Source organism: Carassius carassius, chromosome 24 (genome assembly GCF_963082965.1).
Source record: "Carassius carassius chromosome 24, fCarCar2.1, whole genome shotgun sequence".
NCBI lineage: Eukaryota > Metazoa > Chordata > Actinopteri > Cypriniformes > Cyprinidae > Carassius > Carassius carassius.
In genome coordinates, this window is record NC_081778.1 from 6,353,627 (window position 1) to 6,641,984 (window position 288,358).

Sequence of the window (288,358 nt, forward strand, 5' to 3'; positions counted from 1 at the left end):
CTTTCCACTGCATTTCATTGCTGTCATTAAAAGACCTGCTGAGATCATTTCAGTAATCGTCTTGTTAACTCAGGTGAGAATGTTGACGAGCACAAGGCTGGAGATCATTATGTCAGGCTGATTGGGTTAGAATGGCAGACTTGACATGTTAAAAGGAGGGTGATGCTTGAAATCATTGTTCTTCCATTGTTAACCATGGTGACCTGCAAAGAAACGCGTGCAGCCATCATTGCGTTGCATAAAAATGGCTTCACAGGCCAAGGATATTGTGGCTACTAAGATTGCACCTAAATCAACAATTTATAGGATCATCAAGAACTTCAAGGAAAGAGGTTCAATTCTTGTAAAGAAGGCTTCAGGGCGTCCAAGAAAGTCCAGCAAGCGCCAGGATCGTCTCCTAACGAGGATTCAGCTGCGGGATCGGAGTGCCACCAGTGCAGAGCTTGCTCAGGAATGGCAGCAGGCAGGTGTGAGCGCATCTGCACGCACAGTGAGGCCAAGACTTTTGGAAGATGGCCTGGTGTCAAGAAGGGCAGCAAAGAAGCCACAGAAAGTATACTTCTGCAGAAAGTATAGTGAATGGACTGCTGAGGACTGGGGCAAAGTCATATTCTACGATGAAGCCCCTTTCCGATTGTTTGGGGCATCTGGAAAAAGGCTTGTCCGAAGAAGAAAAGGTGAGTGCTACCATCAGTCCTGTGTCATGCCAACAGTAAAGCATCCTGACACCATTCATGTGTGGGGTTGCTTCTCATCCAAGGGAGTGGGCTCACTCACAGTTCTGCCCAAAAACACAGCCATGAATAAAGAATGGTACCAAAACACCCTCCAACAGCAACTTCTTCCAACAATCCAACAACAGTTTGGTGAAGAACAATGCATTTTCCAGCACGATGGAGAACTAAGTGGCTCGGGGACCAGAATGTTGAAATTTTGGGTCCATGGCCTGGAAACTCCCCAGATCTTAATCCCATTGAGAAATTTGTGGTCAATGCTCAAGAGGCGGGTGGACAAACAAAAACCCACTAATTCTGACAAACTCCAAGAAGTGATTATGAAAGAATGGGTTGCTATCAGTCAGGATTTGGCCCAGAAGTTGATTGAGAGCATGCCCAGTCGAATTGCAGAGGTCCTGAAAAAGATGGGCCAACATTGCAAATACTGACTCTTTGCATAAATGTCATGTAATTGTTGATAAAAGCCTTTGAAACGTATGAAGTGCTTGTAATTATATTTCAGTACATAACAGAAACAACTGAAACAAAGATTTAAAAGCAGTTTAGCAGCAAACTTTTTGAAAACTAATATTTATGTAATTCTCAAAACTTTTGGCCACGACTGTACTGTAATAAATTATCTCTTCAATGAATGAAAATTACAGATTGCATTAGAATATGTGTAGGCCTATAGTGTAATGAGAGGAGAAAGGCTTAATGTGCATAAGCAACCTATTCTAACCAAGATCTAACAACAGCTCATTTTAAGCTTCTTGACAGGTCAAGGTGTTGATTTAATATCTGCTGGTATTTATTGGAATTTATGATATCGTGTATCCTAAGTTTTAGAACATTAGCAGCACAAGCATTAAAGATCCTCCAGAGTGCTTAGTGGGGTTTAGGCACTTGTCTACATATTTCTGCTTATTCCATACTCACCGCTATTGTTTTGTTATATATATACATATATATATTATATGTATTATATTTATATATACACATATATATACTGATTGGTCTCATCTAGCCATGAAACCCAGTCCCACTGAACCCAGTTATAGTAACATGTGGCAAACTATAGGTACACTAGTTTGCTTGATTACACCAAAGGCTATTTATGGTCATTTTAACAAATTAAATGAGGTCTGATCATATCATAGTTTTGAAAACTTATTAATCCCAAGACCCAACTAGTACCAGCAAACAGAAGAAAGTCATCAAGGTTTGGAATGACATGAAGGTTGAGTAAATGATGACTTTTGATTCGTTTGATTCAGTAAGATGATTGTTCTTGATAATTTTTAGGTAAATATTCTGGATATAAACTTTTCTTTATTCCACATTTCTGCATAACTAGTCACCCTACACCCTTCCACAATAATTTAAAGAATTTTTATTTTTGTAATTTTACTTAAAGTAGAAGTGAAATTTTCATTGAAAGAAATAATCCACAGCCCATTTTGTTCATATTTAACAAGGGTGCCAATATAATTGGAAAAAGGTCAAAACTAGTGGTAATCAGTTATAGCATCTATAGCCAAAAACTATACAAACATACATTTGAACAAAATCTTTGTTGAAAAAAAAAAAAAGTTCACGAGTCAACTACTGCATTGATTAATGAAGCTCATTCTCTCAGATGTATTTTCAGAGTTGTGGAGAATGTTTTATTTTAGGGCTGTGCCCGTGTGTTTTTAGTCAGATTTTATGTAGCTCAAACAATAGCACTTGATCTCCAGATTTCGACTGAACTACAGGACACTCAACACTATTAACATTCAGGATAGTGTTTTTTTTTTTTTTTTTTTTTTACAGACCCTACAAGTCCATTTTTATGTACTCTTAAGTAGCTGAATTCCCAGCACAATCTGTATAATGCTTATTTAATTTTTTGGGGGGGGAGGGCTACTCTACCATAGATGCATGTCAAATCTATGTACCCAGTCCTGAATCAACACAAGACATCTCTGAACCTGAGTTGTGTGCACCAACATCACACTGCACTTCCTGATGAGAAAACCTTTACAAATGTTTTCCTGTGAAAGTAAATAAGCTTTATACTGGTTATATATAATATCTTAATGGGTCAAGTGAAATGTACAGTTAGAATAACGCATACATCAGTGTATGAACTCTTGGCTGGACAAATAAAGTACACTTCTCTTTAATGCTATAATAAGTCACTTCTGAGTACCTGACTTACAAAATAAACAACAAATACATAAATAATTTCCCTTTCAATAAAGAAATTGTGTATTAAATACTGGCTGACCCAATAAATGGATAATACTATAGTTTATGTATGCTGTATACCCCACACTTAACTCAGAATGTCCGGTTCTGGTTCTTTTTGTTTGGTAACACTGAGTTCATTCCAGACTTCAGTAAGGCACTTAGGATTTGGTATTCACCACTTATGAGAAATCCACATAGAGCAAGCATCCTGAGAGATCCTGAGTCCCCACAGAGAAGCTTATTTAGAAGATACTGGCGAGTCTTACAGCTGAGGGAAGCAAGGTTCAGGGTTCACAGTGCTCTTTTTGCCTCTGTGTTTGGATCTCTTGCAGCCCTCTGCGTTTATAGTCCTGAGGTTCATCGCACGGGGCAGGATGTCGATTTAATGCAGTGGCCTTCAAACTGGACCAGGCTGGCCGGACAGTGGCAGCCAGCGACACAGGGCCTTTGACAGGGACCAATTTCATTCCAGTTATTGCAGGTTTTAGTGCAGCCAGGTCCACATGTGTCATAAACTGCACCATGTTTGCAGTGTGTGCCTAAAAAAAGATAAATGAACACTAGTCAAATATAAAGATACAACAATAAAAACACTATGTAATGAATGAGGGTATTTTGAGTTCCTGTCTTGTCAGGCCTGACTTACTCATGCAGGTGAGCTCCGGTCTCCAGTGCACTCGAATGCCCTCTCTCTCACACGCTCGACTGTAGGCTATAAACGACTCGCAGTAACAGTTTTTATGCACTGGACACTCACACATGTCTGTTACACATGACCTGAAGAGAGGAAGACATGGGGACAGACAGAGATCGAATTAGTGTCAGTGTTGTATGTTGAAGTGTACATCAACTTACTGATACCAGTTTAATGTTTCTCTGCTCTACAAACACTTCCATATTCAGTATTAAAATGCCAAAGTCCTGAACCTATCTAGAGTAGTACAATATAATGGCAAATGCACATTATTAAAACATTTTGATAATTTCATAAGTCTGGGGAACTCACTTATAGAAAGAGGTAAAGTCTACAGCAGAATGGCACTTCTGAAACTCCCAGGACTTGAGTTTTTGGCACGTTCTGTGTGCACGCAGCTTTACTTTGACTGTGCCGGGACAGAGGAAGGACGTGGGCCTGCGTTTCGGTGCCTTACACAACTCATTGTCCTCCACACGCCAAGACTCAGCGAATTCATCCACGTCAAACTTAAACTGGCCGTCTCCTCCTAGAGAGTCGTCCCGCCTTTGACCGTTGTAGTTCCCACACAGCCCACAGAGCTGCCCCTTCAGATGGGGTGCTGCGACCACCTCCACCAGACTGTCCCCGTCCCATGTGATCTCCAGGCCTGATGACACAGCCAAGATGAAGAATATGGAAGAGGAAAACATGCTGCATTTGCCTGTGTGTCAGTTTGATCTTCTCAAACAATCTAAATCTATTTTAAACCGCAATTTAAAACAACCATTTAGCAATCAAAGTAATTAAAATACTACGTGGACTATTTTTTCTTTTAAAAACTCACTTGTTACAGTGAAGGCAAAAGAGTTTTTTAAGAAAGCATGAAAAGAAATTGTGACCATTAACATACGATTTTTGAAGCCACTTTTGAATAATTTTGTGCCCTTGCTGACTAAAAGTATTAGTATTATTATTGTAATTTTTTTTTTGTTTAATCTTACCCAAAACTTTTGAAAGGTAATATATCACAGTTTACAAAAAGTAAAAAAACAAAAACGTTTTTTTTTACATTTATAATAATACGAGATGTTTCATGAGCACCAAATCAGCAAGTCAGAATGGTTTTTGAAAGATCACGTGACATTGAAGTCACCGGAGTAATAAAATAAAATAATAATATTCAAAACTGTTTTTATGCATTTTTTATCAAAATTAATGCACACAATTCCAAACTATTTCCCTGTATTGTATCAACTAAGTAACTAACTATATGTCAGACTCAAAAGAAGATTTCTATTTCATGGAGAAACTGTAAATTGGTGTAAATCTTTCTTTATCCTTTCAGGGCTTGTAGTATATCTTTTCATGCATACTTTCACTGAGAAAAAGACTTACATTCAATAGTCTGATGCTGGTGTCACATAATCAATCCTGGACCAGCATGGAAATTCATTACTTCTGTCTCATATTTCAGATTTATTTGACGAGACACAAAAATCGAAATATGGCATCTTTGCATCTGGTTCAGATCCAAGCAGAACAATAGCTTGTCAAATCCTCAGAAATTCACTCGTCAGTAACAGTACCAGAAACAAAACAATACTTCAATGGCACTTTCGAATATATATATATATATATATATATATATATATATATATATATATATATATATATATAGTGAGCAAGGTCATAAACTCACTGAGATGGAAGTCACTCAGTCACAGTCGAATCCCTCTGATTCTCCAAAAATCGATGCAAATAAACCTATGACAGAAAATCCCACAGCAGGATACTGGCCTTACCTGCGATGGTGGTGAGTTTGAGCAGGTATCCATCCAGGTCAATGTGGACCCCTGTGCTATGGAAGGGAAGTGCGATGCGTGTGCCGTTTTGACGGACGGTCAGGTGTTGGTGAAGGCTGATGCTCAGGCCTGATGTGTGCAGCTCCACTGATTTGGTCCACGAGAAGGAGCGTGTGCGACGGGCATCGTTCTTCACCAGCACCGTGAAACTGGCCGCTGGGGAGCAGTCCTTAGTGAGCACGTATTTACACGTGCCCTGGAAGTTAAAGGTGCGACCGTCAAAAGTGTTATAGTGAGGGTCTCCAAAAACGGTACACACACCTGGCTCTGGAATTACAAAAAGAGCAATAGAGAGGATGTTTGTAGTGAAACAATGACTTTGTATGTCAAATGAAAAGTGCATATTTGTATGCAAACTGATGGCACACATGGAACTTATAATGTATACTTGAAAGTTACATTGCTGAGTGTGTGGAGATCTGACCGTAGTAGTAATTGACGTAACAGCAAAGCTTCTGAAAATAATTTTATTCTGTTGAAATTCACAGCAGGAACATCATGTGAGGAAGTCAACTTACTATCAGTGCAAACAGGACAGCATCCAGTTCGATTCAATATCTTGTTCTGGAAAACATAGTATAGAGACAGACTTACATAGGGAGACGAAGAAAACCAAACAGGTTTGTTGTAATATCCACAGGCAGTGCTGAGTGTAACTAGATACAAAATATTTAGGACTTGTGTCCACCGAAGAGTTTTTGACCAGATTAAATTTTACCCAGGCACTTAAATGCCCAGCTGGGGAGCTTGAGAGTGCTTTCTCTTCAGGTAAACATTTTCTCCAGTTAAATGTTCTCTTCAGTATCTATATAATACAATATGTCTAAAACGTACAGACGACTTCAGATAAAAACTGTGGTTCAGTGTCTTTATGATCTTTGGAAAACAATACTTACCAAGGGACAGCTGGTAATAGGAACACAAATCTTGGGCTGACATTCAATATTCCCCTTAACACAGGTGCACAGAGAACAGTTAGCAGACGACCATCTGTCACCATCCTAAACCAGGAAGAGACAAAGATATATGCACTCATTCTTCTCCTCTGATACACACGCATGCATTTTTTGACTAGTTGTCCACATGAGGTTATTTGTCCCTGTTCTTGGACGCCTCACCCTATAGATTTTGCTCTTCACCCTGCAGTACTTCACATCTTCTATCTTCAGATGAGACTGGCACTCTTCACAGCCATGACTGCTGCCAGGCGCTGAGCATCTCTTCCTGCACAGCACCGTAGAGTCAACACAAGTGCAGGTGGTGCAGTTGTCATTGCTGATGGATGTACCGTTCTCATAGACCTCACTGTGGAACAGACAGCTGCCAGGCGACAAGTCAAACACCCTCCTTTGACCTAGAGAAGACAAACAAGACCCTGCCATTTCACATTTCTCATGAAATCAGTCTTTTCTGAAGATCCATAATTCCTGGATCAATAACAGTTCAATGAAATATTAAAAGTGATCATGTCAACATATAATGTAATCTTTTTTTGTAATACAGCTTTCATATTTATTCAATCCCTATTTATTCAAGCCATGCATATGCTAAAGTTGAGCAGCAGACAAGGCCAAGTCAAAAGCTCTAACAAAAGCTACAGAGAAGAAACAGTTTTATTACTTTAGAACATCTATGGCTATAAGAGGACACTCCTAGAGTGTTCAACTCCTAATATGTTGAAACTTTTAAGGCATATGAAGACAAAACATCATCATCAAGAGGAATAAAATGTTTGATTAGAGCAACTGAGAAAACCCCTAAATTTACTGCCAAAGACCAGATGAGCTGATGAAAAGAGGAAACACTTCAATGCAGAGTATAAGAAGAACACTAAACCAGCGTGGCCTTCATGTTGGGACGCCACTCTTGATCAAGAACAACAGAAAAGGCTGACTTGAATATGCGAAAATAATTTTAATCAAGCTTTTTCAAGGAATGGGCTATGATTTCAGTAGAGAAGTGTTAGAAGCTTGAAAGCACATAGAGGAGGTTATAAAGAACTAAAGATTCTCTACAAAATGTTAAATTTGGGGGTTGAATAATTTTGAACTTTAATAAGCCAATTCAATTTTTTCACTTTTTCCTCAGAATCATGGTGAACGACTACATTTCTGATTTGAACTTTTATATAGTAATTGGATTGTTTGCTACATGTGCAATGTGGGGAAAATAGCTAATAATACAGGCAGTGTGTATGGTATTTGTCATTGTGAAAGTCTCATGTACGTATGTACTTAAATTCTAGGTTTCTTTAAGTGTGTTGATTTTTTTTTAAAGAAGATAACTTACCACGACATGTAGGACAGCACTGGCCCGGTGGAGTCTGGGTCAGATGAGATGGGCAGGACAGAACAGGACACACCAGTTTATGACACATGCTTTGCCCTCCCTGAAACACACACAAAAACATGTATCTTTGTGTTAAAGGCACAATAATTAACATGATAATAAATAGCTGGCTGACTTTTCTATTTATTGACATGACATGGTAAGATATAGATGGTCTTATGAAATATGATTTATTATATTGTGTGTCCACTTTTCACATATTAATCACATATTTATAATGAAACCACCATATTATTTTGTAATTGTAAAATATCATAAACTTTGCTGAGGTGATTGCCAAACAATCCACTTTATGATTTATTTTCCCACAAAATGTTTCTTCATCAATGTTCAGTCAAAGAATACATAGCATATTCTTTCAGCAATCATAGTACTTTTTTTATTAAGATGTTTCTTTAGCCCCATTGTAACCTATTCATTTTAGAATAATTATAATTATTTTGAATGTTCAAAAAAACGAAATATTTGCCATCTGAGATGGGTTGCTATTGTTTGGTCATAGTAAAGTGCCCCAGAGCTCTTTCTTGTGACTTGTAACACCAGCTGGCTAAGTGTTCAGCAGATAAACTCACTGCGCAGATGCATTTAATACAGGGATTCCCTTCTGGATGAAATTCTTCATCTTCTTTGTATAAATTCCCCTCGAAAATACACCCTGTGAACATCCAAAATATGAACAAGCACTAGGTTGAGAATCTGGCTGATTGGCAGAGATATTCACACACACACATTCTGTTTACATTCTGATTCAATAGGCTTGTTTTTAAATGGTTGAAGTTTTCCTTTCTCTTATATTTTTTAGGGGAAAAAGCACTGTATAAGAAAATGAGAGACACATAATAACACTGACTGACCTGGGCAAGTCGGGCAGCATTTCTTTGGATGGATTTTGGGATTCTTACAGTGAATGACACACCTCATTTCTGCTTCAGTGATGACACCTTCCTGTCCAAAGAGGAGAAACATATGAACTTCACCATCCCCTTCAAAGGTTACTTTCAGATTTATATTGGCTTTCTCATTTAATCCAGTAGTTTATTAAAGCAGTCAGCTTGCCTCACTCGGTTTATTCTACTACTACACAGTGTTGGGAAGGTTACTTTGGAAATGTAATAGGTTACAGATTACAAGTTACCCTGTTTAAAATGTAATAGTAGTGTAACTTTTTCACTTTTTGATTACTTTTCTAAATTTGTGAAAATTAAATAATAATAAATAAAATCATATACATTAACTCAAATACAGTTATCTAATAAGTATGTGACGTATTCTGTGTAATAAACTCTTGAAATATTGGTGTTTTTTTAAACTGCTGTCTCTTTATATGATGATAGTTTTCCCAAAATAAGTAAAATGCACATGAAGTGACACAGAGCAGTTCTAGAAACTATGTTTATGTGCTCGTGTACTCCTATATTGAGGCGGCAGAGGTTGAAAACACTGCGAGCTTCAGTAGGCCTATGTGTAGAAAATGAAACCATGTCTTTGCCATTAATTTACAGGAGGGGCGGACTGGGAAAAAAATTCAGACTGGAAAATTCAAATTCATACAAACAAATTAATGGACAAAACTATTTTTTGTATGAACCTGACATAAAAAAAGGTTTAAATCTTTAATTTAGGGACATGCTAAATAATTTAAAGTTCTCTCCTGAGCTGCACCTTCACTTCTCTTTATTTTGCCCTGTTATCCATCTCTCTCGTGACTTTAATACTCAAGATTGAACAAAACTATACTTTACAATACAATACCCTACAATACTACAATATCTTTATAGAAAAATCCTAATACTGTACACGAGTCATGTTTTTCCCTTACAAAAATTCCCATGCTTTTATTAGCCTATATAAAAGTACAATAACCTTGTTTTGTTTTTTGTTTTGCAAATGGATTTTTATTTATTTTTAAATAAATAAATTTGTAAAATAATTTTTGGTTACCACAGTGAAACAATAGTAACCATTTTCTCTGGATTATTAGTAAAATAACAAAACTTTAATTTTCGTAAGGGTTGTGTTGTTGTCTGTCATAGCTTCCACAAAAAATCTGATTACTTTTCAGCTAAATTACTACTGTAACATTACAACAAATAATAATGATGTCCTTTATATAGTATTTTGAGTGATGACTGATGAGCAACGTGCTGCTGCTTGATTAAATAAATCTCTCCCGGTGTCCAGTCCGCGCCTGATTTCCACAGACACGCAGAATGTGCAAGTCATATATTGCATTTTTGGGGCTTTATATTCACAGACACTAGTCCATGTCATGTTTTGATTCAAGTGTACTGACCTACTTTTGATTTAGTCATCCAAAATGTGGCATATTCCGTCCGCGTTAGGCATTTCGTTTTTATGACTGGATTCTACGAACCAGACTGTGTTTCCGCATCCCGGAAATTATTAGGGCGGTATGTCTCAGAATAGTCAGTGCAATTTGGGAAGGAAATCAGTTAAATCTGTATGTGGATGTGTGTAAATATTCAAATGTAATCCCCTTTGTAATCGTTAAAAATTTCATAAGTAACTGTAATTTAATTACTAATTTTTTCTTAGTAACTGTAACTAATTACAGTTACATTAATTTTGTAATTAAATTACGTAACGCCGTTACATGTAACTAGTTACTCCCCAACACTGCTACTACACTACATGTCTCACAGCTGGTAACTTTAACAGAGTAAATACATTCAGCCATTCCCAAGACGTGTTTCCATTCCCAGTGTTAAATTTTTTAATGAGACTGAGCCACCTGACAGCTGTATGTGACACAGGGCTTCACAGGGCTGGTCCAGTGATGGGAACTGTTGTAGGACGTCCCTTTTAGCTGACAACCTGCAGCGAGAGAGAAGAAATGCTCAGATCAAATGATTTCAAGCTTTGTACGCTCAAATAAAATGGTGTAGGATTTACTTTTCTAACAATTTTCGCTCAGAAATTGGAGTCACCATTGTTAACTGGCTTTTATAATAAAAATACCTCTGAACATCATCTGCACATTATTGATTGATTATACTTTTTTTATATTGATTACAGATCCATACAAGAATATCAGATGTTCTAAAGAAAGCCATTTGCCCAGCAGCCCTGCAGTCAAATAAACCTGAGAAAGAGGGAAAATCAAGACCTCGGCTGTAAAGAGTCATGCGTCTCTCAACCATAAGGTGGCAGTGATGCTAATCATAGCAAAACTATACATTGTGACTGAAGAACTAAAGACGTCTGTGAGCCCAGATATAATAAATGAGAATCAGATAACATATTTCTGAATTATTTCTCATGGATCAGTTCTTCAAGAGGTTTGAACTGACCTTTGCATCTTTCACAGCAGGCTCCTGTCTGTTTGACCACTAGTGCACAGTCCTCTGCCAGCGGCGAACACTTCTCCTGCTTACAGTCTGCTTTCTGATTCTGTCGGTACAGAGAAATAAAGGACAATCCCTTATCATTCAGTACTGTGTGTAATAATTTAACTTGTTGACAGTGTGACATCTATGTGACATTGTATGGGATGTGATCTGCTTTCTTGATAGATCATCTTAATTCAGTCATGTTTAGTTCATGACATCCCCATCAACAGCAGACAAATGCATGTACATAAAGAGAAACATCATCTTCCAGAGATATTGTATTGCTGTATTGATCTCTATTCATCAACTCACATGCTACAAAACCAATACGAGACATTCATCAACCCATTATATCAGCTGTCACACACTAACCTTGTGAAAAAGACACATTGTTTGACTCTTGATGATTAACACAATGTTCTCATATCATTCTCTTTGTAATGGGCAGCAGACACATAACATAACATAGACCCATGCTGATTTTAGGGATCAGGACAGGGATAGATGTGGATTACAGTAATTCCAATTTATCACTAATGTGCATATGCAACATTTACAATTCTCACTACAAAGTCAGCAACCAAAGAGTGAATGAGGTACTATACATTTCCCTTTGAACAGTATGTTAATTATGAAGTTGTACTAAGTACATTATTATTGTTGTTGTTATATCAAAGACTGTATTCTTATTTTATTACAGAACTTCTCTAAATGTTAATCTTAAAATCTCCAAATATATCTTATTTAATACTTACTGAATATCTTTATCTCTTCTATAGTTGTTCTAATCTGATTGACCCTTAATGTGCTAAAAGTTCGTGAAAGCTACAAAATCTTGTTTGCCCTTCCGACTCAGCTCTGCTCTGCTCTCTTACAACAGAAATTGGGTGTTAAGATTATTCATGTGAATTCTGCAAAGTGCGCTATGAATATTCGACGGTGATCTCACCAGACAGACGCAGGAGATGCAGGGGTTGTCAGTGATGTTGGGGATGTGTAACACTTCTCCCTCGTTTTCACAGCTAGCCTCCGTACCTGAATGAAAAACGAACATAAAATAAACAAACGTCTACACGAGACATTTACTTTAAACATTTTATTCAACCATAAAGAGAGGAATCAAAGCCTGCAATAACCAAAATCACTTCAAGATGAGTGAAATAAGGGTGTACAAACTTTTGTTTTGAGTTTACAACATCTACCGGAATGTAGGCCATACTTAATTTTACAGTGTTGCTCTGTATTTAAGAGATTACCGAGTAATACTAATTAAACTAACGAACCACACACTTACTGGCATTTATTTTATGGAGATACTTCTGCTACATAGCCTCATGACTAATATGCGACACGGACACTGTAAAAATTATTATGCATATAAAACACTTATATTTACCGGGAATACACTGCTAGAAATCTTTCCACTAACCTTTTATTAATGATTTTCGAATCTAAACACGACTAAAGTAAGGTAAAAACTGCATTAAAGCTTGTTTTGCCGTTTTAAATCGTGAAATGATAAAAATATTGAAACCTATTTACACAACCAGATTTCGAAAATAAATTGTAATGAAACAAAGTTGATGTCTAATGTTTGATGTTTTATGCATGACTGTTTTTTTTTATTTTTTTATTCCTTAATGACCATTTATGATTCTTACCGATGATTAAAGGTGCAGTTAAATGTGGTGTTTGGAGAATTAAAAACCAGAATAACAGGTTGTAGGTTACTGGAGGAGACAGACACAGCATCCTAAATTCGCTCCAGACGCATGAGGGGAGAGAGAAAAAATGAATAAATCGAGTATCCAAAGCCTGTATAAATGGTTTTCGTTAAGATCCAGAGAGAGGGGGACGTGGGTGTCATGGGGGACTCGATCCCGAAACCTTCGGCGAACGCGCGCGGTGGACAATCCCCCCAAAAAAAAACCGTCAGCGAGGCAACTTTCCGAAGATCCAGGTGTGAAGGTCACAAACTCCACAAAGAGTTTAAAAACGAGATAAGATCCAGAGGTCTTCTGGAGACACGCGCGTGGAGAGATGACACTGCCATGATCCAAACAGAGATATCCAGTCAGAGCGCGCTCCTTCGATGTCCGGTTCCTCTCTGACAGACGCACGGAGGCGCACTGCTGGGCATTTCTGGCCACGCCGGTTCTCCTTCAGCTCCACAGCTGCAGTTAAACATTCCCGCGGTGCAGGTCCGTCCTCGGATGTCTGGTTCTCTCTGTTTAAACGCACGTGTGGGTTTATAATCCCGCAGTCAGATGTGTTGTGTGCTGAGGTGTATGAGATCCGCCCCTGTCTGAACCTCAACATATCAGCATTCATGAATAGAGTGGCCAAACTCGTGAAACTTTCTCCTCAAACAAGAATTTCAGACTATTGTGAAGGCACTGAAGATGGATAGGAACATGCCTTTTTCGTGTAATTCTGTTTTAGAATAACAATGACCTTCATTCATGGAACATTATTCAAAGTAGGTGCTAAGTGTCTTCAGAAAGTGAAGTGTCTCCGTGGATTGTTCCATCTGCATTTCAAAGATCAAATTAATACAAATAGATATGAAGCTCAAACAGGTCTAGTCTACCTACATTTAAAGAATGATATGTCCTGAGGCTAATTGCTTCTAAGGTAGAGGTTCTTCTGAATACCAATACAAAGCTATCAGAGAATCATTTTATTTCTTTAATATTAGTCACTAGATAGCGCCAAAGAGCACTTTTATTGGAGATCTTGGTGACAACCCCTTTCGCCAAGCCCAGACAGTTACAGTGGGTTTGGCAAATCTTCTTTTTTTTTTAGATCGAATTGTAAATACTTTTAATTGGTTTTATTATCAACAGTGAGTGATAAACCACACAGTCACTTGGAAGGACAGAGATGATGCTAGCCTATGGTGTGTGAGAAGCTGATATTATTTTTTAAGTTTGTAAAGATATAATGCGAGTGATGAGGAGACATCTGATCTGCAGTGTGTTGTTATTAAATAGGATCATCCACCTGTTATGTCTTGTTGTACCTTTGCCACTTGTTGATCTTATTGTGAACGATTCAATGTCATTACTCAATCATCTGGTGAAACAAAGTCTCTGGTGGAGTATGTCGGATTTCTCAATTCATTTAGTTGACTTAAAATGTTAGTTCACCCCAAAATGAAAATCATGTTGTTCCAAACCCATAAGACCTTCGTTCATCTTTGGAACACAGTTTAAGATATTTTTGATGAAATCAGAGAGCTATCTGACCCAGACAGCAACACAACTGAAATGTTCACAGGTCCAGACACTTAGTAAATATATCTGTAAACAGTCCATGTGACATCAGTGGCTCAACTTCAGTTTTGCGATGCTATGACAAAAATGACACTTTACTCAACCATTCTTCTCCCCAGAGTTACGTCTTCCACCATTTTAGAGAGTATTACAATGTATACGCATGCTTTCCCCTAAGTTTAAACAACGCATATTACACAAATTACATTCATGCATGTGCTTTCCCCAAAAGTAATAATGCTGATTACATACAATACGTTCTTGGATACTCTTCAAAATGGCGGAAGTAAGCATATTGTTATTTTTGTTTTCTTTGCGAAAAAAAAAAATATTCTCATAGCATCGCAAAACTGAAGTTGTGCAACTGATGTCACATGGACTATTTTACAGATGCATTTACTAAGTTTCTGGACCTGGGAACATTTCAGTTGCGCTGTTGTCTATGGAGGGTCAGAAAGCTCTCAGATTTCATCAAAAATATCTTAATTTGTGTTCTGAAGATGAACGAAGGTCTTATGGGTTTGGAACGACATGAGTAATTAGAGTAATTAATTAATAACAATTTTCATTTTGGGGTGAACTAACCCTTTAAACCCTGCCCCACTCCATCTAATCAATGAACAATTAATAAAATCAAGTCCCCACCCAACATCTTTATTTATTTATTTGTTTGTTTGTTTATTTATTTTTTGATAATCAGTTTCAGAAAAGATTTACCTTTATTCCAATAAATTGTGACTAACTCTTCAAAGCTATTTGCAGTGAAGGAACTTGACACAGGTTGCAATAGTCAGTTGTTTTGTTGCAATTATCTTTAGATTGTATCTATTGCAATTACAAAACCACCATTTTCAGTATTCAGAGTCAAAATTAAATGAAAACATAATTAAGATGTAAAGGCCTGTTCACACAAAGACAAATATTCGGTGCAATAAATATTTGAATTTAAATTAGCAGCTGTTTATGCATCAGTTCAGAACGACTGGAACATTCATATACCAATAACACTAGATATTACTGAGATGTGTTCCAATCTTTTTTCCATTTCACTGCAAATGAGACTGGTCAACCAATTAGATTTGTGCTTTTAGTCATGTGCCCAGAGATGCTGCTGTTACATAAAACCAGGGTATTTCTCTTTTTTTTCTAAGCGCCACCTACTGTCAGAGGGTAAACCAGCATTTTCATTCAGTTTGTCTGCTGTTTATTACTCATTGGTATTAAGACACAAATCAAATATGAAAATTGAGCTGAATTTTCATGTTGAGTTTAAGTGGGGTGGTGTTGGTGCAGTGGATAAGATGCCTTTGGTGTGAGAGACCCGGGTTCAAATCCACTGTGAGACACCAATGTGTTCCTGAGCAAGACACTTAACCCCTAGTTGCTCCAGAGGCGTGCGACCTCTGACATATATAAGCAATTGTAAGTCGCTTTGGATAAAAGTGTCAGTTAAATGAATAAATGTAAATGTAAGTTTAGTTGTGGGGCTTTGTAATTTTAGCAAGCTAGGTACAGCTGTGGAAAAAATATCAGAAATTGCATACTCTTTGAGTTGGTACTTTTTATTTTAATACATAATTAAGTGAAAGTGATGTGATGTGTGGCCAAATATGGTAACCCATACTCAGAATGTGTGCTTTGCATTTAACCCATCCAAGTGCACACACACACACACCTGGAGCAGTGGGCAGCCGTTTTTGCTGTGGCACCCAGGGGTTTGGTGCCTTGCTCAAAGGTACCTCAGACATGGGTACTGAGTGTGGAAGAGATTAGAACACTGTACATTCACTCCTCCCCCCTACATTTCCTGCTGGTACAGAAACTTGAACCCATTACCTTTGGGTTACAATTCCATATCTACTGTTTCTTTTTAAGTTGAACATAGCTAAACTGAAATCGGTTCAAAGTTCCCCTGGTTGGAAATCAGTGCTCTACTCTGTAGTATGATTTACACTGACTATGTATAGATGTGGGATATATGACTCATTTCTTCCCACTAATAGCCACACAGATCAGCACTGTAATGAGTTGATGACTTTGTACGGAAGGGAGACATTATTATCTAGACAAATGGCCCTATCAAGTTGCCAAAATGAGGCAACATAATACAGAAACAATGCATGCAAAACCACAAAAAACTCCATTAAACATCTAATCTTGGTCCACCCACACCCACAAAAGGAGCATTTGTACATTTTAATATTTGTAAGCTATATTACTGAGTGACAGTTTTATTGCCTCAATTGACAGTGTAATCGATTTACAGAAGAGATTAATCTCTCAAATGCTTCAGGTTTAAAGGGAAATGTTTAAAGATCACATTAAAATCTGTATAACAAACTGTAGCATGAATGTAAAATTGATTTAACAACTGGAACAAAGAACATAATAATGATAGTAAAGATACAAATAATAAAAATCTTGATATAAAATGTAAGATTATGTGATATTCTTGATTATGAATGTTTCTGATGACTCCTACGATGTAAAGGTAGATTATCCCGACATTCATTTTACACATTGTTTTATGCAAACAATTTTCTAGAAACAAGAAACTTTAGGCAAAATGACCTATAAGCAGGCCTACTACTTCTTCTAAGACAACATATATATGAAAACTATAAAAATAGTATGTACATGATTATCCACTGCTATGGCCTTGAATTCGCTATATAGCTATGAATGAGACTGTGTGTGTGTGTGTGTGTGTGTGTGTTTATAAGAAACTGCATGTAGAAAGGGAGACAAATGATGACCCACAACAGTGTTGTGCAAAATTCAGAATTTAAGAATCGTCTCTTTTTGAATTCAAGAGCTGATTTGATAACATTCATTTGAGTCTTTCATCCTGAGAAATAAAATGGCTAATTAAAAACTGCACGTCCATATAAATGTAATTCTATTTAAGTCCGAATTGCAATTCTGTACATAATTCAAATTCAGAAATTGGATTGGAATTTTAAAAGCTGTGAATGTCACACAGACAGTGAGACAGACAGCAGAGATAAGATGGAGAGGTGATTTTTCGTGGTTCCCGTGATCAGACGTCACGCAAGGCTGCGTGGGTGGCTTTCGGAGCAATAGGAGAAAACAGACTCCCATACTCCATGCTGCAGTGGCAGACAGCTGAGTTTAAATATAAACCCCTCCAACATGTCCACTTGCCCTCAAAGACAGTGAAAACATGCACTTTTAGATTTGTTTCTGCCACTATGCTCTCAACTCTAGAATTACAGCAAAAGCATCAGGATGAGGTATTAACCTTTGCTCAGACAACCCTACTAATAAACAGCCAAAGAATTTTATCAGTGCAGCAGCTGTCAATGTATTCAGCCGTCTCCTGCCTCTGACTTCTTCTCTTTGACCTTCAAGGAGGACTTCCTGGACACCTTCGTCTTCTCCTTCCCAGACTCCTTTGATGACTCTTTCTCTCTGGTGGACTCCTTTGAAGGTTCCTTTGACTCTTTTGTAGACTCTCTTTTAGACTCTTTTGACGACACCTTAGGCTCCTTTTCTTTACTAGAGTCTTTCTCCTTCTTCTCTCTGGACGATTCTTTAGATGAATCTGTTACAAACATAATATATAAATATAAAAGAATATAACAAAGCAGATCCTATGATATATGCTTTTTTTTCAATATAGACAGCAATTTTAGGCATTATAGGAACGATCCTCATGAGAGGCCTGTTCTAAAAGAGATCCCTTATCTTGGCCAAAATTCAAAGCAGAATTGAATGGACTTTTCATAGATTAGACAAACAATAGTGCATTGCAACTCATCTAGTAAAAATCCATCCAATATTTAATATTTCTGTGTAAAACAATTTTTTTTATGTACTGTATATAACAATGCCACATTGTTAGCTTATCAACATGGTAATGCCAAAAAGGATATCACATTGGACTGGCAGTAATTCCAAATAATAATAGCACATAGAAATAGCAGAACTATTAGTCCCTTGTGAAAAAGAAGTACGTTAGCATACTTTTCAAAAATTTACTTCTTATGGGACTAATATACTTTATATTCTTAATATACTAAAGTGCAAACTGAATGGAATGTGTTTTCAGATGCTGAACTGCATATTACTTAAATAAAAACATATTATAGTTTTAATTTATATTAAATTAAAATTAGTTGGACTTAAAAGTAGATTTTGACCCATTTAAATACAAGTACATATTTATATGCCATTTCTTAATTCTGCTGCTGAATGAACTGCATTAAAACTAAAAATAATTTAATTTAATATCTATTAAAACTGTTATACATTTAAACTTTTTAAATATACACATTTGTAAAAATGAATTTGCAATTTAGTAATTCTAAAAAAAGTCTAACTAAAACACCCTAATTGCATTTAATATAAAATTAAACTATAATAAATACTCATTTATAGACAACATGCAATCAAGTCTGAAAACACATTACATTTAGTCCACACTTTAGCATACTTTTAAAGTATTTTATTTCTGTAATAAATACAAAAGTACAGTAAAGTATACTTCTTTTTCACAAAGGTCTACTATGATTTTTATTCACTAGATATTTAAAAAACTTCCCATAGTCACATTAAAGTTTGTCTGTGGGTAGATTATGTTGTAATATGGTTCAGTTATGTCATCAAAAGTTATTGGAAACATATGCCGGTTCTGAGAGGATCACAAATGTACATTTATTCATTTTAGCAGACCTTTTTATCCAAACGCACACAAGTAATGTACAGAATGTGACAGAATATTAGTGGAAAAGGGTATTTCCAGATTCTCTCTCTCTGTGTGTGTGTGTGTGTGTGTGTGTGTGTTTGGGGCGTGGGGAGCAGATCTTTTTGTTGTGTACCAGGTGCCATTGTCACTCAGTGTCAGTCACAGCAGGCAGTCAACTCAGCACACACACACACACACACACACACACACAGATACCCTGTCTACTAAATGAGTGATATATGTGCGTCTTTAAACAGTCACAGCCGTTTGCATCCTCTGGGGGCTGGTCTCAATCCTCCACCTGTGTGCGAGACGCCTGTGAGCCGCAGTCACGCTGGGGCTGCTGGGTAGGCAGACAGCTCCTGTAGGGCTGTATCCGCAGGGAGCAGCTTAATAAGGCTTTTTCTGAGGTGCTTCGCAGCAGCCGCAGGCTTAATGACACTGACACGACTGCAGACGTCCCTTCTCAGACAGACAATCTCACAAGACTCTTCATCTCTCAGATGAGTCTGTGATTGTGTGCATGTGGTTTTGTAGTGTGAATCTACAGACAAAGACTCAACAGTACGTGAATGTGAACTGCACCCCTATACACACGACCGTTATCTGATGTGTAACCACAGACAGCCCACATCACCCGAGGAATCGCCTGCAGGACACATTTTACTATATAGATCAATGCCTTGGGGTTTTCAAGCTTTTTTTTTACGACAAGGGCCCCAAAATATCACTATTTCTTCTTAAAATATGAAGGCAGTGCTATATATTTATGTATAATTAAAACATTTCAATTAAAGCACAACTATTGTGAGAACAGAAACCAGTTCTTTCAAATATACAACCCTTTTTTTTCTTTCTGATTTTCCATAGACTCCTTAACATCCACCAGCCAGAGGAGTTTCTGTTACTACGGGAATGGCAATAGCAGCAAAAGAGCTCAACAGTGACTGTCACTGCCATGAATAACTGGAAATCTCTAAACTCTCAAACTTTTAATAAACTGCTTCTGTTAAGTTTTATTGTACTAGTAACATGTGCAACCAGTGCCAGTCCTGTCCTATTTGCCAACAACATAAATAGTTAGAGAAAGATGGAGAAGGATTTTTAAGTAATGTAGACATGTTTTGTTTTATTGTAATGGGAGTTACACACACACACACACACACACACACTCCATATGATATTATGGTGTGTGCTTCTACACAAGATTAGCATTTGAATTGGTAATAATGTCAAGAAATGTGTTCTATATAACCACTTACATTGTATCAGCCAAAAATTTGAGCACACAGACTCTTTATCACCATATTTTAAGCCTCTGTAACTTTGAATTAACACAAATGGATATATGGGAATTATGAAATGACCAAAAACAAATGAAAATATGTTATATTTGAGTTTCTTTAAAGTAGCCCACTTCTGCCTAGATTATGGGTCATGCTCGCTCTGGACATTCTCTCAGCCAACCTCATGCGGTGCATCCTAGCATGCTTTTTAAACAGTAATAAAGGAGTTCCCATGGACGCTGGACACTTGCTGGCCCATTTTCTTTTACTATTTGCTTAAACCTATCTACAAAACTATTACAAATCATAGTTGAAAAATCATATTGGAACAATGAATATTTGTAAACAAAACTATTTAAAAAATGTAAGAATGTACACTACTATATACACTCTCAGAAGAAAAGTACCTTTAGGGGTACAACAGCTTGTCACTGGGGCAGTACCCTCAAAGGTACACCTCTCTACCTTCTTTATCGCTAAAGGGTTCATAATTATACCAAAAGAGTACATATTGCTATCTGAAGGGTACACACTAATACTAATATGCAGGTACTAATATGCATATAAATATTCACAGTAAATGCATTATTATATTATATTATTATACTACATTATATTAATTTAAATATTCTAAGGTACTAATATGCAGCCTTTAAGGGTAAAGAAGGTACAAAGATGTCACTGAGGCTATTGACCAGTGACAAACTGTCTTATCCTTAAAGGTAAAATTTTTGCACATATTTTTCTACCAGTGTGTGAGCAGTCATGAGGAGTCTTTATCTCGCAAATGTAAGTATAAAGTGGGTGTGAAATGTTTAAGATCTCACAGAAAGATAGAATGGATGGCTGGAGATGTGAGAATACCACTGTTTGAGTTATGTTTGCAGGATATTTAAACCGGTGTATGAATGTGTGTGTGTTTGAATTGTGTATGAGGCTATGTGAGGTCCTGTTTATTTACAGTTTACTTCACAAACACATGACCACGATCACAATTGTAATAGTTTAAGTTTAATAAGATAATTATTAAATGCAGATGTACTAGAACAATAGCAAACCAATAGCAGAGAGATAAAAACAAGCAAACTAAAACCAAAAAAAGGAAAAGCTTACAACAGCATTTAATTGTGTCAGTTTGAGGGGATGAGTCAATTCTAAAGGATCAAGTAAAGCTTTGAATTCGGAATTCAGCCAGAGTCGCAATACAGAATTCTAAAACGGAATTCTTTACTGGGACTGGTAACCAGTGAAAACGGAGGCTAGAATGGACAAAATGCTACCCAAAGAGTTCAATCAGTAGCCACGAACTTCTTTGGAGAGGGAGGTTCATTTTACCATAACATTTGTTTTTAAATGTTTAGGACAATTAAAGAACATAGCAAGGCATACAGGGTGTGCATTTAAGGACAAGAACCCTAAAAGAACTTCATCATAACTTGCATCAGCACTGACCCGTACATTGATCTCTATGATTTAGTGCATTGATCTCTATGATCCAGTACATTGATCTCTATGATCCAGTACATTGATCTCTATGATCCAGTACATTGATCTCTATGATCCAGTACATTGATCTCTATGATTTAGTGCATTGATCTCTATGATCCTGTGCATTGATCTCTATGATCCAGTACATTGATCTCTATGACTTAGTGCATTAATATCTATGATCCAGTGCATTGATATCTATGATCCAGTGCATTGATCTCTATGATAAAGTGCATTAATCTCTATGATCCAGTGCACTGATCTCTATGATCCAGTGCATTGATCTCTATGATCCAGGGCATTGATCTATATGATCCAGTGCATTAATATCTATGATCCAGTGCATTGATATCTATGATCCAGTGCATTGATCTCTATGATCCAGTGCATTGATCTCTATGATGAAGTGCATTGATCTCTATGATCCAGTGCTATGATCTCTATGATCCAGGGCATTGATCTATATGATCCAGTGCAATCCAGTGCACTGATCTCTATGATCCATGATCCAGTGCATTGATCTCTATGATCCAGTGGATTGATCTCTATGATCGAGTGCATTGATCTCTATGATCCAGTGCACTGATCGCTAGGATCCAGTGCACTGATCTCTATGATCCAGTGCATTGATCTCTATGATCCAGTGCATTGATCTCTAGGATCCAGTGCACTGATCTCTATGATCCAGTGCATTGATCTTTATGATCCAGTGCACCGATCTCTATGATCCAGTGCATTGATCTCTATGATCCAGGGCATTGATTTCTATGATCCAGTGCATTGATCTCTATGATCCAGTAACTATCTACCTCCGTGCTGCACATCGGTTGAACGTTGTAACAAAGAGTTCCTGAGTTCAAATAATAACATTGACTTCTTTGCCGCTGACCTCTTGAAGTATCAGCCAATCCTTGAGGCTCTATTCACTTTGATGTGCACTTCTCACTTGTTACCTGGCTATGCTGTTCAGTGACGCTATATGCAATGTTCATGTTTGACGCCCTGACTTGAATCAGAGAAATCCCCAAAATACCAGTGAAGATAAAGTGCCCAATTATAATGATTGCAGTCTTGCTCTAATTCATATGGATAATGTTATTAGCATTAACTGTCATCTGGCAATCAAAAACATGAAAAGGAATTATAATCAAGTGTGTGTGTTTTTTATTTTTTTTATTCATTCTTTAAGAAGGCCAGTACAGTACACAAACTACATGGCGGCTGAAACTGACTTTGAGTATCTCATACACTTAAAAAGCTACAATTTTTTTTTTTTAATTTGAACATAACCTATTATCAAGCAGAGTTGAGTTTACAGACCTGTTGCTATGACAACTTTGAGTTTCAAAGAAGAGAACAACCCAGGATCAAGTCAAATCATCAACAGTTAAATCCACAAATCCACATCCAAAGAAAAGGGCCCTGGTGTCCTTAAAATGAATGAATGAAAATGAACAACGTTTGTGGAGAACAGAAAGGAAATCACAGAAACATTGTTTATTATTAACATCTGTAGTTAATCTTTGGAAGTTAATTATGAATTCCAATACAAAAGAACAAGTCTTACTGTCAGCATAAGATTTCTCCTCATGTTTATGAAAAGAAAAAAGTTATAAAAATGACTTGAGGCGACAAAAGAAATATATTGTATACAGTAATGTGTGATTAATTCCAAAATTTCCTTCAGTCAAAACTCTTGAGATTTGAGCTAGACATTGGAACAATGAAGGGTCCATGTCGACAATCAGTCATTTCTAAACTAAATGTTTGTTATCTTCTCTAAACATCACACAAAACAACATTTATATGAATGTGGCAATGACAATACTGATGCAATATAAGACAGATTTTCCACATTGTATTAATCAATCAGGATGACTGGTTATTGATTGTCTCCATGGTGCAGATTTCCAAAGATCTCCATGACTGATGTGTTTTTGTACATTTAAACAAGAGTTGTAACCAGAGGTAAAATGGCAAACCATAGTAAATCTTATTAGAACACTATGTTTTGCTTGAACAGCCAAAGACAACATAAAATCCTTCTTAGCAGTGCATATATGCATCTGCACTTTTTGTAGCTCCTCATTTTTTTAATTCAAGTGATGAATGGCAGCTTTTCCATAACGTCGTAATGTTTTGCAATAAGGTTACCTTAACATTAATGCAATAGCTAACTTACTTAACTATAAGGGCCCTATAATACACCCGACGCAATGCGACGCAAGGCGCAGCGCAAGTGTGTTTGCTAGTTTCAGTCCGGCGCCATTCGCATTTTCCCGTCCAGCGCCACATCGTTTAATTAGCTTATGCATTTGCACCCATTTGTGCTCCCATGGGAATGTTATTTAAATAGCGTGTTAGTATAGGCGGGTCCGCAACACGCGTACACGCTGCTTATTAAAACACAGGGACGCACAGCAGCACACAAACATGCCAAATATTAAAAATCAAAGGATTGCAATGCATAAGATTTTTTGTAGGCTAATTAAATATATATATAATTTTGGTCAAAGTTTTGATCATGATGAGAATTTAGAGGCCCTAGAAATTAGTTAAGTCTTAGGGCCCTATTTTAACGATCTAAACGCAAAGTGTAAAGTGCACGGCGCAGGTGCACTCAGGGCGTGTCCAAATCCACTTTTGCTATTTTGACAACGGAAAAACAGTTGTCGCACCCGGGCAGATGGTCTAAATGGATTGTCCCTATTCTCTTAATGAGTAATAGGTGTTTTTGGGCATAACGTGCAATAAACCAATCAGAGACTCATCTTCCATTCCCTTTAAGAGCCAGTTGCACTCGTGCCATGACGGATTTGCTATTTACACAGCGGAATATGGCAAGCACAAAGACAGAATGCGTCTCCGAGATGAAATAGAGCTGCTCGTGTGCGAGCAAATAGATAGCGTAATTCTGATACATGCAATGACTATCCATTATGACGCAGGCATTTATATACATATATATATTTATACATATAAATAGAAGGGAGTCACTTGCGCTTCAACCTGGTTGGTGCTCACGGGAACAGGACACAATGTTCAAGAGAGGAAACCCAAGGTCTAGCTAGGACCAAGGAAACAGAACCGGAGCACACAACGTTTTGAATAATTTATGAATAAAAAACGACTAACATTTCGACGTCTCGACTAACGCTTCAGAGTCTCTGAAGAAGACGCATGAGCGTCGAAACGTTAGTCGTTTTTTATTAATATATTTATACATATATATATATGTCATTTTTTATTAATAAATTATTAAAAACGTTGTGTGTCACACCTGCTGTGCGTGCTGTGCTATTCAGTAGATTAAGTGTGCAACATGGAGCTTGAAGAAGCAAAGAAAAAAATTAAAACAGGAGAATTAACTTTGAGCAAGTTTGGAGGAAAATGGGGAGTGACAACATATGTGTTGCTAGATCATTTAGGCTACGGGGGAGCTGTGCAGTTGTAATGATCTGGCGCCACCCCTGGTTATAACGGCCCACATATTAAAAATGGTCGGGTTTAAATCGGGATTGGGCTCATAATTACAGTGAACGTGTCGGGCTGGGCCGGGCTTGATTTGTTGGGCCCGATCTAAGCTCTAGAGCTCGTGCAAATTGTAGCCTCTTTTTCCTATTTGTAGAGGAGATGAGTGGTACCCGGTGAGGTCTTCTGCTGTTGTAGCCCATCCGCCTCAAGGTTGTGTGTGTTGTGGCTTCACAAATGCTTTGCTGCATACCTCAGTTGTAATGAGTGGTTATTTCAGTCAAAGTTGTTCTTCTATCAGCTTGAATTAGTCGGCCCATTCTCCTCTGACCTCTAGCATCAACAAGGCATTTTCGCCCACAGGACTGCCGCATACTGGATGTTTTTCCCTTTTCACACCATTCTTTGTAAACCCTAGAAATGGTTGTGCGTGAAAATCCCAGTAACTGAGCAGACTGTGAAATACTCAGACCGGCCCGTCTGGCACCAACAACCATGCCACGCTCAAAATTGCTTAAATCACCTTTCTTTCCCATTCTGACATTCAGTTTGGAGTTCAGGAGATTGTCTTGACCAGGACCACACCCATAAATGCATTGAAGCAACTGCCATGTGATTGGTTGATTAGATAATTGCATTAGTGAGAAATTGAACAGGTGTTCCTAATAATCTTTTAGGTGAGTGTATATATATATAAATAAATAAAGTCAACCTAAGAATACATTTTATATTGTTAGTAATATTTTGTGTGAACAATGACTGGACTTAAGCAACTTAGGTTTAATGTGATTACATATATATATTTTTTTTTATAAATCATGAATATTAAAAATTCACTTCAAATATGATACTCACAAGCTTTTTTTATATTTATAAAATGTTTATTTGTACATCTCTCAATTGCATTATATGTTTTGTCGCTTGCAAGTAAAGCAAAGAGCTTTGATCACAACATCAAATATCAAGTGACTGATCTCTCTCTCTATACATATATATTTACCCCTTGCTATTGCAGTCAGTCATATGTCAGTCTTTACATTGTTAATGAATGGTACCAAATACATTACAATGTAACCTTATTATGAAGTGTTATGTGATAATCTAATGATGTAAAACTATTATATAGAACTTTAACAGTTGTTATCAACCGTGTAACATCTTCAGACAGAAAGAGGCAGAAAGAGAGACAACTCTTGGCCTCAGAGGGTGTGTTATGGGTGGGATTTCCGTGGTCAGTTGGGATATTTTCTCTCCACTTGTCCACGCCCTAGCACAAAACATCCCTCTTACACACACTGGTATGTCTACTGTCTGGAACTGCTTGCAAAGTCTGCACTCTGCCCACGTACAGCCGAACCACATCTGACAGACGCAATTAGAGTGGTCGGCCTCTGTCTCTCCATAACGTGCTCTACACAAACTTACAGACTAGCCTTCCTCCTACATCTGAACACTTGCACAAATAAATAAGATCCAAAAAATCAGAGCACAGTAAATATGTTTTATATATACAGCACACACACACACACACGGAGACACTGTAGATAGTACTTCTGTGCTTCCATTTACCAAATTTGATGTGCTTTGTGTATGTGCACTGATCAATGTGGATCACATCATATGGATTTCATTTAAGATCACTTTATGAACTTTTTCATGCATCAGAATTTTGATGAATGGACTTTCAATGGAGGTAAAGAAGTCTCTCAGCTTTTATTATATAACTCTCCATTTGTGTCCTAAAGATGAAAAAAGTACGACTCTGGAATGACAAGAGGGTTTATAATTGATGACAGATCTCATTAATCTAAACAGTTTGACAGTGTTGTTGTGGTCCAGAGCTTTAGTTTAATAGGGTTTATATATATACAGGTGCTGGTCATATAATTAGAATATCATCAAAAAGTTTATTTATTTCACTAATTCCATTCAAAAAGTGAAACTTGTATATTATAATCATTCATTACACACAGACTGATATATTTAAAATGTTTATTTCTATTCATTTTGATGATTATAGCAGACAACTAATGAAAAACCCAAATTCAGTATCTCAGAAAATTTGAATATTACTTAAGACCAATACAAAGAAAGGATTTTTAGAAATCTTGGCCACTTGAAAAGTATGAACATAAAAAGTATGAGCATGTACAGCACCCATTACCTAGTTGGGGCTCCTTTTGCCTGAATAACTGCAGCAATGCGGCGTGGCATGGAGTCGATCGGTCTGTGGCACTGTTCAGGTGTTATGAGAGCCCAGGTTGCTCTGATAGTGGCCTTCAGCTCTTCTGCATTCTTGGGTCTGGCATATCGCATCTTCCTCTTCACAATAGCCAATAGATTTTCTATGGATTTAAGGTCAGGCGAGTTTGCTGGCCAATTAAGAACAGGGATACCATGGTCCTTAAACCAGGTACTGGTAGCTTTGGCACTGTGTGCAGGTGCCAAGTCCTGTTGGAAAATGAAATCTACATCTAGATAAAGTTGGTCAGCAGCAGGAAGCATGAAGTGCTCTAAAACTTCCTGTTATATGGGTGCATTGACCTTGAACCTCATAAAACACAGTGGACCAACACCAGCAGATGACATGGCGCCGCAAACCATCACTGACTGTGGAAACTTTACACTGGACCTCAAGCAACGTGGATTGTGTGCCACTCCTCTCTTCATCCAGACTCTGGGACCCTGATTTCCAAAGGAAATGCAAAATTTACTTTCATCAGAGAACATAACTTTGGATCACTCAGCAGGAGTCCAGTCCTTTTTGTCTTTAGCCCAGGCGAGACGCTTCTGACACTGTCTGTTGTTCAAGAGTGGCTTGATACAAGGAATGCAACAGCTGAAACCCATGTCTTGGATACGTCTGTCCATAGTGGTTCTTAAAGCACTGACTCCAGTCCACTCTTTGTGAATCTCCCCCACAGTTTTGAATGGGTTTTGTTTCACAATCCTCTCCAGGGTGCGGTTACCCTGTTGCTTGTGCACTTTTTTCTACCACATCTTTTCCTTCCCTTCGCCTCTCTATTAATGCTCTGTGGACAGCCAGCCTCTTTTGCAATGACCTTTTCAGAATCAGAATGAGCTTTATTGCCAGGTATGTTTACATGTACGAGGAATTTGTTTTCGTGATAGAAGCTCCGCAGTACAACAGAATGACAGCGACAGAACATAAAACACATAATAAAAGAATAAAAAAATAAAAAAAATACCAATAAGTAGGTAAGGAATGACAATATACAAATTGAAAATTGTAGGCAGGTATAATACAAAAAGCAGTTATGTATGTACAGGTATATTATATGCAAAATTTAAGTGTACACTAAGTATGTGTGTTAGATAAATAAGTGTATGTGTATATAAATATAAAGTGTAGTGTGTCTTGCCCTCCTTGTGCAAGGTGTCAATGGTTGTCTTTTGGACAACTGTCAAGTCAGCAGTCTTCCATATGAGTGTGTAGCCTACAGAACTAGACTGAGAGACCATGTAAAGGCCTTTGCAGGTGTTTTGAGTTAATTAGCTAATTAGAGTGTGGCACCAGTCTCTTTATTATTGAACCTTTTCACAATATTCTAATTTTCTGAGATAATGAATTTGGGATTTTCTTTAGTTATCAGTTATAATCATCAAAATTAAAAGAAATAAACATTTGAAACACAGTCTGTGTGTAATGAATGAATATAATATACAGGTTTCACCTTTTGAATGGAATTAGTGAAATCAACTTTTTGATGATATTCTAATTATATGACCAGCACCTGTATGAGTGAAACATAAGAACTTAAGCTCCAGTTGCGAGAAAAGCTTTATATTAATATGAGTGGATCACAGTTGAGTATTACAGGGCCCCATGATTTCCACGATGCGGAAATCTTACTTTACCAAAAAAAAAAAAAAGAAGATAAGAAAAATTATTAAAATTATATATATATTAAAGGTGTTAAAGTCAAACTTATAACATTTTAAAAGATGAACTGGATTGTTAAAGTTTTATGCACTGATTTGATTCACATCTTTGAAATTTTATTAGACTAATTAAAACTGAACCCCCCAAAATTCAAATGGATAGACGGAAAAAATAAAACTGAATTTGGGAGTTTCACAGGGCCTTATATTAGGTATATCCAAAATTTGTCAGTTTATGAATGCCAGTGCAATGGAGGGGAGAGATCAGGAATGCCTCAGAAATCCAAAGAAATAATCGTACAGTACTCAGCCGTGCTTTGCTTTCAGCAAACAACACAAGCTCTCCATCAACAGCCAACCCTCCAAAAAAACAACAACAAAAAACACTTTTCTTCGAAAAACTATTTTATATTCCACAAGTGTTTTCTGCTGAGACTGAAGTCTGGGCACTATTTTAACACACTGCTTTGGTCTATCCTCTGGCTGTGTGAACCTCAGGGTCTGTGGTGCATTTGTTGAGCATGCTGTCAAAAATCTACAGTACACGTGTCTTCTCTTTTCAGAGATACCAAAGATGCATGAAAAACCACATCACCCACTAACGATGCAATTTTGCACATTCTTCATGTGAAATGTAGGGCTTTTGGTACCACGCACTGAAACTAATTAAAAACCTAAAGACAGTTAAAAACTATTACAATTATATTCTGTAAAAGTAGATGATGTGTTCCTGTGGTGGTCCAGTGCTAACACATCCACAGTGTGATGTCACAATGAACTTTGTCATCAAATTTTGTGCTGGATTCAGTTAAATTTTTTTAATTTTAGTGCTGACCCTGCATTCCAAAACTAATTTTAAACAGTAATTTGCAAGACCATGTATAAAACAAGCAGTGTTTATGACCTCGTTGTAGAATCAACTTGTAAAAGTTTAAGCATAAAACAAAAAAACATATATATTTTAAATAATATTGGTAACCAAACAGTTGACAGTTGCCACTGAGTTCCAAAATGGCCATATTATGGAAGTCAATAGCTACTGTCAACTGTTTGGATACCAATGTTATTTAAAATATCTTCTTTTGTGCTCAGCAGAACTCAACAATACAAAACAAAACAAAACAAAACAATACAACAACACAAGTTTGGGACAACTAGAGGGTGAATAAATTATGACATTTATGACATGGCGGTGTTACAAGCCTATCAGGGTGACCTGCTTAAGGATTTGGATAACGGCAAAGGTGTGTCGTCTGAGGTGGTCAACAGCAACAGGAACGAGGCATTAAATTAACTGTACCAGCATATCGGTGAGCAGCAGACAGCACACCCTGATGCTTTTTCATCTTAGCTTATTAGGGATTTTAACCACGTAGACTTAAAGAGTGTTTTCCCGAAAATACATCAACATACTGACTTTCCAACATGGGGTAACAACACTCTGGACTTTGTTTACACCACACAGAGAGGAGCTTACAAAGCCCTATTCCTCCCTCACCTTGGTGCCTCAGACCACATCACTGTCATTTTAATGCCTGCATACAGATCAATCGTTAAAGTCGTCAAACCAGTTCACAAACAAGTACAAGTGTGGCAGGAAGGGTCGTCAGAGGCTCTTCAAGACTGTTTTGACACCACTGACTGGAATATGTTTAACCAGGCTGCTACATACAATAACATCACAGACCTCGAAAAGTACTCAGACTGTCACTGCCTACATCAACCAAGTGTATTGATGATGTAACAGTCACAAAGACCATCACTGTCTGGGCCAAACAGAAGCTGTGGATGACAGGGGAGGTCTACAGACTCCTGAAGGATTGGAACACAGCTTTCAGAGCTGGAGATGAGGCGGGTCTGAGGACAGCTAGGGCCAACCTATCACACGGCATCAGAGAGGCTAAAAGACAGTACTCCAGGAAGATAGCCCAACAATTCAGTGACAGCAGAGACACATGAAGCCTGTGGCAGGGGATACAGACCATTACAGACTAAAGGCCCCCACCGCGGACCTGTGAATCTCCCTGCTGAATGAGCTGAACACCTTCTTCGCTCGCTTTGAGGAACAAAACAGCACCACTGCGCAGAAGACTCCACCTCCTGGCGAACAGGTGATGACGCTGTCCCCAGACAGCATGAGGAGATCCCTCAGCAGGATCAACGGACGCAAAGCTCCAGGTCCTGACAGCATTCCTGGGCATGTACTGAGAGACTGTGCAGTGAAACTCACTGATGTCTTCACAGACATTTTCATCATCTCACTAAGTCAGGCTGTTGTCCCCACATGTTTCAAAGTCACCACCATCATTCCAGTCCTGAAGAAGCCTTCTCCATCCTGCTTCAATGACTACCGTCCAATTGCACTTACTTATAATCTCATGAAGTGCTTTGAATGGCTAGCCATGTACAATATCAAGCCCCTCTCCCCCTTCCTGAAGCCCTTCCAGTTTTCATATTGGCCCAACCGCTTGAGCAATGACACCATCAGAATGCTGTTCATGGACTTCAGTTCAGCATTCAACACAATCATCCCTCAACAGCTCATTCACAAACTGGTCCAGCTGGGGCTCAACACTTCGCTGTGCAACTGGCTGTTGGACTTTCTGACTGGAAAACCTCAGGCAGTACGGGTCGGAAGTAACACATCCAGCACCATCACACTGAATACTGGGCCCCCCCCCCCAAGGATGTGTGCTGATCCCCCTCCTCTTCACTCTGCTGACACACGACTGCACAATGTCACACAACTCCAACCTCTTCATTAAGTTTGTGGATGACACAACTGTAGTGGCTCTCATTAGCATGAGATGAGACAAACTATAGGAGTGAGGTGAGCCACCTGGCTGGGTGGTGCAGTGACAACAATCTCTCTCTGAATGTGGAGAAGACCGAGGAGATTGTTGTTGACTTCAGAAGAGTGCACACTCAACTTATCCCTCTGACCATCGACGGTGCGACTGTGGAGAGAGTGAGCTGCAGCAAGTTCCTGGGTGTGCACATCACAGAGGACCTCTCCTGAACTGACAAAATCACAGCACTGGCCAAGAAAGCACAGCAGCGTCTCTACTTCCTCTGCAAACTGAGAATAGCCACAGACCCGGCCCCCATCATGTGCACCTTCTACAGAGGCACAATCGAGAGCATCTTTACTAGCTGCATCAATGTGTGGTATGGCGTCTGCAACACGTCCTACCGCAAGTCACTTCAATGCATAGAGAGAGCAGTTGAGAAGATCGTTGGTGTCTCTTGTCTCTCTCCTCTCCCTCCAGGACATTTATTGAACCTGCCTCACCCATAAAGTCCTCTGCATTGCAGGTGATCCCACCCACCTGACACACAGATTCTTCAGTCTGCTGCCATCAGGGAGGGGAATGAGGAGTCTTCTGGCCAGGACCAGCAGACTGAAGGACAGCATCATCCATTAGTCTGTCAGGAAGCTGAACTCCCTGCCGACCTTGCCTCCCCTACCCTCTTTTGCCCCAGTCACCCCACATCCCCAGGTCCTTACACTCCCCCCTCCTACTAACAAACTGTGACCTGCACCAGTCGCTTTGTGCATCATTGGTCTGCTCACTACCTCATTCAACTACCTCTTTAGTCAGTTTAAATAAATAACCGCTGTCTGAGCTTTTTTCCACTTTAAATCAGTCTGAAGAAGCTCTTTTGCACAACAATCCTTTTATCTGCACTGTTTGTTTGCTTCATTGGTATGCTCTCTATCTACCATGTGCCTTGTGCTGCTTTATTTAACTGTATTTCTTTTAACACGCCCTTATTTGTATAGTTGTATTTTATATTTAATCTGTATATATTTGTATTTTTTATTTTCAGCTGTTAGTGTTATCTGTATGTACCAAGGGTCTGAGAGTAACACAATTTCAATTCTCTGTATTTATGTGCTGTACATGTGGAAGAATTGACAGTAAAGCAGACATGACTTGACTTGATTAAATTGCCATCAACTAATCTGTTCGTCCAGTGAACATTTAGTGTAATTTCATATAAACTCTAAGAAAGGATATTTCCGTGGCCACAGAAAACAACCTTCTTACAGTAGCCTAATAATGCATTAGAGCATGTAGCAAGGATCAAATCATAATGGGACAATTAACATGCAAGGCAGAATCAGAAACACATGTAATTTGTGCACAAGAATTTTATTAACTAAATACTAACACAAACTAGTCTAACAAACAAACAAACATACATACACTCACACAACATATATACAAAAGGAGAGCAAAGTGGATGAATGAATCCATTAGAGAAACCAGAGAACGCAACTATGGAAAGAGTCAGTTAATCCCCTGAGTAAAACCATCAGTGCCGTTTGTAACGGGGCCCACAGCTTATACTAAACCTCTGTTTTGTTTAAATTAACGAAAAATAAAGCCTCAACAAGTGTTGACATTTCCCAACATCACAGCAGTAATGACTTTATGAACTAATTTACTTCTAAAATCGATACTATTAGAGATAAAATTTTAACCATTCAGAGACATATACTGACATCAAGATGAAGTCTTTCATAGGAAGTCCATGGTTATTAGATCAAGACAAAGCAAGGTCTCATTCTGCATGTGCTATAATAGCGTTCTGTAGACATATGTGGATATTACTGACTGGCCAGCAGTTCTGTCTCCTATTGAAAGTGTGGCCCGTCATGAAAAGAAGAATCATACAATAATGACTACGAACTGATGAGCAGCTGAAGTCTTGTATCAAGCAAGATTGGACAAAAATTAAAAAAACAAACTTTAACAATTAGTATCCCCAAAAGGACAGTTGATGTGACAAAGTGTTAAACATGACTCTGTCTCAACTTTTTGGAGTGTGTTCAGCCATCAAAATCAAAATTTGTTTATATTTACAAAATACAATTATGTTGGTCGGTGAAAACACTGGATTTATTTTTGTATTTAAGTCAAGTCAAGGCAAGTCACTTTTATTGTCACATCACCACAGCACATGTGCCTTGGTGAGTGAAATTCTTGGCAGCTTGCTCCAAAAATTGCAGAACAGTTAACATATAACCAACAGACTTCAACAGGTGAAAGTGTGCAATATGCACATACATATGGTCAGTACACACAGTGTACTATTAGACAAACTTACAGTTAACACTACACATTATGCACAATAGGTACATACATACAGTTAGCACTACAGATTAAACACTATGCATGAAATGTAAACTATACACTACACTGTACAATGTACTATATGTACTATATAATGTACACTATACACAGAATGTTCACGTTCTGCATTCTGTAAACATATACACGCATAAAAATATTCTAAGGTGCAACAGAGTGTACGTGAACTAGATACAGAAATGTCATGGATGGTATCCGGTGGTAACGGGTAGGTTATTGTATTAAATGCAGTGTGTATGTATAGTCCAGTGTTGAGCTGTAAACGTTAAAGTGCAGTGTGTGGCATACCATATTGTGGGAGTATGCAGTAGGGTGCTGTAGGGTGCTGTAGGGTGTATTAGTTCTGATTGTTCATTAGTCTGATAGCCTGAGGGAAAAAGCTATCCCTCAGTCGGCTACTGCGGGATCGGATGCTGTGGAGATGTCTTCCTGAGGGCAGCAGAGAGAGCAGTTCCTGGGATGGGTGGCTTGAGTCACTTATGATCCTCTGGGCTTTCCTTATGCACCGCCTGGTGTAGATGTCCTGGAGGGAGGGAAGCTCACCTCCAACAATGTGGCTGGCTGTTCGCACGACCCTTTTCAGAGCTTTACGGTTGCCAGCAGTGTTGTTTCCGAACCAAGCAGTGATGCAGCCCGTCAGGATGCTCTCTATAGTGCATGTGTAGAATGTTCTGAGGATGCTGGGGCTCATTCCAAACTTCCTCAGCCGTCTCAGGAAGAAGAGGCGCTGGTGTGCCTTCTTCAGCACTGCATCAGTGTGTATGGACCAGGTGAGATCTTCGCTGATGTTAACGCCAAGGAACTTGAAGCTGCTTACCCGCTCCACAGGTGTCCTGTCGATGGTGATGGGTGTATGTTCTCTGCTCTGTCTCCTGAAATCCACCACCAGCTCCTTGGTCTTTTCGATGTTGAGTGAGAGGTGGTTCTCCTGACACCATTTAGTCAGGGTGCTCACCTCTTCTCTTTAGGCCGTCTCATCGTTGTCGGTTATCAGGCATATCACCGCTGTGTCATCAGCGAATTTGATGATGATGTTGGAGCTGTCTGTGGCTGTACAGTCATGTGTTTACAGGGAGTACAGGAGTGGGCTGAGGACACAGCCCTGAGGAGCACCAGTGTTGAGGGTCAGCGGGGATGAAGTATTGTTACCCATTCTGACCACCTGACTTCTGCCTGTCAGGAAGTCCAGGCTCCAGCTGCACAGAGATCGGTTTAGTCCCAGAGTCTGGAGCTTCGCAACAAGTGTGGCACGCACTATGGTGTTAAATGCTGAGCTGTAGTCCACAAACAGCATTCTCACATAAGTGTTCTTATTTTCCAGGTGGGAGAGAGCAGTGTGTAGGGTTAAAGCAATAGCATCGTCTGTGGAACGGTTGCTGCGATATGCAAATTGTAGCGGGTTATATCCGTAACAGAGACGGAGAGTGCATTCACATCTTCTGCAGCAGCCACGGGAGTGCTATCTGTGTGGGCGGGGTTGTGAGCCTCGAAACGAGCATAAAAGTTATTTAGCTCATCCGGTAGAGAGGCGGAGATGTTCACAGAAGCTGGTTTGTTCCCTTTAAAGTCTGTGATGTTGTTGATGCCCTGCCACATGCTTCTTGCATCGTTGGTGTTGAATTGTTCTTCAACTTTGTTTTTGTATTGTCTTTTTGCGTTTTTGATGGAATTTCTGAGATCGTAACTGGGTTATTTGTGATCATCAGCGTTCCCGGATTTAAAAGTGGATGTCCGCGTTGACAAGGCTGTTCGAACATTGCTGTTAATCCACGGTTTTTGGTTGGGGTAGATGCGGATTGTTTTTGTCGGCACTACATCTTCTAGACACTTCCTGATGAAACACGTTACAGTTTCTGAATACTCCTTTATGTTGTCATCAGATGCTGCCTGGAACATGTCCCTCTACACGTGATCAAAACAGTCCTGTAGTATAGCGTCTGATTGGTCCAACCAGCATTGAATTTTCCTGAGGGCGGGTGCTTCCCGTTTCAGTTTCTGCCTATAGGCAGGCAGCAGCAGAATGGAAGAGTGATCCGATTTGCCGAAAGGTGGGCGGGGGAGGGATTTGTAGGCGTCCCGGAAAGGAGAGTAGCAGTGGTCCAGTACACGATCACCACGCGTGTTGATGGTGATGTGTTGGAAATATTTTGGCGCTATTGTTCTGAAGTTGGCTTTGTAGTCCCACGTAACAATAAACGCTCCATCTGGGTACGCGGTTTCCTGCTCACTTATATTCCCATACAGTTCTTTGAGTGCCTGGTCTGTGTTAGCTTAAGGGGGAATGTAAACAGCTGTCATAATGATCGCTGTAAATTCCCTCGGTAGCCAGAATGGTCGATACAGAAGCATTTGAAATTCAAGAACAGGGGAGCAGAAGGATTTGATAGAGTGTATGTTCCTTTCATCACACCACGAGTTGTTGATAAAAAAACAAACGCCCCCACCTCTGCTTTTCCCTGTGAGCTCTTTCGTTCTGTCCGAGCGGTGCACGGAGAACGCCGTAAGCTCGATGGCTGAGTCTGGAACCTCTGCAGACATCCAGGTTTCTGTGAGGCAAATAATTATTTCCAAGATGGCTCCGAGCATGGCAGCAGTGTTGTGAGCTCTGAGTAAAATTTGCAGTTTTTCGTTTGTTTTACTTGTTTTTTTGTTGTCCTACGTGTTGGATGTTGTTTGTATAACTGTCTACGACAGACACACGCTTCTAAGCATAGGTTCCTATATCGCGAAACGCAAACCGGACTTTGAGTTCTTGAACGCTGGCGCCTTGTTTACAGACACTGCATCAGAGCCCTTTGTCTGGGCTGCACGGGCGCGACCGAGGAAACGCCGCCGGAAAAGAGGGAAGAGAGCCGGCGTCCTTGTCAGACTCAGACGTCGTCCCCTCCGACCTCCTCTTCCAACCATTTTGCTGGCTAACGTTCAGTCACTGGACAACAAACTCTGTGAACTACGGGCACATATCTCATACCAACGAGAAATAATGGACTGCTGCATTATTTGTATTTTATATTGTAAAATATTTGTACTTTGGTCAATTAAATAAGGTTTAAAGAGAATTAATAATTACATATTCTTGTTGCATTTTGCAAAATGTCCCAACTTATTAGGGGCCAAGCACTTATTAGAGGCCAAGCATCAAAGGTGTTTAGGCACCTATTGTATCCGTGAGCATGATTTTTTTCTTCAGCTGCAAGTCTATGGCAGCTCATCGAACTGCTTCCAGGAAAGTTGTGAAATTTGGCACACTGATAGAGGACAGTGAGAAAAGTTACCATAGCAAATTTGAAGTCTCAAACTCTTTAGCGCCACCACTTGTCTAAACTTTAGAAAATGTTATGCTAATATTTTTGATCCGTAAACCACAAAACAAAAATTTTTCCTCTGATTTCTTGGAGTCGAAAGGACACCAAAATTCAGTTTAGTTCGGTTTAGTTTTTCCGCTATTTTCAGTTGTTTGTAAAAACTACTTATTCAAACTTGTCCTAGGCCATTGAACCGATTGTCACAAAATTTTAACCAGATCATCTACAGACCACGCTGGCAAAAATGTATGGAATTCAAGTTAATTAATCATACTGTTTCCGCACGTAAACGAATTCTACTAACAGCATGCAAAAGTGGACGTGAGTGGACCATTATTATCTCCATAATGGTTTGGCCTATTGAGACCAAACTTGGTGTGTGTTATAACAAGCATGACCTGAGACTACCTGCAGTGTTTCGGCACTGTGCCCCCTAGTGGTCAGGAGATATGAAAAATGCACACTTTGGCTGAATGCTTTGGCCAAAAATCACAAAACTGGTCTTGTTAGATTCGTTGCATCATGCCAAATCGAATCATATCCAGTTTTCCAATGTCAGCTAATTTGGGTGTCGGCCATTTTGAATTATGTTCTAAAATGCTGTATTTTACAAATGCATTAGCGTATCTTTAGGAAACTAATTACACAAATCTTCCACTCCATACCCTCATAGTACTCAAAACGTTTGGGCGCAGCGCCACCTTGTGGTCAAAAGTTATGATGAAATTAAGAAAAATGCTAATAACTTTTGCTTACATTAACCTATTGTAATCTGACTGATGTTGATAGATTCCTTGCATCATGACGAGAACATCGATGCCAATTTTACCAATATTGTCTGAACTTCCTGTCCACCATTTTGATTAATGTTGACAACCTCCTTTTTCAAACTCCTCCTAGATTGTTGGTCCGATTTTCACCAAATTTGGCTTGGATCATCTTCAGACCAAGCTGGCAAAAAGTTATGGATTTTGTGTTGATACACAAAACAGTTTTCGTTTAGCACATGAACGAATTTGCTGGAAAGATGCCAAACTGCATCTGAGGCCTGTATCTCTGCAAAGGTTTGACATATTTACACCAAACTTTGTATGTGCCATTGTCACATCACACTGACCACGGCACATCAATTTGGTAACAGCGCCACCTATTGGCAAAGAGTATTAAACCATTCATTAACCTTTAATTATGAAATTTCCAAAAATGCTAATAACTTTTGATTGCATTAGGCTGGTGTAATGAAATTTTCTAGGAAATCTGAACTCTAACTCCTCCTCAACTGTTGGTCAAATATTACTGTTTACTGTTCAACAGGTAATAACTTGGACTGCATTCGATTACAGTACACGATACCATTGTGACATTAGTTTGTGTGGCTTATAACAGAGTGGAGTCAAGTTGAATGCAGCTTCCAAAAGACAAACAATAGCCGATTAAGATTTTATTAATTTGAATACAATCACACCGGTGCGAGTACGTTCAGCGAGTCATATCATAAGCTGCTAAATTCAGATCTGTGATCGCTTGCTGGCGCTGAGCCAGAGATAGATGCGTTTTTACAGCGCTGCGCATTATAACCAATCACACAAGATTATGCTGAGCTTTTGAATGCAATGGCCAATCAGAGGCGTTCAGATGAGTCATCGCTAAAATGCCGGTGCTTCCTTCACTCGCTCCTGACTGAATACCTCTTTCTGGCTAATTCTCTCGTCAGAAACAACAAAGTGCAGATGTGTGTACGAATCTATAATTAAGATATTGATTTCACAGTGTTAACAGTTTCAGTGATTTTAATTGGAGTTTCTGAGAGTGATTGAACTCTAGACTGTCAGTGAAAATGATCTTTGATAATGTAAATGTTACTTGCTCTCTTTCTGAACAATGAAAGATTAGTAGCAATTTTTATGTCACATTAACTTTCAATGTTAAATTCACATTTAATATAAAGTCAGTCGTATTAAAAATATGTTATGGCATGACACCTATATCTGTTACTTAAGTAAACAGACAGGGTTTTATAATAAATTACATAATTAGGCTACTTTGACCATCGCATATTATCATTATTAACATTCTATGAAATGTGAGAATCGAGATATTTCATTATATAGTTCATGTGACTGGGAATGTTTCTAATAAAAAATAAAACAATAAATAAATAATGCTTAATAATAATTTGCCAATATGCTGTTGTGGCTGCTGTGTGTCCCATGATGACCCCCATATGCCTAGACACAATTAATTATGATATTTCCACAATATTTACGCTTGCAGAAATATACTTCTGCGTGCGGACAGAAGAAGATCCGTCAATGTGCATTTGGTTCGTTATGTTCAGTTGTTCGGTAACTTAGCGGTCATGTATGGAGTTTTCTTTATTCTCTGTGTCAGAGGTTATTTATACATATATAATACATACTTTAAAATATAATTTATTTTGTGATGCAAATCTGAATTTTCATCAGCTGTTACTCCAGTTTTCAGAGTTGATCCTTCAAAATATAATTCTAATATATTGATTTATTACCAGGGCTGGAAACAGTTTTGCTGCTTAAAATTTTTTTGGAACCTGTGACATTTTGTTTAGGATTATTTGATGTATAGAAAGATAAAAAGAACACCATTGATAGTAAATCAACATATTGGAATGATTTCTGAAGGATTATGTGGCATTGAAGACTGGAGTAAAGGCTGATGAAATATATATATTTATACACACACACATACATTACATAATTTTTTTCTATATATCTAAATAAAAATAGGCTCAGTATATATGACCCAAAGTAATTAGTAACTAACTACTTTAGTAGATTTTTTATCCGATACTCTTTTACTCTTACTCTAGTAACTATTCAGGGGTGCGTTTCCCAAAACCATAGTTGCTAAATTAGTTAGCAACTTTGTTGGTTGCAATGCAATTTCCCATTGCCAACCAACTAAGTTGCTAACAGGTTAGCAACTATGGTTTTGGGAAACGCACCCCAGACTAGTACTTTTACTTTTACTTGAGTAAATATTTCTAGAAGTACTTTTACTTGAGTACAGTTTTTGGGTACTCTACCCACCTCTGTTTTTCAGCCATTTCAATTACAATCATCCTAAAATTCCTTTTATTACTCATTGCATTTGGTCTGATGCTGCATGCCATGCTTAACTCTTAATTTTGCCTCTGGAGTTCTTGGCCCCATAATTGCTGGCCCCAAATACAGCTATATTTATCATTATTATTATAATTACATTTTATTTATTAGTTTTAGTTTATTTAGCTTTATTTATTTTAATAATTCAAGTTTTATTCTATTTAAAGTTTAATTTGTTTTACAGATTTTTTTTTTTTTACTAAACTTATTTATAAAATAGCCACACCCATGTTCAACAAATAATTGCATTTACAGCAATAATAACTGTTACAAACATTTCTAATAAATAATAAATTCTACCAGCCTGTTTCCAGCTTTATGTATTCTCTTCAATAATCATTCTTCTCTCTTTCTCTCAGGAACTCAGTCCAGCTGTCATAATAAAGGTGTTTATGAGTTGCAACTGAATGTTTTTGGTTGGTTGCCGCTAATCCTGCGTGCACTGCTAATACTCTATTCACACACATTACCATTGCTTTACTCACTGTTACTTGCTTTAATGGCGGATGTATGTCTAGTTTTGAGTGCAGGTGAGGACACCAAATGCAGCTCGAGCTGGAGGCTGTGCAGAAGCAGATTTGCAAACTGGAGGTGAGGCAGGCCCAGCTGAGAGAGCGGAGAGCCGCTGGAAACCTCACGGGCTGACGCTCATAAGTCCAGTGTAAGTATACAGCGTGCTGCTAACAGTCCCACCACCTCTACTCCGTGTTATTCTCTGCACAGGCCCGGTGCACCCAGGACACGATATTCCCAGATGTTATTCACTCCGGCGCCGGGACACCATGGAGCCTGGGTGTATCCACAGCGTAGGAGGCCAGCCAGGCCCTGGGCGACAACTTCTCCCCCTCCGGTCAATGAGTCCAATGAGATTGCGTTTGCACATTAGTTAGCCTATTACCGGAAAAACTGGCAGTTCTTAAAAGCCGAAGAATTCCAAAGGAACACCATTATTTTGACAGGAAAATATCCTTAACATGTAGCGTCAATTCTCAAAGCAACAGAGAGTCGTGCGCCTTCACACTAGAGATTACGGTACATCAAATACAGGTGCGCTAAGCATCCATTGAGAACTGAAAAATAGCACAGATCACTTGATGGAGAGTGAAACTCTGAAGTGCTCAGTCAGAGAATGTTCGTCGAGTGAAAATATATCTGTGCTAAACTTATACTTAAATCTGAGAATTTATTAACCCTTGGCTAACATTACACATCATTTAGTCACCAGAGTGAAGATTAAGTCACATTTGCGAGTGATTTACTCGTAATGTAGAGGCCGGCTAGATTAACAAATAACCAGACGCCACCCGATTTAAATATTCCCTCACAGTTTAATAGTAATGACTTCATGAATTTTTTCACTGATAAAATAGATAACATCAGAAATACAATAACAAATGTAGATTCTACAGTTTCTAATACTTCCAAATTAGAAAATCCATACATTCCCAAAATCATACACGCTGGCGGTTATTAAGCCTCTTATTAAGAAACCACAACTAGAGACTAGTGAACTGGCAAACTATAGGCCCATTTGAAATCTTCCATTTATGTCTAAAACTTTAGAAAAAGTTGTGTCTGCTCAATTGTGCTCCTTCCTGCAAAAATAATATCTGTATGAAGAATTTCATGTCAGGTTTCAGGCCCCACCATAGCACAGAAACTGCACTTGCTTCTTGCGTCAGGTCAAGGCTGCATCTCATTGCTAGTTTTACTTGATCTTAGTTCTGCGTTCGACACCATAGATCATGACATACTCATAGATCGATTACAAAACTATACAGGTATTCAAGGACAGGCTTTAAAATAGTTTAGATCCTACCTGTCCGATCGCTACAACTTTGTTTATTTAAATGGGGAGTCATCTCATTTATCATCAGTAAAATATTCCACAAGAATCTGTCCTAGGTCCTCTACTATTTTCAATATACATGTTGCCCCTTGGTAATATTATCAGAAAATATGGGATTAGTTTCCACTGTTATGCTGATGATACTCCACTATATATTTCAACGAGACCAGATGAAACTTCAAAATTATCTAAGCTAGTGTGTTAAAAATGTAAAAGATTGAATGACCAATAATTTTGACAGATATATTACTTATTGGACCAAAAAACAGTACACAGAATCTCGTAGATTACAATTTGCAACTAAACGGATGCACTGCTACTTCCTCTACAGTCAAAAATCTGGGTGTTATATTAGACAGCAACTTGTCTTTTGAAAACTATATTTCCCATATTACAAAAACAGCATTCTTCCATCTTAGAAACATTGCCAAGCTACGAAACATGTTACCTGTTTCTGATGCAGAAAAGCTAGTACATGCATTCATGACCTCTAGACTATTGTAACGCACTTCTAGGTGGTTGTCCTGCATCTTCAATAAACCAGCTACAGGTAGTCCAAAATGCAGCAGCTAGAGTCCTTACCAGGTCAAGAAAATATGATCATATTACCCCAATTCTACAGGCTCTGCACTGGCTACCTATTAAGTTCCATATCAGTTACAAAATATTATTACTTACCTATAAGGCCCTAAATGGTTTAGCTCCTTCGTACCTAACTAGCCTTCTACCACGCTACAATACATCACTCTCCCTAAGGTCACAAAACGCTGGACTTTTGGTAGTACCTAGGATAGCAAAGTCCACTAGAGGCAGACTAGGAGGTAGAGCTTTTTCGCATTTGGCTCCCAAAAACTCTAGAATAGCCTTCCTAAAAATGTTCGGGGTTCAGAGACAAATTTTTCCAGATTCTGAAATAGCTAAGAAAAAAGATGTAGAAATTATGGGTGATATTTTGGGTCAGGTAGTGTTTTTATCTTTTAGTAGGTGGGTTTAAAAAGAAATATAGGCTATATATTACAGAAAGCTTGAAATGTATACTTTTAAACGAAAATATTCAAACCAAAATAAATAGGCTACTCTCTGATTATGTAATCCATATGAAATGTGCATTTCTCTCTGGCGTTCATGGCGAGGCCGCTTCGTAAACTTCATCTTTGCAGCGACACAGAAAACACCAGTTTATTACTAAACAATTAAATGTCTCCTTGCTAATTTAGACACATTCATAATCATTACTTTAACCAGTTCTTTGTGGCAAGCTTTATGTGTGCGGTCATAACGCTTATTATCCTGAAGGCTATAGCCCATTTAAGTAATTAAATTAATATAAAGGGGCGACGCATTTACTACATTTAAAAAAATGCGGGTCAGGAAGTGGGTTGGGTACAATATTTTATTTTTATTTTTTGCGGTCCGAGTTTCGGGCGGGTTAGTTGAAAACATCGGTCGGGTGCGGGTTGTTTATACACTGACCCGTGCATCACTGACGTGCGTCATCATTACAACCCTTTACAGCATTGGTTCTTGCTTTTGTTTACACAAAGCTTGTTCGGGAACTGAACCTGGCAATGTTACTGGGTCCTCAACCTGGGATTGATCCAGGAATCAATCCCAGGACGTGAGTTCACATAGAAGGCACTCCGGCAATTTTCTGGCAATTTTCCGGGTCCAACGTGCAGTGTGAAAGGGACTATAGAAAACCAATGAAAAGGTGACTATATGAGGCTAATATGATTAGATTGTCTTGATAGAGTATGAAATCTATCTGCAACAATAGCTTTTGTAGGGAAACTGATGCTGGAAAACTAAAAAAAAAAAAAAAAAAAGTGCTCGATTATAAAATCGATAAGTGAAGGTAACTTGACATACAGCCAAGTATGGTGACCCATACTCAGAAATGCTCTGCATTTAACCCATCCAAAGTGCACACACAGCAGTCAACACACACACACCGTGAACACACACCTGGAGCAGTGGGCAGCCATTTATGCTGCGGCACCCAGAGAGCAGTTGGGGGATCAGTGCCTTGCTCAAGGGCACCTCAGTCGTGGTATTGGCGGCCCGAGACTCCAGGCCCACAACCTTAGGGTTAGGAGTCAAACTCTCTAACCACTAGGCCATGGCTTCCCCATAAGGGGACTCACATGCTCAACCTGGGAGCAACAGGCTCATAGGTAACCCTGCCATAGTGAGGGGCGCGCTACCAAACTCAACCAGACAGGGCAGTCTAAAAAGGTAGCAGAAAGGATGCCTCTCAACCTGATACAACTGTACACATGGCTCTGTTACACTATTAATCTCATACATCAGTATAAAGGAAGAGTGAGGGTCCCATACAGCTAGGCTTGAAAGGAACCTGCTAAAGAGGCTTGTGAAAGCGGCATGCTCTTGCACCACTCTTATGACCAAGGGGAGCAATGCCAACTCAAACATGAAAACAGGACAGGGCGCAAAGCCATTCATGCACATGATTAGGGGTCCTCAGAATGAGTACTCAATAATAGGCCTTCAGAATGGAGGAAGTACCATCACACTCATACCTCAAGGAAAACAGTATACTCAGGCCACTCACAAAGGGAGGAGAGATTCACTTGTTCAATCATAAGGGCAGTATAATAAGTAGATCCATAGTGGGCCTGACAACCTATTATGAATGCAAACTGGGATTTTTCCTAGTAAGCAGAATGTTCAAATACACCTACTCGTAGGTGAGAAGCATCAGCTCAACATAGAGATGCAAGAGGATCAAGGAGGCTATGGAGGCCTACAACCTGGACTACTGAGAACGTAATTGGGGAGGTCTACTAGACCACAAACCCAAAGAGGTCACCAGAGCAAAGGCATAGAGGTACCAGATAAGGCCCTCATCTCTTGACTTTCAAAAGAGGAGGCCCATGGGAGCTACCAAGTACCCATTATTGAAAGTCAGTGGTACAGAATGGGGGTCCCAGATGCACTGCAAAAGGTAGGTTGGGGGGGGGGGAGGCTATCGGAAAACATAATGTAACTGCACTGCATTGAGGAAGCCTCGAAGGAAGCCATACAACCCATGAGGACCCCAAGGTGGGGAGGGGTCCCAACACATGGGGGCTACAACCCTGACTCTCAGACAGAGGAGGCCCATAGAGAGCCATACAGCCCTGAAATGAAAGTAAAGGCACACAGCATGGGTTCTCGGGTGCAGTTATAATGTCAGGTCCCTTCCATGCTCTGCCTATAAAATCCGCAAATGGTCCGAATAACTGCGTTGGCAACAGCAAGATTCGAACCAAGGGCAATAGGCAGATAATTATCACAGTGACTGCAACATGCAGCATGTATTCAGCTCCCGAGGGAGGTAAACACGCTTTGTTTAAGTGCTAGATTCCTTCAGAAACCGCTATTGCAGATGCATCACTATTAGCTTGTTCAACTCCTACAAGAGAATGAAAGCACTAATGCAAACACTGTCTACGTTCTTTGGGTAAATGGTGAAGCACTCACCTCCCCTTTCAGTAGTCCCGCGAATGCATCAAGATGAGCACAATATCCCTCCTTGTGTCTGGTCTCTGTTTCCCTGAGTCTCCACTAGGCACTACAATTCCCACAAAGCCTTGTCCCTTCATCACAGTAATTGCACTCCTGTTAATTGCACTTAGGTGTCTTCACTTGATAGTCATTACCTTGCCTATATTAACGGGTCTTTTTCAGTTTTTCTTCATGGAGTCCTTTCTTTCCGTCACCCAGTTTCCTCGCCTTCCGAGTTCCTGTTCCCGTTCCTGTTCCTTCCCTGTTTGTTTATTTGTTGGATGGATTTATGGTTTTGACCCCGGCTTGTTGATTTCTGATTTGGATTACCCATTAAAACCCACACTGCTATTGGATCTCTTGTCTCCTGTGTTTCCCTGGGTCTCCGATCGTAACAACTGCTCACTGGGAGTAGTAAGGCACCATTCTTTAAAATAGCTGCTTTAGAAGTTAAACTTTGATAAATTTAATTGACTAATTAAACTTTGGTCTTCACATCCAGTTATTCAGTGAGCATTTACTCATTTGTTTGCAAAGTTCCGCTGTTTCTATTACCTCTATGTACACACACGCACACACACACACACATATATATATGTAAAAGTGGGAGCATTAGCAGCATTAGAGTCTCATTTATGTCTGACAAAGACAAAGTAGTCGCTCTGTGGGGATCCAGTGAGGAAGGATAAATTAGAGACACTGATGGTGAGTCTATTATAATGTTGTGCACTCCAAATACAGCCAATACACAATTGTTTCTGTAATAGTAATATCACAGTGTTTCCCACAGGACTTTGAGAGACTAAGGTGGGTAACCATCTATGAGGGTCCAGGGGCATGTTCTTCTATTCTGTAAATTTTAAAGTTAAATGCATCAACAAGGTGCCCTCTGGGAGCAAAATTAACAGCTCCATCCCCTTATTAGTGACCAAATTGAACAAAATAAAAATGAATTGGATCATCGAAGGTCAGTAGCAAAGACATTGGTTAATAAAATGGGATTAAATGCATAAATTGTCACAGTGTCTGGGTTGTGTTCCCTGGGTTTCCACTAGGTGTCCTCCTTTCTCACGGTGTCTGTCACCTTACCACTTCCTGTTCCCTTATTTGGTCACCTTCCTCCTGTTGAGTAATTGATTGTTCCCCACCTGTCTCCTGTTTCCCCATTATCCTTTTGTGTATTTATACCCGGTCTGTCTGAGTCTTTGTCACGGAGTCCTTGTTGTATGCGTGATACTTCCCTGAGTCTGCTCTTATTGTATGTTCTTGTTATGTATTTTGGATATTCTGGTTTTGACCCTGCCTGGACTGTTTGCCCCTTTTGGATTGCCCCTCAATAAACATCGTACCTGCATTTGGATCTCTCCCGTGTTTCTTGTATCACCGTACGTGACAGAAGGACTCCGTCAAAACCTTGAGATCCAGCGGTATGTCAACTAACGCTTCTTCCCCAGCAACCGAGCGGGAGAGAGATAGTCGGGAACGGGGGAGGTCGCCGAGGAGGAGGTGGGCGAGAGGAGATTCAGCACAAGATGGCCGCCAACCCAGCGCCGCTGCAGTGCATGACCACCAACCCCGCACCACGAGGCAAGATGGAAGCCAGCCTCACCCCACAGTGCAAGATGGCTGCCAGCTCAGCACCAACGCCCGGGATGGCCGCTGACACCCTTCTTCGAGATGCTATCAAGGATCCTAGAGGTTCCCAAGACGGTTCACGTCATGGCTGCTGAGCCAGCGCCACAGCACAAAATGGCCGCCAGCCCAGCGCCACACCACAAGATGGCCGCCAGCTCAGAGCCACAGCACAAGATGGCCGACTCAACGCCTGAGTCTCCAGACAAGGTGTCACCGACTCGCCATCATAGAGGGCGGAGAAGGAGGAGACAGGCGTCTACTGTTCCTCAATGTCCGAGGCCGTTCCAGTGGCGGTGCCCGAAGCCGAGGCGTCTCACGTGTCCACAGGCAGTCCAAAGTCAATTCAGGTGCCCATTGACTTTCCAGAGTTGAGTCAGTTCCCGGTTGACCCTCCAGAGTCGAGTCAGGTGTTCATGGACCCTCCTGAGTCAGGGTTAGTCACCGTCGACCATCTAGAGTCAGGGCTAGCTCCTGTTGATCATCCAGAGTCAAGTCATGTTCCAGTTGTTCCTCTTGAATCAAGTCATGTTCCTGTTGACCCTCCAGAGTCGAGTCAAGTTCCTGTTGACCTTCCAGAGTCGAGTCAGGTGACTGTTGAATTTTTAGAGTGGAGTGAGGTTCCGGTTGACCTTCCAGAGGCTAGTCAGGTGCTTGTGGACCCTCCAGATTCAGGGTTAGTCACCGTTGACCCTCCAGAGTCAGGACTAGTCACCGATGACCCTCCAGAGTCAGGACTAGTCACAGATGACCCTCCAGAGTCAGCGCCAGTCACCGATGACCCTCCAGAGTCAGGGCCAGTCACCGATGACCCTCCAGAGTCAGGGCCAGTCACCGCTGACCTTCCAGAGTCAGGGCCAGTCACCGATGACCGTCCAGACTCAGGGCCAGTCACCGCTGACCTTCCAGAGTCAGGGCTTGGTACCATGGACTTTCCAGAGACAAGGCTAGTCATCGTGGACCTTTCAGAGTCAGGTCAAGTCACTGATGATCTTCCTGAGTCAGGGCTAGTCACTGATGACCTTCCAGAGCCAGGGCTAGGTACCATGGACTGTCCCGAGACAAGGCTGGTCACCGTTGAACTTTCTGAGTCAGGTCAAGTCACTGGGTGGCCTTCTGCCCCGCCCTGTTGGACTCCGGCATCGACCACAGGGGCGTGGTGGTCATCTGCTCCACCCTGGGGGACTCCGACGTCGACCACGAGGACGTGGTGGTCATCTGCTCCGCCCTGGGGGACTCTGGCGTCGACCACGAGGACGTGGTGGTCTTCTGCTCCGCCCTGGGGGGCTTCCGCTCTGACCACACGGACGTGGTGGTCTTCTGCTCCGCCCTGGGGGGCTCTCGCTTTAACTGCACGGTTGTGGTGGTCTTCCGCTCCGCCCTGGAGGACTCTGGCGTTGACTACATGGTTGTGGTGGTCTTCCGCTCCTCCCTGGAGGACTCTGGCATTTTCTACACGGTTGTGGTGGTCTTCCGCTCCGCCCTGGGGGGCTTCATGTTGTTGTTTTTGTTTTATGTGTTCACTTCTGTCCCTGTTCCCCTCTGTAAGTCTGGCCCTCCATCCCTCCCCCTGATCCTCCACCTGTCCGCCTCCCTCCTGGTCTCTGTTTGGTGTCTGTCTTGGAGCGTCTGGGAGCCGCTCCGTAGAGGGGGGGTACTGTCACAGTGTCTGGGTTGTGTTCCCTGGGTTTCCACTAGGTGTCCTCCTTTCTCACGGTGTCTGTCACCTTACCACTTCCTGTTCCCTTATTTGGTCACCTTCCTCCTTTTGAGTAATTGATTGTTCCCCACTTGTCTCCTGTTTCCCCATTATCCTTTTGTGTATTTATACCCGGTCTGTCTGAGTCTTTGTCACAGAGTCCTTGTTGAATGCGTGATACTTCCCTGAGTCTGCTCTTATTGTATGTTCTTGTTATGTTTTTTGGATATTCTGGTTTTGACCCTGCCTGGACTGTTTTCCCCTTTTGGATTGCCCCTCAATAAACATCGTACCTGCATTTGGATCTCTCCCGTGTTTCTCCCGTGTATCACCGTACGTGACATAAATTATATTTGTGTTATTTAACATATTTAATTATTGTAGGTTGGTGTTATATTCTTAAGTTGCATTTGACTGTTTTATTCATGTTAAAGAATACTGAATCTGTTTTTGTGCAGGTGAGATGAGTAAATACATGTTCATATTTAGTCTAGAACTACATCATAAGACATGTTCACTCACAACTCTCTGCACTTACTAATTTCTCTTAACATGGCAACATGATTGCTGTCAGTCAATACATGGTAAACAAATTAACTGGAGTAACTTATTTGAAAAAGTAACTCTGACATTTTCTTCTAAAATAAAAAGTAATGTGTTACTTTACTAGTTACTTAAAAGAGTAATCTGATTACGTAACTCGTTACTTGAAATGCATTACTCCCAACAGTGGTAATCATCTGTCTACAAGAATGTTGGAAATTAAGCGAATTTTAAAATATTGCATGTTTAACACACAGCCCATGCAGAAACTGAATTTTCTACATTTACTGTAAACTGAGCCACTTTGAAACACTGAAAGCACCAGATCATGAGCTGTATTGGTATAAATCAAAATAATACCACTGTTATTTCGGAACAAAACACAAAATTAGATACATTAAAATATTATTATAAGTTCTCTTTCAAGATTTTACCACACGGTCTCTTTTACAAAACAATTTCACATTCAATTTTCACATTCAGAGTGTACAGACCAGGCCAGGAACGCAAAGAGCTTCTTACATAAACAATTTCAGTCACTTACCCATTTACCCATGTGTCCAACTTCTTCAATCTATTCCTGCTCTCTCTGGTACCTCCACTTCCTCGCATCCATCAGTTCAGACAAACGTTCACACCCCTTCACACCCACCCATCACCTCTTTAATGCTTGCCTGACCTGCCTTCATCTGACATATCTGCAGATCCTGTTGCATTCACTCTGAATACATCAACACTTGATAGCCTCTTCCCAGTAGTTTCCGTCTGCCATCCGGTTTCTGTTTCGACAGGAACAGGAAGCAAAGAGGGGAAACCAGAGGACAACCATATCCCTTAATGTATAGAGTCAGGTAATTAACTATAGACAAACAGAACTACAATCCTCTTACCTGAAAATAATAATATTTTAAAATTTTTCATAAGCATTCACAACTTCAACATACATATTTTACATACCCAATTAAATCATAACATTTTCTGGGACTGACTAATTTTTTTTAGAACCCATCCGATTAATGAAAATTTTGAGTATCTGCCAATACCGATCCAATCTGATACCATCGCAGTTTTCTTTTAATTCAATGGAGAATTTCTATACTTCTCTTTGTTGACCTGATCATCACTCTTTTGTGCGTTAAACACAATTTACTAGACAACTTCATTTGAATAAAAAATAACAAGTGAAAAAATGTATAATCACAATCTATGACAAAAATACTATTATAAACTAGGTTAGTGGATAGTTCAGCATCAAAAGGTACTCTAGAAAAATCAAGGGTGCACAATAATTGAATAAAATTTAGTGAAATATTTTATTTACAAATAAAAATGAACTTGTTTAAAATCTGGTAAAATGTTACACATTGCTCTTTATATTGTTGTAAAATACATTCATGAAAAACAAGTATATACATTTATATAGAAATCTAAAATACATTTCTTTTAAATGTATAGCACAGTAATAAAGGCAGCAAAATGTGATAGACAGGACAGAATAAGAATGGCTATTAATAATCTTTGTGCAGAAAAGTATTATAATACTAAAGGCACCAATATAGAGTGGCACAGAGCGCTTATGCGCATCCCAAGCTTGAAACAGCACGGAGTCACAGTACGCAGGCTGCGCAGCCCTCAGAGTCCACATAGAAAAGTACAACACACATGCTGCTCTGCTCGTGTTCATCTTCAGTTCTTCTCTTCAGTGTACTGTTTGAGTAAACAAAATACTCCGGGGTATTGGTTTATTTCGACTCAGAGGGAATGTCAGCCACGTTAAAAAAGTGAATAACTTAATTTGTGGATTAATGCTTACTGGAGACAAACGATTCAGTCCGATTGGGTGAAGAGATATTGTCAATGTCAATGTCACCTTTATTTATATAGCGCTTTAAACAAAATACATTGCGTCAAAGCAACTGAACAACATTCATTAGGAAAACAGTGTCAATAATGCAAAAATGATAGTTAAAGGCAGTTCATCATTGAATTCAGTTATGTCAACTCTGTTCAGTTAAATAGTGTCTGTGCATTTATTTGCAATCAAGTCAATGATATCGCTGTATATTGATACGTAGAGTATTAAATGTGTGCGTTAGTTTATGGAGCCTTGGATTTAATGACTTAAATATTAATCTGTACCTCACATTGAACTATGTAAAAGCTTCAGAACACTTGAAATATATTTTCTCCACTCTGTCATCCCATCACTGCATGTTGCGTTCGGTTACAGTCAAAATGATGAAACTCTCTGCAAGAGCGCAGAGTAACTGAGGTTTAAAACTGTTGAAAAAAAGGCTCTTCCTTTTGTAGTAATTGATGTCTAGTTTGCAAACGAATCGTTCGATTTAACCGGTTCTTCTTATGTGAAAACTAGTACAAGTATATAAATAAATAAAAAGAGACTTATGCCTTGTTTACACCACTGGAACTTTACCCAGGAACTCGGGACTTTGGGCTGGTACTCTGTGTGTTTCCACCACAGGAACCAGGAACTAAATAAAGTTCCGGGTAAAAAAATGCCCCTCAGAAAGTCCCTGATGGCGAGGTAGTACTTTTTCAAAGTTCCTGCACACTGGGGCTCCGTGTTGTTTCAAGCTCGTCATTCTGCACACGGGATGCGCATATAAGCGCTCTGTGCCACTCTATATTGGCGCCTTCAATGTTATAATACTTTTCTGCGCAAAGATTAATAATAGCCTTTCTTATTTTGTCCTATCTATCACATTTTGCTGCCTTTATTAGTGTGCTATACATTTAAAAATAAACTTTTTTAAAAGAAAATCTTTTTTTAGATTTCTATATAAATGTATATACTTATTTTCCATTAATGTATTTTACAACAATACAAAGAGCAATGTGTAACATTTTACCAGATTTTAGACATCACTTTTATTTGTAAATAAAATATTTCACTAGATTTTATTAAGTTATTGTGCAACCTTGATTTTTCTAAAGTATCTTTTGCTACTGAACTATCCACTAACCTAGTTTATAATAGTATTTTTGTCATAGATTGTGATTATACATTTTTTCACATGTTATTTTTCATTCAACTGAAGTTGTCTATATGTAGTAGATTGTATTTAACACACAAAAGAGTGACTAACAGGTCAACACAGAGAGGTATGGAAATTCTACATTTAATAAAAACAAAATATGCTGGTATCGGATTGGATCGCTATCGGTAAATACTCAGACTCTTCGGTATTGGATTGGATCGGTTCTGAAAAAATGGTATCGTTGCATCCCTAGTAAAGGCAATGATGCAGTGTACTGCAGGTGATGCGATTGAAGTTGGGGGAATGCCAAACAGGACAGTTAATGCATTAGGGGCAATAGTGGTATTAAGGGTCTGTAAGAATGTTCTAAAAATGTCAAACCAATAGTTTGTTAACATCAGGCAAGACCAGAAAATATGAAGATGATCTGCTGGAGATTGTCTGCATCTATTGCAGGCATCACTTCTGTTAGGAAATATTTTAGCCAGTTTAGCAATAGTGAAGTGAGCTCTGTGAAGCACTTTACATTGTATTAGGGCATGTCTAGCACAGATAGATGAAGAATGAATTAATTCAGGAATGTTCTTCCACTGGTTGTCCGATATTTCAATACCCAAATCCTGCTCCAAGGTTTGATTAAGAGAGTCAGCTGGAGATGGTGTAAGGGAAATTATCTTATTATAAATGGTAGATATCAGTAATCTTTGACCGGGGTCGAAAGTGAGAATTAAATCAAGTTCTGTTTTATGGGGGCAATTAGAGAAATGGGGAAATAATTTTTGAATACAGTGCCTGATTTGAAGAAAACAAAAAAGATGGCTATTAGGAAGGTTTAGGTTGAACTGATAAAGAAGGGAAAGAGAAGAAGATTCATTTTTCATACAAATCGTTCAACTCCAAAAGACTCTAAGTTGCCCAAATATCGAAAACCCGGTCTGAAAGGAATGAAGGAAATAAATGATGATTGTAAATTGGCATTTTAATTGAGGCTTCGTGTAAACCGAATTGTTTCCTGAATTAGTGTTAATTTCGTCACCTATTTTTAATTTAGTCTTAGTCTTGTGCCAAATGTCCTTGTTAGTTTTAGTCATATTCATTCACATATCTTTTTTTGTTAGTCAAGTTTTAGTTGACTAAAAGTCTCGTCATTTTAGTCTAGTTTTAGTCAAAAAACTTTTAGTCTTTTTTTAAAATAACACATTATTACTGAGATTATTAATGATAAAACATTTCAGTAAAAAAAAAGTGTTTCACATATCACAAACATTGGTTACATGTCATAATTACCTGACAAAATACACTTGTTGAATGATTTTTGTTGAATGCAAATGTTAAACGTGTCTGGTTTTCAATTTCAGATATAGGAGACACATTCACAAATTATTAACCTGATCACATTTTTTTTTACTTTATTGATACTGCTTTAAATCGTAATTCAAAGACTGGTCATCGGGACATAAGCTGTAGTGTACAATAAAAGAGCCTGTGCGGCGACAGGAAATATAATTTAACACAAAAAGCCTACCTAGACGGAGGACTTGCGCTCAGGATTATTATTTTTTTTTTATTTAATTTTTTTTAGCGGCGTGTGGACGAATTCTTTCTATGCACACACTATTTTATTTCTTAATAACAGACTGCTGCTAACTATAACACACAAATATCGAGCCTCTTCCTTCGACCTAGCATGTCGTCTTCGCTCGTCACTTGTGTTCGCTTTGGGTGTTGTGTGTTCAGCAGTTTCGTGTAGCAGCCACAGGCTGGCAGCAACAGGAGTATGAGACCTTGAGACGATTGTAGATGAAAATGAAGAGAGATTTTACCTTATTTTTATTTTAAAACAAAACATTTTCGTCTCGTCTTTTTACGTCAACAATAATGCATGTTAATTTAGTCTTAGTCAGCATTTTTGGACAGTAATGCAGTCTTGTCATTGTCTCGTCTTAGTCATGAAAAACAGGTCGTTGACGAACATATTTCGTCTTGTCTCTTCTGACGAAATTAACACTATCCTGAATTGATGCCAGATCTTAATAAAATGTATTAAAAATTACAAAATTAAGGAATGGGAGTAAGATATTTTAATGTGCCCAGGGTGGGCTGGAATCACAGCATCTATGGCTAACCCAGTAAAGTAACTTATTGATACTACATGCCCAAAAGTAGCATCGTAAGTTTGGAAGTGCTAAACCACTTTCAGGTTTGGGAAGCTGGAGAACGGATTTTCTGATACGTGCTGGCTTGTTACTCCAAAGGAACCCATTTAATTGCTGGTCTAAATGAGTAAAAAATGATTGATTATTTCAAACTGGGACATGCTGAAATAGATACAAGAATTTTGGTAGGATGACCATCTTAATAAGGTTAGTGCGACCTATCAGAGACAGGGAAAGGGAGCTCCACCTAACAAAATCAGATTGACATTTGTCCATAAGTCGTATAAAATTCTTAAAAAACTAATCTTTAAATTAACTGGTAATAAATATGACCAGGTATTTGAACCCATCCAAGGCTAACTTAAAGGGGAATGAAGAGAGATGAAGAGATTTAGCCATTTGATTAATGAAAAATAACTCACTTTTTTTTTTTTCAAAAGCAAGGATATGGATGCCATATACAGAGTCGCCGGTAATTGACCTTTTTGAAAATAATCGTTATACATCCTCACCAAAACTGGGACTAGTAAATTAGAATATTACTTATAACACTGTTAACCCACCAGGGCCTGGGGATTTCACATTCTGCATTAATCTAATGGCTTCTTGGACCTCCTGGGGGGAAATGGGGCTACCAAATTCCTAAGCTGTGTATTTATCAATTGGAGGATAATTTAATGAGTCTAAGGGATTGGGGATCTTTGCTGAACCTCAAGAGTATTCAAAGGTATAAAGGTCAATATAGAAGTCTAAAAAAGCTTTGTTGTTTTCAGCTCGGTCTGCAGTAAGATTGCCACTAGAGGAAATAATAATTGAAATTAGTCTAGAGGCACTGGCTGCACGAGCCTGTTCGGTTAAGAGTGCCCCCACCTTATCACTATTTTCAAAGAAACACTGCTTAGTTTGTCGCAGTTGTCTCTGTACGCCTCATTGATCAATTATATTCTGATTGTAATACAGATCGCTTTTTTTAAAGGGTTTGGGAGGGAGAGATGGCATATATTTCAAGTTTGAGGAGTTTTTTCTGCTTTAAGAGCTACCCATATAAATCCACTATTAACCTCAGGGGTATCATTGAATTCAATGTAATTACTAATTTAAATGGCAATAAAGTTCTACGGATTAAGGTAACCCAATAATTGGATCCTGATATGTGCACACCAAAGATTTTGTCCAATTGGCAGTGAAAGAGAAATAAGTTGTGGGGTTTTATGGAAGATATAGAATAAAAAAAGGTTATGGGAGCATGACTTAATGCCTGTCTATGCCATCTTACCAATATGAAAGTCGGTCATTAGTTCCTTCTTTATAGAGTTTCAACTCTTTGACACATTCAGGCAAATCCTTGAGATTAAGCTCTTCTAGACCTTGAACACACACTCACTAATTTTATAAATGCACAATTAACACACCACACTTTTCTTATTCTAGGTGTGCTTGCAGTACAGGAAGATTTTGGTATATGTACAGAGAAATCTGGTCTTATGTCTGAAATACACAGTGCAACAGATTATATACTTATTAAATTGCAGCTTTTGTGATTTTGGTAAATCAACCTGATCTCATTGGTAAATGTAACTATTTTATGTGTCAGTTTCGTAAGAATTTGTATGTTGTGAATGTTGAACATGTACACATAAGATCTTACAAATTCATATTTATTATCAACCAATTTGCCAAAACATAAATAGTTACGAAATGCCATGAGATTGTGCAAAAATACACTGTTAGATATCTTTCATGTTATTATGAGAAGAGTAAAAAAAAAATGTTCCGGTTCATTACAAAAATGTTGTGGCCTCCCAAAGTGTAGGCATTTAATGGGAAACACTAAGATCACACGTTTTATTTTATTTTTTATATATATATTTTTTGCACTGTGTTGTAAGTAAATAAATATATCGTAAGTATGTTCGTTTGTATGAGTTCTGAGTGTGAAGAACAGACTTCGATATATCTGCCACAAATCTCACATCACACAGCTAAATGTTCCTCTCTCCGGCTTGGTTATGGCTTTGTAAAACACTAGGAAATATATTTGATTTCAGGAAACATTCTCTGGTTATTTCTAGAGTCGGGTTGAGGGGTGGTGTGGGGGTGGAAGAGTTGCTTCCTTAGCTGGATTGGGTTTCATGGGGAGCGTTGTTTGGTGTACAGAGCTCATTGTGGTCAGCTGTGTGGGCCACACCCAATGAGGGATAGTGAGGTGATTGTGTGCATCAGCACAGGGGGAAACAGCCAAACCATTCATCATAGACTGTTTACTTAGCCTTTTCAGAAGCCCTCCAAAAACCACACGTTGCAAATATGAGTTAATCCTGCTGAGAACAGACAGGAACACACACACACACACACACACACACACACACACACTCGCTCTCATCTTAGCATCTGTGGGGGAGACATTGTGTTTATACATAACATGCGAGAGGTCAGTGGTGACAAAGCTTTACACACTGTGTGTGTGAGAAGGTCAGTATCTCTCACACTCTATTTTAACTTTGACATATACAATAAATACACTCTCAAGAGCACCGCTCCATTTCATGAAGAATACAACTAGGATGGAAAGATTCTTGATTAAACAAAGGAAGTTGGAGTGAGGTGTGCTTGGAGATTTACCTAGAAATAGAAGTAAGTTTTTTACATTAAAATAAAAAAAAACATCAATAATAATAACAGTAATAAATGACCTGCAAGGGAAAGTTGTACAAAACAAACTGGGAAAGATAAAAAAACAGAAGGATTGTTGGGATTACACAGGAATGTTCGACTTCCTCTATCCCAGAAAGGGGGAAAAAAGAAAAAGAAATATGAGTATGCGAAAGTTTGCCTCAACTGGCATGTGCTGATTTGAGCAAGGCCTATTTGAGGTTATGTGTGGGGCATAAACCTCGATCAGATTGCAGTGCTCATTGGAGTAAAGTAAATATTTAACATGCATTTATTCACTAACATGGAAACAAAGGATGCTCTATGTCTGGGATTGAATGCTTGAGCGCTTCAGTGGCTGGCGGGCCTGCGGATTGTTAAGACATGTGTGTGTGTGTGTGTGTGTGTGTGTGTGTGTGCATTTAAGGACATTTTTATAACTTCAGTGCGGAAACTTTGAAGGAATGAGAACACTGAATTTTCTTTGTTGATGAATTTAGTGAACTATAAGTGGGCCCACATGGAATCTGCAGTCATTTACACAGTTTCACATATTTCCTGCCCATTGCATACTGTACTTATATGTGTGTGTGTGTGGTTAATTTGATAATTATTTCAACTGCCAATACAATCGTAGTATTCTCAGCTCTTTTTTAAAACAATTTTACAATGGTTTTCCTCCCCAGCAGTCCACAAAATTCCGTCTAGTACTAATTATGAAGTAAGAATTTGAATGTGTGCATCAGTGGATGTTTAAATGCAGTGTGTATGCTACATCTCTCCAGAAGTTATGACCAATAAAAATTAGTTGTGGGTATCTCTTAACTCTTTCAAACAAGTAGTCATCAGTATTGTTGTTGCAGTCTCCATTATTTGATGTTTTTGCCATTTTTTTCTTTTTCGACTACAAAATAAAGCATGGTTAGAAAAATTGGGCTGCACACATTCAGTACCACGAATACTATACAGATAAAACAATTTATGTCACATGCAAATCCTATACATTGGGCTTGATAAGACAGGCAGCTTTGCCAGAACACCACTTTCAAGCAGCTCCACTGTTTACCACTGTAACTAGGTAACAACTCAGGACAAACATTTTATTCATATTTCTGACTTGTTGGATTGTTGTTGGATTCACCACCAAATCTGTAAATACACTAAGAAAAGCACTTGCCTTTTAAACAACATTCGCTAAAAATGCAAATTTATATGTTGTGGTTGGTCTGAACACATCAAACCCACACAGAAATGTGCACCTTGTTGTAACAAGAGACATGACAAATGAAAACAATGTGTTCTTAAAATATTCTCAAAATATCTAACATGTTTGATAACCTTAGATAACCTTGTTCAGCTTCCCAAAAAACCCAGCATTATGTGAACAGTGGATGCATTTTTTTTCCGGGACAGCAACGGAGTTTCGCAAATGTGTTTGCTTGTTCTCATCATTTTGGTGTTGAATGTTTCATAAACAAGACCAAGTTCAACACTGGATTTGCACATCGTTTGATACTGAAAGATGGAGCTGATCCCGGTCATGAGTCAGAACCTCAGGTGGTAAATAAAACTGCATCAGATTTCTGTGTTTTGTTGGCAATTGCCACACAAGTGCTCATGGCTCTTAAGCTCCGTCCATGCCTCCAGGAGCTCGGCTGTTTTTGGAGAGAATTGTAAAGCTGTATCTTTCTTTTATAAATCTGATAAAACTAAAGACTCTTCCAAGATACAGTATATACAGCACAATATATTTAAAACACAGGTGCAAAATAGGTTGACGTTTATTTAATTTGTATTTTTTTAATAATGGTGCAAATAAAAGTAAACTGACTACTGCAAACCTTAGCAAACCACCTTGCACGATTCATTTATATTATCTCCTCCCATAAATATTGCACCTGACAGGGAACCTCCTACAAATGCATAAGCAGTATGTCAGCCACAAAATTAACTGTTAATGCTTTTTCATAGTTCTTCACTGTCTTTAGTCAATTCTGACAGAAGAGGGTTTGTGCTTGGTGCAGGTTACACTGGTTATGTCAAAAGAGGGTTTGTGCTGGTACAATCTGTTGCAAATCTGTTGCCATCATACACTATATGATTTTCTGTCAACACAAATCTGCAGACAGGCAAGCAGACCTTCAGGAACTAGCGTCAACTCAACCAGACTGTATATCGGGTCAAAAATCTGGGCAAAAGACGTACAGTATAGTGTATTTCGTCCTTTAGGAAAATAATTTTTTTGCATGCAAAGTAAATGCCAATAGTAGTTAACAATTTAGAACAGGTCATGTTCATACCGACAGCAACCATACCGGAGTTCACAGGATCCTTCAAGCAATTGGCTTGTGTGCCCATGAGGTAAGAAGAATGCTGTCAAACCAACCAAATGAACTGCAACTAACTAACTGACAAACAGACTTAGGTTCACACCAAAAGTTTCTCTGGATAAAACTACCATATAATCTAAATGTAAAGTACGAGCAAAAATTTGATGAACGGGAATGGTAATAAATAACTATCTATAACTTTCTACAACCATTATAGACCAACTTAGGTGAAATTTTTGAAGATTTGAAAACATTGTCATTTATCAGAGAGAAACATTCCTGTTTAGTGTCTGTATTAAATTTTGTCATTAATCACTTACACAGAATCACTAACGTCAGAAGAGAATACGCTGCCTGCGTTCAGCTCATATTCTCCAAAATGGTGCTACGCTGATTCGTATACAAAAAGGATTATCTTCGCTTCATAATGTTAGGGTTGAACCACTGATGGCAGATGGACTATTCTGACGATGTCTTTCATACTTTTCTGGACCTTGACAGAGTAACTTACTTGGCAGTCTATGGGACAGTCACAAGCCTCCCAGTTTTCATCCAAACTATCTTAAATTGTCTTCTGAAGACGAACTAAGCTTTTACGGGTTAGGAACAACATGGGGGTAAGTGATTAATGACAAAATTTTTAATTGGGGTGGAGTATCCCTTTAAGGCACAGATCAAACAAATGTACACACTGGAGTGAATGAAGACAGGATGGTGACAGACATATTTCAGAGAGAAGAGTGCATTGTCCAGGGCACAGCCAACACTAATTACAGTATAAATGAGAGGATGAAGGGAAGAAAACATGTGGATTTAAAGCGGGTTAATGCTTTGGGTCCTGTAAAAAGGCTGGACCATTTGAGTAAACAAAACTATGACTGATCCAGAACAATGATTGTATTCATACAGCATTATCTCCACAACACAAAAAACATATGTACATATACAAACTCACTTCAGTAAAGCCAAGTACAGTGGAAAACACATCTCCACTGCCAAGCCATAGATGAATGACACATTAACTGCAGTGAGGTACAGAGAATGCAGGAGAAAATGGGAGACAGGTTAAACATGAGTGAATATGAGGCTTGATCAGGGATTTGGTTTCCGCAGTCATATGCAGCGGCTCTTATTAAAAAGGAAACAGTAGACTTTGTTCTTTGTGAGGGATATGAGAAGTCCGAAAAGGGCTGTTTATATTCAGAAAGATATCCAGATAGAGCACACAGCTGTTGTTAAGTAGGAAGCATTGCTTAGGTAAGTAAAAAAAAAAAAAGTTTCAGATATCCTTTAAAAACAAAGACTTTGAAATAAGTTCTGTTCTAAAACATTGTGAGCTACCTCACTGTCCACTGTCAATATAGGCTTCTGCCATAACTGCAAACTCCGAACTGGCAAAAAAATTACTTGCAGTGCATTCAGGCTATACATTCTTTCGACCAGTATGTTTGTTCCCTGGGAATTTAACCCACAACCTTTTGAGCTGCTAACGCGATGCTCTACCACTGAGCCACAGGAACACTTCTTCAGCACATCTTCTGAAAATGTATTGGAATCAGCTGTTGAATTCATTTTGAAATTAGAATAGAGCTACATGTTGTTTAGGTAGCACCCTTGATCGGAAACCAATGTCTAAGGCAACATCCTTAACTTTAAACAACTTTACAAGTTTTATAATTTTGCCCCCCAAAAAAAAGCTTTATTAAATAATAAACCTCATATTTCAGCCTAATACATGATTATGTATGTTCTATATAATTGGTCTGAAAAAAAAAAAGACAGACATGCTGAATGAAAATGCTAATTCACTCTATGGCAGTAGGTTGCCGCTTATTGAAAAACATTGGTTAACCCTGTAAATACAGTGGTTGCCCCTTAAACAATGCAGCGCTGTGCTAACTTTACTTTACTAAGCACAATACAGAGGTGAAAAGAATACGTCACAAACTGGAAACTTATAAGTGACTGCTCATGTTATGGAAGATTCAGATCAAAAGTTGGTTTCAGCAGTCATGTTGTACTTGAATAATCCTAATAATTTTAAGTGCAACAGCGTAAAACAAAGAAATACTTGGTTAAGTTTTTTTCTTTATTATTAGATTCAACAATATACAGTGGGAATTATAAAGAATTATTTTCTATACCCACTGTACTTTTCAGTATTAAGGCATCTTAGTTGCACTACATATGCAGCTGCCGTTTCAAAAAGTAGGTAACAGAATTTTGTTTCCGTCTAAGATGATTCTTAAGCATTACATGTGTCCTTCAAAGACAGTCCCTGAATACTACAACAAAATGTTCCTTCAAGTTTAAAATCCTGCCTGGGTAGGCAGCTCACTAATGTCAGGAGCAGAGCTAGACAGTGACTGAGGGACAGTGATCAGAGATCACACAATTTTCTATTTTCTCTTCTTCATCTTCTTCTTACTATTATTATTATTACTACTACAACTTTTTTGAAATGCTGTAACAAACTAGAAGGCTGTTTTTTTTGTTTTTTTTTTAACAGTGAAGCTGTTTATATTGGAACTGAACTAAATCATAGTAGTGGCCACCTATAGAGCCTCACAGCAGTCTGGATCTGTGTTTGTGAAAATTGACTTCCTGTCACACAAACAGATGGAGATGAGCTACATTAACACTGGGAAGACAAACAACTTAGCTAAGTGTAGCATAGAAAAAGAAAACTCGACACAGGGAGAAAGAGGACCCTATCATACACCCGGCGCACAGTGCCAGTGTTTGCTAGTTTACGTCGTTTAATTAGCAAATGCATTTGCGCTCATTTGTGCACCCATGGGCATGCTGATCTAAAAAAGAGGTGTGTTCAGGCACGTGCGTGTGTTGCATGCTATTTTATGGAGCTGAAAATAAATTGCGCCATAGACCAACTCTAGATGTTTTTCTTTGTTATTTAAAGAGTGTGTTAGTAGGCTAATTCAATGTAGGCATTTATATATATATATATATATATATATATATATATATATATATATGCCTACATGTCATAATCGATAGTCATTGCGCTTGCCAAATTCCACCATGTAAATAGCAAATCCGTCATGGCACGAGCGCAACTGGCTCTTAAAGGGAATGGAAGATGAGACTCTGATTGGTTTATTGCACGTTACGCCCAAAAAACACCCATCACTTATTAAGAGAATAGGGACAACTCATTTAGACCATGCGCCCGGGCGCACAAACCATTTTTCCATCGTTAAAATAGCAAAAGTGGATTTGGACATGCCCTGAGTGCATCTGCACCGTGCGCTTTACACTTTGTGTTAAGATCAAATAGGGCCCAAAGAGTGTGAGATTATCTTTCTTTGAATTCAACATTAACGTTGACTCTACAATTGTGTAGCTGAATTCTTGAGCTCTACTTCTTGAGTTATTGATTATGTTGTGCCTTTATATTCATAGTACATTGACATACATATATAAATTGGCATGTACAGTTATATGCCTTATTTGCCTAAATGTAGTAAATTAATTACAATCATTCATCCAATTTGTCGATCTCAATTCAATTCAAATTCAGTATGGATGCACCAAATTTTCAGTTGCTGAAAATGTTAACAGGAACCTAGTTATATTATTATTATAAGTTATGATATTTAATGATGCTTAATTGTGAACTGAGAAGTAGGTTTTTATAACATTTTTGGGTTGGAATGATAAACTTAACAATAACTATGTTGGTGTTGACATCAATGGACAACAGATAACATTTTGTTTATTATAAGCATGCACTACAGTTATGTTTGCCGCTTTAAATGCATGTAGTTGTCAAAAGTTTCATCGTTTATCATCATTTTGAAAGTGATTCCAACAATACTGTTCCAATTTTATCATCATCATTATCAATATATAGTTTGGACATTGCTATTTTTTATAGAATTAGAACAATTAAGGGTGAATGGCTATGGTGAATGGAATTGGCTTTGAGTGTGTTTGACAGAGTTCTATTTTAAAGCCTTAGTTTTTGTAAATCTGAGGTGAGTGCTGAAAACCACAACCTCTGTCCACATTGTGCAAGTAATGATGTGTATATCCACCCAGACATGAGCTCTTTTTTTCACATGCAACAATGAGCCTGCAGTGACCGAGACTACAGGATTTTCAGCTTTAATGTGCTCTGAGGGAGGGCTGCCACAGGTATGAGATCTCACAGGAGATCTTGATGTTTTACTTTGAGCCCATGTTACTAGTAGCAACCAGGAGCAGGATATGAATAAATCACTGTCTTCCTGTAGGTATACATGGGGAAATAATTTATTCTAAACATTGTTGTAGTGTCCTGAGAGCCAATGGAGCAGCTAATAGCACACTAATGAAACATTCCAGCACTGAATCCTGGGAAAATCCACTGGAAGAGCCTCTCATTATCCTTACCAGCACTGAACATGAGAGAAGACACCTCCACGTCCTGGCACTTCTTACCATCTTTGTAACAGTGTCAATTATTCAAGTGGTCATGTCATAATTTTTTCAAAAGGAATCCTTAGATTCAAAGATGGCATGTTAAGTCTGACATCAATGTGACTGTGTATCTTGCGAACACTGATATCAGTTCTAAGCTTTTACCTGCCGCAGCACAGTTACTTAAAAGTTAGTTATCTTGAAGACTTTTACGAATGTGTGTTTAATTAGGACAAGAGCTAAACTTTAAAGGATAGTGGGACTCCAGGAGAAGAACTGGACACCCCTGGTCTTTACACAGCAGGTTTTGCTATGTGTTATATATTGTGTAATGTGTGAATGTGGTTCAAATTGAATTTACTTACAGTAGTCCTTTTCAGATTATTAATTTCTATGGTTTTGTACAATTTATAACTGATTTATAACTGGTGCACTGACCGGTGTACTGAAATTCAGTACTCAACAGTGTCGGTTCAAATTCATTTCAATGTATGAAAAAGAGCAGTGTGAACATTCTGCTAAACATCTCATGATGACAGGATTTTAATTTTGGGTGAACTTAAGTTTTAAGTTTAAATTTTTTATTTAATATAATAAAGCTTAAATTTAAGACACTTAAACCACCATTATTTGGAATATGTCCTGTAATTTTTATATGGATGAGCGTAGCTATATTTGAGCTACTCTATTACATTCCTAAAAATTAAAGCACTAAAAGAAACTTAAAGACATTGAGTTAAATATATGATCTGGGCTGTGTTTCCCGATAACGGTGTCTCTACCATCTCGACGAAGACTCTAAAGGTACATCTCAACTAGGGGTCTACCTTTCCTAGGTGTGTTCCCCAAACTATACTTTAGGATGTTGCTTAAGGTAAACCTTCTTATGTGCGTATTTAACAAATTAGACTTTAAAAATACAGTACTATATATAAATGTTTACCTATACATAAACTAAAAAATACTAACTATTCGAATGCTTCACATAAACATTATACACAAATAACCTACTGACAGATTTGCCTATGAATATATTATATATAAATGTTTACCTTACATAGACTAAAAAAAAAATACAGACTATGCGAATGCTTCATATTATACTGTACATGTGCAAAGAGAAACATCATAAGTCAAGCAGCTGTCTGGGGAATAGTGCAAGATGATTTGTAGTGCATGAACATGTAAACACACATATTACTGAGTCTTTTTTGGTATTATGTACATACAGCAGTGTGTGTGAAAAGTGTTTAGTGCACATAGAGTAGAATGAGTTACTACAGATGGTTTGTACAGGCCCACTCAGTTGTGTGTAGCACACTTTGAAATGCAAAAAAAAAAAAAACACGAATTGAACACTGGCTGTTTTACAACTTTAGAATTTTAATATTTATTTGGTTCTGCACTTTTTCTTGCCACAGAATTACAATCGTATCGACTGAAAAGTGAGGAAGCTTTTTGCACAGTGGTGGCCACTAGCAGAGTGAACTGTGAACAGTGATAAGGTTTAGCTAAGAGTGGTCCAGACTAACCTTATGAACGAATGACTTACAGAAGGTATACTTCACTAAGAATGTTTTGGGAAACACGTATTAACATAAAGGTGCAATTTAAGGTATAACTTACGAATGACGTAGCGTTAAGAAGGCTTCGGGAAAAGCAGTTTAAAGTTAACTATATGGAAAAGTGATTTTTTTTTGTTAACAAAATAATAATATAAAAAGGTTTTTGAAATATGGGCAACTTTTAATTAAATGTAATCTATTTCCTCTAGTCTAAGCAATTAAATATTAATAAAGGCAAGAAAGAAAAAGTTGGGATTGTATACTCTCAGCTGTGAAATTTAACCGGCTGAGATTAAATCACTCTCTTCCAAACTGTCAGAAGTGAGAAAACCACAAAGGAAATACAGTAGCAACAATGTGAGATATGAAAAAAGTGCACAAAAAAAAAAAAAAAAAAACTGACAGCTAATATATTAAATACAGTTGTTCTAAATAAAAGACAAGCCACTTTATGAAAATGTGTCACCAGCTTTATGACTGCACTCTGTGGCTGCACAAAGAGGGTTTGTTTGTGTTTGAGGTCAAGGGCATGTGGCTGTTTGTGTTTGACATGGCAGACTGGACTTAGAGCCTTGTTGATTTAAGATGAACCGATTGGCTAAATTAAAATGCTCTCTAATCCTTGGAAGGTACAATCGGAGCAGGATTAGAGCTGGAGCAACTGTTGGAGGCGGATGCAGTGAGGTCATTCTTTCAGCACGATGCCCTTCTGCTGATCAGAGAGCAATTTTACAGTTTGAAGTTAATAGGTGAGGTTAATTACAACAGCTGAGGCTAAAAATAGAGGCTGGAAGCTCAACCTGGATCAGTGTTCCTGTCACGGCTTCAGCAAGTATCACCATGAGACCTGACCTCAGACAACCTTAAACAGTTCAAAATACACAACACACCATCTGATCTTGAAGGGCTTTATCAAAATAATGCAGTTTAACATGGCATATTTATAAAAGATTGCAACAGTAGAAAAATACCTTTTCTGATTGATGTTTGTCCTTGTAAAATTCATCCAACATGCATGTGGTGACATTTCTGCAAAATGACATTGCTTCTTGCAGGTTTTCACAACAATGTGAAACTGTATCTAAAACAGATGAATGTGAATCTGGCTATGATTTATTATGCTAGTTGTATGTAGCCGTTAGTTTAGAAAGGAAATTTCTAGTTAGAGCCACTAAATAGTAATGCTTAAAAATAAAATAAAAATAAAAGTGAATATTTTTAAACCTAACCAGTAGAGTTAACAAAATAAAACTTAAGTTAAAAACACATTTGCTGAGGCAACCATGCCATTTCTCTACAAGTCTTCGATCTATTTATCGTGACTCATGTTTCACAATACCGGAGTACTTCACATCGTGAGTGCAATACTGTACCGGGTGAGCTACTGAGCATGCTTACTATAGCAGAAAACTCAATAACTCAATAACTTAACTCAATGTTATAATCGTTCTAAATCGTGCTTTTAATCCCATGGAGGTTTCACACTTGTAAATCAGAAAAAGGGTCACTTAACTCAATTCATTCTTGGACAAAAAGTCAATTTTGGAAATAAATATATATACTATGTGGATTCACACTGCTAAAGCCTTCATGTAAATACTGTATGTCATGTGTGCTGCATTCATCCATTGAATGACATTGAATGACAACTAAAATATGCAAACAATGTAATGTATAAAAATAAATTTATAAAAAAGTAAAGATTTTTTTTATAATCTCCAGAGTTTGTAAACTTGTAGCTGTAACAAGGCAAGAAGTTTCACAATGCCAAAATTATAGAATTTATCTGTTTACTGATCTAAACAAGGAACATGCTTAATCAGTAAAATCTAAGTAATTAAGATCTAACCAAGCAGTAAGAATGATCAATTCAGTCCTTTTTTTTAATGGTGTCAAGTGCTTCTGATTTTATCAAGTGGGACAACCATACTGTTGACAACAAATAGCATTGCTATATTGATTTTGAAAAAAAAACCAGAAACAAAGAGCCGTCAAATGCTGTCAGACAAGGAGGAGGAGGAGCTGCAGTTTACAAAATTGTCAGCATGAATCCGCGTGGGGTACAACCATATACACATGGAGTAAACAAACATCTTACAGTTCTATGAGATGTGTCAAATGTCATTCTTAATCACATCTCAGAGGCTACTGAAACTCCTGCAGTGAGGGTGAGCGGGGTTAATCAGATGTGCTGACTCACACGCCGGTTCTGCAGTGGTCAGCAGGACAAAGAAGCAAGTGGATTTAACAGACAAAGCAGCCATAGAGCCGAAAAGACTAATGGGCGAACACAGGTTTAATCCAGAGCCTCATTCTTAATTGAAAGACGTAATGTGTACTTGGTTTGATGTTTAAATACTTTGATGGCACGGTAATATGCAGATGCAACTATAAAAACTTCCTGAAGAGTTAAACAACATGGATCTACGACGTTCTCAAAACACTGCTCTGTTTAAGTGAATTCGGACCCCACCAGTGGGACTATCTAAACAAGTGCATATTCAACTGTGGAACAGAGTCAAAAGAAGAAGAAAAAATCTGTCATCTTTTAAGTCTTTCTCTTTTCATTTTCTTTTACTCAAAAGACGGAACACAAATGAACATATTTTTAAGTCTAGAATCATGTTTGAGCTTCCAAATGCCATGCACTGATGTTGATTTTCATGAATGACCGCTGATCAGTGTTAATGTCTGAATAAAAGCCTAAATGAAGCTCTGTTCATCATTCTTTGATAAAACAGCTTGATTTATATGGATTCAGGAGTTTTTGAAGCCTGAAAAAGGTTTATTACCTAGACATGGGTGGACAAAAAATTATGAGAGAATATTAAAACTTAATTTTAATAAAAAAAAAATAATACAAACAGTAAAATTGCAACTTTTGCTCTGAAGATAAATGAAAGTATTATGGACTAAAATATTTGTCATTTTTGAGTGAACTTATTCTTAATAAATAATAAAAACATACATTTTATTAAAACTGTTAAACTGTATATATCGTCTTACAAATGTAATCTATTTGTAAGACAATATTTATATATTTATATGCCTGTTTGACCAGATTTTCACATCTGCAGTGCATGATGTGACTAATGTTCATAGCTGCTTGCTTGTGTGGCCATGGCAACATTAGAAAACAAACACTGCCGCTCAGTCAAGGTATTTCCAACTTCATGCTATTAAATGGTATAATATTTTTGGAAGAATGGGTTTCCCTGGATAAATATATTTAAAGTGTAAAAATATAATTAAGTCTTTTGATAATTTGTTGAATTAGTCTATTGCCTACAACGTATATATTTAGGAGCAGGAGTATATTTTTAGGAGGTTATGAATCACTTGTAGGAGTCAGGCAGTGGACAGTGTTTTCGAGGAGATTCTCATTTCAGAGCTTGCGGGAGATGTGGAATGTGTGAGTGTTTGCGGGCGGTTTCTTACTGAGTTCTCTGTCCACATGATGGCTGCCTGCCCGCCACTGAAACCACACGGACTGTCCTGCCAACAAACTCCAAACAGATCAGCTTGTGTAATCTCCTTACACTTTCCCTGCTGTGCTGTTGCCATGAAGCAGATCTAATTAATTAATGCAATTAAACACATCTCAACAGCTTTGCCATTAACACTTTTTTGCTTTGCATTTTCTTGTCTCTTTTAATGAGTGCTACCTGGAAATATATCTAATTTCCATTCCTCGATATTTAGGATGGAATAAATCCCAGTTTTTACTGCGTAATTGGATGGAACACTAACTACAGGTGTAAGTGTAAGCGGGTATTTTTCAGTGCACACTGAAAAATATATTTGTTTTAAGATCCTTCTTTTCTGGAAAACTACTGACTATCTGATTAAACTGGGGAATTACCATACAGCCTAAACAAAATCATAACTCAAACACACATAATTTAAATTTCAGCCAATGGCAAAAAAAACTTCAACAACATACACAGATTGGACAAAGTGTTTCAATGAGTTGTTGGGGACCATGATGAGGAACATATGTTATTCATTGATGCTCTGATAGCACATGCAGTGAGGTTAACAGCCCACCGCACAGCTGGGATCAGGAAAAGTATATTTTACTTTTCATTGCTTCCTTTTAACAAATTTAAAGGTATGTTGTTAAAAACGACACAAAAGCCACTTTTGTTCAATGCCAAACTCACAACCTCATCTGAAGCATACCTCTCAGTGTGGTTTTATTTTATTTTTTCTGCAGTAAAACCTGTTGTGCCGGTTCCGGCTCGTGCTGTTCTTTAGTTTATTAGAAGTTGATGTCTATATTGCACCAAAATGCCACACTGCACTCCCTTGGGTCCATAGCAACACACCCGAAACACGTGAGGTCGACTGAATGAACGGTTCTCAACATAATAAAAATGCAAATAGACAAGACACAAAGAGATTCTTACCTTTATTAGAGAGAAGAAAATGTTCTGCCCCTCCCTCCGAAGCTTTGAATATTTGGTGTTGATTACTATTGAAGCTTCAAAGCTCAAAAAATGGTATTCGGACCAGCCCTAGCATGTGGGAGTGTGGAGGTCTTTTGGTCCTTCATTTGGTAACTCAATTAATTATAAAGTATTTATGAGCAGGGGCATTATGTTCCTAGTTTTCATCAGTGACAGTTCTGGCTCTAAGGTTGTGAGTCATGAGAACCTAGCAATTTTTGTAGTATGCATATAAAATAGATTTTTAGAAAATCAACTATTTTACCCAAGATTTGTGTGTCTTGTATTTTTCATGCTTGTTAGAATATGCTTTTGTAAGTTTAGCAATGTATTAATTTCAAACTCTATTGGAATTAACATTGAGTCTCATCTCTTGTGTGCTTCACATGAGTAGCTCTACTTTGTCTTGAGTATTTTGTGCAGATTTACCCTGCTGCTCTGAGAACATTAACATAATGAGAGATTAATGAGGCCTGTTTAGTTGGAACTCATTTATGGGCATCAGCTTCCCTCTCATCTCTGCTATCTACGGGTTTCAGCTCTATCTGATATAGCACCAGTAATATAATGGAAACCGTATGACAATCTGCTAAATATAGAGACAATCAAGCCTTAATCATTACACACATCAGCATGCAAAGGCCATTTATTACTGGCTCTCATTTTAAACTCTCCATACACTGAGAAATCTAAGTGTCTGCTATTAAAGCGGGGGCACACTGTACAATTTTGGCCACAGTTTTGACATCCGAGACAAATTTATGGGATCCTAAAAGATTCTGTTGTTATCGAACAAAACTGTGAGGCTTTGATTGCCTAGTGTGACATGTTCACAGATGGAGAATTAATGAACTTTGTGATGAATCTTGTGAAGGGGTCTTATACTGAACGAGAACCTTTGGACTTTGGAGACCGTTCAAAATCCTGCTCGTGCCTCTCTCCTAGTTTTCCATTAAATTAAAAACAGTCCCAGAATTGTTCTTAATTTACACACTGGCTTCACCCAGGTTTACAGGTGCACTTTTCAGTATGTTTGTCTTTTTGTGGTTTGAATAAAGTAAATTAAAGAAAAAAACAACAGATTGCATAGAATTTTCTTTCTGCACAACATGGTGATTAGATTCGCTCTTTTGGAATACCACCTGATTTTTGAGAACAAGAGTACAGTATGACAAGTTAATGCTGTATCGCGTGTAGATGTCTTGGCAAAGAATTATCAAAGATGAAAAAATATGCTTTGTCTATCTTCTTGAGCTCACATCATACAATCTTTTATTATTTTAAAGAATTAAAAACAAAATCATGCAATTAGCTGCGCCCCTACAAACACGAAACAGCTAAACATTGGTCAGAGATGTTACACCTATCATAACTGTTAGATTGAAATCTCACCATCCTCTGTTGGTAGTCTGTGACTCTCTCTGATTAAGGATGGAAGAGCATTCTTCAATTAAACCCGGAACTCAAGGTGTTTAGGAATTATTTGAAAAGTACAGGCAGGTATGTTGGATAGGGCTGGAACAAAACATCTGGAGGTTGGTGGCTGTTCAGTAGTATGCTTTGACACCCTTGAATTAAACAATTGCCAGAGGCAATGAAAAGAGCCATTAACTAGCTGAGAGTTCTGTCAGTGGGGTGGTTAAGATTTACCTAGGCTTATTCAGACTGTTGACTGCTGGCATGAAGTCCTGTCAGTCCTGGACAAAAACTGCACACTTTGACAGAGAAAAAAAAATGTCTGACTAACATATGAATATAGTGTGACCAATCAAAGTTTGCTTTTAAGTGAAATTAATTTACATAATTCTGTTAGTGACTTGGGGGGAATACAATTTTTTCTGTAAAATAATTTACTAATGATCATAACGTATGGCATGGGCTATTCATTTATTTTATGGTTTTGATGTCAAAACTGCAGACAGTGACACTGATTTTTTAATTGTTCTATTGTTTAATGTGGGATACCAGTTTAAGAGACAGTTCTTAATGAGTAACGAACTATAAAATCTGTGATTTCAGCAGCTCCCATGTAAATGTGTGTGCAGTAGATTTCAGAAGTTCAGTCATTGAACTGTTGCGGAAAGTAAACAGCATAAAATGTATAAAAGTTGTTACTGCTTTCATCTCTCATGTGCATTCATCTTTGTCAATAACAGTAATGCTGAGAAAGGAAACTAAATATGTGTTTCATATAGAAATCTTACATCTAACATGCTTCATACAGAAGATTTTTTTTCACCATAATAATATTTTAAAAAAATAATTTACTTTGCTGGCTATGATTTATTATAAAAGTTATTATAACAAGCAAGGTATGCTGTATTATCTGTTATTGTAATCATAAAACTTGGATTTGAATTTAGGGTGTTTAATAGCCAACAATCCATGTTTATAAATATATATTGTTACTCCAGAGTCTATTTGCTGATCTGATGTACGATACCCAGACAGACGACATGTGAACTTTGAATTTGTATTAAAAGAGATGAAAGACACATGAAAGAGTGGCTTCTGTTTCAATTAACATCAGAGACTATGTTTAAATCCTTTCAACTGTATCAGATATCCTTCCTCACTGTTCCTGTTTAATGGCTTCCTCAGTCTAAATATTTCTATGTTGTTAGGGGGAATGGTCCGTTGAATACCTCAGACAGAGAGCTGGCGACTGAGCTACATGTCTGAGCAGATCTGCCTCTTCAAAGACAAAAGCAACAACTGAATAATGAGCATTCAGAGTTTCTCCAATATTTGAGGTGCACGGAGGATCTACTGTTATCAGTGCTCACGCCATGGAAATTTAGACTATCTGGGAAATAGGTAACAGCAACTGTAATAACTAAGATTAACAACACAGGCTCATCAAAAAAAAATGCACCTGTGATGACATTTGCTTGCTTAACGCAGTATGTGACACTTTCAAAGTGTAATGTCCAGTGAGTGGGATAAAAACTCATTTGCTAAAGAAATCACACCATGCTAGTCTTTGAGCTGGTTATGCTGGTTTAGCAAACGTCAAAATGTATTAGTTTACACATCTATGGTGCACTTCTATGCACTGTTCAAAGCAATTACACAGAACTAGTCAATAATTACTACTCATTTTAGACATTCCAACACTAATGCCATTTTAAGCTTACCAGAGGACATTCAGTTTAATTGTTCTGAATGATGTTTCTTTCATTTTTACAAGAATTGGAGTTTCATCACTTAAACTGGATTTGGGCAATTTGGTCCATTAGAATGTAAAGCCTTTTTGTGTACGTTTCACAAATCTTCATATCATTAACAATGTCGAGGGTTCTGGATTAAACTAATTACTGCAAGTGCTGCAGACCTGCTTAAACGTATATATGAACACAAACTTACATAAAACAGTATTTCCTCACTTATCATAGAACTTGATTCACATTCTCTACACAAGCACTTGGTTATCATTTTCTATCAGTCTGCAGTATACAATGTCACATTCATCTTACCAACCTTGTTAAATCAGTGCAACAGTAAGGCTTTCTGAGGTGTTGGGACACCCACATGTCATACCTGACTTGCTCTTGATTCTCTTGGATGGCTGTTTCTTTTTAATGTACTTGGCAGAGTCCTGCTGCAGTGGTGGTTCCTCCTCCTGCTCAACTATAGGTTCAGGCAAGGACTCACAACCAACTGCAGAACAACAAAAATTTTCATCATTAAGAATAAATGACTTGTTACAGTAGCATAACTCTGTACTCCACTTAACCCTGTAAAGCCTACCTGTTGGATGGATGAATTTTAAAATTTCAGCATAAACAACCCTGCTGACAAACTTGTACACTTGCCCTTTGATTGACAGTTCAGACTTTTTATTAAGTAAAAGTTTAGTATAATTCTGAAGCTGTCTGTTGTGTTACATGTGTGTTTTTGCTCTAAAATTGAAAAGATTTTTTAGAAAAGGCTTTTTGAAATCTGAGAATCAAATACTATACATCAAGTTTTGAGGAGCGTTTAATGTACATCTCTTGTCTCTCATCATGGTATTGCACTGCATTATAAACATTGCCCCAACAATTAAAACTACAGAGCTCTTATCATAAACATATCATCTTTCTAAGACATTATACTGAGAGATATAGAGAAACAACTGATATTTATATGCATTAAATGCAAGTAGTCTACTATACTGTTATAAAAATGTAATTGATTTAGAATACAGAATTGGAATTTCATCTTGCTCTTGGCCATATAAATGACATCTTCACCAAATTTTTTTATTTTGCTCAGTTTGGACTTTTGAATAAAGAATGAATAAAGTATGAGCTCCATATTCTCACTATATCACTATCCCATAAACTCCTTATTTATCAAATATGATAAAAAAACATAAAACACATATGCACTGGGAAGTCATGGCCTAGTAATTAGAGAGTTTGACTCCTAACCCTAGGGTTGTGGGTTCGAGTCTTGGACTGGCAATACCACGACTTAGGTGCCCTTGAGCAAGGCACCGAACCCCCAACTACCCCAACAGCATAAATGGCTGCCCACTGCTCTGGGTGTGTGTTCACTGCTGTGTTGGATGGGTTGAATAGAGAGCACAATTTCTGAGTATGGGTCACCATACTTGGCTGTATGTCACTTCACTTTTTGCACTAAAAAAAAAACAACAACACATTTTTTTTATTTATTTATATATATATATATATATATATATATATATTTTTATAAATGGTTTATAAAATTTTTATTTATTTATTTCTTTTTACTATTATTTCTTAAGTCAGGCTTCACAGGGTTACATTCTACTCACTGAGCAGTAATGTGAATAAACATATTAAAAATGTCTCCAGATTGCTGGCAGATCAGAGTGCACCTGCTGGACTCCATCAGAAGGATTCGACACTCTGTGCTGAGGATCAGCCAGAATAAGGAGTTTTTAAGTTTTTAAGGGGGACTTATGAATCAGCCTCTTATGTCTCTCGGTCCAGCCTCTTACCCACAATCCTTTTGGAGTTTGTTTTCTCTTTTTTAAACCACATACCCCAAATAGACAAATCGGGTGAAACCGCTTACTTTCTTCTGAAAAGCTTATCATAATCCTCCTCTAATATTTACACAGACCTCAACAGGCTGTTCGTTTAGGAGTGTTATTTTAGATCAGAGACAGAGGTCTCATAACAAGGGTATTTGTGTAGAAGTACTCAGCCTCACAGCAGGAGGGTTTTTCTGTGATCGACACTTAACTACTCCTACAACTGAACAAGAAGAATGCTTTCAAATCTTACATAAACAAAACCTGATATCTGCCAACAAGCAATTCAATAGTGTCTGGTCTCAGCCTGAAACGGACTTTTGGCTCCATTTATGGCTTCAGTTCATGAGAGAGAAAAAAATATAGAAAAAATTAGACTTGTTTTATCTAAAAGATTTACTTTAGCCTAGGCCTGCCTCAGTATCTCCTCTCATGTGTTGTGTCCAACTGGTTTGTATTTAGTTCTGTTTCATTTGAAGGAGACTCCCTAGATGACTACAAAGAGAAGCATTTGCGATTCCATGTAAGAATAAGTGCTTTACTTTGGGGCTGTCTTGCTGGTGATTGTTCATCAGTGGGTTCTCCCACTGCCTTGATTACAGCAGAATCCCAATTTAAACACTAGAGCGTGCTGTTTTACCCAAAGATTTGGCCTTGCGAACTTTGATTTTGTGCATAGTGTGATTTGGCCTTGCATAATGGCACTGACTTGGCTGTTGTAATAGGTAAGTGCTCTTTGTTGGGGTAGATGTCCAATCATCCTACTACTTGTCCACTTGATCTGATCCCCACTCACCTCCTTCAAGCGATCTCTTCTTCAGTCATACCTTCGCTTACTCACGTTATCAACTCCTCTCTTCACTCTGGAACATTTCCCTCAGCATTCAAGCAGGCTCGGGTAAGCCCGCTGCTCAAGAAACCATCTCTAAATGCAGCCCTTCTTGAAAACTACAGACCGGTATCCCTTCTTCCATTCATTGCAAAGACACTTGAGCGAGCTGTGTTCAACCAGTTTTCTATGTTCCTTGTACAGAACAACCTCCTGGACAGCAACCAATCTGGCTTCAAAAGTGGCCACTCAACTGAGACTGCTCTGCTCTCGGTTACTGAAGCCCTGCGACTAGCAAGAGCAGCTTCAAAATCCTCGGTACTCATCTTACTGGACCTTTCTGCTGCTTTTGACACTGTTAATCACCAGATTCTCCTGTCCATCCTCAGAAAGATGGGCATCTCTGGAACAGCACTCCTGTGGGTTAAGTCCTACCTCTCTGACAGATCAGATTCAGTGTGTCTTGGAGGGGTGATGTTTCAAAGTTTACTGGGGTTCCTCAAGGCTCAGTACTTGGACCACTTCTCTTCTCAATCTACATGACATCATTAGGATCTGTCATTCAGAAGCATGGCTTTTCTTATCACTGCTACGCTGATGACACCCAACTCTACCTCTCATTCCAACCAGATGACCCGACGGTAGCTGCTCGCATTTCAGCCTGTCTGAGTGACATCTCTAGCTGGATGAATGACCATCACCTTCAGCTTAACCTTACGAAGACAGAACTCCTGGTGATTCCAGCTAACCCATTGCTTCATCACAACTTCTCTATACAGCTGGGCTCATCAACCATTACTCCTTCGAGGACAGCTAGAAACCTAGGAGTTGTGATGGATCATCAGTTAAGCTTCACAGACCACATTGCTACAACTACCCGGTCCTGCAGGTTTGCCTTATACAAAATTAGGAAGATTAGAACCTTCCTGTCAGAGCAAGCAACCCAACTTCTTGTCCAAGCTCTTTTTCTCTCCAGACTGGACTATTGTAATGCTCTCCTGGCGGGCCTTCCTGCATGTACTGTCAAGCCTCTGCAATTGATCCAGAATGCAGCAGCGAGAGTTGTCTTCAATGAGCCAAAAAAAGCTCACGTTACTCTTCTTCTCATCAGGTTACACTGGCTAACAGTAGCTGCTCGCATCAAATTCAAGGTACTGATGCTGGCCTACAAGACGACCGCTGGCACGGCACCAACTTACCTAAACTCATTGTTTAAATCTTATGTGCCCTCCAGACGTTTGCGCTCTGCAAGTGATCGACGCCTTGTGGTACCATCCCAAAGAAGTTCAAAATCACTCTCACGGACCTTTTCCTGGACTGTGCCCAGCTGGTGGAATGACCTCCCAATCTCAATTCGTACAGCTGAGTCTTTACTCATTTTCAAGAAACAGCTAAAAACTAACACTAGCACTTTTCCTTTTCTTGTCTTTTCATTAAAAAAAAAAAAAAAACCTGGCTATGCGTTCTATACTAGACTAACTGAGACTTGTCATGACACTTGTATACTGTTGTTGTTCTCTTGTTGACCTGACTGCTTCTATTGTTCTCATTTGTAAGTCGCTTTGGATAAAAGCGTCTGCTAAATGATTAAATGTAATGTAAATGTAAATGTAATGTGTGTCACTGGGTTTTATATTTGATAATGAAGTCCTGTTTAAGGAAAATGACAATTAGAAGTTAATTAGTCAAATGGCAAAGAAATGCATGGAATAATTCTTGTGATGACATTTCCTTCAGAAATAGTCAGGAAATCATATTACTGAATTATAGTATTTTAAGCATTACAATGAATAGGTTTATTACAACCTTTTTTTTAATGACTATTTAGCTTACATATGATTATTACTCCATGGACTACTTGCACAACTACTTCCGTGTTCTAGTACAGCTCGGGAGTTTCCAGTCAGTGTTTAGTGCACCTACATACAGACAGTTTCTCACGCATAAAAAAAAAAAAATGAATTAATAATATTCTGTGCATTAACATGAATTATCCTCAACCTGCTGAAATGTTCCTATAAATATGCATTCTGAATAATAAATGTATTTCCCCAATAATCAGCCGAGGTCCAGCGATTGTCTTCTCGCAGTATTTTTCACTTACTAATCATTTTATATCTGTTGAATTTACAGTTTTAAATGAGTTTGACTGATAAACACTTACTAAAATTAACAATGGATTTAATATAGTAAAAGTGTAGTAACCATGTTGTGGATTGCCATTTGCATAACCAAATTTTTACTACAAATACCATAGTTATACTATTGTTAGTGTAGCACAACCTGGGTTTATTTGTGGTTATGGTTTAACTACCATTGCAATTTTTTGACGTTTTATTTGTAATAAAACCATGGCTAATTTTCAGTATTGCTGCATTGTGTGTGCGTTGGTGCTCTTCTTCCTGTGTTTAAAATGGCTGTATGAATATGCTGTTACTGCCTTAAAAAATGTTTTACGATGTTAAACATTTAATTTTAAACAGCAAGACGTTGACAGTTCGGCTCCTCTGAATATATTTATATTTTGGCATTGCATACAGTGAAATGATTGTGAATGAAAAATTACACAGAATAGTGACTAACATATTTAACAGATAATTAAAAGTTTGTGGTGAAACAATCACATATGTTTACCAGCCACTGCTTTCTCAGATCCGCCTTTTTTGGATTAAAACTTCATGTTCCATTGAATTTGGAAAATTCTGTACACAGTAATCATCACATTATCTCTTTTCTGAATCTCTAAATATGGCTTGCCTTTAACAAGTGAGCCAAACACTGACTCCTCCATGAACGAACCATGACCTCCAGTGGTTAATTCAAAAGAAGATCTTAAAGAAAATGAAACAAAACCACACGGTCTCTCTGAAACAAAAAATACGAATGCTGATGCATTATCTAAGGGGCAGGTGCTCAGGGAGTGTAGCAATCCTCCCGTGTGATGTCATCACTATAACGAAAGGTCAGGTGAGGGAGAACAGGACTCAGAGAGGGGAAGGCAGACAGGAAGACACAAATCAGAGAGATAAAACAGCCAGGTCACAAGTGTGTGTATGAGAGAGTGTCAAGAGATTGACTTTAAACTTGAAGGAATGGAACAACACGTCCTGCAGACATATTTCATCAGACAAAAGCAATTTAAGCAGGATTCTCTGAGATTAGTCACTCATTCTCCTCCACATGACTGGCCACTGACCAAACGGTGTGTTCTGAGACATCCAGCCATCTGAGGGACGGATAATACCTCCGCACCCAGTGTCCAAACACCAGAGAGAGAGAAAGATACAGTCCGAGACTTCAGGGAGGACAGGGGTCTGATAACAGAACCCACTGAGTTAATCATTCACACATTCCACAGGGGTCTCTGATGTTTTATGTATCCTATGAAGTAAAGCTCTATTCTTTCTATCCTAGTTGCCCCTGCATGTTACTACAACAGCATGTAACAAGAGAATGTACTCTGAGAGTCTTCTACTTAGTTGACTACCAGAATGAAGACAAAAGACTTTTACATTGGTGAAAGGCTGTTTTTCGTTGTACTGGTCAAGTTTGACATTTGATTGATTAATTGATCGATTGCTTTCATAGAATGTATTTTTTCAGGCTAATGGAAAGAGAACATACAGAGCACATTAAATTGTTATTTGAATACACTTTTTTTTTATTTGTGTCTACAGATTTTATATGTGTCTATAGATTTTTCTCATGCACTGAGCCATAAATCTCCACTTCAGGACCTGGCTTTATCCAATCTTCAGATTTCTGTTTTGGACATTTTGATTAGATAATATGAATGCAGAAACTTTTAGCTGCCCAAACGTACACAAGTACATTCACTCAATCTGGCAGTTTTGTCAGTATTTCAGACATGCAGCAGTTTTTTGAATGAACTGTAACAAACACATCAAAATTGGTAAACGCATTAATCACCATAAAAAAACGTAATCAACACAAACATTTTAAATAAATCGAACATGTTGGCTGCTTATTCTGACAGCTCTGTTGATAATACAAATGTAATTTATCCTACAAGATAAATGAAAACTTGTTAGTATGTTCATATCTGGAGCTTCAACCTCATTACAATCTGTACTGCTGCAACATAGGAAGTATTATTAATACCTTGGTATGGCATGAGTAGCAAAGCTTTAAAGTGGTCTTTAATATAGATTTATGGCTGTTACATAGTGGGAATTCGTCTTTTATCTCTGCGTGCATCGCATGTGGACTACATATTGGGCTACAAATAATGCCATTATTTTCTTCCCTACTCCTTTTAAACATATTGGTTTAAGTTTTACAATGAAGACCCTTCAAGCCAAAAATGACTCTATGCATGAAAGCTTCCAAACTAAGATTTTTCTGACCTGGCATCATGACAGTTGTAGGGACATTGGCTTCTGAGAAGAGAGAGAGACGGCCACCCTTGCCCAAGCGGTCACAGAGCAGCATGATGTGTTTCTTCAGACGTGAGGTGTCTTTTGGGATGGTTAGCAGGCCGGTGCTCAAGCTGATGGCCTGATCCTTGGGGCTGCGTGACAGACACGTTTTTAAGAGGTGGGAGACGGCTGCATCCACGCTCTCCTCCCAGCCCTAAAAAACATATACAACATGAGCCCTTCAAATAAAATAATGCATCAATTGAAAATCAATAAACACGGTCCTGTTGGAGATTTTTATTGTTTAAAAACTCTCAATCTTTATGATTAGATCTTAAATGCCTCTTAATTAATTTTAATTAATTTATATTTACCTTAGTCTACTGTCTTATTTCTAATACTTTCTCATCCTTTGTTTGCAATCATCTGATGTTTTTATTCAATAAGCCACAAACACTCCCTACCATCCACTTCATTTTTCTAGCCACATCTAATACTTGATCCATATAAAAACAAGCCATAAACTTTTAAGTGGAATTCCTGTGTGATAACATGTTTTTTTAGCATGGGTTGTGAAGTAGGTTTTGACAAATGCCTCATGAATAGAAAGTTACTCCCTGTGATTTTACAACAGTGATTTTTTTATGTGTGTGTGTGTGTGTCTGTGTGTGCATGTGCATCTTTAAGTCTGGCCCACACCATCTTCAGCCCACCCTTTTGCTGTCAGGCAGACTAGAGAGACTCTGAGAGATGGGGCGGGGTGTTGACAGGCAGGTGGAATGTGGGAAGACTCTGTCGCCATACAGACAGCCCTTAATGAGATCTAATAGCAGGTAATCAGCCTCGTTACGCTGATGACAGGGACAAGCCCTTTATTGACTACAGAAGATAAAGGAGAATCAGAGGGACAGAAAGAGAAAGACATTGATAAAACAGATAAAAGTCTCCAAAGGATGAAATTAGCAAATTACACAAGCCAGAGTAATAAAAGACGCAAGACACATGACTGCTGTGTGTTTTGGCATACTGAATCACACTCTCTATGAACTATCTACGGAGAGTTCCAAGATCTGAATATTGTTAACAGTCCTGAGTAACAAACCCTCTCTAGATAAAAGATAAAGAAATTACCATGTGTGAGTGTATAGCTAAGGATCCAACAGACAAAGACTAAATTATCACATTTTCTGAGTGTTGCTTGTCGGTACAGTACACAGTGCATGTCAGGGCATTGCTATGTGGTTGCTTAAATGTTCATGGTGGTTGCTTTGTGCATTGGCATAGCTTTGTCATAAAGTGATGGGGATAGTGCTGCATTGTTTGGTGGGCTGATGCAAGCTATTTGTTTTTACATGTAGGGTGACCAGACTGAGGCAACAAGGTTTTAAATTGGATGGAACTTCAATATACTGTTTGATGTCCGAATGACTCTGCCAATGTGTCTTCTAAGTTAAGTGTGATTGTTGATAATTATTTAGATGAAAATATATTATTTGCAGCCAGAATGTGATTTCTGCAATTAAGAATACAATTCAAAGCAGAATTTTCACAAGCAATCATTACTGTCATTACATTAAAATGCAGCACATCATGGAAAAAATGTTCCAAAAGCAGTATATTAACTACATATAATGTCTCGGTTACGTACATAATCAGAATCAGAATCAGAATCAGAAAGAGCTTTATTGCCAAGTATGCTTGCGCATACAAGGAATTTGTTTTAGTGACATAAGCTTCCAGTAAACAGACACACAACAACACACAGAAAAAAAAAAAAAAAAAAAAATTACGGGAGAATTACAAATTGGCAAATAAATAAGTGTATAAACAAGTGTAACCTGGTAACCTGGTAGAACGATGGGTAAGTGAACCTGGCTACAAAGACCACATCCTAACCGTACAGAGGTGACATGGAAATACTGATATGGACTGCCCAGAGGGCAGTACTACATATGGAATGGCTCTCTGAGCCTGTTCCTACCTTAGAGTAGGGATGGAACAACTGCCGGAAGAGACTGACAAAGCAGGTCTGTCAAGGGAAGACACGTATTTACAGAGTGGGAAACCTTACGAAGAGCATGAGTTTCGAAAACGGGTGGGCCAGTAAGTTGCAACAAACAGGACCTGTTCCTCCTCCTCCATCACCTTGCACAGTGTATGTGCGAGCAGGCTCACGGGGGGGAAACACATACTTGCGTAGAGCCCGAGGCCAACTGTGTGCCAGTGCATCTGTGGCCAGGGGGGCCTGGGTCAGGCAGTGGGAAGAGTCTTGGGAAGCAAGGTCTACCTGAGCTTCCCCGGATCGACTCCAGATCAGCTGGACCATCTGGGGATGGAGTTGCCATTCTCCGGGGAAAGTGGTCTGTCGTGAGAGTGTGTCTGCTCCACGATTGAGCTCCCCCGGTTGATGTACAAAATAGCCGCAGTGTTGTCCATGCAGACCAACACATGCTTGTCCTGCAGCAGTGGCCGGAACTGCCGCAAGGCTAGATGCACTGCCACAAACAATCTTGAAACTGCCTGCCCGTTGCACATAGCGCCCCAGCCCATATTGGAGAACACTTGTTCTAAGGGCACCCAGGCCCGTAGAAAAGCAATTCCGACCAGGGGCTGAATAGGCGGCAACACAACGATATGATGGTGAAATGATGTGTACAAATAAGATAACATATGATTTATGATAACCCCCGAGCCAAGACACTATCTGATTGGTCAAGACAACATTTGAGGTGTGGCCAACAGGCCAGTTTAAATACTCAGGACACCATAAAATCTTGGCTTTTAGTTGTTAGCTTTGCTTCTGCTACTAGTCATGCCTGCTTTTAGTCTCTAGCTATGCTTCTGCTATTAGTCATGTCTGCTTTTAGTCTCTAGCTATGCTTCTGCTATTAGTCATGTCTGCTTTTAGTTTTAGCTCTGCTTTTGCTATCAGTCATGCCTGCTTTTAGCTTCTTAGCTTTAGCTTTTAGCCATGCTGTTTGTCATCACTGTTCTTTGAGCGCGGTTCCAGCATTGCTTCAGCCTGCACGCCTGCTGCTACTTAGCCACGATGAGAAGAAACACCACCTAGTCTCGTCAAACTTTACTTCTTTTCTGTTCCGTTTGAGAGTTTCGTGTTCTGAATTAAGTTTTGTAACGTCGAGTTCAACTTCAACCAGCCACACAACTCTGCATCTTCAACCAACGCCCAACCACGGGCTTCCCAAGACGTCACTTCAGCGACTACTGAACATCCAGCCAATCAGCGACATCGGAAACCCCGTTTCAACGACATCAAAGGGACACAGGCAATGTACCTTCAGACATTTGTACTGGTGTATCTAATATAATTTTAGCCTCATTGAGGAACTCAATGCGAGGGCTAATTAAGTGATTGATGGTTGTTCCTGTCTATGCAATTTAACGTATTGCTGTAAACTTGGGATTCCACATTTCCATTCTCTTAAACTCATCTTTCCCTAACTTTCGATCTTCCTGCAACTTGTGTGAATATGTGAATTTGTGAGTGTGTGCGTTCATGTGTTAGATTATTTGATATGTCTTAGATTTATCTAATAAAGCCTTATTCATATTGAAAAGAGAAGTATCTTGTGTTTTGTGCTTACAAGTCATTTGAGCTTACAAATGTCTTAAACTGCCGATCTTGTTACTGTGCTAATTGATAGTGTTTTCACTATACTTTGGATATTAATATCCAGCGCAGATTTGATGTTAAACAGCTTGTTCAGTGAATCGCAGGGCGTCTCAGTGATCAGCCGTGAAACAGTGATTCTGTTCAAATTCCCTTTAAAATCTTGAATGATTCCCTTTGAGCTAAATTGACCTGTTTCCCTTACATTTAGATCGTGGCCATTATCAGAGTATAGGAAACAACCACATACAGAAGGACACGATCGAAAACGGCTTCTTTAAAAAGATGAAAATCTTCTTTCGATTTGCTCTTTTAGGAAATCTGCTCTTTTAGTTCAAACGCCCAGGGGAATTGCTGAAAGGAACACCGCTGTTCGCGCTGTACCGCCAACCAGAACAGCTTTCTGACACACAGCAAATGGCTTTGTGGAGTATAACTGCTTTTTATACAACCACTCGGCTCCGAAGCAAAAATCTGAAGAGTGGATGCACCTCTTGCCTATCTATACCCGTATACACGTGGAGTGACTCAGGTATGCTAAATCCACTAGCCAATTTTCATTGGCATTTTCTCTTAAACTCAGAGATGATTGGCCTCCCAAGTGAGACCCCATATGTCTTTTGAAATACAGGTTCATCTCAATAAATTAGAATGTCATGGAAAAGTTCCTTTATTTCTGTAATTCAACTCAATTCAAAATTGTGAAACTCGGGTATTAATTAAAATTTAGTGCACAGAGACTGAAGTAGTTTAAGTCTTTTAGTTCTTTTAATTGTGATGATTTTGGCTCACATTTATCAGAAAAAATCTCAACAAATTAGAATATGGTGACATGTCAATCAGCTAATAAACTCCTGCAAATGTTTCCTGAGCCTTCAAAATGGTCTCTCAGTTTGGTTCACTAGGCTACACAAACTGATCTGACAGTTTAAGCAGTTAAAGCATGTTAACAGAAAGTCAAATGGAATTAAAAAGTGTGGAAGAAAAAAGATGCACAACCAACCGAGAGAACCGCAGCCTTATGAGGACTGTCAAGCTAAATCAATTCAAGAATTTGAGTGAACTTCACAAGGAATTGACTGAGGCTGGGGTCAAGGCATACAGAGTCTTAAGGAATTTGGCTACAGTTGTTGTATTCCTCTTGTTAAACCACTCCTGAACCACAGACAATGTCAGAGGCATCTTACCTGGGCTAAGGAGAAGAAGAACTGGACTGTTGCCCAGTGGTCTAAATTCCTCTTTTCAGATGAGAGCAAGTTTTGTATTTAACTTGGAAACCAAGAGTCTGGTGGAAGGGTGGAGAAGCTCATAGCCCAAGTTGCTTGAAGTCCAGTGTTAAGTTTCCACAGTCTGTGATGATTTGGGGTGCAATGTCATCTGCTGGTGTTGGTTCATTGTGTTTTTTGAAAACCAAAGTCACTGCAGCCGTTTACCAAGACATTTTGGATCACTTCATGCTTCCTTCTGCTGACCAGCTTTTTGAAGATGCTGATTTTATTTTCCAGCAGGATTTGGCACCTGCCCACACTGCCAAAAGCACCCAAAGTTGGTTAAATGACCATGGTGTTGGTGTGCTTGACTGGCCCGCAAACTCACCAGACCTGAACCCCATAGAGAATCTATGGGGTATTGTCAAGAGGAAAATGAGAAACAAGAGACCAAAAAATGCAGATGAGCTGAAGAATGGTCTGAAAAAGAGAAAATTTCCAGTGAGCCGCAGTTGTGTGGACGAAAATGCCTTGATATCAGAGGTCAGAGGATAATGGGGAGACTGATTAGTGATGGTAGAAAGGCAACCGTAACTCAAATAACCACTCGTTACAACCAAGGTATGCAGAATACGATCTCTGAACACACAACACATTGAACCCTGAAGCAGATGGGATACAGCAGCAGAACACCCCACACCGGGTGCCGCTCCTGCAGTTAGCACTAAATTAAGATTGGAAACACGTTGCCTGGTTTGATGAGTCTTGATTTCTGCTGCAACATTCAGATGGTAGCGTCAGAATTTGGCATAAAGAACATGAAAGCATGAATCCATCCTGCCTTGTCTCAATGGTTCAGGCTGGTGGTGGTGGTATAATAGTGTGGGGATATTTTCTTTGCACATTTGGACCCCTTTGTACAAATTGAGCATTGTTTAAATGCCACAGCCTACCTGAGTATTGTTGCTGACCATGTCCATACCTTTATGACTACAGTGTACCCATCTTCTAATGGCTACTTCCAGCAGGATAGTGCACCATGTCACAGAGCTCAAATCATCTCAGACTGGGTTCTTGAACATGATAAAGAGTTCACTTTACTCAAATGGCCTCCACAGATACCAGATCTCAATCCAATCGAGCAGCTTTGGGATGTGGTGGAACGGTACATATGCTCGTATTGAGAATTTTTGGTAGGGCTCTTTCGGTTTGTTACGCATGTGCACCAAACAAATAAACCATTGTTAAAATAAACCAAGCATTGCACGAGTGGATTTTCATTGGAAACTACTTATCTTTTGCTAAGAAATTAACTCATCTTTCAAATTCTGTAATTTTTCCCCCCAGAAAATTCAGACAATAACGCCTCCATTCAAACACAGTGCGATCATCTCTTCCTCTTTACTACTAGTTTTAACGAGAAATAAACATGAATGAACATATCATGCCTCATATAGAGTCTTTATATCAGTGTTATAATCAGTGTTTCGAACCGCGGAAAGACAGCTTCTAAACAAAATGTGACGTAGGATTTCATTTACCTCAGGCAGGTCATCAGTGTCCACATCTCATTAGTGCGCTACTAATGAAGTCTAGACAAGAGCATTTAGCAAACTTTAAGACTCATTACATACTCATTACATTTTACTTCACCTGTTAGTGATGTCTTAATTGTTTAATGTTTAAATAAAGCTGTTATGAAACAAGTTTTAGCCACAGTGTAAGCCATATTTCAACAACTAATAACATTTTTATGATCTAAAAGTTAATTTAAAAGCTGCATTATGTGCAATTTACAAAGTAAGTTGAGTTGATTATTATATTTAAAAAATAAATAGTCATTCCATTTAAGTTTGGGCTTTGTTGTTAATTGTAACCTTATAGCAATGTAAAAGGGCTCCCTACAGTTTAGAGTAGAATATAAGGTAGATTTCTATCCCCAAGAATATTGTAATTATAATAAAATTTATTTAAAAAAAAAAGCAATTCATTCAGTAAACCACTGTTTATTATTTAAAAAGTTTTCACCCTGCTGTACCGAAACCGTATGGAACCATAACGTCAAAAGCAAGGTATGTGCTGAACCATCATGTTTGTGTACCAGTACACCCCTAATATACAGTATATATTTTTCCTTCTTGTTTCATTTCTGTTTCAGTTGTTTTTTGTTTATAACCAAATCTTACTATGTGTTTCCAGATCCCTACTCTTACTACCACTCGCAAACCACACATCACACAATGTAGACAGCGCAATCTTAACAACCTGCACACTTTGCCTATATCTGCTAATACACTACTTTCTTTTTCTATTGGTCTCTGGAATTGCCAGTCTGCTGTAAACAAAGCTGATTATATTACTTCTATTATTAGTCATTCAAAGCTTAATCTCATGGCCCTAACAGAGACCTGGATCAAACCAGAGGACACTGCTACACCTGCAGCACTCTCCAATAATTTCTCATTTTCCCACTCCCCCCGTTTGACTGGAAGAGGTGGGAGTACTGGTCTGCTCATCTCTAATGATTGGAAATTTAATTCTTTACCATCTTTGGGTATCAACAGCTCCTTTGAATCTCATTCAGTTACTGTTACCTACCCTTTTAAAATACATTTTGTAGTTGTCTATCGACCCCCAGGACCACTGGGTAACTTTTTGGATGAATTAGATGTGTTGCTCTCAACCTTTTCTGAGGATGGTACTCCCCTAGTTATGCTTGGAGATTTCAACATCCATCTAGATAAACCTCTGTTTGCTGATTTCCACACTCTGCTTGCCTCTTTTGATCTCAACCGAGTGTCAACTACTGCTACTCACAAATCAGGCAACCAACTGGACCTTATTTATACACGACACTGCTCTACTGATCATGTTCTGGTTACTCCACTGCACATGTCGGATCACTTCCTCCTCACTCTTAACCTCAACATGGTCCCTGCCACATCACTTACCCCTCCACATGTCATCTTTCGACGTAACCTACGCACACTTTCACCCTCCCGGCTTTCTGCAATGGTTTCATCTTCACTTCCTTCCCCTAAACTGTTTGCATCTTTGGATGCTAACAGTGCTACTGATACTTTCTGCTCCACTCTTACATCTTGTTTAGACACTGTTTGTCCCTTATCTTCCAGACCAGCCCGTAACACCCCTTCTGCCCCTTGGTTATCTGATGTTCTACGCGAACACCGTTCTAAGCTTAGTGCTGCTGAAAGGGTGTGGCGCAAATCCAAAAATACTACTGACCTTAATGTGTATCAGTCACTCCTATCTTCCTTCTTTGCTGATGTCTCCACTGCTAAAATGACATACCACCTTAACAAAATTAACAATTCGTCTAACTCTCGCATGCTTTTTAAAACATTTTCCTCACTTCTTTGTCCTCCTCCTCCACCTCCTGCTTCATCTCTAATAGCTGACGACTTTGCAATGTTTTTCATTAATAAAATTAAACACATTAGTGCACAATTTTCCACACCACAATCAGTCAAGCTCATATCACCAGCAAACATACTCTCATTTACATCCTTCTCTTTACTCTCTGAGGCAGAAGTCTCAAAACTCATCCTTTCTAATCACCCTACTACTTGCCCGCTTGATCCTATTCCATCTCATCTCCTTCAAGCCATTTCTCCTGCAGTTGTACCTGGACTCACTCACATCATCAACACATCCCTCCACACTGGTGTTTTTCCCTCATCATTTAGACAGGCACGTATAACTCCACTACTTAAGAAACCCAACCTCAACCCATCTCTTTTAGAGAACTACAGACCAGTTTCCCTTCTTCCTTTCATTGCAAAAACACTTGAACGAGCTGTGTTCAACCAAGTCTCTACATTTCTCACAAATAACAACCTCCTTGACAGCAACCAATCTGGCTTCAGAAGTGGGAATTCAACTGAGACGGCCTTGCTCTCAGTTGTTAAAGCTCTAAGACTGGCAAGAGCAGAATCCAAATCTTCAGTACTTATCCTGCTTGATCTGTCCGCTGCTTTTGACACGGTTAACCACCAGATCCTCCTATCAACCTACTGGCAAAAGGCATCTCAGGAACCACACTTCAATGGTTTGAGTCCTACCTATCAGATAGGTCCTTCAAAGTATCTTGGAGAGGTGAGGTGTCCAAGTCACAACATCTAACTACTGGGGTGCCTCAGGGCTCAGTTCTTGGACCACTTCTCTTCTCTGTCTACATGGCATTATTAGGTTCTGTCATTCAGAAACATGGCTTTTCATACCACTGCTATGCTGATGACACTCAACTTTACCTCTCATTCTATCCTGATGATCCGACGGTTGCTATTCGCATCTCAGCTTGTCTAACAGACATTTCTTCCTGGATGATGGACCATCACCTTCAACTCAACCTTGCCAAGACAGAACTGCTTGTGATTCCAGCAAACCCATCGTTTCATCACAATTTCACCATCAAGTTAGGCACATCAACCATAACTCCTTCAAAAACAGCTAGAAGCCTTGGAGTTATCATTGATGATCAGCTGACTTTCTCAGACCACATTGCTAAAACTGTCCGATCCTGCATATTTGCTTTATTCAACATCAAGAAGATCAAGCCCTTTCTTTCGAAACATGCAGCAAAACTCCTTGTTCAAGCCCTTGTTCTGTCCAGGCTGGACTATTGCAATGCCCTCTTGGCAGGTCTTCCAGCCAATTCTATCAAACCTTTACAATTAATTCAGAACGCGGCAGCAAGATTAATTTTTAATGAGCCAAAAAGAATACACGTCACACCTCTGTTTATCAATTTGCACTGGCTTCCAATAGCTGCTCGCATAAAATTCAAGGCATTAATGTTTGCCTACAAAACTACCACTGGCTTTGCACCCATTTACCTAAATTTGTTACTTCAGACTTATGTGCCCTCTAGAAGCTTGCGTTCTGCAAGTGAACGTCGCTTGATTGTGCCATCCCAAAGAAGCACAAAGTCACTTTTACGGACTTTTAAATTAAATGTTCCCTCCTGGTGGAATGACCTCCCCAACACAATCCGAGCAGCTGAGTCCTTAGCCATCTTCAAGAATCGGCTGAAAACACATCTCTTCCATCTTTATTTGACCCTCTAACTTTAACACTCACTATTTTAATTCTATTCTTTAAAAAAATCTACCTACCTTTCTAATCTTTTTGTATTCTATTTTCTTTTCATTTATTATGCAATTATATGTGTGTGTGTGTGTGTGTCAAAAGATCTCTAACACTAGCTTGCTCTATTCTTTTTTTATTCTATCGGTTATTTTTTTTTTTTTTTTTTATTATTTAAAATCCCATGCTACGTGTACTGTGTTAACCTATCTGAGACTTGTTATAGCACTTATATATCATTGCTCTTTTTGTTGTTTTTGATTGCTTCCACTGTCCTCATCTGTAAGTCGCTTTGGATAAAAGCGTCTGCTAAATGAATAAATGTAAATGTAAATGAAAATATTGTGACATGTGTCCCGAGCTCTCATCAGCGTTGCCTTGGAAACCGAGCAGCCACATCTGCACCTGTTCATCACGGGCTGAGCGGCCACACCTGCGTCGCATCAGACACCAGCTTTATAAGCCTGGGAGACGAGCATAGGGGTGAGAGATGTCTCCAAAGACTCGGCTAACCATACCTTCTGTTATTTCCCACAGACAGCAGTGTGTGACCACCAGCCCCGCCACGAAGGGAAATCATGGACCCACACAGCACAGGCGCAGGAAGGAGAGGACATAGAGAGAGAAGCCGAGCACCGAGCACCAAACCCCCTCACATTGGTCACTTACCCACTCACTCTGTCAATAAATATCCACCCTTCGGGGAACTTACCTGCATCATAGTGTCGTGTGCTGCTTCACCCCGTCACACTGGTAGAGAATGCCGGCATTGCAGTGCAGAAGTCACCGACAACGACCCCTCCACATTGAGTTTACCCTCCCTGGATTGATCCGGACGTTTTTTTTTTTTTTTTGGCTCACGTACCCTCTCTTTTTCCCCAGGTAGCGCTCCTTCCACAAGATGGAAGAACTTCTGAAGCACCTCACCGAGTTGAGCATCTGCCAGCCGCAAATTATGGAGCTCATGGCCTCCCGACAAGGGGAAACTGAATGCGAACTTGCCGTGCTCCACTGGTGGAAGCCCACTTTCCCAAAGGGTGGTCCAGGAGCGATGCTGCAGAGGGCACCCAGCGGACAGTGAGCAGGCCGGTGGTTCCCGGCCCGCAAGATGAGCATGTGCCCACCGAAGTACCCTGCTCTCCTGGACGAGCTTGGCTGGCATGCTGCGCCGTACACACGAAAACCCCAGAGAAGGCCCCACGGGCGGAGGTGAGGTTAAATGGCCGCTCTCCTAGACTCCGGCAGCGCAGTCAGCCTAGAGAAGACAACTGTCCTTCCCCCGCGAGCCGAAACCAAAACGAGGCTGCCCATCACCTGCGTGCACGGCGACAAAAGGGAAGTTCCGGCGCGGCGCATTACCATCACAGCGCCGCCTGGCCAGTAGAAGTCGGGGTCATCAGGGATCTGCCAGGTCCTCCTCGGGAGGGACTGGCTGGGATTCGACCACCTACTCGCCGCCACCACCCAGCCTGTCAGCCCTGCCGGGCACCGCCCAAAACAGAATCCTAACCTTTATTTTGATCTCTTCCAGCAGGTGACTGGGGCCGGGGCATTCCCATGGCAGGCCACCTAGGGGCCCAGAAGACTATCCAGCGCATCCACAACCGTTTTCACTGGCCGGGCCTGGAAGCTGAGGTCAAGCGCTTCTGTCAGGCCTGCCCTATCTGCCAACGTACATCACCACGCTCCCCTACCCCCAGCCCACTGATACCACTGACCATCATTGAGGTGCCCTTTGAGCGGATCGGGATGGATCTGGTAGGGCCGCTGCCAAAGTCCGCCCGGGGGCATGAACACATCCTCGTTATAGTGTTTCACCATATCAGAAGACACATCCTACATTACTGTAGCCTTTGAAATTGAGATTATTCATTGTGGGAGTGGGAAAATTTGGATTAAAGAAACAAGCTTTAAGGAAGGGTGAGTCAACCTAAAGAAGAGTGACACTCATGTCTTTGTTCAAATTCATGTATGGTTTTCCCTATATTTCTGTTTTTTTATTTGCAGTGTTTTTTCAGTGTCTAATGTCAAAGCCTAGGTTTGTGTGTGTGTGTGTGTGTGTTCTCTCACAAGTTGTGGTGTGTCCTGCAGCAGTGGTAGGAGCGTGGCCTCCAGGATGGCAGTCTGCTCTGAGCTGAGCCCCTGCCACAGAGACAACAGTAGGATGAGGAGGTGAGTGGCGCTCCGCAAACGTGTAAAAGCTTGGATCAAACGCTTCCGGTTGTCTTCTGTTGCATCTGCTAATGCTATAACCTGACACCGAGACAGACAGACAGAGAGAGAGAGAGTTTCAAGTTAGTTTCAAACTGAATTGATGTCCAGACTTTATGAGCTTCATGATTAACATCTTTAAAAAAATGTGTAAAACAAACAAAAATTATATTTAGCCAAAATAAAATTTTGCTTATTTTCAGGACTTTTAAGATGCATTGCAATATTATTTTGATGACAATTAGAGTATGTACATTATGCTCCACCTCCTATCTTTAATAAAGAGGAGTTTGCAAGTGTTTTTCGAAATTACCTTTATTCTCAGAGGCAATTCCCATGAGATTATCATTTATGTAGCAGTATTTAGCACTTCTTAAAAGTCACGAATATGACAATGCAAAGACTACTGTCTTTTGGAGTTTGGATATTTTGCAATGAATTTATAAATATGAGAGTCTATTGAAAGAGAAAAATAAGTAAATATAAACAAAGTCAAAACAGTACCCCACAAAATCAAAAGACAGCGAAAAAAGTCTAAGCATAGTACTTATTAACTTTTACTAAAGCCTGATGAAGTTATGATCTTGGAGAGCAGACTTCACCTGTACAGTCAATCATATTTTGCCTGAAACCACAAGCCACAGAGCCACCAAAACACACTGAAACGGTGTCTGAGAGACAACTGCAATGTATTGATAAAAAATTCTGAACAGTCGATCTAAATAGACCTTCAGTGAAGGAGCTTTTGTGAGTGAGAGTACAAGAGGTTTTTTTGTTTGTTGTTGCAAAAACAAAACCACACAGGAGAGAGAAAGAACTACTACACAAAGAAGAGAAATTCAAGAATAGGTAAAAAAAAAAAAAAAAAAAAAAACCTTGAGAATATGGCAGTTCTAGCTCAGTGAAGAACTGTATATTCAAATACTAAATAAGTGCCTTATTCAAAGCAGAAATAAATTGAGGAACAGGAAGTGGGTTTTCATTATATTATGTACAATGTTAAGTTTCACTTAAGATGAGTTAGATTAGAAACCAATATCTCGAAGAGCTAAAATTTGCTGTTGGTTAGAAAAGAAAAGACATTAAACAGCTGGCAGACTGTTATACCCATCAGTGTGGTAACCACTTACCCACGGGCACATTCTACAAAAATTATATACTCTAAAATTACCCCAAACCATTTTGAAATGTAACATTTCAAGGCAAAAACAAACCCCAGCCAATGCAAAAGACAGGCAAAAAAATACGGAGCAAATACGGAGAGACAGAAATATCTGTGCAGTCAGAATAAACTGATTTTTTTTTTAATATATAGTTCTTCGTGGGATGTCATTAGTCAGTGGTCTTGTTCACACCCTCAGAAGAAAGATAGCTGTTGAAATACAGCACTTTACTACTGAAGCTGTCATCATCAGACTTGAGTACCAAAATAATATGAAACTCTTGAAAAAGCATCAGCAACATGCTCTGGAACCATTTGCCTGATAGTGGTAAAGGCATCATGCACGTTTGAAGAGCAACAAGTGGAAGCCCCCTTAGTGTCCTGGGCACTCTTTATGAAAACAACATAGTGAATTTTCAGTCAAATATAAGAAACAATTAATGCATTATCTTTTTCATTTTACATCTAAACACGCATTCAAGAAAGAAAAACAAATAACCGAATTTAAAAATCCCTTTAGTGTGTTCATTACAAATAAACTGATTATTAAAACTAAATTTTTCACTTTTACTGCGTGTAGCTCAAAATTAGCCCGTGCGTATAACGACTCATTTTGCCAACACGGGTCACAAATTCTATTGTTGGTTACTGAATGTGTATGTATGTGTGTGTGTGTGTGTGTGTGTGTGTGTGTGTGTAAGAATGGCTCCTGTGTGGAGGGAAAGCTGGGAGGTTGATGGTACAGAGATAAGCATCTGTACCAGCAAGCGATCCTAGACAGTTACCATTGTTGTTTTTAGTCATGGCGCAGAGATTACATTGAGAAGGATAAAGGAATCCTGGCAAAAACAATTCTTGTTTATTTACTCATCCACTGAAGAGAGTTGAGTAAGACTAAGGATATGATAGAATCTGGCAACCCATAGAGACAACTAAGATGCCTTATCAACTGGCTCAGATCTGATAAATATGCCACTCCATGACTCTTTTGTTCTGTCTTCCTGGGAAGATTGTTCATTATCAACCTTTTCCCTCACTTCTCCATGGATGAAACCATTACAGTGAAAGACATCCTGTAGGATGCTCCACACTTCCATTCCACTCCAGAAAACTGAAGAAAGCTTCTGCCTGGCTGATGAGAACAGTTTTCAATACATTTCTCACTGCAAAACTGCACTGTAAAAAATGTGGAGTAGGATTTACACTCAGAAAAGGCTAGTAAATTTACAAACATTTGCCAAGTAAAAGTGTAAACATAATTATTAGTAGATTTAAGTTACGTTTACTTGGAAATTCGCAGTTAATTTTGTTGACTCTTTGTTTGTAAATTTTATATTATGTAATGCTTATCACTGTAAAAAGTGTAAAAATATGTAATATGTAAGATTTACTTCATTTTTCTTTCTTTAGCAAAATTTGCACCCATATATTTTAGTTAAAACTTAAGAATTGAATTAAATAAAATCTTCGAGTCTATACAATTTATTTAAGGTAACATGTGAATCACTTGCAAACATGTAGACAGGCTGTTATCTTTTGAAGATAATATGTCCACTCAATTGAATGAATAGCCAAATGAACACAAAGACCTCAGTACTTGGTACACCACACATGACGGTAACAATCAGTAAATAGTGTTTGAGTATGAATGGGTCAATTTTAGAAGAAAATAAACTCCAGGTGTCACAAAACAGTATGTAACTAAACTAAACAACTAACATCAAAAGCAACCATAAAACAGTGTACATTTTTAATTATTCATGCCCCATTGCATGATGGGAAATATAGGATCATTACTTTGATATTTACTCCTTGCCCTGAAAGACAGTGGAGACCAGGACAACTAGAGCCCCAGATATAGATCCCCTGTAAAGACCTTGTCTCAGACGAACACCAGGACAAGACCACAGGAAACAGATGATTCTTCTGCACAATCTGACTTTGCAGCAGCCTGGAATTGAACTACTGGTTTCGTCTGGTCAGAATCAGAATCAGAATCAGAATGAGCTTTATTGCCAGGTATGTTCACACATACGAGGAATTTGTTTTCGTGACAGAGCTCCGCAGTGCAACATAAAAATAACACAATAACAAAAAACACAATAAGGAATAAAAAATACAAAAAAATACAAATAGGTGGGTAAGGATTGACAATATACAAATTGACAATGTATGGCAGGTATATTAAAATGAGCATTTATGTATGTACATGTATATTATGTGGAAAAGTTTTAACTGTACGCTAAGTATGTGTGTTGGATAAATAAGTGTATGTGTATATAAATATAAATATAAGTAGTGTATTGTGTTCCATGTATGTACATGTATATTATGTGCAAAAGATTTAAGTGTACGCTAAGTATGTGTGTTGGATAAAAAGTGTAGTGTATATAAATATAAATAGTGTAGTGTGTCCCACAGTTATTATCAGCTGTTCATAAGATGGATTGCCTGAGGGAAGAAACTGTTCCTGTGTCTGGTCTTTCTGGTGCTCAGTGCTCTGTAGCGTCGACCAGATGGCAACAGTTCAAAGAGGGAGTGTGCTGGATGTGAGGGGTCCAGAGTGATTTTAACAGCCCTTTTGCTCACTCTGGATAAGTACAGTTCTTGAATAGATGGGAGGGTTGTACCGATAATTCGCTCAGCAGTCCGGACTACCCTCTGTAGTCTTCTGAGGTCAGATTTAGAAGCTGAGCTGAACCAGACAGTTACTGAAGTGCAGAGGATGGATTCGATGATGGTGGAGTAGAACTGTTTCAGCAGATCCTGTGGCAGGATAAACTTCCTCAGCTGGCGAAGGAAGTACAACCTCTGCTGGGCCTTTTTCACAATGGAGTCAATGTGAATGTCCCACTTCAGGTCCTGAGAGATAGTGGTGCCCAGGAACCTGAATGACTCCACTGCAGTCACAGTGCTGTTCATGATGGTGAGTGGGGGGAGTGCAGGGGGGTTTCTCCTGAAGTCCACGATCATCTCCACTGTTTTGAGCGTGTTAAGCTCCAGGTTGTTGAGAGTGCACCAGACAGCCAGCTCTTTAACCTCCTGTCTGTAAGCAGACTCGTCACCGTCCTGAATGAGGCCGATGAGTGTGGTGTCATCTGCAAACTTCAGGAGCTTGACAGAGGAGTCCTTAGATGTGCAATCGTTAGTGTACAGGAAGAAGAGCAGTGGGGAGAGAACACAGCCCTGGGGAGCTCCGGTGCTGATTGTACGGGTGCTGGATGTGTATTTTCCTAGTCTCACTAGCTGCTGCCTGTCTGTCAGGAAGCTGATGATCCACTGACAGACGGAGGTGGGCACGGAGAGCTGAGTTAGTTTGGGCAAGAGGAGGTTTGGGATGATCGTGTTGAAGGCAGAGCTGAAGTCCACAAACAGGATCCTCACATAGGTCCCCGGTCTGTCTAGGTGTTGCAGAACATAATGCAGTCCGATGTTTACTGCATCGTCCACAGACCTGTTTGCTCTGTAGGCAAACTGAAGAGGATCTAGCAAGTGTCCAGTGATGTCTTTCAGGTGGGCCAGCACCAGTTTTTCAAATGACTTCATGACCACAGACGTTAGAGCCACAGGCCTGTAGTCATTTAGTCCTGTAATTTTGGGTTTCTTTGGGATAGGAATGATGGTGGAGCGTTTGAAGCATGAAGGGACTTCGCATAGTTCCAGCGATCTGTTGAAGATCTGTGTGAAGATGGGGGCCAGCTGGTCAGCACAGGATTTCAGACAGGCTGGTGTAACGCAATCTGGGCCTGGTGCTTTTTTCCTTTTCTGCTTCCGGAAGACCTGGCGCACCGCATCCTCGCTGATCTGTATTGCAGGTGTGGGGGAGAGGGGGGATGCAGGAGGTGTGAATGGTGAGAGCGCTTGATTGGAGAGGTGTTCAGGGTGGGTTGCAGGAGTTGTGAGTGGTGTGAACAGTTGTTTGGAGAGGCATTCAGGGTTGGTTGCAGGAGTTGTGAATGGTGAGAGCGGTTGATTGGAGAGGTGATCAGGATGGGTTGCAGGAGCTGTGAATGGTGTGAACGGTTGTTTGGAGAGGCATTCAGGGTTGGTTGCAGGAGTTGTGAATGGTGTGAATGGTTGTGTGGGGAGGTGTTCAGGGCAGGTGATGGGTGTTCTTTCAAACCTGCAGTAAAACTCGTTCAGATCGTCTGCCCGTCGTTGATTCTCCACAGTGCTGGGGGGTGGTGTCTTGGAATTGGTGATCTTCTTTAGGCTTTTCTACACTGACGCGGAGTCGTTCAAAGTGAACTGAGTCCTTATTTTTTCAGAATAATTCCTCTTTGCCACTTTGATCTCCTTTTCCAGTGTGTATTTAGCCTGTTTATACAAGACATTGTCCCCCTTCCTGTAAGCATCTTCTTTGGCCTGACGGAGCTGTCTGAGTTTTGCAGTGAACCACGGTTTGTCATTGTTGTAATTTAGTTGAGTCTTGGTAGGAATACACATATCCTCACAGAAACTGATATATGATGTTACGGTCTCTGTGAGTTCATCCAGATCGGTGGCAGCAGCTTCAAAAACACTCCAATCAGTGAGGTCAAAACACGATTGTAAATCCTGCTCTGCTTCATTAGTCCATCTTTTTACAGTCCTTAATACAGGTTTAGCTGATTTTAGTTTCTGCCTGTAAGTCGGTATAAGATGAACCAGAAGGTGATCAGAACGTCCCAAAGCTGCTCGTGGAACAGAGTGAAATGCATCCTTTATTGTTGTGTAACAGTGATCCAATATATTACTGTCTCTTGTGGGACAAGTAACATGCTGTCTGTATTTTGGCAGTTCACGGGAGAGATTGGCTTTATTAAAGTCCCCAAGAATGATTAAAACAGAGTCTGGGTGTTGTTGTTCTGTCTCTGTGATCTGCTCAGCGAGTTTCTGTAAAGCTGAGCTCACGTGCGCTTGAGGAGGGATGTAAACACTAACCAGAATGAACGAATGAATCTCCCGCAGCGAATAGAACGGCTTGCAGTTAATGAAGAGCGTTTCGAGATTTGAGCAGCACGTCTTCTTTAACACAGTTACATCTGTACACCACCGTTCATTGATGTAAAAGCATGTCCCGCCGCCGCGCGATTTCCCCGTTGATTCTGCGTCGCGATCCGCTCTAAACAGCTGAAAGTCCGGCAGATGGAGCGCGCTGTCCGGTATGGTGTCATTCAGCCAAGTTTCCGTGAAACACAGAGCAGCAGAGTGGGAGAAATCTTTATTTGTCCGAGAGAGCAGAAGCAGTTCGTCCGTTTTGTTGGGTAGAGAGCGGAGATTTGCCAGATGGATGCTAGGCAACGGCGTTCGAAATCCGCGTTTTCTGAGTCTCACGAGCGCGCCAGCTCTTTTTCCCCGTCTGCGCGTCCTCTTGAAGCGTGTGATCAGCGCAGCCGCTCCGCCGACAAGAATGTCCAGCAAAACATCAGAATAGTCGAAAACCGGTGAAATATCGGGAGATGTGTGTTGCCGAATATCCAGCAATTCGTCCCTGGTGAAACTGATTGCAGGAATATAACTAAAGACAGGACAAACTAACAAAAACACAAAAACAACTGCAGAGCACGTCACGGAGGCAGCCATCCTGTACCGGCGCCACTCGTTGCGCCGGTACAGGAGAAGGAGAACTGTCAGAGGAGAACTGGCCCCCCAACTGAGCCTGGTTTCTCCCAAGGTTTTTTTCTCCATTCTGTCATCGATGGAGTTTCGGTTCCTTGCCGCTGTCGCCTCCGGCTTGCTTAGTTGGGGTCACTTCATCTACAGCGATATCGTTGACTTGATTGCAAATAAATGCACAGACACGATTTAAACTGAACAGAGATGACATCACTTAATTCAATAATGAACTGCCTTTAACTGTCATTTTGCATTATTGACACACTGTTTTCCTAATGAATGTTGTTCAGTTGCTTTGACGCAATGTATTTTGTTTAAAGCGCTATATAAATAAAGGTGACTTGGCTTGACTTGTAAACATAAACTGTTCCAAGTAAAATATACTTATGAGTTTTAACTTTAATTTCTACTTAGGCAGTTACATTTGAATTAACTTATGTATTTAAGTACAATAAATGAAAACGAAACCTCAAGTAGCTTTTTGAATTAAACCTGACCCTATTTTAAAGCAATTCAAACTCAGAGCACCTGGAAATTGTTTATTGTAAACCAAGCAGCTAAAAAACACTGTAACACAGTTAGGAGGTCGGGAAGGAGGATGCGGAAACCGGCAAACATTCAAATAAAACTTTAATAACCAAATAAACACAAAACAGCACAACAGCCACTCTCGGACGATTGTCGTACACAAACATAACCAAAACAAAAAATAAAATCCAGGCCTGGAACTCTTTCACCTTTCACTGTCTTTACTCCTCCTTTTATCCTTTCGGAGCTCCTCCGGTGAGTGGTGCAGGTGTCGCTCATTATCAATTACTCCACCGGCCTCGCTTCATTTCCATGGCTCCCGGCCCCACCCCACTCATCACAAACCGATACCGGTGTGAAACCGATAAATCTGGCAATGTTTTGTTATTGTTGTTGATGTACGTATCATGGCGTTTTGGAAACTGAAACACTAAACCCTACCTTAAACCTGACCAATAGTGTTAACAAAAGCAAATGTGATATAAAAACATATTTTCAGCATTTTAGCCTGCTTCTAAGAGTCTTTGAACTATTTTAGCTTGACTCGTGTTTCACGGGACTTTCACGTGCTTAAGTGCAACGCTGCACCAGGTGAGCCACCAAGCAAGTTTAGCACATCAGTAGAGACATGCTCACAAATGAAGCTGGTAACATGATCCAAATGTCAACATGTATTTGTTTACGAATTATGCACTATGACAAAAGAGTTTTGAGGTTATAGCAGAGTATTATGCAAGGAACCCCACAAAAAAAATCTTAATCAATAATTAATCAGAATGTGTAAAAATAAATAAAAGTTGTTTTACTGCCTCTATTGTTCAGTTCAGTAGCAAACTACATTTTATGTATAGAGAATTTTTCGGAGTTTTGCAAAAGTGTAGGTAGAGGCAAATTGTTTCGAGCTTTTCCAGCTTTTAGGTCGAGAACAATACACTGCATTGTCATGTATTGTCAACATTTGCTATATGAGTGGAAAACACCACAGTCATCTGGTTTGCATAAATGAGTTCTGGAGTACCCCAGGGATCTGTCCTGGGACCCTTTCCATCCCAACATAACAAGACAGGCTTGCAGTGTGATATTTCATCCTATTTATTCTAAAATTCAATGCATTTTGTAGTTGTTTTATTCACTCATTTTAGACAGAAAGTCTAAAATACACAATACAGTTTCATACACAAACAGCCATGCAACATCTGTAGCAGGGTCTTGCTAGAGCTCGATTTGTCACAGGATCTTGCAAACTAGTTCATGATTTTTCTTTCCTGTTAGAGATAAGTGAGAGTATTGCTATTGTGGAGTTGAACTTCACCATAGAGCAACAGCAACTTCTCCCAAAAAATATCACAGTACATCTGTCCCCAGTTTATTGCACTCTAGCACGCAATACTAACAACTTCTCTCTGAAAAGAATCTCAGCTCAAGAGATTTTTATTACTAGCTTCCTCTAAACCAAACATAACCATGTGTCAAACTTGTCATCTCCTCAATGCAACTGGATTTTGGAGCTGTAAAAAACGCATTTTCTATCCAAAACTGCTCTTGAAGGACCAAAGTCCTACAGAGTTTAGCTTCAACTTGCCCCAACACAACTGCTTGGAAGTTTCTAGTAAGCCTAAAGACTTTGATAAGCTGGTTTAGGTGTGTTTAATTGGGATTAGAGCACTCCAAGAGCAGGATTGGATACCACTGCTCAAACCGAACGAAGAATCACACTTCATAATATGTCTTATTATGTGTATCACAGTTTGACAAACACAACTGCAACACTCCCTGCTCTGTGGTTCTCCAGTGTTCAGTCACAATTTAGTGTAGGGAAACCATGTCATGACGCTATTGTTGGGTTAATAACTTAGTACTCAGAAGCTGGATTGTTAACCGTATTTATTGAATGAACTAGGGCTGTGCGATATGGACAAAAAAAAAAAAAAATCTAAAAATATCGCGATTTCTTTGATCAATTTAGACATTTCGATTTTAATAACAATTTTGACACACAGAGATATCCTTTGCAGTCATAAATGCATTCAGGATGATTTTGAAACATATTTCCAAAAGAAAACAAATTAGAGCTTTATCAAAAAAAAGTTGTGAGGTCTCTAGAACAGACATAAGTCAAAATAATCACTAGCCTATAGTAAAGGTATAACAAAATAGACTTATGGCAACAAAAAATAAATAAAATAAAATAAATAAATCCAGTGTCCAGGGACTTTTTTTCTTTTTTGCCATGCATTGTTAGATAGATTGTTAGATAGAGCTCATTAATTGAAGCGGTGCCTCAGGTGTTGAAATAGATTTGTTATACATTATACAAGTTCACACTGCCTACTCCGTCTGCAGTGCGTATACAGTGTGCAGAAGCAGCAGCGAGAGCGCATTATTGTAACACGAAAGCACATAAAAATAATGCACGAGCGTGAATCTCTCTGTTCGCACGAAGATTTCCTTTGCTTTGTCAGAAAACCAGAAGTGCTTGCTCAGATACACGCTGCTCTCGTCCGGAGAGAGTGTGCGCACTTAAAACTTGTATCCTCTCACTTAAACAGCGTCCTGTGCACTCCCAACTCTCTCTATGCTTATGTGCTAGATAATAATTATTTTTGCACGTTTTTATTTCTAGCCTTTTACCAAGTGCAGTGTGAATGCTCTGATCCGTTAACATGGGCTCGGAAAAAAGGCGCATCACAGACAGTGTGTGAACCTGGAGTTACGTAGGCATATGCCCGGTCTGTTCTGTTCTCGCGCTAGGCGCGCTTCATTCTGATTGGATCGGAGATCATACCGCGGGAGGTCAGGGCCGTGGAAAATATAAAGCCATTTAGAAATCGCGCACACTCCAAACGTGATTTTATGACGATTTCTATTAATCGCACAGCCCAAGAATGAACTGGCACCGACCAGAAAATAACTCGGGCTGGCACCGCTCAGCAAAACGGGACAACCAGCTCCAGGCAGAGCTCGGCAGTGGGTAGACAGTCAGCGGAGCAAGCAGTCAGGAGGGAACATGCTGAAAGCCATTTATGTTGAGCCTGTTGACAGCCATTTATGCATGTTTGAATTTGTTGTTCTGTAGCATATGCAGCAAAAATATAAATTGGTGGTTTATTACTTAGTTACAGTTTAATATTCATTTTTTGTTATTTAATTATATATATGAAATGATGTTATTATGTTATGACTTAAACATTTTTACATATATTTACAATATTATTATTTATTTTAATAGTAATTGGCGGCCCACCTGCAATACCATCGCGGCCCACAGGTTGAAAACCACTGTTCTAGATAATTCTAAATGTTTTGGTGGCATTACTATATGACCCTTTTCTCGTTCACACTTCATATCAAAACTGATAATGGAGATCTTAACTGGTCTCAATGCCATAAAAACCCTGCTGCCACATAATGGAGTACATATGTAAAGCAAGTGGCATAAAAAGCTTAATAAAATTTGGAATTAAGTTCTTCAACTCATTCAAATTATATCAAGCAATTGAAGAAAGAAGACCAGCATTTGGGCAAGATTTCAGGAAAAGATGGTACAGTTGTTTGTGTATTTATGGCTAGGTTACTCAGGGTTCCATTTTTAGAAGCCATAAGTCTACAAACAGCCCTTTCATTACTGTGAGCTTTCTATAGTCATTTCAGCAGACACAATCCAACAGTCTATAATCAACAGTTAAACCTCACCTCCCAGGCAGAAACCAACCCACCTCCATACACCGACCCCCCTGAAGTAACGACAACCTGTCATTTATACTCACAAAAATAAAACCAGGAGAAAGACAGGAACTATATGCAGGCTGTGTACAAAATAATAGAAACATGGGAGCTGAATCATGAAAGATTTTACCATTCTTTTCTGCAGTTATCACTCACACAAGCACGTTGTTGCTTCAACTTTTGCTCAGTTTTTTGTTCATTTTTTGGATATTTATGTATCAACATTTATCAATGTTAGGTTAAACATTAAAACTAACCCAGCAGGGTCAAAACAACGAAGCACTTTTTTTTCTCATTCCCAAGACAAAAAAAATCCACTTTTCTGCCTTTTCTTCTTTACAAAACACAAAAAGTTACTAAAAAGTAGTTCTTTCTTATTCTATGTTTATTTCTACAGTGCAATAATAACAATTCACTTATACCTCAGTGCAGTTCATGTCTCTTGCAGACCACTCTTCCTGAGCAAGATATACATGCAATGCATCTAGAGACATTTAACAAGTATATTTTAACTCACAACTTAAAACTACCCTCCTCTTCAATGTAAAATCAATTAATGTACAGCCTAAAATAAGCAAAAAGACAAGAAATGTTACTTACACACTCTACATGCAAATTACATTTTGTACAAATTGAATGCAACAAAGAATACACAAAAATAGTTCCTCTCTGTCTAAACCCTCTCTTACATACAAGCAGCAAATAGAAAGTGAAAGATAAATAATCCCCTAAAGGTTTGGCATTATGCATAGATTAAAATCTATTGTTTGTTTCTAGAGTTGCATCCTCTGCTCAGTGTGTATAAATTTTTTATTATTATTTTTGGCTCACAGGAGTCACACAACAGCTTGGAGGGGAGATAATACAAGCTTTTAAGTCAGAATCAACAGTAGACAATGGGGTCACATACGGTGTAGAAACCTTTTGATTTTGGGTTTAGATTCAGCCTGAAGAATTCTGCTATGTTCTACTTTAGGGTTGAGGATAAAAAGCACGTTAAATTAATATTTTTGGATTTTATGAAGGTAATTTGATGGTAATTTGCAGAGGGGATTTCCTCCACCCCCTATGTCTGGTGGAGATAAAAAACATTCCCCCGGGTTATGCTGCTAAATCAACAGCCATATAAAACAACAAAAATAAAAGTATTTTTAAAACACTGCCAAGTAAAACGCTTCATCATGACACTGAAAACAATAAAATCATAAATGGACTTGGCTCACTTTGTGATATTCGCGTCATGGACACGTGAAACTGGTTCAGGCGCCTTTAATCCAGGAGGGCTTTTTACAATAACAGCAGCATGACGGTATGGATTATTACAATGTTTCTCCTCAAAACTCTCTGTCAAAAGCATCTGTTTACGAGTCATCAATCCCATAAAAAGGCAAGGCAGACAGTACTTGAATTTCATTCGCATCAGATCGCATCAGATCGATTAATTCAATTAATGGAAATGATAAGAAATTATGTTTCTATCAAAATAACATAAATAAATGTGTGAATAGTACAAAAGCCATTCAGTAAAGGATGTTGAGTAGCAGAGCCCTTTGTTAAAAAACAAATGGGAGCAAATGTGACTGAATATGTATATAATAAAATTTTATTTTATATAATAAAAAATATAAATAATTACTGATTGAGAATTAAGATATCTAATCTATTTATTCAAAGTTTCTCAAGATCAAATAATAATTCATAATTATTCTACAATTCTGACTGTAACAGCTGGAGCATATGTAAAGCTGGACGAGGCTTTGCGTTCCTCTGGCCACAGATTGGAAATTAATGGGGACTTGGGTCAAAAATGATATCAAATTGGACAAAAATGCACAAATAAACTAAATCTATTACTGCTGTCGCGAATAAAGTGAAAATTAACCCTTTTGCATTGTTCAAATTCACTACCCTTTCATTATGTTCGGGATCAAAACATCCACTAAATTAAACTGCAGTAAAAATGTATCAGATAAATATTTGTTTTCAATTTTTTTTTGTTGTTTACCAAAACATACCAAATGTTTAAAAATAATCCAAGATAACTCTTTAACTCTTTAATTGCCAAGTTCATAAATTATGTCACTGATTTGGGGGAAAAAACAAACAAAATGACTTATTTTCAATATAAAAGTAATAGTGGCTGGATATGTTTTTTACCTTTTATCACAGTCTTGGGCGTGTCAAAGATTAGTAACATCATTGGTTTGATGCATTTTTAGTTTTTGTGCAGCATTAGATTTTAATTTTTTCTCTCTCATTTATTGTTCGTGGCTGTTTTTGACTTCCATTTTTATGACATTTTTTGATTGCAAAGCCATGACACCATAAAATCATGCATTCTTGATGGTTGGTAGTTTCCCTGTTGGGAAGAGGTACAATTTTTAATTTTTATGGTTGCTCTCAGAACTATATGGAGTAAACAAAAAGTACCTGTATTTATGCTCCTGCTGCCTTTTAATGGTGGTGACAAGTACAGACTAAACAAAAACAAGGTGCATGCCATCTTGCTGGAAATTTGATGGTAAGAAGAGCAGCAAGCAACACAAGAAAGGGCTTGACTTGTACCAAAGTTTTAGAAATGATTATGCAGCTTGACCCCTCCAGCAAGCTGCAGTTTATTTGAAGTTGGTGTTGCATTTTGGTTCATAATAAATTATGTTCATAAATCTGATGCAAAGTAGATTTTTTTACAGAAAAATTGAAGGATTTTAAGGCTTTAAACTGGGTTTACCATCAAGAAAAGACAAGCATTTCACACATAGGCCGTTGGTACTTCACACCATCAAAAGTCAGTAGGTGCATAAATATACTTACTTTGTTTTTGTTTACTCCATGTAGTTCTGAGAGCTGAGGGGAATAATTTTATTTTTTCAGATACATCAAGGTAAGTGCACAAAGGTATCTCTTTTCCTCTCACACATACACACACACACACTTCTGGACCCTTGCGATGGCATAACGTGTCGTCCCTAGAGTCACGCTTCTGGCAGGCAGAAGGAAGTACGTTGGTGGAAAACCAAACTTTACCGTTTCTCCCAATCCACCCTGATATAGGATCCTCTGAATCCTCCTCACCTTCAGTGGAAGCTGGAGAGGATGATGAGGGTGCCACAACAAAATCAGGATCTGACTCTCCTGAGTCTGTAGTGTCAGAGGGAGAAGACAATACATCCTGCAGCTTGCTGGAGGGGTCAAGCTGCACAATCATTTCTAAAACTTCGGTACAAGTCAAGCCCTTTCTCATGTTGCTTGCTGCTCTTCTCACCATCAAATGACCAGCAGGATGGCATGAAAGTGTTTAAATCCACTTGTTTTTGTTTGGTCTGTACTTTTCACCATCAAAAGGCAGCAGGTGCATAAACACACTTCTTTTTTTATTGTTTACTACATGTAGTTCTGAGAGCTAAGGTGCATATTTTGATTTTTTCAGATACAACAAGGTAAGTGCACAAAGGTCTCTCTCACACTTTCTCTTTCTCTCTCTCTCACACACACACACACACACACACAAGCCAGAAACTAAGCTTTTTTTTTCGCACAGGCCTATCTAAAGAGTTAACCTAACCTAAGGCTAAAATAGGCAATTTTCACTCATTTTGGTTTTTTGAGTATTAAATGATAACACATTGTGGTATATTCAAGTGCAAGGTGTAATTTTTTTCAGAAAATTATTGGCTTTTAGGAAATTACAGTTATTGTACATTATTTTGTGTGTTGAGATAGCAAATAGAATATAAATAGCCCAAAAAGTAAAAAAACGGGAAGAACTTTTACTGCTTTTTATTAAGAAAAATATGAAAACTCATGAACGAAAGAATCTAATGCCTCAATCTTGAAAAAGGAACTATAATACATATATACAAGTCTTTTTGGGACACTGGGTGGCAAAGTTTTCACTCAGGAGCCATTTTTTTTTTACCCCAGTTCTCCAGGGCGTTTTTTGGATCCTTCAATTCAGTCTTTTAAATGTGGTGCTCTCTGAAGCAGTTCCTGTCTAACTGCAAGCATAGTCCCACCTTCCTGGCATTCCATGGGGTGCTACTTTTGCATCGTATGCAACGACGCCGACCCATGCTGGCCCTTTGTGAAAGGCCCCGAGTGTCACTCACAGGAACAGGTAGATGATCGCATCTCTCTCTTGGGCTGCCCTCCAGGGGAACACCTGTGAGCTGAGCAGCAAGCAACTCTTGAAAGTTTTGCCGTGCCATGTGTTTGTCATGGTGAATGGCACACAGCTCTTTGTGCAAAATAAAGCTGTTGGTCACTGCAATGTCCAGGAAGTGCTGGAAAATCGTCATGTACCACGTCCGTGTTTTACGGTGCATCCAATTTGTTCCGAGCATCTGGTCAGAGGTGTCAACTCCTCCCATGTACTTATTGTACTGCTGAACTGCTGTTGGCCTGGGAACAGGGACCTACTCTTTTCGCCCATCCTCTGTTGTCTGCCATCTTAGCACGGTCTCTCCACTGTACACTGTGTAGATAGTTGTGACTTCCCTTCTGTCAATCCACTTCACAAACAAAAGGACATCATCTCTTATCCAACGAATGGAGCCTCTTGGTGATCTTTTGTTCAGGGCATTGTTTTTGGTTGAGGGAACACCAACTCTTCCTTCTCGATAAATTCCACATGTGCCAAATCCCAGCTGATGCAGATGTTGAAAGAGGAGAGGGTTTGTGTAGAAATTGTCACAGTGAATCACATAGCCTTACCCCAGGTAGTCTCGGTTCACTAATGGGCCTTTTTCCAGATGCAAATTTTGACTTCCCAGTGTAAATTTTAAAGTCAGTGGTGTAGCCGTTGACATCAGTTAATAAAAAAAGTTTTGTGCCCCACTTAGTAGGCTTGGCCTTCATATATTGCTTGAAGGATATCCTAGCTTTGGTTGCAATCATCCTTTCATCAACAGAAATGTGCTCTCTAGGGTGGTAAATAGACATGCACCTGTTCCTCATAATGTCCAATAGTGCTTGCACTCTTTGGAGACAGTCATATTCCTCTGTGCCCCTTTTCCTGTCATTCTCTGCATCTTCCATTGGATCACTGATGTGCAGATTGCAGAAGATTGTTAAGAAATGATCCCTGGACATCACAGTAGCAGGAAAAGGAACATGAAACAAAGTCTTCTTCCTCCAGAAGTCCCTCACTTTTGGCAGATCCATGATCCATCACACCCATGTAGAGAAGCAGACCTGTGTACTTCTTCATTTCTTCAGGGTATATACATCAGCCCATGAGAATTTCCTACCCCTCTCCAGATTTCTCACTGCATTCTTGTTTGTGTTTGCACACAAGTTGTTTATGACCTCTTCATCAAAATATTGACTGAAAATATCAAGTGGAGACTTTTTTCCAAATGTGAGTGGAGGCTGCACTCCAGGTATTCTTTTAGGAGTAAACCCTGGAATATTGGGCACTATATCAGGATCTGCCTCAGTGTTCCATCTTCCATCATGTGATACCGGTGAGAGGCTATGGCTGCGGCCCTGGCCACGGCCCCTTTGAGGTGGGGTTGTAAACGATATGGACAGCCCATTTGCTTCTTCGTAGGTTACTGTAAAAAAATTTATAAAAGCATGTGTTACAAACTCACTATATATTCATAAAAATACTTTTCATTAGAAAAGCAATTTATTAGTAAGAGCAAAATAAAAACTAATGTAACAATAATAATAATAATACAATAACAATGAAATAATAATAAAAATAAAATCTGCAGTTGCTTACATACATGCATGCACACACATGCATGTACACACATTCACACACACATACATGTACACACATACACACCTATATAAAAACATGCAGATATACCCATGCACACATACATGCACGCATGTACACACACCTACATAAACATCTTGTGTGCAAACAAAAACAAGAATGTAGTGAGAAATCTAGCTAGGAAGGTAGGAAATTCACATGGGCTGATGTATACCCTAAAGAAATAAATAAGTACGTGCTTCTCTACACTGGTGTGATGGATCTGCTAAAAGTGAGGGACAATTTTCCAGCACTTCCTGGACATTGCAGTGACCTACAGCTTCATTTTACACAAAGACATGCATGTACACATTCACACACACTTGTACATACACACTCACATATACACACACACACACACATAGATATGTTCGCACAAACATGAATGCATGAATGCACACGCACGCACACACATACACAAGCAAACATGAACGCATGCATGCACAGACATATATGTGTGCATATAAACACACATACCACATAAGTGTATGAAACAGTGGTATTTCAAACTGAAACGCAGAGTCTGTGACTATTTTACTCACATTTGTCATAGATTCATCAAAAAGAATCATAAGCATCACTTACCAATCCACGTCTGGGTCAATGCCAGCAGCATACGCCTCCTCAACATCTGAATACACAGACTCCGGGTCCGAAGTGTCATGCTCAGCCTCCACCCAGGTGTCACCAAAGATCAAAACGATCGCTTCCACCCTTGTAAATCCTTTCTTCGCCATGTCTTTGTCTTTTTATGATATTTTGCACTCTTAAACTTTCCAACCTGCTGCGCTCCGTATCTCCCGCTTCAAATCCGCCCTTCCCCCTCTCCACGAAAGCCGCTGTGATTTGCTCATGGAAAGCATGCAATTACCATAATAAGCTACATATTGTCATAAAGCGCAAACTGTCTACTATCAGGAGCAATTAGATTTTTTTTTATAGAGCAAACGGTTGGTGAGTTATAATAACATGAATATAGCATGGTAAATTGTGTCGGTGCCGACACATCCAGTTTTAAAAGGTTAACGGCCCCACCTAGTAATTTACTACCACCAACAATCAAGAATCTCACACACACACACACACACACACTATAATTTGCTCTTATACTCCATATAACTCCACATACAAGCCAGAAACTAAGCTTTTTTTTTTTGCACAGGCCTTTCTAAAGGGTTAATGGTCCGACCAAGTGATCAGCCAACAATCAAGAATGCATGATTATATGGTGTCATGGCTTTTTCAATCAAAAAATGTCATTATAATGGAAGTCAATGGGGCAAAAACAGCCATGAACAATAAATGGCCACTAAAAATCTAATGCTGCACAAAAACTAATAATGCATCAAAGCCAATGTTGTTACTAATCTTTGACATGCCCAAGACTGTGATAAAAGGTAAAAAAGATCCAGTCCACAATCACTTTTTATATTGAAAATAAGTTAATTTGGAAGGGTTTTTTTCCCCCCAAATCAGTGACATAATTTATGAAATTAAAGAGTAACTAACCCCTAAACCAATGATCTGTAAGAATGGGTCTTTATTAGTGCTGTTCATTGATTCGAGTAACTTTTTTGACATTTGAGTATAAAGTGTTTTAATTCTACAATATATGGTGTAAAAAAATCAGACTGCTGCCCTCTTCAGGTTGAACGGTGGCTACTGCAGTTGATTTTTCTTATCGGATGTTTGCGGTGGTACGTGACGTAAGCGGTGGCAGGTGACGCAAGCAGATTCCAGCTCACCACACCCTTGGTACGAGCTACCACGCCCTTGGCAGTATAAAACCATCTTGTTCCGTCAAAATCACTGTAGTGAGTCAGGAGTTGGAATTGCGAGTATTGAAAACGATCATGATAGAGTATTTTAGCATCTATTTAGCATAGCATTTATATAGTTATTTAGATTATTTCACATAACCTATGTAGTTTATTAGCATAGTTGTTAGTGTAATAGTATTGTTAGAAGCATAGATAGTAGCATAGTATTGCATCAGTTAGGATAGCTTCAAGTTAGCGTAGATTAATTTACAGTGGTCAGGATGGTTCATAGCTGTAGTTTTGCTGGTTGCAACAGCACTGCTGTACTGCATAGTTTTCCAGCAGACTTTAAAATTAGGCGCCAGTGGTTGCATGCACTTGGCCTGGAAGACAGTGAGTTCCTGCCTAGAGCTAGAGTGTGCAAACTGCATTTTACGCTGGATTGCTTCTCCAACGCAATGGAGGTGGAAATGGGCTTCTCCAGACAGCTCGCACAGAAAAGCAACTCAGGTTCATGCCCCACCCACTCAGCCTCGCCCTCAGTTCGTCCACTTTATCTCCGCTGTGCTCTGCCCACTTCTCAGCATTTTTCAAATATTGCCAGTTGGTGGAGTCAGGCTCTGACTAGGGGTTTAGTTACCCTTTAAAAAGTTCGAATCATGGCTTTTTTTTTTACAAACATTTGGTAGTTTTGATCAGGACTGAGGTTGATTAATAGATTTGTGCAAAATAAATGTGAAAAAAATATTTATCTGATACATTTTTACAGCAGTTTAATTTAGTGGATGTTTTCATCCATGAACATAACGAAAGGGCAGTGAATTTGCCCACAGTGTATTGTTGAGTTTTAAAAATTTTCAAAGCAAAATATGTGTCAAAATAACTTTGTCACCAAAAATCATTCCATTTGCTGAAACACAAGAGAAAGTTGTGGCCAAAATAAGACTCAACTTTACCCCCTATTGGACAAAAACGTCCCCAACAATGCATAAGGGTTAAATTAAAAGTGTCAAATGCTAAATTTAATTTAGATATCCATCATGCATTTAGATGTTGCATCACTTTTTTTTTTTTTACAGTGTTGCACATTTTAGCCAATCACACACAATTCCGTAGACGTTATGAATGCAAAAGCCAATCAAAAGCATTCAGATGAGTCATCCTTAAAACACAGAAGTTTATTTCAGGACGTGTGCTCACTGACTGACTGAATTCTGCACTCTAGCAAATTTTCTCATCATAAACAACAAAGTGCAGATGGGCATACAATGCAAGTAAGAGATTCAGATTCATCATCATACAGTGTGTATGCTTCAAGATCTATTTTAATGATCTAAACACGAAGTGTAAAGTGCACGGCACTGGTGCACTCAGGGCGTGTCCAGATCCACTTTTGCTTATGTTAACGACAGAAAACCGGTCCGTGCGCCGGGGCGCATTTTTGGAATGGGTTGTCCCTATTCTCTTATGGCCATAACGTTCAATAAACCATTCAGAGTGTCATCTCCCATTCCCTTTAAGAGTGACATGCGCTCATGCCATGGTGGATCGCTATTTACATGACAGATTTTTTTGGCGGAAAAGCTGAACGCTTCTCAAGCGAAGAAACCAATCTGCTCGTGCGCAAAGTTAAAGTGCATGAGCAGATCAACTACGGGACAAGCAGGAATCCACCAAAGCTTCCCGAGGTTAAGGCGGCGTGGGATGAAGTAGAATTTCATTCATGATTATAAGTAGTAATAGGCTGAATTGCAAATAGGTAGCCTAATTCTAATACACGCAATGACTATCCATCATTACATTGTTATAATTATGTAGCCTACACAATAATATTATTTTATACTGTAATTCTTTTGTTTTTAATATTTGGCATTTTTGCATGATGCCCATCCCTGTGTGTAATAAGCAAAGTCTACGCGCACTGTGGACCCGCCCAGAGGCGCATGTTCTACCAACGCGGTCTTTAAATAACAAAAGCATATTGCGCCATTGACTTTAGACCAGGTTTGAGTTGGTCTTTGGCGCAGTCTATTTTCAGCTCCTTAAAATAGCAATGCGCCAGCAATGCGCCTGAACACACCTCTTTTTTAGACCAGCACGCCCATGGGTGCCCATGGCATGGGTGCACAAATGGGCGCAAATGCATTTGCTAATTAAACAACATGGGACTGGGTGGGAAAATGCGAACAGCGCCGGACTGAAACTAGCAAACACACTTGCACTGCGCCTTGCGTCGCATAGTGCCAGGTGTATGATAGGGCCCTCAGTGTTTAACGGGGAGGTTTTTGAGAGTTCTTAAACTCAAAAGTCAGAGATAATATTCTTTGATATTGTAGCCTAAATGTTCTTTGCTTGCTTTCGCTATAATTTATTCGTTGTTTGAATAAACGTGGAAATTGAATCATTACAATTAACAGGCCTAACTTAAGATGTTTTATGAAATTATTATTATTATTATTAAATACAAATCTGGATCATATTAAAAATAGGGATGCAACAATACAATTTATTTTCAGAACCGATCTGATCCCGAAAGTTCTGAGTATCTGCCGATACCGATCCAATCCGATACAGCACAGGTTTTGTTTTTTAAATCAATGTAGAATTTCTATACTTCACTGTGTTGACCTGATCATTAATCACATTCTACTACATATATACAACTTCATTTTAATGAAAAATAACAAATGAAAAAAATATATACTCTATGACAAAAAATACTATTATAAACTAGGTTAGTAGATAATTCAGCAGCAAAAGATACTCTAGATTCTAGAAAAATCACAGGCGCACAATAATTTTATTAGATCTAGTGAAATAATTTATTTACAAATAAAAGTGAATAAGTCTAAAAAATCTGGTAAAATGTTACACATTGCTCTTTGTATTGTTGTAAAATACATTCATGAATAAACAAGTATATACATTTATATAGAAATCCAAAAGACGTTTCTTTTAAATGTATAGCACAGTAATACAGGCAGCAAAATGGGATAGGACAAAATAAAAAAGGCTATTATTAATCTTTGGGCATAAAAGTATTATAACATTAAAGGCACCAATACAGAGTGGCACAGAGTGCTTATGCGTATCTTGTGCGCAGAATAATGAGCTTGAAACAACACGGAGTCACAGTGTGCAGTCTGCACAGCCCTCTGACTCCACATAGAAAGGTTTGTACAACACACATGCTGCTCTGCTCGTGTTCGTGAATCTTCAGTTCTCTCTTCACAGCAGTTCAGTCAGTAATTTATTGTTTGAGTAAAATAATTACTCAGGGATATTGATTTATTTCGACAAAGAGGAAGTGTCATCCATGTTAAAAAAAGTAAATAACTTAAGTCATTTGTGTATTAATTCTTACTGAAGACGCGAACCGGTTCAAATGATTCAGTCCGATTTGTTGAACTGGTTTAACCGGTTCACTAAGAAGGACCGGTTAAATCGAACGATTCGTTCGCAAACAGGACATGACTAGTATTGTCAGAGCTTTTGTTTTGCAATGTTAAACTCTTCTGAGTTAAGTTAAGAAGGTGTCTGACTATTGGGTTCAACTACCTCCAGTGGCTCAGCGGTAGAAATTAAGACTGGCATCAGAGACCCAAGTTCGAGCCCCGGTTTTGACAGAATAACCAAGCCACATTATGAACCCAGAGACGCCGAATCCTCAAGAACTCCATGCCACAGTTGCTCAGTATGAGTCCACAGTCCAACGCCATGAGTCAGCGCTAGTTCAGCAGGAGACTTTGATTGCTAAACACTCACAGTTGCTGTCTGATCTCATGACTTCTGTCCGTCAGATCTTTGACCGGCTGCCCTCTACCTCAGTTACTGCTTCTACTGCTGCCTCAGTATCCCTTCCAGATTCTCGAGTGCTCTCTCCTCTAAGTGAACCTCGCCTACCTCCACCACAACATTTCTCAGGTGATCCCAGTGCATGTGATGGGTTTCTGACTCAATGCTCTCTCACGTTTGAACTACAACCATCGTCCTTCCCCTCAGATCGGGCCAAGATCGCATATGTTATCACCCTCCTTTCTGGCAAAGCTCTTTCTTGGGCAACCGCGGTCTGGAAGGCACAGGCCCCCTTCTGTACAAGTTATTCTGCATTCGAAAAGGAGTTCAAGCAAGTCTTCGATCACCCCTTCAGTGGCCGACAAGCCTCAAAGAGACTTCTCACCCTCCATCAAGGTAATGGCAGTGCAGCTGAATATGCCATTCAGTTTCGGACCATTGCAACAGGGAGTGGTTGGAACAATGAGGCCCTCATGGTGTGTTTATTGAATGGTCTGTCAGAGGCAATAAAGGATGATCTGGCTACCAGAGAACCTGCTGTTGATCTGGAAACTCTTATGGATCAAGCAATATGGCTGGATAATCGCCTGAGAGAGAGAAGCCGGAACCGCCCATCTGTTTCCTCATTGTCTGCCAGTCCAGCTCTTGCTCAAATGCCACCAGTGCCCCAAGATTCTTCGGAACCAATGCAATTGGGTAGGGCTAGGCTTTCCCCCTCAGAATGAGACAGTCGTATGAGAGAGCGCTGTTGTCTATAGTGTGGATTGTATGGTCATATTCGCTCCATCTGCCCCGAGCTTTCGGGAAACGTCCAGTCCCGTACAGGCAAGGAAGGACTATGACGGGAGTTACACGCACCACTTCACCTTCCAACTCTGGGCTGTTTCTTCCTATCACACTCACTTGGAGAGAACAAAAGCACCAACTCAAGGCATTGATTGAGAAACACAAAACCAATTTGTGTTTGTCTACTTAGACATCCTCATCTTCTCGAGTTTCCTCCAAGAGCATGTAAAACACGTCAGTAAGGTTCTGAGACGCCTTCTTGATAACCATCTTTATGTTAAACCTGAGAAATGTGAGTTTCATGTGACCATGAAACTTTGCCAATTTTTATTGCAAATTCATCTGGAACTTCAGTACTGTGGCGGCTCCTTTATCTGCCCTCACCAAGGGGAACACAACCAGCTTTTTTGGGGACCTGAAGCAGAGTTGGCTTTCAACAAACTAAAGAACTATTTCACCTCTGCACCTATTCTCATTCTCCCTAACCAGGACAGACCATTCATCGTGGAGGTCGATGCTTCAGATGTAGGGGTTTGGGCTGTATTATCCCAGAGATGAGAGGACAACAAGCTGCATCCATGTGCATTCTTTTCCCACCGCTATCATGTAGGGGATCAAGAGTTACTGGCAGTCAAGTTAGCGCTTGAAGAGTGTAGACATTGGCTTGAGGGGGCCAAACACCCATTCCAAGTACTCACAGACCACAAAAATGTGGAATATATTCAGCAGGCAAAGCGACTCAACCCCAGCCAGGCACATTGGTCCTTATTTTTCAATAGATTCCAGTTCATCTTATCCTACCGCCCCGGCTCTAAGAACCTAAAGCCTGATGCTTTGTCCCGAGCATATGTTAAAACTCCACAGGAAGATTGTGTTGCATCAATTATCCCCAGTTCCAATATATTAGCTCTTATCAGGTGGAATCTGGAAGATACAGTAAAACAAGCCCAAGCCAGAGAACCAGACCCAGGAGGGGGGCCAACCCACTGTCTGTTTGTCCCAAAAGCTGTCCGCTCTAAGATCCTCCAGTGGGGACACTCCTCTCGTCTCACTTGTCATCCTGGTACCTCACGCACTCTTGAGTTCCTCCAAAGACGATTTTGGTGGCCAACTATCAAGGAGGATGTGACAACATTTGTGAACGCACGTCCCACATGCAACCAAAGTAAAATCTTTCACTGCTCTCCTCAAGGGCTATTGCACCCTCTCTCCATACCTCATAGACCTTGGTCCCATCTTTCCATGGATTTTACCACTGGTCGTCCACTATCACGAGGCAACACCACAATCATGGTCATAGTAGATAGATTTTCCAAGGCCGCCAGATTTATTCCTCTGCCCAAACTACCCACCGCAAAAGAAACTGCTGAATTGGTTATAAACCATGTGTTTAGAGTCTTTGGAATTCCACAAGATATCATCTCTGATCAAGGACCCCAGTTTTCCTCCCGATTCTGGCGGGCTTTTTGTCAATCTCTGGGGGCTACAGTGAGCCTGTCTTCTGGGTTTCACCCGGAGTCCAAAGGACAAACAGAGAGGCTTAATCAAGATCTTGAGACTACACTGAGATGTATGGCAGCTAACAATCCTTCCTCTTGGTCTTCATTCATCATGTGGGCAGAATACGCACACAATACCCTTCGCTCCTCTGCTACAGGCATGTCCCCTTTCGAGTGCCAGTTCGGGTACACCCCTCCACTATTCCCTGAACAAGAGGTGGAGGTTGCATTTCCATCTGCTCATCAATGCTGCCGCCAGACATGGAAAAAAGCCAGACTCGAGCACCTTAGGGCCTCTCAGCAGTACCAGTGCCAGGCTAATCGCAGACACAGACCCCACTCTGCGCCCTGGCCAAAGAGTCTGGCTCTCCACTAAGAACATTCCCTTGCGGGTGGAGTCCAGCAAACTTTCCCAGAGATTCATCGGCCCCTTCAAGATTGTCAGGAAAGTGAACCCAGTTACTTATCGATTGTACCTGCCTAAGTCTTTGAAAATTAATCCCACTTTTCATGTCTCCCTGTTAAACCTGTTTTGTCTTCTCCTTTTCTTGCGACAGGTAGACCTCCTCCTCGTATCATCGGGGGCCAACCAGCTTACACAGTCCACAGAATACTGGATGTCCGTCAAGTATGTGGGTCCCGGCAGTATCTTGTGGACTGGGAAGGCTATGGTCCCGAGGAGCGCTCCTGGGTTCTTGCCAAGGACATCTTAGACCCTAAACTAGTGCAAGAATTTTACACTCGCAAGCCCAGTTGTCCTGGAGGGAACGTCAGGAGCCGTTCCTAGAGGGGGGGGGTCCTGTCAGATATTTTGTTTTGCAATGTGTTATTTTGCCCACTAGAGGTCCCCAATGTGCCCTCACGTCAACATTGTGCCTTTCGTAATCAGTGTTATTGTTTTCACATGTTTCCCATTCTGGGCTGTCTATTTAAGCTGATCACTTCCTTTGCATCTTTGCTTGGTTATTATTGTTCCTAAGCAAGTTGCAACCATAAGTCTGCTCTAGTTCCAAGATCTATTCTTTGAAAGTCTTTTTGAATTGTTTTCCTGTGATTAGTTTTGCTTTTTCTCTCTGAGTTTTTGTTTTGGAGACTATTTTACTTTTTGACTCTTTCTGGTCTGAAGATTTTTCTGTTTTGTAACCTAACTCTAAACAAAGGACATTTTGTTCCATTTTGCTGTTTTTGGTGCTTTATAATGTTTTTGCGTCAAAAAAATTGACAATTACCAATGTCATCAACTGAAATACAGAAATTGAAGCATCCATTCACCCATTCTGATACGCTGCTTACAACGCCGGTCTTCTGTCCGGAAACATGAGCGAGTACAAAGTATCATGCTATGCTCTCCGACGTGCAGTAAGAGCTGCCAAACACAGATACAGGGATCGCATAGAGTCACATCTCCAGCTAAATGACTCCCGACGCATGTGGCAAGGACTAATGACCATCTGTGCCTTTGGAAACAAATCCTCTGCAGAGGTGAAAGCAGATCCGTCGCTGGCTGACGAGCTAAACACTTTCTACGGCCGCTTTGAAAGCAATCTAAGCAGCGCAAGTCTGCCGATCAGCGCGTCAGGAAGCTGCAGTCAGAGCAGCGAAAATCATGTGATCACTGTGTCGGAGGACGAGGTTCGGAGGGCGCTTAAAGCGAATTAATGTAAGGAAAGCAGCCAGACCTGATGGGATTTCTGGCCGTGTTCTGCAGTCCTGCGCTGATCAGCTCGCTGGTTTGTTTACATTCCTTTTTAATGAGTCTCTTGCTACATCGGTGGTTCCCACCTCATTAAAAAAATCTGTCATCATCCCTGTGCCTAAGAACAATGAACACTCTTGTCTAAATGACTATCGTCCAGTTGCCCTTAAATCAATTGTCATGAAGGTCTTTAAGGGAATGGTTAAGAGCGTCATCTGATCCTCCATCCCAGATACTTTAGACCCTCTTAACCCAAACAGATCCACTGATGATGCCATTTCTCACATCCTGCACTCTTCTCTCACACACATTGACAGCAATAATGGGAACTATGTAAGGCTGCTATTTATCGACTATAGCTCAGCTTTTAATACTATAGTCCCCATAAAGTTAGCTATTAAACTCATAAATCTCGGCCTGAATTCTTCACTCTACAACTGGATTCTTGATTTCCTCACTGGAAGACCTCAAGTGGTGAAAATAGGCCAGTACACCTCCAACTCCATCACCCTGAACGTAGGAGCCCCACAGGGCTGTGTCCTGAGTCCCCTGCTCTACTCTCTCTACACACATAACTTCGTGTCTTCGCACAGCTCCACATCTATAATCAAATTTTTCTGATGTTACCGTGGTTTTGGGCCTCATTCACAACAATACTGAGACTGCATACTTGGATGAGGTAAAGAAATTAACATCATGGTGCCAGTACAACTGTCTCTCTCTGAATGGTGTGACTCCCTGACTGCGGGTGGACAGTGTTGTCTCTACTTCCTGTTGGCCTAGCTCCGTGTAGCTGTTTTTTTTCTCTAGAATCTTTATCTTACTATCACTCTCTGGTTTGTGATAGTGATAAAATGTAACTTATTATCGATCAATCTTATCAGATTAATTTTGATCGTTCACTTTTATTTTATATCTGTGAGTGCAGTACACCTGCATTGCGTTAGCACTCGTTAGCTTGTCATTAGCGTTTTCATTTGAACCTTTCGCTGTTTTCTTTTCTCCTCTCCTCTCTCTCGCTCCAGTTTCTCACAAGTTCATCAAACAACTGTGGTAAGAATATTTCATCAAGCACGGTGAGTAATGGCTTCTCCTGCTATTGTTATTTGCACCTCTTGTCACATGTACAGTTTATCTATCTCTGTCGCAGATGAGGGATTCACATGTGATAAATGCAGGGAAATAGTTAGGCTGACAGAGAAGATTTCAGAATTAGAGACACGCATCCAAACTTTAATTGAGGACAGTAAGAATGTTAGGGCTCTAGATACGGCTTTGGATGCATCTAGATCAGGGATTCCTGTACATTGTACGGTTCCGGAAACAGGGCCCCTGCAGCAGGGCAACTGGGTGACAGTGAGGCAGCGTAGTCATGGGTCAAAACACCGCTCTTCTGTTCCGATCAAACCAATAAACAGGTTCTCCCCATTTAGTGATGCACCCACCGAGAAACCTGATGAAAGTGCTCTAGTTATTGGTGATTCTATTGTACGGAACGTGAATATAGAGACACCAGCCACCATAGTCAAATGTTTACCGGGAGCCAGAGCGCCTGACATCTTGGCAAATTTAAAAGTGCTGGCTAATGCTAAACATAAATACAGTAAGATTGTTATTCATGCCGGTACTAATGATGTTCGACTTCGCCAGTCGGAGAGGTGTGTGAACTTGCAAGCACGATGTCAGACACTGTGATATGCTTTGGTCCCCTCCCTGCTTACCATGGTGACGAGATGCATAGCAGATTGTCATCAGTCAATGGCTGGATGTCTAAGTGGTGCCGACAGAATAACATAGGTTTCATAGACAATTGGACAAGCTTTTGGGGCAGACCTGACCTGTTGAAAAGAGACGGTCTTCATCCCTCCTGGGGTGGCGCCACTCTTCTCTCTAGAAATATGGCAAATAATCTTAGAGTTTGAACTTGACTAACTGGGGCCCACGTCAGGAAGCAGACAGACTGGCTAAACCGACAGTCTGCTATCTGCCTCACGTCACACAACAAATAAAAAACAGATGCAATATGGATAAACAAATGATAAACCTTGGCTTATTGAATATCAGATCCCTTTCTACGAAAACACTTTTTGTAAATAATATGATCTCTGATCATAATCTAGATGTGCTCTGTTTGACAGAAACCTGGCTAAAACCTGATGATTACATTATTTTAAATGAGTCCATCCCCCAAGATTACTGTTATAAACATGAGCTGCGTCTAAAAGGCAAAGGGGGAGGTGTTGCTTCAATTTATAACAACGTTTTCATGATTTCTCAGAGGGCAGGCTTCCAGTATAACTCGTTTGAAGTAATGGTGCTTCATATAACATTATCCAGAGAAACAAATGTTAATGATAAATCCCCTGTTATATTTGTACTGGCTACTGTATACAGGCCACCAGGGCACCATACATTCTTTATTAAAGAGTTGGGTGATTTTACATCCGAGTTAGTTCTGGCTACAGATAAAGTTTTAATAGTTGGTGCATTGGGGTCAGCATTTATAGACATTCTGAACTCTATTGGGGTTAGACAACACGTTTCAGGACCTACTCATTGTCGAAATCATACTCTAGATTTAATACTGTCACATGGAATTGATGTTGATTGTGTTGAAATTATGCAGCCAAGTGATGATATCTCAGATCATTATTTAGTTTTGTGCAAACTTCATATCACCAAAATTGTAAATTCTACTTCTTGTTACAAGTATGGAAGAACCATCACTTCTACCACAAAAGACTGCTTTTTAAGTTATCTTCCTGATGTATCCAAATTCCTTAGCATATCCAAAACCTCAGAACAACTTGATGATGTAACAGAAATTATGGACTCTCTCTTTTCTAGCATTTTAAATACAGTTGCTCCTTTACGCTTAAGGAAGGTTAAAGGGTTAGTTCACCCAGATAGCAAAATTATGTAATTAATAACTTACCCTCATGTTGTTCCAAACCCGTAAGACCTCCATTTATCTTTGGAACACAGTTTAAGATATTTTAGATTTAGTCCGAGAGCTCTCAGTCCCTCCATTGAAGCTGTGTGTATGGTATACTGTCCATGTCCAGAAAGGTAAGAAAAACATCATCAAAGTAGTCCATGTGACATCAGAGGGTCAGTTAGAATATTTTGAAGCATCGAAAATACATTTTGGTCCAAAAATAGCAAAAACGATGACTTTATTCAGCATTGTCTTCTCTTCCGTGTCTGTTGTGTGAGAGAGTTCAAAACAAAGCAGTCTGGATATCCGGTTCGCGAACGAATCATTCAGTTCACCAAATCGAACTGAATCGCTTTAAACGGTTCGCATCTCTAATACGCATTAATCCACAAATGACTTAAGCTGTTAACTTTTTTAATGTGGCTGACACTCCCTCTGAGTTCAAACAAACCAATATAACGGAGTAATTCATGTACTCAAACAGTACACTGACTGAACTGCTGTGAAGAGAGAACTGAAGATGAACACCGAGCCGAGGGAACACCTCAAGTCAAGACTGCAAAGCCTTGCAGAGAGTTGTGCGCTTAGCTGAGCGCATCTCAGGGTCTGCTCTCCCCTCTCTGCAGGACATCTACCTCAAACCCTGCAAAAGCAGAGCTGTTAAAATCATCAAGGACTCTATCCACCCCAGTAACCATCTTTTCACTTTGCTGCCATCTGGTAAGCGCTTCCGTAGCCTGATGGCAAAACTAAGAGACTCAGAGACTCCTAAACTCAAAACCAGCTTCTTAACATCTACATGTCTCCACTTAATATGCACTTTATCAGTAAGATCTTCATCATTCACTAAGTCACATAGACACACTGACAGTGTCAACCTGTTAGCACATTTGCCTCTTGTACATTCCTGTGTATCTTAATATTTAAGACTACAGCTTACTTTCATGTACATTATTTTGCTTTCTATATTTAATTATACAATATACATATTTTTTTATATTTTATTCTTATATTTTTATTGTTTACTTTTATTTAATTCTTTCATAGCTATATTTATGTATATTTTTATCTGTGTTGTTTTCTTTAATAATTGCACTGTCCATGAAGTGGACCTGACTCACATTTCACTGCTGGTTATACATGCTCTATATAATTGTGTATGTGACAAATAAAAAAAAATCTTGAATCATCTCTCTCACAGTGCAATAGATGTTGTTCACTATTATCCCAGTAACCCTGACAAAATAGTAATAAATTGTTACTGGCACCTTGCCAGATGTAAGTGTACTTCAAAAAACAAAATGTGAAAGTGACGGTATTCCGACTTTACTGAAAAAACTGAGGTGCATAAATGCCAGCTCTTTTTCCCAGCACCTCCTTTAAGAGGACTGAAAATCTGGCAGGCACTCAAGCGTTATGCTAACTGCTTCAACCCAAACCGGAATCTTGGTTAATGTTGAATAAAACCAAAATCCCAAGCAGCTGTAATGACTGACTGTGTGCCAAAGGCTACAGGTGGTCCTACTGAATGCCTCCCACAAAGTCAAGAGTATACATTTCACACTGAGCTAATATTAGGGCTGACCAAAAAAAAAACTTTTTTCGATTAATAGTTTTTTAAATGAAGTCTATCCGATATAGATTCTCAAAAGCCATGAATCGATCTTTTCCAATATTTATTTCAGCATACATTTAAAAGAAGATCTGGTTGATGTGATTATTTTCATTAGTCTTCTCCACCCTCTTATTTACCTTGCGCAATGTTACAACAGAAAGCCTGTCACATTCAGTGCTTATCATGGCGGAAATACTGTTGACAAAAACCAAGAACAAAGCCTGATTTGCCATGCTCAGGTAAAATTCTATAGTAATACTACAAATCTGTGGAATCATTTGACATCACGCGTAAACACGCAATAATTTCCGCAATGGATGAATGAATGGCTGATGCTGAAACGTACGGTTTTGTTTACACAATTACAGAAGACACACGCAGTGTTTTTAACCTCTGTTGTCTCACTATGATGCTACTCTGAGAGTCACTTCATTAGAATTTTACTTTTTAAATTGACAAAACTACCGTCATAACACATACACAGCAGCTGCAAGTTCCTCACGGAAACCCGTCAAAATAAAAGTTTATTAAAACGTGAAGAAACTGTCAAAAATATATTACTATTTAGCAGTCTTAAGACTAACAACAATGCTATTACTACTACTGCTACTACTAATAAATATTAATAAATCTTTATTTTTAAATGAATAATCACATTTGTTTTCTTGTTAATTTTAACAGCAAACCTGTTGTGCAGCACTTTGTTTGCCAGAAAATAAGAGTTTTTCATTTGATTAGGATAAATTAAATTGTTTTATGCCTTTATCTGCTTACCAGAAATATTAAAGAACATTTTATATGGCCCTATTATTGTTTAAAAATGGACCCTATACAAAAAAGAAAAAAGAAAAGGTTTAAATACAGGCTTGAGGCTCTTAATTTCACCATTTGTAAACTGATTTTTGCTGTTCATTTTTTTTAGAAATTTCAATAGCATTTGTATTAAAACTATATTCACTAAATGTAATAAATTAAATATATAAAAAGAAATCGACAATCTAATCAAATCAATAAGCTTGTGAATCGAAATCAAATCGAATCGGGACATCTGAATCGATACCCAGCCCTAGCTAATATGTGAGTAAAATAAACTTAATTTAAAATTTTGAATTTTCATTTTGTGCAGCAGCTTATCAGCACAATCTGCAAGACCTGTTCTTTCTCTCACTTGATTGGTTTGCTCTCTACTTATTGCCCTTCTGTCTTCTGCCATATTGTTGTTTGCCTTTGTGCTTGCACCTTTTCACCCTATTCCCCTGTTGATTCCTGACAATCATTCGTCTGGTTTTTGTCGGCTTTCTGGTTTCTGCCATTTTCTTTTACTTTGCCCAATCATCTGGTCTTCAAGTCAGCTCCTTTTTGATTCAGTCCGCCTGGTCCTCTATTCCTACCAGCTACCAAACACTGTCCACCACTGACCACGATTTAGCCTGTCCTAGCCTGGGTTTGGCTGCATTGTCTATCAGCCATACTGGTCCCAGATCTTTACCTGCTCTAAATTTGCTTCCTGTCTTTCCCACCTACTCAGATCATCATTTGTGTGCCTTCATTCTCAATTCCCCCAATATATTTTTTGGTATGTCACACAAACATGTTGTTATCCATTATGTTTATTTTATACATTTTACACAACGCTTTGGACCTAAAAATATAATGAATGACATAATGAATGACATGAACACATGGAATATGTGCTGATATAGAGCCATATCATGCTCCTACACATGTAATAGTAAGTAAGTAAGTAAAGTTTATTTCTAAAGCGCTTTTCACAGATAAAATCACAAAGTGCTGTACACAAGAAAAGTAGAACAAAACAATAAAAATGTATATACATAAGTCAAATCAAAGTAACACTACTAAAAAAAACCATCAACCAAAAGCTTTCTTAAATAAACAAGTCTTCAAATCTTTTTTAAAAGAGTTAACAGAGTCTGCCAGACGCAGAGACAGGGGCAGGGCATTCCACAGTCTGGGGGCAACAGACTGAAAAGACAGGTCCCCTCGGGTCTTATAGCAATTTTTTGGGACCATAGGCAGGTTCTGGCCAGAGGACCGAAGAGTGCGGCTTGAGGAGTACGGGGTCAAAAGGTCCCATGTAATGGTGTTCATTTAGTTTCTGGCTCATTTGAGACGAGTCTGAAAGACAAATTTACTCATGGCTCAAATCTACACCAAAGGCAGCAGTGAGTTGTTTACTCGAGAACTGCTGGAACAAGATCAGTCTGATTCACAAACAAATTATAATAAGTCAATTTTAGAAATTGGTCTTATAAAATTATTGTTTATTTTGTAGCTTGTGGTGCAGTAAAAAGTATGCTTTAAAATGTAATGATGTAAAAATTTCCCAACATGAAAAGAGAATAAATACTAGAAAAATTTGGAGCAAAAGTACTGTACACCTCTGAATCAATGCAATTGAACAAACGGTTACTTGCAGAATGAAACACAAATGAGAATGCACTTGAATCAGTAGCTCCTCCACTGAGGCTGCCTGCCTTTGGGCAAACACCTGAGATTTAAAGCATCTGTGTGTGTGGTGTCAAACCTTTAAAGGAAAGCACAGTCTTCTGAAGACAGCCTGAACTAGGCCTGAATTTTTGTAGACTGCTAAATTCTTAATAAACATTTAACACAAATTATGCAAAACTTGAATGTCAGTGAGCAATCACTTGTAGCTATGTAAACTTGATTTCACACATTGTTGTCAGAGGTGTAAAATACTTGATTTTACTTGATTACTGTACTTAGGTATTATTTTGGGGGATTTGTACTTTACTCAAGTGCAATTTAAACTGACTACTTGTACTTTTACTTGATTACATTTCTGAAGAAAAAACAGTACTTTTTACTCCTTACAATTTTATTTCATCTTGAAAAGTACATTATATTTTTATTTTATCTTATGCACATTAAATATCGTAAACAGAAGCTTAAACGTATGTGCCTGACTAGAGAACTAATGATAATTGTTTTCATGCACACATGTCTACTTCAATTATGACTTTTATCAGGCAAATGTCTGACTTCGAAAGTTCACAACCAAATCTGAGGAAGCATATTGAGGTAGCAAAGTTGTGTAATCTATCTAATTATCTAATTAGTCACAAATAATTATTTATCAATATTTGCTAAGAAAAATACTGTAAATGGCCCAAATAAATATTTAAAAGATTAATTGTCCTTTTAGACAGTGACGTTGAATAGACAACATAAATAAAGTGGCCTTTAAAAATGTTAACGTTGTATGCTTTAATTCTATGAATCTCCTCATTAATTCAACACATTCTTGTATTCTGTCTGGAATATATTTCTAGCCTCTCCATCACATCTTGCTCTTCAAAGGGATAGTTCACCCAAAAATGAATATTCGCTCACCATTTACTGAACCTCTGTCATCCCACAAGCAAAGATTTTTAGTCCACATAATGCAAGGGGACAGGACCACTTCAGAAACCACACAAAGTGAACATGACGGTCAAGATTAAAATATTGTTATTTGTATTTTTCTTACATATATCGTTTCACTTAAGAAGACAGTGATTCATTATCAGAGGTTGCATGAGTTACTGTCATATTCACTTTGTGTATAGTTTTTGAAGTGTCATTTTGGATGTCCCATACACTTTCATTATATAAAGATTTTTTTTTTTTTTTTTTTTTTAACTCTTAGTTTGTGTTCATCTGATAAATGAAAGTCATATAGGATGGCATGAAGGTGGAAAGGATGGAGTTTCCTTTTAATCCCCTTCCCTGTATTATTTTTTTTTTTTGGTGTTCATCTGGGTTTCATTTTAATTGTTGTTGTTGAACTAAATATACGTTTGACCTGTGCCATTGCATTTTTTCATTCTCTCCCTTTAACCACTCTTCTGTATGTCTGTCAGAAAAAAAGTTTTACTCAAGTAAGTTTTTGACTAGATACTTGTACTTTTAATTGAGGAAAATTTTTTGAGTACTTTTTATACTGAAATTTGTTGCATTTGTAAATTTGTCAGAATACATTTCAAAAGTGTGCTCTACATTACTATACACAAAATAATGCATCTGTCTATTAATAGGCACTTTCTATTGTTGCTGTGATATATATTGTCACAGCTCAGCTTGTTATAACTAGAAACCTGAATAACAACAATATGGTGTAACCATGCATTCATTTGAAGATAACTCTATCAGCCCCTATGGGACCACTGTATTTGTGGCTATGTATACAGTAGGGCTGTGTGAATCTTTGGGTAGGCAGCGATTCGTAGGTTTTCGATTCGATTCTAAAAGACAAGCACATGGTGATTCGTAGGTTTTCGATTCGATTTTCAAATTTAGAGCAATTCAATTCAATGCTTTTCACTATTACAGTAAATCTGATTCGATTCGATTATAACGTTTCGATTCTGCACTCTTTAAGTGCATTCACAGGATTATTTAAATACTTCTACTAAATTCTGTAAATGCTTAGTCAGGGGGCAAATTACACCAGCCTTTATGGTTAGAGAACCATAGGTTAGAAAAAAATGAAATAAAATACCTTTTGTCCATTGTTAGATGCTAGTTTAATGATGCTATAACATAACATGGCATACATAAAAATGTTTGTAAGCCAAGATTTAAAAAAAGAGCTTTAAAATTATGTATAAGCTAACATGATGGTGTACCCATCATTTCAGAAGTGACAGAAATGTCAAATACAATAATTTTATGTAAGCAATATGTATTATCATAATTATTATTATTTATTTAAAAAAAAATTAAGAATTCTCTCTTTATTATGACTTTTAATTTGCTTTAAGAAATCAAATACACTGCTGGACAATACTCAATCATTTGTAATCAATATTTTTTTCCTAATGGCAATTTTATGATTGTTTTATATAGGCTACTAAATTTAATTATTTTAATTTTCTGTACAGAATAAGGTAGAAAATATACTTTATAGTTTCTGTATTGTAATAAATGATATGCAATTAGCAATGTATCATTCATAAATTGTATTTATTTATTATTTTTTTTTTCTTAACGTTGTATCAGTTAATTCTGCTTTTATTCAGTTTAGCTGCAGATAAAGCCTGGCAAGTCTATGAGAGTGAGATCACTTCTCTTTCTGTGTGAAAACTTATTCATCTCATTTTCACAAAATAAAATGCTATAGTAGCTATTTAACTTTTCCTCTCCATCAGCGAATGATGATCTTGAGAGAAAACGCACCAGTTGTCTGTTTGCTAAAGCAACAAATGCTACTTTCATGCATCTGATTATCAGATAAACCTTGCGCTCTTATTTCAAGGTTGTTGTTAATGCTGTGGTTATTTTAACAGTTTCATTCATACATTCAGTTCATCAGCATTGTTTAAACCTATTTATCATTCAATGGAACTGTGCATATTATTCTGCTCCGTCCATGCAATAAATATGCAGCTTTCGACTGCTCAGGTGACATAACGCTGTCGGTAAGATGCAGAGAGCCACTGACAAACTACAGAAAAGTAAAACTAGTTCACTTTAGTATTACTGGCCACGAGTCCTGAGGAGAGATCAGAGCCAGTGTTGCCAGACGTACGATAATTATCGTATTTGTACGATAATTTTTACCTCTGTACGATGTACGATCAATAATGAAAAAAATCCCGTAATGTACGAAAATTTCAGAATTTTATGAAAATTTAAATGATGGTAGTTGCAGTCATAGGGCTTCTTTACTCATACACGAAATTGTCTCATTACATACACTCTAAATGCGTTCGTGTGCACCTCAGACTGTGTTAAGAATGCAGGAGGGTGCCCTGCTTTATAGCCAACGAGCACTAGTCGCGGTCCACAACAGAAAGAACCCCTTCAACATGTGGTAATTTGCAGGTCGTGTCGAAATGTTGTTGGTTTAGAATAGATAAATAACTCTTTTGACTCGTGTACGATAATTTTCTTCCAAATACGATAATTTTGAACATCTGGTACGATACTTGGGCATTTCCAATCTGGCAACACTGATCAGAGCGCGAGCGCAATCCTGTGACAGTCTCGGGCAGTAATAGTGGAGCGCGTGAAGGACAGATTAGAGGCACGATTCATGAAAACTATTCAAGGACTCCATTAATTTGTGCGTGTAGTAATTTCATGAGTATATATTTTGAAAGCACCACTATAGAAATCGCGATTCATTCGATTCTTAGCATTTTAAATCGATTACTGTCCGAGATCGGCAATTCACAATTCAAATATCATGTTTCAAGATCGATGCATATGAATCATCAGGGTTTGTAATCGATGCATCGAGAAAACGAGTGAATCGTTACACCCCCTAGTATACGTATACAGACTTCCACACACAAATTAACACCTGTTCACACCAAGGATGATAACTATAATAATAAATGTGCTTATTCTAACTCAATAGGGATGTCCACACCACAACTATAATAATAATAATATCGCAGTGTAACAATATCGCAATCCTATTTTAAGGAGCATTTAAAGCAGCAGATGACATAACTGCAGTGCATGCTACTTATAATCAGAACGTTATCTTGTGCTGTTTTGGACACTAATATATTTTTTGTTATAGTTATCCTTCTTGGTGGGTCTTTGGACTTGGAACACATTTTTTTTTTTTTATTAATTTGATTAAACAAACAAAACAATAAATCAAGAAATTTTACTTGCATGATTATGATATGTTCTGGGAGTCACTGTTCTAAGGCTCAAAGAACTGGGCTGTAAAGCTTTGGAAATCAGATCTAATCTAAGCTGCCTACATCAATGTTTCTTTGTGCTTGTGCCCTTCATGACTATGAATGAGGTGTATATGAAGAGGGAGAAAAAGGAAAAGAGCAGGAGAAGAAAAACAGGAACTCCCTAAGGCCTTTCATAGGTTACAAAAACAAAAGCAGTACCTGAGAGTCCCTTTTGACCCAGGCATTAAACAGACACATGTACATGGAAGCTCAGGCATCCAGATCTCAGACCAATGGCCATTAATGGCAGAGCTCATTTAGACAGGAGGATCAGTGTTGAGCAGCATTTAGCCCTGTTTAGCACTCCATTTGGGCTCAAATAAATCAAGGCTGTTGGAGAGAGGCCCCCATTATGAGTACAGGGGCCCCGCAGTGAGCTGTCATTCACTGGCCAGGCACCTTCACCTTTCAACTGCTAATTACAGGGAGCCACACAGCTCACAGTGAAACACACACACATACAGAAGCCTTTTTATAGCTCTCTTATGAGGAAAAATAGTTGTGGGAAACATAGACGTGCTCTCTAGACCTCAGCACATCTCTCTTTTTCTCAAGAATTCTTGTTGATCCTGAATTAAGAAATAAAGGGATTTATCCTTACAAATAAATGATCGGAGGAATGATAGTGGGGTTAAGAAGGAATGGTAGATGAGTTAGGGTTAGGGATAGAGACGTATCAATGTTCTACAAGTGACATGAACATGATGTGTAACAAAAAACATGTCATTGCAAAAGCATGTCAACAACTTAACAGTGTATTCATCTCTGAATCCTGAACGTTTTTAAAGCTACCGTGCAGTGCTGATACACAAACGGAAAAGAGAATTTGGTAACAGACATTCAGTGCCTTATTCTAATGCCAGCCAAATCTAATTGCTAAGAATGTACACTATTTGGGGTCAATACGATTTTGTATGTTTTTGATAAAAGTCATATGCTCATCCAGGCTGCATTTATGTGATACAGTAAGAACAGTATTATTGAGGAACATTCTAACAATTTAAAATTCTATTTGAATATATTTTAAAATGTAATTTATTCCCGTGATGGTTACTGTACATCTCACCTATGACCTGAAGACAGATGGTCTGGTCGAGAGGTTCAATCAAACACTGAAGTGTATGCTATGGTGGGTGGAGGCCAAGGACGGGCACAAGTGTAACCTTACGCTATATGCTATATGGCATCAGGCAGGTGTCCAGCAGCACCCCACTCCCCATCATTCGGTTTTCAATTATGTACAGTACAGCACATCAGAGAGAGCTTCAAATAGGTGATGCCATTGGTACAGGAACAACTGGCTGAGCTTCAGCAGCAGGTCAACCACCAGTTGGCAAAACAGCAAATTTTAAGTTTCGGGTGAACTATCCTTTTAATCTCGAGTGTGTCTTCATTTAATTGTGCTTACTTGGCAGTAGGTTCCCTCCATCAGTGTGTCCAGGTTTTGAAGTGGCCCTGGGGTTTTGTCTTTAAAGCGGGTCAGTAGACGGCGCTGGATGGCCCTGAACTGGACTGCTCGCTCCGACAGCAAATCCTGATACTTCTGAGCTTTCACACGGAGCTACAAATATTCCCACAAAATGAAAACACATTACTCAGAGGGTTATTGTTTTAATGTCATACAGTATTTATTAGGGATGTCACTTTATACTTCCATATGCACAGAGAGCCAAGAATCTGTTAAAAACGTGTGACCATGTGAGGAACTTTGCACCTCAAAGTGGTGGTCCACTGTCTCGAAGTACTCAGGCAGTGGAATTGGTCCAGTGAAGCTGTTCCGAAAGTCTTTGACTCCAAGGGAGGCAAAGTGCCGGTCGAAACGCTGCACCAGCTCCTTGGCTACCAGCCAGATATCCTCAAAGCTTTCGCTCTGAATCCTGTAACGCTCTGCGGAGAGTCAACACACTCATATAAAGAGAGAGACAGAGCAGTGCTATCAGCCCTCCGTCTCCCGCACATGTAATTAGCTCATGACAACTTAAAACAGATCACAGGGCTTCCTCGCATGATGGATGTGAGCACTAGTGAAGCATGTGTGTGTGTGTGTTTGTGTGTGGGAGAGTGGGGTTTTGTGAAAGTGTGCATTTATGTGTGTTCACAAAAGACAGACAGAAGAAAGGGAGAGAGAGAGAGAGAGAGAGAGAGAGAGAGAGAGCAAGATGTCGATCCACACTAGCACCACAACAAAGCTTCATTACAGGATTTGACTGACCTCTTTGTTGTTGAAATACACAACCATGGTGGCTCTTTAACCTAATACTGTACCTGATTCTTCAATTCCCAGAACCAGTTTACAAATCTCAACATATCATTACCGCAAGTTCATACGCTGGCACACTGACATTCTTCAAGAGACTCTAAAGAACTTTCAGGTAGCTGTCAATCAAGTGTAGAGAATGGATTTTCTTTCTGAGATTACTCTGCATGTTGTTTTTCCTTCTTTGTCTCCAAACAGAGAGTTTTTCTTCACTGCTATCACCAAGTGCTTGTCTTTTTGAAGCAGATTTCAAAACAAGTCCTTGTCATAAACAAGTCAGTTTACTGTAATAAATGAGCATTTCATAAAATCTATTTCTGAGTGACAAGGATATTCCGCATGAAAATGTAGGGCAGAACTGGATGTTGACCATGAGAATGGAGAAAAGTTGTCTTTACATGACACCTGATTGGAGGGGAGTGGCTTGGAGATCAATCAAAAAGAAAAGCTGCTTTGGAGGAGCAGGACTTAATTACATTTTGATGAAAGATTTTTTTTTCTTTTCTTTGGAATAACATTAAAATATAACTAGAAAGGTGATTTAAAGTGTTTAGAAATAAAGTCTGCATATTTCATCTAAAATCTGAAGTACTCCTTTTCGAAAGCAATTTTAAAGAGTGGAATTTAACTGAATAATCAATATAATAATAATAATAATTCAAATACTTCAAGATTACTAAGAAACAAATACAAAAGACACCAAAAATAGACCAAAACTCACACACACACACACACATACACACACACACACACACACACACACACACACACACACACAAATCAATGAGTAAGACTAAGATACAAAGAGAACAGTTGAGTTTTTAAAGTATTCAGAAACCTCAAAACATATGTCAGTAGAACCTGTGTGAAAACGGGCATCTTCAGGGTATGGTTTTAAAGAACGTACTCGGTTACTAACGTAACCTCGGTTCTCTCTAGAAGAGGGAACGAGTACTGCGTCTTAACTAAGACGCTACGGGAAAAGTCTCTTTTCACGAAATACTAAAGCAAAAATTTATCCTTCATTTTGAATTTTTGTAAAGCGCATTTGCAGCAGTTCACAGCCATAGGCGAGACGGCTCGCTCGCTCATTGGCTGCTCTGCAGCAAGTGCACAGCCTATCGAGCGCAGGCTGATGCAATATCAGACCAATAAGGACGCTTCGCGCCCATCACGCCACTTCCCGCCAAAACGGGTGTGGCCCAACCCTATAAAAGGAGCTCGAAAAGGCTGACTCACCTGATTTATTTCATCGCCGAAGTGAACCAGAGTGAATCGTACGCACGGCAGACAACGCAGTACTCGTTCCCTCTTCTAGAGAGAACCGAGGTTACGTTAGTAACCGAGTACGTTCTCTTACGAGAGTTCTCTCGTACTGCGTCTTAGCTAAGACGCTACGGGAACCCCATGTAAAACGCCGTGCACGCAGGGATCACACACCAATAAACCTGAAGCAACGCCCAGGATTTACAGTGCACAGTCACCCGAGGGACTCACAGAGAGCCCAGGACAGGAGGGGGGGGGGAGCCCTCCGTCCCATATCTAGCAGCAACGGTAGATGCGGCAATACAACATCACACAGTCGAGGCAAGGCCTGACCAATGTGGCAATGCGGGTCTTACGCTATACTGCCCATATAACAGCCGGCAGCGCATAACGCTCACGAACTCAGAATTCCCATCAGGGCCCTGATTCGGCTATACCGACAGCAGCCTTGCTTGCAAGGCGGGAACCTCCAGGTTATAGAACCTGATAAATGTAGACGGCAAGGCCCAATCTCGCCGTGGTTTCGATGCGCGCTAAAAAGCGCGGAGGGCGTCGAAAAAACTGTAGCGAGTAGCCTCTCTTTATAATGCCTAGCACCCAATCCGAAACCCTTGTAAGCGCTGACCATGCATCTGCATGAATGGCTAAGGGCTGGATGCGAAGCGCGCTCTGTTGCCCGGGCAACGGCGGCGCTTCGGTGTGCTGCAACATGGGCGTTACGCCTGTGGCATTTGAGGCGGGGAGCGCGCTGATCACAGCAGGCAGATCGCTCCTCCTCGACCCCGTCCCGACGCTTAACCGATTGAGGGAGGGCTGAGCGGGTCCCATGGGACTCGTGATGTCTTCGAGTAACTGTGGGCTGCAAATGTGCACATTTACTGCTTTTGACTCGCTGTCTGCCTGGGCAGAGCGTACGTGCACGGGTTTCGTTTTTACAGAAACAACGCGCCGTGTGTGACATAGTGTTTGTGGGCACTGAGCAGTGGGCACGTTTACTATGTGGCACGTGTGCCAGGTTATAGAACCTGATAAATGTAGACGGCGAGGCCCAACCTGCCGCCATACATATATCCTGCAAGGAGATCCCATTAGACCACGCCCACGATGAGGCGACGCCTCTCGTGGAGTGTGCTCTGATGCCCAGTGGGCACTGAAGGCCCTTGGAAGCGTAAGCTAATGCTATGGCGTCAACTATCCATCTGGATAGAGTCTGTCTCGAAACAGCCATTCCCTTGGAACGTCCACTGAACGAGACAAACAGCTGCTCAGACTGTCGAAAGACAGCAGAGCGAGACACATAAGCTCTTAAAACCTTAACAGGGCAAAGAAGACTCGAGTCTCCATCCTCTCCTGACACCGACAGGGCAGACAGGGCAATAACCTGAGCCCGAAACGGCGTGTTGAGGGACTTTGGCACATAACCGTGCCTAGGTTTGAGTATGACCCTTGAGTCATTAGGCCCAAACTCCAAGCACGACTGGCTCACCGAGAGCGCGTGCAGGTCACCCACACGCTTCACTGAAGCGAGAGCCAACAAGAATACCGTCTTAAACGACAGATGCAGGAGGCTAATCGATTGGATAGGCTCCAAAGGGGGACCCTTCATGGCCTCCAAAACCTTCGCGAGGTCCCATATAGGGACTGACGGAGGTCTGGGAAAATTCAGCCTCCTAGCCCCTCTAAAGAAGCGGATGACCAAATCGTTCCTTCCTATTGACTGACCGAGCGCTGTTTCAGAAAACGCTTCGATGGCCGCCACATAAACTTTGAGCGTGGATGGGGCTCTGCCCTTATCCAACAGCTCTTGCAGGAAGGAGAGAACCTCCGTCACCTCACAATCAAGGGGTGAACATCCCCGAGCTGTACACCAGCTGGAGAACACCGACCACTTCAAAGCATACAGCCGTCGCGTCGACGGAGCTCTAGCCTGAGTGATGGTATTTAGCACTCCCACTGAGAGATCAGCGGGTAACCGTTGAGCGCCCACACATGGAGGGACCACAACTCCGGTTGAGGGTGCCAAATCGAGCCCCTGGCCTGCGAGAGGAGGTCCCTCCTCAGCGACACTGGCCACGGGGCGATGTCTGCTAACCGCATCAAATCTGGGAACCATGGTTGGTTCTTCCAAAAAGGTGCTACAAGCAGTATTGAACATCTCGTTTCTCTCACCCGTTCTATCACCTGCGGAAGGAGGGAGACGCGAGGGAAAGCATACAGCGGGCAGCACGGCCATCTCCGTGACAGCGCGCTTTCGTTCTTGGAAAAGAACGCGGGGCAGTGAGCGTTTTCGTGGGACGCCAAGAGGTCCACCTCCGCCCTGCCAAATCTCTCCCACAACAGCCGGACTGTTTGCGGGTGTAGAGACCATTCGCCCGTGGGAATGTTGTTTCTGGACAGCCTGTCTGGACCCAGATTCTGCAGCCCAGGCACATGCACTGCCCTCAGCGAGCGCAAGTTGCGCTGAGCCCAAACCAGGAGGCTATCCGTCAGCCTGTACAGGTTTCAGGACCCAAGACCGCCCTGGCGATTTATCTAGGACACCACAGACATATTGTCCGAACTGACTAAGACGTGGCGGCCCTTGATTCGGGGACAAAAGCGTGTCAGCGCGTTCTCCACTGCCAGCATTTCCAGACAGTTGATATGTTGGAGCTTTTCCCGTTCTGACCACAGGCCAAAGGACGGTCTGCCCTCGAGTAGCGCTCCCCATCCCGAAGTGGAGGCGTCCGTCGACACCATCTTCACTCTCGAGGAAGGCTTACACCTGATTGGTACCAGTCGTTTGCTTTCCAGGGTTTCAGGGCTGTAACGCAGCCCTGATTGACCTTGAGACGCAGTCGACCAGATACCCACGCCCCGTGCGGTATCCGCGCTTTCAGCCAGAACTGCAGGGGGCGCATGCGGAGCAGGCCCAGCTGCAGAGCCGGAGATGCCGAGGCCATGAGACCCAGCATCCTCTGACATTCTCTGAGCGAAACAGTCTCGCCCCAGCAGAGAGAACTCGCCGCGCGCTGCATGCTCAACGCGTGCTGTGATGACAGCCGCACCTTCATGGACTGTGAGTCCAGAGCTAAACCCAAAAACAGTATCGTCTGACTGGGGTTCAGCGAACTCTTCGCCCAGTTGACACTGAGACCGAGTCTCTCGAGGTGATCAAGTAAAATGGTCCTGTGCTCAACGAGCTCCGCTCGTGATTGAGCCAGAATAAGCCAGTCGTCCAAATAGTTCAGCACTCGCATGCCTCTGAGTCTGAGAGGAGCGAGCGCTGCGTCCATGCACCTCATAAACGTAAGAGGAGCTACGGACAAGCCGAACGGCAGGACTGTAAACTGGTATGCCTGGCCCTCTAAGGCGAATCTCAAATATCGCCTGTGATTTGACGCTATCTGTATTTGAAAATATGTGTCCTTCAGATCTATTGACATGAACCAGTCTCCTCTGCGAATATGCGCGAGGAGCTTCCTGGTCATAAGCATTCTGAAACTGCGTTTCACCAATGCCTTGTTCAGCTGTCTTAGATCCAGTATGGGCCTGAGACCCCCGTCTCTCTTGGGCACCAGAAAGTATCTGCTGTACAGCCCCCCCTCGCTTTGAGCTAGAGACACAGGCTCTACAGCCCCTTTGCTCAACAGTTTTGATATTTCGGCCCGAAGTAGGTGTGCTACTTCTGTTTTGACCGTTTACTATGTGGCACGCGTGACCGATCTGAGTCGATCTTATAGGCGCGAGCCCTGTGTGCAGGGCTGTGCTTACATGTGGAGATGGGCACTGAGGAGTGGGCATCGTCACTACATCTATAGCACCATCTGCCCTGGCCGGAACACCAGAAATAACACTCTTTTCGGGAAATATCTGGGTAGCCGTGATAACGGCTTTTGCGTGCAGGCAAGCGGGCACTCGTGCAAGCTTGCGCATTGCAGAAAAAGCTGAGACAGTCACAATTCTTGGAACTGCAACAGCGGCGCGCTTGGGTGAGAGCTCGGCCGCAGCGGAACTCGTACACCAGCACTTTCCCAGCAGTGCTAGGATGTTTTCGGGGCTTCTGGCTGCACCGTAATCCTCTGCCGCGGCTCCCGTGGCGCGGGGCGACGGCTGGAAGAGCGAGAACAGGGTCCTGAGCTGCGTTGCTGACGCTGTCGTGATGACGCAGCTGGAGGCGGTGGGCGTGACTGTGAGCTCTGTGGGGCCGGTCTAGCGCGGCTCGCTGCAGAACCGGAGCGCTTCGGCAAGAAGTGCTTGAATGCCTGTGACGCTTTCTGCTCCTCAGCGAATCTCTCCACAAACTCGTTGACAGACGATCCAAAGAGGCCAGCAGGAGTCAGCGGCGCGTCGAGGAACGCAGCGCACTCAGACTCCGCGATGTCGGAAAGCGTCAGCCACAAATGCCTCTCAGCCACTGTAGCGGAAGCAATAACCCGTCCCATGGCCTGTGCAGCAGACTTAGTAGCGCGGAGGGAGAGATTCGAAGCACTCCTCAGATCCGCGAGACAGATCGCTTCAGGTCCCATCTCATCCAGCTTGCGGAGGAGATCGCCCTGGAAAATCTGCAGCGTGTCCATGGTGTGCTTTGAGCTGGGAGAAAAACGCTCATCCGGGAGAAAGCTACCATCCAGCCGGGAACGAGAAGGGGGCGCTGGTGCAGACCACTCAAGGCCGAGGCTCGCTGCGGCCAGCGTGACCACTCGCATCAGCTCTTTATCGATATCCGCCCGTCTGCTGGGCCCCTGAGCAGAAGGCACGCGATCCACGGAGCTCGCCCAACCCTCACTGCCCGAAGCAAGCAGAGAGCACGTGTCCTCTTCCTCCGACGCGGCCCTGAGATCCACTTCCTCGGAGGACGCGGCAGCAGACAGCGGCCGTTGACCATCGGGAAGCGATGCAGGGGAGGCCGGTGAAGCGGAGGGAACCGGCGAGCTCGCCAGAGCTGGAGGCGGTTATGGTAGATGCTGAGAGCGGCGCTTTTTACGGCGCTGCGGCGCAGCGGATGATGCAGGCTGCGAGAAGAACGCCCGGTGAGTCCTCAGAGTCACCATAGGCATTAGCTCGCAGTGAGGGCAGCCGCCGTCAGCGAGCGCGAGCGCTGCATGGTCCTCACCGAGGCAGGAGACGCAGATGACGTGACGATCTCCCTCGCTGAGCGGGGCTCTGCACGAGCCGCACGAGGGCATCTTTAAAAAGACGCAGCTCTTTTATGAGTGTGTCGCAGGGCGAACACACACAAGGATATATATAAAGGATATAGGCGCCGGAGAGCGCAGCAGGAACGGCAGTGGAAGGTGGCGAAGGCCAGCAGCTTCAGAATGGCTCGTCCCGCTGAGATGCCTATCAGACGGCGCTTGCTTCTTCCGTGATCCAGCGATGCGTGAGCTTCGCTGAAATGATGAAAAATCAGGTGAGTCAACCTTTTCGAGCTCCTTTTATAGGGTTGGGCCACACCCGTTTCGGCGGGAAGTGGCGTGATGGGCGCGAAGCGTCCTTATTGGTCAGATATTGCATCAGCCTGCGCTCGATAGGCTGTGCACTTGCTGCAGAGCAGCCAATGAGCGAGCGAGCCGTCTCGCCTATGGCTGTGTACTGCTGCAAATGCGCTTTACAAAAATTCAAAATTAAGGATAATTTTTTGCTTCAGTATTTCGTGAAAAGAGACTTTTCCCGTAGCGTCTTAGCTAAGATGCAGTACGAGAAAACTCTCGTAAGAAGAACATCTATTACACAAGTTTTGCATAAAATAATCCAAGATGATCAAATTTGTTAATAATCAAATGAGCACTGTAGAAGGAGTTTTAAAACATATTTTTCAGAAACCTTAAAATTGAAGAGTGTCATTGACATAGGTTAGACATGTGTGTGCTGGTGTGGGAGAACTCACGAGATGTTTTGGAGGCAAGGACAATGACCTTGGAGCCTGTGATGAGTTGGAAGCCCAAAGCACTGCTGTCATTATTTTCTGACTTCTCAGAGAAATCTGAAACCCAGAAACATAGTGGTGTCAAAAGCACCAGTAAAATGGAACCACACCAGCCTTTCTGCAGAAGCAGAAGAACAGAGTGCTGTTTCACAGACAGATGCTTTCAAACACTCATATACATATTTGTATGCACACTCCGTGAAGAGTGTCAATGGTTTCTATTTTGTATTCGCTGCTGTGCACATGAAGTTGTGACAAACAGAGGCATTTATGTTAGCCAATCCTCATGAGTAATTCTCTTTATTTACAGGTGTGCTGTATATTTTACCAGAAACATCTAAGCTGTACTTAGTGCAATGTGGACGACTGAAATTTGTGAAAATTTGATTTATGTGACCAAAACTTTTTTGGGGGATAAATTTGTTTTATAATGCAATGAGATTCACACATTTTAAAAATTTAGCTTAAGTGACCATATGCCCTTTGGGGTTGCTGAACTATTATATTTATAATTATACAATGCTACTGGTAGTACATATCCATGAAAGACGATTGTTTTTAGTGTCCTCTCCCCCAAGAACACAGGCACATGTTGCCACCTCTGTCTCTGTCTGTCTGTCCCTCGTGATGGCTTCTGATTCTCATGCAGAGTGGTTGAACGGATGTCAGACAGAGATAGTCTCTTATCAGCACGCAGGACGCCGGTGCACAGCAGATTGTTCCTTATCTGACCAAAGCTCAGGCCTTACATTATCTCAGAAAAATGCTTTTTCAAGCCCTGTCTACAGCACTCATCCAGATAACAGAACACTGACTCCACTACTCACCAATAACATGAAAATTTTGGAATTACACTAATGTAATTATACTGTATAATTATACTACATATAATAATGTAATTATACTTATACTATATATATCTTTTTTTTCTCTGGGTGTTAACCAAATTTCTATAAATATATATTTTCTAGGGCTGTCAATTGATTAAAATTTTAAATTCTAATTAATTAACTTTGTTACTTAATAAAGTTAATTGCACATCAAATTTGCCTGAGAAATCCTCCAAAAGATCATCTAAAGACATGAGAAAAGAATGAAATAGATATTACAAAAAGTCGATTTTTTTTTTCTATTTTAATTTTACATTTTTGGGTGAACTATCCCTTTAATTCGTTTTTTATAAATATGGATTTTTTTTTACTTTCAGAATTTTTTATTAATATGAGAATATGGAGTTATTTTTAAATAATATGATACTCTAAATAAGAAACTAAAACTGCCAGTATGTGACGGTAAAGGTCTTACTGTGTAAGTCATTGAGTCATTCATTCATTAGATTCGTTCATACTGCTGATTTATTTATGAATTAAGTAAATGGCTTTTTTTCATGAATGGGCCGTTGAATCACGTATTCATTCAAAAAAACTAATCATTACTGTGTGTTGCTCGGAGATGCACAGTTCCGCTTTGGCTTTATAGGTACAGTAATATCTGCATTGGCAAAATTGAGTTCTTATTTAATTAAATTAAGTTCTTATTTAATTAAATGCTATATAGAATTTATATCACATTTGCACTCATGCTATTCAGGACTAAAACAGCACCAGTGTGATATTGCACTTGTTGCTTGTGTGATATTCCTTAAACCTCTATGGTACGCATTATGTTCTAACCATGAAATATTTTTTAAAATACGTTTTTATTACATGAAATAGCTTCAATTATACAAATCCAAAAACATTTTTTACATTTTTTCTTTGGGGAGGTATTTAGGAAAACGTTGCCATATGGCAACAGTGTACCATAATGGAAAATGGCCAAAAAAGTAGTTTTTCTATTAAATTGTGATTATCTTTTCTATTTAAATTGATATTGATAGATTGTTATACTTGGAACTCGTGCAAACCAAAAGTAGGTAGGTTCCTATCATTTAACCTTCAAAATGGTACTTAAAAGTATGATTATAATGCTTGCAAACGGACAAAAAAATAGCTTTTGTACCATATATGGATATCAAATTCATCAACTTTTTATTGTTTTACATCCATAAAGTCTCCAACAACAACAAAAAAACAAATATTTTTGAAAGTATTTTATACAAGTAAATGTATTGTAGCTTGGAACATGCACTAATACAATGTAGAACATGAAAACATAAAATACAGGTATTACGATAGGCGGCTCCCTGAAATAAAGTCAAAAGTGAAAGTTGTGACATTTGCCAAGTTTGGTAACCCATACTTGAAATTGGTGCTCTGCATTTAACCCATCCAAGTGCACACACACAGCAGTGAGAAGTGAACACACCGTGAACACACACCTGGAGCAGTGGGCAGCTATATCCAGAGCCCGGGGAGCAACTGGGAGTTCAGTGCCTTGCTCAAGGGCACTTCAGCCATGGGTATTAAGGGTGGAAGAGAGCACTTGTTCATTCACAACCTCCCACCTACAACTCCTGCCAGCACTGAGACTCAAACTGGTGACCTTTGGGTAACTAGTCCAACACTCTGACCATTAGGCCACAGCTGCCCCTCAGTGTGGGTTTTCCCAGTCCATCCATGTGCACCGGTCTCAATCCAACTCATGTCAAATTTCATGACACCATGAAACTGCAAAAAGCAGTTCCTTTCAGCTGTGATGCAAAGGTGCAGTCACATTTGCTGCACTTCATGTGGACGATCCCCCTGCAGCCAGGGTATTTGCACTTCCCTTTCTTCTCCATGACAGGCCAACTCTGCTCTCTTACTATTGCCTTTTCCATAAAATATAGCTGTATTCATTTTCTGAAAAGAAGACATAATTTTGTTATTTATACATAAATACAACTATACTACAATAAACACTTCAAATCATTAAATAACTGTGATAATTTTATTGATGCTACTATCTATAAAAAATCCCAATGAGGAAATACATTACTGCAATTCCACTGTGGTACAGTGTTGCCATATGGCAACACACCTATTTTTCCATAGTGGTACAGAGTTGCCATATGGTAACCTTGATATTTTCTTAATTTACAATAAAACTATGTTAGACAAAATTGATTTATGAATTAAAATATCTAATTTACTTACCAAAGATGTTGCAAAAAAATCCCCCTTGAGAAAAGATGTTTAGAAATTAGGTTAATAGAGCAATTTCTGGAGCACTTCAACAGGTGTCTTCTGTGTGAGGTTGACCATGGGAAAAGGAGTTTTGGGAGGACATTCAGTTGTCATGTGACTTAAAAACAGCACATCATTGGCTACCTTAAGGCCTACCCTTTTAATTCCCATAATGTGATATATCGTAGTTTTTTCAGAATAACAAGGAAATTAGTATAAATTAATTGTTGCCATATGGCAACTCTGTACCATATAGGGTTAACTATATGATATTATACAAATATGAGATAAACGGGCATTTTTGCTCCAATCTCTTAAATTTTAGGGGAATATAACTGCATTCTTTTGGCTACTTCATACAACAGTTGTTGCCCTGTTTCATGTTCGTCATGAATCCAGTGTATAGGTGTGTTCGAGTTGAAGCAACACTGCGCAGATTGATCGGGGTATGACATCAAAGTACCACAGGTGCCATTAATGTCTTAAAAAAACAGACCTAATATTCTCCTTAAAAATAAATTCAGCAAAAAAATGTATCTGTCCTTTCTTTAATGAAAATTAAGACAAATTGGAGATTATCCTAACTTCTAAAATCTTCTTAAGTTTTGTCTTTAGAACAATCTTCAGAAAAAAGATAAGAACTTTAGAAATGCTTTTCGAAATACAAGGAAGTTAGGGAAAAGCAGTAAAAAAAGAAATATTATTCTAAAGAATGTTTTGCTAATCTGGCCCCTAAAATGGAACAAAGAATATTCGGAAACTGTTGTGCAAGTATTCAATGGGCAAATGCTCGTTAAATGCAATTAGTAATTTATTGTATAAATGTATTATTTTGCAATGTTAGACAAAATTTTATATGTATATATATATATATATACACACACATACACACACACACACACACACGCAGTGGAGTTCAAAATTAGAGAACAATCTATAAATAACTATAAATTTACTAAATAACTATAAAAAAAAATCTGAAATATTTTTAATCTTCATTGCTCGAAATTTGAAGGAATATTAGCTGTGGGTATGCCACTGTTATGCTAACATGTTTAACAAAAATAAAACAAAAATAAAACAAAAACAGTGATCAAAATTATAGAACAGTAATCAATGTAGTAAAACTTAGTGGCCAAGGATTTTCCATAGACTTTTCACTGGATTTAGATCAGGACTCTGGGCCAGCCATTTAATTATTTCAGTGTTCTTAGCTTCAAGGAACTGATTTAACCATTTTGCAGTGTGACGGGGACATTGTCTTGCATGAAAATTGCAGGCTGATTGGGAGATACTTGCAGGGAAGGAACTGCATGTTACTGAAGGAGGTTCTGATGAGCATTTGCATTTACCTGCCATGTAGCTGTAAAAGAAGCCGAAATCTTGCTGCAGAAAACATCCCCAAAGCATAACAATTCCTCCTCCACCATTTACTGACTTCTTCCCATCAGACCCAAATAAATGAAACTCACTAAAGTGAATTTTGGGCCAGTCCTCCTCTCTCTACACAACATGCTCTTTAGCAAATGTGAGTCTAACCTTTTGATTCTTTCTTCTGGTCAAAGTCTTGGTCTCTGCGGAGTGCGCTTTCAGTTTGACTTCTCTTAAACATGCAGAGACAGATCCATACCCTGTTCAGCACTGAACTGGCGAGCAATTCCAGCTGCAGTGTTGAACCGATTGCCTACTGAGAGTCTCCGCACTATCTTGTCTTCTCGTGCATTTGTCTTACGTGGATGCACAGCCTTTTCGGGGGACTTGAATGAATTAGTGTTATTGTAAAGCTGCAATATTCTACAAATCACAGATTTGGAAAGACCAACTTCTCTTACAGTGGCTGAAAGGGTCATCCCTTTGGCTTTCATCTGGATAACCTCCTGTCACAGGGTTTCAGTCACTTTAGAGCAACCCACTATCTTGCAATATCAATGAAAACTAGCAACAGGTGCCAGATTAACACAAATAACTTGGAGGTATCTGTAACCATTCTCTAATTTTGATCAGAGTTCTTTTTCACATATCCCATTTAAGTTTTTTATATTTTCCTTCAGAATACAATTAATTTGTGAAATATGATTAAAAAACTGCCATTCCACTCCTGCTAGCATAGAATCAAATAGGACTATGCAGTGACCTTGAAATTTTGGAAATTGTAGGTTGTTCTCTAATTTTGCGCTCTCTCTCTCTCTCTCTCTCTCTCTCTCTGTATATATATATATATATATATATATACAACCCGAATTCCGGAAAAGTTGGGACGTTTTTTAAATTTTAATAAAATGAAAACTAAAGGAATTTCAAATCACATGAGCCAATATTTTATTCACAATAGAACATAGATAACGTAGCAAATGTTTAAACTGAGAAATTTTACACTTTTATCCACTTAACTAGCTCATTTAAAATTTAATGCCTGCTACAGGTCTCAAAAAAGTTGGCACGGGGGCAACAAATGGCTAAAAAAGCAAGCAGTTTTGAAAAGATTCAGCTGGGAGAACCTCTAGTGATTAATTAAGTTAATTGATATCAGGTCTGTAACATGATTAGCTATAAAAGCTTTGTCTTAGAGAAGCAGAGTCTCTCAGAAGTAAAGATGGGCAGATGCTCTCCAATCTGTGAAAGACTGCGTAAAAAAATTGTGGAAAACTTTAAAAACAATGTTCCTCAACGTCAAATTGCAAAGGCTTTGCAAATCTCATCATCTACAGTGCATAACATCATCAAAAGATTCAGAGAAACTGGAGAAATCTCTGTGCGTAAGGGACAAGGCCGGAGACCTTTATTGGATGCACGTGGTCTTCGGGCTCTCAGACGACACTGCATCACTCATCGGCATAATTGTGTCAATGACATTACTAAATGGGCCCAGGAATACTTTCAGAAACCACTGTCGGTAAACACAATCCGCCGTGCCATCAGCAGATGCCAACTAAAGCTCTATCATGCAAAAAGGAAGCCATATGTGAACATGGTCCAGAAGCGCCGTCGTGTCCTGTGGGCCAAGGCTCATTTAAAATGGACTATTTCAAAGTGGAATAGTGTTTTATGGTCAGACGAGTCCAAATTTGACATTCTTGTTGGAAATCACGGACGCCGTGTCCTCCGGGCTAAAGAGGAGGGAGACCTTCCAGCATGTTATCAGTGTTCAGTTCAAAAGCCAGCATCTCTGATGGTATGGGGGTGCATAAGTGCATACAGTATGGGCAGCTTGCATGTTTTGGAAGGCTCTGTGAATGCTGAAAGGTATATAAAGGTTTTAGAGCAACATATGGTTCCCTCCAAACAACGTCTATTTAAGGGAAGGCCTTGTTTATTTCAGCAGGACAATGCAAAACCACATACTGCAGCTATAACAACAAGCATGGCTTCGTCGTAGAAGAGTCCGGGTGCTAACCTGGCCTGCCTGCAGTCCAGATCTTTCACCTATAGAGAACATTTGGCGCATCATTAAACGAAAAATACGTCAAAGACGACCACGAACTCTTCAGCAGCTGGAAATCTATATAAGGCAAGAATGGGACCAAATTCCAACAGCAAAACTCCAGCAACTCATAGCCTCAATGCCCAGACGTCTTCAAACTGTTTTGAAAAGAAAAGGAGATGCTACACCATGGTAAACATGCCCCGTCCCAACTATTTTGAGACCTGTAGCAGAAATCAAAATTGAAATGAGCTCATTTTGTGCATAAAATTGTAAACTTTCTCAGTTTAAACATTTGCTATGTTATCTATGTTCTATTGTGAATAAAATATTGGCTCATGTGATTTGAAAGTCTTTTAGTTTTCATTTTATTAAAATTTAAAAAACGTCCCAACTTTTCCGGAATTCGGGTTGTATATATACATATATATACTTACAACTGACAGCCTTACACTACATCCACTAAATATCTGCCACATGTGTAGAAATGTACAATGTTTAACAATATATAAAAAATCTACATTTATGTTTGCCGACATGAGACCCAAGGTATACCAACTTTTACAGATGTTGCTGTTGTAGCACCCCAAGTAGCAAACAAATAAATCTGTAAAATTAGTATTTGCCTATAGTATTTGCCTAAGTTCAACCCATGACTCTTATAATAGTAGTGTTAGTAATAGAAATTATGGTTGATGTGATGTTTTTGGATGATTCATCCATCCATAATTTCCAGAGATGGCTTGACTGAAATAAAAATGAAAAAAAAAAAATGTTTGGCTGTGGTACCTGGGAAGACTTCACTGAGGTTGACGGGAGGTTTGTTGGTGTCCACAGTGATCTTGTACTTGGCATTTTTGATAGCTGAGGAGGGGTAGCACACTAACCGAAGAGGCAGGTTGAATTTACATTGAGATACTCGAGGGATTCCTGACAAGAGTGAGCGCAAACACAAAGACAAGTCATTACACAAAAGACAAGAACCACTCAAACACACTGAACTGTAAAAAGTTTCATCTTAAGAATAGTGTACAATAATTTCAGCCAAAATTAGCTCGACTGAACAAGTCTTTTTGGAAATAAGGATGAGGCAGTGGAGACTCTCTGAGAGTTTGAAGAAAAGAATATAAGATCAGTTATGTTAAACAAGTACATGTACTGTTCAGAAACACATTGGATCATTATATTTTGAGTAAATGAGTGCATCTGGAATTTCAGTAACGCTTTCCTGTTATTTCTTTTAAGGTAATCTAAACCTGTACTGTAGGGGCATGAGCCACTGACCTAATGTCATACTTGAGAAGTTGAGAGCAGGGTTTAATTTCAGTTCAATTCACAGTAAATGAAGACCATAATTTCTGAATGTGCTTTGAGCTTACCTTGCATTTGGGAAGCAAATGTGCATTAGGAACACTTTAATTTATATATCTACAAAATTTCCAACATTTTTGTGGGCAGAGGTTGACAGCATTCAATATTCCACCAAAATAAAAGCTTGAAATTGAAATGTTAAAATTTCAAGTTTTGAATGTGAAGAATTTAAGAATTTTTATAGCATCACAACTTGATGTAATTAAATGTTTAAACAATTTTTATAATATATCACATTTAGTCTTAATTTTTCAGAATTACAGTTAAAGGGGTCATTGTATGATGCTATTTCAATCTTTCCTTTCTCTTTGGACTGTTACAAGCTCTTGGTGCATAAAGACAATATAAAGTCTCAAATCCAAAGAGATATTCTTTATAAAAGTTAAGAGTCGACCAAAACCCCCTAAAACGGCTCGTTCTAACACCCCCCCCCCACAAGTCTACGTCACAATTTGGGAAGATTTGCATAACGCCGCCCAAATGTTCCCGCAGAGAAAGAAGGCTTAACTTTTATTCTCACTGTTGCCATCCCGCCGCCATGTTGTGGAGACATTGTGTTTCGTTGTGAAAAAGAAGCTAAGGACACGACTAGAAATCAGTGGTTAAGCTGCATTTACAACACTGTTCCGAAACAGTACACCCAAACATTCAGATGTGTGCAGCATATTTTATGGAGGATGAGGACAGTTTCCTGAACCAGTAGTCTGAAATGGGTCTGTGCAAAAAGACTTTTTCTATAAAGTGGGGCAATTCCAACTTTGCAAGGACAGTCTGGCGCATCTGACTCACTGCCTGTAAGTGCCTGTAAGTGGAGTTTTGTGCAGTGTAGAGTAGAGCTTGTTGTTTGGCGTTACTCTGATCACAAATGCATCCACAAATGGTTTTATGTTTACGCAGCGAGATATGCAACACAACGCGTAAAAAGACAGTATAAGTCATTATAATCAGTAATTATGTCCCCATTGGATCCAACAAATGCCTCGTATTTATTGGGTTTTATTGGTTTTGTCTCATCATTGCCGGGACACGGCATCACAGTATGGTTAGGGGCTTTACATTTCCGTCACACACTTAAGGCATTCGGCCAATCACGATGCACTGGATATATGGCCAATCAGAGCATACCTCACTTTTCAGAAAGATGAGATTTGTAAAAATCGATGCATTTCAGAAAGGCGGGGCATAGAGGAGCAACAATAATGTACATTTTATGGAGAATAATGTGTTTTTTGAACTTCATAAACCTCATAAATAGGGATGCACGATCATGATTGTTCATGGTGGATTCAGATAAAAAAAATTTTACAAGCAACCTGGCCGATTCCGATTTCCGATTTTTCTTTTTTTTATCTTTAAACAACAAACAAGAAAGAAGGAAAGTATGCATAAACAAGGTGTTTATTTGGTATTTAATAGGCCAAACTGGCTTTTGGCTATTGAAAACGTACTCGGTTACTAACGTAACCTCGGTTCTCTCTAGAAAAGGGAACGAGTACTGCATTTTAACTAAGACGCTACGGGAAAAGTCTCTTTTCAAGAAATACTGAAGCAAAAAATTATCCTTAATTTTGCATTTTTGTAAAGCGCATTTGCAGCAGCACACAGCCATAGGCGAGACGGCTCGCTCGCTCATTGGCTGCCCTGCGGCAAGTGCACAGCCTATCGAGCGCAGGCTGATGCAATATCAGACCAATAAGGGTGCTTCGCGCCCTTCATGCCACTTCCCGCCGAAACGGGTGTGGCCCAACCCTATAAAAGGAGCTCGAAAAGGCTGACTCACCTGATTTATTTCATCGCCGAAGCGAACCAGAGTGAATCGTACGCACGGCAGAGAACGCAGTACTCGTTCCCTCTTCTAGAGAGAACCGAGGTTACGTTAGTAACCGAGTACGTTCTCTTAGGAGAGTTCTCTCGTACTGCGTCTTAGCTAAGACGCTACGGGAACCCCATGTAAAACGCCGTGCGCGCAGGGATCACACACCAATAAACCTGAAGCAACGCCCAGGATTTACAGTGCACAGTCACCCGAGGGACTCACAGAGAGTCCAGGACAGGAGAGGGGGGGAGCCCTCCGTCCCATATCTAGCAGCACCCGTAGATGCGGCAATACAACATGACACAGTCGAGGCAAGGCCTGACCAATGTGGCAATGCGGGTCTTACGCAATGCTGCCCATATAACCGTCGGCAGCGCATAATGCTCACGAACTCAAAATTCCCATCAGGGCCCTGATTCAGCTATACCGACAGCAGCCTTGCTTGCAAGGCGGGAACCTCCAGGTTATAGAACCTGATAAATGTAGATGGCGAGGCCCAACCTGCCGCCATACATATATCCTGCAAGGAGATCCCAGTAGACCACGCCCACGACGAGGCGACGCCCCTTGTGGAGTGTGCTCTGACGCCCAGTGGGCACTGAAGGCACCTGGAAGCATAAGCTAACGCTATGGCGTCAACTACCCATTTGGATAGAGTCTGTCTCGAAACAGCCATTCCCTTGGAACGTCCACTGAACGAGACAAACAACTGCTCAGTCTGTCGAAAGACAGCGGAGCGATACACATAAGCTCTTAAAACCCTAACAGGGAAAAGAAGACTCGAGTCTCCATCCTCTCCTGACACCGACAGGGCAGACAGGGCAATAACCTGAGCCCGAAACGGCGTGTTGAGGGACTTTGGCACATAACCGTGCCTAGGTTTAAGTATGACCCTTGAGTCATTAGGCCCAAACTCCAAGCAAGACTGGCTCACTGAGAGCACGTACAGGTCACCCACATGCTTCATTGAAGCGAGAGCCAACAAGAATACAGTCTTGAACGACAGATGCTGGAGGCTAATCGATTGGATAGGCTCAAAAGGGGGACCCTTCATGGCCTCCAAAACCGCCGCAAGGTCCCATATAGGGACTGACGGAGGTCTGGGAGGATTCAGCCTCCTAGCTCCTCTAAGGAAGCGGATGACCAAATCGTTCCTTCCTATTGACTGACCGAGCGCTGTTTCAGAAAACGCTGCGATGGCCGCCACATAAACTTTGAGCGTGAATGGGGCTCTGTTCTTATCCAACAGCTCCTGTAGGAAGGAGAGAACCTCCGCCACCTCACAACTAAGGGGTGAACATCCCCGAGCTGTACACCAGCTGGAGAACACCGACCACTTTGAGGCATACAGCCGTCGTGTCGACGGAGCTCTAGCCTGAGCGATGGTATTTAGCACTCCCACTGAGAGATCAGCGGGTGACAGATCGCTTTCGTTCTTGGAAAAGAACGCGGGGCAGTGAGCGTTTTCGTGGGACGCGAAGAGGTCCACCTCTGCCCTGCCAAATCTCTCCCACAACAGCCGGACTGTTTGCGGGTGTAGAGACCATTCGCCCGTGGGAATGTTGTTTCTGGACAGCCTGTCTGGACCCAGATTCTGTAGCCCAGGCACATGAACTGCCCCAAGTTGCGCTGAGCCCAAACCAGGAGGCGTTCCGTCAGCCTGTACAGGTTTCGGGACCCGAAACCGCCCTGGCGATTTATGTAGGACACCACAGACATGTTGTCCGAACGGACTAAGACGTGGCGGCCCTTGATTCGGGGACAAAAGCGCTTCAGCGCGTTCTCCACTGCCAGCATTTCCAGACAGTTGATATGTTGGAGCTTTTCCCGTTCTGACCACAGGCCAAAGGACGGTCTGCCCTCGAGCAGCGCTCCCCATCCCGAAGTGGAGGCGTCCGTCGACACCATCTTCACTTTCGAGGAAGTCCCCAGGTTTAAACCTGATTGGTACCAGTCGTTTGCTGTCCTGGGTTTCAGGGCTGTAACGCAGCCCTGATTGACCTTGAGACGCAGTCGACCAGATACCCGCGCTTTCAGCCAGAACTGCAGGGGGCGCATGCGGAGCAGGCCCAACTGCAGAACCGGAGATGCTGAGGCCATGAGACCCAGCATCCTCTGACATTCTCTGAGCGAAACGGTCGCGCCGCAGCGGAGAGAACTCGCCGCGCGCTGAATGCCCAATGCGCGATGTGGCGACAGCCGCGCCGTCATGGAACGTGAGTCCAGTGCTAAACCCAAAAACAGTATCGTCTGACTGTGGTTCAGCGAACTCTTCGTCCAGCTGACACAGTTTCTCGAGGTGATCGAGTAAAACGGCCCTGTGCTCCATGAGCTCCGCTCGTGATTGAGCCAGAATCAGCCAGTCGTCCAAATAGTTCAGCACTCGCACGCCTCTGAGTCTGAGAGGAGCGAGCGCTGCGTCCATGCACCTCGTAAACGTACGAGGAGCTACGGACAAGCCGAACGGCATTACTGTAAACTGGTATGCCTGGCCCTCGAAGGCGAATCTCAAATATCGCCTGTGACTTGACGCTATCTGTATTTGAAAATACGCGTCCTTCAGATCTATTGACATGAACCAGTCTCCTCTGCGAATATGCGCGAGGAGCTTCCTGGTCGTAAGCATTCTGAAACTGCGTTTCACCAATGCCTTGTTCAGCTGTCTTAGATCCAGTATGGGGCACTAGAAAGCATCTGCTGTACAGCCCCCCCCCTCGCTTTGAGCTTGAGACACAGGCTCTACAGCCCCTTTGCTCAACAGTTTTGATATTTCGGCCCGAAGTATGTGTGCTACTTCTGTTTTGACCGTGGTTTCGACGCGCGCTAAAAAGCGCGGAGGGCGTCAAAAAAACTGTAGCGAGTAGCCTCTCTTTATAATGCCTAGCACCCAATCCGAAACCCCTGGAAGCGCTGACCATGCATCTGCATGAATGGCTAAGGGCTGGATGCGAAGCGCGCTCTGTTGACTGGGCAACGGCGGCGCTTCGGTATGCTGTAACATGGGCGTTACGCCTGTGGCATTTGAGGCGGGGAGCGCGCTGATCACAGCGGGCAGATCGCTCCTCCTCGACCCCGTCCCGGCGCTTAACCGATTGAGGGAGGGCTGAGCGGGTCCCGTGGGACTCGTGATGTCTGCGAGTAACTGTGGGCTGCAAGTGTGCACATTTACTGCTTTCGACTCGCTGTCTGCCTGGGCAGAGCGTACGTGCACGGGTTTCGTTTTTACAGTAACCATGCGCCGAGTGTGACATAGTGTTTGTGGGCACTGAGGAGTGGGCATGTTTACTATGTGGGGCGCGTGACCGATCTGAGTCGATCTTATAGGCGCGAGCCCTGTGTGCAGGGCTGTGCTTACATGTGGAGATGGGCACTGAGAAGTGGGCATCGTCACTACATTTATAGCACCATCGGCCGTGGCCGGACGAACGTGCACGGGTTTCGCTTTTACAGAAACCACATAACGCGTGTGAAACAGTGATTGTGGGCACTGAGGATTGGGAACGTTTACAATGCAGTGCGCGCGATCGACCTGAGTCGCTTTTATGGGCGCGAGCCCTGTGTGAAGGGCTGTGCTTATATGTGGAGATGGGCACTGAGCAGTGGGCATTGTCACTACATTTATAGCACCATCGGCCGTGGCCGGGACACCAGAAATTACACCTTTTTCGGGAAATATCTGGGTAGCCGTGATACCGGTTTTTGTGTGCAGGCAAGCGGCCAACCGTACAGGCTTGCGCATTGCAAAAGATGCTGAAACAGTCACAATCCCTGGAACTGAAACAGCTGCGCGCTTAGGTGAGAGTTCGGCCGCGGCGGCTCGTACACCGGCGCTTTCCTAGGATGGCTTCGGGGCTCCCGGCCTCACCGTAAGCCGCGGTCCCCGCAGCGCGGGGCGACGGCCGGTAGAGCGAGAACGGGGGTCTCGAGCTGCGTTGCTGAAGCTGTTGTGATAACGGCTTTTGTGTGCAGGTAAGCGGGCAACTGTGCAGGCTTGCGCGTTGCAGAAAATGCTGAGACAGTCACAATTCCTCACAACTGGCTACTGTGTATAGACCACCAGGGCCGTATACAGAATTCCTAAAAGAATTTGCAGATTTCCTCTCAGACCTTCTAGTTACAGTTTATAAGGTGCTAATCATGGGAGATTTTAATATTCACGTTGATAATGCAAATGATACATTAGGACTTGCATTTACTGACCTAATAAACTCCTTTGGAGTCAAGCAAAATGTCACCGGGCCCTCTCATCGTTTTAATCATACACTAGATCTAACTAGATCGCATGGAATCGATCTTACTGCTATAGATATTGTACCCCAAAGTGATGATATTACAGACCATTTCCTTGTATTGTGCATGCTGCGTATAACTGATATTAACTATATGTCTCAGCGTTAACGTCTGGGCAGAACTATTGTTCCAGCCACCAAAGACAGATTCACAAATAACCTGCCTGATCTATCTCAACTGCTATTTGTACCCAAAAATACACATGAATTAGACAAAATTACTGACAACATGGGCACTATTTTCTCTAATACATTAGAAGCTGTTGCCCCCATCAAATTGAAAAAGGTTAGAGAAAAACGTACTGTGCCATGGTATAGGTTTTTAGAATTGCATGGAAAAACAGTATGTCCAGCTATAGACAGGCTCTAAAAACTGCTAGGGCAGAGCATATCCACAAACTCATTGAAAATAACCAAAACAATCCAAGGTTTTTATTTAGCACAGTGGCTAAATTAACAAATTACCAGACGCCACCTGATTCAAATATTCCACCAACGTTAAATAGTAATGACTTTATGAATTTCTTCACTGATAAAATAGATAACATTAGAAATACAATAGCGAATGTAGATTCTACAGCGTCTAACCCTTCAGTTTCATCCATCGCACCCAAAGATAAACTGCAGTGCTTTACAAATATAGGACAGGAAGAGCTAAATAAACGTATCACTGTATCTAAACCAACAACATGTTTATTAGATCCTGTACCCACTAAATTACTAAAAGAGCTGTTACCTGTAGCCGAAGAACCGCTTCTCAATATCATTAACTCGTTGTTATCTTTAGGTCACGTCCCAAAACCATTCAAGCTGGCGGTTATCAAGCCTCTTATTAAGAAACCAAAACTAGATCCTAGTGTACTGGCAAATTATAGGCCTATTTCAAATCTTCCATTTATGTCTAAAATTTTAGAAAAAGTTGTGTCTGCTCAATTGAGCACCTTCCTGCATAAAAATGATCTGTATGAAGAATTTCAGTCAGGTTTTAGGCCCCACCATAGCACAGAAACTGCACTTGTTAAAATTACAAATGACCTGCTTCTTGCGTCAGATCAAGGCTGCATCTCATTTCTAGTCTTACTTGATCTTAGTGCTGCGTTCGACACCATAGATCATGACATACTCATAGATCGATTACAAAACTATACAGGTATTCAAGGGCAGGCTCTAAGATGGTTTAGATCCTACCTATCCGATCGCTACCATTTTGTTTACTTAAATGGGGTGTCATCTCATTTATCATCAGTAAAATATGGAGTGCCACAAGGATCCGTCCTAGGTCCCCTTCTATTTTCAATATACATGTTGCCCCTTGGTAATATTATTAGAAAATACGGAATTAGCTTCCACTGTTATGCTGATGATACTCAGCTATATATCTCAACGAGACCAGATGAAACTTCCCAATTATCTAAGCTAACAGAGTGTGTTAAAAATGTAAAAGATTGGATGACAAATAATTTTCTCCAATTAAATTCGGATAAGACAGAGATATTAATTATTGGACCAAAAATCACCACACAGAATCTTGTAGATTACAATCTGCAACTAGACGGATGTACTGTTACTTCCTCTACAGTCAGAAATCTGGGTGTTATATTGGACAGCAATTTGTCTTTTGAAAATCATATTTCCAATGTTACAAAAACTGCATTCTTCCATCTTAGAAACATTGCCAAGCTACGAAACATGTTATCTGTTTCTGATGCAGAAAAGCTAGTTCATGCATTCATGATCTCTAGACTGGACTATTGTAATGCACTTCTAGGTGGTTGTCCTGCTTCGTCAATAAACAAGCTACAGGTAGTCCAAAATGCAGCAGCTAGAGTCCTTACCAGGTCAAGAAAATATGATCATATTACCCCAATTTTACAGTCTCTGCACTGGCTACCTATTAAGTTCTGTATCAGTTACAAATTATCATTACTAACCTATAAGGCCCTAAATGGTTTAGCTCCTGCGTACCTAACTAGCCTTCTACCACGCTACAACCCATCACGCACCCTAAGGTCACAAAACGCTGGACTTTTGGTAGTTCCTAGGATAGCAAAGTCCACTAAAGGAGGTAGAGCTTTTTCATATTTGGCTCCCAAACTCTGGAATAGCCTTCCTGATAATGTTCGGGGTTCAGACACACTCTCTCTGTTTAAATCTAGATTAAAAACGCATCTCTTTCGCCAAGCATTCGAATAATGTATCTCTTAAATTGTGAGTGTAGTTGCATCTGCATTTTTATTCTTTAGCTTGGGTTAAACTAATTTTACTTTGTTGGATCAGCAGCTATGCTAATGATGTCTCTATTTTGTTTCTATGTTTTGCCACGGGATTTACATCCCGTGGTAACTAGGATTTACACAAGCTCCAGTCTGCATCCAGAACACCTGAGAAGAGATGATGCTGACCCTCAGAGGACCCCAGATGATCCTAACCTTGAATCAACAAACAGAACTAACAATTATTGCTACATGTGTGACTGCATCATATAATTACTATTAATTAATAATATTGATAGTTCATCATCTAGCTGACTACGTCTTGTATTATTATTATTATTTTTATTTTTCTAAAATCCTGTCAAACGTGCCCAAACTACTAGCTACTACTAAATATTGTAGAAACATAATTTTCTGTAAAGTTGCTTTGTAACGATTTGTATTGTAAAAAGCGCTATACAAATAAACTTGAATTGAATTGAATTCCTGGAACTGACACAGCGGCGCGCTTGGGTGAGAGCTCGGCCACAGCGGAACTCGTACACCGTTGCTTTGATGAAGCAGCCATCGTGTGTAGTGCAGACGCAGCCTGCTCAGCAGCAGAAAAGATTCGCGCGAGCATAGGTGACGTCATGCAGCAGGCTTTAGATGACAACACCGCTTTCGTCCGCCGTCCAGCAGAGGGCGGACAAAAGTGCGTCGCTATCGCCTGTTCCACCGGCGGAAGTGACTGGTAGTTCCTGTTTTTAGCATCATCCAGTGTGGAGAATGCTAGTGAGACAGACGAACGAGTTCACGCTGAATATGGAGCGTTCCAAGCCTTTGCCACCTCTTCGTGAAGCTCAGGAAGAAATGAGGCGGGCTTTGAGAAGTACGCTCATCCGAAAGGAAACTACCATCCAGCCGGGAACGAGAGGGGGGGCGCTGGTGCAGACCACTCGAGGCAGAGACTCGTCGCGGCCAGCGTGAGCACTCGCCTCGGCTCCTTCTCGATGTCAGCTCGTTTGCTGGGCTTCTGAGCAGAAGGCGCGAGATCCTCGGAGCTCGCCCAGCCCTCACTGCCCGAAGCTAGCAGAGAGCGCGTGTCCTCTTCCCCCGACGTGGCCCTGAGATCGACCTCCTCGGATGACGCGGCGGCAAACAGCGGGCCCATCGGGAAGCGATGCAGGGAAGGCCGGTGAAGCAGGGCAAACCGGCGAGCTCGGTTGAGCTGAAGACGGTTCCGGAATCCGCTGGAAGCGGCGCTTTTACGGCGCCTCAGCGGAGCGGAGAATGCAGGCTCAGAGAAAAAGGCCAAGCGAGTCCTCAGAGTCACCATGGCAACAGCTCGCAGTGAGGGCATCCGCCGTCAGCGAGCGTGAGCGCTGCATGATCTTCACCCAGGCAGGAGACACAGATGACGTACTGGTCTCCCTCGCTGAGTGGGGCTCTGACGAGCCGCAGGAAGGCATCTTAAAAAAGACGCAAGCTCTTTTACGAGTGTGTGTCGCAGGGCGAACACACACACACGCATAAAGAACAGTTGGATATAACAGAACTGAAAGGATATGTGCGCCGGAGAGCACAGCAGGAACGGCAGTGGAAGGCGGCGAAGGCCAGCAGCTTCAGAAGTGGCTCGTCCCAATGAGATGCTTATCAGACGGCGCTTGCTTCCTTCGTGATCCAGCGATGCGTGAGCTTCACTGAAGAGATGAAAAATCAGGTGAGTCAGCCATTTCGAGCTCCTTTTATAGGGTTGGGCCACACCCGTTTCGGCGGGAAGTGGCATGAAGGGCGCGAAGCGCCCTTATTGGTCTGATATTGCATCAGCCTGCGCTCGATAGGCTGTGCACTTGCCGCAGGGCAGCCAATGAGCGAGCGAGCCGTCTCGCCTATGGCTGTGTGCTGCTGCAAATGCGCTTTACAAAAATTCAAAATGAAGGATAAATTTTTGCTTTAGTATTTCGTGAAAAGAGACTTTTCCCGTAGCGTCTTAGCTAAGACGCAGTACGAGAGAACTCTCATAAGAGAACAAAAACTGTAACCATCTGAAATTAATGGCAGTAACTGCACAGTGAGTAGCCTGTTGTTACGACTCAGGCCTCTGTGGCTCTCTCCGACAGCCACCGGAGGGCACCTTCACCGGAATACTGACATTCTTATGGACTACATTACCCAGCGGCCCCGTACCTCGGACTAATCACCGCCAGGTGTTCCTCATTCCACGCCCTATTTAAGCTGCAGCCAAACACACACACAGTGCGAAGTCTTGTTTTTCCTGTCTGACATTTCTGAGCATTTATCCCTGCCTGCCTTTCTGTGTATTACCTTGAACTGTTCTCACCCTGACGATTCTCTGCCGCCTACATTACTGACCCTTTGCTCTGCCCACGACTTGTCTACTGTCTGCCACCTGCCCCGACTCAAGCCCTGTAATCGACCCTGTCTTTGATTGTCTCTGATATCGCTGACGCTGTTGTCTGAAGCTTGCCTGTTATCACTACGAGTTCTTAATAAACATTGCACATTGGCGTTGGTGCAAATAAATAAAGATACAAAATGTGTTTCATTCATCCAATAAAAAAAAAAAATTATTAGGGTAATGATTCACATCTATTTTTTTTACTTGAGCCAGTGAAAAATAAATAATTTCAGTGGGCTACAGCAGGTGATTTTTAAATCAAAAATTAAGTCAATGTAATTTTAAGATAAAATAAAAATAATCATCCCATACAGACCTGACGTTTACTACTAGCTTTTAAAACATGTATGCAAGTTCTACTTTACTAATAATAATAAAAAAAAAAAGCATTTCAGTTTTGTCACATTTTAGTCCATTTTGTTTCTCATCCAACACGCGAGAAGTTGAACTGAACATCGCTTCACTCTCTCCGCTTGTGCAGGGACAGGTACAGTACGTTCACGCAGCTTCAGTGAGCAGGAAAGGCTCTTCTTTTAGCGCCAGTACACCAACAACGGCTGTTCGCTTCCTGCTATCTGTGCCTCAGACGTGTAGCTCTGCACTTCCAGTGCTGAACGGCTGCCCGTGTCCTACGCACAGATTTCAAAATACTTCCTCACAAACGACATGATAGCGAATGATTACAATGTAGTCTGTGCACGCAGGCATACTTCCTGAAAAATCAGCTGAAAAAAAAGACAAAAAAAACGCGTATTTTAAGCAAAAACCATCCGGTTCCGATTTATAGCCAGTCAACCGGTGCATCCCTACTCATAAACATGTTGCATTACACCACATACACAAAATAATGTTCTTTATAGCAAGGTTATTAATAATCGACACTTTAATAATAATAATAATAATAATAATAATAATAATAATAATAACTATTATTCTTTTTATTATTACATTTGATAAGTGTTACTAACAACACAAGTGTTAATGCAATGTGGGCTGAGACACTATCACAACTAAAAAGAGGTTTAAGTCCACTAACAAAGTAAAGAGCAAAGGACATGACATACTTTCCTGTCTGTCAGATGGTAAATAAAATCATGATGCTATCACCCCCTACCCCCTACTGGACACATCAACTACTGCAGTGAATGTGTATTAGAAATGCCCTCTGCTTTGTGTGTATATTTATGAACATGTTTTTATATTAAAATGTTTGCCTACAGCTGAACATATGCAGTCACATCTGATGATAGGCAACATATATCATGTTCTGAGGTCCTTTCTGTCACTCACCTGCAGGGTTGAGTTCTGACATGGGTGGCAGCAAGAAACAAAATAGCAGAATATCTGAATTACACACTCACACCGACACATGAATCATACTATAGAGGAGCAGTCAGGGGTGACTGCACTACAGAAAAACAACAGGTACAGTAATTTCATAAAATTGAGGTTAACAGAAGAAAAATTTCCAAAAAACAAAAAAAACAACAACAGTTAAAACAGCACTATTGTGAAATATTATTATAATAAAAAAAAAAAAAATGGGTAACATTTATTTAGCAAGGATGCATTAAATGTATCCAAAATGACAGTAAAGACACTTAATATTTCTGAGATATAATATTTATAATATATAACATATTTCTGTTTAAAAAACACATGCTGTTCTAGAGTCTTTGATTCATTTCCATTCATCAGTTATGGCTAAAAATTCAGCTTTGCCCTCATAATAAGAAATTACAAATTAAATTGTATTATAAAAGAAAACATTTATTTTTAATTGTAATAATATTTCACAATGTAACTGTTTTACTACATTTTAAAATATAATTATTTATTTATTTAATTATTCTGTTTTAGAGTGAAATCTGAACTGGGCCTATTTTCGTGAGATTCGTCCAAAAGCTTTTACTGAAATCAGTGGTAGCTGTTGGACTGGATCCTTCTGACCGACAGAACACTTAATGAAATATGACCTATAAACGGGAAGAGTTTGAGATACACCTCTGTGTCTAAATGTAGCATTAGTCTCCCCTCACAGTTCCCGCTCATTTGCGTAAAGCTCAATTTGTCTCTGTGTAAACACCACCGACCCTTTGACAAAAGCACACCATAACCAGCTAACCTCATCTTCCATGTCAGCAGCAAATGCTCTGTTTACTTAAAGAGAGGAATAGCCATTATTGCCCAGAAAAGGCATTTAGAGAGTCTGTGCACTTTTGGCACATTTTCTGTGTGAGAAATCTTCAGAATGGATTTAAACTCTACTACACTCTCACTGGTACTTAAAAAATACATTTTAAAAACAATTGAATGATTCTGCAGGATTCTTACTAGAGGTTTCAACAGTAGTATACTCCTCTGAAAACATCCTCACTATGTCTTGATCCAGATTTGAGTGCTTTAAATACAATTAGACTAATTATTGTCAGTAAGGGTCTGAACATGAAAGCAATGAATGCTGGATTAAAACCTTCAAAGAGCTACAATTAACCTTTGTGCGTGAGTGTGTTTTTAGGTGTGGAAGGAGCAAGTGATTAGGACAGTAATTATAGGCTTGCATGGACAACACACACACACACACAAATTCTTCCAAATCCGCACAAGCATCTCCAATGCAGAATTACTCCAGTGCTCAGTACACACATGCTTACATGCATAAAATGTTTAACTTATATCACAAATATCATATAAAAACCAGATTCACAAAATATTCTTACCTTATATTTTCAAAATTTTCTAACCCAAGAATAAAGTTAAGAATATTTTGTATTTCCAAATTCAAGAAGAATATTCTAAAACGGAATTCCTGAATTCAATGAATTTGAATTTCTGGATAGAATGTTCTTAAAAATCATCATAACCTCTTAAAATTAAAATATCCCACAACTTCCACAAATCCCCAAAGGTAAGACATTTAATGAACTTGTTAGGTTTTAAATATTAAGCCTTACAACATAAAACAAGATACATATAATACATAATAATACTACTTGTATGTGTACCTCTAAAATCTTTAAGGTGCTGAGTTGATAGAGTTGATCAAGACTGTCACTTTCTTTCTTAACAAAAAAGGTCATACTTTATTTTAAGGTCCAATTCTCACTATTAACAAATTATTAATGACGACTTCTGCTTCAATAAACTCTTTTATTACAGCTTATTAAAAGTTAGTAGGGTAGTTGTTAAGGTTAAGGAATTGGGTAGGATTAGGGATGTAGAATGTGGTCATGCAGAATATGTGCCTTATTTTATATTAGGTACTAATAAACAGTCGATATGTTAATAAAAAGGCATGCTAACAAGCAATTAGTTAACAGTGAGATTTGTTCCCAACACAAAAGTTACACGAACCTATGAGTTCACTCAATGTGAATGTGAAGTGTGTGAAGTGAATGAACGTAAACTTTATGAATGAAAAGAACGCAAATCAAACACCGCATTGCTGTTGCCATGCCGTACATCTTTCAGAAATCAGAGCTTGGCAAGAGTAGGGCTGATATTACGTAAAATATTACATCATACACGTTCTACTATTTGTTCTACTATTCAAATCTTATAGGCTATGGTATGATACACGAATGAATAAGCGCATCGTGATTACCAATCAAATAGCCACGTTGTCATCTCTGCGCGTCTCCATCTTTCAAAAACCAAACGAGCTCTTGTCAAAAGTATAGGCTAGTATTCAAATTGAATACAGATACATTTTCTACTAGGCCTACAGTAGGTGGACAGCCTAATTGGGCATTACCGCTGCACGTAATTGTAATTCAGTCGCGTGTTAAAATAATTCGCAAAACTACCGCCAGGTGGCGCAAAGGGACAGATTGCGAAATGAATGTAACTGTAAAATGAGATAAAAGAAGGAAGAAAAAACAACAATAACATTATGATATAACATTGTAACATTTAAAAAAAAAACATTTAAAAAATTTACAATTTGTTAATTTCAAAATGTAGGATAGTCTTAGGCTACAGTCAACTCAACAAAAATTAAAAGAAGACCTTTACACAAAGGATCATATGCATGCTATTTTTATTAAACAGTAAATAAATATAAGGCCTATATATATATATATATATATAAGCTAAATGTTTTCATTTCATTTTCATTTCGGTTCATTCCTGGTTTAAAAAAAATCTTCAGGTTCCATATGCAGAGCGAAATGGGAACGGTCCAGCATTTAGCAATAATTAGTATTACCTCTGTTATTATTCTTGATCTTTCAAACTACGAACAATTTGCATATTGAATTATGCCTTATGTGTGACCAAAAATTAAGAATAATTTTTTTCAGCTGTTTGATCGTGCTGGTGCCTCGCGCACATATTCACTGGAAACAGCAGTCGTTCCCCAGACATTCAGCGTTAGCACTTTGACATATTGTTATGATTTTTTTTTCCATCTATACTGAAACACGTGTGAACTACACAGCCTATTTACCTCATGAATAATAGTTAAGCTTCAAATGGAAAACATCACGAATATGGAAACGTTTGGATTCTTACCGAATGAGAAAGCCCAACCTTACCTTATGCTTGTCACGGTTCATGAATTCCCTCTCTCTCTTTCATCTAGCGTGCTGTTGTGTGTGTGGGCGTGGTCACTGATCAGCGATGATCAGCAGCGCCAGCTGGTTTCAATTGTTTGTTCCTATACAAGTTCAGTAACTTGTGTTTCATGTTGTCAGATCGTTGTTTCTCCCCGGTGTGCTCCCGTGCTGTTCCTGTGTCCTTAGTTCCTGCCTAGTCTTCCTGTCTTCGTCGTTCGTTCCTGGATCGTCACTCAGCACTGGATTTACAGCTTCTTCACAAGGATTATTAACTCACCGGGATTCAAGGGATCATCACTGGACCGAGCACCACCACCTGTTGTCCACCGAAGTCCCTGCGTCATCTGTCCATCAGCCTTGTGTCCGCCCGCCTGTGTCTCCTGTGATCTTGCTCATTATCTGACTCTTGTGCTGTTTGTCAATAAATACGCCTTGCGTTTGCATCCTGTGTCTGTCATACGTTACAGAATGATCTGACCATTATGGATGTAGCAGGCGCTTCCACGTGAGACGAGTTTGCGGCTCGAAGTATCGCTAGAATGGACACCTAGGAGGAGAACATCTCCCTCACAGGGAGGGCGGTCCAAGCGCTTGTGACGCAGGTGTCCGAGCTCACCCAGCAGATACAACAGCTACGAGTCTCCACTGCGCCACCCACACCGCTGACTCTACCCCCTCTTCCAGAGCCGCAGCCGCGGCGCGAACCGAGACTACCGACACCCGAAGGTTATTCAGGTGAACCAGAGTTTTGCAGAGCTTTTCTGACCCAATGTTCTATGCACTTTGCATTACAGCCTCTGACGTTCAACCAAGAGCGATCCAAGGTTGTGTTTGTGCTGACGCTACTCTCCGGCCGGGCGGCTCTCTGGGGAACGGGGGTGTGGGAGAATCAAGACCTATGCTGCGCCTCGTTCCAGGCACTCACCGAGGAGATGAGGAGGGTTTTTGATCAGGCGGTGGCAGGTAGGGAGGGGGCCAGACTACTCGCCGATCTTCGCCAAGGTCACGGTTCGGTGTCGGAATATTCCATCCAGTTCCGCACCCTGGCTGCAGAGTGCCGATGGAACGAGGAGGTGCAGTGGGACAGATTCCTGCATGGGTTGGCTGACCGTATTCAGAGGGAGATTTACATGCTGGACCTTCCCACTAGTCTCAATGGACTTATCGAATTAGGCCGATAAGTGGGCCGTTTCCAACAAGATCATCCAGTTCGCGGCATGGGGACCCGACGCTCTGAAATCCTGGATACGGTCAGCCCCTCTTACGATCCGGAACCCATGCAGGTGGGTAGAGCTCGGCTTTCCTGGGAGGAGAAGGAACGGCGGAGATCCCACGGACTGTGTCTTTACTGCGGGAGGGCGGGCCACTTCATCCACTCATGCCCGTTAAAAGACCAAGCCCGGTAGTGACTATGAGGCTACTATCGGGCGGGATCTCCACCGGGAAGACCTCATCCTCACCATCATCATCTACTCTCCTTCCGGTAAGACTAAGGTGGGCAACCAACACTCACGACACCCAGCTTTATTGGATTCAGGGGCAGAAGGTAATTTTATGGATATAGAACTGGCTCACCATCTCCACATTTTTACCACCCCCCTCACATACAAGATCGCTGTCAATGCTCTCAATGGACAACAGCTTTCCAACATAACACATGTCACTGAACCCATCACTCTCATCACGTCTGGCAACCACACTGAGACAATAACATTCCTCCTCATAAACTCACCTCTGGCACCCATCGTACTTGGTCATCCTTTGGTTCACACAACACAATCCCAGAGTCGATTGGGGGCACAATACCATTTCTATGTGGAGTAATAAGTGTCATGAGTCATGTCTGGTGTCTGCGTGTTCGTCTGTACCTGTGTCTGTTTTCCAGGAGGAGGTGGTGAATTTATCTAACGTGCCCGAAGAGTACCAGGACCTGAGAGAAGTGTTCAGTAAGTCTCGTGCTGCTTCTCTTCCTCCACATCGTCCCTATGACTGTGCTATAGACTTAGTACCAGGTGGGTCTCCACCCAAGGGCAAGTTATATTCACTTTCTGTTCCAGAGAGGGAGGCTATGGAGAAATATATTTCTGATTCTCTAGCATCCAAATTCATTAGACCTTCCTCATCTCCAGCGGGGGCGGGGTTCTTTTTTGTGGGGAAGAAGAATGGTTCTCTGTGACCGTGCATTGATTATCGAGGGTTGAACTACATCACAGTAAAGAATACTTACCCTTTGCCGTTGATGTCTTCAGCTTTCGAACGATTGCAGGGAGCATCCATCTTTACAAAATTGGATTTACGTAACGCTTATCATTTGGTTCGCATAAGGAAGGGAGATGAATGGAAGACCGCATTTAATACCCACAGAGGGCACTTTGAATACTTGGTTATGCCCTTCGGGCTCTCAAACTCGCCCGCGGTCTTCCAAGCACTCGTCAATGACGTGTTGAGAGATATGGTTGATTAATTCATATATGTTTACCTGAATTACATATTGATCTTTTCCTCTTCTCTCCAGGAACACGTTCAGCATGTCAGACGAGTGCTTCAGAGTTCGCTAGAGAATGGGCTTTTTGTCAAGGCGGAGAAATGCGTATTTCATGCACAGTCCGTCCCCTTTCTAGGGTACATCGTCTCGTCTGAGGGAGTGCGTATGGATCCTAACAAGATTAAGGCTGTGATAGATTGGCCAAGTCCAGATTCCCGTAAGGCCCTACAGAGGTTTCTGGGATTCGCCAATTTTTATCAACGTTTTATTCGTAACTTCAGCCAACTAGTCGCTCCTCTGACTGCCTTGACCTCCCCCAGAACGACGTTCAGGTGGTCCGATACAGCGGAAGCTGTATTCGCCAAACTCAAGAGCCGCTTCGTTTCGGCTCCCATCCTCGTTGCCCCTGATCCATCACAGCAGTTCGTGGTGGAGGTCGACGTGTCAGAGGTGGGGGTAAGACGATAAGGTTCACCCTTGCGCTTTTTTTTCTCATCGTTTATCACCTACGAACGTAATTATGACATTGGTAACCGGGAGTTGTTGGCAGTCAAGTTAGCACTGGAGGAATGGCGGCACTGGTTAGAAGGTTCAGGGGTACCTTTTATCGTTTGGACCGATCACAAGAACCTAAAAACATTAGAACTGCTAAAAGACTCAACTCTAGGCAGGCTCGGTGGGCACTTTTTTTCGGTCGTTTTGACTTTTCTCTTTCGTACCGCCCGGGTTCCAAGAACATCAAACCCGATTCCTTATCTCGTATTTTTGACCATTCCGAACGCCCGTCTACTCCCGAGTGTATTTTACCCGAGACATTAATGGTCTCCACTCTCAGATGGGAGGTCGAATCGAGGGTCATGAAGGCCTTAGAAGGGGTAACGCCTCCGCCCGATTGCCCACCGAACCGGTTATTTGTGCCTGAGGAGTATCGGTCTGAAGTCATTCAGTGGGGTCATTGCTCCAGTATAGCTTGTCATCCAGGAGTCAATCGTACCAGTTTTTTGGTTAAGCAACGATTCTGGTGGCCGTTAATGGCTTGTGATATCCGTAGTTTTGTTTTGGCTTGCTCGGTTTGTGCCACTGGTAAAACGTCCAACCGACCCCCTGATGGGTTACTACAACCGCTGTCAGTCCCTTCGAGACCCTGGTCCCACATCGCGCTAGATTTTGTCACCGCCCTCCCGCCCTCCCAGGGCAAGACGTCGTTTTGACGGTCGTGGACCGGTTCTCGAAGGCGGCTCATTTTATCGCCTTGCCCAAATTACCTTCAGCCAAGGAGACAGCGGTTGCTGTCATAGATCACGTCTTTCATTTACATGGCCTCCCGATGGACGTGGTCTCCGACAGGGGTCCCCAATTTGTGTCCAAATTTTGGCAAGAGTTTTGTAGATTATTGGGGGCGACGGTTAGTCTCTCTTCGGGGTTTCATCCCCAAAGCAATGGTCAATCAGAGAGAGCCAACCAAGATCTGGAGAGAGTGTTGCGATGTTTGGTTTCCAAGAATCCTTCCTCTTGGAGCCAACAACTTTATATGGTGGAGTACGCCCATAACTCGTTACCAGTGTCAGCTACGGGCCTTACTCCGTTTGAGTGTAGTTTAGGTTACCAGCCACCAGTTTTTGCCAGTACGTAAGTCCGAAGTTGCGGTCCCCTGTGTCACCACACTTGGACTAGAGCCCGTGAGACTCTCCTCTAAGTGGGGGCGCGCACCAAGGCCAAGGCCGATCGCCACCGGTCAAAGCCTCCCGTATACGGCGTCGGTCAAAAAGTGTGGCTTTCTACGAAGAATATTCCTCTCCGCTCCGTCTCTAATAAGCTTTCCCCAAAATTTATTGGCCCGTTTCCTGTCACCAAGATCATTAGTCCGGTGACAGTCCGCCTCAAACTTCTTCCTACGTACAGGAGAATTCACCCCGCCTTCCATGTATCCAAAATCAAACCCGTGTTTTGGGCACCTATTAATCCGCCTGTCCCGGTTCCTCCCCCGCCGTAGATGGGGAACCTACTTATTTGGTTAGTCGTATTCTGGACTCGAGAAGGAAGGGACGCGGATTTCAGTACCTGGTGGACTGGGAGGGTTACAGTCCGAAGGAGAGAAGTTGGGTTCCCGCTAGAGACATTCTGGATCACTCTCTGATCGATGATTACAATCGTCAGGTAATCCGCCAGGGAACGCCAGGAGGCGTTCTTAGAGGAGGGGGTACTGTCACGGTTCATGAATTCACTCTCTCTCTTTCGTCTAGCGTGTTGTTGTGTGTGTGGGCGTGGTCACTGATCAGCGATGATCAGCAGCGCCAGCTGGTTTCAATTGTTTGTTCCTATATAAGTTCAGTAACTTGTGTTTCATGTTGTCAGATCTTTGTTTCTCCCCGGTGTGCTCCCGTGCTGTTCCTGTTTCCTTAGTTCCTGCCTAGTCTTCCTGTCTTCGTCGTTCGTTCCTGGATCGTCACTCAGCACTGGATTTACAGCTTCTTCACGAGGATTACTCACTCACCGGGATTCAAGGGATCATCACTGGACCGAGCACCACCACCTGTTGTCCACCGAAGTCCCTGCGTCATCTGTCCATCAGCCTTGTGTCTGCCCGCCTTTGTCTCCTGTGATCTTGCTCATTATCTGACTCTTGTGCTGTTTGTCAATAAATACGCCTTGCGTTTACATCCTGTGTCTGTCATACGTTACAATGCTTAGCTTTAAATTATTATTATTTTTGTTTTTTTATTACTAAGCCTATATTATTATATACTGCAATTATATTTATCCATTAGAATTATATATTTTTAATTCTTGTTTTGTCCTGATAAATTTGTTAAATTTAAAGGATTTGTTGTAAAGTGAAGGGAACTAAAAATATCCTGTTGGTACATTATAACATTATTAGGCCAGCCGTTATTATTTGTAAATGTAATATAATGCAACTTATACCTGACTTATATTTTTTCCTCTCACAAACTCTGATTTATTTTTAAGCGTTTAAAAAAAATAGGTGATTAATCCATTAAAATAAAACCTATACACGACTCATTTTTTTTTTCTCTGACAAACTTAATTTATTTTTTAGCGTGTTTAAAAAATAAAAAATAAAGAAAACATCCAGCAAATGAAAATATGCGATTAATCTGTTAAAATTTGTTACTCTGGGTTAACAGTAATTATAATTATTTTATACTTCAGAACAGAGCCTGGGCCTAATCTAGGCTATCCAGGTTTTTTTTTTTTTTTTTTTTTCATTGCATCTGAAAAATGACTTCGTTCATCACATTCACTTCACGCGCTCTGGCGCAGATCAGCCTTCCGCGATGCTCAGCTGTGGACGATTTAAAAATGCTTGATATAAAGGTTGCTGTCCCATTTTATATAGGAATTGTTCATTTAAAAATATTGAATTATATTGTTAGTTCTAATTATATTGTTAACACAAGTTAATTTAGGCTATTTAACATGCACTGTGACATTTTACCATTTTTTACTTATGAACTCCTTGAGAATTTAAAGTTAGTTTAATAGTATTTAAATTGAAGTTTAAAAAAAAAGGTTTTAATTGCTTAAATTATTTTTATTAATTAATAATATGCTATCATGTTTATTCTTGTAGAAAATACGTGTTTATTCTTTAAGAAAATAAGGGAAAAAATAAGGGACGATCCGAATATTGATTACCTATTTATGTAGGCTACAATTATTCAAAAAAATAAAATAAAAAATAACAAAATAATGTCATTAAAAATTTTTAGTAATTTTGACCATTATAGAATTGTGACTTTAAAGGTTAGTGATTTAGGAGGTGAAAATACTGTGAAATTACTAATGGCATGGATTTTAGAGCATATAACAACTGAAGGTTTATGAAACATTAGCCAATAAAGCATTTTTTTTTACAACGGAACTTAAAGTTGTGGACTAAAATATTATTTCAACCATACAGCATGTGAATAAATAAAATGCATACTTTTCATTACATTTCATTATTCATAAAATGCATAATGTTTCTGGTGTTTGGATTTGTACTTCAATATAAGGAGCTCCAAGTTTAAGAATAGCCCTAGACTAGTTTCTCTCTCTCTCTCTCTCTCTCTCTCTTTATTTAACAGCATTAGCTCAATGAAATACGTCTTCCTTCCGTTAGAATGAATGTTTTCCTGCCTTGCTAAATGTTGAGCTCGTGATCAATAAGTTGTATTTGCCTCAATCTGTTGCCTCAATCAGATTTAGTAAAGTCAAACCGCAGACAGTGAAGCTGCATCACTGAGCGCGAGTCCCGCACGCTTCGAGGCGGGAACAGAGGATTCCGCTTGGTCTTAAAGCCTTCCGCAAACAGCCACGATCACAAATAATGATTTTCATAAAAAAATGATTAATTATTAATTGATGATTTGTTATTATTATTATGGTCTTGTGAAAATAATAATATGGGCTGTGAAAAAATAATGAATACAAAGAGTAGTGTTGCTGAGTGCAGGCATGTTTCAGGCTATAACACATCGTTCCTCACAGCCAAAAAACAGACCGAATTCTGTTCAGCTGGAGGGGGTTGGGTTTTTGGGGGTAGTTATGTATGACTTGTGGGGGTCGAGGTAAAGGTGTGAATTGCTCTTTCATATGGACAGTGTCTTATGAGGCTTTCACTTGTTGAACTGGTTTATATAGGACTGTTGTTTTGGTTATAGACTAAGAAATGGTCTGCCCCCACGTAAGATTTTTCTAGTTCTAGTAGTTCGTTTGTTATATTCAACTAATCAGAGGTTTATATTAAATTTACATAATCAAATCCTAATATATTCTGCGCTCAAGCATATGCATTAAGTTTGCAACAAAGCACATGCAGAAGTAGCCTAATAATTGTGAAAAATTAGACATTTTAATTATTTATTAATAAACAAATGTTTTCTGCAGGATGACATTCACAGTGCTGGCTCTCTCTATATTTTTAATGTATGTGAGACACCACGATATTATGTTAATTAAAAAATTATAAATTCATTATCAGGAAAAAAATGTAAGTGATGAGACGGCGCCTCTCCCTGTCATTAATGCACATTAATAATTTTTGCAAAAACACTTTGATATGAACGTCGTGGTTTTCACTCGCTCATGTTAAACATATTTAGCTATAGCTTGATCAGAAGGTTACAATGACATGTTAGAGTCGAGTGGGATGTTAAGAGTATGTCTGTTTCTTTTACTGATTATTTTCGGGTTAAAGCATGATTTAAACAGATTCACATGCAATCGCTTTCGCAATAATGCATTCAAACAAATGTAATCTTACAGTGCTACTACATTATCAGCATGCCATCTGATTTTGAAATCTTGAAGAAGCGAATCGATCTGTTTAGATAAAATCTGTTATTTTCGTCACAAACAATTTTCACAGCAGAAAGCAGCAATTAAAAGATTTAATGCTTACAATGTTATTAGTTCGTCATGTGATAAAGGGAAAAAGTTTACACAAAATAGCTTAAGCCACTTTGAAACTCTCCTGTTATTTTTTTTAATTATTATTATTTTATATGCTACGTTATGAACATAACATTTCAAACATACTGAAATACTTTATTCACGGAGTGAAGGCGGAGCTTATTTCTGGTATCAGTGCGCGCGGAGGGGAAGTTGTTGCTAATCACAGACTCTGCTGAGAGTGAGAGAGACGTTTCGCCCGACAAAATGAAGACGACCGTGGGAACACAAGCATAGCACATCCGCCAAAAATCAACCTGCAGCAATGCTCGTTGATATACTCGCCAAGCTTTACTTTTGTAGGTCGCATGGCAGTAAATAATTTGATAATATGACCATGCAACTCTCTGCTGAGAGTGAGAGAGACGTTTCACCCGACAAAATTAAGACGACCGCGGGAACACAAGCACAGCACATCCGCCAAAAATCAACCTGCAGCAATGCTCGTTGATATACTCGCCAAGCTTTACTTTTGTAGGTCGCATGGCAGTAAATAATTCGATAACATGACCATGCAATCAATACAGATATTTAATAAAAACTTTAAAAAAAGCAGGGCTGTAAAATAAAAAATAAAAAATGCACGCCAGGTCTACACCGGACACGAGTGGAGCGATTCAACAAAAGACAACAGAACACAGTGATGGATACACTGGACACGATCCCAATCAGTGCTCTATTTACAAATATGTTCTATAAGAAAAAAAAAAAAAAAAAACTACACCAGCGGCATAACGAGATGGAAATATAAACTAGAACATATATTAACAGGTCCTCCGTCCATGACACTGACTCACTGCTGAGCTGCCAGTTTTAATCTTAACCGCTCTTAATGCTAAGTGGATGGTTAGATGCATGATGGGCTAGTATTAAGTAAATAAATAAATAAATAAATAAAATTCTTTCCAGCATTAAGGTAATAACATTACTGTTTTATTAATCCGTCCATTCTTTAGAGTTTCAAAGATTTAATCGTGCAGGTTTAATTTTATTCGTTTCTTGTTTTAGGAAAATTAGGCCTAAATAATGGGAACAAAATTATACAGTGCTTCACGTTTAAACATGCATCAATTTCTTAATCAGTTTACAGACAAATGTCTTTTTCCCAATAAGTTATGTCAAAATAAAGGACAGGTAACGAATAACAAAAATGCATGTTGTTTTATTAAAGGAAAAAATATATTTATATTTAAAATATAAATTAAAATATAGGCATAATATATGAAAATATTGACATTTAATCCATGTAGCCTATACCCCCCTAAAATAGGCTTCCACTTTTAATGCTCCGATGCAAAGTAAACCACAATTTCTTTTGAATAATATAACGCATAAGTAATATAATATAAAAAATACTGCACACCTTTTAAATGTGTCAAATCTTAAATATGGTTTAATACCATGTAGCTTAGAAAATATAAGCACAGACTCAGGCACAGGCTTGACATTTATCCTGCTTGAATTTGTTCTAAGAAATGCACATAACTTCATAAATACCAAACTTTCATCTGTGAAAATTAAATATGAAATATATTAAATATTTAAACTATAGTGTTTTTCTTTCATTTTCCGTGACTGAAGCAGTCAAATGTAACACATCAGTGAGGCAAAACTGACGTCTTGTAATGACGAAGTAGAGGCAGTCGGATCCATCTGCAGGACTTTATTGAAGCAGGTATCAAACCAAGGATGCACAGAGCATAAAACACTAAGGTAGCACGAAGCAACATGCAGCGTGGTAAAACAACACTTCACAGAGAAACACAGAACCAGGTAGTCCAGATAAAGGGGGGATAATGATTAACAGGTGGATATGATGATGCTGATGAGAAAACCAGACAGGGCTGGAAACTAATGATAGCAGAAGGGAAGGATGGGAATTGCAGTCCTAGAACTCAGGTGACAAGGAGCGCATGAGACCGGAGAGAGGTGAAGGCGCGCGCTCAGTGACAGGTGCGCGCTCCGTGACAGAGCCCCCACCCTGCGAGCGGCTCCGGAAGCGAGGACCTGAACGACGGCGGGGTCTTCCACGGGGTCTTGGAGCAGGACGATCTGGGTGAGTGTGATGGTAGGTGGTAAGAAGAGCAGGGTCCAGGACGTCCTTAGACCTGACCCAGGAACGTTCCTCAGGGCCATAGCCCTCCCAGTCAATCAAGTATTGCAGTACCCCGCCGTGACGTCTGGAGTCCAGGATGTCTCGTACCCGGTATGCCTCCTCGCCTCCGACCTCAATTGGGGGAGCCTGCACGGAACCGATCCCCTCCTGAGCCTCCTCTCTCCTGGGAGCGGCAGCGGGTCTGAAAAGACACATATGAAAGGTGGGTGAGATTCTATAATGTGCTGGGAGAGCCAAACGAAATGAGACCGGAGTGATCTGTCGAAGAATCTTGATGGGCCCAATGAAGCGAGGGGACAACTTCTTGCTTGGGAGCCTTAAACGCAGATCACGGGTGGAGAGCCACACCCACTGTCCAGGCCTATACCGCGGACCCTCACGTCTCCTACGATCCGCATGAAGTTGAAAGTGGCGGATGGCACGTCGCAGATGGACATGAGCGGTATTCCAAGTGGCCTCGCTGCGTTGCAACCACGTATCCACTGCAGGGAGGTCTGACGGCTCTCCTGACCACGGGAAGAGAGGGGGTTGGAAACCTAAGACACATTGGTTAGACCAGTGGCAGGCTTTACCAGGGAATTTTGGGTGTACTCCGCCCAAACCAAGAATCGGCTCCAGTCCTGTTGGTTCTCGTAACAGTATGTCCGTAGAAACCGAATGAGGTCCTGGTTCGCCCGTTCAGCCTGACCGTTAGACTGCGGGTGGTATCCAGAGGTGAGGCTGATGTTGATATTGAGTTTGGAGCAAAGTCCCTTCCATACACGGGAAGTGAACTGAGGGCCACGGTCGGAGACAATGTCCTCGGGGAGACCAAACAGACGAAATACGTGATTGAGAAGTTCCTCCGCAGTCTGCATGGCAGTGGGTAGACCCTTAAGGGGAATGAAACGACAGGACTTGGAGAAGCGATCCACGACTGACAGCACTGTGGTGAATCCCTGAGACGGAGGTAAATCCGTTACGAAATCCACAGCGATGTGGGACCACGGGCGCTGAGGAACTGGAAGTGGCTGTAAGAGACCGGCAGGTTTAAGGTGGGAAGATTTGACAGTGTTACAGGTGGAACATTGATGGATGAATTTGATAACATCAGCCCGGAGTGTGGACAACCAGAAGCGGTTGGAGACTAACTGTACAGTAGCAGTGATACCTGGGTGTCCCGCGCTGGGTGTGCAGTGAACCCATTGAAGCACCCACTCACGGAGCTCGAGAGGCACGAAAAGGCGGTCCACAGGACACTCGGCCGGTACAGGAAGAGCTTGTTGAGCCTCAGTGACCTCAGAGATAATATCCCACTGCACAGGTGCCACGATCAGAGTGGGAGGTAGGATGGGTTCTGGCTTGGTGATTTCGTTGAAATCCTCGAACTGACGAGACAGAGCATCAGCCTTCCCGTTCTTGGACCCAGGTCTGTACGTGATCCTGAAATTGAAACGGGAGAAAAACAGTGACCAGCGAGCCTGGCGAGCATTCAAACGCTTGGCAGACCTGATGTATTCAAGGTTTCGGTGGTCTGTGAGGACGGTGAAAGGTTGACGTGCCCCCTCCAGCCAGTGCCTCCATTCCTCCAGGGCAGCCTTCATGGCTAGAAGCTCCCAGTCACCCACATCATAATTGCGCTCTGCCGAGCTTAACTTGCGGGAGTAAAAGGCACAGGGAAACATTTTTGCAGGGTTACCGTGACGTTGGGACAGGATCGCACCCACTCCAGTGTTTGAGGCGTCAACCTCCACGACGAACTCCCTCTCCGGGTCTGGATGATGGAGGATGGGTGCGGCAGTGAATCTCTCTTTCAGCTGATTAAATGCTGCAGTACACTCAGAAGACCATCGGAAGCGCTTCCCGCCCTGGAGAAGAGATGTGAGAGGAGCCACAATGAGACTGAAGTTACGAATGAACCTACGATAAAAGTTGGCGAACCCCAGAAATCGCTGTAACTCCTTCACAGAAGAAGGTTGAGGCCAGTCCACCACGGCCTTGACCTTGCTGTCATCCATGAGAACCCCCTCAGCGCTGATGACATATCCCAGGAAGGTGATGCGCGTCTGATGAAACTCGCACATCTGAGTTTTGGCATAGAGCTGATTATTAATCAAACATTTGAGAACTGCACGCACGTCCCGTACATGAGCTTCGAGAGTCTCTGAAAAATCAAGATATCATCAATATAAACAATAACCCTCTGATTCAGCATGTCCCGGAAGACCTCATTAACGAAAGACTGGAACACAGAAGGACTATTGGACAGCCCGAAGGGCATTACCCGATACTCATAGTGGCCAGTAGTCGTAGAAAAGGCCGTCTTCCACTCGTCACCTCTCCGTATGCGAATGAGGTTGTAAGCGTTCCTCAAATCCAATTTGGTGAAGTACCGGGCTGAGCGAAGCATCTCCAGTGCTGCAGGGACTAAAGGCAGAGGGTATCGATATTTCACAGTTACCTCATTGAGACCACGGAAATCGATGCAGGGTCGAAGACTCCCGTCCTTCTTCTTGACGAAGAAAAACCCCGCGGACGCCGGGGATGTGGAAGTGGTGATAAATCCTTTAGCAAGCTGTTCCTCGATATACGCTCTCATGGCCTCAGTATCCGGTTGCGAAAGTGGATACACATGGCCGTGCGGGGGAACGGCTCCAGGTAGAAGTTCAATGGCGCAGTCACTGGACCGGTGCGGGGGTAAAAGTGAAGCCTCTCTCTCGCTGAAAGCCTGAGCCAGATCATGATATACACCAGGGACTCCTTGCAGATTCACTCTCTCGGGGGAACTGTGGCTAGATTCAGGACCATGGAGAGCAGGCAAGCAGTGGGAGTGACAGAAAGGGGACCATTGATTGATTCTCCTGTCGACCCAGGAAATGAGAGGGTTGTGTCTCTCCAGCCATGGCAATCCCAGAATCACAGGATGAAGGGGTGAGTTTATTGAGTACAACTGAATTCTCCCCGTGTGACGAGACCCGAAGTTGAGCGTCAGAGGCTGCGTGATGTATTGTACCTCCCCTGTCCTCAGGGGGCGTCCATCCAGAGCGGCCACAGCCACATGAGACTCACAAGGAATGAGAGAGATATTTTTAGACAAGGCAAACTCCAAATCGACAAAATTACCAGCGGCACCAGAGTCAATTAAAGCTCTTGTTTCACAACTACTCCCATTAAAATACAATGAAACTTCGAGGTTGAGAGAACGTGGAGAATTAATCAAAGGACTCACCGCAGAGGTATCACTGGATCTGGGTCTTACAGGACATGAAACTCTCTGATGACCGGCTTGGCCACAGTACAGGCATAATTTACTCCGCATCCTTCTCTCACGTTCCTCTGTGGTGAGATGTGTGAAGCCGACCTGCATAGGCTCGTAATCCGTGCCGGAAGGGGGAGGAGTGAAAAAGCTGGATGTGATAGGCGTGCGTCGAGAGCGGATGAGATTGTCGAGGCGAATGGCAAGCTCCATAAGTTTTCCGAGGGACATCCCATCATCGCGACACGCCAATTCCCCTTGCAGATGCGTTTGCAGCCCCCTACGATACAGCAGTTTAAGCAGTGACTCTGTCCACCCCGTCTGCGCTGCCAGGGTGCGGAAGGAAAGCGTGTAATCCACCGCGGTGGAATTCCCTTGACTTAATGTGAGGAGTTGTTCCCCTGGTTCCTTGCCGCCAGCGGGATGTTCAAATACCTCTCTGAATTGAGACATAAACACATTAAAGGAGGGAAAGGTATGATGACCGCCAGACCAGAGAGCAGTCGCCCACTCCAACGCCCTCCCGGTGAGTAGTGAGCAGATGAATGAAACGCGGGACGCGTCATTGGGATACAGCTGGGGTTGCTGGCTGACGAATAATTCACACTGCAACAGAAATCCTCTACAGGCAGCTGGTGAGCCATTAAACTTCTCTGGTAGAGATAATTTGGGATTGCATGCAGCCGTACTCACGCTTGATGTGACGGGCACAGGTGCAGCGGGAGCTTGAGCTGAATTAGTGACCTCACTCTGCAGAGTGAGAGTATGAACAGACCTCACAAGTTCTTCGGTGAGATTCGTTAACTTGGTCAGCTGCTGTTGGTGTGTGAGTAACACAGATGCCTGGGAATGAACCTCGGAAGCAAGACTCAGGAAGTCTGCTGGATCCTGTGGTGGTGAAGTGTTCTGTAATGACGAAGTAGAGGCAGTCGGATCCATCTGCAGGACTTTATTGAAGCCAAGGATGCACAGAGCATAAAACACTAAGGTAGCACGAAGCAACATGCAGCGTGGTAAAACAACACTTCACAGAGAAACACAGAACCAGGCAGTCCAGATAAAGGGGGGATAATGATTAACAGGTGGATATGATGATGCTGATGAGAAAACCAGACAGGGCTGGAAACTAATGATAGCAGAAGGGAAGGATGGGAATTGCAGTCCTAGAACTCAGGTGACAAGGAGCGCATGAGACCGGAGAGAGGTGAAGGCGCGCGCTCAGTGACAGGCGCGCGCTCCGTGACTCGTCTATTTGCAAAAATGTGCTTTGATACGCTTGTTTGATAACTTGTGGTTAAAGCGCCACTCAGCGGTCAAAAGCTACAAATTCACTTTACAAACGCCGCGGCATCGGTACCCGCGGCGGTAAAAAGGGTCTTTTGAATGTCTACTTACTGTACATGTTTGCTTCCTTAACTTTTTCTTCCTTAAATCGGTGCCGACTGTTAGAAGATGTTTAAATAGGCTAAATGTTATACTCATTAATAATAATAAAAATAAAAATATTTTTAACAAAATAACAAAATAAATTATTATTTTAAAAGATTGACTCAAAAGAATCATCGGTTCACTAATCGGATTATGAACTTGTATTACCGAGGCAAAGATTATCTATTATTGAACATCTCGAATGAATAAAGACTTCAAGTTCATCTGTAAAGCACACAAAGCTATCGTTTGAGTTTATAAACTTCTATTTCATGCATGATTCGTATTGATGTGCTAACTGAATGCAAAGTGTGAGTTCTAGAAGAATGTTTGTGTCTTGATGAGCATGTATCGCTCACTGGGAGTCACTAAATGAACAGCTGCGGTCCTATTTTTTTTTTTTTTTAACGGAGGATCAGTTGCCCTATTGGTTAAAATCCCCAAACTGTTTACTTAAATATTAAATTAATAAATGACATCAAAACAGGGGCGTTTGCATTATGATGTGGTGGGCTGCTGTGGGCCAGAAAGTCCAGGGCCACTTTTTGGTCCCAGTCCGCCCCTGAATGGCGCACCCCTCTCCAAAAAGCACAACCAGTTGTATTAATAATGTTATCCTGAGTGTGAAGTGTTACCAGAATTATTATTTTTTTAATTAAGGTGAAAAATAAAAGTTCTGTGTTTAACGTATTTGTGTTGATGTTGAAATGGATTTTAAAACATATGGTATCGAAAAAAGTATTCTTAGGAACCAGTATCGAAACTGAGGTATCGAAATTGGCACCGGATCGAAATATTTTGTACAATACCCAGCCCTAACCTTGGACCTCAGAAAACACAGTGGACCAACACCAGCAGATAACATGGCACCCCAAACCATCACTGACTGTGGAAACTTTACACTGGACCTCAAGCAACATGGATTGTGTGCCTCTCCTCTCTCCCTCCAGACTCTGGGACCCTGATTTCCAAAAGAAATGCAAAATTTACTTTCACCAGAGAACATAACTTTGGACCACTCAGCAGCAGTCCAGTCCTTTTTGAAGCGAGACACTTCTAACGCTGTCTGTTGTTTAAGAGTGGCTTGACACAAGGAATGCATAGCTGAAACCCATGTCTTGCATAAGTCTGTGCATAGTGGTTCTTGAAGCACTGACTCCAGCTGCAGTCCACTCTTTGTGAATCTCCCCCACATTTTTGAATGGGTTTTGTTTCACAATCCTCTCCAGGGTGCAGTTATCCCTATTGCTTGTACACTTTCTTCTACCACATCTTTTCCTTCCCTTCGCCTCTCTATTAATGTGCTTGGACACAGAGCTCTGTGAACAGTCAGCCTCTTTTGCAATGACCTTTTGTGTTTTGCCCTCCTTGTGAAAGTTGTCAATGGTCGTCTTTTTGACAACTGTCAAGTTAGCAGTCTTCCCCATGATTGTGTAGCCTACAGAACTAGACTGAGAGACCATTTAAAGGCTTTGCAGGTGTTTTGAGTTAATTAGCTGATTAGAGTGTGGCACCAGGTGTCTTCAATATTGAACCTTTTCATGATATTCTAATTGTTATAATCATCAAAATAAAAAATAAAATAAACATTTGAAATATATCAGTCTCTGTGTAATGAATATAATATATAATACACATATATAATATAATATACAAGTTTCACTTTTTGAATGGATTTAGTGAAATAAATCAACCTTTTGATGATATTCTAATTATATGAACGTGCTGTTTATATGCTCTTTATAAATATATATATATATATATATATATATACACACACACACACACACACACGCACGTTTTCTTTCTTTTTTCTTTTGCTTACCAAAATTCTTACAAACTTCTCAGAATTTATCCTAAGATTATTATTTTTTTTTTTTCTTTCAAGAATTTCACAAATTAGGACCCAGATCCTTATTTCCTGTTATTGCGTATACAAATAGCCATCATAGAGAGTTCTCTATGTGTGTGTGTGTGTGTGTGTGTGTGTGTGTGTGTGTGTGTGTGTGTGTGTGTGTGAGAGAGAGAGAGAGAGAGAGAGAGAGAGAAAGAGAGAGAGAGAGAGAGAGAGAGAGAGAGAGAGAAAGAAAGAGAGAGAGAGAGAGAGAGAGAGAGGTGAACAGAGTAAAAGAAACTGAGTGCCATTATAGTGGGGTTTCCCCGAGTCTGTGTCTGTGTTTTATTCTAAAAGGCTCATTATAATAAGCTTTATACTATACTGAATATTATAGGGAATATTAAACACTATTTAGCACTAACTAAATTGACTTAGTTGCTAAAGTTTGGACAAAAAGTTTTCCCGATAAGTTGGCTAAATATGACAAAACCTCCCTTTGGAAACTTTCTGATGTATTCTAATAGCGTTAGGGTATTTGGGTTAGTCTTTACTCATTCTAATTAGCTTCATCTAAAAACAATAGATGTCTATGGTATGTCCCTATTTAAAAAGCTAGACAAGCATATGTGTGTGTGTGCAGTCCTATGTACCTGCTAGCTAATGTGTAAAACAGACTCACTACTTTCAAAAGGACAGAAATAAAAAGAGCCAGAGAAAAGGGAAACTCCCGGACATTTTCAGGAAGTTTTGCAGGGGTCTCTGCCAACACAGACACCATCCAAGAGAAACGCCAGGACAAACGCAGCCTTTTTGCTGCTTTTTCTGCTTTGGCAAACATCCAGAAATCTTGAAATGAGTAAAAGGGCTTAAAGAAGTGGGGAAAGAGGTTAATGTGTTCCAGAGCTTAGAGATGGAGTCAGACAAACAGAGCGTGGGAGTGTTCATGAGGAGCTCATACCTGTAGCTGAGCTGTAGGAAACGGCGATATCTCCACACAAATCCGCTGGAGGATAGTGGCCATTCAGAAATGCTGAGAATCTCACCACTAACTCGCAGCCACTGCCTGTCAAACAAACAACAAGAAACATAATGCATAATTTGGTTTCAAGGCATGCCAATAGGTGTGTTCTGTGAGATAAATATTACATTTTATATTGATGTGGCAAGTTCCTTCAAACTATTACAACAACTATAAACAGCATTATCTTGAATTATATTGTTAATTATGTATATTGGCAGAAGAAGGAATTATTCAGATTATTAGGTTATTTCACACCTAAATCAAAATCACATGCAAATAATTAACCAATGCAATAGTAATGATCCTAAAAACACATTAGTTTTTATACATTATATTTCTCAATTTTTATCCTTGGTTTTGGAGTTAAATAGAAATACATTCCACCGAACTGATGAAAATTATCTTATTTCCCATTATACTTTTTATAGAAGACAGTTGTGACTCTGCAGCAACCTGTAAATAATATACACTTAACACAAATTAACTACAACATTTACAGAAAACACTCGTAGGATCACTTTAGGAGCTTCATATCATCTTTATTGCTCCTGCCGCAGTTTTTGAAAAATAAGAATTGCGGCTACATTTTAAGGAAAAATTGAATGTATGATTTTTCAGGGAAAAAAATTAAAACGAACAAAAAAATATTACTATTTTATTACTCACTATTAAATAATATAAATAAGTATTTAATAGGAATGCTCATTTTAACCGTTTAAAGATTAACTGAGCGTAGTAAGAATTTTGACCAATACAATACAATCAGTTAAACGGTTTAAAAAGTCATTTATTAATTTTTTTCAGTAATTTCTCAAAATATTTTAAAAGGTTTGCTGCATGGTTAAAATATGCTACTGTGACGGGAGGAGCACAAGACAGACACAGTGGGCGTGGCGACAGGCCTCGGAGAGGCATTTATTAACAGAAAAATCAAATAAAACAGGGGATAAAAGGTGGCCAAAGGGGAAGAGTGTCCAAAATAAACAGGGAATCTGGTGTCCTCGTCGTGCTGCGGGGTTCGTGTGGGTCAGGCAGTGTTCATGGAGGAAGCGTCCAGGTAAGGGGCGGAGTCCAGCGGCCGCACGCGCTCCCCTCTTCGGTCTGGGGCACGAGGGGCGGCGGCTTCCTCTAGCGGCCGCATCACTCTCGTTGGCCGCGGTGCTGGCAGGGGATGTACAGCCCGGCATCCTGGCCCGACGGCCGTGTAAACGGGTGCGGTTCCCATCCGGATCACGGGTCCGGCAGCTCACGTCTCTGGGTGCGCGGGAGTCCCTCAACGCACCCTTCCTGGACCCACGAGGACACCAGTGTGCATGCACGGGGAAGAGACCGGTCTCCCGAGGAGAGGCACGTTGGGCTTTTAAACAGCGGCGGTGATGAGGCTCCATTTCCTTCAGGTGTGCCCCATCACACACCGCCAGCCCTGACTCATCCAGCGCCCCTCCTCTCACACACCCCCTCCAGTCGGGAGCCTGGTGAAGGGCGGCGATTTAGGACGGGGTGCCGGTGACAATCAGGGAGGAGGCAGCTGACTCGTCACACTACTCAATATATATATATATAAGTTGTGTCTAAGTCGCATTTTATTATTATTTCATTCAGAAATGTTTACAAACACTATAATAAACACTGTAATCATAGCTAGGCTATTTTAGTTCGCCTCACTCCACAACAAATCCTTTCAATTAAGCAGCAGTCTATTTAAAAAATGAACAAGAATTAAATTTTAATTTAGGCTAAAATGAAACTGAAACCAACCTTGGGTCTCTTATTTGACACAAAATCAAATGTTGCGTATTCACGATGTTTTTGACAAAATATTTTTTATTATTTACTTTCCAATAGTTCCAATATCTACATAAAACACATTTTTTACACAATATACACAACAGATTTTACTAAATATAAATATAAATTTTAAATAAATAAATTAAATTAAAATAAATAAATGAAATTAAAATAAATAAATTAAATTAAATTAAATACATTTATGCATTTAGCAGACGCTTTTATCCAAAGCGACTTACAGTGCATTCAGGCTATCAATTTTTACCTATCATGCGTTCCTGGGGAATCGAACCCCCAACCTTGTCCTTGTTAACGCAACGCTCTACCACTTGAGCTACAGGAACATAAATATAAAAAAAATATAAAAATATAAAATATAAAAAATATAAAAATAAAAATATAAACAAAGCAGTGTGGTTTTCCATGTTTGACTGACATTGTCAAGGTAGCAATGCTTCACTCTGTGCGGGCAATCAGGGCCAGCACAATCACTTGAGTTTTTCCCTTCTAACAGTAGAAGCAACCACTCCTCTTAGTCATAAAGATCATCGGAATCGTAAAAGGTTTGCTTTTATTTGTATACATGTACAATAAAAACAAATCTTTGTGCTTTTGTAAAATAGGCCTAAAGAAAAATAGGATGCCACTTTTTGCGCAACAAAAAAATGAACTGAAACTCTGCATACTAGGCTACTTGTTGCACAGTTTTTCTTTTGTTTTCTTTATTTATTTATTACGTTTTTTCTCAGAAGCACTGCAGGTGCATGATGTGATATGATCAGTGGTGTCAAAAGTATTGACATTCATTACTTGAGTAGAAGTATAGATACTAGGGTTTAAAAAGACTTTTGTAGAAGTTGAAGTATCAACTCAAGCTTTTTACTCAAGTAAAAGTGTAAAAGTACTGGTTTAAAAAACTACTTAAAGTATAAAAGTAAAAGTAATGTAAGGGAAAAAAATGCCATTAAGAACAAAAGCTTAGGCCGCGCCACAGGGGCCTATTGTGCACTACCCCACCTCCTCAAAAAAACATTATTCTAAAAGCCATAGGCCATAATGACTATAATGTTATATTAAAATGTTCATGTTGAAAAATTTGGGATGCACTAGGCTACCTGTTTCAGCCACATATATGCCCATTGAAAATGAATGTACTTTAGTACAATGCAAATACATTAAAGAACTAGAGATATGATGACTAGTTGCCTAGGGTGGCCATATGAGCCATTTTCCCAGGACGCGTCCTTGCCAGAATTTCTATATTGCCTAAAACATCCAAAGTAGTTTGACCAATAACATGCAGGTATGTTACATAATCAACCAATCGTGGCGTGTGATAAGGTGAGATCTACAGAGAACGATCAGAGTAACGCAAATACACGTACATGTTAGGTGTTTGTTCGTTCATTCAACTTGAAGCATCACTGCGCACCAATCATTGTATGACACCAAAGTACCAAGAGAGTGGTTTTAATGCATAAGGAGCCGTCTGCTCTGCTCTCTATAGCTCTTATGAATGCCATACAATGATCTATCTGCAAAGCACAAACAGCCAAAATCTGGATATTTTAGGCAATATAAAAATCCTGGTAAGGACGTGTCCAGGGAAAATGGCTCATATGGTCACCCTATAGTTGCCTATAAGTATTGTTATGGTGCAAAAAGTCAAACTTCAGAGGCATGTCATCAATAACCTTTAATGGAATGTAAATGTACATCCAAGTTTAGCTGCAGGAATCTGCAAGGGCAATGGACAAGAACATTGGTGGAGGCTAAAAAACAATTAGCCTTGTATGGTTGTCTATATACAAGAAAGATTATAGTGCTGTCAAAATTAATGATTAATCCAAGTGATTAATCAAAAACTAAAAATGAAAAATAACTCATAATCCTGATACCTTCTTGATTGATAGCTTCCTGTATTTGCTATGTCCAGTGTGTGTGTGTGTGTGGGGGGGGGGGGGGTAACGAGTTACAAGGTTGGTATAGCCTATATATCACAACATTGTCAATCGCGTCGTCAATCGCAAACGATAATTTATTAAAACGTCTCGCTACCGAACTACCTACAGTAGCTTAATTTGTGGAGGACGAAGAGAAAGCACCCATTTGGTAAATGAGCCAGTGAGAAATAATCCAGTGCCATTTCGATACTTTTAAAACGGTACCGGCGCCTAAACGGTGCCTGAAACGATACTTTAAAAAAAAGACCCACAAACAAACTATGGATAACATTAAAGAACATTACAAATATTTAAAATAAATACATAGCTTTCACCTTGGATGCTCTACTTTCCCAAGTTGTGCTCAATCTAAGGCCTAAGGCTAATAAATGTATTTCATAATCTGGGTCATTACTTAATACAAAAACCACACATAATGTTTCGACTGTATCTCTGTCACTCACTCTGATATTTAGTTAAGAAGAGTGCTGTCTGTCACTGTCTTTGAGCATACAGTCATTCACAGAATGGATTATTCTTTATAAAGTAGCAACAGTCGTTTGTAAAGTAGGGTAGGCCTACTGTGCAAAAGTCTAAGGCACATTAGTATTTTCACCCCAAAAAAGGGTTTTAAGCCAGTTATTTATATCTTTTGCTGTAGTGTGTCAGTAGGAAATATCAGTTTGCCATTAATTTTATTAATAATCTAGTGCGATTTTGAATGCACAAGCAGTCTGACAACGGCGAAATGAATGTTTGGAAATTTAAACAGATATTTTATACTGAAACAGCAAAGTATATAAATAACTGGCCGAACACCATTCTTTAGTGAAAATACTAACGTGCCCAAGACTTTTGCACAGTAGCTGGTGTATGTATGAAGTACGTACGATTAAATTAAGTATATTTAAATAAGTGTTAAGTGTTCGTTCATATGTGTTAAGGGCTAGATTTTTGCTGGAGGAAACAGCTGTTTAGTGATGAGCGGTGAACGCAGCGAAAACTTTACCGAAGATGAGAAACCGACTGCTCCCTCGTGACCTTTTGTAAACTGCATTTATGACAAAGAACTGCACAGATACGGATATTCTAACAATCTTTCGATAAACACATACCTTGTGTCCTCTGTGTTTGTTTCCGCTCGCGCTGCTCCGCCGCGGTCTGCGGATTGAAGAGCGCGCTGAAAGACGGAGAAGAGACCGGTCTGACGCCGGTTTCATATGAAACTTAAGGGGAATGACTCTGAGGCGATCACAAATTTGTATACAGTTTATGGAGCTAAATGCTACAGCCCCGCTAAAAAAGCCTAGCGATGCCCGTGATTCTTGTGTAGCCTACGTTTCGGAGAACCAGGACAAACATTTCAATCGATCGCTCAGGCATTTAAAAGGCACCGAAATCTGCTTCCTCTTATTCAGTTAGGTGCATACCGGTTCCATACCCAACCTTACTTTTAAGAAATATATTTTTTGATAAACGAACCCAAAACTGGCTATGTCCTGGCTGGAGTGTGACGTGATTTGTGTCTTGTGCAGGTGCGATGGATCGCGTACAAACCAATAGAGTGTCGGAATGGTATCTGTTTATACTTCTCATCCAACCACAATCAAATTCACTCCATCCGGATGGCGCGATTTGTCTGGATAGTTTTTTTTTTTTGAATGATGACAAGCCGGAATGAAAACAAGCCGAAATGAAATGGCAGTAACGAAGCTATTTTTAAAATGTAAGGAGTAGAAAGTACAGATACTTGCGTGAAAATGTAAGGAGTAGAAGTAAAAAGTCGGCTAAAAAATAATTACTCAAGTAAAGTATAGATACCCCAAATTTCTACTTAAGTAATGTAACGAAGTATTTGTACTTCGTTACTTGACACCTCTGGATATGATGACCATGTGAATCCTCCTGTTCTGTTGTCTGCTACTTTTAAATTCACGTTAAATTTATCCCAGCAAAACAAATCTTAATATTTTTAACGGGTCACAGACACTTATCCTTTCTAATTTAATTTAATTCTAATTTAAAATAATCTTGTCGATTAACAGTTAATAATCGGTTAACAAGCATTGGTTGTCAGTTAGGAAAAGTAACAGAAACGAAAATAGTGAACATTATATACCCTAGTATTTAAGATTAATAAAAATTACTATTTATTTTGCATTTTATAATAGACTTCTAAAATTACAAAACTAATATTTATGGATGTTTTAATTCCTTAACTTTCAAAACCTTTACATGTTTACATTAGTGGAAAACTGCAGGAAAACCTGCTTTCTTTTTTTGACAACAGCTGGTTTATAAGCACTTCTCATTATACATTGAAGTGGAAGATGGTTGGCGCATGTTGCCTTTCCAAATGCACATTATATGCGACCCAAACTCAGAGCAGATGTAAAGAGCTTGTGTGGACCAGCAATTTACTGTGAACCGAGCTGCTCTGAGAAACTGAAAACACCAGATCAGGAGTAATTCATTTGTAAATAATCACAGTACCTCACTTCACTCTGAAACCTGCAGAATATATTTACTGAATCAAATCACAGCCTTTGTGATTTGATAAATCGCATTAATCAGTTTTATACTGATTAATCATGCAGCCCCTAAAAGCTACCACAGTTAACAAGGCTCCTTAAAAGAACACTCAACTTTTTTCAAAATAGGCAAATTTTCCAACTCCCCTAGAGTTAAACAGTTGAGATCTACCTTTTTCGAATCCATTCAGCCGATCCCTAAGTCTGGCGGTAGCACTTTTAGCTTAGCTTAGCATAGGTCATTGAATCGGATTAGACCATTAGTATCTTGCTCAAAAATGACCAAAGAGTTTCTATATTTTTCCTATTTAAAACTTGACTCTTCTGTAGTAACATGGTGTACTAAGACTGATGGGAAATGAAAAGTTGTGATTTTCTAGGCCGATATGGCTAGGAACTATACTCTCATTCCGGCATAATAATCTAGGAACTTTCAGTTCAGTGATATTGTGCAGCAACTGAAAATAGTCCCCATCTAGTTTGTGTCACTGTGTCTGCTGCACCTGAATGGATTCGAAAACAGTAAAACTCAACTGTTTAAATCTAGGGGAGTTGGAAAATGAGCTTATTAAAAAAAAAAGTGGAGTGTTCCTTTAACACAGAGCTTATAGCTTTATAATGTCTTTAACTGGTTTGTGTTGCATTTCTGTCTTTAGTAACGTGATCTGTTTCAAGTGTTTTGTGTGTCCACAGTGAGCTGCATTCACACAGGTGACTGACCCGCAGTAATGCTTGATTGCTGAACACTTAGATTAAGTGTTTGACCCCCCAGTACACACACAGTGTCTGGCTGTTACTCACACACTCTCCCTGTCTGTGCTTCTATCAGCTCATCGTACAGCAGCACTTTCTATGTGGTTTAAAAGCTCTCTCTCTGGGAGGGCAGGCTTTGAACCTTTCCATCTCACTGCTATGGGCAAACAGTAGTCCATCAGGGTCTCTTGTCCTGTGCATGACCCAAGCTCAGCCGCCATGCTGTTGGCGTCAGATTGAGCTGGCAAAAAGCATAACACACACCTTTTTTAAACTGTCTTTAATCTATGTGGTTAAATTAAGGCCATTTGTGCTGACCTCTCTTGACCTATGCTGACAGTAGCCCACCCCTGGAATTCATGACATGCATTAGAAACACAGCATGCAGAACACACACAGCACAAAAGCACTTTTCACAAAAATTCCTTTGACAAAAGCAGCTAGATGCACTGCAAGTTTCTGTTGTGAGGATTATGGGGGCTGTTCTAAGGATCTTTGGCCTTTAGGGCATGTATGAGTTCTATCGTCTCAGCACTTACACTCACTTTTGATTTGGTAACCTGAGGTCATGGCTATAATGTAGTGGTAGTTTTATGTCACAGTATATACAAACTGACCAAAGAAGTGTATATCTAAATAGTGTTGGACCTTCTGAATAGTTCTGATTAAATACATGAAAAATGTAATTAAAAAATAATTGGTCAAAATAACACAAAGTATACAGGTTAGATTAAGGTATTGGCTAGGCTAGCTGCCCATGCTGACCAAATGAAACTTCACAACCTGGATGGAATTTTTTATTGCATCTGTAGCACTATACGTATGGGACTAGTTTTCTGAATAATGTTTGAGTTGAAATTCTTATTACCCAGTGCACCAATTTAAACAGGACTAACATCTCAGTGTTTACAGTGTTACAGAGGTAGCCTCCATTTTCTAGTTGTGGGCATTATAGAGGGCCATGTGCTCTGGTTGCCTGCATCATGCATGACTTACATGTCTTTTAAATAATGACTTTTATTATGCATAATTTCCATTTATTATAAAAGTCTTATAGAAACTTCACATGAGTTTATAGAAGTGGCTGCTTATAATAAACCCATGTAACTGAGCTGAACTTAAGTCTACACATGAATCTTACCGGACACTGACATTTAAATGGCCACTTTTAGAAGAATTTTCCATGATTTGGCACTACTTAATTAATGCTATTGTAGGCCTATCACTTTTTCTTCAAAAACATCCATACTGAAACGTGCAGCATCCAACCGATTAGTGCGTACACAGTAGCTCAGTTTAGTCAAAGCTGTTGAGACATTCTTTACCATTTAAAAGACATTTAAAAACATTTTTACAATTTAAATATGGTATTTTTTTAACACTAATTTACACTAAAGACATTTATCACAAAAAGTCTGATAAGGAATGTGCAAAGAATGATGTTTTCTAAAAATTACTATAAAAAGGGATCCAAAAGAGTGTGGCACATGGTCTCCATCCATCCACTTCTCAGGTCTCAACTCCACCTAAACTGTCCATCACAGCTGATGAGGCTAAGAGCGGTCTGTCAGGCACAGCTGTTCTAAGTCTCTCTTACTGAAGAGGATGCATGGAGTTTTTTCTAAACTGAGCACACACTGAGCTACACTCAAAAGACACAAGAGAGAAACTGTCATCTGTTGGTGATCTGAGAAACAATCACTGCTTATTAAGCCAATGCTTACCAGTTACTTAATGGCTACCAGCATAAATGGCTGCCCACTGCTCCGGGTGTGTGTTCACAGTGTGTGTGTGTTCACTGCTCTGTGTGTGTGCACTTCGGATGGGTTAAATGCAGAGCACAAATTCTGAGTATGGGTCACCATACTTGGCTGAATGTCACGTCACGTCACTTACTTTGGTCATTTCTTCTGTTATTTATTCAATCTACCCCATTCTCTTTTTTTAGAATGCTTGCTCTTCTCTCGGTTGACCTGAAGCCCCAACCGACTGAGGTGCCGGAGCACAAAGTCCCTGTGATTGCACAACTGCTCTTGGGACCGGGCCATAATGAGCCAGTCGTCGAGATAGTTGAGGATCCTGATGCCCACTTCCCAGAGTGGGGCAAGTGCGCCCTCCGCGACCTTCGTGAAGACACGGGGGACAGTGAGAGACCGAAGGGGAGGACCTTGTACTGCCATGCCTGACCCTCGAATGCAAACCGCAGAAACGGTCTGTGGTGAGGGAGGATCGAGACATGAAAGTACGCGTCTTTCAGGTCGATCGCTGCAAACCAGTCCTGGAGCTGAACGCATTTGATAATGCGTTTCTGCATCAGCACATTGAACAGGAGCTTGTGCAGGGCTCGATTCAAGACTCACAGATCCAGGATAGGCCGAAGGCCACCGCTTTTCTTGGGTACGATGAAGTAAGGGCTGTAAAACCCTGTCCTCATCTCAGCTGGAGGGACTGGCTCGATTGCATCCTTCGCCAGCAGGACAGCAATCTCGTCGCGCAAGACAGAGGCGTCCCGGACTGCCACCGAAGTCTCGAGCACGCCATTGAACTTCGGAGGTCACCGGGCGAACTGAATCGCGTAACCGTGTCGGACCGTCCGAATGAGCCAGCGTGACGGGTTGGGCAGCGCAAGCCACGCTCCCAAACTCCGTACAGGTGGCACCAAAGAGACAGCCGACATACCCGCAGTGGTGCAGCGATGGGGAGTTGTGTCGGATGGCCCATAAGGCATCGCGTTCCGAGTCATAACGGCCAAACTCCTCGTGTTCCCAGAGGAACTGGCCAGAGACACGTGGAGAGGCTTTGCGTCTCCGAACCGCGAACTCTTGACCGCTGGCGAAAGGGTGGCATCATGGGTGAGGAGGCAGTGCGCTGCTCATCGTCAACCCGCGAGCCTTGCAACTCGGAGGAAAGGGAAATTGCTCTTTTATGAAATAGTGGGTGCTGCCATTGGACCAGCGGCAGAACAGAAGAAACAAAAACTGTGGATTCTCCACCCGGCCCTCTTCCAGGGGAAGGAGTGGCGCTGTGTCCGCCAGCTCCTGAAGAGCAGTCTCCCACATCTCCGAGTTGCCTGTGTCAAGGCCGCTTAGTCGTCTTCCTAGAGGACTTCGCAGCCGGAAGTGACACGGGGGGCGCCGCTCTCCTGCGCGGGGCTCGACGCGCCGGCCTCGAAGAACTCTCAGCACGGGGCGGAGCTGGTGTGGAGGATGCAGGGGGGCGCCCACGGCAATGAGCAGGCTTAGGCACTGCCCGCGACGGAATGGTGGCAACCAGAGGATCAAGTCAGGGCGAGATGTGCTGTATGGCCTCAGTCTGCTGTTGTTCTGTCAGGAACTGCTGGGCACAGCCCCTGACAGCGTCGCCACACAGGACAACCTGGGAGATGGGAGCGTCGAGAAAGTGCACTGTCAACGTCTCTCATACCGACCACGCTGAACCAGAAACGGCACTTCTGGACCACCAGAGTGGACATCGCCTTCCCGTGGGACTGCGTCAAGACTTCCGTCGCCCAGAAGGGTGAGGTCAGTTGTCGTGCGCAGCTCCTGCATCAACCTCGGGTTGGTTCTACCCTCGTGCATTTGTTAAAGCCTTGGCTTGGTTAGTTTGCAGGATAGCCATGGCATGCAGGGCAGAGGGAGCTTGGCCCGCAGCACTGTAAGCCTTGGCAGCGAGAGCGGGCGACAGCTTACAGGCCTTAGGTGAGAGGCGCGGACTATTCCTCCCAGTGGCGGCGTTTGCGGAGACAAGTGCACCGCAATTGCAATCTCCTGCTGGGGAATGTCGACGCACCCCTAGCTGCCCCGCCATCAAGGGTAGTGAGGACGGAGGAATGAAACGAGCTGTTTCCGGCCGTAAAAAGGGGCCATCCACGACTACATCACTTCCCCATGCACATCCGGGAAGAAAGGAACCAGAGCAAAAAAACGGTTGTGAGCTGCGCTTTACACCGAGAACCAATCGAACAGCCATGAGCACTCAGGGCTGGGCAGTGCATTCATCTCCATCCTGATGCTCACAGCTGCCCGGGCAAGCACGGCTGTCAACTCTGGGTCCAATTCGGCAGTGGCGACAACACCCGAGGGGGGCAGCCCCGCCGAATCTTCAGTAGCCCATCCCCCATGCTGCAATTGACATCTGATCCCCGGCGGTAAACTAAATTACCATCTGAGACTGCCATAAGACAGCCCAGCAAAATCACTCAGCAGGACACAGGACAAGCACTGCGGAAGGGGTAAGAGGTCCGTGGGGCGTGGCCCGGCGGAGAAGCTCAGCCCTGTCACCTTCAAATCTCCCAGAGCACTAGCTGGCGGCGGTCCTCTGCTCGTGGCAGAGAAACCGGAACGGGTAGTGACAGAGGTGTCTGCTCCTTTCCCTTTAAGAAAGGAAAGACGCGATCGCAAGCGTTGCCATGGTCACACACGCAGTGCGTGCATGAACCATCCACGAACGCGCCTTCAGCGTGCTGAATGCCTAGACACGGAAGACAACGCTCATGGCCGTTGTCAGAGAACAGGAAACGACCGCATCCAGAAGGATGCAGACGAAACGGCGTCTTTAAGAAGACGCGAATCGTTCATGATTTGCTCTTTTAGGAAATCTGCTCTCTTAGTTGAAGCGTCCAGGGGAATCGCTGAAAGGGACACCGCTGTCTGCGCCGTACCACAACCAGAACAGCTTCCCGACACACAGCAGATGAATGGCTTTGTGGAGTATAACAGCTTTCATACAACCACTCGGCTCCGAAGCAAAAATCTAATGAGTGGATGCACCTGTCGCCCTTTATACCCGTTGGCACGGGGAGTGGCTCAGGTATGTTAAATCCACTAGCCAATTTTCATTGGCGTTTTCTCTTAAACTCAGAGATGATTGGCCTCCCAAGTGAGACCCCATATGTCGTTCGACATAACACGTAGTGACCGACAGATAGGGAACTAAATAAATTTGCAACGAGGATGGGAATCGGCTCATTTGAGTGTAAAATAAATTAAATCCTGAACAGTGCATCCTTAACTGGAATAGTAAGACCTACCTGAACGAACTGAAAAAGCATGGTTCATTTCAGTTTTATCTTTGTACCTATTTGTGCAAAATGGTTATTTATACAATACAATTTTACAGTCAACAATAAAAAAACAATAGGTCTTATTTATTTATTTATTAATTGATTGAGTGTGGCAAGTACTGTGAAAATTTTGCCAGAGCAAGTAAAAATATTTAACCACTGGCCGAACCGGACCAGTAGAAAATTTTGTGTTAAGCCCTGTTAATACAATCAAAATCAGTTTTAACATTTGTACACAGATCTGTAGAACATGTAGGTTAAATAATTATAATGTTAAAGTTAAAAACTTAAAATATGTAAAAGAAAACAGGATGACTTTGAATAGCATAACTGTAAAATTGTGAGGAAGAGCTGAGCAGGTCTTGCACATGTTTTGCCTGGTCACAGAGTGACTTCCTGCTTAAACAGGAAGTAATGGATACCAAAAAATGTAGAAATATATGTATGTAAAAGGAGAATGCATGTGTGTGAAAGCAAAATATATATATATATATATATGTATGTAAAAGGAGAATGCACGTGTGTGAGAGTAGAAATGTATGTATGTGAAAGGAGAATGTATGTGTGTGAGAGTAGAAAAATATGTATGTGAAAGGAGAATGTAAGTGTGTGAAAGGAGAATGTATGTGTGTGAGAGTAGAAATGTATGTATGTGAATGGACAATGTAAGTGTGTGAGAGTGCCAGAATGAATTATGGCTTGTGCCAGAATGAATTACGGCTTGTATGGCCCCTAATACACACACACAGTTTTTTAGTTTTTGAACTGTACTGCCAGTGAGCACACTGCTTTTTGTTGCTGCTTTTGAAGAATGGCATACTTATACTTATTTAATAAAAAGTATATGCTTTCGAAGAATACTTAGACTTATCGCACCATTGGTAATAGCACCGTTTATTTTTCAACCTCACATAAAAATTATTCATGGGTCAAAAACGCATTTTTGCTGTAATAATATTTAATTATTAATAATTAAATATGAACCAATGCACAATAAAATGTCTTACTGTCATTATTAGCCCTTTATGAATTCAGTTTTATGTGTATTATATGTAGCTTATTGTGAATATAAACCATAAGTTTCGGACACGGCGAAGCTCGACATGTTCACGGCAGAGACGGCAGAAAGCGCATCAGGTTAATTTTCTCTATTTTACAGAAGCACAATTTTTGTTGATATTCATGTGAGTGTACACAAAAATAAGGGTACACAATTTGCAGTTCCAAATGAAATGTTAGTCTTATCTGTATTAGGGCTGTCACTTTTGTGAAAAAATCATTTTCGATTTTTAAGACATAAGTGTTCATTTTTCAACGTCAAATAATGGACGAACGTAAAGAGAGCGCTGGAAAGTCAGCAATATTTCTTATTTATTGGCATGAAGTTTTGTGCAGAATAACAAACAGCAACAGGAGTGCAACATTCTCGAAAAAATATATATGCAGAGGGGACGGCTGCCATAACAAAAGAAAAACATCACTGCAGGCTTCAACCCGGCTGCATTTATGATTTAGGTAATTCAAAAATCTCCAAGATTATTTTAAATAATGATTCAATCCATTTCAAACAACTGTTCAAAAAATGAAATTTTGACTTTTTTTGGTTTTTTTCTTGAACGTAACCGGCACTTAGGCTAGGCGCGCACTAGGCAGGCATATTGAAATGCGCAAAAATTTTTTACTCACTATATGTCCAGCTGTTGAGAAGGCGCGCTCTGACCGCACTGATGTCCCAGGGACACTCAGGTACAGCTGCGCAAGGTGGGGGTATTACTGCCAATTTTCCACCACAAAAGCCGGTCGCTGTCAGCTTGCAATGGTCCTTTTCACAACTCAGAATCTCCTGTAACTAGATAGCCATGGCAACCTTTTTTGGTTGGTCCGATCGATTGTGCAATCGATTTTCGAACTAAAAGTGACAGCCCTAATCTGTATAAGCAAAAATGATGGAGTACTTCATGTTGTTACCACTGTTATGAAGAACAGAATGAAATGAAGTTAAAGCGAAGTTAAAGTGTGCGAGCAGATCATCTACGGGACAAGCAGGAAACCACCAAAGCTTCCCGAGGTGAAGAAGGTGTGGGATGAAGTAGAATTTCATTCAACATTATAAGTAGTAATAGGCTGAATTGCAAATAGGTAGCCTAATTCCAATAAACGCAATGACTATCCATCATTACATTTTTATATTCATGCAGCCTACACAATAATATTATTTTACACTGTAATCCTTTTGTTTTTAATATTTGGCATGTTTGTGTGATGCGCATCCCTGTGTGTAATAAGCAAAGTCAACGCGCACTGTGGACCTGCCCAGAGGTGCATTTTCTACCAACGTGCTCTTTAAATAACAAAAAAATATTGCGGCATTGACTTTAGACCAGGTTTGAGTTAGTGTATGGCACAGTCTATTTTCAGCTCCTTAAAATAGCAATGCGCAAGCAATGCGCCTGAACACACCTCTTTTTTTAGACCAGCACGCCCATGGGCGCACAAACGGCCTAAATGCATTTGCTAATTAAACGACGTGGCACTGGACGGGAAAATGCGAATGGCGCTGGACTGAAACTAGCAAACACACTTGCACTACGCCTTGCATCGCATTGTGCCGGGTGTATGATAGGGCTCTTTGGTTCTTTTAATTGTGATGGTTTTGGCTCACATTTAACAAAACCCACCAATTCACTATCTCAACAAATTAGAATACTTCATAAGACCAATAATAATAATAATTAAAAAAAATAACTTTTTAGTGAATTGTTGGCCTTCTGGAAAGTATGTTAATTTACTGTACAAGTACTCAATACTTGGTAGAGGCTCCTTTTGCTTTAATTACTGCCTCAATTCGGCTTGGCATGGAGGTGATCAGTTTGTGACACTGCTAAGGTGGTATGGTAGCCCAAGTTTCTTTGACAATGGCCTTCAGCTCATCTGCATTGTTTGGTCTCTTGTTTCTCATCTTCCTCTTGAAATTGCCCATAGATTCTCTATGGGGTTCAGGTCTGGTGAGTTTGCTGGCCAGTCAAGCACACCAACACCATGGTCATTTAGCCAACTTTTGGTGCTTTTGACAGTGTGGGCTTAGTACCAAATACTGCTGGAAAATAAAATCAGCATCTTCAAAAAGTTAGTCAGCAAAAGGAAGCATGAAATGCTCCAAAATTTCTTGGTAAACGGATGCAGTGACTTTGGTTTCTCAAAATACACAATGGATCAACACCAGCAGATGACATTGCACCCAAAATCATCACAGACTGTCAAGTCAAGTCACCTTTATTTATATAGCGCTTTAAACAAAATACATTGCGTCAAAGCATCTGAACAACATTCATTAGGAAAAGTGTGTCAATAAACTTTGGAAACTTAACACCGGAGTTCAAGCAACTTGGGCCATGAGCTTCTCCATCCTTCCTCCAGACTCTAGGACCTTGGTTTCCAAATGAAATACAAAACTTGCTCTCATCTGAAAAGAGGACTTTGGACCACTGGGCAACAGTCCAGTTCTTTTTCTCCTTAGCCCAGGTAAGACGCCTCTGACGTTGTCAGAGTTAAAAGTCATGGAGCAGCGTCGACAAGTTTAATTTTCTCCTGGATGTGTGAGCTGCACGATTTTCAATATGTGTGTGTGTCAATAAGCAGCTCATTAATACAGAACGATAATTAAAGGCTCTAATGCACACCAGTATATGTGTGTATTGAAAGAGCTAGACGACGTATGATGGCGTGTGACGTCATGGTAGTGGTGTCCCAATTCTTAGGGGAATATTTTCTCCCCTACCCCTTGACACTCTGTTTCAAGGGACAAGGGGAAGGGGTACAAAATAGAATTGGGATTGGGCCTAAGCCTCACCAAACCTGACCAGACAGGCATTTGCGATCACGGGAACTTCAAGACACTTGTACAAACATGGATGGGGGACATGAATGGAGATGGCACCAATACTATACTGAGATTTTTTTTGCCCTACCCCTAAAGGACTACTCACACCAAAAAACATATTTTCACACAACAGAAAACAATGCTATCCACATAGATCTCTGGGTGGGAAATTTGCCCTACTATACAGAATTGTATTCTTTTTTTTTTTTTTTCAAGTAATGTGAAATGGGTTGAGTTAACATTAAAGCACATGACTTACTGGAGTTTTACTTTTGCTCATAGCAGAAACTAAAGGCAGCTGCCTTGCTGCCCAGTAAGTGAATGGCTGAACACAGAGCATTTTTGTACAAAGATACCTCTATAGAAAACTTGATTCTGACAGGCTTCCAAGGCACCATAACAACATGTCTGATTTAAGAATATATCCAATTAAATTTTAAATACAATCAACAAATACTGCTAGTTTCCCACTAGAAATGGACTTAACGGGCAGGATTGTGGGATATTATCTACGCAAACATCATTCTCATGCAAGTCAATACATACATCAACAACAATTTGAGACCAATATCAAGTAATTAAGTGGAGAACTACGTGAGTGGTACTCTACAGTGTGGCATGATTTTAAATAGTTGGTGTGCATACTCTTACAGGACACTGTGTGCTCAAAATTCATCAGTTCTATTGGTTCTTCAGTGCACGTGCCATAAGAGCTGCCATACTGTAGGAGAGCGTCTCAAATTCTCTGACACTGCCATCTTCTGAGGCTAGGATTCTTGCTAAAGACCATTAATTTGACAGCATTGACATTTCACACTAGGCTATCACAGACTTATGCTTTGTTAGCTTTGCTAACTTATTCAGGTTTACAGTTTATGAACAAGTTGTATTAATTCACGTCAAACATTGTTATACCATTTGGCCAGTATGTGGACACAACTTCTAATTAACAGCTTTGGCTAGGCAGCACAGCTAAACACCTGGGGCTGGAAATAAATTAAGAAATTTCTTAAGATAAATTCCACGAAGTTCGTAAGAATGTTCTTAAGTGCAATTCAAATATATTCTTAAGAACATCTTTTTAAGAATAATTTTTTTTCTTAAGAAGAAAATAACAGCTGTTATCTGAATGAATAAATGACGCACTACTAAACTCACACTATTGTCTTTATGTGCTTCCTGTAGATTACCCTAATAATCATAATAAGCATGCACCATAGACTGTATATTTTCGTTGCGACTTTGACTGGCACTCAGCTTCACGTTTTTAATGCGGCCTGTTTTTGAACAGTTCAGTTTCAGTTAGCCTGTCTCAAGCTGCAGCGATATGTTTCATTCATTTTTGTGCAGTGTTTTTGCCAAGCGGCAACCTCCCGCTCTCTCTCATGAAGCCAACAAGGAAGTGACTAAAACTGCAATTCTTCGACTGGCCGCTTGAGGCTGGCTGCAAAGGGAATCAATCCCATAGACTCCCCATGTTAAAATGCCCAACTTTACAGCAGAAAAAAAACATGTTTATAGCCTGGTGTACAAAATGATTTTGGTCTATATAGCTAATTTTACCCTTCATGACAACTGTGAGGGGGGTGAATTTTTTTATAACTAATCCTTTTAAATTATATTAATCCTTATGGTGCTGCATAATTAAGGGCATAGCCACTTGAGTGACAGGTGGATTGCCACTGCTGATACAGCCGTCGAGCTATGTGGGCGTGGCTTCAGCAATCAGCTCCCGTCTTTTTGCCCGTTTTCAATTACCTCAGAATGACATGCGGTGACGCGCTGCCAAGATGGCGACGGCCCGCTTTGCCCACTTTTGGTTTTAAAAACTCTCTACGGAAACCTATGGGTGACGTCACGGACACTACGTCCATGTTTTTATACAGTCTATAGTTTTTGCGCTCTCATCTGAGTGAATGCTTCCAGTATTTGAGTCCGCGCTTCTACAGCAAATGTGTCCTGTGCATTCATATATGCTTAATACTGCCAAAGATTATGTATTTAACGGCGTTCAATTAAAGCTTAACGGCGTTCAATTAAAGCTCCCTATCTGACTCGTTTCAGAGTTTCTAATGAGTTTTGAAGTCACATCCCTAGTTCTCCTATATGTATTATAATTAGCTGTTGTTGTAATGCTTAAATATAACAATTCATTTGAAATAACCCAATAAATTAATTAAATAATTATTATTGTATGGGATTTAAGACAAGTCTGGGGCTGTCCTAAATTTAAGTTATTTGATATGACTTTTAAGAAGATTTTAAGAAGAATTTGAATTCTTCTTAGGTTTTGTCTTAAGAACAATCTTAAGAAAAAAGATAAGAATTTCTTAAGATGAATTTTTGGGAATACAAATTATTCTTAACTTTTTTCTAAAGTTAAAAAATTAAGAAGAAAATGGCAGTTAAGAAGAAATTTCTTGACTAAGCTAGAAGAGAGTACAAGAGAAACAGATGACAAAGATCTAATGGCGCTTTTCCACTACATGGTCCGGCTTGGTACGATTCACTTTTAGGGGGTTTTCCACTGGGTACAGTGAACCGTACTGTTACCACAGTGTGACGTGTAAACTCAGAGAGAATCTTCACTACCTGTGTCATACTTCGAATGCAACTTTTTTGAATGAACGCACTTTTTTAATAACCAAAAAGTTTTGTTGTCTGTTGTGGAAGTACAGATGTTCCTCTCATTGATAGCAGAGAAGCAGATCCAGTGAGAGATTTATGGGGCGACACAAAATGAAAATGATTTTTATTTTTTTTTAGGAAAAAAAGTAGAGGCGGCGCAACTATAACAACGTGAATAATCCCGCCCACTCTAAAGCAATACTAAACTGCAGTGGAAACACAAACCATGCCGAGTCGTACCACACAGTGGAAAAGCACCATAAAAGAAGCCTACACTTCGAGGTGTAGATATGAAGCAAGTCGAGAGATACGAAGGTGCAAGATTGTGAAGAGCTTTAAAAGTGAGAAGCTAAATCTTGTATTCTACTTAATGTTTAACAAGAAGCCAGTGTAAATGCTAGAACAGGAGAGAAATTCTTGATGGAGGAGGTTCTAGTGATTATACAGACAGCTGGGCTCTGGACCAGCTGGAGATTATGAAGGAGTTTGTGAGGTAGGCTAACCCAAACAAAAGAGAGTTAAAATAATCAATGCGTGAGGTGACTAGAGCATGAACAAGAATGGCTGTGGATGCTGACTTAATTAGCTACACTCTCTGAGTCTATATCAAAATGTAAAGACACTTCCCTTAAAGCTTCAGACAAAGAGTATGGCCTATTTCAGACACAATGTGTTTTTATAGCTTCCTTTGTTTGTCAGAGTATGACTTGAGTGTGTGTGTGTGTGTGTGTGTGTGTGTGTGTGTGTGTGTGTGTGTGTGTGTGTGTGTGTGTGTGTGTGTGTGTGTGTGTGTAATGTAAGTTAAAGGGGTCAAACCATAGCAAAGCAGTGAGCAAAGAATGAGTGAAGCAAGTGATTCTTCTCTATTGTGTATGTATGAGTGTGAATGAGAGTGTGTGTTGACTTGTGAGTATACATTACACATTACCAAGCTGTAATGGCTCATGAAGTTGTGTTGCTAGCCTGAATGACATGGAAGTCTGGTGAAATATGAGACAGAAGTTTTTCAATGGAATTTCTAAGTAAAGAACTTGTCAGGGTTTGGCATCTCTTTAACATTACTGTGATGTCACACTGGCTTCTGGTTGGCCAACTTTGAATTGAATTTCTCTGACATATTATTTGGGCCAAAATAAAATAATACTTTGGTCCTGCACTGACAGTGGACTGACCCTGGAAAGGTCTCAGGTAGATGATGGTGTAAAATCCCAAACTGCAGAGAGATTTTTGTTTGGTAAATGTTCATTTAGCAAGTCAAGAGCAGCTGTTATACAAGAAGATGCAGAAATTATTTATAGCAAATTATGCACTAGGGTACAAGTATTTTAAAGTTATAACATAGTATTTCTCAAACAACCATGCAAAAATAAGTTGGCATTCATCAATAATCTGTCCCTGTAATCATAATTTGTGCAAACTGGAATAAAGCTTGTTGATGTTTTACTGCCACTAATAACTATTTCAGCTGGAAACCACATTATTTTTATGCATACACTGGGTATGTTTTGCAAAAACGTAGGTGGAGAGAAAAATGTTTCCAGTGAGCCTATGTTGGATTACTCCCACTGCTGTTAATAACCACTCACTATAACACAAAAGACAAATCTGTTTACAAAATTTGGAGAGATTTATAATGTAATCGAACACATTGCATCCTAGACAATGTCAAAGGACTGTTCATTCACCTCTCAATAAAAGACTCCACAAAAACCATGATTTAAACTTGGATAAGGCCAACATATTCATGCAAAATGTGAAGAATGTCTCTTGTTTGTCTGATATCATTGCATTCTGACGATCCGATGACAGCTGCTCACATCTCAGCGTGTCTAGCAGACATTTCTTGCTGGATGAAGAACCATCACCTTCAATTCAAATGTGCCAAGACAGAACCGCTTGTGGTTTCAGCCAACCCAACACTTCATCTCAATTTCTCCACCCAGCTAGGCACATCAACCACAACACTAGAAACTTGTTTGTGGGTAGATTACAACTTTGAGACAAGAGTATGCTAAAAAAGGAAACACAGTCATACCCATGGAGTCCAACACAAACTGGTCCTGCGTGACTCCCAGAGGAGGCTGAACACACACCGTCATCTTTGGGCTGTGCACCGTACCACGATTCTTTATTTTAACCTGAGAATAAAGCACACATTCAGGACATACTGTATCACCTCAGCATTATAAAAAGCACTACAGGCTTCTATTATTATTATCTATATTCTTAATAGACATCAGCGTTAAATGAGCTGTAACCAACCTTGACTGTGACAGAGGGGACGGGCATGCCATTCATCTCAGGTATGACAGCACACTGTGAGAGAGACCATCACAACACAATCACACACTGTGTGCTCATGAGACAGTAAAGTGTGTGTGAGACAAAACAGTATCCACAAAAGTACACAAAATCTGACAAAACCTTCCGTTGTGGACATCCTCAAAGGTAAAAATTATTAATAGAGCATTTTTTTTTTTTCCTGTTACGGTTTGAGTTAGTCCGTAGTCATTAAAGTAAATTTTACAATAATTATTTATCAAACAAAATTGTGTATGTGTGTGTGTGCGCGCAAATGTAATTATCGTATAAGTATATAATAAACTATCAATCTTCAAAATCCTAAGCAAAATATGACAAAAGCTTTCTTTAGTGACATTCAGGGAAGTTTTCTTTCAGCAGTAACTCAGAAAATGTTTTACTTAAGACTACGGTATTTCTTTGTCTCAATAGCTAAACCTGTGTGAATGTTTGTACAAATGATTCATAAATAATGTAAGTTTTTATTTAGGTCACCTGCAGTCATTATAATGAGCTTCATATGAAAACAGCAGAATTATATGAATTAGATAAACGTGTTCGTTTGCATTAGTACCGAGACTTCATCCAGGTGAGATGAGACTATGGCGGTCAGAGTGAGCTCTTCCTCAGTCTCTGCCTTCGGGAGAATGTCTGGAGAAAGAGCACACACAAACACACAGAACATTTACCGTATTTTACGGACTATAAGTGGCACTTTTTTCATAGATTGGCTGGTCCTGCAACTTATAGTCAGTTGCGACCAGTGTTGGGGTAGTTACTCAAAAAATGTAATTAGTTACTAGTTACTTCTGTAAATTGTAATGAGATTACTTTACTAGTTACTGCATTTGAAAAGTAACTCCACTACTTATTACTTTACTTTTTATTTTTCTCAACTCCTTTTTAATGGTTACATTTAATTGTATTCATCAAAAAGCATGTCTAATTCATTTAATTCATAACACATACATTTTCACAGCAATTTATTAAAAGTTTAACAAAAATTAAATGTTCAGGGCCCTATGAAATGTTTTATTTTTTCTTCACCATATGTTTTTTTTTTTAGCATGTGTAATTATTTAAATGCATAAAAACAACTTCATTTATTATTTTTTTCTTAAAATAGCCTTATGAAATGTTTTTTTCCCTAAGAAATTCTGTTGTGTATTTACATTTTTCTGGTTATCAAATGAAGGCATAAAACAAAACAAATTTAGATTTTATTTGAAAGATAAATTGCATTTCTTTTTTCTTCTTCTGAGAAATATATTTTCAATCTGAGTATGAACAATAAACACAAACTATGCAGCATATAGTAAAAACAATTGCACAAATTGTCTTCAACAATACAGTGCAAAAACAGTGCAAATGATTCACAAACTACACACAAAATGAGTGAGAAATATTCAGAGTGCAACAGAAAAAAATAGTGCAACTATCTTTATGAACTGTATAATTATATAATGATTTACTTAGTATACATAATATACATATTATAAATGATCGATTCGTTGGCTGTAATCTGTGTCAGAATCGATTTTACTGACATCGCCTAACGACCCAAGACATAAATCCCAGTACTTTATCAGATGTGTTTCATCCTTGTTTTTGTTTTGTTTTATGTCAAAGTACTCTGTCGAGTGTTTTTTGTGCTTTTTCTGAGAGTTTTCTCATGCAAATGTGTTATTGTGTGTTTGTATTCATGCACTCACGACAGACTTTACTTTCACTTTGTTTTCGTTCATTTTCCAAAGCAATAGGCTATGTTAAGTAGTAGTTCAAAAGACTACTTATTGGTTTAATATGGGAGAGTTTGAACCAATCTGCGCACGGGGGTGGGACTAAGCGTCAACAATCATTTCTGTTTGGCTCAGAGGAACGAAAGCATTGGTTTCTTCTGACGAATCAATGTTGTCAAAATGCGATGACGTAATCACATACACTACGGCGCCTCTGAATATCCATAATGAGTCTTTGAGGGTTAAGCGCTAAGATCAATCGTTATCGGGAAACCCCAGCCAGAACTTTACACACAGGCAAACACGGCATGTGTAGCGCAGGAAAGCGCGTTCCTATAGTCTAGTAAAGTAGTGTAGTTACCAATATTATTAGTGTAATGCGTTACTTTACTTCGTTACCCCAAAAAGTAATATAGTTACTGTAATCCGTTACTTTGTAACTCGTTACCCCCAACACTGGTTGCGACTTATTTATCAAAATTAATTTGACATGAACCAAGAGAAAACATTACAGTCTACAGCCGCGAGAGGGCGCTCTATGCTGCTCTGTGCTCCTGTAGTCTAAACTGAAAACATAGAGCGCCCTATCGCGGCTGTAGACGGTAATGTTTTCTCTTGGTTCATGTCAAATTAATTTTGACATGAACCAAGCTGTTTAAAAGCTGTTTAAAACCCCAAAGACTCGCTGGCGTTCAATTTGGCATAATTTTGGGATTTGCAAGAGGCCTTTAAAGGTAAAGGTTGTAGGACCTGCCACTAGAGGGCACACTACCAAAACAATAACAATCGCGTGGTTTGATGAAGCTAAGAAGGAGCATGGAATGATGGGATTTGTTGTCTTCTACCAAACCGCTGACGGCCATCAATCAGATGGAAAGATAAATCATTGATTTAACGTGAGTTCAACGATTTGCGCAAGTAGATTAGATACAAAGTCAATGCAAAAACGCGATCAGACGATGGATCAGACGGGTCTCCTCGCGCGGGTCTAGAGACACGATGCCCAGCGTTTGGTGTATATGCCCCATAATACTAATCTAAATACTAAACACAAGCGAGATCCGCATCTCTTTCTAGTTGAAATTTGTCGCGAAGCTACTTCCGCATTTGTCCACGACACTGCTGTCATGTGGTTTCTGTGTCAATAAAGGCGGTAACAAAGGGTAACTAGCATCACTGACAGGCGACTGCACTGCCCCATGTCACTGTTTAAAATGGGAATTTTCTCATGATTTACAAGTAGTTGAAAACATTAGAGATATTGTTAGTAATCAGCTGGACAAAATATATAACACTAGCCTAGTGGTTTTTGGACATTTTACTGCAAATATCTTACAAATTGTACCTTTAACTGTTAACATCTATTAACACACACAGCGTGAATTTATTTGTCTAAACTCTGTGCATCATACCTTGGGTTTTGTTAGCCTCGCGAATAACCTTTTGCAGCATTTTCATCTCTTTATCTACTTCATCATAGTTGACCTCTCGGGCTTCCACTTTAGGTGCAGTGAAGAAGGAGGGGTCAGTGCCCATGTAAGAGCACTGGAGATGACCGTCAGAGCTCAGAGTCACCACCAACCCCTTCAGTTCCCTGAAAACACACAACACCTTTCAATGTATGTCTGTCTTTACACAAACAATATCTTCTGCTTAGCCTACTTACGGTCTCTTACTTCATGATCACCCAGGGTTGGTGAAATGATGGTGAACTTTTAGTGGACTAATAATACATTCTTATGAATTACTTGTATAGTATATGTCACATTAAAATATCAGGCATTGCAATATTTTCCTGACAGATAATAACAGAGCCTGAGAGGAAATTGATGGCTTATTCAGTCAAACTGATGGATAAGGAATATTTGTAGAACTAGCATTTATTTGAAATTATTCGTTGTGTTCCTCAAACGGCCAACCATAATTTAAAACCGACTCGTTTGGGAAAAGATGCATATTGGTATGCATCTAATTTGGATTGCTTCTATTACCATATGAATTTGCACCAAAATACCATTTGTTTGATTGGAAACATGGGCTTTAACTAAAAGAATCAACACTAAAAGATGGAAATAGTTTTCTTCTGTCTTGATAAGCCCATCTGATTATTTGTTGTTATTTTAACTATATATGATTGTATGGTTAGCTGTATTCTATTATTTCTCTTTATTCTTTAATGTAGTAAAGTTTGAGAAAGTGAAGGTGTGAGTGGTTGTGTGTGTGTGTGTGCTAGAGACGTGAAGCACAGCAGCTCATCTAGATGGTGCTGACAGATGCTCTTTTAATGTGAGGCCAGTAGAAGAGAGACAGGACGGACAATGGCAGAGTGAGTGAGCTGTGCGGGATGGCCAGAGAGATACTCTCTCTACAGACATATCTGTTACATCTACATATGAGAACCACTCTAAGCAAACAGTCCCACAAACACTGAATGCTTTAAAGAGACATAGCACACACACAACCATGAGAATGATGGCATATACCACACACAGCAGCTCATATTCAGTCTAACTTGAGATGAAGAATGGATGTTAAGGAGATTTAGGAAAGACACGAAAAAGATTCATTTGGGCAGCACACACTTACGGGAAGTTAGCGACACGTACAGCCACAGGCACACAGGACAGCTGGGCGGCCCACTTCAGCATCACATCCTGGTACACCAGCAGCATGCTGTTATGGTTACACATCAGGATGTTGGTGGAACCCTCAGAAACTGAAGACAAAGCCAGAGAGAAGACAGCTGAGTATGAAGGAGGAAGTGTGTTCAGATGGTCTGTGGTCTCTGGGCCCCACATGGAGTCAATGCAGTAGTTAAATGATAGACTGCATCCCCTTCCAAACCACCAGAAGATGTCCATCTCTCACTTTCCTACAAGCCAACACCCTTCTCAACAACTCACACATAAACACACATCCGTTCTGTGGCCAAAATGAAAGAAAGGGTCAGCCAGTACACTTTCTATGTGAATTCTGTCCTTCACTGATATGGGCAGCGACAAAATGCTGACTTAAAAAAATATATATTTATTTATCATTAAATCATTAATTCAAGAGATTAATGTGGGTTCAGCCAATAACAAAACATTTGACACGGACTACTCCATTAAGATATTTTGTACATTTCCTACCATAAATATATCAAAACTTAATCTGTGGTTAGCAATATGCATTGCTAAGAATTCATTTGGACAATTTTAAAGGCGATTTTCTCAATATTTATATTTTTTTGCACGCTCAGATTCCAGATTTTCGAATAGTTGTCCGCTCCTAATAAACCATAACCAGCTTATTTATACAGTTTATTATTTTACCAACAAATAGTTTTTCTTGCTTTAAGCATAAACAGCAGGTTTCCATGTGCTATAGATGTTTAAACAGCACAGCATGACGAGTTAAGGGCACTATGGATCACCTGATCCGTAGGGCAAGAAACAGCTGGGGTTGAACTCTAATTTCTTCATGAAGCGGATCTGACCATTATCCTTGAGACAGAAGAGATTTCTCTCCCCCAGCACAAAGATGGAGGACATAGTTGAAGATGTGTTGGGAACACAGATATCTAGAGCCTCTTCTCCTAACACCAGTGTCCAGTCAGCCTGAGGACAAATATACACACAGTCATATACAAATTAAAATATCCACACTGGAAACAGTAGCACTTTCAATTGGAAGGAAACGCACCGTCAGTCTCTTCCCTGAGCTCTTGCTCTGCTGATCAGAGTCTTGTCTGGTGTCTGCATCTGTGGCTACAGCCAGTGTCTCATACCTGCATTTAAAAGAGAAGACCATGTTAACTGCACCAATTAATCTAAACACACAGATACTGGAGATTGTCCAATGCTTCAATATTCACTTCACCAGAACAATGATGCACTGAACTAATTCTGATATAATCTGTTAAAATGACATTCAAATAATTGTTTTTGTAATTATTTAGTTTTAGATAATTATTTTTCTATGTTATAGACAAGTCCAATGACTTTCTGAAGGGTTGTAAAGGTTGAAAAACCTTATAAAAAAAACAAACAAAAAAATTAAAACCATTCATTTAATATCTAGTTCAACCCCCTGAAGTGGATGATGGACCTCCTCGATGGAGCTTCTAGGTCAACTATTATTGTTTTGTCTCAAAAGAAGTAGAAAATCCTGTTTTTTATTTGCAATATGACCCCAAATTTCTACTGAATTACTCTAGGAATGTTGGGTGAGTTTGGGCAAATGTTTATAGCAATGAGACACAGCAGTGATTATTCAGCTTTGAGAGCATGTTGGGTACCGGCGTTCACAGTGTGCATGTGTGTGTGCGTGTGGGTGTGTGTGTGCGCACGCATGTCTGTAACAGATCAAACGCTCTATTCAGAAATCACTGACAGTCCTCCAAAGCTATCAGCAGGTCATGGGGAGTATTATGAGAACCAAAGGCTCTGCTGTCTGACCTCAGCTCAGATCTCAATTTTCAACAGCTTTAGCCAGATTGTGAAGATCATATTTCATTCTTTAAGGTTCACCTAAAAATGAAAATTCTATCATCATTTTACCCTCATGTCGTTCCAAACCCATATGACTTTCATTCATCTTCGTCACTGAACTGGAATATTACTGAATAACGGACTGATATTTTTAATGAAACCTGAGAGATTTCTGTCCCTCTTTTGAAAGTCCATTGTCCCAAAACTGTTGTTCAAAAGAACATTGTGAACATAATCCATATGAATTAATTGGTTTAATTCAAGTTTTCTGTTTTCAAGTTAATGAACAGATTTAATTTAATCTTTTATAGTGGTCGACCGATATATCGTCAAGGTCGATATATCGGCCGTTATTTGGCGTTTTTCAAATATCAGCATCGGCCAATAATTTTTTCTGCTTGGCCGATGTGTTTGAGGCGGGACTTTTATTTTGACTGCTAATAATCAGACGGTTAAACAAAGGAATTAAAATGTATACAAAAAGTATTATACTGATTGCTTTTATCTAATTAGTAATAGAAAGTCAAACATTGTAATACTTTCTCGTTTGCCGTCAGCATTAAGCAAATACGCATTTATATAATTGAAACAAATCTTTGAATGACTAATGAATATTTAATTTCACAAACCTTGCAAACTTAGTTGAATCCAGCTGTGAGATCTTGTGAACGTGTTTATATGTATCCAGCATGATCTCGTGTTCTCTGTGTGACGGTCGGTCCATGTGAATTGAATGCTTTAAACTTTAAACTCCTGAATTCAATTTATGCTGCGCTTTATGCATATTCATGTCATTTTTTCTGTGTGCTTTATGTAAAATGGGTGTTACCCTTGCTTTATTTGAAAAATATGTTTCCCAGTGCACACAAACTTCCCAAAATAGAGAGTGCCCTGTTGATTACAGTGTTTACTTCCTTTTTATTTTATTTTTTATTAAATATTTATTTATTTGTGAAAATACCTTAGTATAGTATTAGATAGTATGAGTATGTTTATTTTACATATTTATTTTTTAATCCATTGTCAAATGATTTCAAATTTCTTAAATATGAATAAAACAATTTTTAAAAATTATATCAGCTTTATATTAGCTACCCCCCGCCACCCCCCACTTTCCAAGATATCGGCATCAGTATCGGCTGTCAAAAACCAATATCGGTCAAACCCTTATCTTTTATTCATATATAAATACTGCACAACACATATACATAGAGCACATCAAATATGGTAATCAGAAACTCAACTGTTCTTGTCTGACATGCAAGAGACAATGCAATTTGTTAAACTGAATTGAAATTAATTTGAAAAGTTTACAAACTGTACAAAATAACAAGTATCCAATACACTTTTATAATAACTGCAGAGGATAAAAAACACAATAAAGCCAATCGCTTGTGTCCATTGCAGTCTTCGCTGTCAATATAAAGGCTTTGTAAGTGACTGTGTAAGTGAATAAATAACAATCTCCTAACCAAATACTAATTTTAAAAATATAAAAATCACAATTTCGTGCTAACTAGCATTTCACAGTTCATGCTAACTAGCATCACTAAATAGCCATTTTATACAGCTCTTTTAAAACTCCCCAAGTCTTTTATTCCCTTTATTGACACTGGTTATTTATTCCATGCAATTGCACTAACTGGTATATAAAAGCATATTTTTCCTCACCCAACTTCTAAAACCCCTACCACTACCCCTAGTATCATAAGAATGTCATACCCAATTTTTAAAAACACTCTTTTTTTCAACAGTTAACAAATCCAACTCCTTAAAACATTCACTATGCAAATGTGTTCGAGGATGGGCTTTCAATTCTAACTCATTTGGTTTGAGCCATTTGCAATTTGCAAAACTCTTTCATACCTTGGGAACAACTACTTTACCAGAAAGAAGTAGCATAATCAAAATAGGGTTGAATCAGGGCCCCTGCCAACAATTTGAAGGGATAACCATCCAATAAGTCAGCTTGCCTCGCTGAAAACCTAAATTTACCACATACTTTCGTAAATAATTTTCTAGCCATAAAATGACCTGTTAATTTATTATCTGTTAAACAACCCAAATAATTTACAACATTTTTGACTCTATTACCATATCAGTAATCTTAACCAAAAAAAAAGTATTATTTAATACTATTATTTTAATTCTACACTGTGTTTATGAGAAGAACATGAGGCCATCTTTAAAAAAAAACTGAAACTAAACTGTAAGTGGACATGCCATTGACTGCTAAGTAAATAACTGTAAAGGTCCAAAAAAGTATGAAAGACATCAGTGGTTCAACCGTAACGTTAAGAAGTGACGACAATACTTTCACAAAATACAGTGACAAAGCCTCCCGGTTTTCATCCAAAATATAATAAATTGTGTTCTGAAGACAAACAAAGCTTTTATGGGTGTGGAACAACATGGGGGTAAGTGATTGGGGTGGAGTATCCATTTAAGGTATTTTGCATGGAGGAAGAATTCAATAAGAATGACTCTGCATATGTAAGAATATGGCCAGTGACTATATGAACAATTGGTCAGGGAGTGAATTGGTCTCACCTGTAGCACTCCACCTGCCATGTGGAGGAGACCGTGATGAAGGAGTCTGTGCGGATGCAGTAGCTCAGAGGGCCGGGCAACAAGAAGCCTGGCAGGAAGCGACCAAAAGCATAAGTCTCCTGCTCAAAAAACATCAGCATCCCATCCATGGACTGGATACAGATGAAATGATGACCTGCACAACAGCACAGGAAATATTCAGCTGAGACAAGAGAACAGAAGAACATACTCAATAGTATCAGATATTATTATTGTGCAGATAAAAACACCAACAGATTTACACAGCCCAGATTTCCCCAGTATTAAACTTAAAGATAGTTAAATGATTAGCTCTATATAAAAGGTCACTTCATACTGTCATCCCTAGGATATTTTTATTTTTATGCAGGTATAGGATATATGTATTGCTGCTATCTACTTGAATGGAAAAAGAAAAACAGAAAGTACAAAAATGACCACTGCATGTGTACAGCTCTGTTTAAGAGGTAATGGTTTTTCAGAACAAAAACTAAAAAAGTCGACCCCTAATAAGCAAAGCTGTATTTGAAAGAAAGTTCAAGATAAGATATAGGAAATATGTATTGGTGCTATCTACTTGAATGGAAAAAGAACAATATCTTCAGCTGCCATATTAGGAAATACAATTTTTCTTAGTCATATGTCTGTTGCGTCTTCTCCCTTTTATACTATCTAGGCTCTGACATGTACAGATCCCATGAGACTATTGTTTGATGAACTCCATCATCCAGACTGTGCTGCTCTCATGCGGTTGATAAGAGAACTTCATACAAACAAAAGAAATCTCCGGACTCTGAAATTACAGGCAGATGTTCACTGAGACAAAAGGGAGCATTAAGTTTCAACTATTTGGAGACTGGTGTAAATAAGAATAAAAGTACGAGTAATATTCTGTTTGTTTTAACATTTGTTATTGCAATAACATGAAATAACAATAAAAAATGTCCCTAAAACATTTATTATGTTAATTTCAACATTTACTTACACATTATAAAAATCAAAACTATCAAACTATTCCATCTATTCCATCACTCTAACTATCAATTATGTATTACAAGATAACGACAGAAAAGGCAAAGAGAAGAGAATGTTTCATGAAAAAAGAAAAAAAAAAATATATATATATATATGTATAGAATGAGATGTATTATGTGTGGAATACAGATAATATCAATTACCTGTGACACCCCCAAATGGCCCATACGTCATGTTGCAAGCTGTTCTCTGCAGGTTGTGTTCATACACCAGTCGCAGCTGATACTGGTCACCATGTTCAACATTCCCAGCAGTCCCTGAGAAAACCAAGACCAGCAAACACAACATGCATTTGGTGCACAAAATCTGAAGATCAGTTATAAAAATATGACAGATTGGAAGACTGACTTTTAAAGTTAAACTGAACTCCTATCTTGAAAGCCTGTCATGAACATAAAATCGATTACATTTTTATCAATGGATTCCGCGATTCTGTCTGAATTGTGGAAATCATAGGACCCCAAAATTATTTTACATACTCCATGACTATAGGTTCCTGACTTTGGGAACCCCTGGTCCACAATAATAATATCAGTCTAAAACCAATAAAGAAACTACAAAAATGACCACTGCATGTGTACAGCTCGGTTTAGAGGTAAAGGTTTTTCAGAACAAAAACTAAAAAAGTCGACCCCTAATAAGCAAAGCTTCATGGCAGTATTTGAAAGAAAGTACAAGATAAGGTAGGTCTGAATCTGTGGAAAACCAACCTGACACAGCATAGACAGACAGCTTCCTCGGGTGAAGCACTGCCAGATGGAGCGACTCTGAACAACTAAAATACAAGACAAAGAAAGACAAGGGAATTAAAAAATATATACATAATGCCTTCTGTATCATATTTGATACACAAAATTCTAAGGCCTCGAAATTCTGGCATCTTATATACTGTATGCCTTCTGTTGTCTGATTAATAGTTTATAAAAAGGCCTTTTATTAATATTCTAGAAACGTCCACCTTCAGATCCACGCGTCTTTTCGCTGTGAAACCTTTGCTGTAAATTTAAGAATAACTTTTACATTGTAAATATATATTTCAAAATTAACATTAACCAGACTGAGACAAATTAGCTTTACTTGATTGATCCATTTTTAATTTTTTTTAGAAAAAATTATGTTAAAATGTTAAAAATCAGGCTTTAGAGGAACATTTTCTTTGTTCATTATATTGCATTGCATAGTATGACATAGTATGAAGACAGTATAAGAGAACATTATAGAGTACTAGTCATAATTAATGTGGTAGCATCATCATTTGGAATATGTGTGTTTAGTATTAGGCACATAATAAAGACTACAGAAGCCCTGTGCTGCACTTCCCTTGAGTAGGGCACACAATAGGACTTCAAAAATATCAGTGAAGTATCAGTGAAAGGAATTGGTAACCCTTGGGAAAACACCTGATTGGTATGATTTCTTTAATTTCTGGTAATAAACATCATTCAAAATTAAATAAACTTCAAGAATTCAGAAAAAATAAATGTTGGTTTCCAGTGGATGATACGTTAGATACAACCCGAATTCCGGAAAAAGTTGTGACGTTTCTTAAATTTTAATAAAATGAAAACTAAAGGAATTTCAAATCACATGAGCCAATATTTTATTCACAATAGAACATAGATAACGTAGCAAATGTTTAAACTGAGAAATTTTACACTTTTATCCACTTAATTAGCCCATTTAAAATTTAATGCCTGCTACAGGTCTCAAAAAAGTTGGCACGGGGGCAACAAATGGCTAAAAAAGCAAGCAGTTTTGAAAAGATTCAGCTGGGAGAACATCTAGTGATTAATTAAGTTAATTGATATCAGGTCTGTAACATGATTAGCTATAAAAGCTTTGTCTTAGAGAAGCAGAGTCTCTCAGAAGTAAAGATGGGCAGAGGCTCTCCAATCTGTGAAAGACTGCGTAAAAAAATTGTGGAAAACTTTAAAAACAATGTTCCTCAACGTCAAATTGCAAAGGCTTTGCAAATCTCATCATCTACAGTGCATAGCATCATCAAAAGATTCAGAGAAACTGGAGAAATCTCTGTGCGTAAGGGACAAGGCCGGAGACCTTTATTGGATGCACGTGGTCTTCGGGCTCTCAGACGACACTGCATCACTCATCGGCATGATTGTGTCAATGACATTACTAAATGGGCCCAGGAATACTTTCAGAAACCACTGTCGGTAAACACAATCCGCCGTGCCATCAGCAGATGCCAACTAAAGCTCTATCATGCAAAAAGGAAGCCATATGTGAACATGGTCCAGAAGCGCCGTCGTGTCCTGTGGGCCAAGGCTCATTTAAAATGGACTATTTCAAAGTGGAATAGTGTTTTATGGTCAGACGAGTCCAAATTTGACATTCTTGTTGGAAATCACGGACGCCGTGTCCTCCGGGCTAAAGAGGAGGGAGACCTTCCAGCATGTTATCAGCGTTCAGTTCAAAAGCCAGCATCTCTGATGGTATGGGGGTGCATAAGTGCATACGGTATGGGCAGCTTGCATGTTTTGGAAGGCTCTGTGAATGCTGAAAGGTATATAAAGGTTTTAGAGCAACATATGCTTCCCTCCAAACAACGTCTATTTCAGGGAAGGCCTTGTTTATTTCAGCAGGACAATGCAAAACCACATACTGCAGCTATAACAACAGCATGGCTTCGTCGTAGAAGTGTCCGGGTGCTAACCTGGCCTGCCTGCAGTCCAGATCTTTCACCTATAGAGAACATTTGGCGCATCATTAAACGAAAAATACGTCAAAGACGACCACGAACTCTTCAGCAGCTGGAAATCTATATAAGGCAAGAATGGGACCAAATTCCAACAGCAAAACTCCAGCAACTCATAGCCTCAATGCCCAGACGTCTTCAAACTGTTTTGAAAAGAAAAGGAGATGCTACACCATGGTAAACATGCCCCGTCCCAACTATTTTGAGACCTGTAGCAGAAATCAAAATTGAAATGAGCTCATTTTGTGCATAAAATTGTAAACTTTCTCAGTTTAAACATTTGCTACGTTATCTATGTTCTATTGTGAATAAAATATTGGCTCATGTGATTTGAAAGTCTTTTAGTTTTCATTTTATTAAAATTTAAAAAACGTCCCAACTTTTCCGGAATTCGGGTTGTAAGAATACTTTATCTAACTTTTATCATTTTGATTGACTGATTAATTTCAGATTGGTAAATGTACTAATTCTGATTTTGTAGTGATGTGGTTGGTAGTGAAGATTGCTGTAATATGAATCTGAACATGTCACTCATAATGGTAGAGATGAGACTTACGAGACAAACTTGCCCATCTCCACGTGAATGATGGGATCAGGTAACTGAACCTCCAGCAGCTGGGCATCAGCTTCCGTCTGCTCATCTGGTTTAGCAGGGTGTGGTGAGAAGATGCGTAACATCCCCATAAAACTGCCCACTACAATCTTATCTGGATTAGAGAACAGGGGAGAGAAAGAGCAGAATTTGGTTCAACAATGTGAGCTACTCGAAAGTCTGTAAGTCTCTCCTTACAAGCTTCATTTTCATGTGAAATTCACTATAGTGTCTAACCTGACGTTAATACAGGGATGTGTTTCCAGTACAATGACATAACTCGCTGCTTAACCACTGTAGTAGACTGCATTACTGGAGAATTTAACTAGCTAGTCATGACTGTTTACTAAATTTGTAGTAACATGGTCGCACCGCTGTCATTTGAACCAGTTTGGTTAAACAATATTGTGCTGTTATTAATGACATCATGCACAAGTGGTGAAGATATAACTAAATGGTAACTGCGAAATTAATCACTTCAAGATCATAATTATTGTTATATTATTAGCTCATTTACACAAGCAAAAGAAAGCAATTTTATCACATTAAAATATATATCTTATATTGTAATAATACTAGGGATGTGAAACGATTAATTGCAACCAAAATAAAAGTTTTTGTTAACATAAGAATGTGTGCTGTTTATATTTATATGTATATATAAATAAACACACATGCACGTATATATTCAGAAAGAAAATGTGTTAATATATTAAATATATTTATTATATAAATTATATGAATATAAATATAGACATGTAAATACATGTAAACATTTTCTAAATATTGTATATATCTGTATACTGTATGTGTGTGTATTTATATATGCATAATAAATGCACAATACACACACACACACACACACACGTAATGTAAACAATAACTATTATTTTGGATGTAATTATGACGATTTATCGTTTGACAGCACTAAATAATACATAATATTATCCTGTAAAAATCAAAAATTAGCTTTTAGTATTCATGATAATAATTAATGTAATATAAAATAATATAATATAATATTAAGTCAAATAAAAGTATTAATAGAATTGTTATTATTAGAGTACCTGCCAAAAGTATGGAAACATTTAAAATATTAATGATATTTAAATATAGCCTATCACTTGTTCGCACCAAGTCTGCATTTATTTAATCAAAAATAAAGTAAAAACAGCAATATTGTGAAATATTATTACAAATTGAAAAAAAATGATTTTAATATATTATAAAATTTAATTTATTTCTCTGATGCAAACCAAATTTTCAGCAAAACTGGTCAAGTTTTCAGTGTCACATGATCTTTCAGAAATCATTACAATTTGATTTGATGCACAGGAAACATTTTTGATTATTTTCAATGTTAAAAACTTCATATTTTGTGTGGAAGTTTCAGGATTCTTTGATAAAAACTAAGTTTCAATGAATACCATTTATTTGCATTTATCAAATATATGTATTACCCGTATTTTTCGGACTATAAGGCGCACCTGAATATAAGTGGCATCAGTCCAAAAATACGTCATGATGAGGAAAAAAACATATATAAGTCGCACTGGACTATAAGTCGCATTTATTTACAACCAAGAACCAAGAGAAAACATTACCGTCTACAGCCGCGAGAGGGCGCTCTATGTCTTCAGTGTATGCTACAGGAGCACTCAGCAGCATAGAGCGCCCTCTCGCAGCTGGAGACGGTAATGTTTTCTCTTGGTTCATTTCTCTAAGTTCATGTCAAATTAATTTTGATAAATAAGTCGCACCTGACTATAAGTCGCAGGACCAGCCAAACTATGAAAAAAAGTGTGACTTATAGTCCGGAAAATATGGTACATTTATTAAAACATTTATTAAATAAAAATATTTTGAAACATTTTAAATGTCTTCACACACTTTTCATCATTTGAATATATGAATAACATTTTTAATTTCTCTCTCTCTTTTAAAATCACAAATGTCTGAGTGGTATCATTGTTTCCACAAAAAAGTTAAACCACAAAAACTAATTTTTAACATTGATAATAGTGAAAATGTCTCTTGAGATCCAAATCAGCATATTAGACTGATTTCTGAAGGATCATGTGACATTGAAACTTTCTCTTTGTAAACAACAACAGATTTATACATGAATTCATAAAAAGTTACCGGCTGAGCAACATGTTTCAGCGATGATTCTATTTGCATTTGATGCTTTGAACCGTTTGAATCCTTTTAAATGTTCTGCAGATGGTCCCACAAGCTCATTCAGCGCATGATTCACGTGGGTCATGATTTTAGGTTGAAAAAGGCATCACATCCCTGGTTGTTAAATATAGCCACATGGACTCAGGAGTACTTCAAAAATCGCTGTCATTACCACAGTCTGCTGCTGCATCAAGAAATGTAACTTGAATCTCTGTTATGCAAGAAGAAAGCTACACATCAATTCTATGCAGTGATGTAACACTTATATGGAGGCATCTATTGGGATTGTACAGAGTCTTTCATGGGAAGTCCATGGTTATTAGATCAAGACAATGGACTGGACAAAAATTTTGAACACAAAACTTTAACAGTCAGTATTCTAAATTCTTAAATGATTAAAAATTGAAATTAAAAGGTCAGTTGATGTGACAGAATGTTTAACATGTCTCCGACCCAACTTTTTTGGAGTGTGCTGCACCCATGAAAAAATTATTTTAAAAAAAGTTGGTCAATGAAAACATTGCAAATCTTGAGAGCTGCTAACGATGCTTTTGGGTAACACATCTCAATCAAATATTTAAATGAGCCATGTAATAAGTAATCTAACTCACCATATCCACTTCCACTGTTATCCACATCCCCAACACACAGACAGCCCTGGTCAAACTCCTCACCCTCGCCCAGCACTGATGCCCACCAATCACGAGCCTTGAATAAAGACATCCTGTAAAGAGATGAGAAGAGAGGTGTCATTTACTTACTGTATAAACACCAATCATCTGTCTGACTCTTCCAAATCCTTTAGTGCTGTGACAAAAGTGTTTCACTCATGTCAGATTTTCTGCATTTTTGAACATTTTTACACTGCATGTCATTAGATCTTAAACGAAAACTTATGCATGCATAAAAGTGAACCAGAAGCAAAAAAAATAATAATAATAATTCATTAAAGAATGTGCCCCTGTATGAAACAGTGCCTGAATTAGTAACTGGATATATACCCCATCAGCATCAATACTTACAACCAAACAATTTCCTGTATGCATTTATGGGTTTTTCACACTGTGGAAGAATTTCAGCCCACTCTTTCTGAGCTGCAGTTTAAGGTCCTGTACAGTTTCAGTCATTTGTAACTTCCACCACCAGAATTGACAGTTATGATATGAGATTCAACTTAAATTTACGCTTTTAGATCAGCTTTACTTTTCACTGAATATAACTTGGCATAAGAATGAGAGTTCGGCCCAATCCCAATTCTACCCCTTAGCCCTTCCCCTTACCCCTACCCCTCCAACCAAAAGAGAATCGAGACACCCATACCCCTTCACGTGAACACGCGAAACGGAGGGGTAGGAGTGTCTCGATGTTCTATTGGTTGGAGGGTAAGGGGAAGGGCCAAATAGCCCTGGAGCTGAAGATCTTTGCCTGAAGATCTGGTCCTATCGGGTCCCGTCGGGTTTGGGCTTAATTTATATCATCTTACGCGGGCTCGGGTCGGGCTCGGACTGTTTTCCTAATGAATGTTGTTCAATTGCTTTGACGCAATGTACTTTGTTTAAAGCACTATATAAATAAAGGTGACTTGACTTGACTTGGTGAGCATACCATCTAGTCCTAAATTTCTCCAAATCAATTTGGATAAAGAAACAAACTCATCTATATTTTGAAATGCCTGAGGGTGAGAAAATAATCATTTTATATATTCATATTCATTTTTTATTTTCCTTTAAGGTTCTTTTGTGATTTATTGGATATTTTAGCAACCTGCTCTTGCACAAAGCTCAGTAAGGGCAGATACCAAGACAAGCAGCTGATATACATTATTAGACCTAATGATTTTACATATTGGTGGACCAAATACACATATTCTAATAAATTCTGCTGGATCTCATTACACTCATGTATTTTATGTTGTAATAAAGACCCCTCCAGTAAGACCAGGTCAAATCATTCCCTGACTTTTGTCTGCAAGTGGTCCCTTCTGTGCACATGGTCTTTGATGCTGACTGAACCCCTGGGTCTTACCGCAGAACATGACAGACAGGTCACGTGACCGCTGGACATGACAGACATGTCACGTGACTGCAGATTTTACTGGCTGAAGCCCAAGCAGCTTTCCTAACTAACTGCTGACTGCTTAACAAGGCTAATCCACACACCAGAGACACAGACAACAGGAAATGCAAGGAAGTACACCAATCCAATAAGATGGACAGATTTCATAATATTCATAATATGACAAATGGTTCAGCACATAAGATACAGAAGAGCGTTATCTAATGATTACATGGTGATTATCTCTAATAAAGCCATAAAAGCATTAAGGATTAGTCCGATATAAATAGGTTCAAGAGTCTACCGATACAGCAAATATTTAATAAAACTATGATTATAAAATTTAGTTGATATGCAGCATTGATTCACTTGGTATTTAAAGCACACTGGGTTCTAACATTTGAGTCGCTGTTCAAGAAAACTAGAGATCTTCCAGACTAACCTGTTAACAGTCTGTCGGGTTTTACTACATGAGAGCCTTTACATTCACGCAGAACAAGTGAAGAGTTGAATGCGATAATAAATCACAAAACTTAACCCGTGAATGAGAGAATGGTGAGTGTTCTACTGAATCTGCTCAGCTTGTGTTTGTTAGCTGCGCTTTCTGCCCAAACTGCTCTCCTCTCACTGTATTGTATTGTTCAAAGTGACGCTGTTCTAACCGTTACAGATTAAATACTTAAAGTTGTTTTGTTCTACCTGAATGCAGTGATATTTCTCCAGTTATGTGTGGTAAAACAAGACAGCTCAAGACATCCCAGCCTCTCTCTCAAACTCGACCTGTGCAGGAATACCCTTCTCGACCTGCTGCTGTTGTCATGGTGCTGACGCTGAAGCCAGAGCTGTGTCACGTGACAACGTCTTATCAAAATAAAAGTCCCTGATCCTCACGCCACCGTTTTCCGTTAACAACATTAAAAAGTGTATGTTATATATATATATATATATATATATATATATATATATATATATATATATATATATTATGCTGTATAAAATGTATATATTGACATATGTGACAACCCGGCTGCTCGGCTCTGGGTGTGTGTTCACGGTTTGTGTGTGTTCACTAACGTGTGTGTGCACTTTGGATGAGTTAAATGCTCTGGGTGTGTGTTCACGGTTTGTGTGTGTGTTCACTAATGTGTGTGTGCACTTTGGATGAGTTAAATGCTCTGGGTGTGTGTTCACGGTTTGTGTGTGTGTTCACTAATGTGTGTGTGCACTTTGGATGAGTTAAATGCGGAGCACGAATTCTGAGTATGGGCAAAGTCCTGGTATGGGTCACCAAACTTGGCTGAATGTCACTCAGAGATACAAAATGTGGAAATGGAAATTTTTAACTGCATTTATAATGTTTTGGACTGAATTTTGTCTTTTTTTATAGACCAAGATTATCACAAAATGTGGCTTTTATTGTAATTTTTTGTGTGATTATGGGGAAGTACCATACCCTATGCATAAACAGAAATGGGCTGAATGAAAGCCTTATTTTATTTTATTATGGTAGAAATTAAATATGATTTGAAAAATAGTAAAGCAAAACACACTAGGACTTTATGTGAAACATTTAAGTTATTTCTATGACAATGCCACAGTCAAAACTTTTCATTTATTTCACATTTCACATCCCAAGACTAATTGTGACACATTTAAATTTTACATGCCCTTATCTTGAATTTAAGGGGCATGTTCATTCTGGAGGCATTTTTGCCGCAAGCTGCCATTGATTTCCAACCCTGTTTCTACACATTGTACTGTAGCATTCTGGAGTCATGCTTCTTTTCCTCTTTCCATTCCACTAAGTTATCTTCTGATGATGTGCAGCATTTATATAGTCCAGCATAGTTTGTAGCCATACTGGGAATGGCATTTGACATTGACCAAATCTTTGAATCAAATCACTGTACCAAGAAAAGAATGTCAATCTCTTAAGGCGGCATACACCGTGCCTGAGCTCATCCAACAACACTCTGATTACAGTCTTTTTGGAAATCCTGAGAACATCTGTCAGGATTGGTGGGTCACATTTTCTGACGCTAAATTAATTTAGACATATACCTCCATGTCCTCAAGATTTAAATGTTGTGTATTGTTTAGATAATAAAGCTAGGTTTTTACAGTTATGGGTATCATGAAAGATCAACCTTTCTCTTGCTTTTTTTTTGTTTGTTTTTTTTTTACATTTTTGTATGAACGATTGAATGCTCCATTACACCGTCCTCTTTATTCTTGGTTAGTGATTTTTGCATTCTAGACAGTTTAACTAAATATCTCTATCTTTTGGTGGCAGTCACTTCTGTACTTACAGTACCATGAACTGCTCTTTGTGACAGTCACACAGTGGAATCGGGGCTCATATGAGTGCTATGGATTTTTACACCTTTAACACAATTTAATTTATTTTTTCCATTTTTGGGTTGGTCACATGTCCCACCATTTCAATATGAAGTAACGTGAACAGATTTTACACTGATGCCTTTTTTAGTGTCAGACTTTCTGTCCTTTTTTGTCAATATACTACTTTATAAAAAAAGATATAGCAGTGTCGACTTCAGTGAAGTAAATAATCATGTAAATGATCATTAATAATCATGATGAAAAGATCACTCATCCCCACCGACAGTTTGCTTTTGACTTTTATCTTACATCACAGATGCTATATACAACATTAATCTTGTGTGCAGTGCAATAAAATCATTTCTTTTCGGTTAAACCAGCAGTATATACTTCTACCGACAACCAATACACATCATTTTAGACACTGAGTATTGACAGTAAGCATTTGTTTTACATAAAGGGTTGTGACCCTTACGTCAAAAAAAAAAAAAATTATAATAATAATAATAATTTGTACTTTGTCTGCCACTGAGATAAAATACTTTGACTGAACTTCATAGGCAATGACAAAAGCAGTCAGAATAAAGATTGTGCATTAAGTGATATGTAATACCACTTGTTATTTTCAAAACTGAACTTTTAAATTATTTTATTATTATTTTTTACAAATACACTTTAAAAAAAACATAAGGGACTGCCAGTAAAAAGCTGTTGCAGACATAAAATGCAACCTTTTCTGACAGTGTATGATTCTATATAAACATTACAGAATAGAACATGATCAATATGAACGTTTAACATTCAATTTAAATAATAAATGTAATTGCACTAACTATAGGCTACAATTTCAATTAGTTTATTGTGAAATAACTCAAACATATGTTTTTCTCTGTCCTCTGATAAGCATTGTTCTGTGCTGCGTTTCCCAAAAGCATAAAAACCTTTGGTAAACGCAGCACTGTTTGAATGCACCGTCAGAAGTGAGTGAACACTCTCTGTGATTGATTGGTTCCGTCTTACAACATTTGCATGTGTTCAGATGAGCAGAAAAATAGTTCTATCCTACACAATTTGCTAACATACGTTATTCTCCAATTTAATGCATATTGATGCAAAATCGATACTCGCATCAGTATCAATATATCAACACTTCGGGATCAATGCGCCTCTCTCTAATTAAGTTGGTATATGTAACATTGAATACGGGGCAAAGGAATAAACAAGCCATGTTGACTTAGGATTTGTAGCTTCTTATAAATACTGAACAACCAAAGGAACAATATCCAATTATGAGGATTTACACAGCCTTACCTGTTCAAACACTTTCTATGATGTCTCCATGATAACATGAAGCCATGAAAGCTCAAGATAAAACTGCAAAAATACAGTGAAAGCACATAACTGAGAGAAACACAATATATGTGTTTTAGTGCTGAACATCAGTCAGTCGATCTCAGTGTCACTGCCAGATTCACTCAGCTGAAGATCATTTCCTGAAGGAAAAAGAACAAAACTATTTACCATATAAAACACAGAAGGGTGTTCCTTCAGCTACTGGCACTTTAATGTCTCAGGTGATGACTTTCTTATTTCAACTAACATATAAAAAAAATTGAAATAAGATTAACATTAAACCAAAAAATGTTATTGTGCCTTCAACATTTATTTCAGCTACTTTTCCAGTACTTTTTATTTATATATATACTGTATATAATCCATCTCTATGTAAACTACAAAAATGTTTATTTGAGAAAACGGTAATTTCATGCACATGCCTAATATATTGTGCTCTGTCTACATCCGCGTATAGTTTCTTTACAGAGTGACATCACCATCTATTGGCCTGGCAAGCGTTTTTAGTAGTTTTCACAGATCTGCGTGAACGGGGATTGTATTGACAACAGAAAAAAGTTTTCAGTTTTTAGTATTTTGTTGTGACGTAAACATAACCTTAGACAGAATAAAGGTTGAATACCAAATATGCCAATGTTCTATATCACATCAGATGTCTGTCTTTGTGTTGTTCTCCTTTTTGTTTTATTAAGCTTTATTTTTTTTAGTTGATCAGGCAAAATTGTTTTCTACGGCTGTAGCGGTGAATAAACGTCTGTGAATGCTCTTACGGAGTGTTTTGATCAGCTGGTTGCTGCCTTGTGATTGGTTGATGCCGTTGGCCATGTTGTTCCTGCTGGGGGACAGATGAGTGTCCTGTTCTCCATCGCTGCAGGAGCTGTCACCACCACCACCAGAGTCTGAAGAACTGCTGCTGCTTATCTGCTCGATCACGTCCACCTCAGCCCGCAGCTCTGAGACAAGAGCAAACCAGAAAGATTTAGTTAAAAAAAAACACAAGGTCAAATCGAAATTATATTTATTTGACACCTAAACCGAACACAGCACAAGTGTATTCCTAATAGACCACACAACAACTTAATGTTGGAAATCAATTTTAGAATTTAAACAAACAAAAATGTAAAACCATAAAGAGTAAACACAATGAATTAAAAAGATATTTAAATGGAAGATAATTAAGAATCCAACAGATGGTCTCACACATTTTTAGAACATTAATGAGTACATTATTTATTTTTTGGTTTAAAAGCATTGTTGAAAACCTACTTTTTTTTTTAATTAAAACTTTGTATACATGGTCAAATGATTATCTAACAAAGTTCTTCAATACTGAGTTTCACAGCATCCAAATGATACTAATATTACATTGAATATTATGTTTTATTATAAACAAGTAATGTTAGCGTTTAATTTCATCAATTTTACATGTCCTGAGCATTTGTTGTTGTAAATTTCTTCCTATCATAAACCAAACAAATTTTTTAACCCGTGCAAAGCACAGTTATTCTTCTCCTATAATGTATAAAAGGCTGGAGATGGCAATGAAAAAAAATGCATAAGTGAACCATCCAGTGGCTCATTTTGTGTTAATGCAGTAGCAGTTGTGTGTTCATTTAAGAAATAAGCCCCACAACATCAAAGGTCCTCTCGTATTTTTCACACACAAGCTGATTCTTCTCTATAGTGAAATGTGTTTTGGGTGTGGCAGTGATGCTCTCCCAAATCTTCCAACACCAAATCTCCCACCACCAAATCTCCACACCACCAAATCTCCACAGCACCACATCTCCACACCAACAAATCTCCACACCACCACACCACCAGATCTCCACATCACCGAATCTCCACAGCACCAAATCTCCAAAGCACCAAATCTCCACATCACATCTCCACACCATCAAATCTCCACAACACCAAATCTCCACAACACCAAATCTCCACACCACCAAATGTCCACACCACCACACCACATCTCCACATCTCCACACCATCAAATCTCCACAGCACCAAATCTCCACAGGCACCAAATCTCCACACCACCAAAACACCTCCACACCACCAAATGTCCACACCACCACACCACATCTCCACACCATCAAATCTCCACAGCACCAAATCTCCACATCACATCTCCACACCACCAAATCTCCACATCATCAAATCTCCACAGCACCAAATCTCCACACCACCAAACCACATATCCACACCACCACAGTACATCTCCACACCACCACACCACATCTCCACACCTCCAAATCTCCACATCACCAGATCTCCACACCACCAAATATCCACACCACCAAACATCCACAGCACCAAAACACCTCAACACCACCAAATCTCCACACCACATCTCCACAGCACCAAATGTCCATACCACCAAATCTCCACAGCACCAAATCTCCACACCACCAAGTGTCCACACCACCAAACCTCTACACCACCACACCTCCACACCACCACACCATATCTCCACACCACCAAATCTCCACAGCACCAAATCTCCACAGCACCAAATCTCCACACCACCAGATCTCTACACCACACCACATCTCCACACCACCAAATCTCTACAGCACCAAATATCCACACCACCAAATCTCCACACTACCAAACCTCTACACACCACCAAATCTCCACATCTCCACACCACCAGATCTCCACACCACATCTCCACACCACCAAATCTCTACACCACCAAATCTCCACACCACCAAACCTCCACAGCACCAAATCTCCACATCTCCACACCACGAAATCTCCACACCACCAAATCTCCACATCTCCACAGCACCAAACCTCTACACCACCAAATATCCACACCACCAAATATCCACACCACCAGATCTCCACACCACCAGATCTCCACACCACCACACCACGAAATCTCCACAGCACCAGATCTCCACAGCACCAAATCTCCACAGCACCAAATCTCCACACCACCAGATCTCTACACCACCAGATCTCTACACCACCAGATCTCTACACCACCAGATCTCTACACCACCAGATCTCTACACCACCACACCACCAAATCTCCACATCTCCACACCACCAGATCTCCACATCTCCACACCACCAGATATCCACATCTCCACACCACCAGATATCAACATCTCCACACCACCAGATATCCACATCTCCACACCACCAGATATCCACAGCACCAAATCTCCATACCACCAAATCTCCACAGCACCAAATGTTGGACACCCAGCACCCAGAAATGTGAGTGAGCCCACTCCCTTGGATGAAAAGCCAACCCCACACATGAATGGTGTAAGGATGCTTTACTGTTGGCATGACACAGGACTGATGGTAGCGCTCACCTTTTCTTCTCCGGACAAGCCTTTTTCCAGATGCCCCAAACAATTGGAAAGGGGCTTCATCAGAGAATACGACCTTGCCCCAGTCCTCAGCGGTCCATTCACTATACTTTCTGCAGAAGATCAATCTGTCCCTGATGTTTTTTTTTGGAGAGAAGTGGCTTCTTTGCTGCCCTTCTTGACACCAGGCCATCTTCTAAAAGTCTTGGCCTCACTGTGCATGCAGATGCGCTCACACCTGCCTGCTGCCATTCCTGAGCAAGCTCTGCACTGGTGGCACTCCGATCCCGCAGCTGAATCCTCTTTAGGAGACGATCCTGGTGCTTGCTGGACTTTCTTGGACGCCCTAAAGCCTTCTTTACAAGAATTGAGCCTTTTTCCTTGAAGTTCTTGATGATCCTATAAATTGTTGATTTAGGTGCAATCTTAGTAGCCACAATATCCTTGCCTGTGAAGCCATTTTTATGCAACGCAATGATGGCTGCAGGCATTTCTTTGCAGGTCACCATGGTTAACAATGCAAGAACAATGATTTCAAGCACCACCCTCCTTTTAACGTCAAGTCTGCCATTCTAACCCAATCAGCCTGACATAATGATCTCCAGCCTTGTGCTCGTCAACATTCTCACCTGAGTTAACAAGACGATTACTGAAATGATCTCAGCAGGTCCTTTAATGACAGCAATGAAATGCAGTGGAAATTTTTTTGGGATTAAGTTCATTTTCATGGCAAAGAAGGACTATGCAATTCATCAGATCACTCTTCATAAGATTCTGGAGTATATGCAAATTGCTATTATAAAAAATTAAGCAGCAACTTTTCCAATTTCCAAAATTTATGTAATTCTCAAAACTTTTGGCCATGACTGTATGTGATGTGAGCATGATTCTCTATACGTGAGCTTACAGGATTTATTGTTTTTAACTCAGAAACACTGGATTCAACACTCAGTTTTAAGCATCATATAATTAATAAAAACAGACCAATAATAAAACCAATTATGATGAAATTTGTCTAGTTTTTTTTTAAATACACTGGATATTAGTGTGATTAAACCAGGGATATAGTAAACTAAATTTCTTAAAATATATATATATATATATTATTGTAATTAAATAAAAATATATACAACGGTCAAAACTTTGAGATGAGAACGATTTTTTATGTTTTTTTTTTTACAGTTGTTTATGCTCATTAAAGCTGCATTTATTTTATTAAAAAATCCAGGGAAAAAAATATTGAAAAATATTATTATGATGTAAAATAACATTTTTCTATTTTAATATACATTAAAAATCAGATTTATTCCTGTGATCCAAAGCTGAATTTTCAGTATCACAACTCCAGTCTTCAGTGTCACGTGATCCTTCAGAAATCATTCTGATATGCTGATTTATTATCAGTGTTGAAACTTAATATTTTTTGGGGTACCTGTTATACTTTTTTTCAGGACTCTTTGATTAGTAAAAAGTTAAAAAGAAGAGCATTTATTTAAAATAGAAACCTTTTCTAACAATATACACTACTGTTCAAAAGTTTGGGGTCAGCACAATTTTATTATTTCTATTTTCTGAAAGAAATTAAAACTTTTATTCAGCAAGGATGCGTTAAATTGTCAAGAAGTGATAGCAAAGATTTCTATTGTTAGAAAATATTAATATTTTTAATAAATGCTGTTCTTTTGAACTTTTTATTCATCAAACAATCCTGAAAAAAGTGTTGCAGTTTCCAAAAAAACATATTTGGCAGCACAACTTCTAATAATAAATCAGCATATTAGAATGATTTCTGAAGGATCATGTGACGCTTTATACTGGAGTAATGGCTGATGCAAATTCAGCTTTGCATCACAGAAATATCACAGCTATTTTTGCAACGATGTGTGTCATGAAAAGTTCTGTACAATAAATATGAACTGGACTGAATATACACAGTTTCGATGTTCTGGTTCTGCTTTGACAGGGCACTTTAACAGATCTGACAAGGGCCAGTTAAGAAACCGAGTTTACTATTTCATCTGAACTACAGGAATATTGTTATCGATTTACCAAAAGAAATACATATTAATCAATATCCTCAAGCTTTCACTTCAAAAGACTTCTCTTCTCAGTTCATTCGGCTGCTCACCTCGTCTTCTTGACTTGTATGCTGCTGCTGAGCTTTTCCAGCATGAACTCTCCCGTGTCGTGGTTGATGATGAGGACGCAGTCTTTCTGATACAGCCTTTTGTTGCCCTTAAACACTGTCACTGGTGGAGTGGAGCCCTAGAGAGAAATCATTGAGTGGTCCGTAGAGAGGGTTTCACACACAAACGCTTACAGACAGTGACTCTTACTGGTATGTGTGGTAATGTGATGGTGACCTCATCTCCTTTTCCTGCTTGTTACTCTCCTTCACAGGATGTGTTGACGGATGCTGGTTTAAAATCATCTGTGGAAAAAAAGTGAACACACAATAGGGTCATTTATTCTGGCCTGCAGGACCTTTATTATTTTCAGTTACTAGGCTTGCTCCTTTTTCTATATATATATATACATTCTTGAGTTTGGAGGTGTTTTTTGTTCAGTTCTTGAGATTGAGAGGTGTGTCTGTGTTCAGTTATCTTTTTCTTAAAGCAGTCATGCTTGATGGACTCACATCTGATGGTGTGAAAAGATGATTTTGGCCTCTTCTCAGAACTGTCTCCGAGGTTTAACACGTGCTCTTCTTTGTCCAGAGGCGGGTTCATCACATCGACACCAGCAGTCTCACAATAAACCTCACGTGTAAACAAAGACAAAACAAATACACGGCTGTGGCTAGAAGGAATAAAGCAAAAACCGGAAGCTAACAATACATTTAATTTTCTACCTATTAGATTGTGTTTTATTACGTCTACATCTACCCCAACCCTAAACCTACCCCTTACGATAATGCAAAAATTGTAATTATTGTTGTACAATGAGAGAAAGATTACGCTATATTGATGTGCGCATGCGCAGTAGTTTTAGCTCTATCCCTTCATAAAAGGCGTTTTTTTTTTTTTTTAAACATTTAGTATTTAAAACCTTTTGCACAAAATAAAATAAAAAGCTGAGCTGTTCATATTTCGAAGTGAGTGAAAAGGTCTAAATGACGATCGAGAGATAAATAAAATAAATACATTATTATAAATACTAATAGATTAATATACTAATAGAATAATACTAGAGATTGTGAGTAAATGTCACATTAAGATCGCGTGTTAGCACAATTACAGGCAAATAATTTGCGAGTTCGTTTTTCCTCATAAGCAAAAACAGGCTTTTATTATTATTATTATTATTATTGAACACACTTATTTACAAAACACAATTTACAAAATCTCTCATTGGGAGACTTATGGGCAGAACATATATAAACACAATTAAATGAAACAAATTTCGATAAAGAAAATAAATACATAAATGTAAAATAAAATAAATTAAGCAAAGGCACTTCAGTCCATAAGGCATGACAAAATTGTTTACATACATATATTGTCCTCAGTCAACATATATTCTTAAACTAAAGTTACATGGAAGCTTAACAAGTTATAATGACAGGTATTTTTGAGACATCTTCACATAGCAAGTAAATGTTATCACTGGAGCCTTTCAGAAGTTTCAAAGAAGCAAAGTATTACCTCAGTTCAATTTTAAACACCATTACGGATGGATTTTTGTTTTGCCATTTACATTTATGAATATGGTATTTACCCATAATTGTTATGATATTGTACATTCTAAAAAGTTCCTTCGGAAGGTTTTCATTACCAAAAAGAATTTGCTCTAACTTTTTGTAATTCTCTCCATTTTTGTTTCCAGCCAATTCATGACATCTTGCCAGAATATTTTTTATCACTGGACAAGAGAAAAACAAATGTTCAATAGTTTCATCTTCCTGGGAACAGAACACACATGGCTCCACTTCAAAACCAAATCTCTTTTTAAGCATAACTGCTGCTGGATAATATCATAATTTTAAATTGCATTTCTTTGATATTAGGAGGTATAGGCCATTTCATTAATTTTATATATTTATTTGTTAAATGTTAGCCATTTGTGGGAAGTCGTGGCCTAATGGTTAGAGAGTCGGACTCCCAATCGAAAGGTTGTGAGTTCGAGTCTCGGGCCGGCAGGAATTGTGGGTGGGGGGAGTGCATGTACAGTTCTCTCTCCACCTTCAATACCACGACTTAGGTGCCCTTGAGCAAGGTATTGAACCCCCAACTGCTCCCCGGGCGCCGCAGCATAAATGGCTGCCCACTGCTCCGGGTGTGTGTTCACAGTGTGTGTGTGTGTGTTCACTGCTCTGTGTGTGTGCACTTTGGATGGGTTAAACGCAGAGCACAAATTCTGAGTATGGGTCACCATACTTGGCTGAATGTCACTTCACTTTTCTTTTTTTTCTTTTTTTTCACTTTTATTTTATCATCATAATGCCTTATTTTTATATTTTGGTCAAAATCATGAAATAGTTTACATTTGAATATTTTGCTAATACAATTATTGTTAAATTTTTTGCTATTTAGGGGAATTTGGTTTAGTTGCAGTTTAGGCAAATTTATTTAACTTTTGGAGTAATCTAAATAGTTTTACATCATCTTTAATAGGCCTATTGGTATTGCTTTACATACCTTAATATAATCCCTTATTAAACTTTGTATATTCAATTTTGTTTTAAAATCCGTAAACCTAAGAAAATTACCTTGTTCATCTAATATATCTGTGATGAAAATTATTCCCTTTTCAAACCAATTTCTGAAAAAAGTGTTTTTCTACTTATTGTTAACACCCTGTTGTTCCACAAGGTGGAGTCATGTGGTGTAAAATTATGAGTAAATACCATCTTCCAGTAATGAAGGACTTGTTTATGATATTCAGAGTTTTACTGGCAATTTGGATACCTCGAAATCACACTTTAAAAGAAACTCTATGCCTCCCACTTTATCAAAAATATTTCATTCTTATATTTCAATAACATCATTCTTAACTGGAATCATCTCCAAGTCTGTTTCAATGTAATTATACAAGGGTAATATTTCACATATTTTTAGATCAAGGCAAAGGCCTGGTGCCCTTGAAAAAACAGAAATTGCATTTAAAGCCTTCTGAAGAATTGATTTGTCCTTTAGAAATATCACTATATCGTCAGCAAATTGACTTATTTTCAATTCGGTGTCATAACCTTTTATCTCTATAAGGTCTTTATTATTTACTTCAAAATAGGCCAAAAGCTGCGTACAGAGAATTAATAATTTCGGTGAAATTGGGCACCCTTGTCTTATTCCACAAGAGACATTGATTCTTGGAGTGATGTCTGATTGGAGTGAAATATAATATGATATGATATAATATTATTTGGTCATAAAACATTCTGATTACCCTACAAATGTTGTTGCCAAACCCAAAAAGTTAAACACTTACACTCTCACACCTTCTTTAAATGAAAAAAATTGCATATTAGTGCCTAAAAGTACATAAATAAAGAAAAATCATATCTGGTTAAGCAAAACTAAAACAGAAGGATCAAAGCGTGTTTCTGTATATTCATACTTTGTGCCGGTTCGTTACGGTAAATCGACAATAAGTCGTTCCTTTTGGATCGCAGTCACACTGAGTCACTTGAGGAGAGGGTGTGACTGGAGCAGAGATGGAAGGAAGTGACGTAGGATCAGGAAGTGAGCTGGACATAGAGGATGAATGTAGTGGCGGGGAGAGAGGAGGTACAACCCGAATTCCGGAAAAGTTGGGACGTTTTTTAAATTTTAATAAAATGAAAACTAAAAGACTTTCAAATCACATGAGCCAATATTTTATTCACAATAGAACATAGATAACATAGCAAATGTTTAAACTGAGAAAGTTTACAATTTTATGCACAAAATGAGCTCATTTCAATTTTGATTTCTGCTACAGGTCTCAAAATAGTTGGGACGGGGCATGTTTACCATGGTGTAGCATCTCCTTTTCTTTTCAAAACAGTTTGAAGACGTCTGGGCATTGAGGCTATGAGTTGCTGGAGTTTTGCTGTTGGAATTTGGTCTCATTCTTGCCTTATATAGATTTCCAGCTGCTGAAGAGTTCGTGGTCGTCTTTGACGTATTTTTCATTTAATGATGCGCCAAATGTTCTCTATAGGTGAAAGATCTGGACTGCAGGCAGGCCAGGTTAGCACCCGGACTCTTCTACGACGAAGCCATGCTGTTGTTATAGCTGCAGTATGTGGTTTTGCATTGTCCTGCTGAAATAAACAAGGCCTTCCCTGAAATAGACGTTGTTTGGAGGGAAGCATATGTTGCTCTAAAACCTTTATATACCTTTCAGCATTCACAGAGCCTTCCAAAACATGCAAGCTGCCCATACCGTATGCACTTATGCACCCCCATACCATCAGAGATGCTGGCTTTTGAACTGAACGCTGATAACATGCTGGAAGGTCTCCCTCCTCTTTAGCCCGGAGGACACGGCGTCCGTGATTTTCAACAAGAATGTCAAATTTGGACTCGTCTGACCATAAAACACTATTCCACTTTGAAATAGTCCATTTTAAATGAGCATTGGCCCACAGGACACGACGGCGCTTCTGGACCATGTTCACATATGGCTTCCTTTTTGCATGATAGAGCTTTAGTTGGCATCTGCTGATGGCACGGCGGATTGTGTTTACCGACAGTGGTTTCTGAAAGTATTCCTGGGCCCATTTAGTAATGTCATTGACACAATCATGCCGATGAGTGATGCAGTGTCGTCTGAGAGCCCGAAGACCACGTGCATCCAATAAAGGTTTTCGGCCTTGTCCCTTACGCACAGAGATTTCTCCAGTTTCTCTGAATCTTTTGATGATGTTATGCACTGTAGATGATGAGATTTGCAAAGCCTTTGCAATTTGACGTTGAGGAACATTGTTTTTAAAGTTTTCCACAATTTTTTTACGCAGTCTTTCACAGATTGGAGAGCCTCTGCCCATCTTTACTTCTGAGAGACTCTGCTTCTCTAAGACAAAGCTTTTATAGCTAATCATGTTACAGACCTGATATCAATTAACTTAATTAATCACTAGATGTTCTCCCAGCTGAATCTTTTCAAAACTGCTTGGTTTTTTAGCCATTTGTTGCCCCCGTGCCAACTTTTTTGAGACCTGTAGCAGGCATTAAATTTTAAATGAGCTAATTAAGTGGATAAAAGTGTAAAATTTAAACATTTAAACATTTGCTACGTTATCTATGTTCTATTGTGAATAAAATATTGGCTCATGTGATTTGAAATTCCTTTAGTTTTCATTTTATTAAAATTTAAAAAACGTCCCAACTTTTCCGGAATTCGGGTTGTAAAAATGGAAAGTGGAACGTAGTAGAAAATCGGAAAAAGAAAAAAAATGGAATCAACTTTCCGGGTCAGAAAGTGAAAGACAACAGGAGAAAAGGAAAAAGGAAGAATTTAAGTTAATGATAAGTTTCTTGTACGATAATATTAATGCATTGCACCCACTGAAAATAACTAAAGCCATCAAAGAAGATATCAGGAAAATCGAACATGCAAAAATGTTACGGAATGGAAAGATGCTACTTTTTTGTAAAGATAGCAGACAACAAAAGCAGGTATTAGACTTAAAGACATTAGCAGGTGAAAAAAAATCATGTACACTGTTGGAAGAGAAGAAATGGATGAAGGGAGTAATAACAGGGGTCCCAACGGATGTATCGGAAGACACAATCAAAAGAAGTTTATCAGGAGCAAAAGTGATTGGGGTCAAACGTCTGAAATATGTTAGAGTAAAAGAAAAGATGGATAGCCTATCTGTAATGGTGCACTTTGACGAAGAAAGATTACCAGAAAGAGTATTCTTTGGGTTTATAAGCTATGCTGTTAGACAATTTGTTCCTCCTCCTCTTAGGTGCTACAAATGTCAAAAGTACGGGCATGTAGCAGCTGTTTGTAAGGGAAAACAGCGTTGTGCGAGGTGTAGTGGAGAACATGAATATGGAAATGGACAGGGTGTAAAACCTAAATGTTGCAATTGTGGAGGTGATCACAGTGCAGGCTATGGTGGATGTCAAGTAAGAAAAGAAGTAATGAAAATTCAAAATGTCAAGGTTTCAGAAGGGTTAACATATGCTGAAGCAATAAAAATGGTTAAGGTGGTAGAACCAAAAGAAAGTATGGAAAAGGTTACAACTAGAATAAAAGAAACCCATAGTTGTAGCAAGGTGAATGATAATACTATGCTAGTAGTCAAAGTATCATTTATTGCCTTTGTGGCTGAAGTAATAAACTGCTCTGCACAAACGGAAAGTAGAACAGAAAAGATTAGAATCATAATTAGAGCAGCAGGAAAACATCTAAAAACAGAAGAAGTAACTGTGGAGCAAAAATCAAGATGCAAAATACAAACCCTCAAGCAGCATGTGGTGGATTGTAATGGTTTTTACTATTTTACAGTTAAATGCAAGAAGTCTGATTACTAATGGACAGGAAGTTAAAAAATGTGTTGATAGTTTAGAAAGCAGGCCGCAAATTATATGTATACAGGAAACATGGCTGAAAACGCATTTAAGCTTTATTTTACAAGGATATGTAGCAGTAAGAAGAGATAGGGGTGTTGGAAATGGAGGTGGAGTTGCTACCTTTGTACAACAAGGAATAGGATTTAGAACAGTGCAGGTAAATATGGAATATGAGTCGTTGGTGGTTGAAGTTTGGGACGAATCAGAAAATATCTGGGTGATACATTTTTATAACCCATGTGAAAGATTAACTAGAGAAACATTAGAAAGTATTGGGGGATTAGGAAATTAGGAAGTGTGCATACTGATCAGAATGGAAATGTAGTAGAAGAGATGTTGGAATGGAAAGAGTTAATATGCTTAAATGATGGTAGGAATACAAGGGAGATGTTGCACAGGGAAGAATTTCAGCAATTGATTTGACTCTAGCATCTCAATGTCTGGCAAAGAAGTGTGTATGGAGTGTAATGGAAGAAAGTACAGTAGGTAGTGACCATTTCCCTATAAGCTGTAAAATTGGAATAGTGAAGTTGAAAGGGAAGAAAATCCTAGATGGAAACTTAAATCTGCTGACTGGAAAGAATTTCAAAAAATAAGTGAGACAAGAATGTTGGCAGTTGATATAGCAATAGAAGATGTTGATGAATTGAATAAATTTATAAGTGAGGTTATTTACAAAACAGCAACTGATGTAATTGGGAAAAGCACAGGGAAAGGAGAAAGAAGGTTGTGCAATGGTGGACAGAAGAGTGCAGGGAAATTATAAAACAAAGGAACAGAGTATTTAAGAAAGTTAAAAAATCATATTCATTTAATGATTTTATTGAGTATAAGAGAACACAAGCAATTGTCAGGAAAACAATTCAGATGGCAAAAAAGAATTACTGGAGGAAATTTTGTGATGAAATTGGAAAAGAGACCGACATCAATGAAATGTGGGGAATGATTAGAAAGATGGGAGGGATTCATCCTAACAGAGAAATTCCAGTTTTAATTAGTGAAGGAAAACAAGTCATATCTAACTCTGGGAAAGTAGAAGTATTGGCTGAAAATGTTGTTAATGTTCATAGTAACAGAAATATATCAGAAGAAATGAGATTATATAAAGAAAATAAAATGAGGGAAAATCCAAATATTTTAGACCAAAAAGATTTGAATGAAAGCTCAATAGATAAAGTTTTTACCATGTATGAATTAAATCAGGCACTTGTAGGAGTTAGAAATACTTCTCCTGGTAAAGATGAAATATGTAATGAAATGATTATGTATCTATCAGATAAGACAAAGAATATTTTATTATATCTTTTTAACCGAGTGTGGAAATAAGGAAAACTCCCTTCCTCTTGGAAACATGGCATAATTATTCCAATTATAAAGCCAGGAAAAGACCAGACACAAGTTACAAGTTACAGAGCGATTGCATTAACTTCTAACCTCTGTAAACTAATGGAACGTATGGTAGTGGCTAGACTGAATTATGTTCTGGAATCAAAAAATCTTTTATGTCCCCATTCAGAGTGGTTTTAGAAGCACAACAGATGCAGTTTTAAGTCTAGAATCAGATATAAGAAAATCGCAGATTAATAAAGAAGTATTAGTTGCTGTGTTTTTAGACATAGAGAAAGCATACAATATGATGTGGAAGGAAGGACTTTTAATTAAATTGAATAAAATGAATATTAATGGTAGAATGTATAATTGGATAAAGGAGTTCTTAATTGATAGGACCATTTAAGTAAGGATAGGGTCTTCGTATTCAAAGAAATATGCAACTGAAAATGGTACCCCACAAGGTAGTGTGTGCAGCCCTATATTGTTCAACATAATGGTAAATGATATTTTTAATACCATTGGACCAGGGATTGGTAAGTCGTTATATGCAGACGACGGGGCTTTATGGAAAAGAGGTAGAAATTTGTTGTATGTAGAAAAAAGCATGCAGAATGCTATTAAAGAAGTTGAAATGTGGGCAAAGGAACTGGGGATTTCGAATATCAGTGGAAAAGACTAAAATAATATGTTTTTCAAAAAAGAAGAAAACACCAGTTGTTAAGTTAAAATTGTATGAACAAAAGAGCAAGTATCTGAATTTAGATTCTTAGGTATTTGGTTGGATTCAAGGATAACATTTGCAAAACACATTCAACAGATTGTAGATAAATGTAAAAGAGGAATAAATGTACTGAGGTGTTTAGCGGGAGTAGATTGGGGAGCTGATAGAAAGTCTCTAAAAAGAATATACTGTGCACTTATAAGATCTACATTAGTTTATGGGAGTATGATTTATGGAACAGCATCAGCATCTCTGTTAAATAAGGTAAATAAAATACAAAACCAGACATTGCGATTATGCTGTGGAGCATTTAAAACTTCTCCTGCACCAGCTTTACAGGTTGAAATGAATGAGATGCCACTGGAGCTTTGCAGGTTGAAGCTGAAACTAGTATACTGGACTACTATAAAAGGGCATTCGGAAATACATCCAGTCAAAAAGGGAGCGGGGGGGAGGGGGGGGGGGTTGTGTGTCGTCATATATATCACATACACAAACGATGTGTCGTCATATATAATATCACATACACAGACGCAAAGAAAAGTGTAATTCATTTATTTGACAAATTCAATTCCTTAAGGCCTCTCCTCACTACTATATCTAGTAGTAAAGCTAATGCGAGCCGAGGTGAGGCTAGAAATCAATTAATCCTTTGCTGATACTTGTTCGTCGTCATCATGGAGAGCGCAGTCTGGTTGCATAGCAACGACAGACGCCATGGGAGCGCAAGCGTTTGGTCTAAAACGGCGCCCAGTGACGGATGGTGTAGCAATATTGTTGTCCGGGTGGAAATCGGGAGAAATTCGGGAGAAAGGTCGGTCCGGGAGATTTTCGGGAGGGGCTTTGAAATTCGGGAGTCTCCCGGAAAATTAGGGAGGGTTGGCATGTATGTGTGTGCCTCATTTGCTTTTTTTCTCGTTAGATTTAAAAATAAATAAATATGGAACGGACCCGAATATTCGTTCGGTGGGTTGGTATTCGATTTGAAAATTTGACATTCAAATATAATTATTAATATTATTAATTTTTTTTGCACACCTGGGATCCCCCGCGAAACTGTTCTCATTCCCCCTTGAATAAGGCCGGTGACACACTGGCTGTGTGAGCGTCTCAGCTGAGTGGCGTGTCCGTTTTTATTTCGGCTCCCATTTAACAGGTTGGAGTTTGCACACTGAGGACACTGTCTCAGGCGAGCTCGAGCTACGCGGAAAACGCGTGCTTGCTAGAAATAGAACCGACGCGTGTTCCAGCAACGGGAGTGTTCTCTGGCTAGAGCGCAGAACAGCAGAGTTTGTATGTACCGAAGTCCATGTCTGAGCTTGTGTTTTGTTGCTTTGACATTGTGGAAAATAGAATAATAGAAACAAAATTTATTAGCAGTTTTACCCGTTATAATTAATCTAAATTAATCTCGTTTTTAATTTAACTTAATTTCGTTTTTCTTTAATTAAAATTTCGTTTTTTCTTTAATTTAAATTTCGTTTTTCTTTATTTAAATTTCGTTTTCTCTTTATTTAAATTTCCTTTTTCTTTATTTAAATCTACCCTTACTGTGCCAATTTGTTAGTCAGAAAAATATTAGACTACCTTAAAAGTATTGCTTAATTTAATAGACCTGTGTGTGTGCGTTTTATATCCCTAGTGCAGTGTCCGTTCTTGGAGCATAAGCCCTGCCCGCGTGAGGTGCGCCGCTTCCCGCTCGCGCTGTTCTGACTGCAGTTTACTAAAAGTTAATTAATTCTGAATGTGTTACGTCTCGCGTGTCCATCTATATTGCACCAAATGCAACACTGCACTCCCTTGTGAAGTCGATTGGATGAACGGTTCTCGAAATAATAAAAATGCAAACGGACATACAGACACCTGCCTTTATTAGAGAGAAAAATATGTTAATTACTACCGAAGCTTCGAAGCTCAAAAAATGGTATTCGGACCAGCCCTAAACTTTTTCCTCTTACAAGGCTATTCCTGAATTCAGTATTATTCTGGGGGCCGGATGGAAATCTCTGGCAGGGCCGGATTTGGCCCGCGGGCCGCCAGTTGACGTTGCATGCTTTATACACTTACTAAAGATAAGTGACCTCTTCATGTGACCTCATTTTACACTAGAGTTTGTTTTAACACAACTTCCCGATGTTTGTTACTGTTTACATACCATTCATCAAGCCCCATTCCCAATCACAGAAGTTACTCTGATAATATATAGTGGATGGTGGCAAGGAAAGGTATAAAACACATTGAATTGGTTAGTTTTCTGCATTCAATTTTCTTAATATGTCATCTGATCTTCATCAAAGTATAGAAAAACATGATTCCAATTCCAAACAATTCCAATGGGTTCACATACTTATTCTTATCACTGTATATACTGTGTAAATGACAAAAAAAATATATATAATACGTATAGTACAATACACAAAAAGTTGCACTTTAAAGATCCAATGCTGGGGTGCAGAGTTATTGAAAATTAAAAAAATTAAAATCAAATCAAAAAACATTTTTCTTACTTGAAATAAAAAAATTAACTTGATTTCATCTAGTTGCCTAGGCAACAGTTCTCTTTGAGTTTAACCTGACAAAATAATAATAACTATAAACTATATAGACAAATAAAAATGATAAAATATATACAAATGACAAAACAGCAAAAAAATAAATATATACAAAAAATTATGTGAATGAACAGCGCAGTTTAGTCTACTACACTTACTCAAGCAAACTTGATGCTTGTGATGTTTCCAACATCTGCCGCCTTTTTGATAAAATACACAGAAACTCAGATGTCTTCGCTACAACCTGTAAAATAAAAGAGTGGTTTAACTTGAAGAAGTGATGGCCGATATATATCACATTCTGTCCATTACTCGGATAATCAGCGATGCAGGAAGAGTTTCCTGAGAGATGTGTTTGTGTTCAGGTGGAGGCTTCTGAGCAGATGAGATTCACCACAGGTGGAAAACACTGTGTAACAGAGTCGTGGAGATTGTGGCAGTGGTGTGATTGTTCAGGTATAGACGACGCTGAGTCCGAGTGTGGAGTTTGACTGTATCATCAGGAACGATGGAGCTGATGACGTTCTGGAGAAACAGCTGGAGGGGCTACTGTCATTGATCAAGTCACGCTTAAATACTATTAAACTGGATGAATAAAAGCTGCTTTTTTTGCCAGCTGTAGACTTGCAGAGTCTTCTGCATTTTAATGAATGGTTCTAATCATCATTTGCTCACCTTCAAAGTGTCTTATTTACTTTTTTAACAAAAAAAGGATGACTCTCTGCTTCATTTTTAGATTATTTCCTGAAGAATAATGCTTTAAAAAAACTACTGTACCATATTTGGTGCTGTCCGTATAAAATATGAATTTATTTAATTAAACAGAATGGTACTGTTTTTCAGGAGCAATATTAAAAGAATAGTTTGCCCGAAATAGAGTTAATCTGTAAAATCAGAGGCAAAGATTTCTAATGCATAACAACTTAAATCCAGGCCAATTCCCCACACAAACTACACTGGAAAGTTATTTAAAGGGCTTTTTAAAGTCACTAAACAATTTAATCTATTTAATGATTTCACTTTTATTTTCATACTTACAGTTGTTTCTTTTGGCTTCAGTGGCGCTTCATAAACATGATTTTTAATGTAAAACCCTACGGACTGTATAAAAACAAAGACGTAGTGTCGGTGACGTCACGCGTAGTTTTCTGAAGAGCGCTTTTAAAGCTCATAGTGGGAGGAGTGGTCCGGATAATCGAAAATGGCCAAAAAGGTGGGAGCTGGTGGCTGAAGCCACACCCACCTGTCACTCAAGTGGCCACGCCCTTAATTATGCAGAACTTTAAGGCTTTTTGTCATTTTGTTGTCTCTTGTTTTAGAGATGGCAGAACATTTGCACTTCACGTGATAGAAACATGTTCAAATGTTAATGTGTTGCGTAGTTAACGAAACACTAAAGCCATTATCAATGCATTTATATAGAACACAAAACATGATTACAGCCATATATTTGAAACGCATAGTACAATGAAAAATGAATAAAAATACAATGGTTTAACAGCTATGTTTAAAGGGTGCTGTTCTTCCTCAAAAATTTATACATGGACAATATCAACAGTGTGGCATTAAACAAAGCTTTAGTGTGATTTCAAGTGGCCAGAGAAGAATCTACAATCATGTTCCACTTCATTCCATTATCAATATCAACATTAATATCAAATTTCCTTTTTTTCTTATCTTTTTTTTTTTTTAGGAGTATAGAAGATAACCTTCACTGGTTATATTAACATTGATTTATTACCATTTATAGAGGTAAACTGTGGTAGTTATAACTGCATTCAAAGTCTTTTTTAAGCAGGGCATTCAATGTCGTACATTTCATCTTTACCATAACATCACTTATTTTCAGCTGAAGAAAATCATGTCCAATGACACATCCTTCCAATAATTAAGCAATGGACAAAAATGCAGCTAAAATTGACAAGCAATATATTAAAACAAGCTCAGAATATCCTGTAAAGTTTCCTTCAGTTCCAACTCGGTATTTAGTCCTTTCATTAAAAAATAAATAAATACACCTTTTAAATAACACAACTGTAAAATGTAGACAATGTTTGCAAAAACACTGAAAAAGACTTACTTGTTCTATACTATAAAATGCAATAACTTTGTTCTACAGAGTAAAGGCCAGATTTGGTCAAATTTTTGTATTTTGTCCATTCAAACCAATGCATAAAAAATGGCAGGTCTGAATGAACATGCTAAATCGCTCTCTGAGACAAAAAAAGCAGAAATACCCTGGTTACTCCAGTACACAAAGTGTTTTTCACAAAAGAGAAAGGAAATTAAAACAGTATTGACATGTTTTCAAATAGCCCTCACTATGGTGTTTATCAGGCAACACCAAATACAAGACTACAGAGACAGACAAATATATATATATATCTAAAGTCACATTGCCAGCATGTAAATGTTAGTGACGGATGCATTAACAGCAGTTCTTTCAAATGAAATGTGTCTGTGTTTGGCGTGGTGTGAACAGGCCTCGAGTCATCTCTGACTGATGAGCTGTTTCCAGAGTTTCGCAGGAGGTTAAGGAAGGATCTTGTAGTCGAGCTGATGTTAACTGTGAGCTTCTGTCCCACACTCACTCTCCTCTGGGATATCCTGCAGATCTGAAAACCAGACAGAGCAGTGCATCTCTGTGAGGAATGATTCAATATGCAATATGATGGAGACCAGGAAAAACTGATGGTTAAATACTAGAGTGAGTCTCATAAAAACATTTTGATAATTGTGGCAAAATTAAGCAAATCTTCCCCTAAATTACTAATTATTAATTATTATTATTATTATTTTTACGTTTATAATTCTCATTCGCTATGTTTTCATCCAAAGTTTTTAATTAAACTTGAGCAAAAACATTTTTATTTTGTATAAAACATCAGCCAATAAAGCCTAGTTTCTATTCTGTTTGTTTAAGAGAACCAACGTTTGTACTTTCTTGTTAACTGCTGCAAAGTAATACAAAATGAAAATTAGCTAAAAACACTTAGTCACAGGCCTTTTTTTTTTATCAGAACAGATTTATAAAAATGCATCATTACATCTCTTGCTAAGCAATGGATCCTCTGTAGTGAATGGGTGCCGTCAGAATGAGAGTCCAAACAGCTGATAAAAACATCACAATGATCCACACCACTCCAGTCCATCAGATAACATCTTGTGAAGTGAATATGAATTTAGTGTTTGTAAGAAACAAATCATTAAGGCATTTAATGAATCCATCATCCATAAGGAACAAAGAAAGCAACATGTGGCGAGTGGGGCGGGGCTGAGGGAACAAGGAGTGAGGCCAGCAGTGATTGGGAAATCAGCAACACCTGCGACCCACCGCCGGTCTCGAGTCCCACGTAGGAGATGGAAGGATATAAAACTGGAGCGACGACAGTGAAGGACGAGAGAGGACCAGGCCTGGGCTTTTAGTTGTGTTTTGGTTTTATTTTGTGCGCAACAGTCGTCCGTGAGGGGCTGATGCGCTGTTTTGTGTTTATTTTGTAATTAAAGTTTCATTTTGATTGTCCGCCGGTTCCCGCCTCCTTCTTGCCGAAGATTATGGAGATTTATATCATTACACAACATTATGGATTATGGACCAGAAGCAACATCTCTGAAGCTAAAAATGCCTAAATGATAGATTTGTTTATTACAAACACAAAGCCTTTCCCTTCATTAAATGCTAATTATGGACTGGAGTCGTGTAGATTACTGTGTTTTTATCAGCGATTTGAACTCTCATTCTGATGGCACCCATTCATTGCAGCAAATTTGATTTTTCGAGTTAACTATTCCTTTAATAGTGACCATTTCTATTAAACAAATGTAATATTTAACGCAGCTTTTGATTTGATATATCCAGATATATTCACTTTCATTAAGAATACACCTGCACCTATCTTCACTGCAAAGACAAGAACCAAGAAAAAGAGGCAGGACATCACGGAACAGGACACAACTGGGAATTATTTTAAGAGGGCTCACCTCTGGGACTGTCCTCCTGCATGCCATCCACCTGAACTGCTGTTTCCTGTGAGATCAAGGTGTCACGCGTGTCCATTGTGTCTTTAAGCCGCAGCTCTTGGAGTTGTTTTTCGCCCTTCTTGTCCTGGGCGGCCCGTAGTCGGATCACTTCTCCCTGCAGGAGGTTGTACTTGTGCTGTAGCTCTGCCAGATCTCCTCGAGTGCCCTGAGGACCGCCGGCCTCCAGCTCTGATGCTGTAGCGGGACACAAGTCCTTCTGCATGTACACCTCCAGGAACGAGTCCTGCTTGATCACTGCAGCCTACAGACGCAGCAACAATGAGTCATTTCGTCTAAAACCTCACAATAGCACACGTCTCTGTCTAAATCTCACCTGTACCGCATGAAGCTGAGTGCTGAGGTTCACAAGTCTTTGGCACACCTCCTACAACACAAAGAGTTCGGACACTTATCTTTCTTTTTTTATCTTAAATATTTCTTGTTTTCAAGCTTCCTTAAGGTGTACCTCGTTTAGCATCTTGTCCTGCAGCTGGTTCCCATTCCTGTCCTGTGAAATCTAATAATAAATAAGAATAATACATGCAAATATGTACTGGAAGGAACACTTTTATGTCAAATGTCAGACCTTTACCTTGTTGGATGAACTGTTTATTTCACGGATTCCGTTAACTGATATCGTTCCTTTATCTATTCCAGTCGATTCACCGTTCAATCTGCAGGACTGTGGACGCTCGATGCTGGAACCCAACAGCACTTCACTCAGCCTGTCCACTGAATTTAGAAACAAATGAGAAAGTAGTGTTAATGTACTTCATAACCGAGTATTCTCTATAATGTGGTAGACTCCACGGCTTACCCTCAACAATGGCGTCATTCAGTAGCTTCTCCGCCTGAGGGGCGTAGGGCGTATCTGCTCTGAATATATTTCTGGAGTTTGTGGGAACGTTGACGTTCTGACCTCCGGTGGCCTCGGCCAAATCAGAGAACAATGTCACACGCTCCTGTAGCAGCTCCAAAACTTCACGGTCCTTCTGCTGGATATCAGCTAGAGAGAGAATGAAACCAAAACTGAGCAAAGCTAATGCGGTTTGACCACAGATAGAGATGAGCGCTGGATTTCCTGTTTGATGCAAACCTCTGAGTCGGCGTAGCAAAGCCTTGTCCTCAGTTTCGATCAGAGGGAAGTCTTCTCTTGATGGACAGCTGCAGAAAAGAAATACAGAAGTGATGAAGAGTTTGGTGTTGACTGTGCGGAGATATTTTAGCAGTGAGTTGTTGGAGTTGACTCTGACTTGCTCACTGTCCGCTGGATGAGTTTCATCCAGGTGTTTCTGTCCTCTTTGGAGGCGGCGTGGAGCTCGTACATCTCTGGAGGTGTGGAGTGACTGATGAGGAACATTCCTCGCTGCTGATTGGCTATATCTCTCACAATCAAATTCTGAAGGCACAGCACTGCCGGTTTGTCCTGAGAAAGAGAAAAGAAAAAGGTATTTACTGGTTTAATCGGAAATCAAGATTTCCACTTTAAGCCTCTTTTGTTCCGTACATCCTAAAAGCAAATAACACTTCCCACAGGGAAATTATTATTATTATTAATTATTATTAATTATTATTATTTTTTTAGGTTTGTGTTTTTTTAACACCAGTGTTGATGCACAAAACACATACGGACTGCAAAAATGATTGTGGGTTTTACTAAACTGTTTTTTGATTGTGCATATTTTAAAAACACATCACATTACGGTCATTTTCATTGAAAATGTGTGAAAATAAGTGAAAATTCTACTTTCATTTTATAGTTCATTTAGCTTCTGTTGTGACAAAGTAATATTTTGGCACATGTCTAAAGAAAATATATTGATTAAGTATGGTCTATAGTCTTTGTAATAAACAATTTTTTTTTACTTTGTATAAATGTTTTTGTCTGTGGTAAAATTCATATTTTTGAGGTTCACACCATCAATACATTTTGAAAAAAAAGTATTGTTTACATAACCCAAAGTATGATTTTTTCAGTCTAGACAGTTTGATTTTGATGTAGTATGATGGAGAACACGGTTTAAATGAATCCACTGATAGTCGGCCAATAGAAAGCTATGACTCACCAGACAGGGAAAAATAAACTTCTGGTCTTTTTCCTGCATGAACACCAGGATGTCTGTCATCAACAAAACATGCACATCTAAACAGAAAAAAACAAAAACACAAAGTTACAGATAAATCTACCCATATACTTACGATTTCACTTACTCACACACATAAACACTGAAGGCACCTTTGAGTCTGGAGCCTTGAGCAGTCTTCCAGAGCAGTGCTCCCTCGTGAATGAGTCGACGGCGCAGCAGCTCTCCTCCACCAAACACTCCTCCACCCTTAACTTTCGTCTCAGCGCGTGGGTCCAGACGGGACTGGATCTCCTGCAAACGCTGTGCCCTCTCTAACTCTTGAACCTGCTGATCCACGGAACACAGCAGCTCCCGGATCAGCGTCAGAGAGTCAGCCAGAGATTTACTCTCTTCTTCATTACCTGTCAAATCAAATCAAATCAAATCTGTTCTCAGGTCACCTCATATCTGAGCAAGAGAAACCCCAGAGCTGTTTCCAGAAACTAGGCGGTTGATGAGCACTAGGCTCCCTTTTTCTTTCACATACAACACCCGTTGATGCTGATTTTCATCAAGTTATTTACCTAAAGTGTTTGATACAAAAGGATGACACACTAGGCAGATTATTTACATGCACTAATTTTTGTCAATCCGAATTAATTCAGTCTGGTTTTAGATTCTGAAGCTTCTGTTTATATGTACCCTAAACTTTGCCAAACCAAAACTCCATCTGTGACAGAAATGGGGAGAAAAAAAACTAACTAAAAAGTCTAACAATGTAGTCCATAATAACACATTATACAAAATCAATGCAGTGCAAAACACAAATTTAGTTTGGGCAGACTTTAGTTTCACATGATCAAACAAGGACTGGCTGTAATTTTGGAGTACATGTCTCACCTTTAGTGTTGTCTAGTATGCGCTTGATAAGTACAGGGTATTTAGTGATGCGTTGAGTGACGAGTAAGATGCACTCTTGGACACCATGGCGACGCAGTAAAGAACCTCTGCTCACCCGCTTGACAGTAAAACAAATATAAAAAAATGTAGTTTATTAAAAACGTAATTTATGCATTATGCATAAACTTAACTAAAAATGAACTGGAACCTTATGCTGACATGCATGTCTTTTTCTGGCTGCGCTCTCACCCGTATGAACTGCTGGAACCTTTTGTCACGGGCCAACAGCTCCTTATAGAGTTTCACAGCTTTCAAGTGTCGACTGCAGAATTCAACGTAGCATTTCCTCATCTCTTCCGCATTCTGTCCTGAGAACTGAAGCAAAGAAAATTTCATTCAAGTCAAGACAAATGGCTGAGGTCTACTCACTCAGTAGGAACAACAGAACTAAGAACAGTATAGTATCTCTTTTTTACTGACTACAGTAATCTGTTTGTTGGATGATAAAATTAGTCATAGTTTATGAGTATGAGAGCCAAGGTCCAGGGTTCCAAGAGTCATGAAAATATCAAATTGTGATTGAGTTATTATAGGATTAGGGTTTGGTTTATGCTTAATTGTTGGTAATTATGCATTATTAACTGTAACTGCTATAGCAAGTACCAACTACTCTTATGTGAGCTGTATGACAGAAGTTCACCTGCTCCACCAGTATATCTCCCAGCTTTTGGATAGTGAAGTTGCGGGCGCTGCTGGGTGCCAGGCTATCGTTTCTTCTCTGCAGTAGTTGGCTCAGGAAACTGGAGTGAATAGACAGCAGCTGATCTAAGCAGGGAAAGATTGCGTGAACTACGCCCATCTCCATCAACACCTCTTCCAGCATTCCTCTGCGAAACACCCCCTCCATGATCCGCAGCGTACGCACGTGGTTCAGCTCCGTCTGAATCAGCTCTAAAAGACACAGATGCATTGATTTAGTGAAAGAAAGACATTACAGTGCCAGATAGTACAAAGGATGCATATACACTAAGGATTATGCACAGATCCAATATTTTAACAATTGTCTTGTCTGTTCATATGGTTTAACTCACCAGCAAGTTAACAGAGACATTAAATATCATAAATGTGTCGGATAAAAGAGATGATATACAGTTGGGGATACCCCAAGGACCAAGGTTGGGAAACACTGACTTAACCAAATGTGTTTGCATTAAAGGCCTATTCAGACTAAATTTTCAGAGTAAAGTAACAATGGCTTATTACGGTCTTATTCCCACCATATGGGGACATCTTTATGAAGAGCAGTCCACATTTCTTCTCTCACCTTTCTGATTCAATTCTTCCAGCATTTTCATTGTAACTAGGCCTTAGCACCTCACCAGAGCCAAAACTCAGAAGTGTTTTTGAGGCTTCCACGCATGTAACAACATAAGCTCCATCGCAGAACTAGTTGACAGTATGAATGTATTAAAAGTATGGTCCATGACTTTCCATGACTATCTCACCGTATATTACGTCTTGTCTCTTGATGACGTCTTTGCGTTGAGACTGTAGATAAGAAGAGTCCACAGCCATACTCCAGGAATCTACTTCAAAATCCTTCCCATCCTTCTCCAGCTCCTCCATCATTGACGCATAATACATTTCTCCTGCAGAAACGTTTGTGGGAACACAGCAAACTATATATGTGCCTTCCCATTTTCATTGTGTTTTGAGAATGTCTTGACTTTTACCTTCATCATTAAGGGATTCCATGGACATGGCTCTGTTCCTGAAGTTCAGAGAGTCTGTGGAGTGAGACAGAATCCGCCTCAGTCCCACAGGAGAATCATCATTCAGACTTCTGATAGAAAATCAAAAACACGCAAGCGTTAGTGAATGAGGACTTTGTAGAGAGCTGCAAAAACATTACTCTTAAGTAACATTGTACATATTTTTGTATTTAAAAAACACAGACTCATGAATTCAGCAGCCTTTCGTCTGTCAGTCCTAACCTATATGACCTCACTCTGTCATTAGTTTTAATTTCCTATACTTGATTTGACATGATACAGTATTCAATTCAAACACACTAATAGAGAAGTCACCTTTTCTCTTAATACAACACACAAAAATGTACATAATTAACATTCTGTTTGTGTCTGTGATCAGTGATCAAATTCTTTACCCTGCAATGTTATTGGTGGAGACGCTCTTGTTGAGGGACAACGTGGAGCGTCCTTTGCGGGAACCAAGGAAAGACTGTCTCAGTGTCTCTGATGGGTAAATGGCTGAACTCGGCCTCTCCTTCAATATTGGATCTGGCAAAGGAAAACACATTACTGAATAAAATCTTTTCTATAATGAGAAGATACTGTTTAACCACCACTGCAACATATTGCAATAAAATTCCACATCAAATGCCACAACAGTCTGCACTGCAACTGGTCACAAGAAGGTACTGGTTTAAAGAAGTTTTATTATTATTATTATGAATTAGTGACAGGAATCGGTCATGAGGAAGAAAAAAATATCTATAAATATCAGATAAAAGATGTGAGAAATGACAGAGAGAAACTCACTTTTGCTGCGGAGGGCCACATTGTGTAAAGTCGCGGTGCTCCTGAGCAGAGCCAGCTTCTGCTGCTACAATTCATTAATATGTTATATGATTTCATATGAATTAATGCAATTAAATAATCACAATCATTTGCTTAATCTAATATAAAAAGCAAAATATCCTAAACCTTTCTCCCATAGACTATACAAACTCATTTTTTGACTCAAAATTGTGCAAACTCACTGCCTTCATTCACATAAGACTTACTAAACTAAATCAAGTTAAATGGAAGTCCTAGTTACAAAAAATAAATAAATAAAAAAACACTCTATACTTGCTTTATTTATTGAGAGCACTCTTTATTCTCAGCCATAAGTACCTACAGCAGGGGTTCTCAACTCTGGCCCTCGATGTCCACTTTCCCGCAGAGTTTAGCTCCAATCCTAATAATACCATCTGAATACGCTAATCAAGGTCTTCAGGATCACTAGAAAATTACAGGCAGTTGAGTTTCTTTGAGTTTGGTGCTAAACTCTGCATGAAAGTGGACTTGAGGGCCAGAGTTGAGAACCCCTGACCTACAGTATGACAGAAATCTCTCAGATTTCATTGTATAAAATGTCTTCATCTGTGTTTTAAAAGACTAACCAAAGATATATTGGTTTGGAACAACATGAGGGTGAGGAAATGACAGAATTTTCATTTTGGGGGGAACTAACCCTTTAACTAGAGATTTTTTCTGCTACCTTTAGGTGTCAGTATCCTATGAAAGTCTGCTCCATTAGCTATTGGTTATTACAAAAAATCAGTTGACATTTATCAGTCTTGTATTATTGGATACATAAGAACACTATCACAATGTTGCCTTCTAGACCAAAAAAATAATAACCTTTCATCCAATGATATTTTATATGCCAACTTGGTCACCAACTCAGTGTTATACTCATTAGTTAACAACCGCCCCCCCCCCCCCCCCTTGCTTACCTTCTGTTTCATTTTGGCGCAATTGGCCAGTGTGTCACGGCAGCGGTTGTGAATGGTCACATTGCAAGCTGTGAAGATACAGAAAAAAACATCATTGATTATTACTATTTGATGAATGCTTTGGAGTCTGGTTAACGATTTCCAAATGACAATCATTTGGAAATCATTCAACACAGCTGAGTTAGTTTCTTGTATCTCTCCCTGCTATTAAACTCAAATTAATATATTGTGCATTTTTCTATTTTGAAAGCAGCTAACTATTTGAAATTAAAAATATTAAATAAATAAAATTAGTTCATTCAGATCCCACTCAGGTGTGTATGGGTGAAACAAATGCCATTTAAATCTATTTAATAAGGTTAAATTCGGATCTCACAATCATAGGCTTGTTCAGAAAATTTTGTTTCAACACAAATGTCAGAGAGTTTATTTTGGGGCATGTGACACAGAGAAGGTGTTATCTCTTCTGTGATGTGTGCATATGTATTGGGTGTCAGTGGGAGTCAGTGTCATCTCTTCTGTGAACAGACGTTTCTTTGTTCTGGTCAACAGCAGCTCCAGGCGACATCTCTGAGCTCTTTCGGATTCACTGGACAAGCAAATACATATAATCACATTTGCTTACAATTTTCTAACCCCTACCACTAACCCAATCCTAAAGAGAAAATCCTCCACAGAAATGTTCCCTTTAAGCTATGCGTGTGCATGGCTGCACACTTTAAGTACGTTTCGGCCACGCAGAAGAAATAATATGCCACATAAAGGACAGATGCAAAAATTATTCGGGCAAACTGCTATAGAGTTGGTGTCACTATAGAACCAGTGAATGCGGTTTACAGGTTTAATAGAAAGAGAATGATGAGCGCCAAATCAGCCCATGTAAAAACTGAATACTTCAATGGTTGCGGATGAAATAGCTCCACATGAGAACCAATGCAAACATAATTACATGAGAAATAAAACATCATCATGTTTAAACAAGAGTGGCTTGATTAAGTGGTGGAAATCCGAAATGGCAGCCAAGGCAAGTTTATTGTTTGAGTGTCAGTTTATGAGGTCCGAGTTTTGATGTAAGATTTTTTTTTAATCTCTTTTAAGTCTGAATGAGTGGTTCACTCAAGAAAAAAATAACTTTTCAGTCTGGGAACTTTGTATGCTATACTTTTATTAGATGTCGTTGGATTGCTCTGGAACTCTGACTTCTGCCTGCAAAGGCCTAGGCATACTTAGAATTCACCTGCTGGTGCACAATTCCTAATAAAGGAAAACACATTACTTTATGGATCCTCTAAGTGGTTCAGTGACTGCCAGTGCTCTGCAGTGGATTACAGCCTTATTTTAAATCTGAGGGTTAGGGTTACGAATCATTTCCTGTTTAACTAAAATTACGATGTATGATTAAGTTCTTATTTATGTTATCTGTAAATGTTCATCCAAATACTGGGCCTACTACATCTATGCATTGTTCACAATTAAAGATTCAATCAAGAACATGGTTGAAACATGAGGAGCCGAACTCCACAAGGAGGCCCAAGGCAATGTCATAAATCTGTCCAAGATACCCCTGGTTCCACAGGTCTGAAGCAAGTCCACTAACTCATGAACAGCTTTCAACATTAGAACAATAGAACAATTATTGACAATTCCAATTCGGAAAGGAGATTGTCAAATTTGGAGCAAGTAATCAAGATTGACGGTCAAAGAGATGCATAGCATGACCATCACATGTAAACCCATGATAGTAATCATGATCACAAGCTCTTTGGATTGAGTTTCCCCCACCTAGAAGAAAAGAACCAGACTGAAATTCCTTAAGGAGACCTTTTAACCTTTGGTCTCATTCAAAGAATGGCACAGAAACTGTCTTTTACAGATGTAGATGCATCAAAATGAACTCAAAAAGACTAATAAACGAATATAAGTCCATTGCTTAACTCCATATCATATATGTAACCCACACATTTGACTATCATGTTTCTAATCACTTATTGTGTATGTCCTTTTAATAACTATTGAATAGCTTATGGGTTCATATTCATGTTTAGTATGTGTGTGTTTGAATCTTCTTGCTTGAAATGTTTCTTCCAATCAATTATTTGTCAAATGTATCATATTCTTGTTAAAGGAATCATGTCCAAAATTATACTCTGCAAGAGTGGGAAAATTTGGACCATGTGATTAATAAGATCACATGTTGATTTATGAATGAGAGTTTCGTGTTCTGAGTTAAGTTTTGCCTAACACAGTGTCTCCAAGTTCAACCTCAAGTGCCCGTCTAAAACTTCAACCAGCCCACAACTCTGCATCTACAGCCAACACCCAACTATTGGCTTCCTAAGACGTCACTTCAACGACTACTGAACTTCCAGCCAATCAGCAACCTTGGGAAACCCCCTTTTCAGCAATGATGACCAAAAAGGGAACCCCCTAAACAAGCAACTCAAGTACCTCCAGATTCTGAACTGGTGCAATTAATATAAATTTTAACCTCAATGAGGAACTCAATGCGAGGCTTAATTAAGGGATTGGCGGTTGTTCAGGTCTATGCAATTGCACATATTGCTTTAAACTTGGGATTTCACATTTTCATTCTCTTAAACTCATTCTTTCCTAACTTTCTCTCGTCATGCAACTTGTGTGAATGTGTGTTAGATTAGTTTATATGTCCTAGATTTATCCAATAAAGCCTTATTTATATTTGAAAAAAGAAGTATCTTGTGTTTCATGTTTACGAGTTAATGTCTTAAACTGCCGATCTTGTTACTGTTCTAATTAATAGTGTTTTCACTGTATTTTGGTTTTTAATATCCATTGCAGAATTTATATTATACTGCACGTTCAGTAAATTACTGGCCGACTCAGTGACCAGCCTTAAAACAGTGATTCTTTCAAAATTCCCTTTAAAATCTTAAATGATTCTCTTTGAGCTAAATTGACCTGTTCCCCTTACAGATTTTAAAAGTAGAACAGGCCTTGGGTTTATTCAATTAAATATTAGAAGTTTGGTTCCTAAATTGGATATAAAATTAAGATTTGGATAAATACAACAAATGCTGACATTCATTCTTTCTGAAAACTGGCTTAAGAAATTGCTAACTGATGATTTATGCAATTTAACTTAAATTAATTGATAGCTATAAAGTCTACAGAACTGTATGACTATTCTATGTTAAATTTAAGATTGTTAGCTCTGTAACGTTGTCAATTACTAGAGCTAAACAGTTTGATGTTTTGGCCATCAAAGTGAGTGTTTCAAAAAGCTCGAATATCACTGTGGTTGGCTGTTATAGACCTCCATCTTTCACAAAGGATGCGCTCAAAGTTTTTTCAGATAATTTACATTAGTTAAATGACTCCACATTCATCCTTATGGGTGATTTAAATTGAGACTGGATCTCAGGGGCCTCAGATTGTTTTTAAGTATTGACTCCTTAAACCTTGTGCAACTCATTAATGCATCAACCAGGCTAAATCCTAAAGTGCAACATATAAATCTACCTTATTTGATTTAATTATAACGAATAATTCTCATAAATTTACTTCAACTGGTATATTCTGTAATGATGTCAGTGATCACTGTGTAATCGCTTGTGTCAGGTATACAAATTTCCCAAGGTAAAACCTCATTTTATTTTTTTCAAAGATATAAAAAAAAATGGATGAGCAGACTTTCTTGAATGATTTATATTATAGTGATCTTAGAAGAGTAACTCTAATACAGGATGTTGAACTGGCATAGGAATATTTTCTATAACTTTTTTTTCAGTCCATCTCAAATAAACATGTTGTTATAAAGAAGTTCAGGATCATTGGTAGGGACAATCCCCGGTCTTCATATAGTCTTTCAGAACTAATTAATTTAAGAAATAAATCATGGGCACAAGCCGGATTTTCAAATGCCCCTGCTGATTGGCCTACATTCAAAACACTAAGGAGTTGTGTACATTGATGATTAGGAAGTCTAAATCATGTTATTGTTTAAACAAATGTACAGATATGTTATTTACAAGTGTGCAGATTACAAATGTAAAATTTTCAGATTATGTATAAATGAGTCAGTTATGATGGACAATGTATTGTTATGAATGTTTTAGACATACATAAAAAGCACATCAAAACACACACACAAAAATCACATTTATGCCCTTTTTTTCGAATGCTTCTATTCCCGATTTGTGCAAAAAACATTTTAGAATATATATATTTTTTAATATGGTCTATGAAAAACTGATCTGTGAATATCACATATTCTGTGAAACAAGCCACTATCTCTTTCCAAATTTACACCAAGCTAGAAAGTATTGTTTATAAAAAATAAATCAGTTGCTGTATCCAGTTGCTGTATCCAGTCAGTGATATTGAAATTTGACAAGGTCACACACTCATTGACTGGATTGGAGCTATCTAGACAACCGTCTGACCTTTACTGACTGAGCCACAAGATTCCAGTCGCATCAATATGTTATTGGACTCCCTCTTGACTTGAGTAAGGAATTCATCTCATTTGCAGCCATTTTACTCAAAATTCTAACAAAAATCATAACACTGAATAGGGGTGGGAGATATCACAATATGAGTAATTTTATTTTACGGTAACAATATATATCACAATATAGTTATTTTTGCTTTCTGAGACAGCTCTGTGAAACAGACAAACGTGCGCATATAGTGTGCATATAACAGTACAGTTATCTTTGTTACTGCTTAATTCCTGTACTTACACTGACATTACATTGACAAAACAGCATTTAAAGTATTGATATTTAGTCCAACAACACTTGATCTTTTCAGTGGGGCTGCATGTTTTAATCAAAAGAAAACCAAAATTGTGGTATGGCTTAGTATAATTACCATATTTCAAAGGCTGTTATTTAATTATATAATTGAGCTGTGAGTTTGAGAGTAGAACATGTATTTGGGAACAAAACATGCACCAACGATCTTCCCAAAATTATAATGAGAAGCGCTTATCAACAAATAAATAATAATAACAACTGAATTATAATTGACTGTAACTGTTGTGTGCACCGTGATTTAAATGTGTCCTAAAAATTAATAGTGCTCATGCTGAGAAAGTAGGAGTAGATTAATTAATTTATATTTACATTTATCCATTTGGCTTTTATCCAAACTGACTTGCATTCAAGGTGTACATTTAGTTCACGCCTTCTCTGGGAATCCCATCACCTTGGGTGTCTCTATAATGCATGCTCAACTGTTTGAGCTACAGGAATGCTTAACCATTTAAAGCACTACAAGAAATAAATGTTATTTTACATATTTTATACAATATTTACTGAAAGGTTTTGAAAATAGTAAAATGTTATTTATTCATTGCCAGTATCGCAATTGCCCTAACACTTTTCTAAATCAGTCTTAATCAGAGGACATTTATTGGCTGTTATCATGCTGATAATCTTATAAGTGGCCTAATATTGGCTGATTAATCAGCCATGATATATCTGCCTAGTTTGCTACTTGACTACTGCCACTGGCCAGAAGAGAACTGGTCCCTGACTGAACCTGATTTCTTATTTTTTCTTCATTACTGTCAACTGATGGAGTTTGGGTTTCTTGGCACTGTCACATTTTTCTTGCTTAACTGGATTTGAAAAGACAATTAATATACAGTTATATTTTGAATTGAACTTCCCTGACAACAAAATTGTAACTAAATTAAGTTGAATAATGACACCATTAACTTATCTAAAGCTGCTTAGCTGAATTGAACTCTTTTCATTACTGATTGATTTTACAGCAATGCCACTCTTATTTATTCAGTTTATTAATATGTAGCTGTACAAAACAATACAGATTGTTTTAAAGCAATTTATAAAGTAATAATTGATTATAACATAAAGCGTTTTTAACATGAGCGTTTGTGTGAGAGTGTGTGCATGTGTTGTCTTTGTGACAGACTGTGTGTTAATCTCTCTAATGCATCGATCCCCTGATGCTCAGACTCCAGATTATGGGTGTTACAAAGGAGGGGAGGATTTTGGACAGCAGCTGTGCACAAGGCAAAAGGGGGGGCTTTGTACATAAAGATAACAAAAGACCTCCATTCTGTACAACAACAACAGACTTCAGAAGAAGACCATGCAGAATGAATCCATGTATTATCTGTCAGTGTTCATACATTAGATTAAACAACATATGAGCTACAATGTCTTCCTTTTAATGTAGGTTAATGTAATTTAGACAAATTGAGAAAATATAACCCAGAGCAACCAAGCATTTATGAAATTTAGCATAACATTACTCAAATATTAATATGGTTAAATGATCTGAATTATCGACACTGGGGAAACTTATGCTTACTTATGCAATAAAAATGTGCAATATCCTCATATTTATTTGTTACCCCTTCATCCTAGTACATCCCAGCATCTTACTCAATCACAATTGTCTATACACTTATTTATTTGCCTAATTTATTTTTTTTTGTCTGTGTGTTGTTGTCTCTGTGTACTGGAAGCTTATGTCCCAAAAAAAAAATTCCTTGTATGCGCAAGCATACTTGGCAATACAGCTCTTTCTGATTCTGATTCTGAAATAAAACCAATCCAAAACCTTCATTGTACAAAATAAGTGTGAGTGTCAGCCTCTCAGTTCCCCTCCTCCATTTCACCTCCACCATGTTATCAGCAGTGACAGTCTATTCAAACCCCCACAATCCTTCACTCCAAGAGACTATAATTATTCACCTGCATCGGAATAAATGCATCTGCTCTAGGCAAAAACTGCTGCTCTCTGTGTCGTGCTGATTAAGAGATGTCTTCCTTTAGCCTTCTGGACTGATAAAATCCTTCATGGTCTCTTTCAAATCTAGGTCACAGTTAAGCCAATGTCAGCCAGTTTAGAGAAATTCTGTCAATGTTTACTCCACTCCAGTGAATTGTCTCCTGAAGTAACATGATCATGTTATATAATGAACAAATCAAATCACTGATTAACTCACGTATATGTAATTCCCAAATAAAATATGATAATGTGTCAACAACATCAAACCTCAGTAGCTGTGTTTCCATTACCCTTCAAATTGCGCAAATTGAAATTGAGAATTGAAAATATGGCCAATGGAAAACGTCAATTTCTCAAAAATTCAAATATATCGCCAAAAAGATTTACGCTCGCATAAGGTGATTTTTCAGACAATTTAAAAAACAAATATTTTCTGCTATGGATGATTATTCTTTAATGTACTATAACCTCTACAGAAAAACATCATACGTGGCCGCTCTCAAGTATCAGGGGCTTTCCTTGCCATCATTGCTTGGACATACCCTTATTTACCTCTTATTTACACTGAACATGGCTGTGGCACGTTATGGCTCTGACACAGTCACTGGAACCGATCATGGCTACTTTATGCCGCGTTTCCACCAAAATTACCCGGAACATTTGTACCAGGAACTTTTTCCCCGTGAACTTTTTCCCCCCAGACCTGCTGCTTTCTGCGTTTCCACCACGTTGTAAAGTACCGGGAAGATTAGGCAAATAGACTGGTGATGTAGGTCTGCGCGCATTTCTCAATACAAAGTACGCTGATTCTGGACGTGCAACCTCAGTAGTTCAGCCGCCTACTTGATAACTTCAGTCAGCTGACCATGGCTACTGCTATTTTCCTCACTGTACATTTACAATAAAATGAAATAGGATATAAAATACCACTGCCTCCTTTCGTTTTCACTTATACATAATAACAGCTGCAGAAATGTACTTAGTTCAGGGATATGTGTATATATATAGTAGGGCTGGGCGATATAAAAAAAAAAATGATATCTCGATATTGTCAAAATTTTTACGATATTCGATATATATCTCGATATGTTTGCATTTAAATAATAAAACATGATTTTCTTTTGCCCATTAAAAAAAAAACAACATTTAGATTAAACAGCTAATTTAAGCAGTTAAAAAATCTAGACCAAGAGATCACTTACTGCTTTTTATTAATGAATACATGTAGGCCTATATGTAACTGAAGCAGTGCAAATTAATTAACAGTTACAGAAAGTGCATTCTGTCAACTTTTTAGTGCATGCAATTCACAATTTAAACTATGCAACTGGGATAAGTATTTTATTTTAATTATTTAACAAGTTTTTAAGCTAAGAACACAAGTCTGTCAACTGTCTGTGGTTTTAAGAGAAACTCTGTGGCATGAAACTATGTTCCTACTGACACTAAAAACCCTCTTAGATGGGGAGCTAGTTGCTGAAGCACATAGCTATTTCTTATATATAAATATATATAAATGAATACCAAAGACGTTTGCATTCTCTCTGTCTATATTATGGAAACTGGTAAACATATCAGTGAAATTCCCCAATAGTAATTCCAAATGGCCATAGCCTATGTTTCTCTATTCAAACATCAGCGGTCGAGTAAGTGCATTTATTTTGCGATCACAAATGCAAACAATACAGTTGAGATCTCACGACAGAACACAGACCGGCTGAACGACGCTTTAATTAGATTGCTCAATTCCAGTTTGTTAGTGTTTTCAGATTATCGTCAGCGGCTCTTCCGCAATGAGTAGTGAGCACGTGCGCATGGTTGCCAGATTGTTTAAAATAAGCAAACACCGGGAAGAAAATGTATCCTTGTAACAGTGGAGCTCTGATTCGGAGATTTAAACTCTTGTTATCTGGCAACCGCTATCATTACAGCTCTCGTAGTAGAGGGGCGTAGAGCAGTCAGCAGTTACAGGTTCCTTTTTTGGACATTCGACGCGTTCTTTTGGGAAAGTATGCTTGAATTTGAAATATTCGATATTCCCGATATATTCAAATTGTACATCGTCGTCAAAATTACTCCGATAGTATAGCTAATATTCGATATATCGCCCAGCCCTAATATATAGCCATTACAATGAAACAAAATATTATATAAATTTGCCTTTTTTATTTTCATTTTAACATATAGATAAATTGAATACAGACCAAAGATAACCTGTTAGATTTACCCAAAACAAATTATATCTTATGTTTAACCACTAAAGAGAAATTAAAGCCAGCGGTACATATCAGAAGGTCTAGCTGAGGTGAGGCTGCTTCTCGGCGGATACATGATCACTGAGCTCCCGCTGATCGCGTGGAGCTCACCGTCTCTGAGATCGGCGAAAAACATTTTTAAATAGGCGTTGTCTTTTTAAATAAACCACAGATTTGAGTTTTAAACAACTACATTCTCGCCTGAAATACTTTTAAAATTACATTTCATGACACAATAACAGTAATATTTTGAAAATGATCCGAATAAATGGTGGTTGAACTCAACCAATGCTGCGTGAACTCAACCAATCAGCAGGTTTTAGTGACCAAGTCCCGCCCCCGAAAGTTCCGGAACTTTGAAAAAGTACCACCTCACCAGCAGGGACTTTCTGAGGGGCATTTTTTTACCTGGAACTTTATTTAGTTCCTGGTTCCTGCGGTGGAAACACACCGAGTACCAGGCCAAAGTCCCTTGTTCCTGGATAAAGTTCCTGCGGTGGAAACGGGGCACTAGTCAATGCTTGTGTTAATACCAGCCACAACGTGGCACATTTCAGAAGCATCACAGAAGCGGTTCTCCATGTTGCTTCATTAAAGATATAAATCTACGTAACCTTCGATTAAAAATAATGGCTAGTGCTGTGGCTGCTGTATTATGTAAACCTACCATCTTAATCTGTCACCATCTTATCGGGAGAGGAAAATATTTTTTTTTAATCACATAACATTGGTTAATGGACACGCCGACATTAATCAATAGCTTTTTAATCTGCATTGAGTGGAGGGAAAATGGAATGAAGAAAAATCAAGGCAGGTAAAACAGGTAATAAACAATGAGAATGAATCAGAAAAAGCACAGAGACTGTTAAAGTTAACTGATGCTGTCATGGAGCTGGTATTAGATATACCTATAAAATCACCGGCCACTTTATTAGGTACACCTGTTCAATTGCTTGGTAACACAAATTGATAATCAGCCAATCACATGGCAGCAACTCAATGCATTTAGGCATCTAGATGTGGTGAAAATGACTTGCTAAAGTTCAAACCGAGCATCAGAACGGGGAAGAAATGTGGAATGGTTGTTGGTGCCAGACAGTCTGGTCTTATTATTTCAAAAACTGCTGATTTAATGGGATTTTCACGCACAACCATCTCTAGGGTTTACAGAGAATGGTCAGAAAAAGGGAAAATATCCAGTGAGCGGCAGTTGTGTGATGAAAATGCCTTGCTGATGTCAAAGAGGTCAGAGGAGAATGGGCAGACTTGTTAGAGATGATAGAAAGGCAACAGTAACTCGAATAATTACTCGTTACAACAAAGGTATGCAGAATACCATCTCTGAATGAACAACACGTCGAACCCTGAAGCAGATGGGCTACAGCAGCAAAAGACCACACCGGCAGCTGCTCCTGTCAGCTAAGAACAGGAAACAGAGGCTACAATTCATACAGGCTCAACAAAATTGGACATTAGAAGATTGGAAAAACATTTTCAGGTCTGACAAGTCTTGATTTCTGCTGCGACATTCAGAGGGTAGTGTCAGAATTTGGCATAAAGAACATAAAAGCATGGATCCATCCTGCCTAGTCTCAATGGTTCAGGCTGGTGGTGGTGGTGTAATTGTGTGGGAAATATTTTATTGGCACACTTTGGGCCTCTTAGTACCAATTGAGCATTGTTTAAACACCACAGCCTACCTGAGTATTGCTGCTGACCATGTCCATCCCTTTATAAGGGATGTCGTGTCGTGGCCTAATGGTTAGAGAGTCGGACTACCAATCGAAAGGTTGTGAGTTCGAGTCCCGGGCCGGCAGGAATTGTAGGTGGGGGGAGTGCATGTACAGTTCTCTCTCCACCTTCAATACCACGACTTAGGTGCCCTTGAGCAAGGCATCGAACCCCCAACTGCTCCCCGGGCGCTGCAGCATAAATGGCTGCCCACTGCTCCGGGTGTGTGCTCACAGTGTGTGTGTGTGTGTTCACTGCTCTGTGTGTGTGCACTTCGGATGGGTTAAATGCAGAGCACAAATTCTGAGTATGGGTCACCATACTTGGCTGAATGTCACGTCACTTTCACTTTCACTTTCACTTATAACTACAGTGTATCCATCTTTTGATGACTACTTCTAGCAGGATAACGCACCATGTCACAAAGCTCAAATCATCTCAGACTGGGTTCTTGAACATGACACATAGTCACCAGATCTCAATCCAATCGAGCAGCTTTGAGATGTGGTGGAACGGGAGATTTGCATCATGGATGTGCAGCCAACAAATCCACAGCACCGCGTAATGCTATCATGTTAATATGGACCAAAATCTCTGAGGAATGTTCCCAAAACCTTGTTAAATCTATGCCATAAAGAATTAAGGCAGTTCTGAAGGCAAAAGGGGGTCCAACCCGGTACTAGCAAAGGGTACCTAATAAAGTCGCCAGGTGTATAATCCCTATACTCTATAAAATCACTGTTATTTTGTCCCAAATTCCAAGTTTTAAATGTTTTTTTTTCTGGATTTCATTTTAATGAGATATATATATATATATATATATATATATATATATATATATATATATATATATATATATATATATATATATATATATATATATATATATATATATATATATATATATATATATATATATATATATATATTTTATTAACCAAACAGGACATCTAAACATAAACAATTAAATAAAAATAAACTATTTTATAATTTATTTATAACAATAATAGTGCCCTATGAAATTTCACTATACAACAGTAAAATTTAAGTTATAATTTCTTAAATTTTCATTTAATTTAAACCAAATTTTGTATTAAATACCTTTGAGTTTCTCTGTGATAGTTTTATAAAATAAAATGGTGAAATGGTGGTGAATTGACTCTCAGAGTAGCTCTAGAGATAAAGTTCATGTGTGATTGATGAAGAAAACATACGGTAAGCATCATATGTGCTTGAGTACAGATTTGATATTTAAATAGCAGTGTTTTTGCTGTTCCTTATTCAGACACTAGTCCATTTAATTATTTAATTAAATATACAGCTCTACTTTTGATTCATTCATCCAAATTTTACCAAATTATGTGACATTACACATTATACAGTAAATTAAATTTTTTACAGTATGACTGGATTCCACAGTTCATGTGGATTTTCTGAATTGGGGAAATCATAGGGCCCTGCTATACAGTGGGTATAGAAAAAAATCACCACCTTTAAAATAAAATAAAAAATTACTTTGCAGTTTGAAATGAAGACAGAAAGTTTTTTGTTTTATCCAGCTTTATTTACTCAGAGCAACATATAACATCCAAGTGAAAGATATAACACCAGCATGTCAAAAAATAAAAAATAAAACAAATCTGAAAATGACTTGTAAATGTCACAATGTGTTGATGAAGAAGACTCGATGAAGATATATACATTCCAACACAAAGTTTAATCACAATACTCAACACAAAAGATAATCCAAAAGGGCAGGGAAACACACATCAATGTAAACAGTGACCGGAAAAGGAGTGTCTGTGAAGTTGAAACTTAAATTCATAGACAAATCAGGAAAATTAACAAGACACAGGTGAACTAAGTAACGTGGTCAAAGAAAGACAGAAACTAGGTCAAGGGAACTCAACTCAAACTTAAACAAACTTAAGGTCCATAAGTGTGACAGAACTCCCAGAAGGCGCGACTTCGCAGCGTACATGGAACAACAGTGTAGGGAGAGTAAAGGTTCAGGAGGAGAAGGGCGAGGGACAAGAAAAGGACAGGAAGGGAGGCATGCAGATGACCAGGGTAAATCTGATGGAGGGAAGAGCCAGGGATGATACAACAGGAGGGACTAGGGCAGTGATGGTGTTAGGAGGAGCCAGGCAGAACCCAGACTGCAGCCAAGAATGCGGCCCACAGAGGAGCCAACAGAGAGAGGAGCCATGATGGAGGAAGAGCTGATGACTCCAGGGGGCCAACCAATGGTGGCAGAAAAGGTGCTGGTGGGCCCGAGGCAGCAAGTCGATGAGCCAGGATGACAGCGAGGATCCAGAGGGCCAGGATGGAGTCAACGACTCTTGCGAACAAGGCGTAGGCTGAGATCCGTGAGTTCACGGAAGACCCAGAGCAACTGAGGACCAAGGTGGGGCTGGAGGGAAGGATGAGCCCAAAGGAGCCGGTGGGAAAGACGGATGAGGCACTGCCAGAGAGGAGTCCTGAGGTGATGACGGGTTGTCGACTGACAAAGGCAAACCTGGAGGGACGAGGGAGCCTGGTGGAGCTGTTGGACTACTGGGTAGCGGTGGAAACAATGGAGCTTGGAGCCTAGGTGGAGCCGCTGTGTCGATGGGCCAAGGCAGAGTCCAGGACTCAGAGGCAGAGATGAAGGATCCTCCAGCCATGATGCCGATAGAGACTGGCAGACCTGATGCAATGTCATATCACTGATGGTGGGGTTAGAGTGAGCTGTGGGGCTGACAGGGGACGTTATGATTGGGAGTTATGAACAGTCTAGGGGTCCAGGGATGGTGTGTGCTGCCCACAAACACCAGATGGCCACTCCCAGCAATGGGAGCACCAGAGATAGGGGAACGAACTCCATGGTTGTGATGGGGCAGACTGATGGTGAAGGAGACTCACAGGATGGCATAAGAAGAGGAGGCATATCATAAAATAAATCCATATCTTCCAGCTTTAGCTCACCCCCAGTGGTGGTTCAGTAAGCAGGGCATTCCTCTGCGACTTCACTCTCCACTGTAATGTCCTCTGTGGATGGTTTCATTGATGGCTCATGCACCTGATCGGTCGCTTGATTAGGCTCTGGCTCTGAGGCAATGCTCAGCTCAGTCGCTCCTGGTGGCGATAGTACATCAATGAAGCCAGGCTCAGGCTCTCCATCCACGGTGGGCTCTGGCAAGTGCTCTGCGCTGGGGGATATTGTGGCTGTGGTGTGTCACGTGACAAACATGACACGTCTCCATGGAAACGGTAAAGCGATACATTCTAAAATAACAGTCACCTAAAAAAGGTCACGCTGAGGGCTCAGATAGTATATTTTAAACTTTGCGAAAAGATTAAGGAAAGAAGGAAAAATGGAGGGGGCAAAATACTATCAAGTTCTTGAGGAAAATCTGCTGCCCTCTGGCCAGAATTTTGTCAGTACCCACTGTATGTACTTTTTGAAGCTTGAAGCTTTTGGACTCTTTATTGCCTAAGAATGGATTGACAAAAACAATATAAAATATCTTCTTTGGTGTCCAGCAAAAATTGTAAACCTGAGGGTGAGTAAATAAGGACAGTGTTATGTTTATTTCTATAACCACTGCTACAAACAGCCCTTGGTAAGCAAATAAAAAGATCAATAAAATAAAATATTATTAATAGATTATGATTACTCTGGATGGTGGAGCAGCTAAAGGGGCGTTTGTGTATCAGAGTGAATTTGCTTTTTGTTTATCCTGGTGCATATTCATTTCAATCTTGCTATGAATAGGCCATTCAGATGACTGAAACCACATACAGAAAAAGTCAAAAACGCATGTGACCACATCGCATTTGTATTGGAAATGCTATACGCCCTGAATAGGTCCCTGGCAGTAGTGAAGCACTCCCTACTCACTGCCTCATCACATAGCATGCAATCGTTATGGGACAAAAAGCACAAAATAAGTAATCAAACCTCACGCCGTTGTACCAAATAACATGAATTATGAACAAAAGTGTAGATGCACTGCTTATCCTTTCCTTTTTAAATGTTTCATGTAGCATGGCTTTTTCCATTTGATTGAATTCAAATGTCATATTTATTCCATTTCATAATGTGCCTGGACCCCAATAATTGCTGTTTGCCATTATACTTAATTTGTTTTTATTTTTATTTTTACTTATATTAATAAGGTGCTGCTTTTTTCCCCACTGTTTTATAAAATTTACAGTTTACTGTTTCAGGTAAACTTGCTGAGAACACAATCACAAAACTCACAAAGTTTCCTGTGAGGACTGGTCTCCGAGAGCTAGCATTACCTGCAAATGACACAAATCCATTCATTGTGAACCGCATCATTATGAATTTTCGTACGTCATTTGAAAAGCTTACAACTCTAGTCCTTCCAACTGTGGTGAGGATGTCAATAATAAACCATTTCTTACAGTAAAAACAAACAGGTTAGAACATTGACTGCAGAAATCGACTGCATCGCATTACATTTTCTTCAACTTACTAGTGATGGGTTGTTCTTGAACGATTTGTTCATTTTGAATAAATCCTTAATGTGACTCGGGAAGAACGGGTCATCTTGGGGAGTGATTCGTTCAGTCACGCATGCACAAAATTTTATAGGTTCTGTACTGGAATTAGTCTAGTAGATCACCTGTTCATGTGTTTGTGTAGACGTCACAGGTACGTCACTAGCAGCTGTGCGTGCATTGTGGTGTCAGTAACACACGGTTAAAGCAGAGTGAAACAAGAAAAATCCACAGAATAAGAGATCAAATGTATTGTTGTGCCTTTGGATGTCAGAATAGGAATGCAACATTTTTTTTATAGAATACTGTCATCAAAAATGCCATTGAAAGCTAAACGCAGACGTTTAAACGGACAGACTAACAAATGAAACCTGCTATGATTACTCTACTTTTAAAGCATGAATTTGATTTAAACAATCGGTCTACATAATATTCACATATGCAGTTCACTGGGAACATATTACATTTGCCCTACAGTTACAGCATGAAATGCTATTTAAACTAGGGATGCAACGATACCATTTTTTCAGAACCGATCTGATCCGACACTGAAAATTCTGTGTATCTACCGATATCGATCCAATCCGATACCAGCAGTTTTTATTTTTTTTAATCAATGCAGAATTTCTATACTTCTCTGTAAATAATAATTATAATAATGATGATGATGACGATGATTATAATAATACTAATAATAACTATCCACCCGATTGTAAGGAAGCTTGTAAATTCATTTTCTCTATCCAATGCGGTCACGTCACGTGACAAAAGAACGAACGATAGGTTAAAGCCTTCTATACAGTCTATGGTCAAAGCTTATGAGGCTATCACATGATGAAGGAACGACTCAAACACGAGGACTCAACAGATGAACTAATCAGTTCTCTTTTTGGCTCAGACAGCATAGGATGAAATTCATAGGATGAATTAATCTTTCTGTTCCTTATAGCATTATAGTTCTGTATTGTTTGTAGTGTGATCAATGTTTGCGTAAGTACTAGTAGACATGTTAGGGAAGTAACACGTAACAATTTAATTATATTTTGATCAAAATGAACGAAATGACTCAAAAAACGATTCTTTCATTTTTGCTGAATAAGATTCAAAGGTCTGAGTTTGCAAAATGATCCGAACTTCCCATCATTACAACTTACAGGTTATAGGCTAAAGTTTATTGGAACTATGCGGGCGTGCTACACCCAGTCTATTTAAGACTAAATGGTACTTTGTTTGACTGATGACAAATGCTAGACTACACCTCGCTCCTCAAATTCATAGAACCTCGGCCTTTATATTTATAGTGCTTGCTGAGTAAAGAAAATGCTGTACATATTCAAACAATCTTCTTCTTTTTTTTTTACCATTTTTATCGTAAAAATGCGGATGGTCCAAAATGTGTGCGCTTGAGTCAGGATTAGTTACAAGCTCTTTCATTTCAGCTCTTTCGTCTTTCAGCTTACTTTCATTGGTGATATAACTGCAAAACCCACTGACAAATGTAAAGGAATGACCAACATTAAGGAATTAGGAAAAATATTGAGTGTGTGACCGTGTTTCTTCCGCATTCATGTCAATGAGCATGTAAAGTTCGTAGAGAGCTTTCCTCAGTGCATTTTTAATTCTAATTTTGGCCACCTCTGAAATGGGTCAAATTATAGATATTACCTGAGAAATTCAAGAAATTATGCTACAAATCCACGTTCTTTAAGGCTATATCTGAAATGGATGTGCACCGTTCAGTTGAATGATATCTGTCTATTTGATGCGTATGAAAGTTGCACTTGTTACTACCGACCTTCCAGAGGGCCTTGCACACCTCATCTTCACACAGGGCCTCACAAGTAGGAGTTCTTTGAAGTAGGCTTATCAAAACTCATGTTTTAGTGTAACTATAATGCATGTTACTCACTTGGGCAGCTGAGGGCTTCTTTTGCAGTGATGCTCTTGTTGCATGCAGAGCAGAGTGTGGTGGCAGAAACACTGAGGGAGGTAAACAGGTGACCATTGCTGTAACGCGACTCACGCTCCTTTGTCTCTTTCTCCCGTGCCTTCCGCTCTTTCTCTTTGTTCTGCACACAGAAGAGTTAGGAAAAAGATGAGTTGTGCAAGTACAGCATCATAGCATATCACCATTCACTTCAATCATAGCATCCATCATTCACTGTATAGTGAAAGTCATGTTGTGAATGTGACCAAAAATCTGTGAATTCTCACACACACTCAGCACATCAAATGATGAAAACAAGAAATGATAAAAAATTATACTGCTAGTCAACTAGTTTCATTATGGCAGGAATAAAAGACAAAAATCACATGCGTTTTCCTCTGTTGAATACAGATATGACAACATAAAATCTGCTCTTTAATATGAGCCCTTCATGAAACAAAATGACAAATGGTCCTTGGTACCAGTTTCAATACTGTAGAAAAAAAACATTGGAACTTTTTAACAATTTATTTTATTGAACTATTTGAAACAAATATTAAATAAATTGTTAATTACATATTAGTTACATATTAATGCTAATAATAATAATTGGTTTAGAAAATGTAAGCCGTAAAACAAAGGGGTCTTCTATTACCCTAAAGAGGTTTCCTCTATGACAAGTGTTAATATACATGATACTGATCATTACATTGCTACTATGCAATACTATCAATAAATGGACAGTATAATTACTTTATTAGCTCAAAACTGAAACTTTACATTAAAAACAGTTTGTCTATGAGTCAATATGAACAAACAAGTTCAGATAAGATCAAACAAGATCTACTAATGACGTCATTACTTGGAAATAACATACCTCAACTGACCAATCAGAATCAAGCATTTCAGAGAGCCATGTAATAAACAAAAATAACAAGACAAATATTAGTAACTATCTGTTAAATATTTTCTGCCCAGAGATGTGTATTCCATCTACTTTAATACTTTTTTTAACTTATTATATTTATTGTATTATTATTTTCTTTATATATATATATATATATATATATATATATATATATATATATATATATATATATATATATATATGACAACAACAACTATGCACCGTCACAGAGTTTGGGAATATTCACAAATATTTCATACACAAATACATGATATCAGAGTTAAATATTAAACATTTTAGGAGAGAACAAAATGGTTGTTTTGCATGTGACATTTTCTAGCAGGATATACAATCAGCTGTTTCAATATTCTTTGCGTTTGTGAATTTATGTCAGCTATACTTTAAAGACTTTAAAGACCAGCTAAAGCTAGGGCAGGGACAACGCGTCGAGGTCATCGATGACGTCGACGAAAAAAATACGTCGACGCAAAATATGCGCATCGATTCGTCGACCTGTTTTTATTTCTCTAAAAAACGTTTGCAAAACGTTTACCTTATGTGCGCTGAATATACGCGATGGCCGGATCAACATTCTGTCCAACTTTATATAACCAATCCAGGGGTTTTTCTGCATTGATTTTTTTTTGGCGGCTGTCAAAGCCTTATTTGATCGGTGAGTGATGTAGAATAGAATGACTGCGTACGAGAGAGAGCCCCGCTGCGCGCGTGCACTCACAGTCTTCAAACAACACGAGCGCTTCTTGCTCTCTCTCTCCCTCATGCATATTAAAATCATTAAACACGGTAGAAAAACACCAAAGTTTCACGCGCGCTCGCGCACTCACAGTCTTCAAACTACACGAGCGCTTCTTGCACTCTCTCTCCCTCGTGCATATTAATCAAAATCATTAAACACGATAGAAAAAGGGCGAAACACCCAAGTTTCACGCGCGCTCGCGCACTCACAGTCTTCAAACTACACGAGCGCTGTCTTGCTCTCTCTCTCTCTCTCTCTCTCTCTCTCTCTCTCTCTCTCTCGCTCTCTCTCCCTTGTGCATATTAACCAAAATCATTAGACACGATAGAAAAAGGGCGGAACGCCAAAGTTTCACGTGGAGCATTCGGAGATTTTTTTTTTCTACATGACAGGCTGCTGGCTCCCACTGTTAATTTTTATTTTTTGGAAAAGCACTCTCTGTATTAGCTTAAAGCCCTAAAGTTTACATTGGTTACTGTATTCTTTCAATTGCTCTAAACAACTTTTTTATTGAATGCTAGACATCAAGTTGTTGTTATTTTCATCTGAAAGAAGAACTTTTTTTCAGTAAGCTAGACCCTATGTGTTCAGTAAGCTTGTTTCAGTAAGCTATGTGTTTTCAAGGCTTCAAGGTTTTATTGAATGCTATCTCTATACAAGTGCAAAGTAATGCATTCTTAGTCAGTCTTTTATTTTGTAATTTTAAGAGCAATAAACATATATTGCAATGTTATATTTTCATTCAGATATGTAAATCAACATGTATAAATTGTTAGTAGTCAATTAATGGGGAAATAATCAAAATCGAATCGGTCTGGAAAAATTAATCGTTAGATTAATCGATGCATCGAAAAAATAATCGCTAGATTAATCGTTTAAAAAATAATCGTTTATCCCAGCCCTAGCTAAAGCCCAATTAATTTTTTATATTTACCTTATTTTTTTACCTAAAAGTGGGCACATCAAGCAATGCTACAGGAGACTGATAAACAAAACTGAAATATATAAGCTCTATTTATTTATATTTCAAAAGCACATTTTCAAGGCATAATCCTGCTATCTTTATTATTATTATTTTTTTTTTCATAGTAGATTGCACTGTTGTCATTTGACTGTCCTCACTGCAATAAGCTTTAAAGGCAGTAAGTAAACACATATCAGCATGTGAAATGAAAAGCTGTGCTATTTAAAGGATAATATTACATAGAGGACAGGGAGTAGAAAAGATAGATGTAGGGGTTTACTTCACAATTCAGACTGAGAAACAAAGGGACAGACAGACTGAAAGGAACAAAGACAGCCAGTGAGATGAATGAAAGATAATACCTGACACACAGACAGCGAGACAAGAACCTTCAATTCAGCAACAAAGAGCCGAGAGACTCCAGTGCTGGATAATGCACAAACCAAACCATAAACCAGCCAAAAATGACATTCACCCTTAGCAAACTCATGACTTTTTCTGTGAACAGATGAAGAATGTTCAAGGGTTCTAAACCTTCAAATAGAACACAAAACCAAAATCATACAATGTGCAAATCTATCATCTATTTAATATTTATTTGATATAGGCCTAATACTTTGGAAATATGTAATGATGCAACTATATGACACAGGGAAGAATGAGGAGAAAGATGACTGAATGAACAAAATAATGCATTTCCAGAGCAAAAATGTTGTTCTGGGATATTGATGGGTGAACAGATTTCTGCATGACATTCACAATGTTATGTTTGGCATAAACTGACAAAATGACCTACTTTGCTAATATGAAAAGTCTTATGAATTACAGTAAATGTATGAATTCAGCACATACTCAGTGGTTCTTAACTCCAGTCCTGGAGCCAGCTTTCAAAGTATACTCAACTGCTAGATGAGCACTAATGTACGAGTACAACACATGTGCACTTCCAGTCCACCTAGTGAGCTCATTGTGATGATGTACATAGACCATCCATGTGGACACAAAAATGACTAAATGTGCAGAACCACTGCACTAGATACTGCAGGAACAGATCTTCTGGCATTAAACACTCACAATGTGATATAATACTAGCGAAAAAGTTATAATCCTAACCTTTAACTCCATACCGAAGTCCCAGATAGCCAGACAATGAAAATATATATATAAAAATTATTTGTGGGATGCTGTGGGCACCCCACCGTGTACACCGTACGTTTTAAGACGTTTAGCTTTTATGATTAATATGAATAAACAGTGCTCATAAATGGCTGCTGAGGTCGTATTCTCAAGTAAAGCGAGTTGAGGCTTGGACCCGAAAACAGCACTTCTTACGTCATCACTTAACAACCGAATAGCAGTGGCTTGCATTCACACAAAAGACTCTCTGCCAATCACAACATGTCAATTTTCCAGAACTAAAGTTCAGTGTAAATGAAGCATATGAGGAAAAAAGGGATTCGGGTGGATTTTAATAGGGTAGTGGTGGAAATTATGATTCTTTTAAGAGATTCGTTCATTTTCAGTTCGTTCACCAAAATGATTCATTCAGATTCGTTCACTGATTCGTTCAGTGACCATTTCTTTGTTTTACACAAAATACGCCAACAGGTGGCGAAAAAGAGTGTCTTATGTGTCATGTCTTAAGTCAACGCACTTATTCACTTGTTACAAAAACATATTTGGCTTTATTAAAATGTGTGCATAATCGCATTCAGTAGGGCTGTGATGGTTGCCGTGACAACCACGTCACCGCGGTGGTCGGTTGCTAACGCGGTTGTCTACTGCCACCGGCGGTAGTGCAAGTGACGTCACAAACTCTATAGCAAGCATAATACAAAGTTTTGTATATAAGTGTAATAACTGTAATAGTTGCAAAATTTGAAGTCTATGACAATTAACAAATTACCTCAAACTCAATGTTTCCTTTAGATTAGCAGATTTGAGCACAGGAAAATACAGTTTATGCATTCAGCAAATTAATTTAGTGCTGGGCGATGGATCTTGTTGGGAAAGCAAATACCACATCACCGATCTGGAGTCATCTGCATTCATGTCACCCATCAGCGTTTGCACAAGTTCTCGTGTTCGCAAACGCTTGCTGGTAAGGTTTGGTGAGGCTTTCTCCAAACTGGCCAAATACAAACGAGACAGCGATAAATAAAAGATGTTAACAAGAAATATGGCATCGCTCACGTCCGTTAGACAGGGAGTATTTAACTTAATTATTTAGGCTTCTTTCTTGTTTAACTGCATTATTTCTTTGATATTTATTTTAGTGTTTTGCAGGCGGCGTTCACTGACAGAAGTGCTCAAATAAACACTAACTGACGAGTTAAATAGGATGTGTTAGATGAGTGATACTGGACAGTGCTGGGCTGATTTTATAGACGTGCATACATATAAATATATCCTGTATATAATATATATAAAATATATTACATGCATGCACCGTTTAAGTCAGCTTTAATCACCTTTTTTGGTATTTCCATTAATTAACTGACCACGACACTGTTTGCACATAGTTTATTTTGCAGTTTGATATGATGGATACGCACAAAGAAAGCGCGCACAAAGTGAAGTGGAGCTTGTGTCTGAAACGTTTCCTGTTCAGTCATTCCGCGACTGAATAAATTCACTTCTTGTCATGAGAAAAAGTGACAGAAGCTGCAGTTGTGAGTGGGTGGCCATCCCCGCCCCTACGTTAAATATTTTGAATATGTTAAACTGAAAAAAAAAATTATCGCCTTCATTAACGAGCAAATTTTGACCCTAATATATTTATGCATTAACACACACACACACACACACATATATATATATATATTTTATTTTTATTTTTTTTCAACACCGCGCCACCAGTGGTTGTTGGTCCATGACTAACGCGGTGGTAAAAATCAGCCACCGTCACAGCCCTAATATAAAGTCTAATTAAGTTGTTCAGATGAAAAAGCACAAGGTTTTCTTTCATAAGTAGCATTTTAATTGTTTAGTCAGACAGTTCATATATTATATATTCACATTCATAAATCGGGGATTAAACGTCTAGTTATGTTCTGTATGCTAAATATGAAAACAAGCGTATGTGCACAGTACCTATAACTGCGCTTTGCATTTTCCGTGATTGACATGCTAAATGGCCAACTGACCCGGTTTACTCTCATTCGTTTCGCTCATGAACGAGATAATCTATACCAGTTCATTTCATTCACGAACGACGTATCCGTTCATTTAACTAGTTTACGAACGACATGTGTGCCAGTTCAGTCATTTCGTTCACGAACGACATGTGTCAGTTCATTCAACTCGTTCGCAAATGACATGTGTACCAGTTCAGTCATTTCGTTCATGAACAATAAGATCTCTAGATCTCGTTCAGACTCGTATGAAACTCGTTCAGTGAAGGGCGTATTCGTTCACTACATTCAACAAATCACATGCTCCGTCACATCTCATACTCGAAGGCTATTGGCTCGAGGTTGAGTAATTCTTTGAATGTGAATGAGAAATATGAGTCAGTGGATTACGTGAACGAGAACGATTCGTTCACCTAAAAAGATTCGTTCAAAAAGAACGATTCGTTCACGAACAACAGATCACTATAATAGGGTCACTTTGCCTACATACATTTTGAAAAGTCTTTAAAATGATGAAAGCATGGCAAAAGGATTTTAAGATAACAAAATTTGTATGTTATCATGATTGTCACATGGTTTTATGTTTTCATGGATTTTTATTTTGAGATAACTCATGGACGTTTAGCTTGCATTCTCTCTCTTTCTCCTGTTTTGTTTCTCACTTTCCACTGTAAAATTACAGTTTAAAAAGGTCTAACTAGTGGAGTGTTTTGTGACCCAAAATAGGCAGGAAATCACACATTTTCTTTCGCTCTCAGAAGGATGTAGTTCCCTGTTTTTTTACTGACTTCTCTGTCAGTCCTTCTTTTAATGTGCTTTGTTAAACTGCTGTTTTGCTTCCCTCTTATGCCTTTATCCTTTTCATTTAATCAATAAAATGTTGTGATTAGATCCTCCAATACTTCCTTGCCTGCAGTCTCTGGCAAATATATGACAAAAAGAAAGTTCAAATTTGCTAGTTTGAATTCATATCAACTCGGTCAAACACAGATCAACTCTGGGACATAAAAGTGTCCTTATTACTGCTCAATGACACAGTCACATTGTATCAGGATAGAGTTTTTTTTAAATATCCAATTGAGATCACTTTAATTGACTGTTAAATAATTAACTGGGTTAGTGTGTCAGCTCAGTTCATGATACACTGAGCACAAATGTGTGCTAAATGCTCTAGGAATAAAGTGTGGCCTGTTCTTGTTCTGAGCCTTGGGCCCTGTCTCTAATTCCTCAGTGGAGAACATATGCCCCATGCCCTCAGGAAATGAAACACAGACCAGAGCAATAACAGAAACAAACATGAGAAGAAGGCATAGAACTCATTTGCGGGTGAGACATGTCTCCACCTCTTTTTTTCAAAACCGATTCTGTGTCATCATTTTTTTTTTAAGTTTAGTGAAGGAATGCAAGTCAACAACACAAACAAAAAGAGCAATGTGGTGTTCTTTAAAACTGCATCAAAAAACGTTTGTCAACCAATCAGGTTCAAGCATTTAACAGCTCAAGAGTATAAATATACATTTCTAAATATAAGCTGATTTTCACTTTAAGTTTATGCAGCACTGCACAAATACATAAAAAAATGTGCTTTACTACCCCATGGATCTGGATAACAGTCCAGTTATAACACCTTTCTCTATCAACAGATTATCATCAGCTGATTTACTGCAGGCAACAAAATCATAAAAGTTAAATGTACTCTCTGCAGTGTACATATCGATCCATTCTGCAGAGAGTAAAAGTAAATCTGAGCCAATGTTGTAGTTAATTAATCAAGTAGTTTCCCTCTACAGATGATGACTGACAATTAGTGATGGCGTCTGCTGTCAACAACTGAAAAGACAACAAGAATTGCTGGCCTTTTACATTTTAGGATGGGGGTCATGTGAGGATGATCATATTTGGGAGTCTGTGGCAAATAATTAATTGAAAACCCTTGTTCTAAACAGCATTTAGTCGGAAAGAAAATCTGATGTCATCAAACTTGTTTATCCATATTAGCGGTAGAGCGATTATTTTAAATGCAGTCTTCTAAATTTAGAAATTTGTCATTTTGTATTTTAGGGCACACTAACCTTAAATGGTTAGTTCACTCAAAAATGACAATTCTGTCAGCATTTACTCACCCTCATGTAATTCCAAACCAATAAGACTTTTGTTCATTTTCGAAACACAAATGAGGTTATATTTTAACGAAACCGGAGAGATCTCTCTCCCTTAATTGAAAGTCCATTCCCGAAAAACTGACACTTCAAAATGTTCATAAAGACACCACATCTAATATGGTCAACTTTTTTGAGACCTAGAAGGTAGTACCAAATCCACACATTTGACAACAGGGTTAAGGATTCAAATTACCCACCTCAAAAAAAAGATGCTTGGAGTGTTTGTGTGAGCACTTACAGGCACGTATGCTTCATAATGACATTTGCATGAAAAGTGACATGGAAGGATTGTCACTTCTGATGTAAATTTCATTGCATGTCAACATTTAAATCACGGGTGAACTCATGAACCTGACAAATGGCTGGAAGTGATGGTTTATCAGTTGCCCATTTCATGTGTATCTGATTTTAAAATACATTTGGAAGATGTGAAAAAAATCTGATCTTGAGCATTTTCTTTCATTTACACGTGCAACACTATCCAATCTGTCAGATGCAAGCACAACATTGGATTGTTTTCAACCCAGGTTCATTGAAAATACATGCTTGCGGTGACATTTAAACTGAACTGAGATGATGACATCAATGAATTCAGTGATGAACTGCCTTCAACTGTTCAACTTGCATTAATGACACACTGTTTTCCTAATTAATGTTGTTCAGTTGCTTTGACACAATCTTTTTTGTTTAAAGCGCTATATAAATAAAGGTGACTTGATTTGATTGAAAATAACGTGGCGAGTTCATCGGAAATGAAATGTCCGGTGAGTGGCACTAAAAGCTTTATTGCGTTTGAAAACAATGTATCACCTACACTGAACCCAACCAACAGTCTTAACAAACACAAACTTAAGGCAAAAACACATTTGCTAAAGCGACCATTTAATTGTTGTCAAAGGACTCGTACCCAAGAGCTTCAAATCACAAGTACAACTGTGTACCCCCAGGTGAGCTATGCCAAGGGCGTCTACTATATCAGAAAAGCCATACATATGGAGCTGGGTATGTGATACAAACATTGAAATGTATTATTTTACAGATCATGTGTTCTGGACATCAGGAAAACCAAGTCAAAACAAGTCTTTCTTAATTGATAACCTGCACCTGTCTTCATTTATGTGAAAAGGAATAAAAAAAATTGGCATTTTGCTGCCTCCAGTGTTCAGTTGAGCTGGAAACTGCAGTAAATATTATGTAGAAGTACAATGTAGACAGAAGCATGTTTTTGCAATGTGTCTGGATTCGAGTTTTTGATGAGACTAGATTGATGATGGTGACAGAGTTGGGTGGCGAGCCTGCGATTCACGAGCAGATCAAGCCCAGAAATGGCAATCAGAAGAACAGTCCCACGGTACAGTGGCTAAACCAAAGGCCTATGCGGCAATCCCCAACATCCAATTAGGACCAGAAACGTCACTGAGTTGGGGACCAAATGGGACCATACTGCTTCTCCACCATTTACGGATGCAATACATTGACCTTGTCTGATTGTTACAGTGTTGGAGAAATACTCAATCACTACTTCCTCAATAAGCACCTCCCATAACGTCCTAACAGGGAATTACACACTGCCAAAATGGCTTCACCTCTTCTGCTTATCTTTGTGTTCAATACAGACTTCTCCAATGATAAAATTCCAGGTAAACTACAACATCTGTGCCAATGCCTCATTTTCTCTGCTATATCTCTTGTTACTTTCTGACACACGGTCTACCTGCAAATGTACCGAAGTGATCCATCACAGCTTCACAAGGAACACGGATGCAGTTCCAAAAAACATAAAGCAACTCCAAGGTCAGGAGACCTTGTCAGATACACGTATACAATATACAAATATTTTAAGTGGTGATTTCTCTTTAACTTAATATAGAGCTACCACAAATACAAATTCTATAGCAATACACCAAGATGACAAAGAATCATGTACAGACTACAGAAAAAGGGACACAGTCGCGTCACTTACAGACATTTGTTTTAAAAAAAAAAAATAGACCTGGATATTTATTAATGTAATGCAAATTTACGACGTGAAGACCTTACACAACACATACAAGAACAAAGACACTATGAGCACGGGAGATAAAGGGCGCGCGCATACGGTAAACCCGGTGAAGCACACTAGTAAAGGCAGCAATGGATGCTATGTAAAATGCTGCAATCTTTGCATGGCCCTCCCCCATTGGTTTCCTTCAGTGCCCTAGACAACGTGTTCATACTGCTGCACAATGGACTAAACCTTAGGATACATATACTCACGTATATACTAAGATCTTACGTTTACACATACATAAACGAAACACGTATAGAGATCTATATCAGAGCAGTAATACAGGTAAGCCTTATTGTAACTTCTTGAGTTCATTTGATCAAATGAGAAAGAAGAAGAGTAGCAGCAGTCTTCATCAGACAGCAGAAAAAACCCTTAACCCCACACCACTGGAGAGAGCTATTCAAAAATGCAGTAGGCTATTTTTTAAATAAGAAGAAAAAGAACAATGTAGTTAAGGCATAAGATAGAGCGTTAAAAGCGTTATAATTAATTAATTACTCACCTTTACATTAACGTCTTTCATTTTTTCCTGGCGTGCTTTCGGTGACGGGTCCGAGACACGGGACATCGCGAGAAAAGGGAAACTTTACCAACAGCAGTCAGACTGTATAAAATCCAGATGTCCGAATCTTGTTGAGAAAACAATCATCCAGTGCGTTAGGTAATATTAAAACTATACATGTGTATTAAAGCTCAATTCAGTCTTACATGAACTGGGTGTTTAATAAGACACACAAGGTTTTTTTTTTTCTTTCACAGGAAACTCCACAGCCTTCGTGAGATACTGAACCTAATAAGACTATAAACCAATAGCAGTCGTGTATTTCTCTGACTGACAGACGCTTGACCAATCAGTTGCCACACATGTCCGACTCCGCCCATCACAGCTGCTACAGTATATAGACTACAGCAGGACGCGCCACATGGCGTGTGTGCGTGTGCGTGTGTGTGTGTGTGTGTGTGTGTGTGTGTGTGTGTGTGTGTGTGTGTGTGTGTGAAAGAGAGAGAGAGAGAGCAAAAGACAGTCAAGGGAAATCCTGAACAAACACTACAACATAGATGAGCGCTAGCTCAAACCATGATATTCTATTGGAGACCGTTGTACAACTGAAATTAAATGCATTCATTAAAACTGCATTTCAAATATTTTATAAATAACCTGAGACTTAAATTTTTTTTATAACATCTTTATTTATTGTTTTTAATCAGGTAAAAAATTATTTCTATGGGTAATTCAACTTACATTTCGATCCAACCCAAGCAACAAATTGTAGTTTAACAATACCACATTTTCCCTTTGTCTAGTATAAAGCATTACAGTCAAGCTGTTAAGCAAGTCCTTAAACACTAAAAGTTCACAGTGGAGGTTTAGTGAATAATTAAACTGTATAAAAACTGCAGTCAGCTGACTGGTGCAAGAAAAGTAAGTGAAACAACTTGTATCTTAACAGCATATATGGGTTTTTGAGTAATAAACTTTGGTAAATTTGTTCAGCCAATAACCAGTTTTATTGCACACATAATAATGATAATGCTTGTCTTAATATCCGCTGCTTGGTAAATTACCTTCTTTTGGTTTACTTTAGTGAACTGAGTATTAGATCTATATTAGGAAATATTAAAATAGTAAAAGGCTGCAGTCATTATCTACTTGTTAAATAATTAGTGGCCCATCCATCCGCCTTATTTTTCAATGCGAAAGTAAGCCGTTTTCAGTGAATGTTCATTAGCCACTGTAGGGAAATAGAAAGAAAATTACAAAGTGCAGTAAATGAAATTAAATATACTTTATTGTCCCTGGTAGGGAAATTTGGAGTAGACTCAAAACCAACATTCCAACATCACCTTATACACCTAAGAATGTTAAAAGTATGCATACAAAATCTGTTCAATTTGCAGCGTGGGATCCTGTACCTTCTCCCAACATGGGACGGATCACTTAAAATTCTTTATATACATTGTTCAAAAAGAGACTGAATACTGGGATAGTCCTTTTGTCATGTCAATGTCATAGCAGTTCGTACAATACCCTGTATCTTTGTTTTGGATTTTACGTTAAGGTTCCAATACCAGGTAGACAAACCATACCTAATGACAGTTTCTAATACAGACTGATAAAAAAGCAAAATAATTTTACTATCAACACCATAAAACCACAATCTACGTAAGAAATAAAATCTTTGTGAAAGTCGTTCACAGACTCAATGAAAATGCATGTCCCATGTAAGAGATTTGTCTAAATACACACCTAGATACTTGTAAGATTGCACTTGTGCAATTTCCTGATTGTGAACAAATACAGGTGTATGATCTCTAATACCCTTAGGATCAAAAATGATTGCCGCTGATTTCTTTGTTTTCACTTTTAGGAAATTAGCGTCACACCAATCAATAAATGACGTAATCACAGAATAGTAAATAGAAGAAGAGTCTTACTTTTTCAGTAAACTTAGAATATAGCTGTATCATCAGGAAACTTCAGAATGTAGTTCTGTGGGTGCCTGTTAGAGCACTCATTAGAGTACAATGGAAAAAGAACTGGTGAGCTGACATAGCCCTGTGGAACTCAAGTACTACAGTATTTCACTTGAGACAGACTATCGTTTACTTTGACTCTCTGAGTTCTATCTGTAAAAAGGGAAAAGTAACACTGTATAATTGCAGGATTCACGCCTAACTGGTTAATTTTTTTAATTAAAACATGTTGGGTTGTCACGGAGACGTGAATACTGAATACTGACACACACGCATCCATCCATTCATTTACACTGACTACACTACATTTCCCACAAGCCTCGTCCTTGGACTCTGATCACCATCACAGGTGCAATTCATCAGGACTGTGCATATAAGCTGGACAATCACAACAGTTCAACGCAAAGTCTTGATTTGCTGTGTCTGTCATTTCTGAGCGTTACTACCCGTGTTTGTTTCCTTGTTGCCGATCCTCTTTGATATCCTTTACGTACCTTTGCTGCCTACCTACCGACCCTTGCTTGTTACTGGATTTTGATTCTCTGTTCTCCCTACGTTGCTGATATTGCTGGTACTGACCATTGCCTGTACGACTACGAGTTTCTGCAATAAAGCCTGCATATGGATCCCATGTCGAGTTCTGGGTCATTACAGAAGACTTCGCCAACACCAGATTCAGCGGCTTATGAAGGTCTTCATACCACCATGGCGGCCCAAGCCAGTCAGATCACTGCTAACCAGTTTCAGCTGAATCGACTGACGTCTATCACTGAGGAACTCGTCAAAGCCGTTCAGAGTCTCCATACAGCTCCCGCGGCCACACCAACGCCGGAGGCGTCCACCATTGCCCACGCTGCAGGGACGCCGTCTCAGGTTAATCCCTGTATCGCTTTCCCAGAGAAATTCAACGGTGACGCCAGCAAGTCTAAGGGATTTCTGTTACAATGCTCATTGTTTGTTGAACAGCAACCCACGCTGTATACTACTGATACTGGGAAGATCGCCTTTGTTTGTTCACTGCTGACTGAGAAAGCACTGAAATGGATTACTGCAGTATGGGGCTCCGATGGATCTGCATTCTCTTCCTTTCATGACTTCCTACATCAGTTCAGGGCAGTATTCGATCATCCTAAGGAGGGAAAGGGAGCTGGAGATCGCTTATTGGAATTATCGCAAGGCAGAATGACGGCGGCTGATTATGCTCTAAGACAGGGAGCAGCAACCTTTTCGGCATGACGTGCCATTTTTTATTTTTAAGGTTAACCACTGTGCCAACACAGCCCCCCCCCCCACACACACACCCCGATATAATTCTGTATTTAAACGGTACATACACAATTTTTTATTATACGATAAAAAAAATGTTTTTTAACGTTTAATCAACGTTAATGCACTGCTTTAATTGATGAACGTGCACACACAGACACACACCACTCGCACACAGAGATCTGAGATCGTGCTGTGCAAAAAGTAGCATTCAGAGTGTTGTCACGCTACTTTTATTAATCGATACTGAATCGCTACATTATATTTCTCAACAACAAAGGGGCAAAATCGCTTCATTGTCTGCAGAGAGAGACAATTTACCCCCCCCCCCCACTTTCTTTCTCTCAAAATCACTGGATATAGCTTTAGGTCATTTAACATTTCTATGGTAAAACGTATTATTAAAAGTTGACTAATGTTAATTGATTTGCAGCTTCATATTACCTCACTCTCTTTAACGTTAAACTGACGCTTCGCGCTCTGCTTCTGTGAACAGTAAACCCCGCCTACTTTGATCTGATTGGCCATCTCAGTCATTTTGACATTGACGAGTGCTGTTAGACCGAGGCTTTGATCTGAAGCACCTAGTATGTGCAGTGTTTGCACGTGCATCCATGCAAGTTAATTCTCACACTTTAATAGAGATTAACACTTACCATCTGTCTGTTGAGGAGAGAGATCGATGCATCTCTAATAAACTATGCATGTACTGTGGCTTGCCTGGCCATCAATGTAACAACTGCCCTACTCGTGCATCTACCTCCTCACAACGCTCGGTGAGTACTCCTCTCACCTCCATGTGTGATACCCAGTGTGTGAGCATTCCAGTAGAATTATGGATAAACGACAAACAAATTATTACCTCTGCTTTACTCGATTTTGGGGCTGCTGGCAATTTCATTTCTGAGGAGTTTGCTAAGAGATATGACATTCGACTGATTTCATGCTTTACCTCTCTCTCAGTGGAGACAATAGATGGTCGGCCATTGGGTTCTGGATCCATCACCCACCTCACTCGCAAAATCTTGATGGTGGCTGGTTTACTTCACAAGGAGAGGATTCAATTCTACATTCTCCCCACATCTCACACTCCCGTGATTCTTGGATTACCCTGGTTACGTCTGCATAATCCACAGATTTCCTGGAGAGAGGGCCAAATCGTAAAATGGAGCAGTCATTGTCAACAGAACTGTCTTTCTCTGGTCAAACCCATTTCTGTCTGTTCCGTGTCACTCTCTCCAGCACGAGAGTCCATTCTCGACCTTTCAGAGGAATATGCTGATCTTATGGAGGCTTTCAGTAAGGAGCAAGCCAACACCTTACCTCCTGACCGCAAATATGACTGTGCAATTGATCTTCTGCCAGGGCATTCTCCTCCAAAGTGTCGCATCTTCCCCTTGTCTCAAACCGGAGTCCGAAGCCATGAAGGATTACATCAATGAAGAACTCCAGAAAGGTTTCATTAGACTGTCCACATCCCCTGCTTCATCCGGGTTCTTCTTCGTGAAGAAGAAGGATGGTGGGGAGTCCTTGCATTGATTATCGTGGACTAAACGAAATGACTGTTAAATTCAGATACCCACTTCCGTTGGTTCCTTCAGCCCTTGAACAGCTTCGCACTGCCCAATACTACACCAAGCTGGATCTGAGGTGTGCTTACAATCTCATTCGCATTAGAGAGGGAGATGAATGGAAGACAGCCTTCTCCACAACCACTGGACATTACGAACATCTTGTGATGCCGTTCGGACTGGTCAATAGTCCATCTGTATTTCCATCATTCATCAACGAGGTCTTCAGGGACATGCTGAACAAATCTGTGATCGTGTATATTGACGACATCCTAATCTATTCCAACACACTCCCTGAACATGTACAACACGTCCGATCAGTTCTTCGGCGCCTCATCAAGTACCAGTTATATGCCAAGGCTGAGAAATGTGAATTCCACACGACTTCCACCACATTCTTGGGGTACATAATCAGTCCCGGAGGGGTGGCCATGGACGAGAGGAAGGTCAACGCCGTTCTAAACTGGCCTAAACCCGCAACCCCAAAGGAATGACAGCGATTTCTAGGATTCGCGAACTTCTACAGAAGGTTCATCAGAAACTTCAGTACGGTTGTCGCCCCACTTACTTCAATGGTCAAAAAAGGAACTCACCGACTACAATGGTCCGAACCCACTCACAAGGCATTTCAAACCCTGAAGCAACGATTCAGCAACGCGCCCATCCTCTGCCACCCTGACCCTTCATTACCTTTCGTTGTCGAGGTGGACGCATTAAACACCGGTATCGGAGCTATCCTGTTCCAACGTCCAGACCCCTCTGCTCCATCCCTGTGCCTTCTACTCAAGGAAACTTAACTCAGCGGAACGCATTTACAGTGTCGGGGACCGGGAACTTCTTGCCATGAAGGCAGCCTTTGAGGAGTGGAGGCACTGGCTAGAGGGATCCACGCACCCGTTTACAGTACTGACAGATCATAAGAACCTGCAATACTTACGCACCGCCAAACGCCTTAACCCTCGTCAAGCTAGATGGTCCCTGTTCTTCACCCGATTCGACTTCTCTGTAACTTATCGACCCGGCTCCAAGAACACCAAAGCGGATGCTCTCTCACCTCAATTCGAGGAGGAGGACATTCCAATAGATCCAGAACCCATTCTGCCTTTTCATGTAGTAGTTGCCCCATTCAATGGGACATCATGACTCTGCTGCAACAATAAAGGGAGCAGAACGAAACCCCTGTGGCCTGCCCAGTCGACAGAATCTTCATCCCTGAACATCTTCGTTATCAGGTCATCAGTCAAGTTCACTGCCATCCATCATCCGGTCATCCAGGTATCACAGCCACCATTAATCAGCTGGAGAATCGCTTCTGGTGGGAATCACTACACAAAGACACAACCAACTACATACAGCAGTGCAACAACTGTATCATCAACAAATCATCCAAACAATCTCCCGCCGGCCTCCTTCAACCACTCCCCATTCCACAACGACCATGGTCTCACATTGCCATAGACTTCATTATGGATCTTCCCAATTCACAAGGCCACACTACCATACTTACCATCATTGATCGATTCTCCAAGGCCTGCAGACTCATTCCACTACCCAAACTACCCACAGCTCTCCAGACTGCAGAACATCTTTGCAATTGGGTCTTTCGGTTAGACGGCTTACCCGAAGACATCGTGTGAGACCGAGGGCCAATGGGTGTGGCTATCAACACGGGATCTTCGTCTCCGGCTTCCATGCTGCAAACTGAGTCCAAGGTATGTGGGTCCATTCCAGATCATCAGACAAATAACCCCAGTTTCTCCTACTTTTCATGTATCCTTGCTCAAGCCCGCTGCTGGTCCCAGAGACGAGGGAGAGGGGAGGTCCCGTGAACAGGCCCCTCAACCCATCACCATTGAGGGCGAGGAGGCTTACCTAGTCCAGGAATTACTCGATTCCAGATGTCGGGGAAGAGTCCTGCAGTACCTGGTCGACTGGGAGGGGTACGGTCCAGAGGAATGCTCTTGGGTAAATTCTGAGGATATTCTAGACCCCAATCTCATCGATGAATTTCATCGCTTACACCCTCAAAGACCGGCCCCTTGACCTCGTGGTAGACCCCGACGTCGTTTGCCTCCTCGCGCCAGGAGTTGCTCGCAGGGGGGGGGGCCTCTGTCACGGAGACGAACCCCGTGATTCCCTCTGCTGGCCGGCAGCACCTGAATACTGACACACACGCATCCATCCATTCATTTACACTGACTACACTACATTTCCCACAAGCCCCGTCCTTGGACTCTGATCACCATCACAGGTGCAATTCATCAGGACTGTGTATATAAGCTTGAGTCAGAGCCAGCATTAACATTAATCAGCACTAACCTTCATTTCCCATATTGAGACCATCACACACCACACTACATTCCCTTCCCATTTGTACCTTTATTTGTTATTTTGTCACTATTGATTGCCTTATCTACTGTATATTTCTCACTATACCTTTATTATTATTTTAATGCTGACCATGTTATAGTATGCAGCAGTCTGCAGTGGTGTACAGATGTGTCAGCATTTTCTGCTTTCACACTTACCATAAACACTTCCCCATAAATATCTGTGGGTTTTACCTTTCACTTCACTTTCATCTCCCTTAAACTATGGTACAGTACACATAAACATTTTGAACCAAAAAAAATTGTACTTGTCAGAATGCCAATTATATTGGTACCAAATATCGAACAAAGTGTATACAGTTGTTAGACTATGCTATGCTTACCCAAGGACTTATTTTGTGTATTCCTCATTGTACTATTCTCCTCATCTCTGTGTTTCTCTTCTGTGTTCCTGAGTATTCCCCTTGTTTTATCCTTGTATCTGTCATCAACTGGCAAGATAAGACTGCCTGTTCATTCTGAGTTCAAGTTCTCATCACCATTGTTCACTCTGCTGATTTGGCACTTACCTGTTGTTTCTGAATTCAGAATGAGGAAAGATTTATAATATATTATAGGGATAGGAAATTTTATGGGGAAGCATAGTAATGATTACTATGGAAAAAGACAAGATAATACATGGGTTTAGAAATACAAAAATAGATATTTAAATGGAAGAGGATAAGCTATAGATTTAACCTTAGTATTTGAAAGGAAATGATGTGTATGGGATGCTACATGAGGTAGCGATCATTATATTGTTACCTGCAAAATCCGTATGGATCAAAAAGTAAAAAAGATACAGATGGAAGTTTAAAAGGGCATATTTGTAAGCATTAAGTTCCTTAGTAAGGTCAGATGAACAGAATCAGGAGCTGGCAGATAATATAGAAGAATCCAACTGAAAAATGTGGAATTTTATATAAAGAAAGTAGAAGTTATATACAAAGTAGGATATAGTAATAAAGGAATAATGTATAGAGGTGATACTGACATCAGTGAAATACAATAAAGAAAATGGGAGGAATTTAGAACAACTAAATCTGAAAAAATAAAGAAAAGCTGTGATTGATATTGAAAAAGTAGAATGTTGGCAGAAGTGTTTGTCAGAGAACAAAATGATGACATGTCAGAAGATATAATAACAGAGAGCAGGCACAGAGAGCAGAGGAACACAGAATAAGATTTGACTTCTTATTAAAAGAGCTTATGGAGGAGTTGATTTAATTACAAAGAGCTGTAGGGGGAGTTAAGCATATATAGTCAAAGACATTATGTTACATAATGATTCGAAATACATAGGTCATCAAATAATTAGATTTTTGTTCAGCAAGGTATCTAATGCATGTAAACGTCCTTCACCATGGAAACATGGAATTAATGTGCCAGCTGGAAAAAAAAATCCAAGTAATTACAGCTGCTCGTTATAACTGCTAATGTCAAACAAAGTTCTTGTTTTACATTTATAGGCTGAATTATGTAATAGAATTTAAAGAAAGTGAATTTAAATAGATCTGAGTAACATGGATGCTGTGATACAAGCTCCGCAGGTAGGCCTATAAATAATTATATTGACTGAGTTACTGTGAAGGGAAATAATGAGAAAACACCGTGTCTGGCAGCTCTATGTGTCATGGTTTGTAGTAGGAGTTGGAAACATCGATATAACGGCAGTCTTTTATTAAATAAACCTTTAGATGACAAAGTAATAAAAACAGAGGGAGGCTGAGCAAACAGCAGCAGGCTTACAGCAAACATTAATTCAGGAAATGACAAAGAACTGAAGGAAACTGAAAGGGTATATACAGTATATAGATATGGGATAACAATTAAACTAGGAACAGGTGATGATTATTAGAAACTGAATATGCATCATGAAAGGTGAATATATCACAACTGAACAAAATACAAATTAAGAGTGGTATGAGAAAAACCGTATGAAAACGGCAGTACGTCAGTCATCTTAAGTGTCATCACCGTGGTGTACCAATGACAGTATCCAAAACACAAAAGCCATACAGCAGCTTCTCACCACTGCATTTAAGCAGCCTTTTACAGTGTCAGACCAATGAGCTTAAAATGAGCTTAAAAGGCTGAAAATCGTGGGCGCAGGTGGAAGAATAGAGAACAAACTTGTGCAGCGTTTTAATGCTAAGACTGTCAGTACAGATTAAAACTCTGCAAATCAGGATCAAACCGCTGGGCTGCAAAGAGTAATAGTTTTATTACAAACAGTTTTAAAGTTTGCAGGCAGTTTGTGATTCAACAGGTCAGTTTATGAGTATTTGTATGGGTTACACAGGACATGTTCAAGTATGTTATTTTTAAAAACAGCCCAATTTACTACAATCTTGAGTATCATCCATCTGGTTGCTTTCTTCTGGTGATGGTGGATATCCATGTTTTGATAAGCCCATTCAAGTTGTCACACCATTTAAGATGCCCTACAAAGACCAGTGGAAAAGAGGTGCCATTCACAAGGCCTTGCCATTATAGAGTAAGCTTTCAGAATGATGAAAGAGCGATGGAGGAGAACATTGTTCTCAGCTTTGGAGGTGAAAGTGGGCTTCTGCACTGAAGTAGTGATAGCATGTGCATTTCTGCATAATGTCTGTTTAATGCATGGTTATGTGCAATTCAGGGACAGACTGGGTTTCTGCTCCTATTGAGATCCAGCTTCCACTGATAGAGCATTATTACACTCTGATGGAGCAGAATAGATGTTATTCATTGAGTTTCCTGTTGTACAGTTACTTTAATTTTATTGGTAAATAGTTTGACCTTTGTCAAATGGTGCTACATAGAACCATAGAAGAACCCCATTATCCTCCTTAGATTTTAGACGTTACTCCACTCATGTTTGCAATGAATAGGAATTTACAAAAATTGTAAAAACTGTTTTGAATCAATTTTATGCTTTTCAGGGGACAAAAAGTCTTGTGTGGGGGCCCTGGAATATTTCCTTTTGGGTGGGACACTGTACACTGAAAAGTCTTGCGTGTGAGACCTTCTTTGCCCTATGTCTTCATCATCTTCCTAGCAGCAGCATGACACAGTCAATCAGTGGTTGAAGGAGCATGTAACTGTATTTATTTCTTGTCTCAGTAGTTTTTAGCGCAGTTGTCATTGCAAGGAAATGCTTGTTTTGTTTACTGCATTGAGACGTGCTGAAGTCATGTTTGGTCTAGTGTTGTATGTAAGAGCCATTTTGGTCTTATGTACAGTTATGTCCAGTAGGTGTCACTCTTTCTTGATTGTTCACAATATATAGGTAGGAACCTTCCTTCAGGGAACAGGTGTTGCTGGAGGGAAGGTGTACACAGTTTTTGACCGCTACGCTACACTATGCTACGCTAGGTTGTTTGTCATGCTAGGCAAGTCATTGTAAAGGTGAAGGATTGGTGGATTTACTGACTGTTCATTGGATTCTTGCCTATATGGAAATGAAGACCAGTAACGGTAAAATAAATCAACAACAATGAGCAATTTTAACATCTTGTGTGGACATTCCAGTTAATAGTAACCCAAGCGTGCACGTCTATTACAAACACCATCCAGCATCCCTCAGCAGCTTAAAGTATTAGACTTGGCCGCTTACATTGTATGTATCACGTACCTTGTCAGTTACGTGTGCCTGCTTGGCCCTTTGTTGTGATAAACAGTAAAGCGTGCTCGGCCAAATTCAATGACAGTTTGTCAGGTGGGTATAAAAAATGATATAACTCTGCAGCCCTCGTGTGAAGCCTTCGATATGAAGTCTGACGAGTGTAGAAA

At 39.5% G+C, this 288,358-nt stretch overlaps 3 protein-coding genes across 8 annotated transcripts; all 3 read right to left on the minus strand.

Annotated features, from left to right (window-relative positions):
* Positions 1-2,651: 2,651 nt before the first annotated feature.
* On the minus strand, positions 2,652-13,104 carry LOC132103561 (BMP-binding endothelial regulator protein-like). Its single transcript, XM_059508671.1, has 14 exons — positions 12,850-13,104; positions 12,138-12,223; positions 11,150-11,249; positions 10,591-10,673; positions 8,693-8,783; positions 8,411-8,493; positions 7,779-7,878; positions 6,608-6,843; positions 6,386-6,490; positions 6,008-6,053; positions 5,430-5,756; positions 3,958-4,294; positions 3,598-3,728; positions 2,652-3,490 (listed from the first exon to the last, which is right to left on the minus strand). The coding sequence occupies exons 1-14, from the start codon at positions 12,938-12,940 to the stop codon at positions 3,309-3,311; spliced, it is 1,998 nt and encodes a 665-aa protein (XP_059364654.1). The 5' UTR covers positions 12,941-13,104; the 3' UTR covers positions 2,652-3,308.
* A 3,680-nt stretch (positions 13,105-16,784) lies between these two features.
* On the minus strand, positions 16,785-219,898 carry LOC132102752 (protein PTHB1-like). 3 transcript variants are annotated; one of them, XM_059507390.1, is made up of 23 exons: positions 219,820-219,898; positions 217,677-217,789; positions 214,849-214,999; positions 212,287-212,351; positions 211,720-211,833; positions 210,524-210,698; positions 207,186-207,270; positions 206,917-207,100; positions 206,088-206,217; positions 204,914-205,095; positions 202,337-202,413; positions 201,724-201,777; positions 201,497-201,599; positions 180,814-180,918; positions 160,032-160,046; positions 147,441-147,581; positions 140,085-140,180; positions 132,407-132,579; positions 132,101-132,253; positions 92,957-93,139; positions 80,930-81,155; positions 74,269-74,388; positions 16,785-18,028 (listed from the first exon to the last, which is right to left on the minus strand). In XM_059507390.1, exons 2-23 carry the CDS (start codon positions 217,786-217,788, stop codon positions 17,793-17,795), a joined length of 2,880 nt encoding a protein of 959 aa, XP_059363373.1. In that variant the 5' UTR covers position 217,789; positions 219,820-219,898; the 3' UTR covers positions 16,785-17,792. The 3 variants fall into 3 exon arrangements, with proteins under 3 accessions (XP_059363373.1, XP_059363374.1, XP_059363375.1); XM_059507391.1 differs by having other exon boundaries at positions 219,563-219,894; XM_059507392.1 differs by lacking the exon at positions 160,032-160,046 and having other exon boundaries at positions 16,786-18,028.
* A 21,804-nt stretch (positions 219,899-241,702) lies between these two features.
* Positions 241,703-277,711, minus strand: LOC132102750 (rho guanine nucleotide exchange factor 2-like). 4 transcript variants are annotated; one of them, XM_059507387.1, is made up of 21 exons: positions 277,612-277,711; positions 277,406-277,507; positions 266,912-267,071; positions 249,764-249,831; positions 248,802-248,865; positions 248,408-248,540; positions 247,974-248,083; positions 247,746-247,889; positions 246,941-247,191; positions 246,490-246,615; positions 246,241-246,358; positions 245,511-245,762; positions 245,341-245,417; positions 244,528-244,700; positions 244,371-244,438; positions 244,092-244,280; positions 243,867-244,006; positions 243,741-243,791; positions 243,609-243,659; positions 243,236-243,536; positions 241,703-241,869 (listed from the first exon to the last, which is right to left on the minus strand). In XM_059507387.1, exons 2-21 carry the CDS (start codon positions 277,469-277,471, stop codon positions 241,817-241,819), a joined length of 2,595 nt encoding a protein of 864 aa, XP_059363370.1. In that variant the 5' UTR covers positions 277,472-277,507; positions 277,612-277,711; the 3' UTR covers positions 241,703-241,816. The 4 variants fall into 4 exon arrangements, with proteins under 4 accessions (XP_059363370.1, XP_059363369.1, XP_059363371.1 ...); XM_059507386.1 differs by having other exon boundaries at positions 277,406-277,532; positions 277,612-277,679; XM_059507388.1 differs by having other exon boundaries at positions 243,741-243,782; positions 277,406-277,687.
* Positions 277,712-288,358: the final 10,647 nt, after the last annotated feature.

Excerpts from the sequence above, each read along its gene's own strand:
- LOC132102750 (XM_059507387.1), bottom strand. The coding sequence starts at position 277,471 with ATGTCCCGTGTCTCGGACCCGTCACCGAAAGCACGCCAGGAAAAAATG. Across the intron at positions 245,418-245,510 it reads TCAAGGCTCCAGACTCAAAG|ATGTGCATGTTTTGTTGATG; the intron begins GTGCCTTCAGTG and ends TTTTCTGTTTAG. Across the intron at positions 243,660-243,740 it reads AGGACAAGATGCTAAACGAG|GAGGTGTGCCAAAGACTTGT; the intron begins GTACACCTTAAG and ends TTTGTGTTGTAG.
- LOC132103561 (XM_059508671.1), bottom strand. The coding sequence starts at position 12,940 with ATGCTGTGTCTGTCTCCTCCAGTAACCTACAACCTGTTATTCTGGTTT. Across the intron at positions 6,491-6,607 it reads TGAAGAGCAAAATCTATAGG|GATGGTGACAGATGGTCGTC; the intron begins GTGAGGCGTCCA and ends TTCCTGGTTTAG. Across the intron at positions 6,054-6,385 it reads CTATTACCAGCTGTCCCTTG|AACAAGATATTGAATCGAAC; the intron begins GTAAGTATTGTT and ends TATGTTTTCCAG.
- LOC132102752 (XM_059507390.1), bottom strand. The coding sequence starts at position 217,788 with ATGTCTTTATTCAAGGCTCGTGATTGGTGGGCATCAGTGCTGGGCGAG. Across the intron at positions 180,919-201,496 it reads GTTTGTGTTGGACTCCATGG|GCAGTGGCTGCGAGTTAGTG; the intron begins GTATGACTGTGT and ends TTTGTTTGACAG. Across the intron at positions 140,181-147,440 it reads CCTCAGTGAAGTCTTCCCAG|ATTTCTCTGAGAAGTCAGAA; the intron begins GTACCACAGCCA and ends TCTGGGTTTCAG.